This window comes from Anomalospiza imberbis, chromosome 1, assembly GCF_031753505.1.
Source record: "Anomalospiza imberbis isolate Cuckoo-Finch-1a 21T00152 chromosome 1, ASM3175350v1, whole genome shotgun sequence".
NCBI lineage: Eukaryota > Metazoa > Chordata > Aves > Passeriformes > Viduidae > Anomalospiza > Anomalospiza imberbis.
This window is the reverse complement of record NC_089681.1, coordinates 23967588-24255945: the sequence shown is the minus strand read 5'-3', so window position 1 is coordinate 24255945 and position 288358 is coordinate 23967588. Positions and strand designations below refer to the sequence as shown.

The 288358-nt window shown below is 40.9% G+C and overlaps 7 protein-coding genes and 1 long non-coding RNA gene across 14 annotated transcripts; 3 read left to right on the top strand and 5 right to left on the bottom strand.

The window, feature by feature from the left end:
* Window positions 1–14240: 14240 nt before the first annotated feature.
* On the top strand, window positions 14241–21863 carry PDP1 (pyruvate dehydrogenase phosphatase catalytic subunit 1). Of its 3 annotated transcripts, XM_068184927.1 has the most exons (3): window positions 14293–14342; window positions 14771–14805; window positions 17910–21863. In XM_068184927.1, exons 2-3 carry the CDS (start codon window positions 14775–14777, stop codon window positions 19559–19561), a joined length of 1683 nt encoding a protein of 560 aa, XP_068041028.1. In that variant the 5' UTR covers window positions 14293–14342; window positions 14771–14774; the 3' UTR covers window positions 19562–21863. The 3 variants fall into 3 exon arrangements, with proteins under 3 accessions (XP_068041036.1, XP_068041028.1, XP_068041020.1); XM_068184935.1 differs by lacking the exon at window positions 14771–14805 and having other exon boundaries at window positions 14241–14342; XM_068184919.1 differs by lacking the exon at window positions 14293–14342 and having other exon boundaries at window positions 14397–14805.
* Window positions 21864–89247: 67384 nt separating this feature from the next.
* On the bottom strand, window positions 89248–115039 carry CDH17 (cadherin 17). Its single transcript, XM_068184905.1, has 18 exons — window positions 114957–115039; window positions 112293–112362; window positions 109458–109556; window positions 108645–108782; window positions 106955–107093; window positions 105583–105741; window positions 104698–104897; window positions 102145–102276; window positions 101426–101576; window positions 100512–100727; window positions 99201–99277; window positions 97736–97927; window positions 96290–96534; window positions 94404–94534; window positions 93240–93476; window positions 91208–91324; window positions 90985–91101; window positions 89248–90099 (listed from the first exon to the last, which is right to left on the bottom strand). Exons 2-18 carry the CDS (start codon window positions 112335–112337, stop codon window positions 89993–89995), a joined length of 2502 nt encoding a protein of 833 aa, XP_068041006.1. The 5' UTR covers window positions 112338–112362; window positions 114957–115039; the 3' UTR covers window positions 89248–89992.
* Window positions 115040–132194: 17155 nt separating this feature from the next.
* GEM (GTP binding protein overexpressed in skeletal muscle) lies at window positions 132195–141187 on the bottom strand. The gene is made up of 5 exons (XM_068184850.1): window positions 140990–141187; window positions 138937–139279; window positions 135777–135853; window positions 135084–135288; window positions 132195–133466 (listed from the first exon to the last, which is right to left on the bottom strand). The coding sequence occupies exons 2-5, from the start codon at window positions 139268–139270 to the stop codon at window positions 133189–133191; spliced, it is 894 nt and encodes a 297-aa protein (XP_068040951.1). The 5' UTR covers window positions 139271–139279; window positions 140990–141187; the 3' UTR covers window positions 132195–133188.
* Window positions 141188–169697: 28510 nt separating this feature from the next.
* On the top strand, window positions 169698–171747 carry LOC137470959 (uncharacterized). The gene is made up of 2 exons (XR_010997325.1): window positions 169698–170347; window positions 170534–171747. It is a non-coding gene; the product is annotated as an uncharacterized lncRNA (long non-coding RNA).
* Window positions 171748–175820: 4073 nt separating this feature from the next.
* Window positions 175821–239501, bottom strand: RAD54B (RAD54 homolog B). 3 transcript variants are annotated; one of them, XM_068184800.1, is made up of 15 exons: window positions 239445–239501; window positions 236337–236497; window positions 235505–235676; window positions 200415–200615; window positions 196892–197179; window positions 194319–194481; window positions 193428–193653; window positions 187091–187298; window positions 186428–186567; window positions 185556–185846; window positions 183896–184071; window positions 181375–181636; window positions 179414–179480; window positions 178891–179091; window positions 175821–176250 (listed from the first exon to the last, which is right to left on the bottom strand). In XM_068184800.1, the coding sequence occupies exons 2-15, from the start codon at window positions 236472–236474 to the stop codon at window positions 176024–176026; spliced, it is 2760 nt and encodes a 919-aa protein (XP_068040901.1). In that variant the 5' UTR covers window positions 236475–236497; window positions 239445–239501; the 3' UTR covers window positions 175821–176023. The 3 variants fall into 3 exon arrangements, with proteins under 3 accessions (XP_068040901.1, XP_068040910.1, XP_068040916.1); XM_068184809.1 differs by having other exon boundaries at window positions 181375–181646; window positions 183906–184071; XM_068184815.1 differs by lacking the exon at window positions 200415–200615.
* FSBP (fibrinogen silencer binding protein) lies at window positions 215509–222327 on the bottom strand. Its single transcript, XM_068184827.1, has 2 exons — window positions 221236–222327; window positions 215509–216987 (listed from the first exon to the last, which is right to left on the bottom strand). Exons 1-2 carry the CDS (start codon window positions 221604–221606, stop codon window positions 216462–216464), a joined length of 897 nt encoding a protein of 298 aa, XP_068040928.1. The 5' UTR covers window positions 221607–222327; the 3' UTR covers window positions 215509–216461.
* A 116-nt stretch (window positions 239502–239617) lies between the features above and the next one.
* On the top strand, window positions 239618–259298 carry LOC137470982 (RING finger protein 151-like). Its single transcript, XM_068184890.1, has 7 exons — window positions 239618–239754; window positions 243966–244077; window positions 245038–245261; window positions 246510–246649; window positions 248762–248924; window positions 250269–250389; window positions 251338–259298. Exons 3-7 carry the CDS (start codon window positions 245056–245058, stop codon window positions 251569–251571), a joined length of 864 nt encoding a protein of 287 aa, XP_068040991.1. The 5' UTR covers window positions 239618–239754; window positions 243966–244077; window positions 245038–245055; the 3' UTR covers window positions 251572–259298.
* A 2726-nt stretch (window positions 259299–262024) lies between these two features.
* VIRMA (vir like m6A methyltransferase associated) lies at window positions 262025–288014 on the bottom strand. 3 transcript variants are annotated; one of them, XM_068184862.1, is made up of 25 exons: window positions 287872–288014; window positions 285178–285293; window positions 284850–284936; window positions 284411–284459; window positions 283758–283926; window positions 282750–282872; window positions 281630–281935; window positions 279779–280931; window positions 278223–278714; window positions 277318–277472; window positions 274593–274675; window positions 274019–274112; window positions 273338–273882; window positions 272524–272759; window positions 271518–271770; window positions 269777–269994; window positions 268461–268593; window positions 267734–267883; window positions 265922–266082; window positions 265586–265682; window positions 264496–264662; window positions 264006–264337; window positions 263846–263929; window positions 263025–263168; window positions 262025–262571 (listed from the first exon to the last, which is right to left on the bottom strand). In XM_068184862.1, the coding sequence occupies exons 1-25, from the start codon at window positions 287932–287934 to the stop codon at window positions 262414–262416; spliced, it is 5568 nt and encodes a 1855-aa protein (XP_068040963.1). In that variant the 5' UTR covers window positions 287935–288014; the 3' UTR covers window positions 262025–262413. The 3 variants fall into 3 exon arrangements, with proteins under 3 accessions (XP_068040963.1, XP_068040972.1, XP_068040978.1); XM_068184871.1 differs by having other exon boundaries at window positions 263846–263926; XM_068184877.1 differs by lacking the exon at window positions 263846–263929.
* Between the last annotated feature and the right edge of the window lie 344 nt (window positions 288015–288358).

The window sequence follows — 288358 nt, the reverse complement described above, 5'->3', positions numbered from 1 at the left end:
CTTTCCATGCAAGGTGACAAGTCCACAGCCCTCATTGTCTTACCTGTGCAGAACTGTCTGGATGCCTTTCCAATCCTCGACTCAGAGAAAACTGGTCCCCAGGGCTCACACTAAAGGTGACATTCAGGGCATTTTGTAAACATGCAGGTGCCTAGCTCTGACAGACACACTTCCCAGACCCCAAAGGCACAAGGCCTCCCTCACAACTTGAAGTGCTTCCATTGCTGTTTCTGAATTATTACCTGTGGCTAACCATCTGCTTAGTTATAAGGACCAGCTTGAACTCCTCATTAACAACCAATCAGAAATATCCACACATTCCTCCAGAGCTCTGGTTCAGCTTCACATGGTCCTGGTGGGCATAAAGAAGCACCAGCTGCAAAGGATGTCAGATCCAAGCTGAGAGCAGAGAAGGGGTCCCCTAGCTCCACAAGGTTTTGAGGAAAGGCACTGAATACATCCTGTTTCTTTTGTTTGAGGGAAGTAAAAGCAGCGAGTCACATAGGGAACAACAAGAGAAGAGAACATGAGGAAAGATGATGAGGAGAGAAAAGGTTTCCTCATTGTCACCACCAAGGCTTTGTGCCTACAGCAGGGATTATGAGATGATGTCAAATACTCTGATGTCAAATAAATCATGTACTCATGCATCACCCTATTTTTCTTATAATTACTTGATTAGCAGATCACCCTGTGTATTAAAAGCACCTGCCTCAAGGTTGTAGAATTGTATCTTCAGCAGAAACAAGCAGAAATCCTCACCATGCTCAGCATGGTGCTTTTTTTGGTCAAAAAAACATCAGAACCACAGGCAGCTCAGATGACAATGCTGCCCTCTGAAACTAGGTGGCCACCCCCTTAGAAACAGAACAAATGCAAAAAAAAATATTAAAAAGAGGTTAGGATTCGATAGAGAGACAGACACTTTGATTTGGACACTGGCCTTTCCTTTTCCCATCCTTATGGCATTGGTTTACTGAACTCAGAGACAAAAGACTGCTCAGTCCTTCACCATTTTCTCTTTGGTTGTTTGCTGCTGGCAGAGCAAGTTCTGCACTCAGTCACTCACATCCAGCTGTCATGAGAGCTGATCAACACCTTGCACAGACACCTGTGCACAGAACATGCCTTTACTGACTGACCTCCACCTCCATCTCCAGCAGTACTTCACTCCAGGCCTCATCAGATTTCCACCACAGGAAAATCTGGGCACTCCTTCCAGTGCTTTGATTTTGATTAAAACCATAGCTTTAATTCTACTAATAATTTTGAAGAACTAGGATAGTTTTAACAGAGATTTAAAAAAAAAATTATTTTTCATCTTCTAATTACTGCATCAAAGCTTGAAAAATTATAGTTTTGCTACAGACCATGTTTCAGATGAGAGCTCAATGTCATTTTGCCACTGGGGACTAAAGATAAAGCAAAGATGAAAGAGTAAATGTTGTCCTGTGTGTTCAACTCAGAAACCAGCCACACTGTTTCAAGGCATGTTTCAGACACAGCCACATAAATGTTTTGGAAAGGAAAACTCAGCTACAGTTTGAGAGAATTCAGTGCTAACTGGAGCAATGATCACTTGCTCTCTTAATGGAACTTTATCAGAAAAACAAAAACATCCTTAATATTCCTAGCACAAACCAGGCATGGATCCAAAAATATTTTACCTCTGAGTAACTGGGGAAATGAGCATTTTCCACCATGCATTCTACTGCAGTGACTCACCAGGGAACTCAGCCCCCAGTGTAAGTCATCCTTACACAGTGATCCATCAAGAGCAATGCTCAGCCAAGCATATTGCATCACAATCATAGGTAGCAAGCAGACTGAAGATTTATTTCATTATGGATATGAAGTGCATATTTCATTATGTCCACTGTGCAGATGAGCTGGGCATATAACTTCATAGAGTTCAATTACAATAGGAAAGCATGGTGAATGCTGGTTTTCCTTAAAGTTCTACCAGTATTGTATCAAATATTCAAAACAAAGCTCTGTTCACGTCAGTTAGTGGTGGTTTGTTCCAAATGACCAGGGGATCCCTACTGTAAGGCACATACATAATCCTGTCTGGGAAAAATGTACAGGAAAATATTCACAGGACAAAGGTTGGCCCTACCCCATCTCGTGCTGTGAGTGTTCCCTCCCATCCACCATCTCAGGAGAATAAAGCATATTTATTCTCACTACTGTATTAAAGAGGAGATGCAGATTGTTTAACAAATCCTATGGTAACACATACCTTTAAGCTCAAAATGTACAGCTGGATGATGGAAAAGAGCCAAGAGGACAAGCAGACCTGCTTTCCTTGCTCCCCTTTGCTTCTCCCCAGGTCAATGGCTCCCCTCTCCCAAGCACAGCCACCCCCTGCCCCCTCTACGGGCAGAATCAATTCACTGAACCAGCAGTATACAACGCAGGGAAAAAAAAAGAGAGAGAAAAAAAGAATAGTCATCCATTTCCAGCTTTGGAAGTTGTATCGTCCTGGCAAAGGGTCTGTGAAGCATGACAGCCGGCACAAGGAAGGGGGCTGGGCTGCAGGTGAGGAATGCGGGGACGCGGTGAGGATGCATTGTCGCTGCTGTGTCGCTTTCTCCGGTGAGCACTGGGCAGACACAGATAAGCCAAGTCCTCACCTGCAGGGCGGTACGACCCAGCTGCCAGTCTGCTTTGCAATGACTCGGGAGCCTGACAAAACGCCTGAATCATTGCCAATTATTCATGTGTCATTTTTGATGTGTTGGAAAGCAGCTCATGGAGACAAGTTGTTCTGACAGTAAGACATAGCCTGTTGTTCCTCAGCTAGGGGAGAAGGCATTTGCTTTTCAGAGGACATTACACGAAGTCCTTGACGATTCCTGCTTACCAGCCACCATCCTGAGATCTGTCCAAACCACACAGAAGTCAGTGTTAAGACCTGCCACCTGCAGTTACGTTGGGACCTCTGTTTTTTGTCAAAATAAATGACAACATAATGCAGGTCTTTACATGCAATACATCCTGTATAAAAGGAAGGCATTGGTGTACCTTTTTACTTGGTGGTGTATAGTTTTGCAATGAATTAAAATGCCAAACTGAATTTCAAGGACTAGGCTGAAGATATGCACAGCAGGCGTGCAGGAAGTACCATGTGGCTCACTGGTTTTGGGGAAAACAAGACAATGGAATGTCCCTTATTTCACATTTTCTCAAGCATTTTTAAATGGATGTGCAAGATCTTTCACACCACAGTTAATTATAGAGATGAAAATGTGTCTTTCACTGCACCAGAGCAAGAGAGGCAAGGTAAGAAACCAGAATCACAGTACAAAAGTGCCAACTTCTGAACTCAGCTGTAACTATGGCAATCTTCATTCACAGTATTTAACTGAGACTGTAGAAAAATAGTGCACTTAGCAAGCTTGAATAAATTGCTACTTCACCAGCTTACAAACATTTCAAAGACATGAACTTTTACAAAAAAAAAAAAAACTTTAGAAGAAATTTGTATTTGAAGAAATCATTTGACATTACCTTTTCATTGCCTGCTCATGTTGACTACAGGGACTTGGTTTTTCAGAGTAGCCAAGCATTAAGAGAGATACATTTCAAGAGGACAGGCAAAAAAAAAAAAAACAAAAACAAAAACAAAAAAAACCAAAAACAAAATTAAGTATTAATATAAATTCTAATACAATGTCCTGTTACTGAGCAATTACTGTCAAAAGCTGGTACTGTCAGCAACAGACTTTTCCTGGGTTGTATAAAGTCAAAAGGGGACACCGGGCCAAATTCTTCTCTCACATATGTGTGTTTTCCCCTCCCACCTTCACTGGCGTCAGCAGCCTCAGCTTGCTGCATTGTCACAGCTCCCAGTGCTCCCCATACGTAAGCTCAAATAAAGGAGTAGTGTGGTATTAACAGAAAACAAAACAAAATGGAAGAAATGGATCAATACTGCACATTTCCTCTCCACATCCAGCTCCCCTGATGTTCTGGGCTGTCAGGGAGTGCTTCACTCACCAGCTACTCCCTTGTATGTGGTAGAAGCCTGTTGTTCATCTCTGCTTCGTACAGCATTTTCCTGTATTCTTCTGGTACAGAAAGTAACTGACAGAAGATAAAGCAAAAGGATGAAAAAATAATAATTTTCAAACAAATCTTTCTTAATAGAGGTTTTTGGTTTGAGACAGCCAGTGAACAATTCTTTGCTTGCTATTTATTGATGTCCAAGAGAAGCCAGAGAATGCTCTGCGTGCTGTATTTATTTCAATGTTCACTATACAATGCATCATGTAGAGCAACTGCACCATACATGTGTTTGACAAACACTTAAGCTAATCCATGGCCACACAAGTTTGGTTAGTGGTGCTTGGATGCCACAAAGAAGGCATTTCTAGTTCACAGGGATGGGCACATTTCTGGCAGGAGTCATCACTGAATCCCAACAGTGTCAGGGACATCTGGCTTCCCAGTATCACACTACATCTGGCGATTTGGCCTTGGTAGCAAGACCAAACAGGTTTGGCCACAGTAACAAAACAAAAGGTACAGGTGGCAAGGCATTGGCAGAATTATAATTGCTGCAGGCAAGGAATCATGAAAACATGATGGTCTGCACTGTGAGTGCTGCAAAGATGGCCTTAAGAAATAACCATGGAAAATGGTACAGTGTGGGAAGAGACTCAGTTATGCTATAGTCCCTTTTCCCTTAAGCTTTCTTGAAATTTTTTTTTTTTTTAAGAAAGACCTGCAAAGGTCTTTCTTAAGCAAAACAACATTTAAAAACTTTTCTTTACTGATATGATTGGAATGTTTGGCTGTGAGCCTTGCTGCAGTATGTGTTCCAGGCTGAACACTGTGCAGCAAGTCCCATGCCTTCAAGCACAAGCTGGGCAAAGGGAGTGCACTTCTTGTGCACATGGGAGTCCTGATTTTTGCTGTCTGGAAACAGTCCAGAGTTGTCAACGACTCAGATTTGCTAATCAAAACTCCACATGGCTGAAGGACATACACATACTGACCTTTACTACAGCCCTGGGAATGCTGCAGCAGCCTGAAATGACTTTCTAGAGTTGCTCCCACTGTTTGAGTTCTTTGCAAGTACTGGCAGGGATACTGTGCCTCCGAACAAAGCACCTTTTAAATATGTACTTTTCAGAGAGAAGGGAGGAATTATCTCTGATTCAACAGGGCTTTCAGATACCCTTTCCAGATTACTACAGTGGTTTCATTCAGTTATGCAGACTTCAAATTAAAAGTTAATGAAAACTAACACACTTCTTATTTCTCCTGAGGCGCATTTGCTCTCTTATTTAGATGGCTGAGAAAAGTAAGTCAGAAGAAAATGCCTCCTTGTCTAACAAAGGGTGCAGGGATTCTGAGAACTGCCTGGCAGCAAATTCTTGCATCAACACCATTGCTGTAATTTTGAATCAGTTGTGCTCATTTTTCAAGTGTGCTTTATAGCCACCTCACATATGGCAATGCACGAGCAAGTAAAGTATCATTAGCTCTGATGGGCACCCTTTGTCTTCCCAGGAAATGACTAAATGCTATCCTCAAAAAGCTGACCATTGGAGAGAAATTACAGACTCATGTTTGGCACAGAGTGAGGTGTTCGCAGCTGTACTGACTGCCTGCCAGGAGCTGTCTGCCTGCAGAACATGCTGTCTTCCAGCTGCTCGACCCAAGATAGCCCAAGAGGTTAAGAGCAGTGTTAGACAAGTGAACAGCCTTTCTGTTTGCAATTTCTCTTGCTTGGTTTTATAGCTCTTTTCTGGGGAAAGTGAGCTTGTTTCCAGTCTTCACATGATGGCGGATTCAGAAAGTGTTTCCTGGATTAACCTAAGGCACTGCTTTTTGGACACTGCAAGGTGTCCATTATTAACATGCAAGAAAAAAAACCCCACCCTGTGACTCATGTATTTTACCCACTGATATATGCAAATACAAACCAGAATGACTTGAATACAGGAAAATAATTGGGATTTTTTTTTTTGCCAGCATCTTTAAACCCTTAAACTTCATAGATCCTGTCCTCCCTTATTCCAGCTCTTCTTTTAGCTGTTCCTAGCAATCACCTTGAGTCATGATGCTGGGTATAATGCAATAGACTCACCTGTACAATTCCTGTGTTTAAAAAGTTATTGTTTTTCTGAACACAGCAAAAAGCAGGCAAACAGCAAGAGCTCACCTATGTTTACATTCAAGCCCTTTCCAGGAAGTCCTTTACCCCAGTGTTCTCCTTCCTTTCAGTGTCATGTCCCTGAACACAGTTTACTGTGCTCTTTGCATTTCCAGCCTTTTTTTAATAGGGTTTTTTTTTTTTCCCTCTCCTACATGCACATGTATGACTCCACAATTTCTGGGTTAACCACTTTCTGTCTGTATCATTGACCAGTACACTGCATTGCAAGCCTGTATGGGGACATGCTATTACTTAATTTTGCAATATTGGTGCAATATTTGGGGAGGTGGGTTGTACTGGTTTGGGTTTCATTAATCAGGCTCATTTAACTGCTTCCTCATGCCAAACCAATTTAATGTATTTTTTTCTCATCACATAGCTTTTTCTCACTATTTTCAACAAGAGTTGATGTGATCACAAGTTGATTACATTTTGCTGCATTAAAAGGGAAGTAAATTTCAATTGCACACATGAATTTTGCAAATGGCCAGAATGATGCTGGGATAGCTCTACAGGCTGATGGAGAGAACAAAAATCACTCCCAGGTGTAGGTTTGTATTCCCTCCTGCTCCCCTGGCCTGCTGCAATGCCCTTCCCTGCTGCCAGAGCTGCTGCCTGCCCTGCTCCGTGTGCTGAGCAGTTGGTGGAGTTGGTTCATACCTTGAATTGCTCTGTGAAATTATCCAAGTTGAAAAGTGCTTTTGGGAGAATTCAGAGCACTTCCACGTTAAAGTATGGCTGGATACACTTTTTTATGGGTGGTGACTTGGAGGGGTTCATAGGGGACATGAAATAGGAAGCAAGAAAGATCTTTCTACAAATGAGGGCACAGTTGGATGGCTTAAACCAGACAGTAGACAGAGTGAACAGAAACACAGCCATCTGTCCTACAGACTTCCAGGGTTATCTGTTCTCGTACCTTTAACCTGCATGGCATCGGTATGACTGAGCCAGCTTACACAACGGCACACTGACACATCACAACCCAGTTGTTCACTGGGTAGATCAAAGCCCTCTGTGCACTTTGAACATGAATCTTCTATTGGGATTAAATGGTAAGGGAGATTAATTGCTGTGAGCACTGAAAATGAATGAGTGTGAAGATTGTGCCTATGATGACAATATTTGTGAATGCATTTGTTTTCTAGTATTGAAAGTATATATTTTATTCATTATCTCATGGGAATGCATGATTATATCAGCAACACATTTAAAAGAAACAAAAATATTGTGTGCTACAGCAGTTTGCTAAGGAAACAGAAATAGTGAGTTAGGTGAATCAGTCTTTGATAACCCAAACTGTAATTTAAAACGCAAATGCCTTTCTGAGCTCATCTATTCTAAGCTGGATAGAGCCCAGCATGTTTCAGTTTTTAAATAACTCATTCCCATGACCTTTGCAAGTCACTACCTTACACAACAGTGCAAAAAAGAGCCTCATACATATGACTCAGGCTGCCTTAGGGTTCTTGAAATTTAAGAAGGCAGCCTACATAACATGATCACAAGCAAAAGGAAAATAAAAGACAGCTTATATAACATCCAGACAAATTGAACAAACCTCTGCAGTTACACAAGGCTGCAGGTTGCAGAGATGCATCCAAAGTTCAAAGAAGTTTCAAAGAAACAGCCTGATGTAGCTGGTGTTTAGCTCCAGTGTTTAAAGTCAACACTATAGAATAAATAATCCTTCTTCTTAAAATACTATTCTAAAATACTTAGCTTGCAATCTGGACTTGCTCCAGGGCATTTGAAACACACTGAGTAAAATGATCATGGGGAAGGAATAAGGTGCCTGCACTGCTAACTTGTAAGCCCCAAAGGTTTGCAGGAAACATGTGTCCTGAGCTCCTGAGAAGCAGCAGGGTAGCAGACATCTTGTGCTTACTGAATGTCCTCCCAATGCTCCTAGATCTTCATGGAGGTTCCTCAGAGGCACAGCCCATCTGTGGGGGAACATGTGATCTTGCATCACCTCCCTGGGCTCTGCCACGGGGACATCATTGAGCTGTGCAATTGAATATGCAGGTTATTCAGACTTGCAAGCCAAATCCAGCCCTGGGCTGGAATCCAGATTCAAGGAAAGCGCCTCAGTGCCAATGCAGGGCAAAATTAGAATGGGGATCTCTAAATGACCTTATAAAATTCCCCAGGAGAAGAAAGGCACCCCTAAAGCAGGCCTGCTAGAAATGATCACTGTCAGGCCTTCTCTTTTGATTAAAAGCCTGGCACAGGACCACAGCTTTGCTCTGCTGAGATGGCCAGGACCTCTCAGAGGGAGTTGGCTGCCTCCAGTTCTTGAATAACCATAAACAAAGCTGCAGATCCACTTGTGAGGCACAGTGTTGCTCCTTCTGCTTGTTCCTATCTTACCATGTAACAGCCTAATGGCTAAAGCATTTAACTGTAAAAGGCTGGTATAATTGTCACCTTCATTCCACACTGCCCTTTTTCCAGGTGAGTCCTGTTACTGTCTGGCTGCAGGTCAGCTGAGGTGAGGGCAATGCCTTACCGTGCAGTGAAGACTTGTCACTCACACAGGAATCCACCACTCCTTGGCTCTGAGGCTCTGTAACCTTCTGCTTGAGACACCTGCCTGAAATAAGAGAATACTGGATCTAGTCAGGGAAGGGAAGAGGTTAGAATAAATACATGTTTGGTTTGTTGTTAAAAATATAAATGAAACATATAGTATAAAGCAAATGGTAAATATTTTTGTAGATGGGGTCACTTGAGATAATAAGTATTTATCAACCAAGGAAACCAGTAACCTAACTCAGCTTTTTTCTACAGGAAAAAAAAACAAAACAACAAATGCTTTTTTTTTTTGGTCAAATGCAAACCCCAAAGGATACAAGGTCTTATTTTCCCAGCATTTAGGTAAGGCTAAACTGAGAAAGGCAAAGAGGAATAAGAAGGAGGTCACTTTGATATTTGTTCTAAACTTCCTTGTTACAAGGGGAAATGTGACCTGATCTAACCCTGGGCCCCAAGACACCTAAAAGATTGGTTCACAGCCTACTCTTGGTTCTAAATTGAAATTTCTAATCATATCTTCCATAACTACTTTTCACTACAAAGTACCACCTCTTGCTAAGACAATAATAGTAGTTGGCATTGGTTGTTCTTCCTAATTGCTGGAGAAATGATTAGTCTTCAACATTCACATTTGCATAGAAAGATCTCAACTCAAGCCAGCTGTTTCTACAGACCAACCATTGGCTTCCATCTCTTGACTCCAGTGACCTCAAGTAAAGACAAAAGGCTGTATTAAATTACCAGCATCTGAGCAATCTTTTATTTCAGGGCATTATATCTGATAAAATGAACCCAGGATATCATTGTTCCAGCAGAATTAGGGAAACAATATTTTATTTGTTGAAAAGTGTAAGCTATTCTCTGCATAGAAAAAAGCAAGCAGATTCCCCTCCCAATTTTAATCTCCACTATTTCCCCTGAAGTCTATTGTATCTTTTGCATGGCAGCCATTATAACTGCAAATATAGTTACTTTTGAAAATGACTGTAACAAAGAAATATGAAAAATGTGCATGATGAACTACAGATGGAAAAGGGATCAGACGCTTCAGAAGCAAAGTTATTGCTGGATCCAACTTCCTGATATCCTGAAATTACTTCCTCATAGTCAGACACTGATAATGTCCTAAGTATCATTCTTGAAGCTGGCCAAAAAATTATTTTTCTACAGAATTTCCTTCACTTCATCAAGCTGTCAGAATGCTGTATTCCCCAAACTGGACACCAGACCCTGAAAAACCAGCCCAGGCGAAGAGTGCAAACTAGTGCACAGCTACTACAAAATGAAAAAAATGCACTTAATTCTCTGCTAATGAGATAGGAATCAACAAGGTACAAAGAAGTCCTGAGGGGCAAGAGACAACAGGTATAAGCTTAACATGAAAGATTCTGATTAACTAAAAATTAAAAATCTTCAAAATGTAAGTGGTGAAGTACTGGAACTGGGGCCCAGGCAGACTGGAGAACCTCAGTCCTCAAACATGTAAAACAGGACTGACCAAGTCCCTGAACAACCTGACCTAGCTTTGAAGGTGGCCCTGCTTTCAGCAGGTCCTGTCTGACCTCAATTACTCTCTGAGTCTAGGAAGTTGGATCTGAACTGCTGAATGAGTCAGACCCATTGCTACATTTCAGAAAGGAATTAAGAGTGAAGATACAAAGGGCCTTCAGGGGAGACAAAATAAATTAAACTAATGATGAATCCCACAGTGACAGCAAAATACCCACTGAAAGCAATTGTCTGTGATTCGCCATTGGACTTGCCTTTAGAAAGGGCAGGGGAGAGATGAATCATGTGGCTCAGTGCTGCTGGCTTACTCTAAAGTTGATACTCTTAAGCGTTCTTTAAAAATCACCTTTTGCAGGGCTCATTGTAAAACGTTCGCTGTACTCGGGAACCCAGCTGTGCTGAGGCAGGACAGATGCATCACCCACAGCAAACACTCCCTGAGAGGGCAGCAGAACACTTGAATGTACAACCAAACTGTCCCTTTGAAGCAGGCTGAAGAGCACAGGCCACCGCTGTTTACAGGTACTCCATCTGCTCTGAGCTCTACTAACACATTTATTTTTGCCACATAATGCTCCTGATTTCTGTTAAAAATAAATTGCTGCTCTGTGGAACAGCACACTTAGATTGCTGCCATTGCTTCTGTAATGCTCTCAGGAAAGAACACAGTTTAGTCCTGTCCAATCCTTCCTGTTTATTCCATACCTGGCTTTTTTGTCTCCCTTATTTTCTCCCTTGTTAGGCTTTTCTTTCTGCTCTCAAAACTTATATCATTCTTCTGCCCTTTTTTCCTGCTCCAGGTTGGTATGGCAGCCTGCCAAGTGGAAATGTTTGATCTGTGCACTCAGTTTTACGACTGGTTTTATGAGCAACTGTTCTTTTCAACAAGCAGAGGAGCAACACAGCACTTCTGTAACATTGTGTGCAAGGATATCATAAGAATGTTAAGGAATCAAGGGATATAAAAACAAGTGAAATATTATCATGTGGTCCTGAACTAGCTTTCAGTAAAAGTAAGTCAATAAAAATGATTTATGCAATCATTTGTGCCCGATGCAATTTATGCATCGGGCACAAGAGCCTATTTAAACTAGAAGGTTACTGCAAACACTTGATTTCAAATGAAAATGGATTTTGGTGATCTGTAACAGTTTCTCTGGAAATGTGTTTCTCTGGAAATGTGTGTTAGAGTAAGTACTGCAGCACTTTAGCTGCAGAGATAATGCATAGCTGCCTGTTGGTTCTGCAGTGCAGAATTAGCCACTGCAGGCAACAGGCACATTAAGACAAGAACTCATGTCTCTTGTTACACTCTGTTGATAATCCTTTCATCCAGGGAAACAGGGAGACTTTGCATACCTTGAAGTAGTTACAAGTAATTGCTTTTCCATCAATCTCTGGTGTAAAATGTTAAATGTGGAACAACGTGTTTTTATTCATTAGAACATTTTTTTATTCTTTAGTATCAGCAAAAATGGACTGTTGCTCAAAGTTGCACAAAAAGGTCTTGGCAGCAGCAAGATGAAGAGAAGGAAAATCTAACTTTCCAGTTAAATTGCAACATCCAACTTCTGGCAGCACACCAGCAAACTCACATAAGCTCAATGAGCAAAATGTCAGCCAAATTTTAGCATTTTGTCTCTAATTGGTGGGATTTATATGTGGCTGCTAAGACCACAATCTTTTCTCACTCAGTATTTTAAAATTCAAATTTTGTCTAATGTTCAGATATATCAGTAGGATACTGTGAGACAGGGAGCTACAAATTCCAAGACCAGCTCTAAAAGCAGCTCCTCTCCTGGCCTCAAATCAGGAATAAAAGGATAATTAAATCAATAAACAGGGAGCGGTATCACTAACCTTTCAATTTCACAGCAAATTACGGAGAATTGAACTAATGGGCACAAGATGTTCTGAAGACCAAAAGTGCTAAATGCTAGCTATTTTGTGGATTTTTTTTTTTCTAGGTAGGCAACTTCAGACAGCAACATTCTCTGTGAAAGTCATACATGAAGCCACTCTCAAACTCCTCACTTAGAAGAATATTAGGTGATTGGTGGTGACCTCTACCCAATCCATTTCTGTGTATCTACTCCTAGAGCAATGACTCAAATTCACCCAGGCAGAGGTCTGTCTTCCCACAGCCTTCTTCCTTCTAACAAGGTAAGAAGGTGGCTTGATAGGGCACCTTTACACAGTCTATAAGAAAATTTCTAAACCTGGGGGCCTTACAATCACTCTTGCTGAAAGGAGAAAATTATGTAAATGGTTGTTTATCAGCACATGCTGGCAATCTATTTTTAACCATATGCTACCGTTAAAGAGAAATGCAAATAATTTGTTTTCCATGCTGTTTAATGAAATTTTCAATGTATAATGGTGTCTGTCAGATGCCTTTTTTTTTACTTCTAAAATAAGCCTCAAAGAGAAGATGATGGCATACCATTCTGGATAAACAAATAAATGTCTCAAAAGTCACGCAGAACACCAATAAATGAAAATTTTAATACTCTGTGTTTTCAACTACTACCATGAAAGACTTGCATTTGTAAGGATGGCATCATTTTATTGTTCTAGCTGGTTTTCACACAGAGGGTCACAGGGCAGTACTTTCCACACTCTTACATTTCAAGTAGATCTCTTGAGTCTTCTGGGCACTAAGTGCAGATTTTTCTTTGTTTCTTCTCCTGGTTTTGGTACACAGCTATACACGTCCTACCAACTGAGTAAAGCCCTAAGTATAGTCAAAAATCTGTTTTGTTACAGCTGCTGAGGGAATGCTAATTGCAAACCCCCAAGGCTTGCTAGCATCTGCTGCCAACAACACACAGAAAAATGGGCATCCCAGACACCCTGAAAAATAGTAAGGCGTGAGAGTACAGGCATCTATAAACAGAGAGATGATCAAAGAAATCAAAATACTGTTGAACTTACATACTTTCCATATTCAGAAATGTACATGAAGCGTAAGTCTGGATCAGAGTACCTCAGAAGCACATGCAAAATTGAGTGTTGCCCTGGAGATGTGGAACAGGGACAGGACAGTGGCTAAGAAAGGGGGGAGAAAGGAGGGAGGGGAGGCTACTGCTGCTGCTGCAGTGGCAGGAACAGCACGCGTCACCCTTCCAAGGAAGGGCTGCTCGTTCTTCGTAGCCACTGCCCTCAAACCATTCCTTGCTGGTAGTGAGGGCAGCAGTGTGGCGATGTGAGGGCAGAGAGGGCCCTGGTCTTCTTCACTGCACAGCAGCCTGCTCTGCCTCGAGGGATTCTGGAAAATAAAGCATAACGGGGCAAACTAATTAAACAAATCACAAAACAAACAAACAAAAAAACCCAAACTACAAAACAAAAAAAAGGCAACAAAAACAAACAAACAAAAACAAACCAAAGAAAAAAACCCCACAAAACCAAACATAACCTCCCCGTGTCTCAGTACAAGCTTCAGTGGTCTCTTGCGGAGTTAACGAGCTTTGCGACTTCAAGTCAACTCGAACATTTCGAGGGGGGAAAAAACCCAAAAAGCACCACTTTTAAAAAGGAATTCAGAATAAATGCCAATACACGCTGTAAAATTTGGACATTTTCCCATACTGGGTCTCCATAACAGTGAGAAGTTGTGTGACTGACTCCTGACCAAGGAGCGTCGGGGGCTTTCTCAGGGCAGAGCGGTCCCCGGCTCAGGGGACAGACTTCAGCGGTCTCTTGCGGAGTTAACGTGCCTCGTACCCGTTAAGGGCACTTCACGAGCATTCCGGGACAAACACGCCGGCGCCCTTCCCGCTCGCAGAACCGCCCCGCGGGCTCTCCCGGCCCTCACGGCCACCTGGGGGGCATCGGGCGCAGCGCGCGCCGCCGCCATCGCGCGCGCACGCCCCGCCCTCCCCTCCGCCCCCGCCCCCGCCCCCGCCCCCCGCGCGCTCCCTCGGCCTCCGCGTCACGTGCCCGCCTTGCCCTCCTCAGCAGCCAATGGCCGGCGCGCCGCGCGCCGCAGGGCCCTTTATAAAGGCGCGGCGGCGGCGGGCGTGAGGCGGCGGCTGTCGGGGGGGTTTGGGAGTGGCGGGTACGGTCGGGGCGGCGCGGTCCTGGCCTTCCACCCGTCTCCCTGAGCCACCCGGGAAAGGCCCAGGTCTGTGCCCGGGACGGGAGGAGGAGGTGGTCGTGCCGGAGGCAGGCGGGCGGGCGGTTGGGGGGGGCGGCCATGTCGGGGCCGCGCAGCGCCTGAGCGGGCAGCGGTATCCGCCGCGGCGGCGCGCAGCGACAGCGGGCCCTGCCTGTCGCCCTGCCGGAAGGGAGAGCGGGCCCGGCGGGGCTCGGTGCCCGGGCGGGCGGCGCATTCGGGCGGTCCCTGCGGAGCTGGCTCAGTCCCATCGCTGGGCGAGCGGCAGCAGTGGCGCCGTGCGCCCGCAGAAGGGCTGTGTGTGCTTGTCTCCTCCTGTCTGCCGTCCCACCTCCGTGCCGGAGCTCTACGTCTTCTCTAACAAACTCTCTGCCTTGCTTCTCCCCCCGCCCCCGGGCTTCTGCTTTGTGGATGTTGGCGGCTTCATGTTGTGACAGGAGAATGTGTGTATGTCCTGGGCCCAGGCGGATCGGTATGTATCTCCCTTCGTGCAGCGACGGGCTCGGGGCTCGGAAGGGACCCGGGGAAGGGGCTGCGAGGCTGGGCTGTGTCTGAGGGCTGAGGCCGGAGGGAAGGATTAACGGTGCTGCTTGTGTTGAATGCGTCTTGTTCCTCCTCCCCACCTCCCCGCCTTTCCAGCTGCCTCATTCAGGTCTGTCAGGTGTAGGAAAGGCACCTGAGTGAGTGGTTTTACCTGAAGCCACGGGTGTCTTTAGTACAGTGTTTTGCAGGAACCTGTCTGTGCAGTGTCAGTTAGCCCTAACAGTATGGGTATAACGAGCCTTTATTAAAGAAAGGTGGAACGTTTTTCTATGTTTTTTAATGTAGTACTACAAAACCCCATAAGTTGACCGTCTGATTTGTTATGGGTCATATTGTATTTACAGCTTGAAAAATAGTGCTTGTACCCTGCTCTGGGCTTGGAGAGGTATTTACGCTGGATTGATTCTAATATCTTGATAAATCTTGATTGAACTGTGAAATATCTACTTCTTTTTCTTCTCTGCCATCGTTTCACTAACCATAATGATCTTGGGATCTTAATTACTTAAAGGGCAGCTGGAGTGTCTGGTTATACTTGGGGCAGCTGTGTTGTGGGGGTAAGTGGGAGAGACTTTAGTTTCAGTTCTGGTTTGGATACTTGGAATTAGGCATTTCCATGTTTTGGAGTTATTGAAGCTGGTATGTGAAACAATCTGATCTCTTAAGCTGGCATAGATCTACTGTAAATTATATGAGCTGTGGAAAATGTGAGGCCAGCTTCTTACTACTTCCTCTTGGATTTCATTTGATAAACTAATGATTAAAAATCATAACAATATTCGCTGGTGGCACTGCTGAACTGTTAAAGCAGCAGTACTTTTGTGTTTTTGCTTCATCATGGACCAACAAAACTGTCAGAACAGTTGAGGCACCACTGTGGGTCAGCACTGAACACAAATGCTGAGCAGTCAGGACAGCTTGATCCAGGTGGAGTCTAATGGGAGACCAGTGCTGAAGCTGAGGTGCTGCTGTAGGCCAGGCACATCCATAGAACCTTAAGCAAAATTGTTGCTTTTAAATGTCATGTGAAGAAATGTACATAACTGTTACCAAAATAGCTCCTATATAATTAGAAGGCAGTGAATAGAATTTAAAATCTATATTTGGAGTTGCAGTCTACTGCTGTCATGCTGTGTGCATGTGAAGCCTGGACTGGAGAAGCAAATGGCTAGCATAAATTCAGTATGCATCTGGAAGCTTCAACCAATTCACTGCTCCTGGGCATCTGGACTATAGCCTGAGCTCTTCCTGGTACCTGCACAACAGAAAACTTCAATCTTCAGCTGAGCCTGAGCTCTTCCTGGTACATGCACAACAGAAAACTTCAATCTTCAGCTGTCAGTGAGGAGAGTTTTTTTGAATGTACAACAGTCACTCATTAATACTGGGGAGTCAGCGGAGTGACAGGAACATGAATTCTACTCTGCTTTCAGCACTTACATGTCGTGTAACAGAGTAGTGGGCTTTACTCTGGTTTACTTAAAAGAGCAAGCAAACTTGGGGGGAGAATATTATTTGCTTCCCTTTCTTGAAACAAGGATAATAAGGTGAAGCTTTTTATGTTTCCAGACACTTCTCAGCTGGCCCAGGTGATCACAATCATGGCTGAAGCTATGGAAAGCTAATAGAAATTGCAAAATGCAGTTTCTCCTATATTGCATGTTCCTTTAGGCTGAGTATTGGGGCTTGTTGCATATTTTATTGGGGTTGAGTCTCCTCTGAAATACTGGTATGCCTGCCTGGCTAAAAAAATCCATTTACTGACTGAAGAACACAGCAGTATCCATTTCTTCAATAAAACAATTTGACATGTAGCAGTGCAGATAGATTAGTACTTACGACTGCAATAAGCCTTCTAATGGCCTCTTCTGAGAAAAAGCTTTTGCTATGAAACTTGATCATAAAAGAGAAAATTTAATTTGCCTTATATGTGTGTACTTCACACAAGGCACAGTTCAACTCCATCTCCACTCTGGAGTTGTCTCTCAATTATTACATTGTAAAAGACTTCCTGCTAATGAGGCACAGTGAATAAGGCTTTTGGGAGGCACTCTCACTAATGTTGTGATTTGGTATGTAAATGGAGACAAAGAATATGCTACTGTACTCTTTTTTTCAGGGGAGTGAAGAATAAGGAGGCTTTTAGATGTGGCAAGTAGCAGTAGAATATTTTTTTCAGATACTAATGGTTTATCTTAACACTGAACTAGCTTTAGAGTATTGTGCAAGGCTCTGTTCTAGTCATGGAAGCAAACAATTCATATATAGGCCTTCTACTGAGTAGCTTTTCAAGGTGTTTTATAATCTTACAGTGTACTGGGATGGAATAGCTGTTGGAAAGCTGTATTTCCTTTCTCCCTCTTGTACTTGCATCTTAAGCTAGAAAATCGCTGCATAGATTGCTGTGGCTGTTTTAGATATGTAACACAAGTTTGAAGTTTTACATGCGGAAGGGGGAGAAAGAAACAAAGCCTGCTACTGACTTCTGATTGCATGAAGAATATCAGTTCTCTATCACCTACTTATTGCTTCTGCTGTCTAAGCAGTCTTTATTGTATGTCATCTCAGTTTTCTTGAGTCTCCCTGATAGATAATGTTCTCTTCTTCAGCCTTACAGAAAGAGTTTTCTTCCTTGTGTGCCACATCTGTCTCTGTCAGCTGTGAAATCACCAGGAAAGCAAATATCTGTAAAAGTCCTGTGGCAATTCTGTAGAGTGCTCCATGCTAACTATTGTGCTAAGTTGTTTGAAGGTTCATTGACTGTCTGGGTGATGCTTTCACCTTCTGCCTGCTATCTGAGTGGGTAAAAGAGCTAAAATACCTGTGCTGAAGTATGGTATAGCTTTTTTGTTACAGCCCAGTGTAGTGTCTATAAATAAGCACCTCGCAATGCCTTTCTTTCTCAAGTCCTTTGAAGCTATGAACTCCATATAATAAGCAACTTGGTTAGGAGCTGTAAACATCTTAACACAGAATTCTGTGGGAAAAAATCTTAGCTGTCCCGCTAAGCATAGTTGTTCTCTTGTCTTTCAGCAATTCCAGTCCGAAGCTCCAGGCTGCCATTGTTGTCTGATGCCATGCCAGCACCAGCTCATCTGTTTCCATTGATTCGTAACTGTGAGATTAGCAGAATAGGCAGTACTGCGTGTTACTGCCACCATAAACATCTGTGTTGTTTGTCATCTCATTTTGCTCACAGTCACTTCAGATATGCACCGCAGAAGAAATTTGCGGCACTTTACAGGCCAAAGGAGCACTTCAATCACTTTATTCACACAAGGGATTACGCTTCTACGCCACAGAGGTTTTACCTCACCCCTACACAGGTCAACAGCATCCTGAAGGCAAATGAATACAGTTTCAAAGTCCCAGAATTTGATGGTAAAAATGTAAGTTCAGTTCTTGGCTTTGACAGCAACCAGTTGCCTGCTAATGCTCCAATAGAGGACCGGAGGAGTGCTGCCACTTGTTTACAGACGAGAGGGATGCTTCTGGGTGTGTTTGATGGCCATGCAGGCTGTGCTTGTGCTCAAGCTGTCAGTGAAAGACTGTTTTACTACATTGCTGTCTCTTTGTTACCTCATGAAACTTTACTTGAAATAGAAAATGCTGTGGAGAATGGCAGAGCTCTGTTGCCCATTTTACAGTGGCACAAGCATCCCAACGATTATTTTAGCAAAGAGGCTTCCAAGCTTTACTTCAACAGTCTAAGAACTTACTGGCAGGAGCTGATTGATCTCAACAGTGGAGAGACTACTGATGTGAGAGAAGCTTTAATTAATGCCTTTAAGAGGCTTGATAATGATATTTCTTTGGAAGCTCAAGTAGGAGATCCAAATTCTTTTCTCAACTACCTAGTACTGCGCGTAGCATTTTCTGGCTCAACTGCCTGTGTAGCCCATGTGGATGGTCTCGACTTGCATGTTGCAAACACAGGTGACAGCAGAGCCATGCTTGGCGTTCAGGAAGAAGATGGATCTTGGTCTGCAGTTAATTTGTCCTATGACCATAATGCACAAAATGAACATGAAGTGGAACGTGTGAAAATGGAGCATCCAAGGTCTGAAGAGAAAAGTCTTGTCAAACAAGATCGTCTCTTGGGTCTCTTGATGCCTTTCAGAGCTTTTGGTGATGTGAAGTTTAAATGGAGTATTGACCTGCAGAAGAGAGTAGTGGAATCAGGCCCAGATCAGCTGAATGACAATGAATATACCAAGTTTATTCCTCCAAACTATCACACTCCCCCATACCTCACAGCTGAACCAGAAGTCATACATCACAAGTTACGGCCACAGGATAAATTCCTGGTTTTGGCCACAGATGGGCTGTGGGAAACAATGCACAGGCAAGATGTGGCTAGAATTGTGGGGGAGTACCTCACTGGTGTTCACCACCAACAGCCAATAGCTGTTGGTGGCTATAAGGTAACTTTGGGACAGATGCATGGTCTCTTAACAGAAAGGAGAGCAAGAATCTCTTCAGTATTCGAAGATCAGAATGCAGCAACTCACCTGATACGTCATGCAGTGGGTAACAATGAGTTTGGAACTGTGGATCATGAGCGGCTGTCCAAGATGCTTAGTCTTCCAGAAGAGCTGGCTCGAATGTATAGAGATGACATTACAATTATTGTGGTGCAGTTCAATTCACATGTTATAGGTGCATATCAAAATGAGGAATTGTGAATTTAATGCAGTGAACTAGTTACTAAAGTTGTAACAAGGGCCAGTATGAGCAGCAAATTAAAAAAATCCACCCAAAAATAAAATTTTAAAAAGCCTTTGGCAAACAATTTTTGTTTGTTAGATTCAGCATATCTGTTGTTCCTGCCTTTCCCCAGAGATCTAAAAACATGGGAAGTGCTATTGACCCAATACAAAACTTGAAGAGGATGTTCTAACTTGGAAATTTTTTTTATAACAATGTTGCACTATTGATTTCATGAATGCTGCTAGAACAATGTCTTGAATTTGGCCAATTTGGATGAGGGAGGAAGTAGGATAAAGAATTAACTATCAAAGATCTGGCTGTTCAAGAAACAGCTTGCTTATAGAATATCTGCAAATATATACAGTTAAGGAAAAGAAAAGTAAAAAGTATTGTTGAATTTTTTACAGGGCTAATTCTTGAAATGGTTATCTGTGAATATATTGTCTATTGTTTCTTCTAAGCAGAAGGTCACTTGAACCAAGTAAGTCTTCAGTGTAACAAAGTTGTCTCACTTCCATATGGACAATGTCATTCACATAAGGATATTTGTCTAAGTGTTGACTTTCAAGGCAGGTCTAAGCCATAATCAATACCTGAGATTCTGTTACAGTTTAATCATATATTATGCACGGTAATTTCTAAATGTCTTGTGCGTTAATACTTGGCTGTGGTTTTCTGCACAACTTGTAGGGCAATAACACATTACAGCATGCAGCAAGACACCAGATAACTTCATGGAGGACTTCAGCTTTCAGTGTAAAGAAGCTTTCAGACTTTTTGAAAAGTCAATATTGTTGGTTAAGGCTCTGTTTGCTTTCCTAAAGGTTATGTCCTTCATGGACTCCACTTCTGTCATTGCTTATCTACTAAATTTTTCACCTGAGAAGATCAGGAAATCATTGGTAACCTCTTTGAAGCTTTGTAACTTGCACTCATTTTCACTTTGGATATTTCAAAAGGTCACAATATATGTCCTTCATTTGAACTCATATGTGTAAGTTGAGTGAAAAATTACAAATTACAAAAAAATTGAAGTATGGCATGTAAATAGCATTTTAATTGGAAAGTTCACTGGCATGCATGTGTATTTTCAGTGGCTATTTCTAGCAACTTCTTTTAGTTGTGTGTTTCTGGGCAGCTGGTGCATGCATGTTTTTACAGTCCAGAATACTATTGCAGAGCAGTCTCTGAAATGGGTCCTTCTGGCTTGGAATGGTTGAATTTGAACTTAGATTGGCTATACTTGTGTGCCAAAATTGTTGGTCTTGTAATGGTGAAAGTAGAGACTGACAACTAATTGGTCATCATTGCATCTATTTGAGGTATGTTGCATTATGTACAGATTTATTTTAACCTGCCCTTATGTTAAAAACTGAAATGCCTGCTGAAATATTAGTCCTTGATGACTGAGAGAACACATTTAAGTTTATTCCTGGGTTCTAGAGAACAATGCTAGGTCAGCTTATTTCACTTTGCCAAAGTGTTTCAGTTAAAATACCTCCCTAGCCCTCATCATAGCTAGTTAAATCAACACTTAACTAACTGAAATATGCTAGGTTTCTAAAGTGGCATTTTTTACTAAATATGTCTTGCCAATTAATGCTGCTGTACATAGGGTGCACTTAATTTGAACAATAAACCTGTGCTATGGTAAACATTGGCTCCTCAAACTCAAAAATGTTATGTGTACTCAGTAGCCTGCAGCTTTAGTATGTCCCGACTTAACCTTAACTATCAGCATCAATATTGCTGTAAGGTTAATGATGCCTAAGTTCACATTCAAGATGTACAAAAACCTTCTTTATTTGAAGGGAAAAGGGGAACTCTAAAATGCTTAGACAAGTACTGGCTGTTGACATTGCTTCTGTATGTTGTGTTTTGGTGACTGTGTCATTAACTAGGTCAATAGACTATGTTCTATCATTTCAATGCAGTGTGTATCTCAGCTGTTGCAGTATTTAACTTTCTTACTTTTTTTACTGTTAAAGCTCTATTAATGTGCATTGATGTATTTAACCTATGATTGTTGATACAGATTTGGTACAAGTCATAGCTAGAAGAAATGCACATTGGTCCCATGGATACAACTTTTATTGCGGAGAAGCTGCTTTTTGTAGTAAAGATACTTAAGTATGGGGTCAGACAATATTTATGCGTTGCTTGGAGACTTGCTCAGTATGTATGCAGTGAACAGAAGCAGCATAACTGCCTGCTGAACAGGTGATCTGAACAAACATCTTTTAACAGATTCCAATAAAATGATCAATTATGCAGAAATCCATGTGTATTGAGTTGATGTAGAATGTGTTATCTGTTCTGCTAGGACTTTGTTCTTTTGTGTGATCCCTGTTATGAATACATCAGATGGCCAATGAAAGCAAAGTATAAATAGAAACAGTGAATTGAACTTCAGAGCACTTCAGTGCCACTGTGAGGCTCAATGCCACCCTGCATCAGGCATGCTGCTGCCTCCCCCAGGCAGCAAAGCTTCAGATCCTTCCATCAGTATCACTGTGTGTCTCAGTTCCCAGCACCTCATGAGTACCTTCAGGGACAGTGCTGCTGAGGAAGCAGCAGCATTTTGGATCTTAAAGCTGGGTACTGTACTCTGTATCAAGCAATAATGCATTTCATAAGGAGTCTAAAATATGTGCAGATTAAATTGGGGCAAGAATGAGCTGATGGTGAGCTAAACAGAAACAGCTCTTGTGCCACAGGCTGAGGAGACATTTGCCTTGTCTACCAGAATTGTTGCATTGTGGAAAGTACAGATCTTGTGTGTGCAAGGGTGATGCTGGGTTTAGTTTTTCAATTAAGGATTTCACAGCTGCAGATATATGGTTCAGCCATAGAGGATTGCTGAATCTTGATAGTCAACACAAGATTTACCTTATTGTTTAAAACTGTTCTAGATGAATGTGTCAGTTCAACAGTAATACTGTATAAGAGAGGAGTGGGAGATGTGTTATCTCTACTTCCAGCTTAAGGCTCTGTTAACTCTGTTCCCTTGTGTCCAGTGCTATCTGCATTGTATCTGTAACCCATCCGTCTGAATGCTGAAGCACAACCCACGTCAGTTGTACAAAGGGTGTTGTTTCTAATTGAAGCTGATGTAGAACGGTATTCAAAAGCTTCCTTGACAGGTTTCATTATTGCTCACACCACTGACTTGGTGGCAAGTCCATGACGTGGTGGTGGTCTCTTTGCAATGCAATAGATACGCCTATTGTTACAATGCTGGTTTCACCTGCTGTTTTATTTGCTGCTTGTGAGTATTAATAGTAAATTTCTGGGTAGAGGGAAAGGATAATCTGACTTTCATGACTGGATCATAAATGAAGTATAAGCTGGCAGGAGCATTGTGTTGCAAAATGAAAAGCAAACTGAGATGCATAAATGGTCTGTTCCTATCTGTTCTGCAAGGTCTGAGGGTAAATAACCCTAAACAGCTTATCTCATGTATTGATCAGTGTGCAAGTCTTCTGAAACTGCATTTCTTGCAAATGACCCACCTAATCAGTCATTAAACTTTCCAGGATTACATGAAACTTAAGCATAAGAAAATACAGGTACCATTCAGTATATACCATGATAAGCAAGTACTTTATTTTGTTCATGGCAATTGATAAGAAATTAGATTTTTTTTTTTTTTAAGAATGTAACAAATAAAAGGAGTAGACTGAAAACTCTCTAGCTCAAAAAACAAGGACCACCCAGTACAAGATTATTTTAGGATTGTTTTCCCTATATAGTTTCTTCCTGTTGAAGCAAAAAAAAAAAAATTGAAAAGAACTGCAGAGTATGTATCTGTTATGGTTCCTAGTCTGGATAAGTAAATAATCAGCCTTACAGATTTTAGGGGATGTGTTATGCAGCAGGCTGTTCACTAGCCTCATGGTGAATCTTTATCTAACAGAAAAATTGTGCTTGCTTTATAGACTTTCTATTATTTTTCCTAGATAGAAAATCCTCTTTAATAAAATCTGTGAATACCAAACTATTTTATAGCATCATTAACAAACTGGTCAGTTTTAATATCCAAAATGTGTACTTAGGGTAGCCTTTAATGTATTGGCTCACATCTTAATTGCAAAAATAATTCAATTAGGGCTGGCTAATTGGACATCATGTTCATGTCACATGATGCTGCAAGACAGGAAAAATGTGTAATAAATAGGGAGATCATTGATGTTAGCAGGAAAGCACCCATGAGCTGGCACACAGCCATGCATTAAGCATAATTTCATTCAAAAGCTCTATATTAATGAGTCTGTCAAAATTGCTATAGCCTATAGTCATAAATTCTGTAACCTTTCCTGTTGCTCATCCCTAGTACTTCTTTGCCCACTTTGGTAGTGCAACAGCTGGGCTAATAACAAGAATACTATTTTCCAGGATTTTGTGCAAGGTGATTTAAATGGCTAATAGTAATTAGTGTTCCCAGGTTTAGGCAGCTGGGACAGGAATGAATCTTGCTTCCCTGGTAGCAGCCTCTTCTACAGGGGCAAAAAGTAAATCTTAACCTGGCTGCTGTACAGAAGACCTAGCCAGAGCACAACAGTGTTTAATAGGGATTTATTACTCCTGCTAAAAAGCAAAGTGTATTCATTTGTACAGCATGCTGCATTAGTGCAGCTGCCACCCTGCTACTCTGAAAGTAGCTCAAATGTCCCTGCAAAACTTGGTGTATTCCTGTCTATGTACAAGTACTGTCACTTATGGGCAGATCCCTTACCAGCTTTTTCTTAAGACACCTGACTTGGGTACTTCTGTGTGTGCTGCATTGTGAGTGTTGGAGCGCCTGTTAGAGGTGGTGGAGCTGTGTTCATGCTGTGGGGTCTCAGTGGCTGTTCAGCCCACACCTACATTCAACTCCATTGAGCACAATAGAAGCTTAGTCACCTTGTCCACACATAGGTAGCTGCATTTGGGTGTTTTCTGGAGGCAAATCTTAAACATTTTTTCCCAATCTTCAAAGGTACAGTGGTCCTGAAGTTTTTGCATATGCCACTTTTGCATAATTACTTTGGGGTTTTTATTGTCTTGTACCTAATATTCCCACAATTAGCCCTATTCTAAGGGCTTGTTCTTGCCCTGATTGTTAAGGTATGTGGAATTGCAGCTCAAGCTCCAGTGTCATCTTTTGTGTTGACCTACACAGACGGTGTGTAGGATGTCACTGCTGTGCACTGTAAGGTGTTGCTGTTACACTAAGGACTCTCTTTATCTCCTCTGCTCCAGAGCCCTGCCAGTGTTCAACAATTAAGTGAGCAACATACGATTTCCTTGGCATAACCTCTGAAGCCTGCCCTTGGAACAGTGTTCAGCACTCGTTCTTGCTTGCATGAGAAGGAATCTGTAAAGCTTCCAGCACAGCTGATCAGAGGAATCTATGTTCTTCTATTCATTTTTTGACAATGCTCAATCCTAAGAACACCTCTACAGAAAAGATGATCCAGGACTTTACACAGTCCCCCATTATACAAAAAAGAAGTAAAATGTCCAAAACTGAGGAGACAATGTCTTTTTATGAAAATAGTCCAGCTTGTAAAAGGCTGAAATATTAATAATTAAGGAAAAAAACAGAGCCTGGACTTACTGTTGATAGTACAGAAGGCAGAAGAGACTTCTAGTGGGTGGCTTGGCAGCACTGTAGTGTGGCAATGCAAGGCAGTCCTGTGTCTGTCTTCTGAGGCTGATCTGGAAATGAACACTAAAGTACCATTCACTGCTTAGCAAACACTGACACTAAAGAGTCTGAGAAGCTGTCTAGCTCAATGCCAGAAAGACAGATAAGCATAAAATACACGTCAATGTTTGACAGGCACTTTGTATTTTTAGTATTTGGGGAGCTTTTTACATTTGGGCCATATTTATATAATTTTATGCCAAATCATGTTCAAACAGGTAAAAAGAATCTATATTCTATGGAATCAGTGTGTAGGAGACGCTTCTTACAGCTGAGGAAGGCTCCTCTCTATTCCTACTACTTTGTGAAGAGTATGTGAGGAGCTGTTGTGAAAATCCAGCTGACAGAAAAATGCAATGAGAAGGTCACACAAGATTAGGGCCCAAAAATAACATAGGCTCTCCAGGTTGGTAGATGGCAAGCATTTAAGCTGATGTACTGCATTTTAAAGCTGCTGTATTATACAAAATTTTGGGAATTAAAATTGCCTGAGCTATGATAAGGGTTCAGACAGTTGAAGTATATAATGACTTAATTGATAAAAGACAATTCTGATGTCTGCTGTATTTGCTAACCTGTATTAAAATAGAAATGTTGGAGTGTTACGGGTCTTATTTCTCAATGCTGCAGCTTAAAGGAGCATTTTAAGCATACCACAGCAGCGATATTAAAAGCTCAGTTCTGAAGTCAGTGAATCATAAAAGTCCTTTTGATATGAGATCGAGTGTTCTGAGTGTTCTCCGGATACCTGCAGGAAGAGTGCTTGGAAACTCTGACTTGCTGCAGCAGCTACCTCTTTAAAAAAAAAAAAAAAAGAAAGAAAAAATGTGACGTGTGGTCTGTCTAGCTAATGAAGATACATAAATAGCCCATCATAAGCTGTGAAGCAGTGACCAAAATGGCAACAGGAAGTTAGGTGACAGATTCAGATAAACAACAAAATGTGGAGTGTTTCAAAAGTACACAAATGCAAGACAGTGAATCCTAAAAAAATTCAGGATAAATTAGGAAAATGTAAGGGAGAAAAAAACCTGTTATATAATGTGTCTTTTAAGCTAAAATTGCACACATGAAAGAAAACTTAGGTGTGTGTCATAAAAAGTAAACCACAATAATGCAGAAGTAAACTACAATAATGTCAGAGACGGCTATGAAGAGAAAGGTCTTGCATCAATTATGCCTGGTGACATGGTCCTGCTCAGAAAAACAAGAAAACAGCAGATCAAGAGATCAGAAATTACTAAGGTCTAAGCTGAAGATCAAAACAATAAAAAAAAAAACACAAAACAACAAAAGCTGAACAAAGAACAGCTGCTGTGGTTCTGATTTTTAAATGTTTTTAAATTATTTTTAAATGTTTTTAAATGCTTCTGTGCAAATCTGAAAACAGAGACACAAGTCAAATGTATGGGTGCAAGGAATTTTAAAATCCAAGGGCAGTGCCCATTATAAAACAGTACTTTCCTGATTTTTGCATTGCAATGGCACCTCAGTACAGGAGACAGAAAAAAAACTGTGAGTGAGGATGACAGAAAAAAGGTCAGAAAAAACTAAGAGGAAAGAAAATTGGAGCTGAGGAGAACCTGTCACTTCATTTTCTTTTTCTGTCCGTCTTGTAATTTGAATGATGCCTGTTTGGTTTTTTTCAGATGTTTTTGAGCCTTTGGGCTACATTTGTAGACCATGAAAAGTTAAGTTTGGCTTAGAATGTAGTGAAAAGCAACTACCGGCTGACATTTTCACAGTTGTTAAAATGTCAAACTGGAAGTTCTGTTCTGCATTCCACCAGTTGCTGCCCAAATGAATGGTAATAGCTGTGGCATTCCCTTGTTCAACAGGTTTTTCCTGTTCTCCGTACCTCAGGTGAAGAGAGTTCATTTTGTCTATCTTTAATCACCCTCACCCAAAAACAATGCTGCAAATGGTGTCCATGTGCGTTCCTTAAATGGAACCTCAAGGCATTTGGAGATCCTGCCAGTCCATCAGAGACAACTGGGTCAACTACTACCAAGAGGGGAGTAAATAATCAGATGACTGAATTGTTTGCAAAACTGGGAGCATCACATGATACCTGGCAGAGAACTAAAATTTTTATCATAGGATAAAAATAGGACTTTTGGGGGTGTTTCATTTCCAGAAACTTCCTCTGAGAAAAATTCAGTTGCCAGAATATCCACTGGTGAGTATTTAGTAGAACAGTGAATATGTCTGTAATGATGGTGTGATTATTTGGGCAGAACCTGCCAGGAACATAGCTGCAACATACATTTTGACTTCACAATAGCAAATTGATCAATTATTGACTGAACTAAGCAAAAATTACATTCTAGAGCATTTGACTAGCAAGAACAGTAATACATCCACACCTGGCAGCAAAACAAAAGGAAAACAAAAAGTAAAAAGAAAACTTAGATCTTAAGCTTAATAATTTAATGTGTAATCCTATATATACCATGACAATAAAAGCATTATTGGTCCGGCTGAATGTTTGTAAAATATATAGTAAAATATCCTGTTCTAGCTGAAAAAAAAACCAAAACCAACAAAAAGCCTAACACGCCTAAAATAAACAAATTATTTCCATTGTAAGTTCTGGAAAAGTTTTCTTGTATAAGAAAGGTAAAAATCCGAAAAGCTGGTGGTTAATTATAAGGACAGAGATAATGTTTGAGCAAATTGACACCAATTATGATCTACTCTTGATTTTAAAAAATCAACAGACCTACTCAAGAAGCAGGTCTTTACAGTTGTATTTGTAAGAGAAAACTAAGAAGCAGCATAAGTTACAATGGCTGCAAAAGACATCTTGGAGTCAAAATGTGTATTAATTTTCATATGCTTAAATACCAAAGATTTAAACAAATTAATTTGCTGAATTAGTTGTCAAATAAGCAGTGAAGAGCAATACTAAATATCCATTATTTGCTAGTTATCTTTTTTCATAAAATTTCAGTTAAACCATTTTTTAAATTAAGAACTTGAATAAGACATTCTGTATCTCTAAACTGCTCCCAAACATGTTACATCAGCTCTACTTATCATTCCTTCGCTTGAGTCAAAAAAATAGAGGGTCAGAACAAGGAGAAAATTGTGGTTTGAAATTGTCTTAAGTCAAAGAATTTAAAAAATACTCTGTACATTTCTTCTTCTCCTCTTAAACAGGAGGCAAATTCTAGGTGAATTTCATTAGACTATTTTCACAGAACAGTGGAGGTTGCCAGAAACCTCTGGGCATCATCTACTTCAACTCTCCTGTTAACTTCCTGGTCAGTTAGCAAAATTGCTGTTGCAGCTAACCAGTTTAAGTAAAGCTTCAGGCAGGTGAAGAGAAATTTGGATAAAGCAAGTTGAAAGAGTCTATCCTGAGGCCTTGTAAATTCAGTACAAAGCTTAGGGCCTATTGCTAGCGATGCCTACACTGTAATCCAGGGCTCTGAGGTTACAAAGTCCACACTGGCTGCTCCCAGTAACCCTATCCTTCAATTATTTGGAGATGCTTTCCAGGAATGCTTGCTCCATCACCTTCCAGAGGACAGCGATGAGGGTGATGAGCCTGTAGTTCCCTGTGTCCTACTTGAAGACAGGAATGACACTCACTCTTTTCTACAGTTGAAGAACTTTTCCGGATCACCATAATCTTTCACAGATAATTGAGAGTAGCCTCAATGACATCAGCTGGCACGGATACATCCCATAATGCCCCATGGACTTTTATATGCCTTTTTTTAAAATTAAATGTTTCTTAACTTGATCTTCCTCTTGCTCCAGACTTTCTCACAGGTTTGAGAGCATGAGGTTCCTGAAGGCTGGCCTTACCAGTAAACACAGGTACCTCAGCTTTCTTGTTACCAGGTCCCCAACCCCATTCAGGAGCAGGCCCACATTTTCCCTTGTCTTGCTTTTGCAGGTGATGTACTTGTAGATGTCTTTGCTGCTGTCCACGATTCCTTACCAGGCTCAACTCCAGATGGGTTTTGCCTTTTCTAACCCTGCCCCTGTGTGCATGGACAGCATCTCGGTATTCCTGGCAGTTCACCTGTCCTTGCTTCTACCTCTTGTAGAACAGTTCCTTTTTCTATTTGAGGTTTGTCAGAGTCTCCTTGCTCATATTTGTAGCTGCCTCCTGCCTTTGACTGATATCCTGCACATTAAGATGGATCATTCTGAAGCTGGAGGAGGTGATACTTGAAACTTGACTGACTCTTCTGGTCTCCCCTTCTCTCTATGGATGCATTGCACGGGATTTCTCCAGGTAGACACCTCAAGACAACCTGCTCTCCTTAACTCCAGGGGTCGATCCTGCTATTTTCCTTGTTTCCTTTTTTGTGGGATCCACTACCATTTTATGGCCACTGCAGCAAAGGTTGTCTGTGACCTTCACATCCCTGATGAGTTCTTCCTTGGTTGTATTCCTTGGTTTTAAGTGTGTGTTCCAGCAGAATGTTTTGCCCCCATTAGATCTGTGATCATATTTGTTGGCAACTGCTCACTCCAGTAACCCCCAGATTACTTGAGTCCTTCTGGATTGACCTTCCAGCCAGTATCATAGCAAGGCAGAATTTTGTTAGAATGCATAAGTTCAGCATTTAATCAATTTTATGAAAACAATCTGTTGCAGGTACTTGTTTCTGAATCATGCAGGAAAAAAATATTATTAATGAGATTTTTTTTTTCTGAAATCTTAACAGCTCAGCTGATTTTATTTTGCAAAGTAGGCAACAACTTAAACTGAAAAGTAATTAAGATAGCACCAGACAGATAAAAAAGAGAGAAACTGCTTACCTTACTGTGAGTTCTGGGTATGTAAAATAAATGTACAGACAGGAAGGAAGAACCACACTGCTTTTAATGTGAGCCGAAAACTGAGCTAAAACCCACCTATATTAAAGAAATCTTGAATGAAATTCTTCTTGAAGTGAAATAAAGATAAATCCTTGCTTGTGCTTTTGATGTATTTCGCAGCATTTTATTGATCTTTGGTAAGGATTTTGATCCTTATTCTATCAGGCATGACTGGGTAATTGTAGGCAAGTTGCTCAAGATGAAGTTTTGAAACACAGTCACTTAATTTGCAAACCTCAGGCTTTGGATTATGGTTTCAAAAGCCTGTGCCCATGCAGGCTGAGTGTACATGCACCCTTTTGGCTTCAAACTGCTCTCAGAAGGCTCAGTAAATCTGAAAATCGAGCAAGTGAAGTCACAACTGCACAACTCTGCACATTTGCTCTTCCTACTCTTCTCCAAAATGTTGTAGCTGTAAGATAGTAATGAGGCTATTCACAAAAACGATGCTCAATTAAACTAAGCTTTGTGAGTTATTCTGAAATAAGCACAGTAAATTCAAAATGAAAACTGCTGTTGCACATTCATGCAGAAACTTTTACTGTGTAAATCTTTCTACTAACTTTTACCATGTTCCTTTCAGCATCGTCCTGTAGTTCCCAGGAAAGCAGTTTCACGTAAACACACCTTCCTGCCTGGGCAAAACGTGCTTGGCATTGTAACTAATCGAGTGTAAGGAAAAAAAATTGATTTTGTAGGCTCTTGTTGTAGGCAGTTGGTCTTTGATGTTCCTTCGCTTTGGGTTCATTTCCAGTCACAAAACATCTGTTCTCCTTGTAATTGGGAAAAGTTGGAATAATGTAATTAGGCAAACATCCCCTATCTGGCGAATCTTCCTTCTGATGGGAGTTTAGTTGGAAAGAACGCCACTGTTTCTTTTATCAATAAGTGGTTCTTCGCTAATCTGTTGAACCTGGGTACGCCTAAGGCAGAGCTCTCCTCTTTTCTCTTAATGAATTCTTTGTAAGTGGGGCTCCTCCTTGTGGGTGATGTTCGTAGCACAGGGCTGGGCAGAGGCTGGCTGGTTCTGCAGCTGCCTGGGTTAAGGCACAGCAAATCATTAAGGATAAATATGCAAAAAGCCTTTCAGTCGTATGGCAGCATTTGACACCGGAGGTCCACGTGCAAGCCCGAGGGGCGATAGATGGTTACCAGCTCTGGTGGTGTTCTTGCAGAGCCAGGCCTAGGCGGTGTGAAGGAAGATGCTCTCCAGAGGAGCCCAGACAGCCTTTTTATTCACAGTTGCAGCTTATGTGCAGCAAGGCACAATGGCTGACACCAGCAAATTTACCCACCACTCTTCAATTAATGTAAAACGAATTTTATATTAATTGCAGCTGCTGCTGCCAACAGCATCAGGCTTGGCAAGGGCAAGGACCCTGAGAGGAAACACTTCCCTTTGTCCTGAATTAATGCAAAATGACCCTGACCCGATACATCTGCAGTTTTATTTAGTGGTGATTTTTCAGTCAAATATTCTCTTAGTAAAGCTGGAATAATGTGCTGCATTTTCAAACTTAAAATATAATATCTGAAGATTATGTGGAAATGAAGGATCCTGTTGAAGTTGAAACTGTTCATTCAAGTTTGAAAAATTCAAATTTTACCTTAATAGAATGTATAGATAGCTCTTATTTGCAATTTTTCTTTGATGTTCTATATTATATATGTTTCCAATCACAAAACGTGTTCCTCATCTAATTATGAAAAGTCAAAATAAAATTAGGTCCACCTGAAGTAAAAACAGATTTTCTCAATATAACCCTTTTGAATTTTCAGTAATTTAAAGTTGGTTATTTGTGAAAGGCAAACTCTTAAAAGGAAACTGACACATTCTTTACAGAAATTAGGAAATTTCTGTAAAATTTCCTAAAAATTAGGAAAAAAGTCTCCCTTTATTTTATATTATCTGCTTTTTTATGGTGTCTTTGGGAAGCACAGCTTCTCTTTGTACTTATCATTGAGATTACCTAGGCAGGAAAAGCAGTGAAGGATGATTCTGGTCCTGGTGGGGTGTTTGTGTGGCTCTCTGCTTTGGCAAATGGCAAATGTAATATCCACACTCACTTGGAAAAGAGGGGAGGAAAAAGCGGTCATTCAACTTCATTTCACTTTAGTACTTCTAAGCTAGAAGGAGAAGAGGAAGCAAAATTGTATGTGTATGCATTGTCTTTGTTCTCTAGCAAACATGTTAATCAAGGATTTGTTACGAAACTTCTATGAAAGAGATTATGCAGGCGACTGGACAAGATCCAATACAGGGAATAGCCTCCACAGTCCTCCTTTGCTTTGCTCTTGTTCAGATTGTTACTCTAGACAAGACACAAGCAATGACATTTCTGTGTCTTTCAAAGTACAGCTGTGACAAGATGTGCATCTGTGCCTGGAAGTGTGAGTAGTCACAAGCACTGGCTCTGAAGCTCCACACACTGCAGCTTTGTCTGTATGTTTGTCAGCCACTCTGAGCTTCCTTGGCAGCAGGAACATAGTCCAGGGCCTTCTCATGTCCCTTTCTTCATGCTGTGGCTTCACCCTGCTGAGTCCTAAGTGCTACCAGAGCAACCAGATGAGTCACCAAACCAGTAATTTGAATTTCTCATGGGATATAACTGCCTAGGTCCTTGGGACATGAAGATGACCACAGTGCTGTTGTGATTTTCCATTTTGATTAGAGTTGTAACAGTAGAAATATACTATGGAAGTAATAATTAAAAAACCTAAGTGATCTGACTGAATCATTATCTACTATGCATACTACTGAGTGCAGAAAAAAAACCCTATACAGATAGGTGAAGCTTTTTCTGTGCGGGTATTTAAGAAAACAAGCAAATTTGTTTGCTCTTTGTAATATGCAAAGAGTATATTTAACACCTGTGAAAGGAAATAAAAGTAGGAACTATAAAAGAAAGGGTTTCTTACAATCAGTCTGTCAACAGTCTTGTCAAGAAGAAATGAATCCGTTATCTTTGTGTCTGTTTCATTGTCATAGAGATAAAGCTATCATAAACAGATGAAGTACTCGCAGGATTTTATAAATGCATTTGGAAATTAGAATGACTTCTATATCTTTAAAGGTGAAAGCTATTTTAAGCACCCTAGAAAGGACATTGTTTTAGTGACAAGTTATTTTTGACTGCAAACTATGGATTTCCTGTAACTTTCTCAAAAAACTATTATGTTGGCTTTGGAGAGGGTATAGAAGACAGAGGATAATGGAATGTGAGAAGAATGATTTAGTAAATATATAAATATTATGTGTGGATTTATTGGCAGTTGTATTCCTGGTTCAGTCAATAATCCAAACAAGCCTTTCCTGAAGAATCTAATGTCACTGTACTGTAATTAATGCAAATTTATCTTCGTGAAAGACTGGAAGTAAGACACCTTTTAAAATTTAATATGCATTCTTGTCCTCAAAGGAAGAATAAATTAGCTTGAACAGTTTCAGGAGAACTAAAAAGATAAAGAATTGAAAAATACTTGAACTGACAGAACGGATTTAGGAGAAAAATTGGTATTTGAGTGCATAAGCATGAAATTATGATCTGCCTGCCCATCTCACCATGTAGAAGATGAACAGCTGCTTCATGACAAGGTGGGTTTTTTTTCAAGTTTTGTCCCTATGATTAGTCCTATATTTTATGAGAACTTGATCCTAACATTTATGATATATTAATTCTATCATTGTCCTATACATAACAGAAGCTAGAATTTGTCTGAGCTTCTGTAACTCAGATCTCAGCCTAAAAGAAATACTACTCCCCTCTTATAGAAGCTGACTTTGGAAAGGGAATTTATTGAGATGACTGTAACTGGGTAGATCCTCTGGTAAATCACATTATCCTAGTGTTTTGCACTAAATGGACTTCTGGCCTGAGCTATCTAGAAATTATTGTGTTGCTAAATATGGTTAGCAAAACTCACTCTTCCTCTTGGTACCTTATGGGAATCGAGTTCACCTGTAAGAAAACCAAATAATTTGTTTAATGTACTGATAGGGACTAAATGTAAGGCCAGAGAGGTACAACAGTGTAAGAAGCACTTTGTTTTGGTGTTGTATCTGTGATCCTTCTGGACATTCCTAAACTTGGCCTCTCAATGGCAACAAACCCCCCCCCCCCCCCGCCCCACATCATTTGCTGAAACAAAAGCTGCATGATGCCCAGTGGAATGAACAGGGCTAATGCCTTTATTTATGTTCAGCTCTTTATTAAAAATATCAGCTGGGCAGGGGTCCCAGACTGGGCTCGCCCCCACTGTTGTAGCTTTCCCAGGTGGCCAAAAGAAAGAAGGTGTGCAGGGTGTGTCACTGAAGTCCAGAGCAGCACCTGTCCCTTTTTCTTCCCTGTGGCACAACGGTGGCCAAAGGGTGAGGAAGCATGGAGTGCAGAGTCTGTTGCTGAAGTCCAGCACAGCAGCTATCCCCACTCCTTCCCTGGTGACAGCCCCAGGAGGCTCTGTCTCTTCAGTCTCCACTTACCCCAGCCCACTCTAGTCTAGTCACTTTTAGGTGATGGTGACAGACAAAAGTCCATCAGGAATTGTGTTTCCCCCTCTTCCTCGGCTAGGGCATTTGTCTATCCCCCTCTACTGTGTTTAGTTCTTTATTTAGGGTGTCTTTATCCCAAAAAAAATGATCCCGGGGGTTTTCTTATTTGCATTATAGTCCCAGTATGTCGGTGTGGTGGGGGGGAGGCAGATTATCTCTAGGTAGTTTAGAGAAAACAAACAGAGCAATTAACTAATTAACATTTCAATATCGGTAGCTAGCAGTCATTCTAGTGTTGCCATGGGAACTAGGAAGGCCCTGCCCGCCTTTCTGGGGAGCACCTGGAAACTTTGTTCATTACACCCAGTGTGCTGCCCTCCAGGTCCTTGGCTCCTGGAAGGAAGGGCTGAGCTGCTGAAGTTAGAGGGGAGTTGGAGCATTCACATTCTGCTTTGAATTTTGGAAAAGTGTCTGCAGTATTTGAATTTACTCCCTGTGACTCCATGCTGGAAAGCACCACATGAAGAGCATTCTGCTTGTTATTTCCTACATCTGTCATAACGCTTGTTGCAAGCCTGAGTGTGGATGTGCCCCGGCTGCCATAAACCAAATGACTCATGAGTCAAGAATGCCTCTCTCCACATTCAGCTCAGCTTTGCAGTTTGAGATTTCTTGGCCTTTGCTTTTCAGCTGACATCAAAGAGTGCAAAAATAGTTGGGGTTTTGTCTCCAGGCATTTTTCTTGGTTTAAACTGGAATTGTCAAATATTTCCATTTTACAGAGCAGCAAATAGAGTACTTTGTCCCCAGAGTTTTTCTTCACACAGCACACATAGAGCAGCCATGTCCTTCTCAAGTCCCTTCTTCCATTATTTGGCCTTTACTCTCATTACTTAAATGGATGATCTTTAAAAGATGAAGTCTTTGTTATGTTTAAAAGCATCTTTTTAGAGGGAATTACTGGAAACCTTGTTACTCAGTATTGAATATAAATATAGCCATTTTGCAAAGACACAGGAACCAAGGCTTGTGCCTTTAATGTGTGGGGCCTTAATTTTATTCTCATTTTCTACCTCCTAGCAGCTTAGACATGCAGCAGATTTCACAAGAGGCTGGCAGGTCTGATACCTCTGGTTAGTTTTTCCATCCTTCTTGCCACATGTCAAGTTCAAAACAAATTCTAAATTAATTTTTCATTTATAGTAGGGAGATCCTAATAAATATAGCTGCTAGGATGTTTTCTTTCTCTATATTTAAAGCAGTTCCAAGGGACAAAAAATGTAATTAAACAAAATAAAATAAAGAATAAAAGAATAACATAATCTATGACAATAAATAAAAGCAGGAGAAGGATGCAAGGTATGCCAAAATGAAAATTGCAAGCTTTGAAGTAGAAATTTTTTTTCAAACAGGCCATTTTTATACCTCAAAAAACCCAATTTGTTTGGTACACTAATATGCCTGAGAGTCCTTTGGTGTGGCACCAATATAGCCTTAATAATTTTAAATTATCACTCCTACAGGCAAGAGTCCTCAAGAACTCTGACATTTTGATGGTGTCATAATTTTACCCTGTCTCTAAATAAAATGTTTTCCTACAACTTTTAAACCATTAAGATGTCTTTTTATGCCTATGTATTATACAGAGAAGTCATGTTCTCTCACTTCCTCTGAGATGTTTCTTTTGTCAGTGCAATGGGAAAAAATAAGTTTGAGAGAATTTTTGCCCTGCCATGGCAAGCTGACAACGGCTTTTCTGAGCCACAGTATGATGCTTTGGTGTAGCTATTTGCTCAGGAATCTGGGTCTGTTCTGGTACTTTCACATTATTAACTTTTTGGCTGAATGGCTAGATGGGCATGCAGCAGCATCATTTTCTCTCCCATTATCGGACCCTCAGTTACCCTCCTCTGGTCTAGAAATGGATGGCAAATCCCCCCAGTCCTTAGAACTACTCATGTTTCTCTCCATTTCCCTTCTCTAATCCTCGGCTTTTGTCCACTCAGAACCCGAAATTGCATTCTGGCAGAGATAGTCAGGTATGCAAATATGCATGTAAGGATAACCAAAGCTGGCAGCACTGTGGGTTCAAATATCAACAATGTAGAGCTGCTTGTTGGCTTCCTCCTCTTCATTGCAGACAGCAGTCAAATACTCCGTGTTTTTTGGCAATAAGTGACATTGAAAAGTCATGGCAGTCAGGTAAATTCCTTCATGACAGAAAAAAGTGAAACATTGCACCCATTTTTAAAAAGGGTAGAAAGGAGGGCTCTGGGGACTATGGACCTGTCACCTCTGTGCCTGGAAATATGAAACAGATCCTCCTAGAAGCTGTGCTAAGGCACATGAAGGACAGGGAGGTGATTTAGGACAACCAGAACAGCTTCTCCACGTTTAAGTCCTCCTGCTTGATCAGAATAGTGGCCTTCTATGACAGGTTGACTACATCGGTGGATAAGGGGATGGCTATGGATATCATCTATCTGGATTTGTGTAAGATCTTTGACATGATCCCCCACAACATCCTTCTCTCTAAATTGGAGAGAGATGGATTTGATGGGTGGACTTTTAGGTGGATGAGGGATTAATTGTATGGTCACATCCAGAGGGTAGTGGTAAATGGCTCAGTGTTCCAATAGAGATCAGTGACAAGTGGTGTCCTTCAAGAGTCCACATTGGAAACAGTGTATTTTATATCTTCATCAGTGATAAAGACAGTGGGATCAGTTCACCCTCAGCAAGTTTGCCATTGACACCAAGCTGAGTGGTGTAACTGGCACATGAAGGATGGGATAGCATCCAGAGGGGTCTGGAGAAGCTCAAGAAGTCGGCCCATGGAAATCTCATAATGGTCAACAAGCCCAAGTGCAAGGTACTGCACCTGAGTTGGAGCAACCCTCAGTACCAATAGTCTGGAGAGGAAGAGATTGCAAGCAGCCCTGCCAAGAAGGACTTGAGGGTGCTGGTGAATGAAAAACTGGACATGACCTGGCAATGTGCACTTGTGGCTTTGAAAGCCATTTGTGTCCTGGGCTGCATCAAAAGAGGTGTGTGCAGCAGGGTGACAGAAGGGCTTCTGCCCCTCTACTCCGTGCTGGTGAGATCCCACCTGGAGAGTTGCATTCAGCTCTGGGGCCCAGCACAAGGAAGATGTGAATGTGCTGGAGCAGGTCCACAGGAGTGTCACACACATGATTAGAGGGCTGCCCACTATTTATGAAGTACGGTGATTCACTTACATTTGCATAGCAGCAAGGCTTCTAGGTCACCTTTCTGTCCCCCCAAGTCTAGAGTAAGCTGGATGCAGTCATCCCAACTCCCACTGGTGGTTATGGCTTAAGCATGGGTGCAGAGAGGGGTGGGGGAATGTGCTTCTAAAGTGTCCAAGGTCTGTCTACAGCATTTAAGGTTCACTTTGACTGGGTTTTTTGGAAAAAGAGGCTGCATTCCTTTTGGAATTTTAGCAGACCCTGAAAGCAGACCCTGGAAGGAAACCAGTGGGATTTGCAGTGTTGATTTTTACAGTTGGAAGGAGCAAAATAGTGAAGGAACTTAATTGCAGCTTATCTGCTTAGATACAATTTATCCAACAAGCTGCAGACTCCAGTTATAACAGGATGCTACACACTTGGTTGTCATTCAAAACAGGAAATGCAAAAAAACCAAAAACTAATAAAGTATGATAAAGTGACTGTAGTACAGCCCAAAAAGATCTTAGATAATCTGCCACTGTCTTATGACATGGATTTAGGCCCTTCCCCTTTTAAATGATGCTCAGCATTTTGAGCAACTTTTCAGTAAAAGTGACCTTCTGGAGACTACAAAAATTATTTTCCCAGGGAAATAACTTTTTCTTTTTTTCCTGTCTTTCACCACTACCTTGTTGTTGGACCTCCACCTGTACCATACCTGCCAATTTGGAGTGGAGTTGTGATCATGGAGTGGCCAAGAGAACTGGGGTTGTTTAGTCTGGAAAAACCTGAAGGGAGGCTGTAGACAGGTGAGGTTGGTTTCTTCTCCCAGGTAACAAGTTGCAAGCAGCCTCAAGTTGTACCTGGGGAGGTTTAGATTAGATATTAGGAAAAAAATATTCACTGAAAGGGTAGTTAGGCATTGGAACAGGCTGCTTCAGGGAAGTGATGGGATCATCCCCCCTGCAAGTATTCAAAAGCATATGTAGACATGGTGCTTAGAGAAATGATGTGGTGGTGGACCTGGCAGTTCACGGTTGCACTTGATGGTCCTACAGGTCTTTTCCAACCGTAGCGCTTCTATGGTTCTGTGATTCCACGCCAGGAGAGCATGGAAAAGCTGCGAGCCACGCGTCCTTTGGCTCGAGGCGAGCTCAGCCGGGACTGGGAAGCGAGAAGTCAGGCAGGGGGCAGCATCTGACCATCCAGAGCCCGTTCCGGCCGCGCTCCGGCCGCGCTCCGGCCCTGCTCTGGCCCCGCTCCGGCCCCGCTCCGGCCGCGCTCCGGCCCCGCTCCGGCCGCGCTCCGGCCCCGCTCCGGCCGCGCTGCGGTCGCAGTGGCTGCAGCTGCTCGGGAGGCTTGGCCAGAACAGGGAAAGAAGTTTTGAACCTCTTTGATGTGTTGCTGCAGATTCTGTGATAGCGGTGGATCAAAGTAGCGGCAGCCTCGCTGGTGAAGTTATTTATACAGGTATCAAAGTGTTCTGCGGCAGGAAACCTACTGCCACATCACTGGTGTAGCATTCGTGGCTAGAGAACTGGGTGCTAAGAAAAATAGTGGGGACAGCAAATGGGACATCTGACTGTGGACTTCTGTAGTATCTTTTTTTATCTGGAGTGCTGATTTCAGCTGATACAGATCAAAAAGTGACTAGTCCAGTTTACTGCTAATCCAAGAGTTATTTCTTATATATGTATATATAGGCCCTTTTTTTCTTGATGATAGGTTTGTTTATGTAGAGACACAAAAAGCTGCAGCTTATGAAGACAATTTGAATTGCAGAACACCTATGCAGTTATTTTCTACCACAGATAACACTGGAAGCCATAGATTAGGGTATGAATTGCAAAATTAATAGAATCAGTTCCTGAGACTCTCATAAAGGATACAATACTAAAGGGAACAGTGACAGCTTCTTTTTAGACCATGAGTATGTAAAAATGAGCACTTAACAGCCAGTCTCACCAGTCCTAGGAACCTTTGTGGAGTTAAGCCTGGGCAAACCAATTAATGCCTGTCACATCTAGTTTGTTCTTTCTTTCATCTTATTCCTATGAAAACTGTGTAAGCAGTGAAATGTTTGTGAGATATTTGGTCCTTTAGGATGTCAGGCTTTGATTCCTCCATTCTCCAGACATGGCACTCTCTACCACTGGGCAGGTTCAGCTCCAAAGCCCCAGCTGTCTTTACTGGAACAGTTACAGGTGCTGGATATGTGTTCTGCAGCCTTTTTACCAGGGTGAAGTTAAATGCTAGCTCTGCAAAAGTGCAGATACATGCATCTTACTGGCAGAGAGGCCATGGCACGTCCAAGCACTGGTTGGAGACCCAATCTTGAACCAGCCAGGAGAGTTTTCTCCACCAGACCTCACCAGCCCCTGGGGCTTTGGGTGCACCTTTATCATCCGACTTCTAGGCATCACAAAACTTGGCAGATTGCTGCCTGCAGCATTAAAACAATTGCCTCCTGCAGAATGGTCTGCACTGTGCCAAAACAAATAGGGGACAGCTGCAGTCTCCTTCTTTGTGTGGTGTGGTGTGGGTCTGGATTGCACCATAGAGACTTTCAGAAGGAGGTACAGGGGATTCCCAGGAAGCTGGGATAGGCTTTCAGGCTGGTGCTGATGAGCTGCAGCAAGACAGTGCTAGTGCCTTCTGGCAGTTTGTTAAGATGATGGCCTTGTGCCTACTAGTCCTCCTCCCTGCATTAGCACACTGAGATTCATAATGCAGTATACAATTACTGCCCAGCTGATTCCTCAGCCAGGGTTGTACAACAGATACCATCCCTCCCACAGCCCACTGGAGCGCAGGGGAGGTTTGTCATCCCTTAGAATTGGAGCGAGATTTGTCCTTGAGGGCTATATTCAGAAATTAATTCAGACAGATGGGATGTTTCTAGTCCAGAAGTAATTTTACTTTTCCTTGGTATTTCCCTTGAGTTCCTTGTGCTGCTTGCTGTGCTGAGATATTCTCAGTCCAGGTCAGCAGGTACAGGGCTTCCCTCACAGTCAGGTCAGATTAGCCAGAGGAGTGCAGAGTTCCTTGAGAAGACACAGAGGATGCATCTTTTTGGCAAAGTAGATGACAGCAAAAAGTGCTGTCAGGGCTACCACCTTCCCACTGCCGCAGAACTGTTTCTGCCTCATATCTGTGGCTTCTTAATAGAAGCTACAGTCATTATCTCACAAGAGGGAGCCACAGTGTTCCCTTATCTTTGTCAAATGTCCTTATCCAAAACCAGTGCACTTTCTCTAAGTCTTCTCAGTTCCTTTCTCTCTGCAGTCCCACATCTCTCCCATAAGACCCTGAAATGGCATGCAGTTTTTACAGAAGGATTCGTGTTCCTGTCTCTTCTTCCCTCCCATGCTTCAGCAGTTTTTGCAAGTATTTTGAGCTCTGGTCTCTTGCTTTCCTAAGGAGTACTCATCACTAGTCAGAGGCAAAAAGTGAATGCCACTTTGAAAGAAAGTTAATCTTGCTCCATTCCTTAAAAGAAGTGAGAATCCTTTTAGCTGAAGGATTCCTGGCTTTGGTTCCTGCAAGAGTACAAACACCCACTGCAGTCCTGAATTAATCCTCTCAGATCGTCAGAGTTCCAGCTTCCTTCTTCCACCTTGGTTTTTATTTTAAAAAAAAGTTAGATGTCCATACACTTCATGGGATGGGGTCATATATGTTGAAAGAAATAGTCAGAATCCCCCCACTCAGAGATGCCTGACCCCATCTCATGGGGTGTATGGATGTCCATCCATTTTGTAACAGGGAATGCTGTGCTCTACTCAACAAAGTCAGTGTTGCCTTAATGCCTTACTGGCTTCCCAGGGACATGGGTGTTTGTGTTTAATTTTTTTCCACAGGTTGTCTATTTTAAATTGGTTGTTGGTTTTAGATCCAGTCTACAGCTGTTCTAAACATCTTATGGTGTTAAGACAAGTGAAGCCAAAGAGTTTGTACCAGAAAGGCAATGGCTCACTTTCTCTTGCCAACCTGATGGCCCATCACCTATGTACAGCTTTTTAGTGCCCTCCAGTTAGTACATCCTTGTGTTCAAATAGACAGAAAAATGCATTGCATTAAAAAGAATTTTCTCTTTCAATCCTTTTCCTTGCATAAATTTGGAAATATGCATGCTAGCTCTGAGAGCAGGTGGAGTGGGGCCCTAAGTATTGCTATGATTACTCAGGGCTGAAGTTTTTGCACATTAGATGCTTTCCTATTCCAGTAATGGACACATGTTGAAACTCAGATTGAATTTCCTTCCAATGATTTAACAAGCTACAGTACTTACAAGTGCTGTAAGGATTTGTGAGATCAAATACTTGTATCATTCCCTACAAAGTTAATTCAGTTCAAGCAGCTTACTCTTCATGATTAAGATCTTAAACTTTAACTGCATGTGCTTAATTTTTTCACATATGGGCCAGACTGACAAAATTCATAAATACATAGAATCATCCTAGAAAACTGCAAGCATGTTTGATTTCACATTCAATTTTAATTAAGGCAAGACCACTGTGAATCATTTGAAAGGTTCTTGGGACCCATTTTAATGACATCCTTTCGTCTGTTTTTTTCATGCAAACTTTAGCTTGCATGCTCATGGGAAAGCCAATTAACAATATACAAATATAGTCCTCAGAAATAAAACTTGTATTTGCTTCCTATTAAAACAAACAAATAAACACTAGAGTGTTAGTCAGGCATGACAATTTTCCAGCTAATAGGTAAGAAAGTAAGCAACTGAGGTGAAATGTTTGATATCTCTCCCTTTACAAGTTCTTACTCAGATGTGACATGTGAGTTTGGACAAAAAAAAGACATGGAGGAATGTTCCCCTGCTGTAAAAGTGCCTGTTAGAAGACTGGCACTTCCCAGCTGCAGTTGCTAAAATGGAAGTAATGAGCCCAAGTTGGCTGTGGAGGTATCTCCATTGCTCCATTGCTGCCCCATGCCTGTCTGAACAGAGAAATGTCATCAGCCATTGCCCAACATGGTCTACCCAAGTTCCTGAAGTAGTCACACACATAATACACACTGATGCTGTGCAGACAAAACAAAGAGTCCATGTCAGTGTGAGCTGAAACTCTTTAGAAGGGACAGACTGCCTTCACCATGTTCTCTGGTACAGTTGTTGACCTGTGCAGTGGAGTGAACAGCCAGATTATCTTTTGCTTCAATCCTTATGTGAATGTTTTATTGCCAGCCTAAGGCATTAATGTATGACTCTTCTTGATCTTCTTTAAGAGAATTTACACTTTTTGCTAAGCATGTATCAGAAGATGTTCCAGAGAAAGCACCGTCCTGTGTCCTTCTACCTTAAGCTATTGATCTTTACTGATCAGTGCAAGAGTCTCCAGAATAATGCCTTGCTACCCTGATTGTTGTATCTTTTCCCAGTCCATTTACAAATTGGACTATTACCATGGTAAAAGTTAAACTCTTCATTGTAAACTGCTTCACCAGCACATTAGTTTTATTTTTCTCAATTAATCTTGTGTGCAGGACTATCTGGGTGGCTCTTCTTCCTTGGTTGCTACTGACACACCTGACACACTATACTGTTTTGCAAACTAACTCCTGTCATTAATACTGCCTGGGTTTTGTTTTTTTTTTTTTTTTTTGTGGTTTTTTTTTTTTTTTTGTTTTGTTTTTTGTTTTTTTTTTTTTTTTTGACAGCGTGACTTGCCAGAGTGCAGACAGCGCCAAAGTCTGCAAAAATTTCCATGTGGCTGAGGGATATCTGCAGGGAGGAGGAGGAGACGTGAGAGAAGTCACCTTTCATTAATGTGAATGTCTTGAGTGCAACATACAGAAAAAAGTGCAGTAAGTGGCAGCTTTGATGATTTCTGATTTTTCTGCAAGGATGAGCCCTTTGTCAAGGAGTCAAAGGGAGTTTCATGCAAATGTACAGAAACGCTTCACTCTTAGAGTGCTAGAATTATTCTGTTAGACGCACTAAAACCTTTCTCTTCTGAAGCTTTATATTTCAATAGGTGACCCCCTGTGTTACATACATATTGCCACACACCCGATACATCAGCCTTTATCTCCAGGCCTTTGAAGGGAGCTTGTGAAGAGTGCACCTACTCTGTGGTGCAAGTTGATAATCTGTGCAGGGTGGATCCTTTAAACTTGTTGTCAGCCATATAAGAGCCTTAATGGGATGGGTGGGAGTCCTCCTCTTAATCCCACTAAAGTCAGAGGAAGGGCTCCTGTTAACTCTAACAGGCCTTGGCTCAGTGCCTGTGGGAAGCTATTTAATAAATACCGGCTTGCCTTGAGCAGTCTTCAGTTCTTATCATTTACTAGGACATGTTTTGATACAAAGCCATTCTTAATTTTTTCTAGGATTGCTTGGAGTAATTAAGTCACCCTGTTGAGCTAAAATCTGGGGTCTTGGAGGTGAGGAGAAAAAAGTGGTGGTAGGGCGAGTATTTTCTTTGATGCAGTCCTGTTTATTTGTGAAGAATGTAAATAACTCTTTTATTCCCCAGAGCACAGCTGGGATCATGAAGGTTACAACTCTCTTGCTTCTAGCACTGAAACCTTCTTGCAAAGTCATCTCTCTGTCTTTCAACAAATGCACTCTCATGCCTGTCCACAATGCAGTTATTGTATGACCATGCAGCACTCTCTTGTGCAGTCTGCTTGCTTTTTTTCCATTATAAATTAGATATTCACTCACTGTTCCTCCTGTGAGAGACTATTTCCCTACATACTCCTGTTTGGACCCCATTTATGCTGGATATTTATATTTTTATAGATTTCATATTTTGTACATTTACAGTTACAGTGCAAGCTTCTGGGGGTATTGACCATTTTTTGTTCCATGATTCTTGGTCTCTTGGTCCACCTTGAAGATAACAACAATAATAATTGAAATGAATGAAAACATGGTGTTCTCAGTTTCTTGCTACTCTGCCCAGCACTCCCTCCACCCAGTACTGCTCTGTTAACCCTGTCTAAGGTAGGTTTCCAGCTGCAAAAGAGCTTATAGGATGGCTGTTTCCACCCCTGTATATCCCAAAGGAGTACTTAACTGAAAGGTGCTGAGGGGTTAAGGAAAGCAGACAACAGAAAGGGAATGACTTAAAATAGTGTATCTGGCCATTTCTTTCCCAACTGAAACTCACAAAAGGCTGAGTCACCTGATTTAGGTCTGGAGACAGAAATTCAGAATTCCCAAGAGGCCAGAGGAAAAGGCCACAGCCAGCATTTGCAGAGGGTTCCCTGTGCATGTGGGCAGTTTGTTTTCAACAGATGAGCAGTGTCTGAGAAGGATTGAGTTATTAATGTGAATGTATGAAAACAGATAGCTTGTCAAGCCTCCTGCTGACAGGATTTCCTATCTTAAAGCTTTGTAAGTGAGGGGGAAAGATTTTCTAGAAATAAATTCTGTTCCTTGAAGAATCGGTTGGTATAAAGGAAAGAATTCATTGTGTTTCCATCCAATTTGGACTTATTGCTCTTGCTTATCCTGCTTTAGCATGGGGTTGCTTTGTGAATGTGCAGTGTTTGCAGAGGGGAACGTGAGCTGGGCACATCCAGAGAGTTACAGCTTGTCAGAGTAGTTTCTCTAAAAGCAAGATTATATGCAAGCATTTCTAATGCAGCTTGGGTGCCAACCCCATTCTGGGGGCTGCTGTGTTCATTATAATGGCACATTGCATTCCTAGCTGCTGGGAGATCATTTCATCACAGCATTTGAAGTATAAACTGAAGTCAAAGTAAAAACCAGCTTTTTTATTGCTGTTGGGAAGGTCATAATTCACCCTGCTGAAAGAGTGCTGGGGCACAGCAGAGGGCATCCTTCCACAGAGTTACCAGTCCAGCCCTCTGGCACAGCTGTGCAGGCAGCAGCATTTAAGTTCAGCTGGGCAATTGCACCAACGCTTTCCATGCAATCACTGTGCTCCCAGGGCTCCTGCTGCCCTTGTCTCCTCTCACAGAGGGATTATGTGGCATGGGGCAGTGCCATGCTGAGACACCAGCCCTGAATGAGCTGCCTTGTCTTGTCTACCAGGAGCTTTTATATTGTGCTGATGCAACTTGACCTTTCTGAGAAACCACATGCAGTTGTTCAAGATGCTCTGTGTTGACACGCCTGTTTTGTTTATACCCTGGCACTACGATGAATATCTTCTACTGAGCCATAGAAACAAATTAATGTACTCGCTTTAGCCAAGCCATCATCTATGGCTCTGGATACTGTGAAAGACAGTCAGTATAAAGTCCTGCAGATATAAAAGAAAAATAATTCATCTTCTGTGTTTCAGACACATTTGGTCTCCTGATATTTTGTCCCATATTCTTCTAACATATTTGAAACTCTGAATGGTGTAGGAAAAAATAAGGTTGTGCTGAAAATACAGGCCACTGGAGAACAGCTGTGTTGTGCCTATCATTAAATAAAGAATAGAGCTCTAAAAGTGTTTACAGATTATAAAACAAAAGCAGATTGAATATGTTTTAAATTCTAGGAACTAACCTAAAATTTGCTATAAAACAAATATATGGCTTACAGCTGGAAACCTCTCAAAACACCCAAATGATTGCTCTGCATTGTCTGGAAAGTTTCTGTGCCCAAAGAGTTTAGAACAGCAACAGATGTACTATTGCATAAGAGAGACTCCCTGTTTTGAATTTCAGTTTATAGGACAGAGAGGCATACAAGAGAAGTAAAGTTCTTTTCATTTTACCCAGGTGCCTCTTCTTCCTCCTTAACATCTTGCTCCATGCAGTTCTCCTATGTTAAAGCGATTAGCAGAGATATAGAGTAATGGGAACATACATCATTTTAAGAAGAGAAAAATCCATCTGGCTCAGTGTTTTGTGGCTGGCTCTTAATTCAACCATGTTGGGTTTTTTTTTTCCATGCCCCTCAAGCCCCTCCCTTTCCAGAAACAATCTATGTGATCCCACATCTCTTCTTCAGTAACACTTTCCAGATGGTCAGCTTTGTGCAGAACGGATTTGCCTTGGCTTCCCAGGTTTTTCCTAGGGTTTTTTTTTGTTGGCTTTTAATTTTTTTTCAGATTGCTTCCCTTTTATTTGAAACCTCTTTACCCAGTCATCTAGCTCTCCCTGGATCTTTTTCCCTAATTTTTATAGTGCAATCAAAAGATATTTTCTCACATGGGTATTTTTATCACTCCCATTCCCTGCCACACAATGATATTGAAGCTTTTCTTCTCTTTAAATGAAGGTATGGAAGAGAGGTTGTGGGAGGCTGTGTAAGTAGGCAGTTTTATAGAGGGTGTTCAATTAATCAATATGAATTAGGCATTTTTATTGAATATTTTATTCAGTGGATTAAATAACATTCCTAATATCAGTCAGCAGTATGGCCTTTTGCACTTTAGGATGGCATCTACACTTCAAAGAGCTCAGCTCTGCAGTTCTTGTCTTTCTCCCTGCTTCCTGGCTGCCCACATGGCACCAGTTTGCCCCTAGCCCCTCTTCTGGATGTACTGGTTCCCAGTGAAACACAGCGTGCATGTGGTTCTGGAGGTCTCTCCTCCCTCCTGAGACCCTCCTAGAGGATGAATTTGACTGCCTCCACTTTCATAGCCTGCTGGCAGTGTCCTGGCAGTGTGCTAGCCCTGTTTAGTCTATTCACATCAGTAGGACTGAGGAGGTTGTATTTACAAGAAATTTTAGAAACTGGAAATAATTGTGAAAACATCCCGAGGCCTCATGGGAGTTCAATAATTCTGAAGATGGAAAAAGATGATCTTTTATAACTGGAGTGTTATACCCTCAGTCCTCCCTGCAAGGAAATAGCCAGTTTTCCTGAACAAGAAGTAAGACGAATCTCATTAGGTTAGGAATATTTCCCACATTTTCCATCTGTTGGTGCGAATTTTTGAGGCAATAGATGTGTGATATTTCACAAAGTCAAGAGATTCTCTCAATCTATAGCTGGGGGCTATTCCTGCTAAATGAAACCTCAGCCTTTAATGTACAGATTTCTGGGAGGGAAGTGGTCTGTGGTGCCAGGACAGAACAGCTGGAGACACCCAGGCACAGTCTGTCTCCAGCCTTGCCGTGGCTTGCAGGTCTGCGTGGGAAGTCGGCTGGTCACCTACCCAAAGCCCTTCAGCCCAGATTCTTCTCTGAACTACTGCTTCTCCCTGCCTGCAGCCACAGGAGTGCATTTGTTAAATTTAAAGGCATGGTAAAAAGCAAAATAGGAGAATTCCTTCTATAAATACACCTTAAAACAAAGAGGCTTTTTTTTTTTTTTTTAGCATGGAAAAATATTAACCAAAACAGTGGATATCTCACAGCTCTTATTGTTTAGAAACAGGGTTTTATTTTTCCAGTCTGCTCTTAATTTTTCCATTCTCTCTCAATTTGGAGGGCAATGCAAATACAGCACAGCTACATTTCTGCTTTCTATCCTGCACCTTGCGGATCGCATTGACAACAATTTAAGCAAAAGGATTGCTCAGATTCACAAGGATCCTTTGATTTACAGAAACCCCCTAGACTGGAGAAACACCATGCTCTCCTGCATGAGCCCAAAAAAGAATGTTGTGTGGATTATGTTGCATATTTTTATTAATATCTTTGTTGTCTGAGTTCATCGCAGTTAAGGAGAAAAACTTTCTGTGTTAAATCTTGCCTATCAAATTTGATACATAAGCTCAGTTCCACATGTTTAAGAGCGATGACAAGCAAATCAGTCAAATCAACCTATTTTTTTCATATTCCCTGGTGGGAAAGTCTTCTGAAAACTAGTTGTTTTATTTGTGTTCAGTACAGGCATTAATAAGGCTAAAAGAGCTGCCAGTATGAAGACTATTCATAATAATTTCATATTGCAAGATAAATGCATTATACACACACACTTCTTGAAGGCTTATGTCTGCTTTTTTTCTATAAATAGTAATTGAGCAAGAGAACACTGCAAGTATGTTAATCTGATTTGAAATAGGACTGAACCACATTTGCAATTATTTAATTTCATTTACCATAGCTTTTGAGCATCTGAGCGTACCTAAATATCCAGGAAGTGTTAATGTAGACATCACTTGATAAAGAAATAACCCAATCTGTTTTTATAATTAGTTTTTTCACCATAACGTTTCTGATGAAGTTGTCTCCAGTCTCTAACAGAGACCTTGTAATTGTACCCTGTGCCTCTCTCTCTCTCTCTCTCCTTATCTCTGAGAGTGCAATTGGATTGTGGAAACCCAAAACTCAGGAACACCTGGATTTACATTCAGTGCATTGTTAGATCAGGGCTGCAGTTTTGTATTCTGTGTTGTCTAAACACCACTGTTGTGGAGCAGTTGCCTTGCACAACCTAAGCCATAGCTGTGCTCTGCTTGTGCCGTGATCCACTGTATGATCACCTCCACATTCATACTGTCACAGACTATGCCTTTTGCAAAATTTGGCTGCCTCTGCAAAGAAGCACAGTGGAGTCTGCAGCCTGCAAGATGCCCAGAGCTGAGCTGTGGTCTGTTTAGTTTTCGCTCTGCAGTCAGGATCATGCCTTTGCTCTGAGATGTTTGTCTTGTGACATAAATAACTGATTTTACAATAAAAATACTGTGGTTTTAAAGGTTACTTTTAATATTTGTTCTTTAATCTGGCAGTTACACAAAAGTTCTGAGGCTAACTCTTATCTGTTGGGAGCACACCCTTCTCTGTTCAGGGGGACATGGAGATTGTGGCAGGTAGATAGGGCATCTACTGTGCTCCAGGGAGGCTCTAGATCTGTACTTGTCTTGTGCTGGCTTAAAGGTTTGTAAAGTTCCTTAGAGAAGGTGTTAGGGAATGGCTGTGTGTGGGCTGACTCTCTGACTCTGAATGGGTCCCTGCAGGAATTAATACAGCCTAGGTCCAAGGTCTGGGGACAATGACAGCAGTGGCAGGTGGTGACAGCATGGTCTCACAATAAACAGGGAAAGTGGCTTTGCAGCAGATGTGGGAAGCAGCAGAAAGCCAAGGAAAGGACATCATGCTGCAGCCCCTGTGTGCTCACAACACAGGTCTCTGGTGGGAGCCACCACGGCAGTCTGGTGGAGGCTCCAGGCCAGCAGAGTTTCCAGATCCATGCGACATTACATCTTTTGGCAGGGAAAACTTTGTGGAAAAAGCAAAAGTTACACTGGATCTTGTTTTGATTATTTGTTTCTAACCTCATTACAAATGGAAAACATTTCTCTGGTGAGTGTCTGCTTGTTATTTTCCTATGGTTTTATCATCCTCCCTGCTCTCAGTAGGGAGGAATAATCCTCAAATGCTGCTCCAAAGGCTGACACTCAGGCCAGATTATAGAGCTGCAGCACTGGGGATAGATCTTTCCTTCTCTTTTATTTATTTTCCTTCACTTTATTCTGCTTCAGCTCCACTCTCTCTTTCTCCTTTTATTTTTCTGTCTTTCAAAGGACTAAATACAACCAGCAGTGCCTTCATCAAACAAACCTCTCTCTTCCTTCCACTTCTGTTTGAATGAGAGAGATAGTTTGGTTGTGATAAACATGATCATTAATCAGGACAAGTAAGGTGTAAGCACATCGTACACACACAGCCAGCCAGCCAGTATAAAGTAGGGCATTTAGTGAGTATGTTTCCAAAGAAAGAAAACAAAAAATAGTTTTAGGAAGAGGAATAATTCGTAGTAAATTTGCAGCTCCTGAATCAACCTGAACCAAATATTATGTTTGAAATGGCTTTTCTCAAGCATATATGGCCTTTTAAACTTCAGAGACTGAGCAGAAATCTGGGGTAACTATGGGCTCTGCAAAAGAAGAAACTTTATTTCAAAGAACTGCAATACAGATTCATAGGATCATAGAACAGTTTGGGTTGGAAAGGATCTTAAAAATGATCTCATTCCAATCCCCCTGCTGTGGGTAGGGTCACCTTTCACAAGAACATGTTGCTCACAGCTCCATCCAGTCTGGCCTTGAACACCTCCTTCACTGCTTGAGGATCAAAATCTGACATAGGAGAAGATCAGTAATGAGGAGATGGAGAGAAAAAGAACAGGAACAAGTAAGCTTCTCTGCAACATCAGTGACCTTTGTGAAGTTGGATGTCCCATGTCACTGGGATAGATACATTGAGTTTTTTACTAGAGAGTGAGTGCAGTTTTTTAAAAGATGAAGGTGTTAGCTCGCACTGAGCCACAGAATCAGCTAGGTTGGAAAAGTCTTTGAGATTGTCAAGTACAATCGATGGCCTAACACCACCATGTCAACTAGAGTGTGGCACTGAGTGCCATATCCAGTCTTTCCTTAAACACCTTCTGGGACAGTGACTCCACCACCTCCTTGGGCAGCTCATTCCAATATCCAATCACTCTTTCTGTGAAGAACTTTTTCCTAATGTAGAATTTTCCACTGGGTACTAATTAAAAACAGTCAACATGTATATATGTAAAAATAACATATAAGAAATACACCTGAAATTATCCTGAGAAGTAAGCTTATTTCAGGATAGCTTTAAGTTCATAGGACTTGTGTTCCACGTAGGTAAGAGATGCATTACAATGCCTAAGTGAAGTAGAGAAAGATTATGCAATACTTAGCTCTATCTACATCTAAACTTAAGCCTTTCGTTCCTTACATTTTAATGTCTTAATTTAAAAAAAACCAATGTTTGTTACTGTACGTGAAAATATAAAAACATTCACAACAAACATTTGTTCTTTGCTTTTAGGATTAAAGCATGATTCCTCTTGTTATATAGTTGAAAAATGAAATCATAACATAAACACAATATTGTAATGCCACTCCTAATTCCAGCTGCCTCCATCTGTTCTCTGCCTGAAATACAAAGAATCCAACAATGTAAGGAAACAGCACTTTTGCCTGATCCTTGCTAGCTTTCAATGCATCTTTCAGCACATGTAACCATTGTTGAGAACAGCAGCCCAAGGCCCTGGTATCACAGGTGTCCCAGCTTTCCTGTCTGCTGGACCTCACTCTCGGTTCTGTCTCAAGACACCGAAGCTGAAGCTGAAGGTTATTCATGGTGCTTTTCCAAATGCACTGCCCTATCCTGCGCGGTTGCTCGTTACTTTTCTCGGCCCCGGTCAGCTCTTGAACGCCCGGCTTGGGCGTCTCAGCTTTTCGTCGGGGCCGGGGCTCGCCGCAGTTCCCGGGCGCTTTTGCTGCCACACTCCGGGGTGGGCTGTTGGCCACGCTTCGCCGTTGGCGCGAGGGAAGAAACAAAGAGGCAGGGAATTCGTCCAAATCCGTCTGCGTGGCAGCTGGATGCTTTATTGGCTGCGAGAGCTGCGGTGGAAAAGCTGCAGCCGCTCCCAGCTTCGCACGGACGCAAATGGCCTCGAGCATGCCGAGGAGTGGGGTGATATAGAGAAGGGACAGGGCAGACGGGGAGCCCTCCCGCCCAATGGGTACAGACATCGTGGTGATGACGTGTACTACAGCGACCAATGGGAACACGGCAGGGGCGGACACGGGACTTTGGGGTGAGTGGGACCACGAGAACGGGGAGACGGACACGGAAACCGCACTAGGGCAAAACCCAGGGGATGCACAAGGGTACAGAGAACTGGAAAACTAACAAAGAAAAAACCCATAATTTGAACCCAAACCCAGGATGCAACAATCCTGCCCCAAAGTCCCAAAGGACGCGCAGTCTCAGCTGCCTCCTAGGCCAGCAAAGCCGTTCTGTTTTGAGGCTGTATCTGCCAACTCTGTTAAAGAGAAGATCTTGGGGGTGCATGAAAAATTTAATTAGTCAATCATAATCTCTTCAGCCAGATCATAAATTCTTGATTGCCTCTACTTAAAGCCCAGTGGCAGAGCAGGATCCTTGCATCCCCATCCCATTCCTCTGGGCAGAGTCTCTCGCCACATCCCGTCTTGCGTGATGTGGTACCTCTCCCCTTACTGAGCTCCACAGTGCATTTAATGTGATGTTCTGTGATGAAGTCCAGACCACAGAGGAGATTGGATGGAAAACAGCTGAATTTCTGCTCCTGCAACGAATGGAATATTGTAACGATATTTCAAAATAGAAGATATTTATGGTCAAAATGTGTTTTTGTTCCTTGTCCAGTGGCATGAACATTTTCCATGGTGGCCACCTATTTCTTAGTGGTGAAATTTGTTTACTCAAAACCCTAATATTCTCAGTAATTTTTTGAAAATGACAGACCAATTCCAAAGCATTGTATTTGTTTACTATGGACTGCATTTGTCCTCTTTGTTAAATTTAAGGATAAAAATCTTTGAGATAAGGATAAGATATTTGGCCTTCAAATTCTTGAATTTAATTCCCTGCTTGACTGAAGGCTGTTGTACTCCCACCAGGTTTTTCCAGCCACACCCACTCAGCACAAATACTGTGATGGAGTAAACCATAGGCTGCTGCTAAGACAGTCAGCCTTTAGTCTTCCATGGAAATATCAGCCAGTCAGTCCCTGTGTGCACTCATGGGCCAAATCTTTATTTCCTCACTATATAAAAGCATTTTAGATTAAAAATTTGACTTGGGACCCTTCTGTGGTTTCTAAGTATCACATAAAACTGAAGCATGTTTTTGACAAGTGATCTTAACATCACAGAAGAATGTAAATGTCTGAATGATACCCAAAAACTTTTCCATTTTTGGAATTCCCTTTCCCATTATGCCTCTGGACCTTTTGTTTTGCTAGTCTGATTGCAGGGACTTTAATAGAATCACAATTTTATTAAGCAATTCCTTTCTTTAAAAAGCAAACCTCTCTCTTTTAACATTTGCTGAGCACTAATCTTGGTAAAATCTTGTGCTCATAAAACTAAGCACTGCAGTAGGATTTTTTTTGCAAGACTGAGTTATTTCTTCCTGCTGAACTTTCAAATTGCAAGAAAAATATATTGCCCTTTTCTAAAAATATATTATCCAGTTAAATTCAAAAATAAATCTGTCAGCAGGTGTCCTGATAAATGCAGACTTTACTGTTACTAGTTAATAGAAAATTAGTCTGTCTTTCTAAGTCTTACAGTAACTTATAAATGGCTTGTTTATTTCACCTCTGAGGTTCATTGTTCTGTTGTTAGATAAGAAACTATAACTTCCGTTTATTTTCCCTTGTAGCATATTGATTTTTAATACCTTACTGAGGGCACCTAACATTCACCTTCAGAAAAAAATTTGGTTGAATCAGTACACATTCCCTTCCCTTCCCTTCCCTTCCCTTCCCTTCCCTTCCCTTCCCTTCCCTTCCCTTCCCTTCCCTTCCCTTCCCTTCCCTTCCCTTCCCTTCCCTTCCCTTCCCTTCCCTTCCCTTCCCTTCCCTTCCCTTCCCTTCCCTTCCCTTCCCTTCCCTTCCCTTCCCTTCCCTTCCCTTCCCTTCCCTTCCCTTCCCTTCCCTTCCCTTCCCTTCCCTTCCCTTCTCTTCCCCTCAACACCACAGGACTGTCAACATGCCCTGGCTTTATTCCACTTGGAAATTAGCAGCAGAGAAATCTGCAGTCCCACTGAAGTGATCTACCTTCTTTTTACAGTGACTACTTTGTGCTTTTTCTTATGAAAACAGGTCAAGAGACACAGCTTGTGTGAGGTGGACACCTCACACCTGAGAGAGTTGGAGTTGTTCAGTTGAGAGAAGAGAAGGGAGAGCTTACAGCACCTTCCAGTACCTAAAGGGGGCTTATGAAAAGCAGGGAGATGCACTTTTTATATGGGCCATTTTTTATATAGTGACAGGACAAGGGGTGATGGTTTTAAACTGAATGAGTGCAGGTTTAGATTAGATGTGAGGAATAAATTCTTAACTCAGTGGGCAGTGACACACTGGAATGGGTTGGCCAGAGCATTTGTGGATGTCCCATTCCTGGAAGTATTCAAGGCCAGACTGGATGGGATTCTGAGCAACCTGGTCTAATGGAAGGTGTCCCTGTATGTGGCAGGGAGGTTGGAATTGGATGATCTTTAAGGTCCCTTCCAACCCAAACCATTCTATGATTCTATGATAAAATGGCACTAAATATAATTTTCATTTCCATTATTTCATCTAGAAGGATATTTGCTTCTTTTTTATTTATGTAATGTTAATTAACTATAACAACTATGAATTTGTTTTACCTAATTTCTCTTGTAAAGGTTTTTCCAGAATTCATAAACTGCAATACTTCACAATGGCACAGGAGGTAGGTTGAAAAATTGGCTGGCAGTAAAACTGGGCAAATATAAACACGAAGGGAAAGGCTTTACAGTGGGGACAAAACAGCTCCTTGGATCTACTGAAACCCCAAAAATGTGAAGAACCATAAGGCAGCCTCCTGAGATCCAACCCACCCTTATTCCAGCTTATTTAGTGATCTTCCTTTTGCCTAGATATGAAAAGTGATAAATACTCTCAATTACATTTTAAGATCTCCCTTTCAATCCTTCATACCTTTGATTAAGAAAACTGAGTATGCCTAACTGAGAAAGTACCTTTCTGTTTAAATAGCTAAGGGATTTTTTTGTCTATGCAATTGTTTTTAGGAGATATTTTTGGACAAGATTTCATTAAAAGTGATTTTCTTCTGGAGCTTATGGTAGCAAAAATAAATACCCTTGTTGTGATGCAGTTGTTTCAATCTGTCAGTACAGCCCAAAGCAATTTCTCATGGAATTAGATATTACAAGGAAGAGTATGAGAAATATCTGTAGATAAAAAATTTTTGTAGAGACCAAACAGGAGAGCAGGTCTGGTTTTTGAAGATGAAAACTGACACTGAAAGCCCTTATCCTTTCTCAGTTTTTGCTTCATTCTCTTGAAAAACCACTGTCAAAAACAAGATTCATGGTTTCTCCCATGGCTGCAGAGGAAAACATTATGTTTTTCATCATCTGATAAAGCTTATTAAAATGTTTATCTACAGCACTCTCCTTAGGTTATTTGTTCTGAGTGGCATGTTACAGCATTTAAAATTATTCCCAAGGGAAATAAGGGCCACATTATTCAGATGTTGCAATGAGTTAAAAGACGTTCCAAATGAAGGAGACGCATTAACAAGAAAACAATGGAAGAGTGTTCTGATTCTCACTAATCTAAGGCTCCTTTCCATTGTTCTTTTTGGGAATAATATTTCATTAAAAACTGAAAGACTCGATCCAGTGAACTTCAATTTAATGAATGTTCTTACAGAAGGTGAAATCTACTCAAATATGTGTTTCTTACTGTACCAAATCATGGATGGAACCAGTTAATAGGAGGAATAGCCCAGTACTATGTGGCTGCTCTGAGAGGAATCTACAAAGCTCAGATGTGTTTGCCCCAGACAGTCACTAAGTCACCAGGCACAACAGGAAATGCTGCTGTAGCAACTCATACGCAGCCATCAAGGTATCAGTAATGAGGGGGAAATCGCAGAAGAATTTTTGAGATATCAGTCACAAAAGCACTTCATAACAGTGCAGTAACCAGGTCCCATTAGTTCCTAAACAAGAATATGTGTTTCTGGATGCAAGAGAAAGAAGTATGGGAAATAAATGCCCTTTCATCCAGAATAATTTGGGTCTGTGATTGTCTGTGTTATTGTTGATAATTTGTCAGCAAAACAAACCAAATAAAAGCAAACAAAAAAAACCCACTGAACACACTAGTAAAAAATCCCAACCAACCAAACCCTAAAAGCTACAAAAGTATAAGAAATGTTTAATTCTTGGCCTTTCGGCCATTTTTACTGCTTGAGGCCAAGAGGCTCACTACCTGCAGATTCCAGGGACCTTGACAGCTTGCAGAGAAGCAGACTCCAAATGGGATGGAAGAGAGTGTGGCAGGGAGGCCACACTCATGCAGGTGGTTACTCATGCAATCCTATTTTTGTATGTTGAAGTTTTTTTCCCATAGGTAACTTAAGTCATAACATTTTAAAGTGGTGTTTGTCTAAATTGGTGTCTTCATTAATGTAAGTTCTTGCAGAAATAAATGATGAGCCTGAAAGTTTTCACCTCAGGTGGCTCCTGAAAGAATATGCAAGCTCTAGGGGTGGCATTAGGTCTGCAGCCATGACCTTTAAATTGTAGGGCCTCGTCACTAAAAGGGCTGGGAAATGTAAAATTGGCCCTGGGTTCCTTCAAGGAGTTGAGACCCAAGATGGACTGAGCTGTCATTCAGCTCCAGCAAGCCAAGGGCACATGAAATTTCACATTTGGGTCTTATTGCTACGATCCTTGAGAGCATGAGGAGAAGAAAGGGGGCGACTCAACCAGACCTCTGACAGGAGGTTTGTTCATTCCAGTGAGATTTAGTACCGATGTCTACCAATGTTGTGGTTTCCATCTGTAAGTGTGTCCCAACCCTGGAATACGTTTGGTATTGTCAAGTTTTAATGTCAAATTAACTGCCTAAAGTTGAAGCCAGGCTCTTGTGGTATCTAAGCAACTGTTCCAAAACAGTGGTTAACAGGAGGCTGGGATGTGCAGAGCTGGAGGCAGGGAGCGCCGGCAGCTGCACATCACAGTCTCTCCCTGTTCAGAGAAGGACGTTTGTACACGTGCACCTGAGGGACTCTATGACCATCTTTGGGCTGGAGTCAGCATCCTGCTCACTGCAAGGCTTTTTTCTCCCAGCTTCCTGTAAGAGCCTTTTCATGACAAAGCACATTTGGAAAACGGTGCTTTCGCACACGACAAGGAACCGAATCCAGGATCAGAAGCTATAAACCAGAGACAAGTTTTTCTACCCACACACAATTCCTTTGCCCTTTTGCCTGGATCCTTTCCTGATCCTGTTTTCCCTTCAGTTGAACCAGAAGAGCCAGAAAATACCTATGAACTGTCTCTGACCTTGAAAAGTCCCCTTTTACCCTGTTGATCTGGCAGCAGGCACAGCACATTAATGGATGTTTCTGCTGTTCTGTTGATCCTGCTGTTCTTTTCAGTGGCAATCAAACTGCCTGTGTTTCAGTTTCCAACTAAGTCTCTGAAGAGTAGAGCTATTTTAAAGGGGAATAAAAGACCTTGATGACCAGTCAAAAGAAAAAGATGAAATTTGCAGAAGGTAATGCTAGATGCCAAGGGCAAGCTCTGGTGCTCAATTCCTTTCCAAAGGTGACCATGTCTGTACATATCACCTGTGTGGGAAACCCCGTGTGCAACATCCCTGTCAGTCACTTGGGTTTCCCCAGGCTGCAAATTCTCCCTCTTTACCTGACAGGTTCTTGCTCATGAATTTACCTTGCTGACTCATCTTGAAAGGCTTCTTGCTCCCTAAAATGGATGCATGGATGTATTGTTTAATTTAATCTACACTACACTAAATTAGAAATGGGGCTTTGATGTGCGGGTAATGGCAGAGGAAGCACCAGCTAGACCTCAGCTTGCAGCTGCAGGGGATCACATTGGTTAGTTCAAGTAGTTTGTCTTCACAAATCATACACAGTTGCAAAATGTCATGATATTGTTGAATGCATACCATGACACCTCATCTGGGTTCACAAGCTATTCAGACCTCACACTAAATGGAGGGAACAGCTTACATCAATAAAGTCATTCAGGATCATTTAGGAAGAGAACAGCACTGAAAGCTGCAGGCTATTTTGCTCTCTGCCTAGCCCACAGTAACTCTCAAATAAGAATATTGAACTGAACTAGATTGACTTGTGTCCTGTACTCTGCTCAGTACACTGCTCTCCTGACTGGCATTTAAATGGAAATATCACTATCCTGCAGCGTGGCACAAAGGCTGACCATGTGCCTGCTGACTGCTCAGTTCAGGTGACTCACCTGGATGTTGTGTCAGTGAGTACCAAAATGCAGACACCCCCAGCAGTAATTGCCAAAGACGTGGTTCATTCATGATTATCAAGGCCACAGAAAATGGTCCCTGAACCAGAAGGGATTCATAAGGGCCTCGTGTTCAGGGAGGACAGTGCCTGCAGAACCACATGGCTGCCTCTCCATTGCAGGGTCAACAATCCTGCAGAGCTGTCCCTGAAAAACAAATATTTGAGGATAATGTGTTTCTCTAGTACACGCAGACCCAGCATGGGGGCTGATCACAAAGAGAGGAGGTAGTTGAGGCACACTACCACCCCAATCTGAGCATTACTGTGCCTATCTACGTGACTAAGTACCAGTTTTTCTTCCAGACACAAGAGATCAGATTTGGTTTTGGATCGGATTCATCTAAAACAGCTGACAAGGGCAGTAAATCCTGGATTTGTTTTTTTCTGATTTATTTCCAATGCTGCTGACTAATTCCCTTTTATAGAGCTGCTGTGTTGTTGAGATACATGTCTCACTCTTAATTTCCACTTCCTTTTACTTCTCTGTCTAAAAATTTTCTTTCAGGAGATACAAGTAAAGTGGAAAACTGAAGTTGATGGGGACATGGCACACAGGCAGAGGTTCACTACAAAACCCTCCCCTACTTGTTGTAACTGAAGATATATGAAAGAAAAGACAGATACAAAGCTGGGTTTTTTCACAGTATTCTCAAATGTTGTTGGACTCCCACTTGTTAGAGTTTTGACTGCGTTCTTTCTCCAGCTTTGAGTTTAAACAATTTTCAGTGTGAGTCCTTTACAGTGGATACTTCTGAGCAGTTGGCACTGATTTTGCATGTCTTATATTCTAGTCTCCTATTTATGGGAAACAACATGTCCTCAAAAAAATGTCTGGGCTGATCTAGAAATCTCTAATTTTAACATAAATTTTCATATTTACATCTCCTCTTCTCTATTCTTTTCAGGATTTTGTGTCTGAGGTGTGAGTCTTGTCAGCCCCCAACCTATGCAGGCCTGAAGTGAGACATATGGCTAGCTCCAGGGAAATGCTAATGCTTTCAACCCTCAGCCCTTGCTTTTAAAACTGAAACTTGGATCATCAGCTTTAAGTGATCTTTCTGCATGTCAGTCTTGTAAGACATTTGCTTTGGTGATCTTGGTTATTACTTTCAGGGCTGTAACGTTATTGTAACTTGGTTTATCTGTAATTGGCATGACACAAGCCAGCCTGACAGCCTGACATTGCCAGTGGGACAGGGATTGCAGCTCAGCCACCAGAAAGCCAAGTTCAGCTGCCTGAGGCTGTCTGTAATATGATAATTTCATTACCACATGTTGGTGACTAAAAACCGATAAGAGAACGAGGGGGCAATTCAAATCCCTGCATCTGGGAGGGTCTCTGTGTCCAGTCTCTTCCCAAAACCTCAGTCCACTGGCAATGATTTTTTCCACAGTGTAAATGCCCTTAGGCCATTTTACAAATTATTCTATAGTTCCAAATAGAATGGTGATATTATGGGGAGCTGAACCCCATGAAAACAACGCAGGAAAGTATCTTTAATCCACTAGTTACTACTTTTTTGTTTATGCCAGCGTCATCCTTAATTATTCTGAACTTTTACTTTTGGTGCCTCTTTAGTTTTGCCCTGTGTTTTGAATACCAATAATCAGATATAGATGTTCTATAGCTCTGAGCACTGAAATAATTAATAACTGTTAATTTTCATCCTTTCCTTAGAGAACAAAGTGCTGTTCTAAGCACAATAAATTATGCCACTAACCAAAACTTCATAGAAAATGTGGGACATGAGAGAAAAAAGCACAAAACCCACCAAGCACTGAAACTGAGCCCATGCTTGCGGAGGACGGGTGCCTCCCAGAAATATAAATCCCCATGCCTCCCCACCCAGTCTTTTCAGATGATGTTAGAAAAGGTCTAATAAAACATCCCTGTTGTAGTTAATCATTCCTTCAAGCTCTCCCAGCCAAGCTGATTTGCACTTCATGAGGTCAGCACACTCCTTGTACTCACAGCCAATGTTCCCTTTTTTTATTAGCATATCAACAGCACAGTTTACTCCAGTAACACAGCAGCGTCAGGGACGCATTTTCCATGGCATGAAACTGTTCCCACTTCACCTGCTAGCAAACACAGCCCTGGCTTTTTTTGAAGTAGACAGACTGTTCCTATCTTGTATGCCTTGACTTTGTCTTGAAAGTTTCTCCTGACAATGTACAGGCCAATTTGTGAGTTATTACCCAGTCCCCCAAAGTAGCTTAATGTCTTTCCCACGGTGAAGAAGGTAATTTAGCAAAAATGTTCTCAAAGCCATCTCGATTGCAACTGAGTTATTATCTACAGTCCTTATTACTGGCTTGTCATATATGGGCACTGTAAAGCTAACAGCAAACTGGGAGGCATGAGTTTAAAATATGTCCGTATTGTCAGTGTCTAATGAGTTCTAAAATATCAGGATGATTTTGAAGGTTTTGGGACTTTCTCAGGCTATCAGAAACATGCTAATTAAGAAATCCAAAGGAATTGCGGAATCAGAGAAGCCCCCAAGGTGAGGGGGGCAATTCTCCTCTTCCCAGCTGTCAGTGGTGGGAAGAAACTAAAAGCAAGAAAATATTTGAAGGCTGAAAAAAAGAAATAGGCAGAACAGCTCCACCTTTAACAGGGGAAGGCAGGCATAAAATAAGCTGTAGGCTCTAAGTGGCCCTGGAAATCTTAGGAGATATGAGAGATTTGATCCTGGTGTCTACAAGGTACATAAAGCCCCAGATCAGCTAAGGAGGAGCCCTGCTGGTAAATGCACTTCCTTGCTTGATGTTTTTCTTTTGCAACAGTGCTTGCAATTGCAATGACGAAAGCATCATTCTTAGCTTGTTGATGTACAGTAAGAAGTGCTAATTTCTTCTGAATTTCATGCATCATTAAAAGCAATTCCAAAGAAATTTGACACACAGTAATATCCCTGGAGTTGATGTACCCCAAATGCCATTTTTAGTATTAGTCAGAAAGACAGACACATTTGGGGCTTCCCAGCCTGCAAGATGCTTCCCCCTAAAGCTGTGTTTGTGAACTGAATAATCAGATGTTTAGTGAAGGAGGGAAGAGAAATCTTCCTCACTGGTCATCACCATTCCTTCTTCTGCTACTAGGGAAAGGCAGCTGCACAGCAACCAAAAACTTTGCAAAGATGATAAATGCAATGGCCCATAAAGGTGACCAAATTATTGAAATTAAAAAGTAGGATCTGTGGGGAAATCTGAAATCAAAGAGGTTCCTAATCAGGCAGAAGGCTGCCTGAGAGAGATTCAGAGATCACTTATCTCCCCCAAAGGACAAAGGTTTTCTGTTTCTATGGGGCAAATCAGCATGGATTTAAGAGCATGGAAAATATGCAGGTCCTGCAAAAAGGCAAGGAGAGTTACCTTGGAGCAGCCTTGCTTTCATGTCTTCCTTCAAACTTAGTAATGGAATTCCAGAAGCCAATAAATATTTGAAGGTCAAAGCAAGTACTCTTACATTTCCAGAAAACGTAGAATTAACAAGAACATCACAGCAACTTTTTCCTAAACTAAGCAAGCAATGTTGAGTGTTTTTCACGTGTTAGATAATGAATCTTGAAATAAAGGAGAATTCACAGACTACTTTCCTGAGAAACCAGTGGGAGGATGGTTGGTTGTTTATTTTAAAATTCTTTGTATGGGTTACATATATCTCCCTCAGTTTCTGCCTGGAGGGAAGCTGAGAGCAGAATATTCTATTGCAAATTCTTCTGGAACTGTATTTTCAGCATTAGCTTTTTAAGGGAAGAAATTGCAAAAGGGAGACAAAATTTAGCAATATGTTAAATCAGTGATTACATAATTTTTTAGCTGTCTTTTTATCCCAACATGCAAGACAACGTGTCAGGAATTCTTCTAGCTTGAAAGGGCTTAGGCTGAATCTTATCATTTTAGGCTGAGAGAGTCTCATTGGTAAGCATGGAAGTCCCCTGGGTCTTCCCAAGGTGTGTGAAGTGCAGTTAAATTTACATTTCCCAGGGTGCTTGAAGTAGAGGGAAAAAAAAGAGGTGATCAGTTTTGAGGGGGGAGAGCAGCCAGACACAGGGGTGGCTCTGGGAGGAGCTGATCCTGTTCTGGCATGGCTGATAAGGAGCTGGGGCTGAAGGACACTGGGAGCTGGGCCCTGCCTTGCTGACTGCCTGCAGGTATTGGGTGCATCATCTCCAGGAATATTACTGCGTGTCAGATTTCTTTGGAACTGCTTTTAATGCTGGATGAAAATCAAAAGAAATTAGCACTTCTTACTGTACATCAACAAGCTAAGAACGATGTTTTAGTCATTGCAATTGCAAGCACTGTTGCAAAAGAAAAATACCAAGTAAGAAAAGGCAAAGGATACATTTCTCAGACTGCTCTCCTGTCCTCACCCAGAGTGTTTGGCCTCTGTGCTACCAATGCCTTTTCTCCCTAGATTCCAGTTTGCCTGACCCTGGGAGCAGACCCTAACCACACCATCTCCCAGTGTGCCTGGCATCCCGTGGTGGGGATTCCAGGGTGCAGGGCATCCACCCAGCTGTGCAACAGCTCGGCACAACCTGGTCCTGTCCAATCTATGTGTCTAGCCAGAGCCCACATCTCAGCCAACAATACACGGAAAATAGCATGAGCTGGACAGAGAGCTGAGCTTGAAAGTGGTGTTAAATAAATGTCCAAAGTAGTGCTTGCATGACTGCCCCCTTCAAGCTCCGTTCAAATTGGTTGTGTGTTGACAGTGGCAGGTCACTAGTTTCCATTGAGATTTCATTGCTGATCACTCAGTGTACAGACTAGCCACAGGGTAATTTCTTCTCCTTATTTAATCAAATGGAAACGTTCAATCCATTTTTGTCTTCACAGGACAGCCATTGCAGTTTATTTAAGTAGGTTAAATACAAGCCAACACCAAAAAACAGCCCAGCAGCATAACAATGCACTCCCTTTTATTTCTTGATAATGATTTGATATAATTGGCAATAAATTATATTATCTTTATTTTCCTTGGTCTTGTGACTTCTCGGAACCATTTCCTAAAGTGCCCATTGGCATGTGTTTGCTAGTGGACAAAGCTCTCTGATTTATAGGCTTTGACTTGGTGCTGGGGCTTCAAGGGCAGCAGCTCAGCAATTGCAGCTCCAGCCCAGGAAGAAAAAAGTGGCACTATCCTCTCCATGTTAAAATCAGGAACAAAGCTCTCCATGGATTTAAATGGAGCACCATGTGGACATTTTTATTTTTTCACTAAATATAGACAGCACATTCTGTCCTCCAGATGTACATAAATAGGAAATAAAAAGATGTAGGTTTTATACAGTGGGACTCACTTGAACACTGTGGGATGGAAGGAGGAAGGGGGTGGCTTTTCCAAAGGCACTGGGGAGCTCCCCATGTGGGTCACAGCCATATGTGCATCTCATAGGAGCCCAGGTCAGGGACACTGCAATGGCATAAGGCATTTACAAAAATTGACTGACTGGTGTTTTGGATGATACTGGGAAGCAGGTCCAGCAGGGCCAGGAAGATCTGCACTAAATGTGGCTGGAAGGTTGGAAAAATTCCTCTTTGCAGGAGAAGTTTGGGTCGGGGATTTTGTGTTGTTTTCTCATTTTTACATTCCCTGTAACAGCTATACACATGGAAAATCAAAGGTAGGAAGGGAGGGAGCAGGAGGGATGTCATTTACTTGAGAAGTCTGGAGAAGATTCCTATCAGCAGCTGACATGGCTTGGCTCCTTGAGTTCTGTAAAACAGAAGAGATGTGAGTAAACTCTTCCCAGCCAGTGAACACTGAGCCATTGCAGAATAAAAAGAAAGTCAAACAGCTCTCAGGAAGATGTGATTGTTTGATAAACAAGAACATTTTATGGTGATCTCTGTATTTACAAACACAAGGATGGATCAAATGTCTGCTCTTGGAAATTTTTTTTCCTAGCAGAAATTTCCTTTAACGCCTAGAAGTTAGAAAATGCTTGTGCTAAAAATAACTTGTAAAAGGGCTATATCCATCCATGATCTTTCTCTTACAAAATTTAGTATTTTGCAAATATTGCCAGTTTTTAGATCACTCTATTTTTGCAAGGTAATTTAAACTCCTTCATATCAGACCATAGCACCTGTAAATCTCAAAAAACACTTAACTTCAGGCATATCTGGGAAAGATTTCAAATGCAATGTCTGATGCTGAAAACTCAAAGGTACCAAAACTGAAGATGATGTCAAAGACATCTGCTTAAGTAACTTTGGTGACAATATGTCCAAGTGTACATATACAAATGCATATATGTTGACATTTATGACATTATCCTAGTATGCACCATTTAAACTAGCAAAATGTCAGTAACAAATGTAAGAAAAATTTCCAAAGCCATCATTGAAATATACTGACAGAATTCGATGTTACATCTTTAATCTGTGATTATTTTGATATACTTTGCAGATAAAATTATAACTAAGAGGGTAGAATTTAAAAATCTATCTTGATTGCTTGGAAAAAGTATTTCCATTTCAGACATCCTGGCTATGAGAGGTTGCATGCTGCTTAGTGTTTTTCATTATTAAGAAAAATGCAAGTAGATGAAAGACAGGATCAAAAGGCTAAGAAATATTCCTCTAACTACCATGGTCCACATCCCATAGTTTCATTTCACTGAAAATTCTCATTGTCTTCAGTTCTGCAGTAGAAATTTCATGGAACCAGAGAGAATTCTGCCTATTTAGGAATATGTAAACGCCAAGCCACCTTTGTAGTGTTTGCCTGTTTTGTTTGCATTATGTGTTTTGGAAAGTTATTGGTATTGATCTAAAAGACCTTTATGAAAGTTGCCTCTGTAACCAGATATTGAGTCCAGCTCTGAATCTGTAGTGCACAACAGCCCATAACTATTAAAACTGAATATCCTAAAAGAATTGACAATTTTGTGTTACACATTAATAAATTCTATTAATACAGAAAAACACTGAACAAGACTAGACATAATGATCTGCTCAGATTTGACAGGACACTTTTTTTGTTTGGAAAAAAGCTATTTTGGATTACTCTGCCCTTTCACAATATTTTCTTCAGTCAGCTGCTAAGGTATTTGTTTTTGTTGTTAGTTCTAATGTTTTGCAATGAGGATTCTGTGTATACCTTTAACAGTTTTGTTGTTAATTTGCTATCCAAACAACAAGTTATGTCATTAAACAACTACATCACAGCTTGTAATATGTTCATTTTAATATCTAATGTATGAAAAAGTTTAGGAGTTACGTCTAAGTCTTGCTAGAGAGCTCCAAAATAAGATTAATGGGATGAGTAAGACAAATGCTAATTCAAAAATTGCAAATTGCAAGCTTTGATGCAGCTGATGACTCAAGAACATTACCACTCATTTTAATGTTGTGTGTAGGCAAAAATTATTACTGTCCCAAATATAGAAACCTCAGAAAAATATCACCCATTTGAAAAGGGAGAAGATTGATAACTATGTTTCCTACCTATGTTTCCATAGTAACATTGCCATTGTCTAGAGACATGAGTATCCCCTTTTTGAATAACATTGCCTGGTGTTAACAGTGAGCAGGTAATGGGCCATCACATGCTGTGTTCCTCTCCACACCAGATGTTCAGTTGCCATTATTAAAATAATATGTTAATTGTAAAAATAATAAAAATTATGATCACTAAGCTACTTCTTATAACTGGTGTGGTGTTGGTGAGATGCTGATTTTAGGAAGATTGCAAAAATAAGGATGAGGTTGATGGCAATAAGATCCAGTCATCATTCTTTTTTGTCCCATCTGGGTACTGTTGTACCTCCAGCTTTGCCTGTGCAGTAAATTATTTGAAACAAGATTAATTTCTAAGCATTAAAGAAAAACTGATTTCCCATCCTTATTTATTCTTTGGTGTCTCTTCCTACAGGTATGCTGGTTTTGATGGGGGCAGTGATTTTCAGCTGCAGACATCTGTATTCTAAAAATGTAGATTCAAATGCCACAGCTGAGTTCACTAATTCTTCTGCACAGTGATCAGGGTTCAACACCTTCTGTTCAACACCAGCCTTAGCTGTAAGAGAAGCAGTGATATGGCAGATGTGCTATTATTGGCACCAACATTTAGCCAACCATCACTTTCCAAATATAATTTGAAACTTAGCCATAAATTGCTTGGATATGTACAACAGAGAAATATAGCGAAGAGGATGAGAGAAACATACCATTCTTCATCCTACTCATAATCCTGCACAACTTTCTCCACTTCCTTGTTACCTAATATAGTAGGGAGAGCTCAGCATCTCATGGCTGCTCCTGCCTCCTCCCCACAGCCCTCCAGACTCCTTAGCTCTTACATCCTGAAAGCATGATGCTTAAAAAGAAAAGCCCTGCTCCTGCTTGTCATTTCTCTCTAGTGTGGCCAAACTTTTAAAATGAGATTGTGTGATTGATAAAGTGAGGCACTATGGATTTATGGCAGACACCACAAAAGCTAGTTAATAACCTTCAACCAGTATTCCATTATATATTGGTGAATGTTTCCTTTATGACCAAAAAGATCTGAATGACTTGAAGAAAACTTCTTTGAAGAAGCCATTGTTTCCTTATTGTCCTTTGTGAAAAGATGAGAAGAACACACTAGTTTGATTGGCAAAAGCACAAAATCAGATGGAATGTACTTACCTGTGCCTGCTTGTTCAATAAACTTCTGGCTACTGCTTTTTCCACATATTAGGTAGTATGGAGATGACTTCTCTTCCTGTGAGGTTCTTTTCTTCATGGGAGGTAGTGATCTCTTTTCTGCTGTTCACCAAAGTCACAGGCACAGGTTTTGTGGGTTTTTTTTTCAGTGCCAAACGTGTGTTTGATGGTCTTTAGTGACTTAAGAGAAGGGTCTTGTTGCTAAACACATGGCCAATTCTGCATGGCTGTGCAATGTCAAAATCCAGAGCTTTGGATTCTGACCTGGCTCGGCTGTGCAGTGTCATTTACAACAGTGTTCCTGAGCTGTAGGCGAGGAAACACAGAACTAGAGTCTGTAGCTGTGTTTACCTCATCACAAGGAAAAATAAAGCAACATTACAAACAGATCTGGAATAAGTACATGTAGCAAAAAACCCCACCAAATCAGAAGAAGGGTCCCTAGCAAAGAGCAATCTTATCTATGAAATAAAGCAATAGTCCCACATGTGGTTTCACGCGTCATGACACAGAGATAACTTGGTGAAGCTCCAAGAGTTTATGTACAGACACGTAATGTATTCCCACAATGTTAACAAGGATTTTGCTTGCACTTTTCACCTCGGCCACTTTCCACCTTGGCCACAGCACGTCCCCAGAAGGAAGGGAGCATGGCCTGTGTCAGAGGCACTGGGGAGGCACTGAGAGCAGGCATGTGGGAGGGCAGCTGCTCGGAGAAGGATGCTGGGATCCCCTACCAGACCCTGAGAAAGGAGTTGGTAAATGAAAAGATACTACAATGGGGAGAAGCAAGCAAAGAGTCATTGCAAGAGGTTTTTTTGCCACAGGCAGAAGCTTGAGTCCTTTCCACTGGCTCCTCTCCAGGATGGGAGCTCAGCATGACCCAAGCTGGGCAGAGTAGAGGGGAGTGGTGGGAGAAGTCCCAGACACAAGGCACAAGTGAGTTGTGTGTGATTTGCAGTGGGATGAGGCATGACTTGTGCCAAGAGGGCCCAGTGACACATGGGAATGGAGCAACCTCAGGAAAGAATCTCACACAGCAGCAAACTGGCCACAGGGCTGAATGCATTTAGAGATTTCTTTCCTATAGTTTTGGGCTTTACAAGACTCTATAAACTAGTTCATATTTCAGAGCCATGATATTTGATTCTGAAATGGAAGATAAAGTCCTCCTCTAGCCTGACTGCCCTACTGGTCTTTCCTTGGAGGCACACAGTGGTACAAAGTCCTAAAGAGTGAAAAAGGTGATTGTACTCTTTGACTTTTCTCGCTTGCCTTGAGATTGCTCAGGACTTCAACTCAAACAGAATGGAAGATCTGGTATCTGGTTATGGGATTCAGAAGGATACACCACTTCCCAAAATTAGTATCTTCTGCTGTCTGAGATACAGGAAAGGAGGAGCTCTCTGCTTTCTACAGCACTATCATGGTACCAGAGAGCCAGGGGAGCAAACTCCCTTGTTCCTATTCCACCACAGTCTGGTGCAGGGATAGGCATGACTTTCACCAATAATTGATAAAGCAGTGGCTGAACCATAAAATTTATCTCAACAACCTTGATTGCTCCTTCTGAAATATACAGAATTCTCAATCATGTTATGATAAAACACTTAGGTACAGCAGGATCCCCAGGCACATCTCAGGCAGTATTGCAGCAGGATCTGTACAATCATGAACTTAGGTATTGCCTGATACACAAGCTCCTATTTTAAGTAGACCTGAAGAGGTAAAAAGACAAGCAGAGGGACACAGAGGGATTTATTTTCCCTTGCCTGTAGTGATCTAAGGTTCTATGCCCTACTAACAGAGTCCTTTTAAATAAGGACTAACATGCAGGAAGATGCTTCTCACGTGTTTTTTCAAGCAACAAATCACAACAAATTAAGCTTGACACAAGTATGTGCATGTAAAGCCTCAATTAAATTCCAAAGCACATTTTGTTTACATAAGTCTTTACATACCTAATTTTCTTAGGGTTTTGTTTTTTTCTGTTAAAAATCAGACACACTCAAAATATTTATTTTCCCTTTAATGGAAAATTGTGAAGTCACAACCCCGAGTGAAGGTCAGCAAGCAAATTTCTCTAAGCTGCCATGCTCTGTGAATAGAGGCCACAATGCTGGCTGGAAGGTTGAACTGCTATGCAGAAGATTTTGCAAAAATAAAGGTCTCTGCATCAGTCCCAAGAAGCCCAGACCTGGCAGGTGACATAGGATGTTGCAGTCAGTGGAGAAGAACTGGGAAATGCATTTTTTCACATGTATGTCACACTCACAGAAACCAGTAGTCAGTGTGCTTGCTCAGTGCTCAATGCCACCCTGATGGTTGGGATAACTTAGGATGGCTGGTACAGCACAGCTCACAATGGGCCTTGCTTCCCTTTAATTCTTCTGAGAGACCCCATGCGCCAGAGGGAGACACAGATGGGAGGGAGATGTACTGCACCAACACATACAGCCATCTGTGTTAGTGCCTGGGAGCTCAGAGCATTGACACAAAATACCCTTAGTGCCAATATCAGTGTCTGTATTCGGGTATCAGTGAAGTTTGCTGTTCCACTGGCTATTTTCTATTTAGCTTTATAACATGTCTGTTCTGGTCAGGCCATTGTTCCCACTGATATTTTTTCCACCAGCTGCATGTTGAAAATTACTCCTTACTATTACACTGAGCCAAAGAAATTCACAGCTGATACAAGAAGTTCCTTTAATAAAAAAGCAAACTAGAAAGACAGCAGAAATTGTAATGTGGTATTGTAAAAGACTCACACCAGGGGAATGAGCTTTTTGGGTTAATCCCAGCAGCAATTCCCCTTTGGAGCTCCTGTGGAGAGCATTTTCCACTGTACACACTACACTCATAGTGGATAGATACAATTTTGGCCTCATTGCAACTTCTGGGGAAGGTCCTTGATGATCTTGGTGACCCTCAGGTTCCTTGCTCCTATTGGGGTTGGTGATACCTGCATGGACACCTGCACATGCTTTTCATTTTAGTGTGTCCCCTGCAGATTTTTGTATGGTGAATGCTTAAAGCACAGCACCACTGAGAGACAGCCACCTCCTGATTTGAGGGCAGCTGCTGAGCTGATCCACATTGCATTGCAGTTTGGTACAGAGTACCCAGGAGAAATCACCAAAGAAAAAAGGCCAGAAAGCTTTAAACTTGACATCAGACAAACAGAAATGGGCATAATAAACTTACCAGAGCTATCTCACTTCTTCAGAAGGATGAAACAACAAGTCAGTGGTGACAGGATGTGAACTGGACAACTAAAAAAGGCCAGTTTCAGTTGAGCTCATATATGAAATGCTGGCTGCTGTCCAGAAAGTGCTGTGCTGGACACAGCCATGCTGGACACCTGATGCTGTCCCCAAGCACAGATCAGTATTACCGCTTTTCTGTGGGAATCACATTCTAAATATGAAAAGAAACATGAGGACAAGACAAAATACAAATTAATTTACTCTGCTCAAGGCTGGATTTTTGTAATGACATGAGCAGGATGTTATAAACCAGAAATGATCTGATGGTGCTCAGCAATGATTCATCTGTTCAGCAGAGATTACAAACAAAAGAGACCTTTGGCTTTGCTGCTGTTGCTGGCCAGTGCTGGGATAAACTGATGAACATGTCCATTGACACAAAGAAAAGAAACACGTAAAGAGAAGGATTTGCAGAACAGGCTCTCTGCCTGCCTCTACTGAACACTCCTGCCAGCAGTTCTGGGTGCAAAAAACCCCTACGGGCTTTACCTCTGTGCTGGACTGCTGCTGTGTCATTGCACACATGGTTCAGACTGGTTTTGTCTGCTGAGGGCTCCCTGTCAGTCTGTAAAACCTCAAGCTCTGCCTCCTCTGCCTCCCTGGTGTTGATGTCGTTCCTTGCATGGGTGATGTTTATGTCCTTTCTGGAGGTAGAGGAATGCCACCTCTGAAACAGCCCCCTTTAAGTCCTAACTTCTCCTCCTTCCCTACTTTGGGGATGGTCAAAGAAAACTACTGACCCCTTCTCATTGTGCAGGTGCCCAGGTCTTCTTGGAGGTGGCCATCAGTGACAAAAAAAGACATCACTCATGCTAATTGGGTTCTAGCATTGCCAAGGCACAGACCAGGGACACTTCCAGGGCATGTGACCCTGGGAGCTCTGACAAAATCGAAAGCTCTGGTGGGCATGGAATCTCTGGTACTTGGAGAAGAGACAGTACTGACACAAAGGAGTGCCTGTGGTGTGACACTGATCCTTGAGTGGTGACACCGCTTGTCATGATATGGTGTTTTATGAAGCTTTGCTCTCTTCAGACATGTTTCTTGGGTTTCTCTTCAAAACATGGACTCAAGGAAAAATGCTACAATAAACATGCCAATTATAAGGGATAAATATTGAAAAGCTTTGAAGATTTCTTTTGGCAGACAAAGCACCTGCTAATTTTAAACTATTAGAGGGATAAGAGGCCCTTCTGCACACATTGTTAAACAGCACTATGAGTTGATTACTGAGCAGCTCTTTTGGTTTTAAGCAGCTACAGACCCATAAATATTTCTGCCAAGGCTTATCATCTCCACAGCAGTTCCCACTGCTGTTCAACCATACCAGCAGCACTTCCACAAAGGTTTGCAAGGGCAGTGTTTGTGCTGTCCAGCCAAGCTTGGGCAAGGAGCAACATGACAGCATTGTTCTTTCCACTCAGTGAGATTTGCAGAGTAGACGCTGCAGAGGAGCCTGCAGTGGCTCCTGCTCTTGTCAGGGCAGTCACCCACCATCCATCCCATGCTGGAGCTGGGGCAGTTCATGGGATGGCTCACTGTGCTGAGTTGTGTCTGAGCTGGTGAGACATCCCACCCCAATTCTGACCCCTCTCTTAATGTCATCATAATCTGAAGCCAAATAGTAGCTGAGCTCCAAGTGCTGTTTAGCTGTGTTTAACTTTTCCATAATAGATATTTTAAAACAAGCTCCTGCTTTCAATGCAGAGTTAAAGATCATTCAAGAGTCACATGGGGACACTCAGTGGGCATGGTCTCCCCCAGCCCCTCAGCTCCTCAGGCTGAACACAGTTCTGCACTATGGATGATTTTGCCACTGCATTTACTGGAATGACACCCTGTCCTCTACCACTGCCCAAGTGCTCTTTTAATAAATCTTTCTGGGCCTTTCTAGGGCCCAGCACCAGTGTTGCCAGAGCTGTGAAGCCACCTGTCTTGGGATGATGTGAAATTAATGATGCACTTAGAGCACTAGAAACTTAGACCTACTATGTGCAATACCTCTTTTCCTGACCTACTGGTGTACACAGCTTACAACTAGCCACCTAGCCACCTTGGCTGCTGCTCCTCAGAAATCCTCCTCAGTGCAGAAGCAATTTAAAACATTTCTCAACCCACTGCTAGTGTTGTTTGTACACAGTGTTCCTTTGTCAGCTATCAGCACTTACTCAGTATTACTCAAGTCTGAGGCAGCTAAGGGAGGGAACAGGACCGTCAGCATGAAGCACAACAAAACATACTGTGTTTATTGAGGACCAGAGCCTGCCTGCTCCAGCTGGGCTACTCCCACTGGCCACAGCGAGGGTGTGAGGATGGGGCCTCTGGTTTGATCCTGCCCCATTGCACCAGTCCTGAAGAGAGGGAGGTGGCAGCTGCCCTGAAAACCTGCATGCTGCAGGGTCTTGGTGGAGAAAGGGTTAATGTGAAAAAGCAGAGGGTGCACACAGCAATGCACAGAACAGCAGAAGATATGTTCTTTCTGCTCCTTTTTCTAGTGGACAGAGCAGTTTTGGCAGGGGCGTAACTGATCAAGACTGGAAAAAGATATTGGGAATAAAGAAAAGGATATGAATGGCCATATAAGAACTAGTAAATTTTTTGCCAGTGGAAGACTGGGGTTTTTTTCAGTTAAACAATGTCATTCGTGTTAAAAATGAAAGTTTCCATGGAAACATGAGTATGTTGGAAGCATTTTATTTTGGAAAAGGAAAACCTCCAGAAGTCTCTAAGGAAGATGAAATATTTCAATTTGGTTTGTTTTTTGGTTTTTGTTTTGTTTTGTTTGGGTATTTTTGTGGTTTTGGTTTTTTTTTTTTTTTGGTTGGTTGGTTTGGTTTTTTTTTTTTGTTTGTTTTTTTTTTTTATTTATTTCAACAGTCAATTTAAAAAATGCAGTGTTTTTTTGTTACTTCAGGATAATATTTGTAAAAATATTTGAGGTTTTTCTTAGTAAAAATGAAAAAGTCAATGTGAAATATTCTTATGGACAGAAAATGCTGGGTTTTCATCATTTTAATTTACTTTGTGAGAATTTCATGGTGCTCTGTTTTAATTAGTAAAGAAATTCCCCAAAAGAAATATTCTGAATATGTTCTTAATCTGACTCCTGCTTCAGTATGAGATCAAAAAAGAAATATGATTTGTGTTTAATTTTAACCTGTGTTCCAGCACTGTGTCCAGGTGGCCAAGAAGGCCAATGGCATCCTGGCCTGTATCAGCAATAGTGTGGCCAGCAGGGCCAGAGCAGCGACTGTCCCCTTGTACTGGGCACTGGTGAGGCCACACCTCGAGTGCTGTGTCCACTTCTGGCTCCCTCAATTCAGGAAGGACACTGAGGGGCTGGAGCGTGTCCAGAGAAGGGAAATGGAGATGGGGAAGGGTGTGGAGCCCAAGTCCTGTGAGGAGCAGCTGAGGGAGCTGGGGTGTTTATCCTGGAGGACAGGAGGCTCAGGGGAGACCCTTATTGCTCTCCACAACGAGGAAAGGAGATTGTAGCCAGGTGGGGTTGGCCTCTTCTCCCAGGTAACAAGTGTCAGGACAAGAAGAAATGGCCTCGAGTTGTACCAGAGGAGGTTTAGATTGGGTATTATGAAACATTTTTCACAGAAAGGGTTACTAAGCATCACAACAGGCTACCCAGGGAAGTGGTGGAGTCACCATGCCTGGAGGTTATTGAAAGACATGTAGATGTGGCATTTAGGAATATGGTTTAGTGGTGGACTTGGCAGTGCAAGGTTAAGAGTCTGAAAAGACCTTAAGGATCTTTTCCAACCTATATTATACCATTATTCTATGAAGCCATGCTCATGAATGCACCTAGGTGTGTTTTAAGTTTAGCACCTGCTTTGTATGGTCAGCAAACTCTGAAATCTGTAATTTTGTGCCTTCTGTTTCTCCTCTCATCCAGCTCCTGGATGGGTGCTGGCTGGGTGAGTACTTCATGTCTTTCTCACTCAGCTTTCTCATTTATTTTCTCTTCTTTTCTTTTTCCTTTAGTTGCTATCCAAGATTTCTAGCAAGATTTCCCTGCTTCTCCTCATGTCCTATATTGTTTGCCACAAGTATTGGTTTCTCTTCTTGCTTTTCTAAATCCTGAGCCCAGTGAATCTCAAGTTATTCGCACACTTGCAGTTAATGTGAAACATGAGTATCTGACTTTTAAGGTCCTGTGCTGTGGAGTGGGCACTAGAGCAAACCCAAGGCTCTTGGATGCATCCATTGCTGTGCAAGATGAGGATACATAGCTGCCTGGTTCCCATCAGCCCTGAAGTATATTTATTTGCTTTAAAAGGCACAAATACTTAGGGAGCTGAAATGGAAGAACAGCAGTGACATATAAAGAAAGAAAAACATTTGCTTCCTGTGCAGATTAGCTTCATCCAAGCTCAGACTTCAAAAAGCCTTTATAACTTTTAAACAAAGCAGTTCTCCTAATCACATGTCTATGATAAAATGATGGTAGCACCTAATCCACTGTAGGCACTAACTTTAGACTGGTTTTGGTATAATTCCCTCACTGTACTACTGAAGACATTTACTGTTACAAGGAAAATACATTGTAAAATTATGCACAGCTTATAGCTTTATTATATAACGCATGGCCTGGGCAACTATGATTTTTCTGTAACTTTTTCTGTAACAGATAACCTGCCACTGGCAAGAAGGTGGTACTGTGTAGTCTTTAAGGGAATACATGTTTCTGGCAGTCAAGAGACCTGGCAGTCCCAAAAAAGGGAGCACAGTATGTATTCTCCCACTGTGGAATGGTGTCAGGGGTGCATGTCCTGCAATGATATAGTATAATCACACAAAACATAAAATAATAATGCGTAAAGCTTAGCAGCCAGGTTGACATGGACAGCTACTCAGTCAAATGGGAGGAATGAATTGATCTGGTAAGGCAGAACAGGAGAGAGGGGCACTGCTGGCTGCAGAACGGGAACACTTTTGGATTTCCACGCATGCAGCATTTAATTCAAGGTCTAGGGAGAGCTGCAGAGCTCTGGTTAAACCAGTACGATGGCTCACATGTAGGGATTCTTGTGGTGTTCGTGCCACCAGCAACAGGGGCCTGCTTCCACCTCTGGGAACACACAGGACCACGAAGCGCAGCGTCCCTCAGACAACCCTGTTGGGTGCAGTCCTTCTTTGCAGGGATCCTGCTGCATGTATACCAGGCAAATTTCTTATTCCAGTGCTGCTACTGGGATGACATGCCAGTCTTGGTCTTCTGAGTCATAAAAGCCAAATTCTATCATCTACATTAATGTTGTTTGTAACTAGTTTAGATTTCCATCTTATGCCACTTTCCCTTATATAGATATTTTCTTCCCCTGGTGTTTACTCTTTCTTGACGTATTTTTAGAAACCTTTTGTATTCCTTTTCTCTTCCCTGCTAAGCAGGCACCAGTCCCTCCTGTAAGATAGTCTCCATTAGTCTGACCATTGTCTCATTTGCTCCTGTTTCAATTAATCCTTCTTGACAGGGACGCCCAGGAATGTCCACAGTGTTTTGACCGGACCTCACAGTGTGAGACATCAGTATTCATAATTTGCTAGCTTCACATATTTGCTTTTCTTGTGGTTGTGTGGCAGCAGTGGTTCACACTCATCTAACATCATACCACTATAGTAGGCTTCCCCTTAAGCCATTTCCTTCTGTTGTTTTAGAATCAGCAAAAACCATTTTGGATCCCCAAGTGACAGTGCCCTTCACAGTATTAATGTTCAACATATTCTTACTACCTATTTCTCAAGGTCACCTTTAATTCCTTAGTGATACTCTAGTTCTGCATTGTGCTGACAATCACAGACTACTTGTGTCGATAGAAAAGGCCATTGGAAAAATAGAGTATTTGCTGAAGCCTCAGAGGAAAATATTTAATTACATGAAACCAAGTCTGATTTTTATAAACCCTAGCAAGGTACTTCAGCCCAGTAGTTTCCTTTTCAGTATGATCTGCTTTACTTTCTCGCTGTGAAAGCCTGGTATAATTTTTGATCCCATTTCTATCCTCTACCTTCCTGAGTTATATTAAGCATTTCCCATTTGACAGTGTGTCAAAATACCAGCTGAAACTCAGTGGAATTAGATCAGCTGGGTTCTGTTTTTTTGGATGGTTTTGGTTGTTGGTGGTTTGTCGTTGTTTTTTTGTTTTGGTTTTTTTTTGGGTTTTTTTTTTTTTTCCAGTGCAAATTCATTCTTCTCTCAGCCTGGGATAATTAAACTTTGTAAACCCATGTGCCTTTCTTCCTGTTCAGCAATTATTTTTACGTCTTTAATTATTCTTTCTTATCAGTTGTGCTTGTTCTTTAAACCCATGCCTACACCTGAAGTCAGGAGTACTGGTCCTGCCCCAGCACACTACTTTTTCCTTCCTGAAAAATCATATTTGCTATTCTTTACTCATAATTGCAACATTTTTATCTTGATACCAAAACTGTGGCTACCAAAATTGTGATTCGCTGTAACTAATTCTTCTAGAATTTAGGAGACAGAAGTCCATTATTACAGTACCTGAAGTTTTGTTTACACCACAAATGCTATAATTTTCTTTAGTTTCATTGCTTGTTTCCATACTTTATTTCATTTTTCTTATTGCAAACTAAGTCAATACATGAATTGAATTTTTAAGCTATTTAGTCCTTGCTCTTTCATGGCTCCACTTCATCTTCCTTGTTATTTTTCCTTATTATACTACTGAAAAATGTTTTATTTTTCATTTTCATTGCAACATCAAAAGCTATTATGGTTTTTGGCTTATCCTCACTTTATATCTCCACATTCTGATGTACAAAGCTTGTTTTATTTGCTCCTAAGAATTTGTTTATGGTCTTGAAGGACCACAGCTTTATATGCTTATAAGTATTTGTTTGTATTCTGTAAGGACTGTTCCTAATGTCCTGTTTGAGATGATACTCAGTCAATTAAATCTGGAGTGCTTCTCTGTATCTCTCTAAGTTTGTCTCTCCCTACAAGTAGTTTTTGTATCTTTGACTTAAAGAAGTACCAAGATTAATGCTCATTCAGGTCTCTGAGATTTTCAGTTCAGTCAGCTTTACCATTTTTCTTTTTTTTAACCAAAGCTCATCATTTAGGACTTGTAATTTTTGTTTATTGTAATTTTTTGTTTATTTGGCAGTCTTTCCAGAAAATATGTTTAATATTATAGCTAAATATTACAGCTAATATTAATATATATTATATATATAGCTAATTGTATTTATAATCAGGCCTTTTATAATTTCTTCCTAGTTACTGAAGTCAAGTCTAAAATAATATTGCTTTTGAATATTGCTTTTGTTAGTTCAGCAACTTTTTGAAAATATCTCCTGGCTAGTATATCTAGGAGCAGCTAAGATCCAGTTCATCAAGCTGAACTTGGGCAGTTCATGATTACACCACTTTGAGTCACTACATCCTAAATTCTGGTTCAGTTTGATGACTAAGATAGACACTGATGGTCTGCTACCTGTTCTCAGCTCAGTTTCCAGAGATCATATCTTTTCTGTCTTACTCTATTTTTGGTCAATTTAATTGCTCTTCTGTTTTTCAGTGTAAACATATCCTCTTCATTGCTTTATTTCTGCTTTGTAATCCTGTATAAACTTTTTCTTTTACTCTTCCCTCCTCACTGTTTGTTTTCTTCTCTTAATTCCACACTTCTGCTCCCTTTTTCACTGGATGATGTGTGTCCTGTCCATATTCAGTGCTACTACTTGCCCGTGGGTGCTCTGTTCCATCAGCCACATCAGGTGGGGCTTCATGCATAAATAGTTGCTGTCAGGTAACTCTTGCAACTTACGTGAGCTTTGTCATCACATCCATTCCTGGCTATATCTCTACTCCAGCCCTAAAAAATTAAATTGTCATAATTGAATTTCATCATCCCTTACATTTTTTTTCACAGTTGTTGTAGGGAACATTAAATACCCATTTTATAGCCTTGATTCATTGTTTTCCTCTTATTTGGCCCAGTCTGGTCAGCCAAAGAAAATCCTTTCTACTCCCTGTGTACTGCAGCTAAGTGGCATGATCTTAGAGCTCCTCTCAGTGCCCTTACATATCCCACAGGTAGTGACAGATCCTGACATGTGAGAAGTTTCCTCCTTGCAGCCTCTCCTGATTCTGATGCAGCTGTTGTTGTTTAATTCCATACCACATTACCACAGCCAAGACACTTGACACCATGCCCAGGCTAGAATGCTCCTGGGCCTGGGTTTAGAAAGCTAGAAACACTAATCAAAACATTATTTTGAGGGATGGGGAGACATTGCAGTTATTCTGCCAAATCTTGGAGTAGCTGATGCATTACCATACATAATATCATGTGGTTCTATTGAGTTAACAACATTAAAGGCATATTTTTCCTACTCTATGAAAAAGAAAATACCATTCCTTGCTGGTGCACCCAGGGATGTTCTGGAGTTTGCTAGTGAAAGGTGAAGGGCAAGTTCATTGATGTAGACAATGAGATTCTACGCTCTTCAGAAATTAAGTATTTCAAAGATAGCAGGAAGTAGTACAATTTAAGTCGGCTTTCAGGGAACACACCTGCATTTATCAGAGCAATGAATGGAAGACAATACTCTACACCTCATACACAAATTTTGATATCTTTAAATACGCAAATGTCTTGGAATGCTTCAGTAATGTTTCAAATACTTTCCATAGTGTTTTAGCATTAGATTGCTGTACAGGGACATAATACAATAATCACCTATTTTCTTGAAAAACTAGAGTAATGTTTGTATTCCCTTTGTCCTGGGACATCTTTTTCAATGTAATCTCTCTATCTAATCCAAAATAAGTGACAGAATAGTGGTATAAGTGGTATTTCTGCATAGTGCCTTCCAAGAGACCATAGACATTCTTCTTCTGCATTATTGTTTTGATACTGGGAGCTTGGATGCTGCTCCAATCAACTAAAAAATACAGCCTACCTTTTTGATGTGTGTTACTAGTTTATCAAAGGCTTTTCAAGTGAGTAGACCCTCTAGTTGTACTAACCCAAATGATGATTTAATGTTTTGGGGAAGTCCATTTTGCCATGGAGCAGCCAAAGCAGATGATCACTTCAGCCCTACATGTACACATTGAAACCCATCAGAACTTGTGGGAACAGATTCCTCTAATGCTGCAGTTAAATCTGGGATAGCAAAGCAACAGGAGGGATGGTCCTTGTTCTCCTCAGTGTTTAGATTTCTTTAACTAATGAAGCAAGTAATCAAAACATCAAGACAGATGCTGAGTAAAAGGAAAAAAAAAGAAGTTACACTATTCTGAGACCTCCCATTTCCCTCTGTGCAATTTACAGAGGTCATTCTGCTGGAATTATCCTGGTAAGAGAGTTCCAGTGAAACTCCTAGTAGAGATTTGCTCTATCTTGGCAGACTAAAACAGCTGCCTGGGATTTAAATTAAGACTCAAAGGCTGTTCTGTTATAATAAGGTGAGATTTAATCCTGGATGTACAAATGGCATTAGGAATCCTGGAACATGGACAATTTCTGGTGGCCAGACATACAAACCAGAGATCTGAATATCTATTGACTCATGTAATACCTGAGATCAGACCAACCCACAAAGGCCTGCAGCACTCCATTTCATCCAGACATCAGTCTCCCTGTCTTCAGAAATCATCTTTGAGCTGCCTTCCTCACAAGACCATACCTGAGGACACCATCCGTGGAAATGGATGGCTGCATGCAAAAATTCCCCATTGTCCTTTAGGGAATCTGGGTCCCTGTAGTGTTGATTAGAATATTTTCAGGCTGATTTAATCTACCTGGTGGTAAATCCTTAGTCTTCTAAATGTCATTTGCAAATCTCTCTACATTGTTCTGTCAGCTGTGTTTTCTTGTGTTAGAAATCAGTGTTAGATGACACCACCATCTTCTGAAACTTCATCAGTGTGATATCCTGCATACCTAACCCTTGGCCAGGCTTGCTCAGGACAATGCTTCCATCTCTTAATTTTCCAAGGTGCTTCTTTGTCAGCTTGGGATTTTCCCTTCTTCCACTCTGAACTTACTGGCTGCATCTGAATCCCCAACAAAGCAGACCTGATCTGTCACCGTGGCAAGGAAGTTTGTCAAGAATATTTGCATTGCTTCTCTTTTAAAGCTCTTAATTTTTCAGCTGACATCTGAGTGTTGAAAGTCCTCAAAACACAGAACAACTTGTCACTGTTTTCTGAACTTGTTTTCAGCTAAAGCACTGATGCATGCTGTGTTTTCCTGCCTAGCAATACAAGGCTCCAGGAGAGACTGTCCCATTACACTGCTGAACCCTTTTCTGTTTGCTCTTATCTCCTCGTTTTCCTGTCCCATCACTCATGGTCATGGCTCTCTTTATACGACACCTCCCATGGTCATGATGGCCTTACAGTTACACACATCTTGAAGCCCAGAGGGTAGTAGCCCCCAGCTCCCCCGTGCACAGGCTAGGAAGGGTCTGCCCAGGCTTTGCAGGCATGACCCAGGAGCTCTTGGAGCCCTGTGCTGTCGTGGCCCGGCGCTGTAGGCCAGGCAGGACACGCGAGTGCTCCTCAGAGCAGGCTCGGCACTAGGTTTAGGGCTCGTAGGCATCGGTGACTGCTCCCACCAGCCTGTTTGCCCTGCTCCAAATGATCTCTTCCCTACCCTCCTGCTTTTAAGGCTTCCTGACATTTGTGTTACTCCAGACTGCACTCCTGCTTTCCCATTGGACATACCATGCTCAAGGCCCATTGAAGTTTTCAATTATGACCTGACCCTCAAATGTAGAACATCTTTGTCCACAATTCCACCCTGGCTTTGGTCCCAGCTTGTTCTGTTGCAAGCCCTGTCTACTTCCAATACTTCTGCTTTCCTCCAGTTTCAACTGGTCCACTATACATTCTTGGCAGCAGATATAAATTGCAACTTGTTTACCTGTCTTTTCCTGCCACCAACCTCTGAAAGCATAGTGGTGCACCCTGCGAAACAGTAATGCCCCTGGCAGGCTGGTTATAGTCATTCTGCTGTAAGCATTATGTGATGACAAAAAATGGCACAAGAAGTGGCATAGGAAACAGCATGATGACAGAGAACTGCTTTGTCTCCCTTAAATATTAGTTTTTACAGGGATGTTTATTGTGGAAGTGTTGTATGGAAACACTTCTTTGTTAAAATTACCTCCAGCTAACATTTCCACATGCAAATCTGCACACTTTAAAAACACCTTCAGACTATATTTGAGTTGTGCCTCTTTCTATTCCTCCTGTTGTGTGCTTTGGTGGCACCCTCTGACACCTCTGAGGGAGAGGGAAGACCTGTTTTATACTGCAGTGTTAGAAAATAGGGCTTCACAGTGGGTGTTGGCAAGAAGTCAATTTTCAGATTAATATTTTGTGTAGTTGCAGTGACAATGGTGGCCAATTGCTGAAAATAAGCCATAGGTCTTACTGTGGGAATTTTTAACTCTCTGCACCATGGTAAAACACCAGTGTGCAGTGCAGCAGAAAGCTAGCAGAGTTTGTTTAAGGCTCTCAGTAATATGAAAACTGGTTTAAAACACTGGTTTAATAGCCACAAGCCTGTCTGAGGGGCTGAGAGATTTCCTAGCAGCAAATGAAACACTGGAAAAGGAAATGAATGTGCTTTGTGCACAGGCAGGAATGCACATCAAAGGCAGACCACGGCTGGGTGATAGGCCCTTGCATATCAAACAGGCTCTGGAGTTTGCTAGTATCAATAATATTTAATGTCCAGGGTATCTTTCACTCCCAATATTCTGGGAAAATGGCTATCATCACAGTTCTGCTGTGATAACTAAGCTTCCTGAGCCTCCCTGAGCTTCTGGGAAAACAGCTCTTTCCTCTTCCCTGGAATCTGAATATCCTTTACGTGACACCCACTGAGTCACTTGGCACCTCAGTGTCTCTGGCCAAGCTCAGTGTCTCCCTCCGTCTCTCACTCCCTGGCACTAATATTTTCCCAGGCAGGGCTCCTGTCTGTCGCGGTGCGTGATTTTACAGCGCCCTGGCTGCGCGACAGCAGGGGTGCGACGTACCCCCTGCGAGCCTTGCAGATCCCAGCCATCGGTGGGACAGAGAACAGCGACGCAGATCTTGGGGTAGAACTGGGATCATTTATTAGGTGGATGACAGCACCTCAGGCTCCCAGAGCCCAGGACCCCAAGACCAAGACTAGGGGTATACAGAGGATTTTATATCACAACTCAGGAGGTGTGGTGAGGGCACGGCTGGGGAGGAGTCTGAGGCAGGACTAACATTTTACAAACCTATCAAGGAAAACAGGGGAGGGGAATAATGTAAAGAAACAAATGGGGCATCGAGAACTAAAAGACTGGCAGAGAAGGTTCTGGAGAAAAGGGTAGGGATAGGGAGGATTGACAACTTGGGAGGGGAGGAGATAGATACATGGGAGCCAATAGGGAATCCACAGGGAGTGGCCGAGAAAACTTAAAGAAAAACACACCACAACACTTGTCACTCTGGGGTGCTCTGCTGGGGCGCCTTGGGCCACCACTGCACTGCCATTGTTGCTCATTGCTGCTAATGCCAGGGCATTTGCTCAGTCTGTACAGAGCTGTCTTTGTCATCAGAGCTGGGGACATCATCCACACAAACAGCCTGGAAGGAGCTGGGTCGTGGATGAGCTGCTGGCAGGCTCTGCCTGAGCCAACAACCCAGTGAGGACTCTCCAGGGCATGTCCACAGCCCCATGCGGGTGATGGAACTCCATGAGTTGACTTGAAAGGCATTTCTTATCAGGTTTGGCTTTTTCAGATGAGCTGTGCACCTGGCAGAGAGGGCACCTGCTTCCAGCTTCCAGGAGCTAGGCCTTAAGAAATGGCACTCACACATGGGCTGATGACTGCAAAGCAAAGAAATTACCAGTACAAGAAGGGGACATAATAGCATGCCCCAGCTTGGGGTATTCACCTGTTGTCCCTGGGACCATCCTCTCCTCCACCATCAGTGACCTCTGGAAAGGCAACAAACATTAGCAAGTGACAAACATACAGACCTACAAGTCCAGGCTGTTCCTAAAATATATGGTATTTTTGACTAAATTACTTGTTAGTACAAAACAGTTTATTGATGCTCAAACCCACATAGCCAGAAGAATGAGTAAAAACAGTCACTGCCTAGGGCTTCACATGTGTGCCTTTCTCTTTTCCTTCTTATTTTAACTAATCGGTTAAAATAATTAATTTAGCTTTCTTTTGGCCTCAGGCCCCTGATGTAAGCACATAGGAATATGCCCTGTTTCTTATACATTCATCCAGTCTGCTAGCCCACATTGACAGTCTGACTTACACAGAAATAATAAACCCCTCTTAGCTGTGCCTCACTTAAAAGAAGTGCACTGTGCATCATGGAAAAAAAAAAAAGGAGCCCAGCAAAACACTTAACAACTGGGACCTAAGACAATAAACGTAAGGCTCTAAAAATTAGACTTGGCAAAAGTGTAATGCAGATAAAATCAATAAGGAAAGGATAAGAATATATTAACACAAAATATTTCCTGGGGAAATGGAAAAAGTTTCATAAGAGTAGATCTTAACATCAACAGAGTTATCCAAAGGGCAAGAAAAAAATCTGTAGCCTTTCAGATGTTGGCCAAAAATGAAAGAAAAACAGGCGCCTTCTCAGTCAGGTCTGGCAGCAGCAGCCACCAGCAAAAGGAGCTCAAGAGGGGTGGCAGCTGGAAATCACTCGACTTCTGAAGTCCCTGGCACTTTGCTGCCTCTAATCGTTCTGTGGCCACCAGATCCAGAAGGATGTACGTGCAGCCTGAAGTTCACTCATATCCTTCTAGGCAGGGAAGACAGGATGGTTCTGAGGAGCTGCACAGCCTTCAGGCCTGTCCACTCATTCAGGTCTTCAACTGGGGCTCCGTTTCTGTGCTTCTGCTCTCGTTCTTTAGTGTGTCTTGCTTGGTGCTGCCTTCCTGTTCCTTCCACCTGCTGATGCTCCCACCATTACCTCTACTGGTAACCTTTGCTGTCCAGACTGAATGTGTGAAAGCAGCACAGCAGCAGCTATGCCAGTCCCCACCTCTTGTTAGTCTGCTCAGCTGGGTGGGACAAGTTATTTCCAAAGTCTTCTTGAGTTATAACTAAGGTAAATCAAGTCAGTAAAATCATTACTGGCATCACTCTGGTACTACTGGTCCTCCACTGCTTTTCCACAATGGCCTTTCTGTGCTGAGTGAGTATAGACATGTCACCTTGCTGGGAAGGGACAAGCAGCACAGGTGAGCTCAACTGCACTGCACAGAGGAATGGGATAAACCCTCTGGGAACCTCACATGAGGAAATATCTTGTGGATTCAGCTGTTGCTCCCTTCAACCTTGCCAAACAATGGAAATAAATCAAATACAGGCATGTAGTCCTGCAATGAAGGCCTCAGGGTGTGAAATCTTCAAAGAGGCTGTTTCTGACAGGTGGAGAAACAACAGGAGGTGTGTTCCTATGCTGGCTGCCAGCACTGGACGGCAGCTCTTTTCATTTGGTGATGGGATTCATGCACCAGAGGGATCTCCCCATATCTCCATATTCCACCTTCTTTCTGCTCACTTCTGAGTGCCAGGAATCATATGCTAGGTCTGCACCTCCCTTAGAGGATTTTCATGTTAATGTTAGTCCTGAGGAATAGTGAACTGGAAAAGGAGGCTGTAGAAACACATTTCTTGACCATATTCAGCATTATGGAATGATTCAGGAATGGTGAGATGATGCTTGCTTAACCCCCACTTTTGATACTGATGTCATAACCAGATGTAAGTGGGCAATAAAAGTTGTCATCTTCTTAGCTGCAAACACAAGACACTTCTTCCCTTTGAGCTCATCTGTGGCAGAATATCTTTTTGCAGCTGTACCCATCACCCATCTCTGGCCCCGAAGCTGTAAACAGAACCGGCTCAAGCAGTTTTTGTCTCCCTGTGCTGTACAGTCTTTCGCTATCAGTGGAGGAACATGCTGTCCAGCAACGAGTTCAAAGAGCTGCTGCTGGTTTGCCTCTAATCTTCTGTTTTTCTTTTGGAATATGCAATCAAAAAACTGGAAGCATTTTTCCTGGCTTAGGGTCCTTAGCATGATCATACTGTCCATCTTGCTGAATGTTTCTGTGGTATTTTACTGCACTAGTGGATGCTCATGTACATCATTGTAACCCTTTGGTCATAGCCTGTGGTGCTTCATTTTTCTGAGCTCTGTCCATAGAGGATCACTAATATTTTAAGCTGATGACAGAATATTTTAAGCTGAAAGGATGGTCCCTAGCTGTGGCACAGACTTGTAGCTCTGGGACTTTTTCTGGCAATTGAAGCAACAGATTTCTGAGTCCTCTCAGAAGGACTCAGAAGACCTAAAGTCAGTCAAGAGGGAAGGAGAATTTCTCTGAGTGGGTGAATTGCACTGGAATCCCATTTAAAGACTGAGTGTAAGATCTCTGGCATCTAGAAGTAGTGGTAACTCTGTGGACTACATCTGTTCCTTGCCTTAGTTTGTATAAGCATTTAGCTAATTTCAGCTCCTAGTTCTGGCAAATCTGTGGAAAATAACACTATGAATAAATGTGCTTATTTATTTTAAAATAAAGTCTTCTCAAACTCCTAGAGAGGTACATTTAGGATTAGCTGCTACGCAGAGGGACTGGGAGAGGACCCATCTGCTTTCAGCCAAAAACAGTTGCTATTTTTCAGACAGCTTCCTAATCCCACCTCAATTCCCTCTCTGCTCCTCCATATGGTGCTTGCCTACCCCAACAGCACAGCTCACTGCAGAGCCATTTTTTGGGTGAAAACACATTTCTCTCTGCATTCCCCTGATCTAGGGGGAGTCTGTCCCCCAACACGTGCCGGTGGCTCCAGCCAGCTGCACGGCACAGCCACCCCAGCCGTGCTGCTGGCACACAGCCCTGCCCACCCATGCCCATGCCACCAGTGGCTGTCTCACCTTTATCCCCATTAAGAGGCACAGCAGTAGCTACATGTGGTGTGGACAGCCTCGTACGTTGGATCGTGTGAGCGCTGATGAGCTCTCCTTCAAAACGTGGATTCAGGACACGTTCCCCACCCTCCCCCCGGCAAAGCTGCTGTTCTGTGGCATTTGTTCTATAAACACAGATAAAAATCTTGTTCTTACTTTTCAAGTTTATATTTACAAAGGGTGGAAAAAGAGGCATAATGACAGTTTAATTAATGTATGCCATTAGTCCTGGAGATAATCAAAAGCCTGATAAATCTCTAATCTTGTAAAAAAGAATTAGAAAGCACTGAAACATCTTTTGCGATCTGTAAACCTTTTAATGAGGTGCTGCATGCTTGGAGGAGGAGCCGCAGTGCCAGAGGACATATTCTCAGCAGATTTCATCACTAGACTTCTTGTCTGATATTATTCTTGGCAAAACTGGAGTTCAAAGTCATCAATGTTGTTTTTAAATTTTGTCTTCAAATCAATGTATAAAGCTATTCTAAGAATTTGTGGATATAAATCAGGAGAGCTTTTGCACCTCTTCCCTTTTCTTGTATCATATTTAAAACTTCAGCTTTTACTAATTACTTCCTAGTTATTCCTGCAGGTGTGAAAATCATGCCAGTATACAATATCTATTTTTCAAGAAAAAAAATAGAATTAATAGAAGACAATATTTCCAAGGTGTTTAAAAAGTAATAATGATGCGGCCAACTTCAGAGAACTATTTTTTTTTTAATTTATAGAAAATTCTTGTTTCAAAGCTGTCTATAGCTTTGCACTTTTATAAGTAAAGTGCAGTTTATGTGTTGTCAGTTATTACCAGTAAGTGTCAATGAAACAACTTTGGAGGATGCAGTGACTAACAGAAATTGCCCAGATTTTGAGGAGCTGAAAAATAAGTGCTCATCCTTGAACTCAGAGCAAAAGTGTAACATTCAAGGGCAAAATGTCCTAATGTCTGCCACTCCTGCAGGGACCTGGGAACCAGCTGGTGGGAAGCATGATGGAAAGGAATAATAAGTATTGCTTCTCTTCCTCTCCAGAGACCCAAAGAAAACTGAATTTGTCCTCTGGAAAGGAGGCCGGGGGCAGCAGTCTGCCACAGGGGGAGAGTTAAGGCTGGGTGAGAACTTTTGTCTGGCTCCCAAAAAAGACTGAACCAATGAAGGAGCCAGAGTAGGACTGGGTTAAATAAACCCTGGAGGGTTGGAGGAGAAGGCCTGGCAGGCAGGCAGGAGGAGGGTGAAAAAAATGAGAATATTTGTGTGAGGTTTAGAAATTACTTTTTAGTTTAAATTTGAGCAGTACAAGAAGCACTAAGAAGTAGTGGTTGCCCAGGCACAGGTCAGCCAGCAGCCAAGCTGCTTGGGCATGCCCCTGCAAGTATGAACATCCCAGGGGGCTTTTGGCAAGTGGGCTGGGGAAGGGGGCAGAGGTGGGGTGAGGCAGTCAGGGTGCTGCAGGCCCTGCCTGTGCCCTGGTGCAGGCAGAGGCGTGGGCTGTCAAGGGGCCATTGCAACAGCAAGTGTGCTCAGCCCTAGGGATGTCACCCCAGGGCAGATGCCAGAGAAAGAACACCCCAGGGGGGTTTCCTTCAGACTCTCCTACCGTATGTGAACAACATTTATTAAATACCTGCAGGAGGGCTGATTCCCAATGCACTGAGAATGAAAATCTTCAAGACTGAAAATGTGTTTAAGACCCTGAGGAGGGGAAACTTTTTTGCTCCTCTGAGAAGCTCTGCTTTCCACCAATCTGTGGGCAGGTGGGAGAGGGTGCAGTGAATTACCCCATGAGACACAAGAAACAGAGGAAATGTTAGGCTGGGGACAGGGACAAGGTCCTGCTGTCAAACCAGTCCTGAATGTAGGTAAATGAGGAAAGAATTTTTTTTTGACCCTTCTCCAGGAAAGAAATTATTCAAAATAGGAGATGCACTTGAGTAAACTTAGCAAACACAAAGAGAGGTCAGGGAGATAGAGCAAAGGGGAACTTCTGCACATTTTCCCTATCTTCAGATAAAGCCGTGTTGGTATACACAAGTACGACAACTGCTGATCTTTGGCTCCTTTATTTATAAAACAATATACTAATCTTAATCCCTGCACACACTGACGTAACTGAATGTCATACTTTCCAAATATAATGGATTACATTCCCATCATAAAATAAATACATTCCAGCAGTGAGCCCCCAAGCAAATCACAGAGCTCCAACAGCTGGGGAAGCTGGGGCAAGAGGTACAACAATTGGGTTGTGTTGCTGAAGCCCAAAAGCAAAGTTTTTGCTGGCAGCATTCTAGGAAAACCTATTATAAATGCAATGCTACCAAAAAAGTGCTCTTTTCTTTCTGGTTCTGTGCTGCATGCAAAAGTCATTAAAAAAATCCTGGGTAAACAAATATGCTCTTTTCCCTATGACCTTTTCTTGAATGTTTTCAAAAGTATATTGTCTTTTCTGTTTAATACAATATTTGTCAGCTTTTATTTATAGCTTAAAAGAAAAGCCTTCCTCAAACCGTCACCAAAAATGCCCTTCTATAGGCATGCTGTCAGGAGAAAGGCTTTTTTCTCTGAATGTAACCCTGGGTTCAAATACATTTTACTGTAACTAGGATAGATGTGGCTCCAGCAATCATTGCATCTGGAATCAGCTGGACACATATCACTCTGGCCTAAGAGCTATTCTTAATCTGTAATAGGTGAAAGTAAGGGTTAAACACAATAGAGAACCAAGTAGCAATGCTCTCATGCACCCTCTCATTTTTTATTTATTTTATAAAATAAGCAGGGAGTAAAATCTTTAAAGAACATTTTTATTCTTATCTTATGTGTAGGGGGCAAGAGCAATATTTGCAGCAGTATGATAAAACAGCATATTACCTACATGACTCAGCATAGGCTTTTTTAACTTGGAAACTGTAATGAAAGGCTATGGTGCTTCACAAACTGGTTTTACTATATGGGATATCAAAAAAGAAGAACTGAAATGTCACATTGATAGTACAAATACAGTATAATATAAGCAGGCACATCCCAGGGCAAATTGCAGATTGCAATAAGTTTGGGATCTCCTTTGCTGAGAGTCAGAGACATTCCTACAGCTTCATGGGGTATCTTCAAATGTAGCACAGGACTATTCCCCAGACTGCTCTTCAGTGAATTACTGAGTTGGAAAGAGACAAATATGCGCAGGTCGACAAAATGTCATCCTCTGTAAAGTCCATGTTTACTTCAGCTGTCAGATGAATGAGACTGGTCCCATGTATAGATCCCTGAAGGGGCTCATCATTTGGTGTTGTCATGAGTTAACACTTTAGTCAAAGCTGATAAGCTTATTAATGGCTGCTGCTGAAGGTTATATATGTTTTATGTTTTGTGACTAAATAGTATTATGTACAAAAGCGAGGCCAAACCCCTGGGAGTCTACTTTTGCATGTTTATATCGTGTTTGTGATAGTACATCTCTGGGCTTTGGAAGCTTCACAGTGCACTCATTCACAGCCCAAAGGGCAGTTTTGTCTCTTGATGAAACAGTCATTAAGCCAGTCTGTTGAGTTCAGCATCATCTTTTGCATCTTTGGGATTACTCTTTTCATTTTTCTCTTTGTATCTCATGTGGCAAAATGCACCTGCTAAAATGGCACCTGAAAAACAGAGAGTGTTTGTATGTAAAGGGAAGAGTAAACTTTCTGAAAAGATGTTCCAGCAAGGGCCATGACACTGCCCTGGTATCCACAGTGCTTTACCTCTTGAACAGAAGCAGCTTTGAGGAAGAACCGTGCAGCATGGGACCAAGAGCATGGACTCAAGGCAGTGCTGGGCAGGATCAGATACCTTGGGGCTCAGAGGCCTTCCCCCAAAGGAAAACTTTTCCTCTAGGGTCTGAGCAGATGGCAAAGTGTCTATTTTAGCCCCTCCTCCCTCTGAGCAGGGATTTGTCATGTTTGTCTTGAGATGCAGTCCCTCGTTTCTATTATATATATATATATATATATATGTATATATATATATATATATAAAATGCATAATTTGATCTTTTAAAATCATGATGAGCTCATTATACTGTATATAAATTTATTTTCTCTTTATCACTGTTAGAATGAATATGAAAGATGCAAACCTGCAAAGCTGAAATAGGTGAATAAAATGGTAACTATAAGCTACAGGTACAGATACCATAAGTAGGAAGCTTCACTATTTTCACTGTAATCTGGATGCCTAAGACAAATTCAAGTCCCTTCCCTGACAGGCAAAGGGCAGTAAATAGCAATGAAATGACAATATGCTACAAGTTCAGCAATTTCTTCTGTCCTAGCTGGTTGTTGTGCCATTGGATGCTTTTCTTACATTACAAAAACTTAGAAGTTTGCAGCCATCAGGATACACAATCATGGGATCTCTCCTCTTTCACTCATTCTGCAACATGCTTGACAAATAGTCACCCAACAAGTGAATTCATGTGAAAAATGTAGCAGCACCATCATATCTCAGAGATCTTGCTTCAAATCAACCTGGAAGAAGTGACTTACCAATGATGATCAGGACCCCAAATAGAATCCCAATTGCCTGCCCAACGGTTGGCCAGGAGTGCTCACGGTCTATTTCAATAAAACATGAATTTTCACTGGAACACTTGCAGATGCTTACTGCAAAAGGAAATGCCATGAGGTTAATGAGAAGTGTAGTAGTCACACTTGATTATTTATAAATGTAACTGCTGTCTTGAAGCTAATAGTTCTGTGCACAGAATACCTTTAAGATTCACTTTGTTTTCCAAAGGCGGTTTTCCATTGTCATTAAGTATTATTGGAACATCATACACCTTCTCTTCAAAGTTAGCATGTTTCAGGGACAGGTAAGCATGAGTAGCTGTAAGTAGGAAATGGGACATTCATGTCAGCACAAGAAAGAAAGTTAGTTCAACATTTATACCAGCTGCAAGTGATCTTTTTTTTTTTTTTAAGGCTGCTTTGCACATGACAGTAATTCCTGTTTTCCTCAATGTCTTCCAGGATCTCACTGGTTTGCAGACATTAAGTAAAAAGGGAATATCTAGAAGCCTAGTCTGGCCTTCAGCATAATATGACTGTAAAATTTCCTTCCTAATTTCTACACCAGGCCAAATCTGATCTTGGGTAGTGCTACACTGATAGCATCCCACCTAGACCAGGAATAGTCCCCTATACTCATAGAGACCAGAATCAGCTTAAATTGTTCCCAAGGAAATGCAGGACAGACCATCCTTCTACTGAACTTACACTGTCACATCTAAGACTCTTTAAAAACTGGAAAAGGTACAAATAGCCATTGGGATCAGATCAAAGGTCTGTTGATGCAAGTATCTTGTCTCTAGAATAAATGGAGATTATGATGAAAAAGCAAGCGTGTATTTTATTTCCTCCTCCCTCTCACCCTTTAAACATTTTCAGCTCAGAGACTTCTTGAGCAAGAAGTAATTTCTTGCTTTGAACGTGTAGAAAATTTCTGCATAGACAACACCCTGAGACAGTAAGTTCCCAAGTCAGCTACCTCCTTATTCTATCTGCACTGTAAATAACTCCACAAACTTCATTTGAGGGTCCCAGATTTGTGCACTGGACGAGAGAGCAAAGGATGAACCTTTGGCCACCCTGACCACAGCATTCATAATTTTATATCTCTCTATTGCATTTTTCCCTGCTGTCTTCCAAGATTAAAAGTAGTAGCTTACTTTGCTGCTCCTATACACTTCCTTATATCAGGCCATTCTATAACTCTGATTATCCTTGTCACCCTATCTAAACCTGTTTCCAGTTATACTGCATTTTTATGGCAGAGATAGAGAGACTGGAGTTCAAAGCTTGAAGAAATTATGCATATATACAGGGGCATAATGATGTCCTCAGGTTTCTTGTCTGGTTGTTTCCTGGTAATCCTCAATATTTGACCTGTTTCTCTGAATACTGCTGATCTCACATTTCCATGGAACTGCTTACAGTTCTCCTTCCTGAGTCATAATGGCCAGCTCAGCGCCCATGATTTCAAAAGTGAATTTGGGAGTCCAGGGTTCACTAGCACCTGTGAATTTTATTGTTCAAGCAGATCAGTCTTGGAAGAATGTTCTGATATTCCTCACACTTGGTTCCTACTCAAATAACTTTGTATAATGAGTAAACTTTGCCTCCTCATTGCACATCCATATATATTGAGTTATGCAGATCCCAGCAAAAAACCTTTGGAAAACCACACATGAACTCCCTTCACTGCAAGAGCTGACTGTTTACTCCAAGTCCTGCATTTTAAATTATTATTTATTCTTTCATAATATTAAATTTGTGGCAACCTAGCTTTCTCTAGTGGGACAATTCATCAAACATGTTTTATTAATTCAGACAGGCTCTATCAGCCAAGCACTTATTCATGTGCTTACTGTCCCCTTCAAAAAGCTCCATTCATTTTGTGAGGCAAGACTTCCTTTTGCACATGAAATGTCAGAAATGTACAATTTGCAAACTGCTCTATTTCTTTTTCAGCAGTGATTTGTAGTCATTAAACACACATATATTTCATACTTACATGCTTTTTCTCTCAAAAATACTCATGAAATTATAGCTTGCAACATACTAGGTTTTACGTCTTGCAAAAAATAATTAATGACTTTGGTGTTCTCGACAACCCCATTTTTTTCCTACATGTAACACTGGTTATGCAATAAAAATAGTGAAAAGGAATTCTATAATTCTTCATATTCACCGGAGTACCAAGTGAGTCCCATACCATTGTAAGAACAGCTGAATTAGCTTACCATTGAATTTTGAGATTTCCCAATTATTTCTTGCATTCATCTCATCCGCAAGGGAAAAAGTAAATTTTGAATAAAAAAACTGTTCATCAGCATCAGTAGCTTGAATGAGAGTTCTCTCTCCTCCACTGACTGGGTAGCAGAAGAAAGTAGGATAATCCGTAGCTATTTGTGGATAGTTGTCATTCACATCACGTAAGTGTAGAATCAAGAACACTTTGGATTTCTTAGCTGCGTTATCTGTCAAGTTTAACAGAATGCAAAGTTACATGCACCTCTTGGATTTACACTCTGGGCTGTTGCATTTGCAGCTATCACAGAGGTACACCATCAGATAGGCAGTGAAAGGTATTGTTCTGTCTAAAGATGGCAGAAACAAGGTCTCAGGAGGTCCTGAGGGATTTCTGGTAGCTGCCACTTCTTTTTAACAAGCACTGTTTATTTACCACCAGCTCTTGCTAGCTACAGAGCACTAACAAGGGAAAGGAGGCAGATCACACCTAGTAATCTGTCATATCCATCATGTCTGGCAAGCAGTCACATCCAAATGACCAGTGCTCTTTGGAACACTCTTAAGCATCAAATGTCTTGAGTTTTCCATCCCGCTTTTATATACAGGAAATGCAAGCCAAAATTGTAGGATTTTAATGGCTAGAACTAGAAGTCCTAATATATTTCAGACCTCACAGAATATTAGTTTTAATTACAATAAAATGAAATTCTGTAGAAGGTTGCAAACTACTCTCTGGGTATGTTTTCAGGAAGCCTAACCATACCTAGGAGAAAGACTAAAATCTTCATAGCTGTAGAGAAAAAAGCGGCAGAAAATATTAATACTGAAAACAGTGAAAAATATTGAATCTTCTTTATATGTCATGTGATTCAAGCAAATATAAGACCGTAACCAACTTCATGAAAGCTATTTTAATCCTTTTTATCAACAGCACCAAGATTTCTGCAAGAAATTTAAATTTTTAAGAAATACATACTTTTAAGGATACACTACAGGATGTATATCTGAGATTACATGTTCCAGTGCTTTTCATGGGTTTAGTAGCTATTAAACAGTAAGTTTAGTAGGTATCATTAGTAGGTATGATAATTCCTCATAAAAGAGTAAGGACAGGGGATTCCTCTGTGTGTATATTTAGTTGTTTCATCACTTACTTAGCTCTGATACAACGACCTCTATTGAGTATATTTCTTCAGTTTCTCGATCCAAAGGGGAAGCAGTGTATACCTGCCCAGTGGCTGAATCAATTCTCAGCCATTTTCTCACGTCACCTTCCAAGGAGTATCTTTGGAAAGAAATAGGGGGAAAAAAACCATATATACTGTTCCAAATCGGGAAAAAATTCCGACAAAGCAAATACTTTGTTGTCGACTTTACGTAAGAGGCTTGATTACAGTTGTACTCAAAGAAAGGATTCTTGGAAGAGTCACAGTACCACAATACTACAGCCACCCAGGAGACACAGATAGAGGAAGACAAGCCAAAATCATCCAGAATAAGAGTGAGAGCAGAACTACAGAAATGTTGTCTCTACTACAGCCTGTGTGCTTGCAATTCCACTTTCCTTCTAAATGGGTAGCCTGGGATGGCACTGAGCTTTTAGTCCAGAAGTGTGATTTGTCCAAACCCCGTGTCCATCTCACCCCATCACATCTTCCACATCTTGGTTTTGATGGGGGCACAAGCCAAGGGCTGGGGGACAGAGAGGCCAGTGCAGCAAGGTACCCTATTGTGGATCAAGAATGTGAACTATGGTGATTATCTTCTGCCAGTCTGGAGCAGCCTGTAACTACCTTTGGGGCAGTCTTGGAACAGAGAATGCTTTAAGCATCACCACATGATTGCGTTTATATAATTGTTTAAAAAATCCAGTTTAAACCCAGGTGCCTGGGTATTTACTTATACAAATGTAACCATGAGCATATGACCCAGTTAAAGCATAGGCACTTGCTTGAGTGGAAGTGACCAGATCTTCTCATTCAATGTTTTTGTTCTTTCAGTACCCTTTACACTAGAAACAGCTTGTATGTCATGCTTGTATGTCTTCTACTTTTTATACTTTTTATTTTATGCCCTTTAACCTATTTTTAGCAGAAATGTGGTTTATGTATATCTAAATTCCTGTCATGTGTCTCTGTCATCATCCCCCAGAGCTTCTGGACTATGTGGCTCACTTTCAAACTACTTTGACAGAAGGCCAAACATGATAAGTTCCCAAAAGTTAGGAACAAGTAGAAAGCCAGATGAGAAATCTCTGGGAATAAGAACCCACAGGAGGCCTAAGAGTCACATTGTGCAACTAACTCCATTAACCACTTGGTGTTTTGCTGAATTTTAGTTAAATTTCAAGAACTGTTTATTTTGAGTTGATCTGTTCAGCATTCCAGCTGGGAATTATACACCAAATGTCACAAATAACTCCTCTATCAGACTCTACTGTGTAAGGTACATTTACACCATGCAACACAGCACAGGAGTTGTCTTGCACAGAGCTTTGCATCCACAATAGAAAGAGATGTGTCATCTCTGACAGCTAGGAACTAAAATGAATTATTTTTCAGTTGTAGACTTGAGGCTGTGTATTTTGGTGGAGAAAAAGCTGAGGTTGTGTATTTTGGTTGTTTCCTGCATGACATGAAAAGCAGCTACTCTCCTACTGGTTCAGGGGTACACAGGATATGCTTCATTCTTTTGATAAAGGCATTATGGACATGGAACCTTGTTATTCTTAGTCCAGCTCTACCTTTTTCCTGGAGATATAAATTAGCCTGTTTCCCTTGTGGTTTCCTCTTTCAAGGCTGATGTTTGATGTTCACAGTACAGACAGAAATCTGGTCAGAAAAGTACTACCCAGCAGTCTGCTGCAGGTGGGTTGCTGGCCCCCACCCCACCACATGTCCCCCTTCTACTAGGAGATGAGACTTCTGTAAAAACAGTATTTTTCCCTGTGCCAAGTATTGGGCATAATTTCCTTGCACTTCCTTTAGAAAAACTTTTGAAAGCCTAACTCAATTAATTAATCACAGTCACTCTTTTTTACCGTACAGAATCCCCTTCAGGATCATAGGCCTCCACCGTCATGACCAAGGTGTTGACAGGAATGTCTTCAGACACTTCTGTTCTGTAAACTGGCTTCCGGAAAACAGGTAGCTCATCCACATTTGTCACAAAAACTTTAAGCAGGGTAAGAGAGCTTGAGTTGTATTGCACGCCTTCCACCAGCGGTTCAGGATTTGTGGCATTGATCACCAGATTGTACACAGGAATTGTTTCAAAATCAAGAGCCTGGATGAATTAGAAAAAAAAAGGGTTATTGAAGCAATGGTTCTGCTGCTGTGGGGAGCTCCAATGAGAAACTAAAAAGTCCCCTTCTTCTCAAGGAGGAGATTGCATCCCAAACACAGGCAAAATAAAAGAGAGCTGTCAGGAAAAAATTACACCGGGAATGTTCCATTTAAATGAAACCATATGCCTGTTTAGAGGCCTCCTCAGCAACTGCATTTTCTAATAATGTTGCCACCTGCCCAACTAAGTTTAATAACAATATCCTGTTTACAGAAATAGTATTTATAGCACTGTATGAGAAGGCCTCAAATGACCTCCGGGTGCCAAAAGTCAGGCAAGGGTTGTTACACCGCAGAGTTTCTCACAACTGCCTCCTTGGGAAAAAATGAGGCTGAGGCTGATGCTGAAGACGGTTCACCAAACGCTGCCTCTGCCTGCACTTGGCCTGGTGGCAGCACATGAGCTGGAGGCACACAATATGGCACCCCTTGGAAAATGAGTGATAATTTCCTGGACCCATAGTCCAAGGCTCATTTCAAAGGGAGAGCAATTTGGTTATTGAAACTCATGGATGCAGCAAAAAGTGTTCCCTATATTCCTGTCTCCAGCATTCAGCATATGGGCTATATCACCTACTGCAGCACATGCTGTCCTTGGCTTGATCGCAGTTAATGTTCCCCTCGTCAGGAACAAACTGCATCTCCATGCTGACATTGAGACATGCTGGCTACATTTGCACCTTGCTTTGCAAAGGCCATAAATGGCCAGAGCAACTGCTGGGAGGAGAATCTGCCTCATCATAGCCCATCACTACCACCACACCCCATGGAAGCATTAGCTGGCTTTCTCTTGTCCTTAAATGCTGCTGCAAAATCACTCAAATAATGCCTTTTTTTTGTCATTATGGTGCATAAAGACCTACTTCATTGTCCAGAACCTGCTCTTCTGGAGAAGCAGCCAGCAGCAGAGCCAGTGGAGGGAGCTGCTGGTGGTGGTGAGGGTACAGCAAAGGCAGGAGGATAGGTGTGTGTGAGCACTGCACAGGCACAGAGCTTGAGTCCAGAAGTGGAGCCTCCTGCAGTCTGCACCATGCTTAGGGTGTCCCCACCAGTCAACACCCTCCCCACAAATCATTACCAGGCCAGTAACTGTATGACAAATAAGTAACACTAAAGGAGAAGAATAAAATCCATCTATTCACCTTGTTAATCCTGACGAACCCTCGATTTGTTTCAGAGTCTGTCTCTATGATGAACGTGTTGTTTGGATCACCTTCCTTCACTTGGTAAATGATGAGGGAGCTCCCTGTGGCAGGCTCATCTCCATCAGTTGCTTCAATTTCTAATATCACACTTCCTATTGGGATATCTTCTGCCACAGTCACGCTGCCATACTGAAGAGAGAGAGGTGTTGTTGAAACATGACATACCATTTGTGGATAAGAACTTTAGCACAACCATTTGTGGATAAGAATTTCAGCACAAGCACAAAGCTTGTGACCCACATGCGTGGATATATTTCAACCCACAGCAGCCACACAAAGGAGGGAACCTTTTTAGCCACACATTCATCGTAGGTGATGGGATCTATGTCAGTGCCACTAGTACAGCACCAGGCCCAAATCTTTAGCTCCTCTGTGAAAACCAGCCCATGATCATGCAGAAGGGGTAGTACAGCTTCTCTGTACCCTGTGAGCACCCTGGCCACTCATTGTTAAATATCTGATTGCTTCAAGCACCATAGGTTGTTGCCACATTAGCATCCTGGATCTTCTGACTCTAATGTGTGTCCTTGTCCATAAACCTCGCCTTGAGACCCAGGTCCTGGACCAAGACCTTGAGGTGAGACGGTGTAAAACCTGCTCTGTAGGCACCTTGTCTGCATGAGACTGCGCTGCCATGCCATCAACAGAGAGCTGGGCAATGCAGTCTGCAAGGCCCAAAAACCAACACAGCTTCCCTGAAAGGACAACTATGCCTGACAGGCCAGACAGCTCCCCTGAACCCACGGCCTGCAGGAGTGGTGGGAGCTGGGACACCTCTGTGTATGTACTTCAGCCACTCCAGTGTCTGCCAGGAGGCTTGGGCCATCAGGCAGAAGTCATGAAATGTCTGCAGGTCTCTGCCGGATGCCAGCACCTCCACCAGAGAAAAGGCAAGAGCCTGACACCCATCCTGGAATCAGGTTTGGGCAGGGATCACTGGACCACTGTTTCTGGCTACATAAGGGCTTTTGATTCCCATTCACCTTCTGGCTGTTTTGGGTACACTAGTGCTGTGTTTGGAAAGGTACTTGGGAGATGCCAGCTTTTTTCCATTTAGCTGTTTGATTAATTTTAAAGCCTTTTCTTCCCCCTTTCCCTTCAGAACTTGCATTTCTGGAATAAACTGCTTTAATAGAAAAATTTCTTTCTGTACAGAGTTTTCCACTGAGCAAATTACCTTAAATTTCATAATTAGCTGTTAGTCTGTCCCATTGCTTATTGTCTAGATAGAGTTTATATGCAGACTTGCAGTAATATTTTACCTTTATTTTTACTAGTAGTTACTCTGTTACTTGTTCTGTAAATGGCTAGTTTCTTGCTGACATCCTATAGACATTGAAGGTATGCTCAAACACTTGTCAAAAGTTATTGGAACATCCAAAATAGTGTTAAAAATACTCACATCTGAATTTTTAAAGATGGGAATTTGATCATTGATGTCAATGACATGTACTTCCACATCACAGATTGTTTCGAATTCTGCATGGAAAGAGACAAACAACGTCACACCAGCCTTTCTGCCAAAAATAACTCTCCTCCAGAAGGGTTCACTGTGAGCAAAAGTGAGCATTGCCAGATTGCCCAATCTAAGCATTAAGCTGAGAGAAGCACTTATCTCAGATATCTCTTAGTCAATGACAACCTCGCTCTATTTTACCATTGATCTTCCCAATTTCTCCAGCACTGTCCCATCCTCTTTAATTTTCCTCACTTTTTAAAACCATATCTGTTTAACAGGATGATGATATCTATGAATTGTGTTAGTCATATCACTTTTCCATGTCAAAAAGTAAACCCTGGTTTAAAAATGCTCTCTTGTCCTCTTGGTCATCAGGCAGCGCTCCCAATTTTGTTACAGGCCAACTTCAGATTAATGTAAATCTAATCACTACCTGAGCAGGGGAACCCATAGCAATGGCAGGTTGTGATTTTAAAAGCATAATATATCCATATATAGATGGATTTTAGTGTTTTACGAACATGCCTCATGAGCTGAAAGCTAAGGAAAATTCTAAACAACATTGTTTGGAATTCAAATAAGCATCCAAGACAAATCACCAGCTTCCTCCCTCTGGAAGGTTTTCCATCATCTGCTAAAATGATGCTATTTAATTTACAGACATCTTTACCTGCCAGCTCCTTCATGTCCAAGTTTTGCCTGACTCTAGGGATTCCAGCACAAAGCTTTAAGTTTTGGTATGAAGTTTGATTTCCTTTCCATTCAGTGAATCACAAAGGACTCATGACAATTTACATAAGGAACAAAGTAATTTTTGAAGTTTAATTCCAGCTTAATATTCTCTTAATGTTTTAAAATATTATGTGTACTGTCTGAGCAGCTTTGTTTAATTTCTTGATTTTTTTTTTTTTCAGTTAAGTCCCTTTGAAAGATCTGGGGGAAAACCACAATCATGTTCTCTTCATTTTTCCCCCCTGTGGAAGGAAATCTCTTTCTGAAGTACTTGTTAACAAGCTTCCCAATTTAGCCACATTCTGTCCTAGAGCTGGTTCCCTTCCATGCTTGTATTATGAATCATGATTAATCTCCCTGAATCTCAAGAAGAGTGCAAGTACCATGCCAGAGCAAGACAGCTCTCAGTGCTACTGCCTATTCAGCAAATCTTCCTTGTCTCCTACATCCCTTAGACACTGAACACAAGTCATGCCAGTGTGGACAGAGTTATTCCAATGCATATCAGCAGGCATTCCTTACTTGAATCTGTCACCAGGACCTTCAAGAAATACTTGGCTGAATCACGCTTGTTTAAGGAACGGCCAGTTAATTGCAAAGTCCCAGTGTCTTGTTGAATATAGAAGAGATTCATTGAGGGAAATTCAGGTTCCTGACTTTGGATTTGGAAATGCAGACGAGAATTAAGGGTATCCTTCTTATCCATGTCTGTAGCAAACACGGTGCCAATATTACTTCCTGTAGCAGAGCAGAGATGGAAGTCAGACAGAATGCAGTGGTCCCGTTTCTCCACAGAAATACACAGTGACAGCAGTGATACCAGTGCAAAGAGTAGAGGGTCAGTAAAAATGAAGCTGTATGGAAAATACTTCAATGGACATGCAATCTTTTAACTTCTGGGAGTTTTCGCTTTAGCATCCCAGCATACTGGTTTGGGGTTAGGGCAGTCCAAAAGGCTGTAACAGCAGACTCTTCAGTCCTGAAACCAAATAACTGATGTCAAGACATTGGGCAGATTTTGGTAATGGTCCATTGAAGTCAAAAGTGTTATGCTGGAGTTGTAGCTGGATGAGGGAAAATGGGCTCATAGCACTTTAAGAACAGTATTTCTAGTATTGATAATAAAAGAGGTGTTTTTCTTATACATAGTCAATGCAGTTATCCAAATCTGTGGTTGTAAGAAAATGCAGTTTTATGTTTTAAATAAAACAGCATTTTTAAAGTAGATGTTTTGAGTCTGTCCTTCCCAGGTTCTTGAAATCCTTTCCACAAGAATTATTGAAGTGAAAACAGGAGGCCTATTTGCATAGGAAAATATTTCCCTGAGACAGCCATGTTTTAATCTTTGGGATCAGAATTTCTAGCTTCATTCACACACAGCTGGAAACAACAGGACTACAATGAGGTGTATAAATTAACAGAAGTTCTTTTCTTACCTCCCATTTCATTTTCTTGAACTTCAATTACAGTGAGGTCCTGCTGACACACAGGGGGATTGTCATTGATGTCTTCCACAATAACGTGAATTTCCAAAGGCTTGTCCACCAGTTCTCCCGTGTTATCTTTTGACACCACAAAGAATGTATACTGCAACAAGAATATAACAATTAGATGGTTTGAATGTCCACTGTGACAATATTTTGCATTTTAGTATGTAACTATGGGAATATGAAATATCCTCTCATGAGTTTGCTCAGTATTTTCTCTCTTAAATCAGAACTCTTCCCTCACCCTATAGCTTCTGAGGCCTGAGTTCTCAAAGGATTTTAAAATCTGAGGTCCCCTAGGTCTGAAGTAGATCTGAAACCTCCAGATCTCCTTTACTCCACACTTCCCACTCCCTACCTCTTACTTGTGCACCTACACCCTGCCATAGCTGGTCCATGCTGTACATTGTACATATGCTGTGGGCAATGATTGCTACTGCCAGATCCACTCCAGGGTAAGAACCTGAAGCCTGTTTACAGTATAATAGGTGGATGAACTTTCACATATATCACATCATTTCCAAACAGAAGTAACAAGAAACAAAACTTTTTTCTCCCCGTCCCATTCCCCTTCCTTTCTGTTGAGCTTTCTCATATTTACTCCCACACCAATAATCAGCTTCCTGCTGTGCCCTCTGCCACCAGTGAAGTTTTATGTGTTTACTTACAGTATCCTTTTCTTCCCTGTCCAATGGTTGGGTCACATAAATATCGCCATTCTCACTGATGGAAAATGGGAGCCTTGGCAGCTTTTCTTTTTCAAAAATGCCATAAATTACACCTGGTTCATTTGACTGCACCTAAAAAAACCAAAACCAAAAACAAAAACAAAACCAAAACAAAAAAAAAAAAACAAAAAAAAACACAAAAACAAAAACAAACAAAAAAAACCAAGTCAGGATAGGAAGTCAGAAGTGTAGAGTGAGATTTAATAGGGATTATTTCTGGACCACAAACAGAAACAATTGCATTCCTGTTAGCTTCATAAACCAGAAAATTAACAGTTTGGCAGGCTCTTGGAATGAATTACAGAAAATCAGACTGATAATCCACCTCTGCTCTCTGAATTGTGTGGTGAAGCCACCTTACCACAGTTTCTCTATCTGTCCAGATGGGATACAACACATACCTTTTTATAAAAGGATTTTGTGATATGGAGATAAATAGTGATTATGAGAAAAAAAACCATTATTTGCATTTTAATATCTTGATACTAATGATTTCCTCTCCTAACACTCTCTATTCCTGCCTGTTGTTTTGTTTTATTTAATTCAGAGAAGTGGAACAACAAAACAGCACTTAATTAGAAGGAGCTGACAACTCCCTCCAGGACCAAGAGGCCCTGCAGAAAGACTTTGATAAATTATAGAGATGGACAATCACCAACAAAGTGAAATTTAACAAAGTGACAGATTCTGCATCTGGGATGGAGCAACCTTGGTTGTATGGATAGGCTGGGGAACAAGAGACTGAAGAGCAGCTCCACAGAAAAGACCTGAGGATCCTGGTGGTTGCAAGTTAAATATGAGCCAGCAGTGCCCTGGCAGCCAGGACGGCCAACCCTGTCCTGGGGGGGCACAGCATCACCAGCCAGGCAAGGGAGGAGATTGTCCTCCTCTGCTCTGCACTGGGGAGGCCTCACCTCGAGTATTGTGTGAAGCTTTGTGCACAACAATATAAAAAAGACATGAAGCTATTAGAGAGTGTCCAAAGGAGGGCCACGAGGATGGTGAAGGGTTTGGAGGGGAAGCCTTAGTAGGAACAATTGAGGACATTTGATTTGTTCAGCCTGGAGGAGACTGAGGGGAAGCCTCAACATCCTCATGAGGGGAGGCAGAGGGGTGGGACTGATGTCTTCACTCTCATGACCAGGGGCAGGACTTGAGGAAGCTGAGTTGGAAGAGGTCTGTGTTAGATATCAAGAAAAGGTTTTTCACCCAGAGGGTTGCTGGGCACTGGAACAGGATCCCCAGGGAAGTGGTCACAGCACCAAGCCTTCATTAGTTCAAGAAGCATTTGGACAATGCTTTCAGGCACATGGTGTGACTCTTGAGGTGTCCTGCACAGGGCCGGGAGTTGTACCCAATGATCCTGATGGCTGTCTTCCAATACAGCATATTCTATGATTCTGTGATTCTGTGAAAACAAATACCTGGTACCTATCTGTAAATAGGTGCACGCACACTCTTTACATTCATCAAAGCTTATGAGGAAGGCTCTTTTCTGGGGTGCCACACATTTACAATGAAATTAAATACACAGCCTGGTAAGTTAATGAACATTAAATTAATATTTATGTTCTATACAGCAGCAACTGCATTTCATTTTCCCCTAGGCAGAATCAACATGCCATTGGCTACCACATGAAATTTATATACAAGAGACCCCAGAATGGGGGCACCCTTACATGTTAGTCTTCCTTCCACCTGTTTTCATTCTGGATTTCCTTGAACTGTCACTGAAGCCAGTGAGAATAGCACCAAGCCAATTACTCTTGTAAACAGGATCCATGGAATCCTGCCATGTACAAAGGATGACAGCATTGGGGATGTCATTGCCAAGGCATTTTTCAAAGTCAAATATTTCTGAAAGGCTGTTGGCCTGTTAGTTAATATGTACTGATGTCTACACTGCTATTGGTCTGTAGTTATCAGCACAATATATTGTGCTTGAACTGTGGAAAGAGGAATATTGGGAATGCAGGACCTGAATGAAGGTATTTTAGTCCTTTCAAAGTACTTTTGATGTAGCAGTTGTGCTGCATGATACAAAACTGATCACAGCAGGTGTCCCTGAGTGTGAGGGACTGCTCACAGCAGGGCTGCTGTGGAGCTGGTCCCCTGCCCTGCTCTTTTGCAAGTGGAAGAAGCTAACCTCAAAATAAGCTCCAAAAACTCTTGGTTTGCTCAAAGCCTGGAGGACCCATGACTGGATTTTGGTCCCAAACTGAAAGGCAAAGTTCAGTCACTCAAGTGTTTGTATTGACTGTATGTCAGTCACCTTCAGACTATTAACTTTCGTGCTAACAAAAAATCAATGAGATCTTCACTAACAATCATTTCCAAAGGATGTCATATTAAAAAAAAAAAAAAACTGGAAGGTGTCAAAGTCCTTCTGAAGAACCTGGTGTTGGATGCAGTGGGGACACCTTCACAGTTAGTTGTGAGAAAACAATTGTTTGGTACAAGGAGAAGTTCAAGGAGTGTGGTCAAAGACCTTACCTTGCTGATGTTGACAGGGTGGACCTGGGTTGAGTTTTCTTTGATGTAAATGATGGGGGGAGCTTTCCATAGGCTTTCCTTCACAGTGATGATCACATCGACACTGCTGGTGAAAGCATTTGATGTTGTCCCTGCCATGTCCTTCACAGAGACAACAAGTATGAAGGTGTCCTGTTTTTGAGGATCCAAGTAATAAGAGCCTAGAGACAGAGCAAAGAGTCAGGAGAAATGACACAGAGGCTGTGGGGGCTGTTAATCTGCCCGTTGCCTCCTACATGCACTATGGTTCTTTAACTGCTTCAGACTTACTCCTTAGATGGTCCTTTGGGACAAACCTCAGCAAGCCACTTCCTCTGGGTTCTCTGAAAGATGCAGCATTCCATCCACATTCCATCATGTGGATGGAATAGTATGAGGCCTCTGTGCTGTGGTCTCATTTTGTGCAGAGGCATCACTGAACAGCCCTCGCCCCAGTTAGGCACTTGTTCAGCCCAGCAGAATAAATGGGTGTTTCTAAATCATTGCAATTTAGTTGGGATCACATGTCCAGATGAGTTTTCTCTGCATTTTGCACGTTACTGCTTTTGGGTTTCTAGATTTCATGGCAGAGAATTAATTCCAAGATATGACACAGTGTAGTCCTGAAGGCCAGAGGATCTATCTCTCTTCTCAGTGTACTTTTAGATCTCAATCTCTATTTCTGATAGCTTCCCTTGAATTTGATGGGAGAAAACAAGTTCCCCAAAACTAGGGCTTTAGTGGAGTGTGAGTGCGTCCCACTGACTACATTTATTCAGAATTTAGCATCAGACCCTTGTTGTTTTGTTCCTATGCATATCGCAGAACTCATGCTTGCTCTGTGCAATCAAGAATCTTTTTACGTACCTTTCCTGCTTGGTGAGATTGCTCCAGTTGCATTATCAATCTGGAAAAGCATTTCATCATAAGGGTTGGGAAAATGATGGAAAATGCTGTAAGACAGCTGTGCATGGGGAGTTGTAGGATCATCACGGTCAGTGGCATGGACATACATGAAGGGCTTGCCTGTTTGGATTGAAGAAGAAACAGTGGTAAGAGAAGAGACTGAACCTTAACACAAAGTCCATTCGAGCAGAGCTGTCAAACCAGGAAAGCAACTTATGGGTAGCTACCATTGTTCCATAATGCATCTCTCATGGGAAGCCATGTGCAGAGGTTACACTGCTCTATGCCATCCCACAGGTCAACCCTCCACCAGCTCTGCTTAGTAGGATCACAATAGGTGTGGTGACCAGTTGATGAAGAAGGTGACAGAGTTAAATCAGCAGAGAGCTATCTATCACACACAAGTGCCTGAACCCAGAATTCACCTCACTGGGATCTCTCCTTAAGGCCACTTTGCAGTTCTTACATAAATCAGTTGAACCCAAAGCACCTTGATAAAAGTGGTGCAACACGGACACAATAAAAGAACAATCATACAGTGAAAAAAAATGAAAACACTCAGTAATGTAAGTCAACTTTTACCTTTTGTGCACCAGTGCAGCATTCAAAATCTTTTTGACTTGGATGCACTGAAGAATACAGTAATATGGTTCAGAATAATTTTCTGACCCCATGGAGGTTTATATGCATATTGTTTAGCAAAAGTTTCTTCTTGAGTCCATAGCCACAGCAATAACAGCTGTATGAGTCCTTTGTCTTATTTCTAAGATGTAAGTCTCAACTTACTGCTCTTTGATACTTGCATGACTTTTGGACTGGATCACTGCAATTTATAATCTAAAACTCTCTTCCAAATGTTAAGGTTTAGCCCGTGTTCTGAGAAGCATCATTCATGGTAAGCACATACCCCATATCTACCCTGGCACTTTCTTTCACTGATATGTGAAGACTCAGTCTTAGCATTCTTTTTCTGTATACTCTTTGGTAGCCTTTAAATTTTAAATGCCTTCTAACATAAGTTTTCTTTGTTTGTTTGTTTTTTGTTTGTTTTTTCCCCAGAGCCATGGAGAGAGCAGCAATATTTGTCTGTTAAGTGACACTTGCAAAGAATAAGTAATAAAAAATTATTTCTGATTGCACTCATCCCTTTACATCACATAGTGGTCACCTCTTTGCCATTTCATTATATTATAGAGGCTTTCATCCTTATTTTGTGCAGACCTGTGGGAAGAAAAACTGATCTTTTTCCAGCTTGTATAGCAACCACTTTACCTTCCTGCTTAATTTACCTACCTTCCTATTAATGATAATGTTTAATTACAGCGGCAGTTACCTGGACGAGAGTTCTGCCTCACTACTCCATAGTACTTTGTCTGGTTAAATTCTGGTGGGTTGTCATTGATATCCTCCACATATATTGTAACAGTATAGGGACCTTTAACTTTCTTTCCACTGTCATCCAGACTTTCCACCTGATTTGAAAAAAGAAGGAACAGCAAGTAAATATTTTCATGCAGATAAGTTAAAAGGCACAAATTAATATCAGGATGTCAGATGCCAGGTCACCCTTGCTGCTATGCAAATCTGGTGAGAGCCACCACTGGATAGCTCCACATACAAGGACAAATTTGCCACTGTAGCTGCCTGACAAAAATTTGTCACAGTATATAATGCCAACAAAAAAAAATAACTCACTTCTGCTTCTGATGACACCTTTCAGAGGACAATTTCCCACTTCCAGTTTCAGCAGACTACTTGTATTTTTGCACAGCTTAGAATTCATTGGTGTTTTCCTTTAAATACCAGTATATACTTTCTAGCAAACAAGGGGAAAATCCAACATGATATAGCATTTATAGCTAAATGCTATTATAAATATAAATCAGAAAAAAATAGTCTGATAGAAGGGTTAGTAAAGAAAAATTAATTCTTAATTATTTTTTCTTAATTAAAAAGCATAACTTTTTCATTCTGTCATCACTTCTTGTCTATAAATTATTCACATGCTTAGAGTTATTAACTTCTGGGGGTAGGAAATTGTCCTCTCTAATTCCAATCTCAGCTTTAGAGCTGAGAATGTGAAACCATGAAACCTGAATTGCTAGACTTTAGAAAGACTGCTAAGGTTGGCTGAAAAAATCATCATGTACTTTTTCTGTTCAGATACTGATCCTCTCATGATCATCTTCTCAGCTGCTAGTGCCTCAGAAAAAGACAACACCATTTTTGACATGGTTTAAGAGGACAAGGCTATACTGAGACCCAAAGACTGCCCATCCACTGTTTCATTCTCAATAGTGTTTACACTAGTGAGATCCTCATGAAAAGGATATAATAGCAGGACAAGCACAAAAAGCTTTTTCCTCTCTTAGAGTCTAACATCTTCCAAACAGCTTTCTGCTGTTATCTGACAGAGGTTAGATCTGTGCCTCTCTGCCTAAATGTCTTTCACTCACACTGTTTCACAGAGTCACAGAATATTCCGAGTTGGAAGTGACCCACAAGGATCATCAAGTCCAACCCTGAAGTGAATGGCCCACACAAGGATCGAACCTTGGCATTATTAGCACCATGCTCTAACCAACTGAGCTAACCTCAGTTTGTCACCATGTATATTATAAAGTTTCTAAATTATTACAATAGTTCATTTTTCTACACCCGACATGGAATTCACCCTATCAGCCTTCAGGGGTAACAACAGGAGCTCATCCATGAGGCTGGATTTTACTTCCAGTCAACTATTCCCCTCATATTAGGAGAGTTAAAGGGTTGGTGTTGGCATCACAATTTTTGTTTTCTGAACATAGCCTTCCTCTGCTAAGGAGAATTTTCCTGTTCAGTCTTTGAGAGCTACAAAACCGTATGTCTTCCAGCAAATCTTGATATTAAAAATTAAAAGCCTGCCTGGAAACATAGGCAAAATAAAGGATTCAAAATTTCAACAGATTTCTCTTACTATCAGGTATACCCAAAAAGGATGAATGTGAATACTTCTCCCTTCCTATTTTTCATTGAGCTTTTACCTGCAGCTTGTGCACTTCTTTGGTCTCCCAGTCCAGAGACCCATTGATATACAGGATGCCTGTCCTCGGCTCAATGTCAATAATTCCAGCTTTTTCACCAGATGCTCTAAAACTCACAGCAGGTGACTCAAGTTTGAACTACAATGGAGAAAAAACAAACAAAACAAAACAACAAAAACGGGAGGAAATCATCATTTTTTCAGCATTTTCACCATAATAAAAATAATTTCATGCTTTTGTGACTTTTAAAATCTATTGCCAACAGTGTGTTTGGCTGAGAGAATGATATTCCAAGAGTCTGCTCAAAAAAGTCTGCTCTTTTCTGATCCTCAGCAGAGGAGTTTTCACATTATTTCCTGAATGCTGCAAGAAAGCCCATCTGCAGTTTGTTTCCAAAGCAAACGTCTGCTTAGGACAGGCTTTGTCTGAGCATGGGAATGGAAAAAAATGACACACATCCTCCATTTGCCTGGGAGCTGGATCTGTCCTTCTGTGGTTATGGCTTTGGGAGGAAAACCTCAGAGTCAAAGGAAAATGATGACACAAGTTACATGGAAAGAAATTCTCCAGGAATGTTGATTTTATTAATCCCTGTCTTAGGATATCTTCTTAAAAATGTGCTTGAGAGGGGGTTGTCTCCTGCTCTTTGCATGTAGACTCTTGAACTCCCAGAGAGAGGAATTAAAAAATAATTTTGGATCCTCCTGGGGGACTGTTCTTCCCACCAGCACAGAGACAACACTTCATATGTGGTCTCTGTGTGCAAGCTGTGGGGTTCTTGACCAGAGTGGATAACACGAGACACTTGATTACCTGGTGAAGGATGCGTGGACCCCCTCCTTCTTGAACAGAGAAATCCATGTCCTTCAGAGGTCCAGTTACACTCAGGCCCTCCAGATTAAGCCATATAGCCTGTGAGAGAGAGAGGGGGAGAGAGAGGGATGGAGGAAAGCAGCTGAGGGAGGTCTGCTGCCACCACTCACAAACAGCAGCTCCCCACCCCTGAGCCTCCTGTGAGCTATTTTGCTAGAGTATAATGGCAGAGACTCTTCCAGATTTGCACTGAACATCTCCAGTCTCTTTAGTGTACATAATTTTTAAAAGCAGTATGGTTTATTAATTAATTAGAGAACAAAGGCTTGTGCCCTGCCCTTTTCTGACCACTACATCATTAAATGAGATTGGATCTACCTTCAAGAGCAAACAGAAGATGAAAATAGATGAATGTAGACTAAGAGCAAAAGGGAATTCATAAAATCTTTGATGGATCTCCTCTGTGTCTCCAGCGGCACCATCCATGACCCATCCAAGAGCCACAAAGTGTGGTGAAAACAAGTGTGTCTGGAAACCAAGCATCACACCTGGGGATGAGGAGGAGCTGTGGCTGCACCCTTTGTAATTTCCCCAGTAAATCAAATCTTTTTTGTATGGGAATGAGGTGGCCCTCTCTGGGTCCCTACAGCACCCCCATCAGTGCCACAGCCATCTGGGCAAGCCACTTGAGCCCTGTGCCTTCACATCACTTGCATGTGAATGCAAACCACAGAGAGAACAAACATGTCCTTCAGATATTTGGCTTTTACCTGATGGCAGAAATGTCATACAAATCTGTCTCAGCCTCTGTTTTCTTCCTAATGGCTAGCAATGTCTTCACATCATGTTTTTTTCTGCCAATTTTTTATGAATTTTATAATCATACACTCCCCAGCGCCCAAAGACCTCCACACTCCTGCCCCAACATTTCAGGACTGTTCTTGCTTCCAAACAAAAAAACCAAAGCAAAAATGAGCCTCTCAGGGCAGGCCTTGCACACAATGGTTCACACTGTGGTTCAGATAATCAAGCTGTTTCTTCAAAGGCAAGACCAAGATTCCCCAAATTTCCTGTCTTCACCACCTACCTTGACAACACTGAAGATCTGCCTGCCCGAATAAGGGCTCCATTATTTGGCTGCACAGGTAAAGTTTCTTTTCTTCCATAGTAAAAATTTTTTTTTTTTTTTTGCTTTACAGATTTAGAGTGCCATTGCCACCCTGTCCATCACACCACAGAGTTGAGTATGTGTTCTCTGCTGCGTGACTTTTCCTCTGGATCTGATCCTATTGCTGCTAGGACAGCTATTCAATTTCTCACAGAAAAGCACAGTCTGCATATTACCAATGGAAAGCTTAATTCTGCCAATGACAAAAACATAGCTAAGTTCAGCACAATTCACCCTAAGGCACTGATCTGTGTGCGTGTGTGTCACAAGGAGTGTTTCAGTAATTCCATATTGTTCTTAATAATAGCTAGAGATGCTCTCCTGCTCACCTACAAGGCTTTGTGACTCCCTTTGAAAAAAGCAAAAGCAGAGAGCTGGGGAAGGAGAGGGAGGATGCTAGTGAACACTAGTGTCAGCAGAAGAATAGCAACAAATGCAATCTGATAGTTATGCATCCAGGAAAATGCGCTTTGCAGCTACCTTTTAATATTTTTGCAAAATGCTGACTGCTGGCCTTGCCAGAGACCAGATATCAGGACCCTGAATCTGACCTCCTCCATCTATTCACATGTGACACAGGTTGGCATAGCCTGGCTCCTGGAGGCTTTTCCTGGGGCCATTTTATGGACAGATTTTGCTTTATCATGTTCCCTGCCACAGAGGAACAAAGGCTGATGCTATAAAAACCAACAAGTTCAAAGTGCAGCCTGTGAAACAAGTAAGTGATATCACTTCTATCAATTAAAATTACTTTATGTGGACCATAAATATTTCCGAACATATTTCTACCACACGAATCACTATTCAGGAGCTTGAAGGGCAAAGAGGCTTCACCTCTTGGTCCATATCCATTGGTATATCTTCTAAAGATGGCTATAATGCTTGCAGAGTGGCTTTATGGGGGTGGGAGGGGAGGGCACAGCACTGCCACAAGCAACAGCTTGTGAAATAGAAAGGGAAAAGGACATGCTCACTGTAGCACCCCTCAAGTTCTCCATATTCTGAGGCATTTTTTACTGAACTTGAATTTGACGCATTTTTCCAGTCTTTTCTGTTAATTTCAATTGTGAAGTAGAAGTCATCACTGCTGTAGCCTTCACAAACATCAGTAAATCTATTGCATTTAATACATAAGCTCCATAAAGAGCATAATTAATACGTTTCAGTTCCAGAAAATCCTCTGAAAAAGGATTCACAGGAATCAAATAATGAGGATACATCATTAATATGCACAGTTTAAACTATGAGCCATTATATGTCTTAGAATACATTTAATATGTCAGCACATGTATGGATTATAATGCAGAACTCATTATGCTGATGTTTTCAATCTTTGGTGATTTGTTGCAGTATGTTTAATCTTTTCTAGTACAAAATTCACGTATTGGAAACAGTGATACCTAAAGAGGAAGTAGAAGAGGGAAAACAAGTAAATTGGTGCCTTCTAGGCTTTTTGAAGTTTTTTTTCCTAATGACTGAGATGTCTTCTTAACTTGCTGTGGGGTCACACGCATGTGCTGGGGACACACCCAGAGTTACAGCCACTCTGCTGGCACCAGGGCCTGCCTGACCTGTGGGCTGGCACACCCCATGGATTAGAGCTCGGCGGCTGGCAGGCAACCTTTGCTGTTTGCTCACAGATAAACAAAGGAAAACCTGTAACTCACCGAGTGAATGAGAAGCAGAAATTGAAGCCCACACAGCTTAAGCATACTGGAATATGCTTTGCTTCAGCTCCTGCAAAGAGATGACAGTCACTTTAGCTCCATAGAGTTGGCCCAGTCTATTTGCACACCAAGGCAACAGCTGAGTTTTCCTGAAGCTGCAGGGAGAGAGCTGAGGAATCGGTCCTGAAGGAGCAGCTGCAGCCCTGCCTGTGAGAGATGAAACCACTGGTACCCCTGGGCTGCCAAGGAAGGCTGTGCCCATCAGCTTGTGCCTAATGGTGCAAGAGATGCAAGATGTGAGATCGCCAAAGAGCTCTCAAAGATTGAACCAGGCATAAAAAAGCCATGCAACCACATTGTTACAAAGATTCTGTACCACAAACCCATTTTCATTTCTGCTTTCCTTAAAGCTATGAGATGTTCACAGGAAATGCTATTAATTACAGGACAAAAGTCTTGCAGAGACCATCCTGAGGTGTCTGTCTTCTGGTTCCAAAAATCCAACTGTTCCCTGCAGATTGCAGAGGCAAAGGAAGCCTAAGGCATCTGCATTAAAACAAAATGGCTACTGGAAACACAATTTCCAAGTCCAAGGAGCACTCTTTGCCTCAAATTTCAAAGAAATGCTGAGCACACACGTCCACAGTTTATGTTACATCCTCCTGAAAACTAGATGGCTTTCTCAAAATGCTATCCTACTTCCTCACTGCCTCCAGATTTGAACAGAGAGAATGAGGCTGGTTCTGGAAGGAGGTGAATGTGGCGTATTGTGCTGCCATCTTCAGTGGTGCTTCATGTTACATGGCTCACACCTACAGGAATCCTTCCACAGATCTGTCTCAAGGAGGCCCCCAATGGGGAGAACACAGTGTGGAGGCACAGCTCCCTCCAGATGCCTTTTTGCTTGTGCTTCCCATCACACCATTTCCCCCCCTTCTTTTCTTTCCTCAATGGCGGAACAAAAAGGGGACCTGTAAATATAGAAACTGCTACCCACACTGCTGTTCTCTTGAGCACTCATTCTAGGACATGCCACAAGAGTTTTATCTTTCAAATCCCAATCTGTTATACTGTGTGTGCAATTACACCCTTTGAAATACTGGGCTCTTTCCTTGGGCTGGAGATAACTGTGTGGGTACTGGAAGAAAAGAATACTTTTCGCTTTTGAAACCAGAAGTGATCAGGAAAATCATTAAATTTGTCAGGAGACAAGGGCTGAAATTGAGCTCCCTGTCGATGCCACCTTAGTGGGTCCTTCACAGATCTCTTGAAGTCAGAGGAGGTGGCACAGGTAGGGCAGAGAGAAGGAGAAGACACTTTGAACCTCCTGGAAGGACACTTCAAACCAAAACTGTTGCTGATATTCTGGTTATACAGTCAATGAAAATTCTTTCAGTTCCTCTGCCTATACAACCTCTCCTCTCCCCTCCCTGCCTCTCTTCTGAATATATTGGCCTGTTCCTGCTACACTTAGTAGCCATATGGGAACTTCAAAAAACTAATTCCTTATTAATTTGAGGCAGAAGGTACAAAGTGCCCAAGGTGTTCCCTCTCCATCCTGTAAAGCTGCAGTTTGTGCCCAGGGGAGCCCTGCAGAGTTTTGTCTGCCCCTCTGGAGGAGGCATGGCTGGAGGTGCCCCTTTGCCTGCCAGTGGTGGAGGAACACCAGGGAGCTAAAAGTACTGGGGGAGGCCATCAAAAGGGAGGAAAAACTGCATGGAGTGGTCTGGGATACCATGGTCTGGATTCAGGGAAAAAAGAAGCAGCAAGACCTACTGGGAGAGGAGAAAGTTTCAGGGGAAACATCCCACCGTACTTTTGGGGACAGAAAATTCTGGCAAATTAAATGCTAAATGTGGCTGTGTCATGGCCAGGTTCTCCTGTCTAGATCCAACTACCAAATGCAGCAGTGGAAATTCAGCCGTTTCACAGTTTGCATGACAAGTGCCTTTGATGTTCCCTTCTCTTGGAACATAAACATCATTTCCTTATGTCATTTATGGTGCCTATTGCAAGTTTTGATCAGTCCTTGAACATTTATTTTTGGATGGAAACTGTTACCAAGTCTCATGAACTATCTCACAGCCAAGGACCGAAACCCCAAAATCCATATTCCTCTGTCACTCAGAGTAGAGTTCCAGTATATATAGATTCATATAAAAGTTTTCAGTAACAGGCAGTTTCAGGATTAGAATAGCATCAGCTTAACTAAAAGCAGCTTGAGATCTGGGAGCCATATTTTCTCCTTCATTTCTTAGCTTCATCTCAGTGCTATATCCCTAATAATACCTCATGCTTCCCATGCCTGAAGAGAAATCTCTAGGATAACCATGATACAAATATTCCAGTGACTTTCAATAATAAACATTCAGAGAACAAAGAATATTCCCGGAGATTAAAGATCAGTAACAATCACAAGCATTTGGTTCCATGGAAAAAAATATTATTTTCTTTAGTTGATTGATTTCAGATGTTCAAATTCAGCATAGAGAAAACAGAGGAAATTGATCCAAATCAAATATAAACCAGACTAAGCCTTAGCACAGCAGTCATCCATTTTACAGGGACAGCTGAGTTCCTAACACTGCCTGAAAATCCTTTAGCAAAACCCCCACTTCAGCTTTTAAAATCTTTCTGTGAAATGTCAGTTAGATCATCCCTTACCTGTAACATGAAAAGCTTATTTTGCTCTGAAAATGCTTCTTTCTTTTAGCTGTGGGAATCACCTTTGCACAGGTTGGTGGTGATGTCTCTCTGTGCTTATCCAGTTTATAGTTCCTCGGAATTGCCCTCAGAGATTCAGCAGCTCAAACATTAACTGCAGGACAATTATTGATTCTAATGACTAGGTGTGGTATGAAACAGCAGCCCTGTAAGGAAGCAAGGTAGCTCCAAGGTAATTCACAGTCTTCAATATTTTTACATCTTTTGTGATTTTCTTTCTGAATTAATTTTTTTTTCAGTCAGGCTGTAAGAAAAGAACATGCAGGGCATGGGTTGGAGCCACAGGGGAAAGACAGCCTTTCAGTAGGAGAGCATGTGGAGGAGAGGGCATGGGCCTTGGGTGGAGAGCATGTTTGCTACTTACCTAGTCACAGGAATAATTCACATTCAGAAGACAAGAATTTGGGCATAAAGGTGGCATGTTTTCACAGCAGATCCTTTCATGGGAAGGACCCAGCCGAGTTGTGAAAATAATTCATCAGTCCTCATACTGGAAAGTTCAAATTCTGTCTGAGCTCTGCTAAAAATTTACTTTGGGTAACTTTGGGCAAATCAGTCTGTCTGCCCTTTTCCAGATACTTATCTCATAATGGATGCAATCATTCCTTTCCCTTTTGTGCCATCTTTCACGTCTGTTTTATGTTTGCAGCCTTTCAAGGGAACTAGTCCCCAGTAGTCTCTGCATTACAACACCTGCAGTAAAGGGAACTGAAATCAATTGAACTGTAAAGGACAATGGTAAAACAAATAATAAATAAAATATATTTTAAAAAAACTTAAGTTTTTTTTTTTAATTGCAGTTCTTAAAATGTTATGCTTTTTGTATCTCACTTTTTAATATAATGCTTATTTCAGAAGTTTTGGACAGGCTTATTTTATTGTCTTAAGAAATGTTACTTTTCATCCAGGTTCTAACTTCTGCTTTCAATTTCCTCAGTCTGTCAGATTGCTCTTGAACACTGTTAAATTATTTGTGCAGTACATTATTTTCTGAACTATGTATCTAAAGAAAGAAATGTTTAGAATTGATTGCAGATCTGAGGTGTACAGTTCTGGGAAAAGTTAGGCCTTCTATTTGTGTTTCAGATCACACTTTTCCCTCGAAATCAGTGTTTGTTTCTCCAGGGAAAAACCTCTAGGCTATGCTTTCAGCAGGCAAGTGTTGAAACACAAGTGTTCTCCATTCACTCATGCACTCAGAATGAGTCAGACTTTCTCTAAGCTGTCTGCTAGCAGTGAGTTATCTTTAGAGCACAGCTCAAAACCAGTTTTGAATAAAGCATTAAAACTCGTTGCTGTTGATTTCTATATAAATATAATAAGGAGAGGGAAATTAACTTTCTCGGAAATATGTTGATTTTAAGTGATCTACATGCAGATTAACTGTGTACTAGCTGGATATGAATGAGCAGTACTTTCAACAAGAAGTACTAATTTTAAAACAGCGAGACTTCATGTGGCAGAACCAAATTCACATCCACAAATTCCTAATGACATTTTTAGTCTTCCTTCACATGACAAGTGCAGAGTAACTCAAGTCATTATGTCAGAAGTGCAATCCCAATAAACAAGTCAAGCATTTGTCTTTCAAGTGCTAGTGTCTCTGCTTGGAAGTTCAATTACTAGGAAGTGCAGTGTGTTACTTGAAGTACAAATACACAGATGTAAGGTACCCAGTATGCCTAATTGAATGTCCCCATTATTTAAAGTCAGAGGTGAGACTGTCATACCTAGTATCTTCCTCTGGCTGAAAAAGTTTCTCAGGCACAGAGCAACTGCTTACAGGTTGCAACTGCACAGGAGAAAAAAAAAGTCTCCCATGTCAAATGAATTACAAAGTCCAGAAGCACTTAAGGCTTTACAACAGTCATAACATGGTGCCGCAGATAAAATCACAAGAAGAAACTCAGCAGTGACACTGGGTCCTTGAGCCAGCTGTTTCTCTGAGTAAATCCAACGAAAAAGGCAAACGTCCAGGTGTTTATTGTGTGAATCATTGTTCAACGAGTCAGTTTTTCCAGAAACAACTCTTCTCATATCATTAGTCACATCCTTTTCACCCTTCCCATTTATCAACTTTGTCATTTCTCCCTTGCTCCTTTTTAATTTTCTCTTTTTGTCTTTTTACTTTTACTCCTGGTTTCAACTCAGTTGAAATCTCTCCGCGTACCTCTTCCACTTCCCAAACTAGCTGGACCTGCCTGACCTCAGCTTCTTTCTCTTTCTGTTTGTTTAGAAAATATTTATTTTATGGTTCTATTGGGGTATGATAATTTCACAATATAATTAATGTGTGTCAACATGAGATAGTACCACTGGAGGAAAAAGAAGCATAGAAAAGTAATGCTGAAAACAAATTTAAGTTTCTATTGACCTAGTTCCTTCACTTCTCATGAAGCAGAATCACCTATACCTGCAACCTCCCTGACTGTAAAAAATGCAAATAATGACCAGTCTTAGTTTCCATAGCTAATGCACTGTGGGACTTTCAGCATCTGCTCATTCACATGGATGCCCTCTGTACATTGCTCAGTCACTCCACCCTTGCTGATGACCTGTCCCCCCATATTCTCCCAGATGAGAATTTACAACGCTGCTGAGGAAAGGTCCCTGCAGAAAGTATCTCCCAAACAATGGACATCTTACCAATGCACTTATAATGTATTTTCATGTTATCTTCATTGCACTGATAGTTGCACTGACATAATTATGGTTTTGTCTGTATTTGCCTACTCTGTACTCAGTTTAGTGGTGTAACCTACTTATAATTGTCTGAGCTTCTTTGTGAGACCGAGAACACTGATGAGCTCTGATTTAATTTATTTTTACTAACCTTCCTAATGCTACTTTTGTTTTGGGACACATGTCATTCACTCCATTTATAGAGAGACCTAGTCATTCCTGCTAATGCTTTTCTTTGACTTATTTCTTATGAAATTCTTCTTATCAATAATCTTATTTTATAGAAGTCTGCTTTTTCCAAGTTCACTGTAATTTTTCTACTTTTTCCTCTTTTCCTTTGTGAGGACTGTGGATTCTCATCATGGTATAATTACCAACATTGATGTCATTGCTATCTCTTGTATCCTGCACTTCAAAATAAGTACATGCATCGCCATCAACATTTCACTTTTTTCCCTGACAGTTCTATTTTCCTGACAATTCTTTCTGAACACTTTACCCTTCTACACAAATAATTCAGTCTTAAATTATTCAGGCAAATCTCTGTAGTTCTCATAATCTTGAGAATATATTAAGTGTTAGAGGACCACATATTCCTTCCATTTAAGGTATTCTTCAAACCTTCCTTCGATATCTCTAACTCTCTTTTGGTAGCTTTGCCCTTTCTATAGTTTATACCCCAGTTCACATTGAGATAATTTATCTTTATACAATGGTGTGAGGATTGTGCTGAGGAGAGGGTACATAGACAAAAAAGCACAAACCAAGAAAAGCAGATGAGCACCTTTTTGTGAGCAATCATCCAAAACAAGAGATATCATGGTAAAGGGCATAAGGGGGAGAGGTAAACCATGTAGGCATGTGTTGGGATAGGACCAAAGCATGGCTCTGACCGTTTAGCAAGCTCTGCACAAAAGAGGGAAGGCAGCAGTATCCAGCAGTTCACAGTACTAATGCCTGATGGCCACAGTGAGTGAAGCTACACCATTTGTGTGGCCCTGCTCCTGCCCAGGGGATATGGCTCTTTGACTGGTCTATGTGTGCTGTGCCTTGGATGATGAAAACCTTGCCTGTATCATCCCTGTCCACAGAACATGCTCATCAGTTTTGACCTGCTAATCTTAATTCTCAGTTGGATCAGTCCTCCTGTCTGAGGTAGCAGAGAACAGATGACCAGGAACTCAGGAGGGGTACCTGAAAAGGTTCCCCCACACTGTCTTAGAAGCAGAGACACTTCCTGCTTGCTTCCTTCCTCTCAGCAGTCATTATGAATTGCCCATCTGCTGGAAGAGGTGGGCTCTGCTCTTTCTCAGGGAAGTTCACATACAATTTTAACCCCACTGAGAGGCACAGTCCTTCCCTGTTGGTGCTGCCGTGTATCTCCAGCTTCTGCATTTGGCTGTCCTCAGAGTACTCCATGTCCATTCTGCTGATGTAATTCTCCTAGCCTCTGCTGTGTCTCAGCCTAGCCACCACCCCCAGCAGCCCTTTGCCCACATGGTACCTCATTCTTGGCTTGCAATGACAGTGATGCCACCTTTCAGCTTGCCAGATGTCTCCTAAGCTGGTTTCATTTGTTGGTAGGTGTGGCTGCTCTCAAAGCAGGAGGAAGCTGAATCAGCAGCACATCTGACTAATGAATAGCACATGCTCACCTTCATTCTCAGAGGATCTCCCTGAAGGGCTTGGTCAGCCCCATCCCTGCAGAAGCTGCCTCACACATGTGGCACTCTCAGGCTCTGTCCCCAGGCGTGGCAGTGTGACCTCTCCCACTGCACACAGGCAGACCACAGTGTCCTGCCTTCTGCACCGCTGGCACAAGAGGCCTGCTGAGAAGTTCCCCAGCTTGCTGCTGCCAGGCCCTGGCCCCTGTTTGCTGCTGAGATTATGCGGTTGAGCTCCTCAGCTATAAAGCTTGCACAGGTCAAGATGATAGATTTTAGTTTTCCTTTTTCTTCTTGCAAGCAATGACATAATGGAACCAAGTGGCTCATCTGGAATAAACAATGCATATTCTAGAGATTACTTGTGTTTACTCTACATGCAAGACCTCCAAAGAAGATTAAAACTTGAGCTCCATACTGTAGCGTGGAGATATTCTCTCTCTTTCGGGATGCTGGTGTCCTGTAACATGATGTCTTAAGGTGGCATATGCATTAAGACTTACAAACTGCATATTTCAAAATTACTTTTTTCCTCATAAATGCAGAAGAAACAATTTTTTTACCTCTTGCATCCATAACTCAATACCTATATAGACATGTCCAAATTTGCACAGCTCAAAATATACAACACTTTGTAAAATCTAAAGAGAAAATGCAAGTCTTTCCTCGTTTATAGTCTTTTTACATGGCTTGATAGTATTATGACATGAAATAACCATCAAGTTGGCAGACTGATGCTTCTTTTTTTTATTCACACACATACATAAATGCAGATGGTCTTAGAGGAGTCTATCATCTGGATGTATGTGCCCACCTGTAGGACACTGAAATAGGGATGATAAAACAAAGTAGTCTCTAGGGCTTTGTTTATCACTGTGATCCCAGATTCTGCTGCCTGAACTGTTACATATAGCAATCACTGCATGAAAATCAGAAATAAACTCAGGAGCAGAGCCCAGATACCAAGATTCTTCCTTCAAACTGAAGCAGGATTTAGGTGCTCTTCATTCTCTTTCTCTTATCAGAAATCACAGCCAGGCAATCCCCTCAGATCTTGGGCAGGATCTGCAGCTCTGGCTCCCAGGTGTAGGGACAAACACTTTTCCAGCAGACACCCAAGCCCCAGAGCTGGGGTAGGTGCTCACAGTCAGTCCTGTGCTTATCCTTCCCTTGAAGGGAAGTCCCCACTACTGCAGCTCACTGCTTCACCTCCTCACCTTCTGAGTTTGCCCTCCTGAGGTTTTTTGCTGGTCCTGTTAGCTGAATCAGGAATAAAGGCTTAGAGCTTTAGGAATTAATTTTGCTCTGTGCTTGAGAAAAAAGGCCCAGCAGTGTTTCAATTTTTTATTATATCTTGTTCTTAATTTCTTAATTAAAAATTAGTATTACAATACACATTTTGTGTATATGATATGTGTTTATGGTGACTGACTTACAAAGTAAACTGAAATTCAGTGGACCATGTAAACAAATCTGCAGTGCCTGGGCAGTCCATGTCCCTCAGCTCAGAACCTGGAAAACTGGCCTTTGAATGAAAACATGGTTCAAAACCCAGCACAAATGACTGGAAACTGATGCTCTTTGTGTCCCTCCCTTCCAACCTCCCAGCTGTGAATGCAAAACGAGTTTCTGCTGCTCAGGCTTACCTGACTCTCCCGTTGCCATGACTGTGTAAAACCAGCAACATGAAGGAATATCGCTCCAACACCCTCATCTCAAGTCTGATGACTCTTCTAAAGGGCAGGATTGATTGTTGCCATACTAGTACAAACCTCAGAAATGCAAAGCTTGACCAGTGAAGACAAAACTGGTCAAGGTTTATAGTTTATAACCAACCAGCTTGTTATCCTGGGATAGGTTAAAAAAAGATACTCTTAGCCTGAGCACAGATTAAGTCAGACGTGGTTCATTTCCCCCTTGGTTTTAGCTCTTCTCTTCCCCATGCAGACAATATTCATTCTGACACTGCTTTACATCACAGGGGGGAACTTTCAAAGCTGATAAGATACCAAGTGTTTCCTTGTGCACAGGACTTATAGATATTTGTACCAGCAACCGTAATAGCGAGAAAAGCAGCAAATTTCAGCTCATCAGGAATTCTTACTGGTAATTGTGTTCCCAGAGTCTGTTTCCTTAAATATCTGCATTTCTAACACTGAATTTGCTTCCTTAAAGCCTTTGACAAGGGTAGGAATAGATAGCAAGGGATTGAATATTCGCATTGATTTGAACATGCAATGGAAGTACTTTATGTCTAAATATCAAACTTGGGCTTCATTTTAGCACACATTCTTTTCACAGGAGCTTCCAGGTGGCCCTAAATGTGATTCCTGATGGAAAAATTGCCACAAATCAGTTGTGTTACCACTCATCTCAGCAGGACCATGAGGTCTGGTTGCAGCTGTACCCTCTACTGAAAGTATTACAAACTTCCAAAGAAGTGACAAAATTGGAGTCAAACCTTCTAGGGCTCTAGTTCACTTCAGAGTCAAATTACATGGCTCACCTAATAAACCTGAATCAATGCTGAGACTGACCTTTAGCTATTGGAAGGAGTTCTACATTCATCAGAGGCCAAGCCAGGCATAAATAATCACACTTATTTCAATTACCTACTTCGGTAATCAAGACCTAGTGCGATGGGTGAGCCATTAGAGGATGAGGCCTATGGTCTGCAAGAGAGGAGGGTGCACATTTTGTGTTGCCACCACCTACAATGAACACTATTTAAAGAACTAATTCCTGTGCTTAGAATAGAAAATATCAAAAATACCACATAATTTTAACTTCTGCCAGCTACGGATGACCAGCTTTTGTTGGCACACCATACACAAGCTAGGACCTCAAGGGACTTTCTGTGGGACTTTCATTTCTGTGACTAAATAACTGTGGTATTGGGCTGTCAGTGTATGTACTTCATGTTCACTTCTGTATTTCCAAAGATTACAGTGCAACCATTTTAGCTCTTTTTCTGTCTCCCTTGTGACTTATATGGAAATGTCTCCCTGGACATACACCTCTGTTTGACATTTATGGAAACTGCATGACTTATGCCCTCCATCATCTCCCATCTTAAAGCCTCAAGTGTGCATCTGTCTCATTACTTTTCAAGTTATAAGGACAGTCAGCAGGGTAAATTCATCAGTTCAGAAATGTCTCTGCCTTTTTGCATCTCAAGGTCAGCGCAGCCAGAGAATGAACCAGTGCCTTTAACAGTGCCCATGAGAAGAGGTGCTGTGGTGCTGGCCTTGGCTGCTGGTACCAATGTCCATCCTAGACCTCAATGATCCAAGCCTGGCAAAGCTAAAACTAAATGCTGTGCATTCAGGTGTTTGTTTCATGCTCAAAGACAACAGGACAGACTTCTTCTTGAGGAGCCTAAACACGAGGTCAAAGGTTTCACTTAGAGACAGAAGCACAAAGCCACTTCCTTTTCCCCTTGACTCCAGCAAGTCTTGTGATTGGGCTCAGGTCAGAGCAGCACCTCATGTCTGCTCTCAGGCTTGCATTTCCTTCCTGTAGGTACAGCCCAGGCCATATCACCAGCACAGGTACAGCAGGGTAGGGCTGAGCAAACAAGACTCCTGGCTCCCAGCAGCCTCAGTGCCATGGGTCGGATTCTCCTCCCAATCCAAAGGGAAACCAACACACTTTGGAGCACTCTATTAAACCAAAACCAGACTTATGAAAAATACTTTGCCTGAACTTCTTGGCCTTAATGTGTCTTGTGTAAGTGCTGAGTGAGCACAGCAGTTCATGGGATATTGAAAAAGTTTCATCAATTACTGGATAATAAATACATTTATATAATGCATTATAGGAGTTCCAAGTATTTTGTAGACTTGGATTAATCAAATTCTGCAAGATCTATAAGAAGAACCATCTCCTTTCCACAAAAGTGGTGCTGCCATCAATTCCTGGAATTCAAAAACAGTAATTCAAGCCCCAAAATAATACCATGGTGGTCTTAAAAAGGTCTCAATAAGAACAACAATGTGAGTGAATGAATGAATGAATGAATGAATGAATGAATGAATATATTTTTATTCACCTTTTGCTGTGTGACCCTCGATGTTTCATTATATTTATGGAGATTAGAGGGAGTTTTTTGAACAACAGAAACCTTCTCACATACTCATAAATTTGTAGAATCTATCAAACAAAAATAAGACTGTTTCAACAGTGTGATTAGAAAATAAAAATATAACATTGTCTGAACTTCCTATGTATTTTTCAAATTAATTACTGAGCTATTTGGAACTTCAGAGATCTTTATCTCCTATCTCTAACTAATGCAAAGCATAAAGAGCTTGTTGTCAGTTTTTGAGTTATGTTCATGAAACAGTAGTTCTGGTAGTAAGTTTTTATGAATGACTTGCTGGTAAGTTAAACAGGACAATGAGCAGCTAATGCAGAAAGAGAAGCAATACATTTCCAATGTCTTTGGTATTCATGCAACCTACTGTAAGCAGATCAAAGAGAGGAGAGATGAGATGAGTTTGGGATGTTGCTCTTTGTGGTACCTGTCCACATTCTTTTAATAAAACTGGAGAGGTTTTTGTCCTTTGTAGCCCAAAATATGTTTATCTACATTCCTATATATTTTTAAAACATTTTACTTTTACTTCAGTCCTTAGATTTCTGTGTTGTATAGTTCTTTGCTGATTTTCTCTTAGAATCACAGAATCACAGAACTGGTAAGGCTGGAAGGGACAGGACCACAGTGAATTTTCCGGTCCAACCTCCCTGCTCACCTACAGTGAGGGAAGCTCCACAACATCTCTGGGCAATGTGTTCCAGTGCACGGTCACTCACACAGTAAAGAAGTTCTTCCTCATCTTCAGGTGGAACTTCCTGTGCATCAGTTTTTGCCCATTGCCTCTTGTCCTATTGCTTGGCACCACTGAGAAGAGCCTAGTTTCAACCTATTGACACCCTCCCTTCAGAGACTGATAGACATTGGTGAGATCCCCTCTCAGTTGTCCCTTCTTGAGGCTGAACAGGCCCAACTCTGTTAAGAGTTTTAAGAAAGATGCTCCAGTCCCTTAACCATCCTTGCAGCCCTCAGACGGACCTGGAATCTTAACCTATTTGCTTATTTTGGTTATGGTGCTTCACTACTTATCAAAAAGTGCCTAATTTTTAAAAATTATATCCTGTATTTAAGGGGTGTGTGAATCATTTTTGCCCTTGGGGTGGTGGCGTAGGGGGACAGGCATTCCCCAGCCTGGTCCTCTGCACAGGCACTCCCAGGTGGGTGTTGATGTGCACCGTGCTCACCCCAGCCAGCTTTGCTGGAGGGAGGGTGTTCCCATTAAGACACAGCTGCAATGGCATCAACTAACTGCAAGACCACCTTGGCCAGACATTGACTCTTTTAGTCGTTCTCTCTTTAACTGAAGTTTTGTTTTAAAAGTATCTTTTTACTAAGAACTGAATTTTCTTTACATAAATGCAAATTCTTTTAACTCAGAAAGAAAGAGAGATGCACAAGCCTAATAATGCATTTGATATTCTGTTGTTTTTAAAAGCAGCTTTAAGAGAAGTAGCAGGTTTTGACAAAAGTATAGCATTTCAGGTAAAAATAAAAGCTGAAAAAATGTATGTATAGTTCTACTACAATGGGATTCTTACAGTTAATTTCTACAAAGTACTAATTACTCTTAGAATTGGTCAGTTCACTTCAGAACAAGCTTTTACTGAATTCAGCTTGGTGAGAATGACAGAAACAAATTTATTTATTTCATTTTCTTTTTGTTCTTTATTTTTTGCTGTTTATGAAGTCCTGTTTTAAATATCCCACATTTGCAGACTTCCTGCTACTCTTTAAGAGTGAATGTCAATTTTAATGGATTTAGGTTTGTTTTTCTTTGCTTTTTGCTACTATGGAACTTATGTGCCCATATTTTTATGTAGATATGTTCTAGGTTGCCTACAGAAAGAAAAGCAGTTTGTTGAGTAAGCACAAATATAAGGGAATGTTACATAAATGTTAAATAAATCCAGTTTAAATAGCATATCTTTATTGTCTATTATAAATAATAAAGATTTTAGTCATATAACATATAAATTCATAAGTGCTTAATTTATTTTTACGTATTTGCTCTTTATCTCATATGCGTAATACAAACACAATATCTTTAGCACAATTCCATTATACCTGTATAATGGTACCTGTAGCACTGTTCTAAGTTTTTGTTACTAATTTTCACCCAATCTGAAAAAAACCTCCAGTATTTTATCAGAGGTCTTCCAGAAATATATTTGCATGCCACTGGGGATCTCTGTAGGTGATTTTTGCTTCAGGGGTCAGCTTCTAGCTGTGCCAGTGGAGAAATACATTCAATGCAAGTAGCTCAGGCCAGGGCACCTGTGGTACCAGCCAGGTGATCAGGCACTCAGAGAGACTCAGAGACAGCAGCAGTTGGGGGGTCAGCAAGGAAGAGCCCACAGTAACACGCACATAGACTGTCAGGGCATGAAAACCCAGGGTTTCCTTTGTTCAGGGTCCCTCTGAGCCTGAGCAGCTCTGTTGTTCTGTTGTTGTACCACTCCTAAATCACTTTAAGGAGTCAGAGCTCTGAGATGCTGCTATGGGAGATCTGGAATCAAGCTGCTAAGGAAATCTGGTCTGGCTGCATGGGAGTGGGACGTGCAGGGGTCAGAGGTGCACCCGTGGGGTCACTGGGGCTGCCGGCTGCAAAGGGGGTCGGTCCCAGCACTGAAAGCCTGTGGGGGTGGGTGCGTGACTGCCAGAGGGTCTGACAGAAGAGCTGGTCTGACAGAAGAGCTTCCTTAACAAGCTGTTGGAGCCAGGGCGCTGTTGTCAGACCAGCTGGGCAGAACCACTGGCTTCATGGGTTTGCTGATAACCTTTGATGCAAAGGGCTGTTGCAAAATAGCAAAAATTTTGATGGAGAGCAATCCTGCTGCATTGGAGGTATTGACACAGCCCAGGAAGGCAGGACCTCAGCAAGCAGAGCAGGGCCACGGTGCTACGTGGTCTTCCCAGGGATGTTCAGAGGTGCTGTGCTGGGAGGCTTCTGCTACACAAAAATCCATGCAGGTCTGGGAATCTGCACAGTAGAAACACTGCAGTATTTTCTCATTTAAAGTAGTTTAATTTTCTTTAGCTAGGCTAGTATTCACCATAGATTTTGGTGTATGTGTAAATATTTGACCAAGGTTATTTAATTTCTGTAAATGTGGTTAATATTTCTGAAACTGCTTTAAATACGTGTTGCATATGGTATTTTATTTCTGTAAATGTGGTTAACTCTTCTGAAACTGCTTCAAATATATACTGCATGCAGGCAACAATGTGACTTCTGAAGACAAGTGAAAGTCTTAATCTCATGTTTCAAGGTCAGAATCTCAACACTACATAGCTCTATGTCTTACATGTATTCACTTGCCATCATGCTAAATTAGTTTTTTAATTAGAGAGGGAAGAGTTTGTTGATTTACTTGTATTGCAGTAAATGCTGGCAAAGATTTTGCCAAGGATAGACAGAATCACTGCTGCAATTGCACGGTGGCAGAACCTGCACATTGACTGAGGCTACAGTTCTGGAGTAGGGTTTCCTCTACCACATAGCATACCTCACTCTAGAGTGTTGTAACCACCCACAGGTGGACCAGGAACAAGGATATTCCCTCCAGAAACCAGAGTTATCACTGATAACTTATGCTTCATCATTGCAGCAGCTGCCGTCCTTCTCTCTGGGTTCTTAGATTCTTTTTTCATAGTTATTCAGGGGCAGTCTGAAGTCCATAAACCAAGGAATTTGCTTTGCCTGGCTGCACTGGCCACCTCTGTTCCCAAGGCTTCATCAGCTGGGCACACCATCCCAGCCCCAGCAGAGATGCCAGAGGAGCTGCTTCTGTCAAAGTCCGTGTGCCATACATCCTGGTGGGGCTGGGCAACTTCCAAATACTACTGCTGACAAAAATCCTGCTGTGGGTGCTGAGGGAGCATTCCAGCCTCAGTGGCTTACTTTGGAATGGAGCAAGGCAAGGAGGAGCAAATGCAGCCATTCATGACACTATATTGCACCAAGACGAGGAGGAAAACCTTAAAGCACAGAAGACTGAGAATAAAGTTAAAAAGCAAATAAAATGGCATTGTGGCAGCAAAGCCTGAGAGCATTCCACAGGACACTGCTCAGGGATTCAAGGTGCACAGAGAGGAAATACATCCTGAACAATGTGAGAGCAAAGCTGTGGATTGTAGAAATACACATATGTTCCTGAAAGCCAAAGGCAGACACAAAAACAGTGGCCTGGCCATGCCAAACTTATTGCGGTCCATTCGGAGCTCAGTGGAAGTTCGACCAGTGAGAATTCAGTGAAACACTCACAACATCAGAGAATGAGTGCAAAGCTCAGTGGAGCTAGAGGGCCTTCCTCCAGAGGAGCAGCCACCAAGCTCCCCTCATCCCTGCATGGGAGGGATACCAGCCCAGTGCCTTCCCATTGCTCCCTCTGCTCTCCCACTGCTCACCACGCCTCAGGTGGGCAGTGCCAGATCTGGAGGGGGACGTGGTGTCCCAGCTTGCCTCACCCACCAAGTGCAAGTGGGAAAGAAAGGCTGGTCCCTGCATGCTGTTAGTACAGATGCAGGAGCTGAAGTCAGGCATCCTTCAGTGTATCCATGTGACAGTCTGAATTTTCTCATTGAAAGTTCCCACCTGCCTTTCTCCTGTTGGCCCAAAGAGCAGTCAAAGGTCTGCTCTGGGCACCCTGTGTCTAACAGGAGGCTGTCGAGTGCACACAAGCAGAGTATCAGAAACAACTCCTACTTAGAAAGTCATTTCATTTCAAAATGACTCATGCATAAATTTCAAGACTTGGAGGAAGTGTATTACACTAATCATTTTCTCAGCAAATTATTAACCATGTTCCAGGTAGCACTGTAAAATGAGGCACACAGGACCTGGGTGCTCTGACGTGGGTGAGTTGTCCTCACTGTCTGACTGCAGGGAACCTGTTGCAGCAAAACTGCTAAAATCACAAGTAACTTGCACAGTGAATTTCAGTGGCTCTAGGCAAAATAATCCCCATTACGTTGATGATCTCACATTTGTGGTTGCAGAGGATAAATGCAGAGGTATTGCAGGCCCCTGTTTGAGGTGGTCACTGCGGGAGGAGTGGGGCTTGCTGCAACATCTGTGGGAGATTTCTGGAGTGACAGTACCAGGAGGGGCGGGTGGGGAAGCTGTCAGGTTGCACACTAACATCATGGGCTCTTTGGTCACACTGTGTACCAGGATTCACCCTTTTTCCTGCAGCCATCCCTACCCTGCATTGCATCCCTACATCTGGCCCGTGGTCCCTTCTGGAAGCAATGGTAGACACAAGGCTTCTCCATGTAACCTGCAGAGGGTTACATTTAGATAATTAAAAGTCACTCTATAAACCTCCCACAAAGTCTGCTATGTTTAAAAGTGCTGGCAACGTGACATTTTAGTGCCCAGCAATGTGATATTTTAGCAAGATTTTAACACAAGATTCCACCTGTGTCTTGGGTGCTACTGCAAACCTGCTGTTGCATGGGTCCTACAAGTGAAAAAACACAAAAGAAATTGTTTGGTTCTTTCCTCTCTCCTGTGCTTCCACAATGAACCAAAACTGCTGGGGACTGCAGGCAAGGCAGACATGTCTCATTAAATATTATTTAATGCAATTGGAAGCCACATCTGATAAAACCTACAGTGTGCTGAACACCACCTCAACCCATAGCGTTTGTCTGTCTGACTGAGCAATGACTTAGTCCAGGAAAGAGAGCCAGAGGAGAACCAGCCCCAGCGCTCACACTGGCACTTATCTCCTGTGCTTGTGAGTCAGACACAGGAATGATTTACATGATGCATTCAGCTCTACAGTCTTCAGAGGTGTTGCAAAAAACGAGTTGCAGGGTTTGCTTTTGGAGAGTCAATAGTTTATTAGTCCAGGGATCTCATTAGTACATTGTCTCTTCTCTGCATGCCGCAGCTTTCCGTGAAAAGCCTTCCCAGGGAGAAAGAAGAGCTGTAGCAGATTGTAAAGACACAGAACTCAACTGCTTCCTTCCTCTGTCGCAGCCCTCTGTAGATCCCATTATCTTCACCAGTCGGCTGGTGTAAGGAGCCCTTTCTCCCATTTGCATCTGAACCCCAAAAAGCCCAAGAGAGAGAACTCAGGTCTTTATAGCTTTCCATGGTGTTGATGTTGAAAGGCATGGATATGTGAGGGTCAAATCCACAGTACATCCATTGATTTTATTGAAAATATCTTTCTTTTACTAAACTAAATTTTATCAATAATTCTCCCAAATCCAAAATCCTGTAGCACCATGCAAATCCACACAGTGCCATAATAATGAGTGTGTTTTCTCACAAAGCATAAGTAAACTTCTCTTCGTGCAGTTTATCTGTCACGATTAAAGATTACAGAGCTGGACATACTCTGTAATTCCTCTTACAAATCTGATCTATCTTCTTGAAGAGAGCTTTTTATAACAGCTATTTCACTATAATTGGCATTTTGTGTGTTCTTAGACTTCTTTTTTTCTGTACTTATTTTCTTTTATTTTATTTGGACCCAGTGACTTTTGCTGTTTTGGCCTTGGTGCTCTCAGTGCTGTGACTCACGTATTCCACAGCCTCTGCCAAATCTCTGGGTCCAGCATTGTAATTATCACATTAGGATCTGTCATTGTAGCCCTGACTTAATAAATAGCAGGACAGTGATTAGAATCACTGATTGATCCATTCCGCAGTTTTGGACACTCACATCTGAGATGAACAGAGGGTCTGTTAAAGACGTTAAAGACTTGAAATAGCATTCCTGAGTAAATTAGTATTAATCGGTCATTCCAGGTACACTAGCTTTTATATATAGTAAGAGTTGCTGCATTTGGTAATCTGGTGATGATCAGCTAAAACCATGACTCAGATTAATCTCATGAGCTGCAAGGGGAAGCCCCAGCCCTTCCTCCATACCCAGCTTGCTGTAGCCATTAAGATCAGAGCATAAGATTTGGGTTCCTTCAGGTGGAACGCACAGTGCCCTTCAGGAGTGCATCTCAGGCACTGCAGTCCCAGGTGGACATTCAATCCATAGGACCAGGCCAGACCAGGTTCAAAACAAGAAGACCCTGAAATGTGCAAAGTGGAGATGCTCAGCACCAGCTCTCTCACTCCTCATCCACAGGTCAGAAATAACACACCCTGGTATGACCCACAGCTCCATGGAGGAGATGCTGCTGCTTGTGGACTTTCACCCTACAGCTTCCCCCACGCTCTGCCTGAACGCCTGTGGCAAGCATGGAGCCTGCAGGGTGAACCAAAGGGCTGGTGAGAGGTTGACTGGGACATGAAAGGTGGAGGCATGTGTTTAAATTGTTTTGCTCCAAAGGTAGTACTGTGCTGTTCAGAGACCAGCAGCAGCCCCAGAAGACAGAATTGCAGTAATGTCTGCTTGCTGTGAATAGGAAAAGTCAGGTGACATGCCATGCCCACTGCAAAGCTTTTTGTGGCAGCTTGTGACATCTCTGGGAAATTGGCCTACCTCACTGAATTTTTTCCTTTGAAAAATCATATGTTTTAGAAAGAAATTCTGTTATCTTGGAAGGAGTGGAAGGAGAAGAGCAAAGATATGAAAACTTATTGGCAATTCCAAATTTTTATCATGCCATCGATGTATCCTGCTATCAGAATGTTAGGAACATGGATGGCTTTTATTCCTAAGGGTTGTATATATGATCAACATGGACATTTTGCATTTCTTCAAAACCTGGTTTAGATTTGTAGCCTGACAGATGTAGAATAGATTAAGGAAGTGTGCTGTTTGCATACAGCTATACTTTCAGTTCATAAATATAATATTAAAAATTAATTTGTGCAATTTTGTTTTCATTTCTGAATGGGGGAAAGGTTCTGAGAGTTAAAAAGTTCTGAAAACAAAATTCTCTAGATTGCTCTGGGTTGACCTTAGGTTGCATGCTGAGAGCTCAAAAGCATTCATCCAAAATCCACCAACATGGATCTTGTCTGTGCTCATTTCAAAAGGTTGTTTTTTTTTTTTTTCTGTTCTTGACAACACTTTATTCCAGATCAGAAATTTCCTTCCAGGGAGATCTTAATACCCCACAAGCATTGAGTCATTCTGTAATGGGATGTTTTACCCATAGAGAACTGCTAGAAGTCATCTCCTCAGCAGAGGAAATTGTGGGCAAACACTCAGCAGGTTCATTCCTGTCCAGAGCATTTGGTACATGAAAACTGTGCAGCCCAAAATGAGGAATCCAGGTTTCACCTTGTTAGTGTTGCACATTTTTGCCTTCATCATCTGGGAAGATGAACTGCCAGGCTGGAGATTTGGCTTTTCTGAGTCATGTGGCCAAAAATGTAATGACTGTACCTCTGACCAGCATTGCCAAGAGGAAAATAGCACAAATATGCCCAACAGCAAGTGAGGATTAGGGCACACCATGGCAGCTACCTGCTTTCTGTCCTTGAATGTAGCATTTAACTTCTGTTCATCTCCAAAACTGGGGTAACAGTACTCATCTACATTTCTAAAGTGGTTCCAGGCTAAAGGCCCAATATCTTTGATAGAAGTGATTTATTTTTAACTCGCTCACCACAACACCATTTTTATGTGAGGGTTATTGTGCACTCGTCTTTGAGGCTCCTATTGCTTCCTGCCTTGAGATCTTAGGTTGCTATGCAGCCTGTGTTCAGAGATGCAAGGAATCCTCACTGCACTTCTCGAGCAGCAAACTTGCTCAGCATGCACAATCTTTCCTGTACTTGAAAACATTCTTAGGGATTTTCTAGTGAGGCTCAAAGGCAGTCATATATTTTATTTGTTTTATTACAAGGCATGTAAGTAAAAACTTGCATATCTGAAAAAAGATATTAGATAGAAAACAGTAATAAAATTATTATTATTATCTTAAGAAAATTGGTAATAAATACATTTCCCCTCAACATTAAAATGCTTGTTATTTTGCACAACAATAAATACAGCATAGCTCTGGCATAGAGAAAGGCCAAGGATGGATACAAGAAGTCCATGTGGTGGCATAAAAAAGCTCAGGTGATTTTTAAAGGTTTGGCATCCTGCACTTGATGCACTTTGATACAACTTGCACTTTAATTTTACTATGATTTTTTAAAAGTCCCATAATATGATAACATGAGAGGAAAATTCGCTTGACTGTAGGATTTTTCCTTTAAATATTTTCAAAGTAAGAGATGTGTAAACTCACTGAAGCTAATCCTTGAAATAAAGAAAAAATACCAAACAGGTGTCTTTGTGGTTATTCTACAAAAATGCATTTTTTTCAGCTGTGGGTGCTCAAGCCTGACCAGCCAACTGACAAGGGACCAATCTCCAGTCAGTTCCTCAATTCTTTACACAGTTTTAAAAAAGAAATATTAAGAATGAGGAGAAAAAGTAAAGACAGTAGTATTCGTTTCCCAAGTTACGGCGTTTGAGGTTCTTACACTAGTATCCAAAAGTAAGAGGAGAAAGAATAGGTGTACTCCAGAACAGTTCCCAGCATAATTTTGGGTCATTCTGGTCTATACTTTTCTTTTAAATCTACTGACAAAAAAAAAAAAAAAAAAAAAAAAAAAAAAAAAAAAAAAAAAAAAAAAGGAAGAGCTAAGAGCTATTTCCATGCACTGTGCTGTTCTTATGCCAGCACATATCATCACAATCACAACTGTGAACCTAAGTCACTGATAGCCCAATCTAATATAGATTGATTGATTGTCCTATGACAAAGTTAGATCATGTCCACAAAATGCCACAAGCTCTGGCAGAGTCCAGTGTTCTTAAAGTACTGATAGGTCATGGCAAGACTTGGACTTGAGTTTGAAGGCCATGTTCTTGTTGTTCTTGGCAACTATTTTGCCCCAAAACCGCCTGGCTTTCTTGGGGATGCTCTCTCTCCGTTTCTGTAGCGCCAGTCGCTTCTCGTTCTTTTCCTTGCTGTCCCTCCGGAGCCGGACTTGCCGCACGATGCCCTCGAAGAGCTCTTTCACATTGTGCTGCACAGCTGCTGAGGTCTCAATGAACTTGCAGTCAAACACCACGGCGCAGGCTCGTCCCTCTGCAAAATGACAAGGTGGACACGTTACAGGGGGTCACAAGGCCCGGGGTGGGGAGCAGGGACAAGCTGCCATGTGCAGGGGAGTCAGAGCCACTGGGGAATTCCTCAAGCCTGATATAGGCACAGATAAGTCTTTAATCACCTGATGCTGCCTGCTAACCCAGGATCCATCTGTCCTATGTCACAGCTGCTTCCCAGAGGAAATGGAGGGTGAAGGGGGGGTAAATCCCCTCCCAGTAAAGCCCAGCCCACGCTGCTGGCTATGAAGGTAGCGCAGAATGACAGACTTGAGACACTGAGGCACTGAAGGCTGGGAGGTCAGCAGTGCCTCAATACCACCTGGCCATCTGCAATGCAGACTCCCTCAAGCTGCACTGAAGGGTGATGATGGCACTCTGCAGGCATACAGCACAGCACTGGAGGCAGAGCACTTTCCTCCTTCATGGGCCATGGGTGTAAACCACAGCCCTGGAACTGTGGCAATTTCAGTGAGAACAGACACATGTACAAAACCCTTAATAAAGGGTGTCTGTGGCTTTAGGGGTACATCTGAAATCATAGTTCTTATTCTCAATTACATGAGCCTAAGCTAAACCTGACAGGTATCTTTGACACAAGCCAATTTTTGGCTTGCTGTGAATTCATTGCCCGGGCCATTAAAGTGACACCTGCCATCTTTCTAAAGAACTTTCAAGCTGGACAAAAAGGAAGGAGAACGCAACCCTGGGCACCCTATGAACCCCTCAGTTCAACCTGTTCGCTTGGGGCAGTTGTGACAGGATGCAGAGGAACTGCACACATCCACAGAGCAAGGAAAATAGTCTAGCTCAAGTGGGAAACAGAAGAGCAGAACAGCTGCAGAGAGAAGAAAATGCTGAGGAGAAGAACCCATGTTTCTGATGGGCCAAGACGAGAACATCTAATGCATGCCTGTGTATCACAGTGTGTCACCTGAGCTTCAGGGAAGACTCTACAAGAAGATATTTTACTGACTGCAGATATTGAGAGCCAGCAGCAGTGTTCCCAATAGTCTCTCCATTCCTATTTATGGGCTTAGTGGTTATTCATTTGTGTGCAGCCAAGGGAAGGCTGATTTAGCATCCCAAAGCAAGGCAATAAGGAGACCTCTTCTGAAAGGCTGCACAGTTCCTGCCCAGACTAGCAAAACGAAGATTGAGAGGGAATTTTAATTCGTTAGGGAGGACAGAGAACTGGTTATAAAGAAGGGAATTTTTGGCAGCAGAATAAAGGGGGCTAAACTTTTTATGCATAAACATGCATTGGGAATACAAAGGGTTTCCAGCTACCAGAGAAATCACATTTTGCAGGGGTCTTCCACTAGGAGCTGGAAGGGAAGAAATCCCATTTATGATGGTACTTAATAAATATAGAAAAGGGATTATCTGATATATAACAGTATTACCAAGGAAGGCTTAAGGACCTGGCAGACCCTTCCCAGTCCTCTGCCTTCTGTTCCAGCCCTCTTTTATTTTATTACTCTTTTATTGCCTAGTCCTGGCCACAAGGTACTCCTTCAGCCAGAGCACTGCAGTTTGTCCAAAAGCTACTAGATGACTCTTAATGTTTATCTCGGGTTGATGCTCACAATTTCCTTACCTGCCACTGAAACTTCACGGCACCTGACAAGGTCACTTTTGTTGCCAACCAAAATAATGGGGATATCTTCTTTCTGGCGTGCCCTGCGGAGCTGTATTCTGAGTTCAGAGGCCTTCTCAAAGCTTGCTCGGTCTGTGATGGAGTAGACGATCAAGTAGGCGTCTCCCACTTGCATGCAATGGTCGCGAATCCATTCTCCCTCACGCTGTTCAAATTAAATGGTCAGACATTGTTATGCCCAGAGCAGATTTTACTTAGAAAGTCAAACATTAGAGAATCCAAATGCATTCCTGCTGTAAACTGTAATGGATATGGTTTGAATCACAGTTATACTACAAGTAATTCCAATGTGGTGATGGTATGAATACTTCACCACAAAGGAGGGCAAAAACTTGCCCCATATAATTTATTGTGCTGGCTTTAGGTTGGAATGAAAATGGTCTGGAAAGAAATCTTGAATATTTTGTTTTATCATTAAAAAAAAAAAAAAAAGAAGACTTGTACTTCTCAGGCTTACAGTGCAGAGCCACTAGGCATGCTTGCCTTGATGTGACATAGGGTTAATCCTATATCTTCCCTGACTCTACTGTATGAAAACACCTATTTTCTTTCCCAAAGGAAACTTGCTTTTTATATTAGCAGTTATTCATATACACTTTCCTGTCAGCATTTGACTAGAACAAATTAAAGTACCTTGTTATCCCACATGTCGAGCAGAATAACAGTTGCACTTTCCCCATCCACCATCAGAGTTCTTTCATACGTGTCTTCTGGAAAGAAAAGCAGAAAGGTTGGTGATACATTATTTTGTGTCATCATATACATTTTAAAAATCCAAGTTGTTGAATGTGGGGGATTTGTTCACAGAGTTTTTGAGCCAAATTTTAGGCTGGCTCACATCCAGTTCTTGCCTCATTTCCATCCACATTGAATCTGCACTCTGTCCATTATTGGTTGCCTTACTTTCCATGATAGATGAAGGAGGCTGAAAGAGCAGGAAACAAAATGTTCATTATTTTGGCTGATAGTCTCTTTATCTTATGTGGGAGAGAGAAAATAGAACTAGTGGAAGAAATAACCAGAGGCTGAACATTTGCCCCATGGGAGCAGCAGAGTCCAGCAAGCCTGAGTAATGGAAAATATTTGCTTTCGCTTTAGCATGGACAATTTACGGGTGAACAGCCACTGCTGCTGAGAGCAGTACAGCAAATAGCCTACCAAGTGAGGAGGACAGGGTGTTGTGAGACAACAGCTGTTGAGTTTGAGAGAGATTGAGACCTCTGTTGCACACTCTCTCCCATTACACAGTTTCCCTATCACCTTTGATGTCAAATAGCAGAAAAATGAAAAAAGCACAGGTCAGTTATTGTTGTGATTTGTACTGCCACCATAAAAATTCATACCTAGATTATAAATGCCATGTGGTAAAATTCTACCTTGATCTAAGGGGGCTGTTGCCACTCTGAATTTTGATCAAGCCTTGCTGTGAAATCTGCTTCAAATACCAGTCTTTCTTCTTTTCCCTAAAGCTGGGGGTGATGAGCAGTGAGGGGTTTGGACTCATTTCTAATCTCACACTAGTGGCCAGTGAAAAAAAAGCTGGTCTTAAGGTACTACAGCATTTAAAGGATCTTTCCCAACCACACTTGTAGATAGGGTTGTGTCTAACCAGTCTAACCTCCTAAGACTTCTGTTGTGCACTGATGAAGTGAACTTTCCCCTAAATTGTAATCAGAGCCTTTCTTCAAAGATAGGGATCTACATCCCAGTAAAAGAATAAGCTAAAAATATTACACATTTAAAATAAAGTCAAAATGAGCCCATGCTTAAAATGTCAAGACTAAAAAGACAGAGCTAATCACTAGGAGTTGTTTCCCTTGAGGTCCCAGGAGTACGAGGCTTGTGTTCATGAGTTAGCTTTGTCTTACAGTCAGTAGCAAAGCCTCTCCATAAAAGCAGCTGTACTCCTTTATAAGCTGGCTACCCTGAAACTATCCTCTCATGTAATTAAATTTCCAGTGTGTAAGCTAAAGTTCCAGTATGTAAAACTAAAGTAAATAGTTCCTTCAAGTGACCGAGCATCTGTGTGAGAACAAGCTCCATGCACACCAGAGGACAAAATCCAGAAGACTCCTTCTGCACTGCATTACATATAGAGAAGCTACAAATGCATAATCACACTCTTTGAAAATACTATGCCTAAATAGTCATATTCAGCACTCATTTGCACCTTGGTCAGTCCTAAGGAACTTCTGTAGAATATAAAACACACTGAAAGTGAGTTCTTTTCATGCTGTTTTCAAAGGTGACAGTAAAAAAGAGAGACATAACAGCAAGACTTCCAATTATCTCTTCAGAGCTGGCCTTGAAAATCTGTCATTGCTATACTCCAAGCAATGCTGCTGAGAGTGCGATGGAAAGAGGAAACCACATGGCTTCACGTGAAGGAAAAGAAAACTGCCCGACAGGGGTGCGCAAAGCAAATCAGCTGCACTTCCTGATGGCTTGTCCAAGGATCTTACTCTACTTCAGTCATTTTCAGCGCTAGGAAAATTTTTATCAGAGATACTCTAGGCTGAGGAGCTGGTAGAAATATGGAAAAAGTTGATGGCAGAAGCTAAAGGTAGAGCATGCCTAAATCAGTGAATTTGAAATCCCCCAAAGGCACAAATCTCTGTGTCCCCAGTCTGAGACCGCAAGCAAGGAAAATGTGAGTCTGACCTTCCTGATACTGGGCTTTTTTAAATCCTGGGCAAAACTTCCCCTAACTGGAGAGTTAAACATGCAGAAAAGAAGTTGTCCTGCCTATGCACCACTGAAGTATGGAAGAGAAGCCCAGAAATTCTCAGTGATAGCACTGGTACCATCACACCAAGGGAATATAGACAGGAGACAGAAGAGAGAGACAAAGAAAGCCCCGAACAGTGACAAACAAAACCCAGCAGCAAACTGCATGTCCCCTGAAAGCCGCAGTGACTACATCCTTGGAGACACAGCAGGTTTCTTGGCAGCACAGCCCTTCCACATCAACACCTTGCACACAGTATAGCTCAGGACTTGGTGCTCCAGCTTCACCTTCTGCACAGTCTGATCTTTGGGATTAAAGAACACTTTGCAATCCTAAACAAAGCAAGGGGGTAAAGCAAGGGGGAAGCATCAAAGAGAACCCTACAGCTTGTGTCTTTCCCCCAAAGGGAAACAAGCAACAGGAATTTTCCTACTCTGTTGAAGGACCTTTATCTTTTTTTTTTTCCTCCTGGAGGAGCCCATACTGTGCAAATAACACGAAGCAAGGTTTTTACTCAAAATTTTATATATTTTACTCAAAGTCCATACAGCCTGTACTACAGTGATGTGTTTATACAGAAAGGCTGAGATGACTTCTAATGGCAAATATTTTGGAAGTGACTGTTTCTTTATATATGATTTTAAAGTATTTAATTCTTGTAAATCATGAGGACCTTCAGTTTTCTCTCTCACAAGGAAAGCTAGAGTCAGCCCTGTGATGCCAGTGGTAGCACAAATGTTGGACTAGCTATGAAAGCTAAAGATGACTCATCATCATAGGTAGGAATGAGGCAGTTTCCAACTGGTATTTTGGAATGAAATGTCATGGGAATCTGAATTGTTCTCTTTCAGTGGTTTTCAGTCATTGTTGGAGAGGATCTTACTCATCTTATTTTGCTTTCTTCTTTTCTTAAAAGAGGTGCTTGAGTTCAATCAGTTTTGAGAATCAGACCCAAACACTTGTTACTTCTGGTTTACATTAAACAGCCTCTCTTTTTCTGTGCCAATTACTACAGGCAGAGCTGACTGCAAGCAAACACCAACACCCCAGGACATAATTACCTACCTCCCAGCACCTCACAGTCACTGTCAATGCTGTCGTGCACCCCTGCAAAGATGTTGGCTAGCGAGGACTTTCCCACGCCGTGCTCCCCGATCAGCACCACCCGGTAGCAGTTGCTGCCAGACTCGGAGGAGATGACGGAGTCGGATGACTCTGAGGACCAGCTCCTTCTGTAATATTCATCAGGACTGATGGTGTATCGTTTCTGTGGGTTGTACTCATTGGAGTCTTTCTGGACCAGCAGATTCTTTCCATCAGCAGGGATGCTCCATCGCTGCTGCTGCTGGTGCAGACTGCTGCTGTGGGTGCGACGCATGGTAACATTGTTGAGAGTCATTTTTAACCCCTAGTGAAAAATAGGGAAATCACAAATGTTACCCACAAAATATTTAGAAATGGCCTCTTACTAGCTTCACCGGGCCACGTCATGCTCCTCTGTAGGGACTTAATATGTGAGAAAAGAAAAATTAGCCTTTCTGCACTTGGTGGTGCACAAAGAAATATTTTAGTTATTAGCTAGTGAGACAGAGATTGTTGATAATACCACCCTCACATGCTAAATCCTATCTTGTTTAGCCTTTACTAGCTCACGGCTGTGCTGAGTGCAGCCCAGTCCTGGAAAGAGGGAGGCATTGCTGAGTCCCAGGAGGAGAAGGAGGGGACAGTGCTCACCACACCGGTCCTACACAGCAGCTGCTGCCTTGACGAGAGACTGCCTGTGGTACAGGCAATGTTCACCTCCTTTTGGCATCACTGGGGACAAACAGAGACACTGGTCTCAGTTGCCTCCAGCTGCCGGTGCAGCTGGGTGTACAGCATCTTTCTCATTGACTCAGTTAAGAGCTGAAACTCTTGGGAAAGCAATAAGTCATAATTCACTGCACTCTTGAGACAACCCTGGTACAAAAAGTCATGCAAGCAAGTTTTGCTGTGATGGGGTGGATTTGGGTCTGGTCTGTGGCCAGGTAAACAAAGAATGATTCTGCCTCAGACAGTGACTTTTTGGCTGGTAAGAGGGAGGACATAGTGAAATCCAACATCTTTTCTGAGGAGGTACAAGTTATAGCTTCTACAGGAGATACAACTGGGAGAAAAGGCTCAATAATTTATAGATATTAAATCAATAACTTCATTATCGCACAATTAATTAGATAGGTTCATTCTTCTTACATAAGCATAGCTCTTAATTACATTTTACTCAGCAAACTCTATTTTGCCTTGCTTGGAGGCAGAAAAGAGTGATGTCATTCTCACAGGCTCACCTACCATTTTTAGGAAAGTTACTTTGATGCACTCCACTTCCCAAAGGAACTATTATTTAGACATTTTTCTTTTTTTCCCTATATCTGATGTATCTGATGTTTCTTGGCTCTCTCCTCCATATCAGTAAATAGGATAATTGTCCATAAAATTCACCCAACCACTTTCAAACCTCAATAATAAGTGATGAACAATAAAAAGTACAGTGAAGCAACATGTACAAATTGCTATTCTTCTTCATACAAAACTGTCTGAAAACATCTGTGAATAAATGCCCAGCAGGACCTAGGACAAAATATATAGAAAAAGCACTGTCTGGATTTACTACAGAATACACAATATTTTCTCTGTGATGTGCAGTACTTTGGGGCAAAAGGAGACCGTTTGCATGGTCCCAGTCACAGTAACTCTGTCAGTAAGAAATACATCGAAATAAGAAATCACACTCTAAGCAAAGGCTTCTTTGCAAACAAAATTAAATATTTGTTATGGTTGAATGCTAAAATGCACTTTTTCCTTCAGTATCCCCATTGAAAAGACCAGATGAGAGAATCCAGATCTCATTCAAACAGCAAACTCATAACCTGCAACAAGCAGTCACTCACAAAACCATCACAAACACAAACATTTTACAATTTAGCTTCTAACAAATTGTCATCCCTCATTAAAAAAGCCAAATGAGTCCCTGTCACACACTGTGCTCCAAGTTCAAACTGGTTTTCCTGCCCCATACTGCATTTAGCTGCCTGGGTCTGCAGCAGCTCCAGGAAAAGACCGGGTCCAAATCCACTCTTACTTGTGCCAGGCTCCCGCAGCCAGTCCAGTCCTTTGTTCCCCCTGCCCGTCGCTCTCGGTGGGCTGTGACACACTGAGCAGCTCTGCCGAAGTAAATCCTCTCCTGCTTTGGGACTGCCTCTTTAATTCTTTCTCAGCAAACCTGGTTTATATTAAGCCCATCTGATCAGAGACAGGGCTTTTCCGTGACGTGGCTGGACTTTCCATACAACAGCCAGCCCCCAGCTGGGGGAAAGCAGACACGCAGCAGCGAAAAACTTGCAAACAATCTCAAAAGACTTACTCAAAATCATGTGATTGTTTCAATATTGCCAGTAAAATAAACACTTCTGGTTCTTGAATGATGAAAACAGAAAAGTGGAACAAAAATAAATAATAAATGTAATTTAGCCTCAGAGAGCTTTTAATTCAAATGTTATCAAAATTAATGATGATTTTAAAATTACCTAAGTTTATTTAATGCATGAAATTCTGTAAATGTATTGTGTATCTGTTCTCTGTCTGCAAAACACACTTAACCCCCTGCTGGACAAAACATTTATCTGGAATAGAATATCTGAATGTTATTTTGAAATTTTTTAGAAGTAGGAATATTAATCTAGGGGCTTTGTTTGGGTTTTGTTTGTTTCTTTGTTTCTAAAGCACCAATATTTACAAATCTGTTATTCTCTGTCAGCCTCCAAGTGACTGTACCCAGTCTCCTGAACTGCATAACCATCTCTCTCTCACTTCTGCTTCAATATTTTACTACCAAGGGCTTGAAAAGACATCCAACTATGAATTCAGTGTTACTGCAGCTGGCTGTTGGCAAAGATGCATCAGAACACACAAAGTCTGCGCAAAGTCACACAGTGTTGACACTGTGCACAGGAACAATCACTATATAGTGTACATGCCACAAACCCAGGGTCTGGTCCTTAAATTTTTATAGCCTCATAGCTGATTGGCAGAAGAAATTTTGCCAGAAGGCAAGAAATCCAAACCTGTTGAAACTTGTAACAACATACTTCTTCATTAGCAAAGGAAGAGTAAGAAACTGTGACAGAATTACTTACTAGGGCTACCACAACTTTTATATGAGTATACACAAACCCTGTAGTCAGCTCCCAGTTATCCAGACTCTGGATTAAATATAATGAGGTCCTACCTATTTCTTTTATATTTACGTATTTACATTTTATATATTTATATTTATATTTATATTTACAATCTCCTGGTCCCTGAATCTAACAGACAAGTTCTTATCCTAGAAGTCTGAACAACTTTGGCTTTAAACAGGGGGAATATTTTTTTTTCCATGCTACAGGCAAGCAAATCTTTAACTGACAATGTACCTTTATTGAAGGGAACACTGATGTGCAGAAAACTCTCTTGTTAACACTGCAATTGAAATCTCCTGGCCTTGTCTCCCCTTTGGCTTTATTGCATTCCTGTATCGTTCATGAGGGTTTTCATGGACCTCCTGAGCCATTCTCAAGTTTTAAAAGCCAAGAGCTTTTCACAAAGTAATAGGTACTCATCAGTATACATGAAAATCATGCAGATCTACCAAGGGTAGAACTGAGCAAAAATATGCCCTGACTTTCTTTCACATGTATTTCAGTACTTGGCAGCAGCTAAACTGGCCCCAGTCCTGCATCTTCACCTCACCTGTCTCTTACTCATCAGGCTCCGGGCCTCTGCTGCTGAGTGATAATCCCAAAGAGCACAAAGTGCCACTTCCCTCTGTGTAGGTTGTACAGAGGGGCTTGTAATACTTACTGCACAAAATGTAACTAGATCTCTGTCCAGGAAGGTTTGTGGCATGGACAGTACTTTGCAAAAATACCTTTCCTGTTGGCATACTCAACTGAAGTTTCTCGGGTTTTTTTGAAACATGCTGGAAACCATGAAAGTGAGTGGGTGGTTGGAGCAGTATGGACCTCAGGTTTGCATAGCTCTCTGTAAGTTGTCTGTAATTTGTCACTGCTGAGTAAAAAAGCAAAACCTGTCCCCTGCAGGACTGGAGAGATTTATGGCCAGAGTGATTGCAGCAGAACTGCAGGCTCTAATGTCTCACCCAAATGTTTAACATATATCACAGCACAAAGTGCAGACAGAAGAAATAAACCAAAGGCAGAAAAGCCTTTGTGTTTAGTTGTAGTTACTGTTAGATTAGGAATTGCTAGACGTCATCTTTCATATCCTCGTCATAAAATTCAAGACAGACAAAGAAAACACGTCTCTCCAGAACCACACAATATATCTCTTCCCTAAAGCCATCCAGAAGAGTTGTCCCAACATGGCATGAAGTGCTTGTACTTGGGGAACTTGCACATGTGTTTTCCTTTGTACTGTCTCTTCTGAGCCTACTCTGGTTGTGGACAATTAACTCTCCAGGTCCCATTCTGCAATACACATCCACAGGACGTGGCTTTGCTGCTCCTCAGGGAATGCCATCAGCACTCATGAACTTCACTCACTCTATCTGTGGGGGAAACATTTTCTTAACTGTTTTTAAAGCTGGGGAGAGATGCAGCCCTTTTAGCCTCTGGGTACTTACTTACAAGGGATAACAGCAGGTTGATTACTGAAATATATGAACTGAATCCTTCTCAGGGACAAAAACAATCCCACAGATTGATGGAGACTGGTGCAGTCCTGGTCTGTTCAGCCCTTTTGCACTCGTTGCTGGTCAACACTTCTGCAAGTCTCGTGCCTGCCCAAGACACAGGCACGAGAAGAGACAAACAATAAGGCCAGTGCTGTCGCAAAGCACACAAGGGCTTGAACGTCACTGCCCGGTGCAATATGAAAAGTCAGAGGCATTGTTTTTCTTCCATCTTATCCACTCTCTGTTTCATTAATCACATCTTAAAGGAATTCTCCCTGCAGCCAGGATGAAATAAACATTGCAGAGTAGCAGCGCTGCAATCCTTCCCCAGCCAATTACAATTAGACCAGGTGATGCCCAGGGCAATTAGGCAGAAATTTTCCATTGGATATAAAAGCAGTGCTTTTTAGCTGACACTTAATTAGCCAGTTTGAATTTATGTATATGATGGTAAAAGTAGTTCCTCAAATTGTCTGGTGTAAGGGTTGTCCACAGAGAGGACATAAATCATCTTGGAGTGGGAGGGGAATTTCAGGGAGGGAAAAAAAATGCAGGAAAAACAAAATTCAGATTTATTTTAATGAAAACTGAATGCAGCATGTTTGAAAGTGCATTTTTTTCCCTATATATCCAGCAGAGAAGTTCACCTGCATCATTCCCCTCAGAAAGCCTGGCTTTGTAGACTTTGTTCCCAACAGTGAGTTGCCTGCACAAGCAATGAATGAGGTCTGCCTCTCCTCCAAACCATTGTGGCATTTCAGATTTTGCTCTGCATCTCACATCTTGCAGTGCTGGCAGGCCCCTGGCTATTCTCAGCTCTACCAACAACAGCAGCTATGGACAGAAATTAATTTGGGTGCTGGGCTGGATAGTGCTGGACACACTGGGAGTGCCCACAGTCACTGCATGCCCTCCCTAGGGAAGCTGCTCCATTGTCACCATTCATTCCTACTGCACAGGCAGCCACAGGCAGCTGGGTGAGCAAATGTAGAACAAAAGGCAAAAATAGATGTGGGATGAAGCAGCATTTGGGCCCACAGCAATGGGACTGTTGGATTACTTATACCAATTTGTGTCCACAGCTTTGCCTTTGCCGATCCCAATTCACATCTGATGACTCAGTGTGAAGTTTCATACTGACTGAAAAGGTACAAGGGATCAAACACTCTGAGACTGGGATGTATGAAGTAGGGAAATGAAGGATTATGTGCTTGAGGTAAATTACTGAGGGTGTTAAGAGGGGGACAGGACAGAGAGAGACACTGAGAAATTAAGAAATAATAAAACATTGATTCATCTTAAGGGACACAGTCAGAAGCACCTGAAAGTGCCAGCATCAAATCTAAAAAGTAGCCATTGGTCTTTTCAGTGGAGTAGATTTGGTCGGCACTGTTCCTAGAGTTGCTTGCAGGGAGTAATGAATTTGTTCCACCAGCTCCTTTCCTTCCACATCACAGCAGCATTTTTACAATTCTTTAACTGAGCATTGAAAGCAGAATATGACCCTTTGGTGATGAGCACAAGGATAGGAAAGAAGCACTGATCTGCACAAGTTAGCTGTAAAAGCCAGCATTAGAGCTCTCAGGGAATAGGATTGACTCTAGTCAGCTGACCCATTGGAGAACCTCTTATTAGTCTATTAATTGCAGATAATCTGGATTCTGAGGTACCAAAAGGAATGCGTGTTCTATATCTGTGCACTGCAGAGCTTTGTTGACTATAACCGGTGTCCAAAATGCATCAATTTTCCCCATTGATGCATTGAGCCAGCAGAGTGGAAGACTCATCAGAAAATGAGAAATGAGCAGCCAGAGGAAGCAATGCAGTTCAGTTCATAATAAAATACAAGCTACTTTTTAGTCTAGTTAACTGAAAAGAAATTAAAACAACTGTCAGCTTTGAGGGGACAAAAAGGAGCAATGATAAAGAGTAAATGACAAAACTGGATTGTTTCATTAAGAGTTACTTAGCAAAAGGACTGTCTATTGCCCACTCTTGCACTCAATGACGTTAATGAATTCTGCCAATAATTGTCCAGGGAATGGGATTAAGTCATATAAGACATAAATAAATGTGCTTTTCAATGCAAATTTTTAAAAATTATAAAATACTAATAATAGTAGGATGTGAGCTAGTCATAAATGTTCTTCAAATCCTAAGCTAAAAAAACTTTAGATGAATGCCAACAGCACAGAAGATTTTTTTGTAGCTGGGATCCTCGTAGTATGCCACAGGTTTCAGTGCAATCAGGTTCAGAAGCCACTGTGTCCTTTGCAGCTACAGGATTCACAGAATTTTATACCTTGATTTTATACCACTAAATGAAGATAGTAATTTAATAATAGGCAACTGCTGCATCAGCAAATTGTAGATTAGAAACTTCAGCAGAACAATGATCTTGTTCTGATCTTCAGACCTGTTGAAGGGAGATCCAGAAAAAGGTCTTTTGCTACAAATGCAATTTCTTCTTCACTGTGGTGTCCAAGACTCTTACACTGAGTGCAGCCAACAATGATTATCAATACTCAGGCATACACAGAAATACAAAGGAAGCCCTACCAATAGAAGTAAATTTACTTTAAAAATATTCCACATGGTGTCCAGATCCTGACTTTCAGGTCTTGAGTGTATTTTTCTACACAACAAGCCAGCCTGGGATGGCAAGAGAGCACCACTGAGCTCTCTAACCCACCTTGGCTTGCAAAACACCTTCTGGTTTGCATCATCAGAAAATGCTCTGGACTCGTCTGCATGAAAGAGTCCCACTTCTGGGTCAAGGCTGACATGGGCAGGGTGGAGGAGCCCTGGGAGGGTGGGCAGGGCTGTGGATGTCTTTAGGACCCCAACGTGCACTTGGTGCACCCCTTGAGGAAAGGTGGTGGCACATGATTGAGGCGGTGCTGAGTTTGCTTGGGCTGGTTCAGTCCAGGTCGCACCAGGTCTTTTACTCACATTTGCACCAGGAGAAAATGACATGCTAAAACACGTCACACAAAACACATGACAGTGGCTAAACTAGCTCTTCCTCCAAAACATTGGGTCACAGCTGGGGTGTGGTGTCTGGGTGTCATATCCTTCCCCAGCTCTCTTTCTTGTGCAGTCAACCAGCAGTAACAAAACCACAGCTAAATATGGTCTTCTTAGAGGGAGCTCTGATCTCTCCCCGTTTACAGTATCGTCCACCCAGTGTCCCTGGTTCAGCGTTTGGCTGCCTGCTTGCCACACTAGCACCTAGTAAAATGATGCTTCATGTGATTGCTCAGTGATTCACTGCCTTGTTTGGATTTTCTGGCTCCTGGGCTCATGTTTATCAGCAAAACACACACTCTCCAGTGTCAGGCTTTAAGCGGATTGGAGCCATACAAAATGCCTTTGAGCAAGATGCTCTACACAGTCAGGCATAAATAATGTCTATTTAATTGAACAACAATATCTATTTTATTTACATGGCTTTACCCTTATGTCATTCATCATGTACTTTCCACTTTCCAAAATGTAAGATGTGATAACGAACATGTAAGAGAAGATAAGTTGTTTATTTTTTTTTTTTTGAAGATCTAATTCTTCACCTCTGTTGTACTGTGTTCATGGCAGGTCAGCTGATCACTGGCCCCTGCAGGTAGGATTCCTTTACCTATTTAAACTGCTTGCCTTTCTTCCCAGAGTGAAGCAGACAAGGTTAACCAAGTAGCTTCAGGATGATTCATCTAACACAGGTTGCATGAATCATAGAGATGCCTCTCTCCCCACTGACAACAGAGGGTTGGGGAGATGAGTCTCTCTGCACTAATGCTGATTTTAAACTGCACTTCTTGAAAGCTGTACTGGCAGTCAAGTGAAATGAAGAAATCTCTAATGGCCTAGAGGCTAATTTTGATGATGATTTTTACTGATGTCCTTTTCAGGTGGGCAATAAGACAAGGTTTAAGATTTAATCATTGCACATGGTTAGAACTTTCCTCCTCTTGTACAGAAGGTGCATAAATACACAAAGCAACTTGGCTATAAGACAGGAGAAACCCATACATGTGCCATGTTCACCACGGATGGAAACGGGTCTTTTCCCAGTAGCTGCTGAGACACTTCTGGGGAGGAATTACTTCTGCTGCCATCCCTGGTGACCAAGCACCAACTGCGTTTCTTCACAGCCTCACGCACATGGCAATATGGCTTGTGGAGTCTTCTGCTCTGCTTCTGCAAGCCAGTGCATGCTGTCAGTGCATCACTACAGACATGTCCTGCTCCATCCAGCAGGCTTCCTGAAAAAGGGAGATCACAGCCAGCATGTTTTTCAGGGAACATATTCAATAAAACAGCAGCAGTTACAATGCTGTCAGCTGCAATCTTATGCTGTGAAGCCAGTTCCTTGGCACTGAAGGCTCCTGGATTCTGTAGCAGCCAGAAAAGGGAGGCACAGCTGCAGCAGGATCTTCTTGAGCCCTCTAGGTAGGACACACACCTGTACACATGTATGATGATGCTCAAGCATGTAGAGTGACCTCCTACAACAACTGCTAGTCTGTCTTTTGCTTTCTCTCTATTGTTTTAATCAAATTTATTCATTTTGAAAGCAGGCAGTAAACAGAGGAGCTGAGTATAGGAAAAAAAGGCATCATTAATAACTCTAATCAACCATCTTGATGACTAGCAGAATTTACAATCAATTCACTGCATTGTGCTCCAGTGCAAATCTGGTTTCTGCCTCTCTGTGATAATGTGTGGGACAACACCATCCTTCTCAGCAGTGGGCTCTGCAAGGTCTCTGTCATTTTCCCTCCTTCACAGCAATTAACACATCTTTTAATACTTTCTGAGCATTTTCTACACTAAAATTTCCCATGAATAAGAGATTACTTTTTCTCATCATCTCACCGAGCGTGCTACTGATTAAAAGATTTAAGCGACTAGAAAGGAAAATGTGTCACTTGTGTGTCAAGCCCACTTCTCAGGTGAGCTGCTCTGAACTGGGTACCTGACATGCATTGTTCCCATGAAGTACAAAATTTGAGAAACTGGTAGGAAAAAGTTTTGATTTTTTGAGGCTGTGGAAGTAGCCCTGTCTTTCACTAATCCTCTGTGTTACTGGAAGTTTAATCAACAGTCAGGCTGGCAGTTTGAGAAGCTAAAAGCTAAATAGCTACTTCAAAGTCACAAGCTCAAGGAATGTATTTCTAGCATGACTTGTAAACTGGATCTGATTGTTGATGCTCTACAAATATCAGTTCTAGGAGCTCCCATTTGGAGCTGAGCAGGCAAGGCAGCTGCATGGCCCCACTGTCCCTCCCACCTCAATGTGCCCTCTGCAGCCCTGCTCTGACAGATTTTAAACAATTCTGTCACGCTGTAAAGTAAGACCCACAAACATGAACTGAGATGATAAAACATATCAGAGTGAACAAAGAGAGAAGCAAGGGGGAACAATACAGACACGTCCCTTTGCAAAAGGCAGAGAAAATATTTTGATCTCCTAGTTACAAGCCCACTCCTGGTTGACTTCTGACCCAAGACTCTGCTGCTGACAATTACATCACCACTGCTGGCCAGTGTAACACTGCCTCCAGTAGCTCTTTGCCTCGTTAGCGGGGTATGCAGAAGAACAACTTCATCTCAGTGAGTCAGTGGAAGGAAATGGGCTCCTTCAGCAAGGACGGGAGAGCAGCTAAGGCAGGATTTGGCACTGGACTGCCTCCCATGTTCTCCCTCACTCACAGCTTAAAGAAAAGATGAAGGTAAAATGAGAAGCACCTTTAGGGTACAAAATGTTCTTTCGTTAGAGGATGATATGGAAAAACTCTATCTGACAGCATACCTGAACATCTTCAAATATCTGCTGCTATGAAATACCTCTGTGTTCTCTCACACTGGTATACATCAGAAGCCACCCTTAAATTTAGTCAGAATCAAGCATAACTGAGATTTAAAAACATCTCCAAATTATGGAAAGGTAAAACAGCAGTAAAAGTCCATATGTTCCACAGAGGATGAAGACTGTGTCCCATATACCTGCACACTTCTGGTTCAACAGTACTGCACAACACCTGTGCTGGATGGTCACACTTCTCACAGAGAACAGAACGTTTCTACTGCCTTCACTACTCTGGACTCTCTCTGCTATCTTTACTTGCCTCATTGGAGGCCTTCAACTTCACCACTGGATTATTTTGTGATTATGTTGCATGCAGCTTGTTAACTTTTTGTCCTGGCATGGCTTCATGATGCTGAATCGTATCCCCATTTGTCTGTTTAGCCCAGAAATAAGTTCTGCACCTTTAAAACTAGATCTGAGAGCAAAGGTGGGGGAGAAGTAAAAGCAGTGGATTTTTTTTCACATCTGTATTCAAAACTTAGAGATAAGGAGTGCTCTTGGTGTTCTCCACTCTGCAGACAGATGGGGAGTTTTCCCTTGCTGTTTTCTCTCGTTCTTCTCTCATTAGCTGAGGCCTGAAGGTTTTTTTGGAACTGCTCAGCCATTTTTTTGGTCCAGGAGCATCAGGACTGTTGTCTGGGGGTCCCCCAAGCTACACTGAGGCCAGGACACCAGACACAGGACACCATCCGAGCTCCGGAGAGATGGAGAGAAAGCCAAGGACACATGCACAAAAAGGATTCTGAGCTACAAAAGGACTCTCTCTGAATTTGCCATCTCTTCAGAACAACGGAGGGTTCCATTGTTTAATATGATTCATTTTCTCATGTTTGTGAATACTTTGCTTATTAAATAAACAGGTTTTTTCACTTTTCTCATGGGAGGTTTATCTCCCAAACAGGTCGGGGGAAAGAGCTGCTTGAATTTGCTTTTTAGAGGGACCCCTTCGGAGGCTTCCTCCCAAATTTGTCCTAAACCAGGACACTTGTTGACCTTCTATCTGAATTAAAAGAAAACTGATGAGAGGAAGAGGCCAAGAGACAGAGCGTCAAAGATACGTGTCCTACTCACAGAATAGACTTCTTGAGACCATGTAGGTTCAAGAAGTGTTGAATTTGCAGATAGGATATCATTTGCAGAGTGTAATTCACATTTTTACATTGCCAGGATCCCAGGAAATTGCTCTTTTTGGAGACTCTTAGACTCCCAGTGTCTCAATCTCTTATTGCTACATTCGTGTCACTATACTTAGGAGCTAAGCCTTCTGGGCCCAAAGGAACTAGGAGAGACCTAAGTGCTGTACCACTTCAACTTTCCAAAGTGTTCCTCAACCATCACTAACACAACAGTCCCTTTTCACCTAGCATACAGGCAGGGGAGGTATTTCTTCAGCTTTGTGATAAACAAGAAGTTTACCTGTGGGTGCCCTTGCATTGGCTGATTCCAAAACCCTTACAGATCCAACTGAAGGGACCATCAGCTGCTCTGTTCACATCAGGGGCTGCAGAGCAAATGTGGAAAGTCGTGTGTGGGCTTGTTCAAATTCAACAGTAAAGGGAGCCTGCACATTTGATCAACTTGAGGCCCATGGTCTGGAACTGGGATAAAGTAGGGATGAGGACGTGGAGATGAGGACAGCCTTCATCAACAGCATTTTATCAGTGATGAGAGTTGAGAGAAGATGAGGTTACTTCTCCCTCATCCAGGATGCAGTCAAATTTTGGAGGTATCAGACACAGAGTGCAACTTTCTGTAAAGAACATGCCTGGCTTGCATGCCACTGGTTTTTGGATTTGGATCTGAAGAACACTGGAAAACATTTTGCTCAGTGAGGAGAAAAGTTCCTGAATTTTAGAAAAGTGCAATAAAAAGTCATGAAAGTGAAAAGGCAGATACTTAACAAATAACATGTGAGAAGTGAGTTATTTAATGGCTTACTCCATATCTTCAATGCACTCAGCAATACTCTGCTGTTGGCCTTACCACTCTAATTTCACCTCCAGACCATACCAGTGTTTTCTCAGTGGCAGCTGCATGTATCACTGGTCCCTGCTGAAGATGCCTCTCCACTTTCACCAGTTCAGCACCCAACACTAAGGGAGCTGCCTTATCCTGGTCCTGGTTTGGTCTAGAAGTAATGCAAGTAGCAATCACATATCATTAAAAAAAAAAAATACATACAGTGACAGTTACAGTCATAGTCATGCGTGAAGACTGACAGCCACACCAGCTCTGTGCATTCTATAGCACTGTGAAAGAATAAACCCAACCTCAGACACAAGAAGGTAAGATATAGTGCCTTGCAGAGTCAAATGCAATGCACTGTCTCTGAAATGAATTACTAATTATGTTAGAGCTGTACAAATCACCTGGTAGTGACCTTTTTATTTATTTAAAGTCTGCGTCACTACTTTAGTTATTGTCTTTCCATGATGCACTTGTGGAGTGTATACTTTCCTGCAAAGGGAGCAGCAAGTTCCCCAAACCTACCTGTTTAAATACACAAACTCTCCTATATGCATTTGAGGGAAAAGTGATTTATCAAACACCAACATACATGGAGAAATTCCTGAGCAGGTTGAACAGACCCTCCTGCTTGCTGTCACCTTGCCAGCTGCAGTGGAGGGAAGGAGCTGCCAAATTCAAAGCTTCATGAAAACACTCACGGCTGCCCCAGGAACTGTCTCCTGCAGGGCTCAGGCAAGCCAGGTACTTCAGCTGCCACTCCAGCCAGGGAACATGCAGGAGGTCGCAGCTGAGCCAGGCCAGCCCAGAAAATTTGGGGGGTCATCATCACATTGTTACATATTCAAGCCAACGTGGCTGTAAGTGACAGCAAACATAAAAAAGCTCAGTATAAGCTTTTATTTAATGCAGCAAGTCTAAAACATCTTAACGATATAAATAACTACTGCTAATACTTGGTGTTACCCAACAGCTGAACTAGGTTATACTATTTTTTTTTTGTTTGATTGGGGATAGCCCAATATATAAATAGATTGTTGTTATGTTTAGCTGGGAACAAGGATTAGAGACTGGCTTAGTACAGAAGTGGATCCTGATTTCCTCTTAGGAAATAGAAAGAGATTAACTTGACAATAACAGCAGAGCTCACACGCAGTGACGAACCAGCGCGTTGTGGATTTCCCTACCCAGGGATGTTTTCCAATGACAGTGGTCTGACATCTCTGCTGTTTGTGTCATTTCCTGTGCTTAAAAAGGGCATCCCTTAAGTACTACAGAGACAGGTAAATACTCCAAGGAGATAATACTGAAGATTAATTATTGCTGACACTGAGTGCATACACCAGGTATTAGAAGGCACCTGTCGTACTCCTTGTGCTGCCTCTCACTAGCAAGGCAATCCCTTCAGAGCAGCAGCACTTGGTGTTCAGTGGTTGCACTGTGCAGTTTTATTCAGACATCTGGAGCAGTTCTCTGTATCATTAGGTCTTTGGCTTTAAATCATGACACAGTGCTTGTGAGGAGTATTGGAAAAAGCACTTAAATTATTTAAAGAAATCATAACTGATGTGGAAAATATTGTTTAAATAATAACTTACTTATAACTGTTTAAAAGAGGACTTCTGAAATAGTTACAAAGCTGAAGACCGAAACAATTGGAAACAACATCATTATTGGTTGACATACACAGTCAGAGACCAAGCTGCATCGTGCCAAGCACTATACAAACATATATCAAAAACATAACCATTGTCCCAGGCAACTGTCAACCTCATTATTAAACTAGAGGCATGGGAAACAGAAGGAAACAAAGAGAGAGCACTGGTCAACAGGAAAGACAATGGCCAGAGCAAATCAACATCACAACAAGCATCAAATATATGCAGAAAAGTCAATTACTTTTATGCAAACTAACAGAGAATTAAATAGCTCTGTGATCTTGTATGGATCTTCTAGGCAGAAAGGACAGCAGACAAAAATATATGGAAGAATGAAAACTGTAGATAAATTCTCCTTCATTGGTACAGATAAGAGATTTTTTTGGTGGGGGAGCAGAGTTGAGTACATTTTCTAGCATAATTCTAAATAGCTTTGGGGCTTTTAGGACACCTTTACACTATGTATAGATTTTATCATCCAGTTTCAGGCCATGTTTGTAATAATACAACATTTGGCCTCAGACAGTCTGTTAGTCTGAGTCATGCTTGGATTTCCCAGAAATCACAGAAAATAATACCTTGCCACTATTTAGATTTTGTCCTCTTTTATTTAAAAGAAATGTTTAGAACACCTTAATCTAAGTTTCCAGAACTTAACAATAATTTATTGATAGGATTGTACTTTAATACTTTCTTCAATTCCTTTCTTAAATCTTGTACCATAGAAAAAGAATTGTCAAAAAACTAGTTTTTTACCAAGCCTATTGAGCTAGGCATAAAAACCTGTGCCTAGAAACATAAAATCTTTTCTATTAAAAGACCAAAGACTTTCCTATGTAAGAGCACAATGAAACATAAAAACAACCACAATGGAAAAAATGGAATAGATTTGCAGTTTTAAAATAGCATGAATGATACAAAAGTTCATGGATCTATTTAAATTTCAACAAAAACTTGGGGGTTTTTTTTCATTACTGCAGAATGCATTCATTGTGGGTTTTAAGTGCCTCAATTTAGAAGTTGAAGGCAATTTTTATTAATAGCACATGTAATCCCAATACAAGAGATTCCTGTGGCAGAATCATTGGCTCCTTAAACAGACATCCTTGGCATCAGTAGAAGAAAGGGCTGGAAAGAACTGCTTGGCAAGGGGGGATCCCCATGGCAGTGGGGTCCCTGCTGGCAGTGCCACCTCACTGCTCTCCCACAGGCAGCATAGGTTGGAATCTTCCTGATGACAAGGCATGGATGTGCATCCTCTCCCATCTGGAAGGAGATTCCACACAGAGATATTCATGAGCCACAAGGCTTCCTGGGTCTAAAACACCAGGGGCACGAGGACCTCAGGATGTTCAGAGGACAGACTGAGCCATCCTCGGGCAGAGAGCACAACACTCAGTGGAATGTGGGGAAGGAAAGGCCACCTTGTTGGCTGTCACTGGCTGTAGCTGACAGCTTTAACCTCTTTTGAATAAACCCTGTTTATTCTAAGAACTCTGGCACACAGCACGTGCTGGCAGAATAGGACAAACACCATCACTGCAGCCCCTCTGGTTATTATGCATGAATTCAATTTGTGTCAGCCTTTTCATGGATATAGTTCTTGTGAGCCAAGCAAGAAGAGAAAATACACTCTTCCCACCTTCTTGGGAAGGCAAATAGCCACCAGGAAAACCCTCTGTCCAGCAGAGCTTGACATTATGGTAAAGGTGTAATCAAAAGAGATGTTCCACAATCCACCTAATCAGAAGCCCGGGGAGATGTGTTTCCTGAACTTACAGAACCCCAAGCTGCCCCTCTCAGAGACAGCTACCTTCCACTGCATGGCCACCAAAACAGGAGACCAGCTCAGGAACTGCAGTGGGCAGCCAAGGGTAGTCAGACCTCCAAGGCAGCTCACGCCTTCAAAAAAATCCACCAGTTTTTTTTTTAGGGAGGCCTGAGGTTAAAAGGTAGCTATTACTCCCTGAGGCATCAGAAAACTCGTGGGTAAAATCTTTAGATGGGCAAGGAAGAGTGAAAAAAGCAAAGGGAAGGTTTTAAGAAGAGCATCACACAATTACAGAGCAGGAGTGAAAGAGAGCTCAGAGTTGCAATGACACATCTGTCCCTCTGACTGTCCTTTGAAGGAATTCAAAGAATGGCAAAAATTGGTCTGATACTCTACTAAATAGTTACTTTTCTTATTGTTATAAACTTGATTCTAGAGTGATTTCTGACCCTAAGAGATGAATTCCAAGCTGTCCTGAAGGTAAAAGGGCAAGAGCTGTCATTACCAGTGGAGTCTCTAAAATGAGCTACATAAGGACTAAGACTAACAGATGATAAATTCCAGCTGCTGATGCTCCCAGTACACAGACCAGAGTTGTCATGAGCTACAGCAGCTCTGCAGCTCTCAGGAGAGGGGAGAGAGACGCCAGGATTGCAGAACCCCTTCACATCAATAATTTTATATAAAGTTTCCAGTGGAAATATTTTGGCACATCTACCCTTGGAAATGTCCATAAAAATCTTGCATGAAATATGTTTATGCTTTTCAAACTTTCCTTTCTTTGTATATTCTCCTAATATCTTGATAATTGCCAGTGACCTAACTCCAAGGCCATTCCAGTGTTCCATAAACCAGCAAGCAGTGGGAGTGAGGGAGGTTTTCTGTTGCTGTTATCATGAAGAGAATTCAAGGTAACTGCAACTCCCTGGCAGGGGTGAATTAATGTGGAATTCTTTTACCAGTGCTACCTTCCCAGGCGTCCTCTGCTCCTTCGCAGCACAATTACCTTCTCTGGTCATGCCAAATGTTGGCATAGGCAGTTCTTGCTCCTGAAAAACCTGTTCTTAAAACATGCTTTGGAGGACCTGAAGGCACAGGATGCCCTTGTGACAGAGGGGGCTTGGGGAGAAGTCACCCTGCAGCCAGGTCTGCAGCAATGTGACAGACACTGGAAAGCAGTGACAGCACAGAGGGCCCCAGGGCCTGGCTTGGCAAACAGGAGATGGCAGAAGAAAAAAAAGCAAACAGCTAATGAAAAAGGCACCTGCTGCAAACTAACCATTGCTAAGCATGGGACAGTATGGAGAGCAGTCCCTCCTCACCCAGTGCAAGAACTGGGCAGGTCAGGGAGAGCCCTGCAGCCAGAGCACACAGCAGGGGTCTTACAGACATGACAAAAGCTCACTACATGCCAGATAAGGCCTGCAAGTAGAAGAAAAGATCCGTAGTGTCATGAGCATGACACCATACTAAATGTATGCATCATTCTCCAAAGCCTTTCCAAAACTGACAAATGATCTCAATGCAGATGTTTCTTTATGTATTATTCCCTTTTCATATGTCTACTTTTCCTCTTACAGGCATTTTCAGTCACTTAGGTAAATGATTAGGAAGATTGCAGAACTGTCAAAGGCCCAGGCAGTTGTCATGATAATAGAGATTACAGATATTAAATAGTCTTTTATCACACAGACGGTCCTCATGGACCTCACTGGTGAGATGAGTGTAAAAAGAATTACTGCACAATAAAACTAACTGTAAAAGAAGAAAAAAATGGAGGATGACAGAAGGTCAGGATAAATTATGTGGAATATCAATAAAATGTCACAAGAGAAACACTTTTCTGTCTTTTTATCAACAAACATTTTTACAGGCAGTGAAATGTTGCATCCCCTGGCTGCTTTTGAACTAGTGCTTGAGCACATGGGCTTTGCATGAATTTACACATGCAGCAGAGAATGTGTAAAATGAGATTTACACACAGAGCTATACTATTGTACGTGGGTTTTTGAGGGTTTTTTTGGAAGGCATCTTTTTTCCATAGTGCTAAAAGAAGAGCAGAAGAATCTATTGGCATTATAAAACAAGACATGTAAGTAAGCTCAAAGATCTAAAAGTTTCAGCTGCAGGCCAGAGGCTGGAACATATGCAAAAAATATTTGTGTACTCACGTAGACACAGTCAAGTTTCCATTCTAACTTTTCCTATGTCAGAAAATATAGAATTTCAACCAATTATATAGGCATTTAAATAGCTGTGCACTTTATAGCTTTCCATTTTCTGTGGTCTTGCTTTATTTCATGTGTGCTGTTTACCACCTCCTGTTGCCAATGGTTTGGAACCCAGATCTAGGAGCTTTCTAGTAGTTCAGTGCTGCAGCAGGCACCAAGCAACAATGTTGGCTGTAACAGCACGTACACTCTAGTCATGATTCATTATTTTTGGTTCCTAAGAGTATACATGATCCTAATCAAATTCATCTGTGAGTCAAGTGTGCTTGATTAATGCTAACGAGGAAAATCTGAGGGCAGATAGGCATGTAATTTCTGCTTCATTTAAAAACATGTTGGAAAGTGGAAACCTATATTGGTGCAAAGCCTATTTCTAAACCATTAACTATATTTTGTCTTTCTGCATCTGTCAGCTGTAAGTACTGACAGGCTGGGAGCATAGTTTCTCTGTTGCTGCTGCAGAGGGATTTTTCTTGTGGAGAGGTATGTATGCCTAGTTTTGCAGCCACATTACAGTTTGTCCCTAAGGCCATGAAATATTTATAGGGATCCTTCTATGTATTTGAATTGCAGCAAGCAGAACAGTCCCACCTTCTGAAAAATTAAATTTAGACATTATGTCCCCACAGACTTCAGTAGCAGGAACCTAAATAACTTGCAGAATTGGGGCTACCATCACTCACTGAAGAGGTACAAGGAAAAAAAACAGTTTGCAACCTTCTGCATTGAAAGCCACCATTACCAGTGGCTAATAGACCTCAGCAGCAGCACTACTCAGACTTCCACAAGCCCCAGCTTTGCCATGACCCTGGCAGGCCAGCTGATGTCTGTTAACACAGGTGGGCATACAGAAACAAGCCCAGTAGGTGCAGGTGACCACAGATGTGAAATAGAAGCTTGTACAGTAACAACTCTCCTATGCAAACCTTTTGCTAGAAGCCACAGTGCCCAGAGAGAGGTGCCAGCACCAGTGGGGAAATGTGTTATTCTGGCATCAGCACAACCTTCTTTTCCTGGAAATGCACGCGTGACTCCACAGCCTAATTTACCGTAGCTCCAGTGTCTGCTCTGCAGGTCTGTGACTGCTGTCTCGAGGTATTCCAGTAACTATTCATTGTAAATAGCAGGGAGTGTCACTGCAGGCTGAGAAACAGCTTGTCACAGGAGCAACACTGCTACTCCAGTGCTGAGAGCAGTGAGAGCAGCAGCTGGGACATGATCCTGCAGTGCTTGAGCTCAAACCCCTTGGAGGGAGCAAAACAAAACCTGCTCGGCCTTCCCCCCTCTCAGCTTTAGGCAGGGAGTGCTCTGCACTGAGGCTGTTGAGGAAGCATGCAGCATACAGGAAGGGAGGTTACTAGGGTCACACATAGCACTTGTAACCTGTGCATGACTGTGAGTGCAGAAAAGGCAATGACTGTCCATCCTCATGTGTAGCAATGGAGCAAGGGAGAAAAATGTGTGCATGAGTTCTTGAGTGCAATACAAGTGGGAATTTGGGTGACCAACACTAGCAAAACAAGCTACCAAACCACACCAGAATGACAGTACACTCGAGGGATTACAGGCATTTAGGATTTTGCCTTAACAATGTTCTCAGGTGTTTAACATTCTGCTCTATGCATGCCCTCGGGTGCCACTACTGTGGCCAAGATTATCATAACTCTTCAGCTGAGAATCACAGACTGGTCACTGTCTTGACAGCCTGGTCCCTTAGGGACTCCTAGCACACACCTAAAGTACTTAGCAACATCCATTTAGCAAAAAAAACCAAACAAACAAACAAACAAAAACCCACACTGCACTCACGCAGGAAAGGGAAAGCAGTATGTATTCCTCTCTTTCCCCGGAAGGGACTCAGAGCCATGTACACCCTGGGCTGCTGTACTGTGCTCCCAAGGAAATGACACAGGCCCCAAAGAGGAAGCTCATGTCCTCCCTTCCAAACCAAATCTTTAGACCACTACACTACATTCCTGCTTTTATATACCAGGTTGTTTCCATGAAGATTATCAGCCTGGTGCATGAGTTTTGGCATACAGCTGCTCTCGGTCACCTGCAATTCTTCTATGAACCAGGGTCTCAGGCATGGTCCTGAGAAGAGGAAGCTGCAGAGCTGAATTCCTACAGAATATGGAGCTCCCCTATGGAAGAATGGTGAAAGGAACTGACTATTAACCAAAAGGTTGCCTTACCTTCCATGCAGGTCCCTGTTTTCATGGCTGAGAGAGAGCCAAAGATAACAGCACAGGGTGCACATAGGCATTAGGCGTGATCTTGTGGGTTGTTCTGTTAAGGCTAGGCCCCCCATGCTTCCCCTACACTGCAGCAGAAGAGTTCACATGCTCATTTTTGGATCCAGCCTTTTCCCTTTCTGACACCCCCAATAAGTGCTGGACATGCTGCTGTGCTTGCACTTACTTCAGTCACCAGACAATACTGGTGGGGGACTGAACCTCAGTCTCACACAGCACTTACCAGGCATCGGTTCTGAGAAGCATTAGAGAATTAGAGCACTTGCCCCTGGTTAGGGAAATATTGAATACAGGACCCCTGAGGCCAGTTGTCTTGAAGTTCCTCATGCAGGGTCACCTGCAAGGGGCTTTTGGAATCTGAACACTGTGCCTGCCTTCCTTTTGTACACTTCTCAAAGAGCTGAAAAAACACCTGACTTCAGCTGAGGGAAGACTAAATTTTTTTTTTTTTTTTTTGGATAGTACTTCCCAGGGAATGGATGCTTGAAGACAACTAGCAGCAAGCTTGCTTGTCCAGTGAATTTAGTGTCTCAAAATAATTTAAAAGCTGTATGGATTCAGTCCTCTGTGTGCCTGTGATCAAGACTGTCTTGTGTCTACTACAGTTTGGAGCTTTGGGCACTCATCGCTGTCCAGTTGAAGAGACTGCTCTGAGCTCCATTAGGTTTTATCACTCTCTTCATGGATTTTCTGTTTCATCTGCTGACTTACTGTTATCCCATCTCCTTCCCATCTGTTGCTTTAAACCATATGAGTGGAACTACATCATAAAGTGACCATCTGGGCAGTTCAACCAGCTACAGTAAAGGAGATGCAACCTGAGGCAGCATCCCCTGCTCTTGCAAGGAACAAGCCAAATCTCTTACTTGTGCACTAAGAAAGTTTAGGATGTTGCTTAAAAAGCAGACTCAAAATCTGTGAGCTAAATATTACCCTTTTTAACCCATTTAGCGCAACAGGAAAGTTTTTGGTTCAGCAGTCTCAGCTGTTTCAGTGTTGCTGCTGTCTGCAACAATGTGGACAGAGGAGCAGCCTAGAGCAGACGGAGCCCCTTGCGGCCCTCACAGCTCAGATTTTTCCCTCTGCAGTATTTTGCAATGACTAACTTTTGCCACAACTGCCTTAATGTAGGTTTCTATATGCAAATCTGTCAGCCTGACAAGAGTCCATCACAGCTTTTGGCTTTGAAAACCTCTCTTCTGTATCAGCAATGATGGCAAACAGAAGGCACAACTATCCTGATTAATTAATCCCCACACAGCACCTCCTAGCAACCCAAGGCTGTTATGCTAACACTTCTAGCCAGAGCTTTTAAGTGTATAACTTAACCACATGGGAATGCACTATCTCACCCCCATGAGCTCAGAAGGCTTTAAAGGAAACCTTCCCTACCTCAACGCTTTCTCTGAGATGCCATCAGTGTCTGGACACCCAGCATGACCAACAGACAGTCACAGCAGGCAGGAAGAGAAGATCTGGTACTAGAATATGTAGTTAATTAGCAACTCTTCCATTCTCCTAAAAGGCTGATGAAACCACACACTCAGGCTTTAGTTCTGTGTCCACTACAGCAAATGACAAGGAATTCCGAAGATGACTGGCCTTTTTGGAAGGCATCTAAACCACTGAACTTATGTCAGTAAGTTTGTATAGTGTTAAGTGCTCATAAACAACTGGAGAAATGCTCGTCCAGGATGCAGGGCAATTCACAACTTCCATGGATTTTTGTCACTCTGACATACGCCATCTGTTGAGAGTAGTCCTCAGGCTCCATATTCCAACACCACCGGAGCTTCCACCACTGAATCTCCTCAGATGCACTAGTGAGGGCAATGTCACATCCCACCACTTCCTGCAATATTACATTACATCCCTCTGCCTGACTTGATATCAACAGGTTTTTAAGGTGCTGTTTCAGAATGTTTGCAACCTTGTGTTTTTAAAATATAACTTTTACTAGAAAATATTATTTAAGCAAAGTTAGCAGAGACAGGCATCTCAGCCATCCTGAAGTCTGAGGAGAAAAGTATCTGTCTCCAGCATTGAGACAAACCAGGAGACTCTGCCACCAATGCTGTTGATTTACCTCCAGTAACTGCTTTATGCTGGCGTGCACATCCACCTGCAGTGCTGCCCCAGCTGCAGGGGGTCAGTTTACATGTTCTCTGCTGAAATTAATTAACACAAGGAGCAGAAATTTAAATAGTAATTAGTTAATATTCAACATGTTACATTACCAGAAAGCCCAATGAATGTTTATAACCAATGGATCTCCAGGAAATAAGAATATACACAGAGACTATTCAAGATTAAGGCTCCTGGGTAATGAAATTGCACCTGGTAGACTGGGACAACTTTAACAGCTGCAGATTAATTCTGTGAGCCCAGAGTGCATAAAAGGGTGTATCAGGAGTCCTCACCCATAAAACCACTGGTTATAAATTGATGTTCCTATTTTAACACTTGCAAATAATTTTTGAATTCCAGAAATTGGGTTTATAAAGTTTTTCATTTAAACATAATAAAATGAATTTTATTGTCACTGAACTCTTCTCTGGTAATGAGAGGCATGTCAAAGTGATCTGGGAAGGGCTGGCCCTCCTCCCTCCAGGCTGCACTGCAGTGCCCACTTAGGAGATTGGCATGGTTCCTCATCAGACTTGTCTTCTCTGAGCAGCGCAGCATGTCAGTAGCACTAACATCATCTTCTCTGCAGGTTTCCTCTCACACACATTTCCAGCACCACAAATGTGTGCCTCCCCTCATAAAAAAGGCAGGAAGACTCTTTATTGAGGATAGCCAGCCAAAAGACTGAGGAAAGTTGTTCTTGCCCAAGTCCAACCACTCACAGCAGCACTGGGTGGAAAACTCGAGGTGGGAGTGGGAAGATACTGGGGTGGGTTTTCACAGTGGGGTGTCAGAAAGCAGCAGCCACTGCACTGGGCTGGGGTCACACTAGCAGCATCCCCACACTGCCCCCAGTCCACTGCCACGGCCACAGGTGCACTGGGACATCCTCAGGAGCTGGGCTGGAGGACAAGGGACTGCTGCCCTTGCTCCAAGGCAGTGCAAGATCAGAGCTCCTTATCAGCACAACTCACCAGCACGACTGTTGTTCATTGCAAATCACGTTTTGAATTCTTTCCATCAGACTCCCTAAGGACAAAGGTCCATATATTTCCTGGCCTGACAAGTCATGTGGGAAGCTGCAGGAGGGGGGAGAAATTACTTTGATTATTGTCTGATTGAAAGGAAGCCGTTACCTTCCTACCCTGCCTTACTCTGCCATGCCCAGGGCTGGCCTGGGTCTCCATACCCTGACCTGGGTGCAGCTCCTTGCTGGCCAGGACCAGAAGCAGGAGGGGTGCTCCCACAGCCAGAGAGGGAACTGGAAAGTGTCAAAGGAGCTCAGCACTGAGAGTGCATAATTTCCAGTCTAAGAGGAACACTTTCTCACTGAAACTGCTCATCCTCCTTCCCAGCTCCTGATTTTTTGCTTCCTGACCTATTTCCTTGTAAGAAAGGACAAAAAAGAGAGAAAGGGTTCCTATTGCAGACATTCTGCAGGGCTCAGCAGAAGCCTGTAGTGGGTCCAGACACAGCTCCTGTCTCTCTGGCATCACAACCACCCTCAGCCACACCAAAACAGGACCTGCTGTTGACAGCTGCTGGTAGCAGCCAGGGACTGGACATTGGCTAATTAATTTTTAACTTTTCATTGAACTAGTCTATGCATCAGCCCCATTGGCAGAGACTGTCTAAAAGTTGTACTCATTCAAACACAAGCTCTCATCAGTCCCAGCTCCAGGCAGCTCAGCAGGTTCTCAGGGGTTTGGGCAAAGCAGAGCAGCACACAGCTTTGACTAATAATGAACAACTTCTGCAAAGCATTTCTGGTCAGCAGAAGTCATCTGCCCAGCACACTGCCAAATGAAAAGGGAACAGGACCCACTTTGATAGGCAGTTATCAGTGATGCAAGAGAATGTTTCCCCACATTTTACCAGACTTTTCCCCTTTCTCAGGTGGTACTTCCTCAGTTCTTACAAATGCACTTCAGATGTCATCACACTGGAATCAACCCAGTCAGTTTTGGTCTGGATGCTGTTAGATGTGTCCTAGTGAGATGTGTACTGACCACATGGTGAGCACCTGGAAGTGGAATTAAGTGGTCGTATCTGAAGAGACTAAACAAGCAAGGCACAGTTGTTTCAGATACCTTCCACAGCAGATCAGTCGCCTGTATCTTGAATTCTGTTCTATTTGCAGCTGAGCATCCTAAGGCGCAGTGGCTCACAGGTAACAGGAAAAAACAGCTGGAGAATGCCAGGTTTGCTTGAATTGACTCTGGGCACACTCATGATTCAGTGAAAGAACAAAAGGCCAAACTTGAGGCGTTGATTCTCTTCAGCTCAGTTCTTACCCAAGGATTTCAGGAAAAGTGTGGCCTGAAAGAAATTTTGTGTGTGGTCTCAAGATTTTATTACCTATATGTAATGCAGTGAGAATTAATTACGTCCCATGGGACTCTGACCCTCCCAAATGAAACTCCAAGATCCTGGATCCTGATAGAATGATGCAAAGTGGCCAAATTTGGTAATGGATTGAGTTGGGATCTTCCATGGTCTTAACCACCACTGAGGGAAGGTTTGAAGGTTATAATGTCGTGATGGAAAAACCTCTTCAAACTATTACAAGACATTATAATTTATAGAAGTGCTCAAGCTTAAATATCTTACAAGATCCTACTGACTTCTGCTGGCCCTGGAAATGAAAGGAACAGAGCAGTTCTATGCAGTCATTTCTACTTTTCTCTCTTGGCTTGTAACCAAACTTTGGAGAAGGATGCCAGCATCAGCCAGATGTGCAGAGACACATATGCTCTGAAACTCAGTATTATGGCATCAAGCTTTTCAGTGTTCTCCCCATGTCCAGAAATCACAGCCCCAAGCTGAGTGCACAGGCATGCTCTGCAATGCCTGGGGAGAGCTGAGTACCTCGGCTGGGCTCCACAAATGCCTACAGCATAAGGAGAAAGGAAAGACACAAGGGCATTTTAATCATGGTGCCAAGTCTTTGACAACTAAACATCGACCTGAGATTATCCTCAGGGAATTTATTGGTTGGGGTAGGTGTTTAGTGTGTCCAGATGTCTCACAGCGCAGCCTTCAACTGCAAAGTTGTTTCAGGACTCTGTGTATTTCAGTGCCTATAGCAGGACTAGGGCAGTACTTTGGTACCCAAATTCCTTTGCTTCTGTAGCCCACAGTGTCTGCACTTGTATCCTGGTGTCCCCAGTCAGGTGTCGGCTGCAGCTTTGATTTACACTCTGGTCATTCCCATCAGTATCCTCCCATCATACCTCCCAGCAGTAACCATTCCCATCGTAACTCAGGACAGAGGCAGTCACCAGATCGAGATATCACTGATTTCAATGCAGAAACAGAGACACCGTGCTTTACTGGTGCCTGGAAGGAGCGATCAGCCGCACACAAAGTGTGCTTTGTAGCAAAGTCGCTGGTAGCAGGCGCTCCCGATGCATGACTGCTGCTCTGTCACCGCCGGCAGTCCCCCGAGAGCCGGCGCTCCCCGGCCAAGGCTCGGCAGCGCCGGGACCGACGGAGCGTGAGCAGCTGCTGCCACCCTCAGGTCACCTCTGAGCAAACCTCGCCTTCTGCCTCTGCTGAAGGCGCTCTAAAAGAAGGGCATTGGAAAGGGAACAGAGCAGAGCCGCTGCTGACTGGGCTCTCACACCCTATTGGCGTGTCGGCATTGCTTCCTGTGGACGTGCCAAGAGTTTCGTCTGACGCGTTCTGTGTAAGAGCAGGAACCGAGGCATCTCTGACATAAAAGGGCAGAGCAGGAGGACCCGCAGGGCCACAGTCATAGAATCATGGAATTGTTTAGGTTGGAAAGGCCTCCAAGATCATTAATTCCAACTTTTAATCTGGCACTGCCAAGTACAGCAATAATCATGTCGCCAAGTGCCACCCCATCCCTTTCCCAGGCACACTGTTCCGGTGCTTGAGTATCCTCACGACTGAGTTTCATGTCCAGGAATGGGGCTGCAGTGCAGACCTGCAGGCAGGGAGCAGCACACTTCTCTCTCTGCTGCATGATGCCTCGGCTCTCCCAAAACCAGCCCAGCACACCTGAGCAGCCAGACAGGCAACTGCATCCAGCCTGCAGGAACGCATAGTTCAAAACAAGCTGTGCCTGCCCCAGGAGCATGATATCGGCAAGGACTGGAACTGCAGGAGGGAAACTGGAAACCAGAGCTGAAGAAGGAGGTCCCAAATCACCTTAATTCCCCACTACCAACGCCCCAGGTAAATCCCCAGCTGAAATTAGACTCTCACACCCTTACACTTCGCAGCTAGAACCACTGCTGCCGAAAAAGCTGGACAAAAGCACAGCATCAAGCAATCCTAATTGCTTTTAAACAAGTGTTTTGCTTGCATTTGTGCCACCAGGCACCACCTACATCAGCTTGTACCAGCTGAGGGGCATAGGCATTGACAAAGGTGAGATGAGAGAGCAACAGGGGAGAGAACTTCCAGTGCTGTGAGGCAGGGTATCACTCCAAAGACAAGCAGTGCGCCTTCTCACTTCCAGAGCTGCTGCACTGCAGGAGGAGGGATGAGCTTGGTGGAGAGAACTTGGCTTATGGCAGTCCTTTGCAGCCACGGCTTGGCTTTTACTACTTAACCAGTTAATCAAAAAACAACTTGAAGCCAAATCTTTGCTCTCCTGGTCTACCTGTGGTCTTTTCAGTACTGTGATACCTCTGCAATTCTCCTAGGGAGAGGAAAAGAAATTGTCTGAGGATAACTTTTACAGGCACATCTCAGTGCAGAACTAAATAAGCCATGTCCTGGGGGAAATTTCATGTCTTCTTGACGATGTATGCTCAAGGTGAATGCTGGTGAGTAATATTTTTCTTGGAAGCTTCTTTCCAGAAGTTGCTTTCATGCCAAAGTAGAGGGAAAGCAGAAATTATTTTCCAAACAATTATTGTTCATAGTAGTGTCAAATTCAGCAATATTGTCATCTCCAGCATGTTCTTCCCATCTAATATAGTGTTTGTTGGTGTCTGAGACCATCAAGGTAATTTCTGGGCCGTGTTTAGTTTTCAAATCGAAGGTGAGATTTTTTGCAACACTTCAGCAGTTTCTCCAACAGCTTCTCAGACCATTAAACCTTGCAACATCTTTGGGAGGAGATACACAGATTACTATTGCTTTTGTGTTCAGCTTTTCTTTATTGTACAGCTATGCAAAACAACATAGTTTGTCAATGGCCAGACAAAGAGTAGAGTCATTGCTAAAAGCATCTTGATGAAAGCTGGTGCTACAATTTCAAGTGGCTTTCAGGTTTAGGCAATCTTCCACTGTTCATCTGTATGCCACGGGCTCCTTGGTTAACTCTGGTTTCTGGAAGCTGCCAACATACAGTTAGTAAAAGACCTCACAACTCTTTGCAGCCTGCTGATTTCATCCTGGTCATATTGAGTTTTCCACTACAAAGCAGGATTCCTGATCTCTTTCATCATATCAGGTTTTAAAACCTCACTGCCCCTGAGCAGATTCTTTTGTTATACATCTATCACAGGTTTTAGACCCCAAGGAGCCCTTGACAGTAGTTGGTGACCATTAGTCAGTAACATGCCTTGCAGATCTGTGCTTTCTCCATATTCCTAATACAGTCAGGAAATCACTTACATTGGAAGGTGCCTTAGGAGGTCCTCTGGTTTAACCTTCTACTGAGAAAAGCACCAACTTCAATATTAGATCAGGTTACTTGCAATTTTGTTTCAGTCTGGTTTCAAAAGCTGCTAATGATAGAGCTTCCACAGACTTCTGGGAGACCTATTTCAATGTTAATCTCTTTTGCTTTGTGGTGGTGGTTGTTGTTGTTCCTATTATTTCCATTCAGATTTCAGATTTTCTCATTCTACAGTCAATAACTGTCCCCTCTTACTCTGTTGTTGTGCAGCTCTGATAAGAGTTCAGATCCACCTTCTCTCTAAACCTCAGGCTGGATTACTGATTTCTCCCATAGACAGCCACGTGTTGCACAGAATTTGACTAATTTATCTTCACATCACTGCTGTATGATGAAAGAGTTCCTAACTGCATTTATAAGGTGGAGCATATAAACTAAAGACAGCAATCCAAAGTTACAGAATCACAGAATAAGCTGAGCTGGAAGTGAGCATCAAGATCAGCAAGTCCAACTCCGGGCCCTGCACAGGACCATCCCCAGGAGTCACACCATGTGCCTGAGAGTGTTTTCCAAACTCTTTTTGAACTCTGTCAGGCTTGGTGCTGTGACCACTTCCCTAGGGAACCTGTTCCAGTGCCCACCCACCCTCTGGGTAAAGAACCTCTTCCTGACATCCAACCTAAACCTCCCCTGAACAACTTCAGGACCCTTGGTGTCGGAACCCAGAATGTCCCTTGGACACTCTTGGATGTTCTGGGCCCAGGTCAAAAGCATTTGAGACCCTGGAATGCAGCCACAGACCCCTGTGGCTTTGAACCTGATCCATGGAACAATTTACCAACCTTGCAGGAAGAACAAGAAATCACAAAAGTTTAGATATTATAGTAGAAGTAGTCACAAAGTGAAAGGAAGAGTTTTTGAGTGCAGTACAGGGGGGTATTAGGCCTTGTACAGAGGGGTCTGAGTTTTGTACATGGGGGTCAGAGGTTCTAAGATGGAGGGACTTGGGTGTGCCCTGTCCTCTTTCCTTCTTCTTCCTAACCTCCATGTTCTTGGTGATGTTGGCACTCACAGATTGCTTTAGAGTAAAAAGTCACTGTTCAATATAGGTGATGGGCTTTGGGGAAAAACTGTAAACATCTAATACGTAATATAAGATATAAAAGAGGGCACCAGCCCCCTGGATGTCGGAGTGTGCCCTTGCCTGACTGCTGAATGGACCACAGCAGCTCAGGGAGAAATCTTTTAGATAACATGTAATAAACTACCTTGAGACCGGACAACAGAAGACTACTGAGTCTTTCTTTGGAGACACGGGTTGGAGGAGAGACTTTACCACCATCCCGGGCTCACCTCAACCGGGCGTGAGTTCGGAGACCTTGGGTCCAGTCACTGGTCACCACAGAGACAGGATCAGTGCCTGCCCCTCCTCGTCCCCTCATGAGGGACTTGCAGACTGCAATGAGGTATCTCCTCAAGCTCCTCTTCTCCAGGCTGAGCAGACCAAGTGACCTCAGCTGCTCCTCATACACTTCACCTTCCGTAAGGCCCTTCACCATCTTTGTTGCTCTCCTTTGGATGCTCTCTAATACTTTAATATCTTTCATATTTTGTTATGACCAAAACATTGGCTAATTTGGAATGACTTCTGAAATGATACCAGATTTCTGTATATATAGAAAACACCAATTCTATTCACATCAGCTGCAACACAATTTATTCCCAGGTTGCTATCTATCCTCTTAGCTGGATGAAACAAAGAAATGGAATATGTGCTCACACAAGACTTCATTCTGATGCATATGTACAAGGTCATTAAATGTCCACAAGGCAACTCTAATCCTGAACATCCACAGCTTGCAAAACAGTATCTGTGTCCTTTAAGAGGTCATGCTGCAATGAAGGTTGCACACTTTTTCATCTGGATTATACTTTCAAATTTCCAGTGATTCACAAATCAATAGCAAAGAAGTCAATGACTCTAGAAGCTTACAGACATGAGCTGAGAGGAAACAATTGCTTTGCTAGTGACTCCACGGGTGTATTGGGTTTGAGTAGGAAGATTTCGGCAGCAGGGGGCTTCCAGGTGTGAGAAGCTGCTTAAAGCTTTCTCCATGTCTGATAGAGCCAATGCCAGCCAGCATCAAGACAGAGCCACAGCTGGCCAAGGCTGAGTCAGTCAGGAATGGTGGTGATACCTCTGGGATAATGCGTTTAAGGGGGAGGCAGAAAGGAAGGGTCTGGAAATGTGGAACAGCAGCTGGAGGAGAGGAGTGAGAACATGTGAGAGAAACACCGGCAGAGAGAATGAGGAGGAGGTGTTCCAGGCGCAGAAGCTGAGGCTCCTCTGGAACCCATGGTGCATAGCATGGAGGTCCAGAGTGGAGCAGAGATCCACCTGCAGCCTCCAGAGCACCCCATGCCAGAGCAGCTGGGTAACTGGAGGAGACTGTGGCCGCATGGAAAGCCCACACTGGAGCCGGACCTGTGCCCCATGGTGAGAGCAGCCCATGTGGAGCAGCTTTGCTGGCAGGACTTGTGACCCTGCAGGGGACCAACACTGGGGCAGCCTGTTCCTGAAGGACTGTACCCCAGGGAAAGGACCCACTCTGAAGCAGTTCGTGAAGAACTGCAGCCTATGGGAAGGACTCACATTGGAGCAGTTGTGGAGAATTGCCTCCCATGGGAGAGATCCCATGCTGAAAAAGGAGTCCAGTGTGAGCAGTTCTGTCTCTGAAGAGGAAGGAGAGGCATAGACAACCTGTGATGAACTGACTGCAACCCCCATTCCATGTTCCCCTGCACTGCTGGGAGGGAAGACAGAGAGAAAACTGGGTGTGAAGTTGAGCCCAGAAGAAGTGAGGGTGCGGGAAGTTGTTTTAAGATTTATTTCTCATTATCCTACTTGGAATTTGATTTACAATAAATTAAATTGATTTCCCCAAGTCAAGTCTGTTTTGCCCATGATGGCAATCAGTAAGTGATTTCTCCCTGTCCTCATCTCAGCCTGTGAGCCTTTTGTCTTATTTTCACACCCCTGCCCAGCTGAGGAGGAGAGTGATAGAGCAGCTTTGGTGGGAACCTGGTCTCCAATCAAGGTTAACCAACCACAATGAGCATTTACCAAAAGCAGAATGTGAGACCAGGAATCATGGGGTCCATTACAGGACCTGGAGGTCCTCCACTCTCACTCCTTTCACCAAATTCAACCCTTCTTTCTGTTTATTAGTGATATCTGGTTCCAATCTTGATTTTTTTTTTTAACTTTCATCCCCACACATCCTGCTCAGTCAGCAGGTCACCATTTAAGCCTTTGTTTTCCCAGTCTTCATCCTCTCTCCTATCATCTCCTTGCTTTCCTAAGTCCCCTCCACTTCCTTTTCTCTCTCCATGACAACCCTATCTCTTCAGTTTCCTTACCCCAAACCACCTTGGCTATAGTGTTACTGCAGTGAGTGACATGGTTCTTTTTTCCTCCAGGAGATGGATGGGATGGCTGATTTAGGACATGGATGAGACAGCAGTTCCTTGCTGTCAACTGTGGCACTGTGCCCTGCCCAGCAGAGAGCAACTGGAATCAAGAATTGCAGAAAGAATCTCTTGAAACAACTCTGGTTAGACTGCATTTAGTCACTCTGTGGGATCTGGGGCATTCACTGGTCAAAGCTCTGAGGGAATGCAGCTTGCTCAAACTGATAAGACTTTGCAGTTCTGAGTCTCATAAAAACCTAGTGTAGAAGAAATCAGGGGACATTTTAGCTGCTCAAAAGAAAGAATATTCCTACTGCCTGTTTTTTTGCAAATATTTATAAACTGGTGCAGAAACTAAGGGGAACAGTGAAAAACATGTTAGCGCAGAAGCCATGCCTTTTCCTCCTATTTTTTCTCACCTCTATTTTAAGTCCTTATCCAAAATATGAAGGCAAGAAGGCATTTCAGCAGAAGGGTTTCCAGTTCTGGAATAAGAACAAAACAAAGTGTTTTCTCCTACCCAGTCTGAGGAACAGATCAGATATTTTTGCTGAAGGTTTTGATGCAACACAAACATAAATCAGCCTGGCAGAAAAAAAAAATGATGGGGAAACAAAAGGGAAAGTTTCATAGCAGCAAAGGAAAGAGGAAAGTGGTGTATAGTAGGAAGTGCTGGCCAGCTTTAACATTAGGAAGCACTGTTAACCCCTTCTACATTTGTAGTACATACATCAAATGTGACATTAGCATGAATAACACACAAAGGTTCATCTACTTAACTCATTGCTTTGGGAATTGAATTTAGATCTTGGCTCTGCAAAGTTTTGGATAAGCCTTGAGTCCTGCACAGAACTCTGGCTCAATGAGGCTGTGGAGACCTGTCTGCCCAAACCAGCTACAGCATGAAAACCCCATCAAAGGCAACATGTTCCAGGTGGAGGGAGAAAATTTCAGACTGCACTTCTATTGTTGAGCAAATCTATCCCTCAAAAGGAACCTTGAAAAGTCAAGGGTCAAGAGGGAACTCTATTACATGTCATAACTCATACTCTCGAAAACTAAAACCTGGGCCAAGGTAGTGATACATGAACAGAGGGAAAAGATCTATGACTAACTGACAGAAAACACCCAAAAAGCTAGTACAGAGGGACCCAGGCTTTGTCACAGTGACTGACATTTTGCCTACTTGGAAGGAAATTAATTAGAGGAGAATGAAGAGCATATGTTGTCAAGTGGGTGTAAATCAAACTAAGCAAACAAAGGAGTACAGGGAGAACTCAGGCTGACATCAAGGCTGAGAGAGAAGAAAAGGCTGGAAGCAGAAACAGCCACAGAGACTTTTAGACGGACATATTTCCTTCAAATCTGTTTATATTTCCACACGCTGATGAAAAGCTGGGAGAAAGGTAGCAGCAACCAATGCACCTGAGAAGGGAAATTTCTAGCACCATACTCAAAAGTTGGTTGCAGTGTTCAGGATTACTTATCTGGTCCTGACTGGTGCTGCTTCTGCAAACACGTACCACCTCGCAGGAGTGGAGCAGGGCATCGTACATTCTAAGTCCTGTGAGTACCTGTGCCTACAAAAGCAGTCTTGCTTTTGTACCAAGGAGAAGCACACAGGGCTGCGTTAAAAACAATTTTCAATTCAGCTTATTCTTCAGTTACTCCATAAAGTCCAAAGTGGTTTTTCTCATTGTTCTTTATAGCCTTCCCAGATCTTCTAGCCACAAACACATAATTTATTTAAGCCACACATAAACAACCATGATTTACATCAACTTTTCATTCAATGGAAAGCACATGAAAGAACTACTTTCCTTCTGTGTGTTACTTGCCTGTAAGGGCTGGAGCATGTCTTTCCAAATTCCTGATGGTAAACCCAAGCAGTTGTCAAGTCTTGTTCCCTATTTGGCATTTTAAGAACGTCCCATGAGTTTTTTCCATTACAGAATCATTCAGTCACCATTTGGCACCTCTCTGTACCAGATGACAAGTGAAAGAACTTTATGACCTCTGAAAAAGGCAGACCCTTAACCGGACTTGATGTCAACCTCTTGTCAGAGTGCAAGACATATCTATGGCAGTTGCCATGCAAACTTGTATGACACCAAAGTGAATGGAGTTACAATTCAGCTTGTTATTCTTTAAGTGAATAATGATTAAGGGTCACTATCTCAGAGACAAGAAAACTCGTGCCAAGATGGTTAAAAGCTGAATCAACAAAAACAGTCACATGAAACCCATTAAAAAAAACTTTGCTGCAGTATACAGAAATAAATAAAACACCACTCCTTTTGCTTTTTAAAATCAGGGTTGGTCTCAGGCAGGAACACACAGTACACTTGTCTCTCTGGCAGCATGCCCTGTACCAGAAGTAATTGAAATTCTCCAAAATCCCCTCCTCCCATCTAAGACCTGTCAAGGAACAAACACAGTATCGATTGCCATATCTGAGGACTGGCTGACAGGCCTCCCTGCCCAGTGTGATTCAGAGACCTGCAGCAGCTATTCTAAGATTAGCAGACCATTCCCTAAGGAGTGTGTCTTCCTGATCTCTCTTCTGACAGGGTGAGCACTCATCACTGGGCCACTGGTGAAAACCAGCTCAAATAAGTGTTATTCCAGGGAATGCCCTAAAACAGCCTCAGCTCTGATGGAGCACACCCTGACCTGATAACCTTCAACATCTCACACCTATAAAGGCACTGGGATGTTTAGCTGGCACTGCCCTCAACACCTCCTGCCCCAGGCATACCTCTCTACTGATCCCATAACACTAATAAATGTCAAATATTGGCAATCTTTGCTCAGCTGTTGTTGAAAGAATATGCTGCTTGCCACTGTACTTACACCTGTATCTGCTGCTCTTCATGCTGCAATAAAAAGGCAGCATTTGAGACCTGTGGTTAGGCAGATTTGCCTTGCTCCTTGGCATATGTCCATAAGAACTACCATTTGGTGGATTAATGCTTGCCTCCTTCAAAAACTGGAAAAGGCAACCAAGTGCATTAATTAACAACTGGTATTTCAAGCAGAGCAAGTCTTTGATCTAAGACACTAAGACTGATTTGTGAGACCATGCAACATAAATTACATAGGGTTCTAGAGCTGGCATCACTGGCAAGAAATCCAGAAGCTGCATCTGAGACCATCTGCTAGACCAAGTATCAGATCCTCCTGATAATTGTCTTTCAGCACCAGCTACCTTCCCCATTCTCTAGGGTTTCACACTTGTTAAGAGTGGGCAATGTGGCACAGCTGGAGACTTGAAATCCCCAATATACCTTACTAGTGAAGAGTTAGATTAGGGTAAATTCACCACAGGGACTTTTCCTAGGAGGCATTTCTCTCCTAAGGATGAATGAATTCACATGCCCGCTTGCTGCATTCTGTATTATACTATGATAAAACATGAGCAGGATGGGCTGGTCTCCCTATGAAGGCTGTTGCAGACTACTGTGAGAGAATCACAGATGGCACATTAAATTAGAGTCTGTATTCATGCTTCCTATATTTTCCACAATGTATTCTTCCAGTGAGAAACATATTTTTTCAGGATAAATACAATTTCTGAATCAGATTTTCAATCTGCATCACGTGTAATGCCATGTGCAACCGGTTACTTGGATAGTATTGTCTTACCCACACCACCAAGAAGCACATGCATACTTCCATCATGCCCTGAAGTTGTGACAGGTGAAGGGGGAGAACTTGGCTGCCAGGGTGGATGCAGGAGGAGCTGTCCCCTGAGCATCACCTGCAGCTGCCACTGCCAGAGATCTGGGGCAGCTTGGCATAGACAGGGAATCGTACTGAAGCTGTGACTGGCGTTAGTGTGTTTGTAGGGGCTGCTTTGGCCTTCTTGACCTTGAAGCAGCATTACTTAGTGTGACAGCATCAGCAGAGAAGGCCAGCACATGCTCCTACAGACAAGGACAGGAGCAAACTTACAAAGATTTATGAGCAGCACAGATCTAAGTATCCTCAGTCTCAGATAATTATTAATTACAATAACCATCATTATACAGAGTGCCTAGAATCTCTACCTTGAGTTACAGAGCTGCAAGCCTTGTCCTTGCTAAGTGAAATAAGCTGTGTGAACTTTGCCTGACAGCAAATGGGCACTACAGCAGCTGGATAAGCGTGGCCACCACACCACCACTCACAGGGTGAAGAATGAGCTCTTTAGCAGCCAGCCTAAAAGGTTAAAGATTTAAACTCCACCTATTAGCATAATTCTAATTATTACCAAGAACACAATATGCATGCCAAAAAGATGTTCAGAATTGATGACTTTCTCATTTTCTCACTTCGGCCTTCATTACTTCCTGGTGTCATCCCGCATTAGAGTCGAAGGAAACTTAAAAAGCCCTCTGAAATAAATATGGATGGCAAATAGAGGTCAGTGCACATGGCTTTCAAGTTCCAAAATTGCATCAAAATGCAAGGAGAATGTCTGATGATGGGTTAGGATGGGCTGTGAATTCAATGCCAGTCTAGGGAAAGAGGCAGTACTAACAATAACACAGAGACTAATTTTAAATGCTTCTGAAATTTGTTTGGGCAATTAGGCTCTGTTGCCACATATACCATATATCATCATATCAAACACAATGCAGGATTATGATAATGGAGCCCTCTTCTTGCTCAAGGTCTTTCAAATTCTGTAAGTTTGCAGTATTTCTGAAAATTATCAATTCTTCTGCTCTTGTGGGCATTTCAAAGTATTTCACTTAAAAGCTACAAACTGATTTTGAATGTTTGTGTCTTCAAAAAACGGTAATACAGTCGTTAAAAAATATATCATAAAAATGCTCAGTACTTCAGTCTGACAAAACACATCCTTAAAAGGAGTTAACAAAATGAAGATAATCCTGTACTACGTATGTCTGAGAAATAAAGTTTATTTTCCCAAGTAAAAGCAATAGGAGAATTTTAGAATATTTTGACACAGTATCAAGCCGTGCCTCAGAACTTTGGACATTAGTGACTATTGCTCTGAATTTCATTAAATTGTAAATTCAACAGAAAAAAACATTTACCTTGTTATAAAGCTTCATTTATACAGACACATAACACTGTTACAACAAAATCCAACCAGAGTCTTGTTATATACATGTATATAGCATTGCTTAATTTATAAAATCTGGCTGAAGAGTTGCCAGCTTTACAAGCAATAAATCATTATGATCAAATGAAAACTATAAACCGAAGTAGACTTACAGTAGTAATGTGCATAAAAATTAATGTGCATATTAATTATTATATCAAAGGAACAGAATACTGGAAAGCAAAGTTAGTTTTAAAAATCCATATTATAATTACAGCAGGAATGGTTAATTAGGTAATAACTGTAACTTTGTATAAACACCAGGAATCACATTTACCCAGAAACCTCACGAGAAACACACAAAATAGAACTGGGCAAAAAGAACAATAGGTAACTGCACATCAGTTGTTTACAAGGCCTATTGACAAGGAGGATGCAGAAAAAGACACTCAAGTTTTAATAGGTGGGGAAGTAGGATTGGTAACATTCTGGAAAATGAAAGAAACATTTTCTTTTATCCTTTCAAGGAAAGGATCAGCAAGAGGCTGATGTTGCCCAGAGAAATGCTTCCATTGCATCAACTGTGACATGGAAAGTGGTTTCTTTGAATTAGGTTTCCCATGGTTTTGTTCAAGCTGGCAGCTTCTAGATACGGGAGGCTTTTCTGAGGATGTATCTGAAAAAAATTGTGCGGTAGACTAATCAGAGAAAACTAAGAAAATTTCAGTCTGAATCAATAAGACAGCTGATTAGAACAGCACATATAATCATTCTATACCAACAAAATCCAAACATATATCCACAGTAAGAGAGGGAAAGCTGTTTCTTGCTCAGTGATTGAGGTTATCAAAATTACCACATGCTAGCATAAAGACAAATCCTTTTACACATGGATGGGAAAGGAAATATCTTATTTGCCAACTTCCTTTCCTCTGTCTTCCTAATTCTGTGACATTTGGCCTGCTCTCATTCTTTGAGTAAATCTGAATCTAGATGTATGTTGCAGCAAAATTCACGCTAGCTTCAATTTCTTCCCAGAGGAATCATTCCAGCCAGCTAAGAATAATTTGAGTAGCTGTTTCATTGACTCAGCACACTAGATCTGTACAGTCTGCACATCCAGATTATGCCAAATTGTTTAATTTACACAATACTGTATATCACAGTATGGAAAAGACTATTCCTGTGAGATTAATTCACTTTTAAGAGAGGATCCTAAAGCCCTAAATAGTATCAGGTCATTGGAGAGCATGTCACACATTGATGGCTTTATGATTCACCTGATGCATGGGATAAATGAAGAAATAATTTTGTATGGAAAAAAATTGCATCAGTACTGTTACTGGTTTAAAACTTGTCATCAAATATTTTCATAGCAGTATTATGTGTACTCATTAGGAAAGACCAGTGATATGAGCAGCATGACTCAGACTATTCCTGGCATTTTTAAGTTTCTGAGAGCCCATAAAGACTGATAAACACAAACCTTTCCTTTTGACTGACATATGATGTTTCAAGTAGATTTGAAATACATTTTTTTTTACTGGCCAGAAGAACATTTAGAATAGATGCATTTACAGATTCTGCCTTCCTAACTCCTAAAGTACAGTATGATCAGGTAAAACAACAGGCTTATAGCTTGGTAGCTGATGTGAAGGGCAGCAGAATAGCAAGCAATCCATCTGCATGATCTATGCACGGGAAATATCCTCCTTTCAAGACCCCTGTAGTTTTCTAAAGATGACCCTAGTGTGAATGGACCACAGGAGAAGATGGTTGTGAGACCTGTATTATATTGTTTGGCTCCTCTTTAGTTTATCTTTTGAATCATACTTGCTTGAAATGGAGGAAACAAATCATTGAAAGCTCTTGGCTTTTCTGTACAGCAGAATCTATCCCCAGTAACCTGGAATCTGGTTCCTTGATGCCATAATTTGACAGTTTTCTGTTCTTCTAGTGGTAGCTGCATTCTGGGGTGATCAAACTGAAGCCCATGACTCAGAACAATTTGACTAGGGAGACAATGAGCCAGCTTGTCCTCTAATCTTTAGAAAGTCAAACCTTCTTGTCACTCTATCATTACCACCACTTAAAGTCTAATAATGGCCTTCAGGCTTTTCCTTGATTTAGTGCCAAAAGGTTTTGTTCACTGGGAACAGGAACTACCCTTGAAAAAGTCACAGAACCCAAGAGGCCAACGTTGTGATTGAATTGATGAAACCAAAGTGTGTTCACAGCATAAGATAAGAATTCAAGATGTTAAGACAACTGCAAGCTGCTAAATAAAATTACAAGCACCAGTGTTCATCACAGTAGCAACACAAAATTTCTCTGGATTTCTGCAATCCAGGAGCTACACATGCCTCACTGCATACCACTGGGAAAATGTGGCCAACATTTAACTCAGAAGGTGCCTTTCCCACACAGATCCTGTAACAGTACCTAAATGGAGGATGATAAATTTAGAAAATCACTTATGAAGAAACAGAAGGTCTAATTTTTCAATCATTAAAGAAAGATACAAAGATGATTTAATCAGCATATGGAGCAAAAATAAAGGAGAAAATCAAATTCTTATGTCTACAGAAGCCCTGTGCTATCAGTAGCCAAGTCTTCCTCATTTTGGGTAGAATGAGATGAGAAAGAAGTACAAGTCTAACCTATTACCTCGGAACATGCAAACCATCAAACAAAAAAGTACTGGGTTTGCATTACTTCTTTTCTTGCCCCTCTCTCTTGAGAACACATGCTCTTGTACCCATTTCTTGAGCTCTTTTTACTGAGATTTCTGTGTGCATTTAGAAGACATCAGTATTGGTACCACACTATCACTCCTGTAAATAGTGTACATGGATATTTCATGCCCCAGAAGAGAAACATACCAAGGCAATATACATTCTTTCCTTTAAGAAACTAAATGAGCTATAAAAACTAAAATGGATAAGATGCAAACATAACTTATGATCATTTATTTTTTTTAATCCTATTTCCAACTTAATTCTGTATACCTGTACACAGCAAGGTATGAAAACAACTTTGATATGCCAGAAGAACAGGAGACAAGTTCCTACAGAAAGGATAGATGTGTTACTTGCATGATAAATGAACTGGTTGTTACTGCAAAGAATTAATCTTCTTCTCCTTTCATGAAGGACTCCTATGGATTAGATAAATCAGCCAGTATGTGGAAAATTCCATAACGAACCTCATTATTTCAATCCTCTTTTACTGAGAATCAAAGTTTTCTCCAGAGATAGACCATATATAAAGAATGGATTCCACAGCAGTGGCCAGAGATAATGAAAAACAAACTCACTTTGATGGTCAACCTTTCCCATACAGTCGCACTCAAGCAAGTCATGAGTAACACAGCTGGAATCTTCATGTAGAGTAAAGAGATTTTTAAGCTCCTCAACAGAAAAATGTGTGTGTTCAGATGTCTTGGAAAGGTCTACAACTGCCCCAGAAAGGTCTTGTTTGCTGATTTGTCTTTGATAAATCTTTTCTTCTATTGAACCTGTATTGAAAGAAAAATAGATAAATTGGGATAATTTTTGACCAGTATTTACAAAGGAGTTAAATCAATTTCTTGACAACAATATACATAGGAAATGCTAAATCACTATTTTCAGTTATTTAAGAAAAACCAAAGCAAAGGCAAGTGAATCAATATGATGTCTCCATCTTAATTGATCTCAGAACAAATATATATATTTAAAGACCAGATAATATATATTTTTAAATAACAAATTATTTCCAAAAACATTCCCTCTCTCTTCTGTTATGGACACATTGTCAACACCTGTCTCATTCTGGGTAAGCTGAGCACCATCTCTGACCTGTGGTTAGCAGCCTGTAGATATGGACAGCATGTTTCTGACCATCTCTCCACACTCTAGCCATTGCCTGAGGAAAACAAGAAGATACAGAGCATTAACAGCCTGCTATACAAGGATACTTCACTAAAGCTTGTAGCCTTCACTGACTGAATTACCAGCTCTGCCCACTTGTTCAAAGAGTTGTTGTCTGGATAATGCACTCCCTAATAACTCTCTGTGATTGCTTGTAAGTTTTCTGGCATTAATTTGTAAACAGTTTTGAAAACATAATTTACTTTCTGCCATTTATGCTTCTCTTCCTTTCTGTACACTAAAGTGGGAAAGTAGGTGTTTCAATTATTTCCTGAAAGAAATCCCCTCTTCATATTTTCTTTCCAAGCATTAACAATAATTAGCAATTAATATTTATTACTTCAGGAATATTGATCATTCTCCCCCATCTCCAAAATTGGGGTTTTTCCACAATACATCTTTAAAAGTTATTTTTACATTTCTATTAAAATTCTAAAAATGATTTTTGCACCTCCTTTATTTCTTAAACAAACAAAATGTAAAACTGAGTACTGCTATATGATCTTTTCTTCAAAATGTATGGGTTACACCTACATCCTCAGTACAAACTCACACAACAGGTTTGCAGACTCTGGCAACCTGTAGCAATTTTGTCTGATTTACCAGACTTTTTCAAGCAACAAGACAAGTGACCACATGAGGGTACTAATTCACCCTGGGAAGAGGAGCAAGGGCTTATTTCAGGTATTAAGGACACAGCATTACTCTACAATAAAAAGTTTCTTACTGAGTTCATAAAATGATTTTTTTAAGGACTATTTTAACTGAAGACTCTTATGCCAACTAAATAATCCCTTGAGGCCAACAGTGTCTTTACAAGAATAGCACAGCATTGGCTTTCTTTTCTTTCTTTTGGCATCACTGCCATGTAATTTTCTCATTCTTGCAATTCTGATCAGAGTCTCTCCCTTTTTCTCAGGGATTGCAAATCAACAGCAATGTTTCCTATGCAGTCTAATTCCATTTTCCTTTGCTTGTTGGAAACACAGCAACGCTCCAGATAAAAAGACATCAAGAGACAAAGAGGATATGTGACTCACTCCTCCAAAGAAACTAGAATTTAATCTTTTTATTTTTTTACTGCAAGAGGGCTTCTACTGATCCCAATATATATAATATGACAGAGAAATATTTCTTCTTTTCTTAGGAAGAGTTTTCCCTCATTGTTGTACTTGTCCAGACACAATGTGATAATTGGTAGCAGTAAGACATGTAAAGTCAGGTAATTCAAAATCAGTCAAGAATTCATTGGATGCCTGTAACGAGCGCGGATCTCCAGGATGGTTTGGATGGATGAGAGATCTCTGAAGTCAGGTCTTAGAAAATGTGGTTTATTAAAAGGGAGAAAGGCCCTGCTTGGAGTTGCCAGGCGCAACTCGTGGCAGGCCCAGGGGGAGAGGGAGAGAGAGAGAGAGGGAGCGAGGGTTCCAGGTAAGGGTCCCAGAGGAAGGTCCAAGAGAGGAAGGTCCAAGAGAGGAAGGTCCAAGAGAGCGACCGGTCCCTCGGGCACACCTTATTAGGGGGCTTCAAGGTGGGCTGGAACAGGACTTGGGCCAATGGGGTCACAGATACCTGATACTTCAGGGGAGGGTCACAGGTGTGGGATGAACCATACATTGGGGGTGAGACAGAGCATTCCATCTGACCTTTGGACCTATCTGCAGGTAAAGGGCATTGTTTAATCAGAAGGGGGGATTGCTTTCAGCCTGGCTATACTATTGTTTTCTAGTTATTCAGTAGTCAAGGTTTGCTATTTCAAATCTAGTTCTCATCTCAATGTCTGTATTTTCCAAATCTTTTGCCAGACAATCATATTTATAAGGTTTTCCTATTTCATCTTCCCCAACAGATGCCCATCCCAAACCACACGTACACAGTTGTTACCAGACCTGAATATCTGTAGCTGGATTCCAGTCGATATCATACAGGATCAAATGAGATGCTCCAACCAGGTTCAGTCCCACTCCACCAGCCTTTGAACTCAGCAAAAAGATAAAAGCTGGGCTGAATTTACTATTGAAAGTATCCACAATATGTTGTCTCTGGGAGACAGGAGTATGTCCATCAAGTCTAGTATAGGAGTATCCATAATGTTTGCATACATCTTGTAATACATTTAACGTCTGAGTGTAATTGGATACCAACACGACTCTGTCAAACAGTAAAATAAAGTCATCAACCAGACCTTGGTAAAATTAAAGTCGAATAACAAATCATTGAAGGCATCTAAGAAAATAAAATTAAGGTGAAAAATTACACACTAACGCGGGGTTACTTTTACTTTCTACAAAATAAAAAATTTCCAATTAATTAGAAGCACATACCAGATCTGGATGCCTTATACCTACTGTCAAGCATTCAAACGTTAAATAATTAATGCCTCCTTTTGCAACAGAATTTGGCATAATGCAGATTGCAGGCATTCAGAACCAATCACAAAGATAGATTTAAAAAAAAATCTGTTTATAAAAAATAACTGTTGTTAAGACAGCACTTACAGAGAATGTTGTAGGAGCTAATAAATAATATAGTTCTTATTATAGTATTATAGTAATATACTTACTTTTATATATTATATATAAAAGTAAGTAATATACTTACTTTTATATATTATAGTAATATACTTACTTTTTCAGTAAGTAGAGTTTTATATACATATATAAAACTCTACATACTGAAAAAGCTAGTATGAATTTCTACATAAAACCCCAGAAAATTCTAACAAAAATTATAATGAAAGTCAAGTAGGACAGCAGAGATACTTTCCTACATTTTATGGCTGAAAAGAACAGGGATGAAGACTAGTGAAATATAGACACTGGGGTTTTTAGAAAGCAAAATCAGTCTGATCCCCTACAGTAATGGTCCAATCTATGTTGGTCTATTTTCTCTGAAACTTTGCCTAATTAGGTTTCAAAGGTCTGAAAATCTAGCATTCCTATCCTCCCAAATATTGAGGATGATTCTACTAAGTAGACAAATATCTTCTGAATTTAAGCTATAAGTAAAAGAACAGGGCATTTTCTGCCAGATCTCATTTGGAGGTCTTTAGTCATCTTAACTAAATGTAATATATTTCATTTTCTTAAAAAGTAATTCTACGTTTCATTATTTTTTAAAAAATAACTTTGATTAAAAACAAGTTCTGAAGAACTAGACAAGTAATTTCAGGGGAAAATGAAAATATTAACATTTTAGAAGTGTTTTAGAACTGAACTACAATCCATGACGTATTTGTAAAGACTATGCAAGACTTATTTTTTTTGTCAATCCACACAACATTCACAGCTTTGTCTGCACTCAGAAATAGAATATAAACTTCAGATAAGGACTGGAATTGAGTCTGTATATTGCAAAAACTATTTAGTACCAATGAAAGCAGAGAAACAAAAGAAAAATAAACATGAGCTGCACTAAATTAATGCAGCAAAACTTAAATGCATAAAGTAATGCCTCAACTCAGCAGCTCCTAAAGTTCTGCTACAGAGAGATACACGTTTTACTGACACTCCTGGTTTTGCTGACCTCCACGAAACAAGGCCAGTACATTGAGATATTCAGCTGTCACTGGTTTCAATGGATGCTAAGTATATAAACTCCAGCAACAGGCTCAACTTTCTGATTTGTGAAAAGAAAGCATCTTCATATTCCATTACATCAGTGTCAAGAGATCTGTTACTTCCCACTACTGAATTACACTGTGTCGTATTTAAACATCACTTGAAATAAAAGTGCAACGTTAAATACTTTTGGAACAGTGGGGCTTTAAGGCGTGAGCCCATAAAAAATTATCCTGGGACACCAGGTCATGTGAAATTCCCACAAATCAGCAATTGCACAGAAATTAATCATGTGCATCCTATTACCCCATGATAAGCAGAAGTTTTTCTGCATGTCAGTGGCATTTACCACAGGGGAAATAAGTGGGTGCTGGGCAAGTTCGTCTGTTGAGAATGGTTGCCCTGAACTTTAGAAAAGGCAGCAAGCAGTGAGCAGTTAAGCATGATTAAAGAGGAAATAACTTATAATCTAGTAATGAAAACATTTCAGTACAATTTCATAGATTAACACATCTTCTCATGAAGATACAAAGCATTGGAAAGCCTCTGTAAGCACAGGGTGCAGCACAAGGGCTGCAGCAAGCTATCTTACTTGCCTTACAATGTAAAAAATACAAGTATCACTACCTGAAAAAATACGAAGAGCATATTTAAAAATTATGTCAGCTGCAAATTCAAATTTCACAATTTAACAAAAAGGGCAGGATTATAATGCTTAAATTAATTTGGCACCCCTGCAAACAGTTGCAATACCTTTATTTTGAATGTTATACTCTCATGCATTTGAAAAGCAAACCAATATCCAGAAGGTCCTCCCATTACCTCCCTTCTACCTTTCTTTCACACTTGCCTTTCAGAAGAGTTGAGCTCATGGATTGCTGCCAACAACTTCACCAGCACCTGCAATTTTCCTGAATCAGTTTCACAGAAAGTGTCTGAAGTATAATCTTGTGGGAAGACATCTATTACACCTTCATAGAGGCTGGACTCGTCATATTCCTCAGACATAGGATCACAGCTTTTTTCCTGTTGAAAATAAAAGGATTAAAATTCCATATCCCCTCTAACATATTTTTTTTAAGATTGCTATATTTTTTATCACAAAGGCAAAAACAGGCATAAAAAGCTGCCACAAACCAATGAATTATGTGAGTGTGAGCATGAGCATGACAACTTCCCAACATGAGATTGAAAGCATAAAATACTTATAGTGTTTATTTTAGTTTACATTCTCTAATCTAAGACATTGTTTGCAGCTAAGTAGAAAGTTGAAATACTTAAAACTGAAAAATGTGTACAACTTCTCTACTTAAACAACTACACAAATGTATTTCCACAGCAAAGATATATCTAAACCTTGGGAGTGAGGAGGAAATAAATACATTGTTTATTCTTTCTAAATCCCATAATATGTTCTTATGAAATTTCCCAATCATTTACTCTGTTTAGGAAAATACTGTCATTAAGATTCAGTTATACTATTGAAAATGAAGAAAACCTGGCAAGCAAAACCAATAAAATAGCAGAAATACAGGTAATATTTCGCTGTACTTAGAAAATCAATGTTTCACAGGGAGGAAAAAGCCAGACCACTCAAATGCCAAAATCACATTGGCAATAAATGATTTGCACGTACAGTCCTCTCCATCCCTATATTTAATAAAGGCTTGTGTTTTTGCATATGAAAGGTTTCTAATGCTTATACTATGAAGTAAAGGCAAAGAACTTTACTTGGTAGCATTGAAAGTTACAGGGAAACTGCACTGTGATATTCCACCAAAGTCATAAAGTACATCTTTTAAGAGAGATTTACATTTCCACCCACCTTACTTGACTTCAGGTAGTGGCCATAGAAGTTACTATTACCAATTGGTTAATTGTATTACCAAGTAACAATACCAATTATTATTACTTGGTAATTGTAACTTCTATGGCCACTACCTGAAGTCAAGTAAGGTGGGTGGAAATGTAAATCTGGTATTTGCCTATGGGAATAAGAACATTTCTTTATGTACAATCCCAGGAGAATTGGTAATGGAGACATCTAGTGCCACTGACGTCTTGAGCTTGCAGCTCCCACTGTCATTAAGCTTGGAAAAATGAAAATATCATGTGGACAGGGAGGTTTCAGAGAAACCAGCAGACAAAGTACATACTAGTAATTTAGACTAGTAATCACTAGTCAACAGTGCTCTTTGTAAAATTCACATTTATATGTATTTTTAAAAATATTCAGAGACAAGGCTAAGACAGAAAATACATTAAGAAAGAGAAAACAGCATAAGGCAATAGGAAACTGGTGAGATACCTTTCTTGAGTACATTCAGATTTCCTAACACTTGTGCTTTTGAAAGCAGACATCCTAGAGAGTGAGAGTATGGAAATAACCTTAAGCAACATGCACATTGATAACACAGATTTAGTGATCTGTATCTGCTGAAATGACTAATTCCAAGCACACATCCCCATGCAAATAGATACCTAAATAGATAAATAGATAAAGCTGTAACCTTTATAGCTTTAAACAGAAGACATGGATGATTGCAAAGTTTTTTCAGAGCCCCTATACATATTAGGTGGGGACTATTTTCCAGCCTGCCTTGCAGACACGATGTAATAACACGAGAACTAAGCAGTTTGCGATACAATTCAAGTTGCAGCGCTGTTGGTCGGCAGAAGATTATAGTCTCCTTTTTGGGGGGCAGAAATTTGTTTATAACCTCCTGTGTTCTTCTTAGAATAAAGAGTCCAGTGAGGCGTGTGAGTTCTGCTGCTCTTTTTTCTCCTAATTCCTTTTCCTCCTAAAAGAACAAAGCACACAATTAATTATAATCTTGCATTTCATCAGAACAATGTTCTGTATGATTTCAATTAGGTATTTAAATAACCTTTTAAAAGTATGATACCACTTTCTGACATGGGACTGTAATGACCAATTCTTCTCCAATTAGTACCACTGCATTAGTTCTATGTCTGGTTTCTAAAGTCTTAAACAAAGGAAAATAATGTCCCAGATGACATCCAAGGCTTGAATTATATTTTAGAATTTCTCGAGATGCAGTGAAAGCATGCAGACTTTGCAGTGCTGTGGAGAAGCTAAGAATGAATAATATCATCACATGGCAATGCAAATATCCTTGTGCGGAATGCAGGTGTTGGAAGCATAGTTGTTGCCTGATAATTAATAGGCAGCTGAAGTGAGGGGATTTTAACATGTGTGTTCTCCTTTTGCTCCTTTTGGAAAACAAGTGACTTCATGTCAAATAGGAAAGTGAAAAGCTTCAGCTACTATTAGTAGTTCCAAGCTTCACTTTGCTCAATAGAATACAAATTTCACTTTACTATGAATTTTCTTCTATAACTGAATTTTTTAACCAAATACCTCTGTTGCTGAAGGTTCTCTAGATCTGACAATTGGTTCCTCATATATCTTTCTATACGTGGATAACGAACCGAGTATTCCTGGATTCACAAACTCTATTAATGCATAAAATTCTTGCAAGTCATTTTGGATTGGAGTACCTTGAAAGAGAAAAAAAAAATTCTGCAATTTTTTTTTTCTTTAGACTGATGGAAGTACATTGAATGCAGAATTTAATATTGAAAATGTATCTTGAAAACAGATGTTTTATTTCAATATTAATTACTCAGAGTCCTGCATTGATCTAAAACTTTACCATGAACAACAAGATACTGTACTCCTAACTAAACAGGCTGCAGATATAATTGTTCTGACAAATGAATTTAAAAAGTCAAGTTCTAAATTAATTGTATTAAATAACTACAAAGGAAAACATTGAGTGTATGCAGAGTCCCAGTTCCCTTACAGAAGATCCAAGGCTCCTTGCTTGCCCCTGAAGACTGACAAATTTTGCCTTTATGTAAAAAAAATTGGAAATAACCTGTTTTTACAAGACCTGAGATTTCTTCATTTAATACCAATTGCCAAAATTCCAACTGATCTCATGCTGTATTTAGAATATCATTTACCCCAACCCAGCACTATCAACATAAAAAAATATTAAAAGTAACTATGGATACTAACCAGTGAGGATAATTCTCCTCTCACAAGACAGACTAGTAAGGGCTGTAGTTGTCTTAATAGTGCTATTTTTCAGACGATGTCCTTCATCACAGATTAGGAGGTTAAATTCTACGGCCTGAATTTGATCCGAAGATCGCAACAGCATCTCGTAACTGATTATCATTACAGAATAAAGTGGAGAATCAATGAATTCTTCTACTTTGTGGTCCTGCAGGCATAAAGGAAAATAAATCACACAACTATTTCATTGGAGATCACTTCCTTAAAAATCATCACATTCCTTAAAAATCCAGTAACTACAGAAATTTCTTCTCACATGACACAAGATATTTACTATCTCCTTCATGACTTCGGATTATTGATTCTTTCCTAATTTGAGAGAGAGATCTTATACGGCAATTTAGAATTTTACCGCCTCATTAAAAGAAAATTTATTATTCTTTTAAGTCTTCAAATCCTCTGAGACACATTACCATGAAGGTGAAAAGCACAGAGTTCCTGTAATAGCTTTCCACTGCTGGCATTTGGGTAAACTTCAAATGAATAATTAAAGCCAAGATAATGCAGGGCCACAGGTAGCTCCTTGTACATTCACTTTGGATCTCAGCCTGGTAATGGCCAGTAGGAAGTTACCACATTCTACCAGAATTCCCTTTGTAATTTTAAATTTATATTATATTATATTATATTATATTATATTATATTATATTATATTATATTTGTATTGTTTAACCTATTGAATTGGTTCTAGGTATCAGATTGTAGAAGATCAAAGTTCAGCTTGCTCAGAGATCAGGTGGGAGGGGTTCTGCTGGGAGTTTTCATGGATGCCAAAGGAACGCCCAAGTGCTGGGAGTTTTTCAAGGATGCTCTTCTGGAAGCATGAAAATAGTTCATCCCCTTTAAAGGTAAGGGAAACAGGTGGAGCAAGAGACTCCTTGGCTTAACTGCAAGCTTTTGAGTCAAAATCAAAAGCAAAGTGCACCAGTGATGGAAATGTGGATAAATACCTGTTGAGATCTACAAGGGCATTGCCAGGGTCTGCAGAGATGCAGACAGAAAAGCAAAAGCTCAGCTAGAAATTAATTTAGACAGAAATGGTGAAAACTGCAGGAACAGTTCTTCAGGTATGTACAAAAGAAACAGAAATAGAAAGAAAATATTGGCCCACCAATAAACAGGAGGGGTGAATTAGTCACAGCACCTTCTTCACCTCTGTCTTCACCAGCACTGCTGGGTCCCCAGCCCTGGGAACAAAAATCCAGGCTAATATAAATACAGACTCACCAGTGTAAGTGAAGGAAGAGTGGGGGGTGAGCTCTTACAGGAGCTTGACCCCTATGGATTAATGGGCCCTGGCATTGCCCAGGGGTATTAAGAGAGCTGAGTGACATCATTGCAAGGCCACTTAGCATAACTTTTGGAGAAGTCAAAGGAGAGCAGGGGATGTCCCAGAGGACTGGAAGGATAATACCACCATCTACAAGTAGAGTTTAAAGAAGGAACTTTTAAGTTATTGAATGAATCTTCATGGAAGCTATCACATGTCAGATGAAGCAAGGGATTGGGAAAAGCCAACACGAACTCACCAAGGACAAACTGAGCTTGACAAACCTGGTCACCCTCTGTAACAAAGTAAGCTGCTTGTTTGATGTGGGCTGGGTGGTGGATGTTGCTTCCTGGATTTCTCCAAGGCTTTCATTATGGTTTCCCACAGCCTCCCTCTGGAGAAACAGATGGGCTGTGGTGTGGATGAGTGCTCCTTGTGGTGGTGGGAACTGGCTGAGAGGCAGCACCCAGAGGGTGCTGGTAAATGGCTCCTCTTCAAATGGGCAGTGTGGCACAAGTGGGGTCCCCCGGGATCGATGTCAGGCCCAGCGCTGTTTAATATCCTCATAAAGTGATTGGGAAGATGGGATCAAATGTACCACGATGAAGTTTCCCAATGATACCAAACTGAGTGAGAAAGTGGACACTTTGGAAAAGAGAGCCACCCTGCAGGAAGATTTGGATAGGCTGGAGAGTGGCTAACAAGAATCTGATGAAGTCCATCAAGGGCTACCATCAGGTCTTGCACCTGGGAAAACACGACCCAGGTGTGCAGCACGGGCTGGCATCTCCCCAGCTGGGGAGCATCTCTGTGGAAAGGGATCTGGAGATCCAGGTGGACAATCAGATCAGCATGAGCAAACAGTGCTGTGCTGGCACAGAAAGCCAATGGGGTGCTGGGCTGCATCACAAGGGCATCACCAGCAGAAATCCAGGAGTCATCGTCCCACTCTGCTCAGTGCTCATCAGGTCACACTGGAATACTGTGCTCAGTTTTGGTCCCTGCTGTGCAGAAAAGATGTGGACAGGCTGGAGAAGGTCCAGAGAAGAGCCACAGACTGGGAAGCCTGTCAGAAGGGAAAAGGCTGAGAGAACTGGGTTTGTTCAGCCTTGAGAAAAGAAGGCTTATGGAAGACCTTATCACCATGTTCCACTTTTTAAAGTGAAGATGGAGACTCCCTTTTTACAAGAAATCACATGAAAAAGACAAGGGATAATGGGTACAAGGTTACTCCTGAGGAAGTTACAGTTGCACATGAGGAAAATGTTTCACAATGAGAATCACCAACCATTGGAATAATCTCCCCAGGGGACTGGTGGAGGAGATTTGGCTGGACAGGATGCTTGTCCAGATGGTGCTTTTGCCAAGAAAGGCTGGACTGCAGGATTCTTGAGGTCCCTTTCAACAGGATATTTCATGATTATTCTGTAATTAACTTTGTTACTAACCCTTAACATTGATGGGTTGGCCAACAGGTAAGGTCACCCTGGGACTCAGAAAATAAGAGTCCATAACCAGCCCCAGGAAACATGTCTGTCTACTGGTAGATTTCTAATCCCTGTATTACTGGTCAGAAAATTACTGCAATCATCTCCTCTCTTATATATCCTTCAAGCCCTTTTCCTTCAAAAGACACCAAGAATTTTCCAGTCTATTGAAAGAAATGCACACACTAAATAGCTACTGTAATGGCACAGAGAGCTTCCTCCAAAAAGGTTTCCTAGAAACAGCTATATTTCTGTGCAGACATGTAAATGTACTAGGATTGTCTACCTGTCTTGCAATTATGCATAAAATTGGAAAAATCTACTGTGGGCATGTCCCTTACCTTTCTACTTGGCACCAGATGCTAATTTCCTGAATGCTTCTTCCTATGTCTTACCAGTGTTCACTAACTAAGCAGGCTATGGGTGCAGCTGACAAGCTGCAACCTCTTTAATTGTGAAAGCAAATCAGTGCCTTAGTAGGTATTTTTATTTCCAAACAAGATCAGTTACCAAACACAGACAACTAAGTCTGAAGCCAGATGGTGTAATACATTGTAAAAGGAGCACAACTTAATTATCACAAGGTTTAGAGCCTCCTAGCAGGTGATTCAGATGAATCCATGGGATGAATCCAGCACATTAATCTCACAAAGTACCGTGCAGCAGATCACTCCCCCACGTGCTGCTCACTGTGAAACCCAGCACATCAGAGGAAGCAAGAAGTAGTAAGGACCAGGAAACAAGGACATGCACCCATTTCTCCAGGTGTTTGGGACTGGACTTGAGCTTTCCAGTTGTTTCCAGGACTACAGCTAACTGCCTGTTTTCTTGTTGTATTTTTAATGCCATTTTCAAAACAGGAGCAGAAAATTTCCCACCACAGGAACAGAGATACAGAGGAGCCCTGTAGGGAAGACCCAATGTTGTCCCAGCCCAGTATACAGGCTCCACATTGCAGCCTGGAAGACAGAGGCAATGCCTCTCTGAACTTCTCCTGGCATGGTCAAGCATCAGAAGATGCCCAGGGTTCAAAAACCATTTCCTTTTTGTACACTTTCAGGCTGTGAGCAGCAATGGGGAAAGTGCTGAGGCACTGGGGAACAGCCACCAACATCCCTGCCCTAGAAAAATATCAAGTGTGCAGGAGAGTTTGTACTCCTTAAAAAAAAAAAAAAACCAAAGCAGGAGAGTCCCTTACAAGTCTCCAGCAGTCAAATATAATGTATTTACTACTGTATGTAACAAGAGCAGTGGATGAGGGATGAAAAATTAAAATAAATTGACAAACTAATTTCAAGTAATTAATTAATACTCTTAACTGGCTGCAAGATATGTCTATATTATAGCCTCCATTTTAACAATTATCCAAAGTGACTTGACAGATTTAAGTGAGTTGCCTGGAGCCACATATGGAGCAATTATCAATCAGTATTAGAGGTCCAAAATGTCCCAGACTTCCTCTTTGAACAGACCTTTCTTTGCACTAGTTCAAATCCAATGTAGCTGGTAAAGTGTAAATTCAAAAATGCTGACTCATAAAGCAATGTAGACCTGCAATTAATTATTTTTCCAGATATTTTGACTTAAAAACCAAATTAAAACAACTCCAGTAAGAAGTAATACTCTGCAGACAGATAAAGGAATTAGTCTCTCAAACACATCACAAATGCTTGTAATAGGAATTAACAAGACCTAAAAGCAACCTTAGTGGGGATGCCTGCATTTTAAAAGCAATGTTCTCTACATGGCATTTGCATATTAACATAATTAAACTGTAATCACATTTTAAAAGCAGATAATATCCTAGTGTTTTTAAAAGTCTGTTATTGAAGGGTTAGGATCAGTTTGTGGCATTTCAGTGTGAAAGTGAGGAAAACATTTTAAAAAGTCTACCAGTTCTTTGAAGGTATTCTTTATAGACAAGAACAGAAGAAAATGCTTGAGACAAGCTCTTTCTTTTAAGTTATACTGGAGAAATAACAGTATGGTAATTGCTGTTTTTCCAGAGAAGACAGACAGTAAATTATTTTGAAATACCTCATTATACCCCAGGCAAGTCATATTGTGTCTTCTTTTTGCATGACAGTGTATTCTGTGGTATTTGGGAACACAGCTGTTAAAGCTGCTGAGTGTCCTCAGTTAAATAGGTCCAATAAGATGAGTAACAGTTTTAAGGTTATTTAAATTTAAAGAAAATGAAAGCTACTGTCATTTTGGGGCATAGTAACTGTCATCAAATTCAGCCTTTCTCCTCACAACATTATTCATAAAAACTGCAAGAAAACGTTTAATTATCTCTAACTAGCCCTTTAGGCTAAAATGTTGCCATATTATATTTTGCCTTGTATCCATTTTTTTAGGAAATTTCATATCTCCCATCCCAACCTATATTATATTATATTATATTACAGCTCCTGACAAGTCGATTTGCTTCCTTTCCACAACCTGAAACACGTTACTAAGAAAGCAAATGATGCAAAATGCACCTATTACCTATGCATTGTCTTCAGTGGAAGATCAACAGCTTCAAGAGTTTGGCAATAATGAGTCAAATTTAAAGAAATATTGTTACAAAATTTTGTACAGTCTACCAAGAAGTAAATGTCCCATGAAAATTTCTGTTTCATCTGAAATATTAATTCTTCCAAAAGGGATAATGCAAGAAACTAAAGGCAAATCTGGTTGGTGTAAGAATTGGATAAACTTTAGAATGAAGTAGTATTTGTTTCATCAGTCTACCTGTATAAAATTATTATATTAAAAATAATTTTGGAAGATAAATATCTCTATCTTTGTTGCAAGCACCAATGGAGGTACTACAAGGTCTCCACTTCCCTGGAACTTGTGGATGTTAATACCAGCAGGAACAGCTTCACTACAGGAGGGGACAGGGTTCAGCATCATCCTGCTTCTTAATGAGATTTGTACTTGTCTGCATTCTTCTAGAGACAGGAGATAGTCTCATTACCTAACACTGAGACTCTAGGCTTGGTAACTCTTGAGACTTTAAATCATCCCGACAGAGATCTAACTCTTGACTGTGACAGTAAATGGAATATCTTTCTGAAGTACCCCAAAATAGGCAGCCAAAACAAATTAGAAGTTTTCAGTACAGAACAAAAGCATCAACCACAGAAACAGAGCACAAGCTAGATACTTTGGTATGTAAAGCAGGGAATGTGTGCAACTTGATACATAACAGAAAACTCCTTAAACTGAAGAGGCACAGGGAGGAGCATGTCGCCTTTTACAATGTCACCGGTGAAACCAGAAGAAAGGTGAGAGAGACATATGATACATGTGAGCTTGGGTTATGATGTTATGACCTGGTGACTGACAGCAAAATACCCATAAGGACAACTATTTGAAGAAGAAATAAAGTATTACAAATAAATATTAATAGAGAATTACTAGGCTTGGTCTCCAGTTGAAAAAAAAAAAAAAGGAAAAGGAAAAAAACCCATATAACCTATATTCTGAGCCAATAATGACCTATTCCCCTTTTAGAAATAAATCTTACCTGATCAACTGTAAAGACTTTGATCCTTTCACTTCCCAGCCATTTCTGAAATTCTTTTTTCCAGTTTTTCACCAGACTCCCAGGGGTGACTATCAGTGCTCGCTTTAGTACAGGTTTGCATCCATAGGGCCCTTGACGCAGAAGAGTCCAGACAAGTGCAATGCACTGCAGGGTTTTTCCCAAGCCCATCTCATCAGCCAGAATAGCTCCAAACCTGCCACTAACTCTGTAAGAGGCAAAGAGGCGCTGGGATCATTTTAACAGACATGTCTATAACTATCCACAACTGCTTTAGGGATTTGCTTCTGTGCTTGTTTTCTGAAGTATAAAGAACCTATTTATACGTATTATGTCTCCTGCAGGTTTTTATGCAGTTAACTAGAAGATCTTGAAATGAAAATTCTCATTTTCTACAGTAACTCATTAGTCATCTGCTTTTAGAACTAGAATTATCCAATACCTTAAGGAATCTATGACTTAGGATAATACTTTTGAAAACAATGCTTTATTTTTTTATCAGGTTGAAATAACATCTTTTTTATTCTAAATGCCAGAATTATAAATTACATTAATAATTTTGAATTATATGAAATATGAATCCCAGAAAGCAGTGTTTTTCAGCATGGCTTTGATTATATCTGTGTTTACAAAATTTGGTATGTAGAAATGACAGGCCTTTTGGTGCACTAGCTTCTCGTGACATCTGGCAAAATGATGGCATGTGTGATGCTACATTTAGGTCAGAAAAAACTTATGCAGCCGCTTTTGGGAGAAAATTACTAATATTAATTAACAGAACAATTGCTCAACACTTCCCAAGATGTCACATTTCAAACACGGTCAGGAAAATATTATAGGTATTAAAAGCCAAAAGGATAATTATTACCTTACCTCATTCCCATTACACATTCATATAGAAATATAATTCCTTCCTTCTGATGTGGGCGGAGATTATTTGCAATGTAAGGATCTACAACTACATCCACCACAGGTAAACCAGCCTTATTGAACATCCACTGATGACTTGCATTTGGTCGTGGCATAACCAGAGAATCTTCAAGTTCAAAGCATAATCAAGTATTACACAAAAGCATTACTTTTACTCGGATAGCAAAACCTATTAAAGTCAATGATCTAATTACTGTTAAAAATACTGTTTAATATATTGACCATTCTCAGACTGAAAATGCATTTATAAGTACCTAGATTGCCTTCTACATAAAATCATTCTTTTAAAGAGGTTTTCCAAATAGTTTGTATTTTTCTCAAAGGTAAAGGTGATAAACTGAGAAATATGAGGGTTTTTTCCAGATGAGGAGAAACTGCCTACCCAACAAAAGTTGCTTGATGACTTTGAATTCATAGAGTTAAATTAGAAGAAGCTCCAAAATACTTCTGAATTGAAAGTCAAAGAAAAATCGATAAACAATGACCTACATAAAATCTAAATACTACATTTCAAGGGGTTATTCTTGCAGTAGCCCAGAAAGACTTCTCTCCCCAAGAAACAAAGATAAAAGCCAATGATTTGCTAAAGAAAAATAAGGAAGGATTGAGTGTGAGCTGACAAAGACTACCACAGTGCATGAATAAAAGGAGTTGACGACTTTGAAGACATACAGAGGCAAAGAGAGAATGAAGTGTTGAGCAACATCTGAATAACAGTTTTGCTTGCCAGAATCTGTTTACAAACATGGTAATTTTACTACACAATGTCCATACTTGGGTAGCTTCTGCTGCTGCTACACACCTTCATTGGGAAATTGTATTGTCAGAGGACAGAATGAGAAAGCAATTTATGGCTTCTGGTATTTTTATGTCACTAGAGTAGATCTATACTGATAATTTATTTATGGGAATAGGTTGGTTGAAGGGGTACACCAGTCAGGGAGATTTTGTTTCCTACTGACAAAGGGCTGAGTTATGATGGATTAAATCAAATTGCATGTGTATATATTTAAGAGCCAGTGGTGACAAAAAGATAACTTTTCTGACAAAAATTTGGATGAAAATGAGGAAGAAACATGGTTTGGATAAACGCCGGACTAAAAGCTTAAAAATTGTATGTGGAAGATGTAGCTCTACATCTTTGTCACTGTGCTCTGTTCTGCTGGCTTTCCATTCTGTAGAAGCTGCATTTTAATCAACTACAATCATAGACATCATGATGAAGTGAAAACCTCTGACTGTTCCAGTATCAAGGTCCTGGTCTTGTAAAGTATCTCAGTAACATCTGCAAGAGGCTATGCAATCAGGCATTAAATAATGGGATTCTCCTGTGTAAGCCAACCTAAAGACTGAGAGAGACCAACCTACTGATGTGTTGAGAGCTCCCAAAATATGATATAAGGTATTCAAATTCACCAGAAGAAACAGAAAACAACTAGAATAAAAAGTAACTTTTTAACAAACTAAGCAAATTAACAACTAGCAAAGTTGTTAAATTACGTGCTGAATATATTGGCTTTTTTTGTTCAGATTTTCAGTTAGAATGCTGAAAATGATGCAGCATCATCTTGCCATCATCCTTAGACAAAATGTAATCAAGTTAAATTAAGAACAGAAGCTGGTGTTAATAAGGATGCTCTTTTATAATTATCACTTGACTAAGATTTCAGCATTTATTTACATAGCAGCCAGGTAACAGCTTCAAAAAGTCCCACAGTATCAGGATATGATGTAAGAACTCGGATGGAGGTATTTTAGTAAGAATGTAGAAAAAAAGTTGTGTTTTTTTAAATAAGCATTGCTCTGCTTAGCAACATTTTTTTATGTTCATTTTTATCTTCCATCTGAAAGATAGAGCTACCAGCAAAATACAGCTCCTATATGTTTTGTAAACAAAAGAATAGTTCTGCTTAGATAATCAACACCACTTACACAACTGCTTAACCAGCCTGTTCCTATACAATATGTGAACTCTCATGGCTCTTCAGCACATACTACTTCTAGCACTATAAAACTAAACACTTATTCCAAAACATATCTGGTTGAGTTTTAGTTACACTCACTGGCTGTGAAGGATCAGGCATTCAGGCATTGACAGAAGCAGTTCTCTCAAAGTGGCACAACTTTTCTATTACTGATCCTCCATTGCAATTACTGTGCTGCCACGTTATGGCTGTATTTCACTGACCCCTGTGGGAAGCTGGAACTCATCTAGAACTTCTAGTATATGTCAGACTGTTTCAATGATCAGTAAACTCATTTTCCTTGGCAAACCTCTTAGAAACTACTCTAATGTGTTTCCATAGCCATCTGTAACAACTATGAAAAACTTTATGCAGTGCAGAGTATTTTACTTGTTAGAAACACACATGACCAAATCTTAGCATGGTTAGATACTAGTACTGCATGTCAAAAATACTTCAGTAATACATTGAGGAACATGAAAATTTTGGTTACACGTTCAATATTTTTTGAGAATCAGAGGATGTTAAGAAACTTAAAATTTTCAATCTTACTTGTAGCATTTGGATCATGGCGAGGTTTGCAGCTTTGAGAATCTCTGAGTGTATTCTCTTTAGGACTAGGTTGACAGACATTTTTGAATGGTTTACAGAATGGTTTTGCATTTGTTTGAGATAATGCAGCTGCATCTGTGTCAAGAGTCCCTATTCCAGCCTGAAAACACCTGCCACTGCTGAAATCATCTGCTGAAATTACACCCATCACTTCAATTTCTTTTCCGCCAACCATCAGTGTTTGACCTTCATCAAGGCTGTCTAGCTCTTTAGCTTTATATCCAGTACCTAAAAGAACATAAAAATGAAATCATTAGGACAACACAGCAAGTACTACTTCCTTAACACCAGAACTCATCTGCAGGGAGGAAAAACTGTGAAAAAGTAACTCATTCTGAAACATTTAATTGTTACACATAAAGCCTTTCCCTCCTTAACAGAGTGACATGTGAGTTCTTATAATGAGAATTAGGTAGCAGAGTATATGAGCAAAAACTCAGTCATCCTCATCACCAACCAAGTCTACTGAATGTGAAGCAACTGTTCAAGAGATATTTTAAAAAGTAGCCCCATATGGTAAAATCCAGCAGTGTGCCTTAATAACCATCCTAGGTCCTTTTCCCTTTCTTTCATGCCCTCAAAAGAAGTCTCCAAACCCCTCTTGCTACTGATCTAAACAGTATAGTCCACTTCTAAAATAATTCTGCATTAGTTTTTTCAAACTTCAAGATTCAGATGCATCTGAAATCTTCACTTCTACATATGCTCTGGAACAGGCTCTGAGTATTGCCAAGATTTATGAGTAAGTTCAATAGTTGTTGGGCTTGGTCAGGTGGGCATTCTCACTGCAGCTACAAATACAATTACAAAATACAGCTACAGCTTGTCTCACTACAAAATACAGCTACAGCTGCCACTTCCTTTTAAGACAACATGGGTTTGAAGCATAGGAAAGAGTGGGGGTTCCTTCTTTTAAATAGCTTTCTACTAGTTGAAGCTCTCACATAAGAAACAGAGGACATATAATTTATTTTCTTAACTCAGGTCAAAGCCACATCTCTGTTTCAGAATTCTTTACCTCAATTGTTGAATTTGTGTAAATTTGGATAAACAGGCTTGGATTCTTAATGAGGCCAAACAAAAACAACCCCCAAAAAACTAAACAACAAAACCCCCCAAAAAACAAACAAAACACCAACCCCTCCCCCCCACCAAAAAAAAAAAACAAAAACCAAAAACAAAAACAAAAACAGACCAAAAAAAAGGCATGACTGTGTAGACCAGCAGTTAAATCACTCAGCTGTGAAGAAAGAAACAAGGCCTCCCAAGGCACATCTATCCAACAAACACCATATATAAAGACTCCTGGAAGCTGTTTGCAAAGCTCAAGTCCTGCTTCTAGGAATGTGAAAGATTGGAAAGTGAAGGTCTGCATTTGAATTCCTTTAAGAGGAAAAAAATCACTGAGGTGTTTCACACTCTAAGAGTGTAAGCAAGTGCTGAAAAACAGTCTGGCCAAGAGGGAAAGGGCGATACTTTTCCTCCTCTCCTCTGAAAGTATTCAGAAAGCACACAGTGAATCTTGTTTGGCTCTTGAAGGAACACTTGCTTTCAGGAAAGAGCTGAAGATGCCTGAACACAAAAGAATACATGTGTCTTCCTAAATAGGATGCTTAGGGAGGGCATTTATGATCTCCATTGCTCTGCATTTTTGTTTTCTGTTATTACCTCTACGTAGCTTCACGCTGAACATACTGAACACAGGTGTATCCCTGTGCAGATTCTGGTCAGAAGAGTCTAATTCTAAGACAGGATGGGCTTTAAGGGTAAATGGAAACTGAGAAGGCAAAAATCAAAACTACAAAGCTCAACTGTTTATGCAGCTGCCAGAAATAACCTTTTCTGTAGCATACAGCAATTTACAAGAGAGCACGTCCTAAATTCTTTGCAATGCATTATTAAGGAATTAGGACATTGCAGAGGAGAACAGTAAGATGTTCTGCTGCCTCAAAAATGAGCTATAAGCTGTGCTGATTTTAGGCTCCCTTGTGCCATCCTTGATCCTGCCCCGGTAAGCCTAAGAAAAAAAAGAAAAATTCTTCCTTCGCCTTTTTCTTCCCATTTAAAAATAATCGTCCCAAGAGCTCATACACATTCACTATAAACTTCCCAGTGTTATATACAATTTTGGAGGCAAGCACCACTGCTGGACCTTTCCTTCTCACTCAGTGAGTTAAATAATTGCAGAAGTTTAAGACTCATACTGCTTAAATTGGTCAATTTATTATTTTCTTAGAATCAATATGAATTGAAAGCAACTCTGAATAGGCAAGTTAGCACTAATGACATTGGTATTGTGCTCTCTGACACCATCAAACATGGTAAAAAAACTTTTAAGTTTTTTTTAGGTTAAGTTTTAAGAGAAAATCACAATGTTCATTTTTCTATTGTGTTTGCTGCTAATTCAAGAAGACAGGACTTGAAAAAACACAAGAACAACAGGGTGGTGGCTGATGCATTCCAGGCATTACTCTCTTTCACTCTGCCTTCTTCAAAAACAAGCAAGTCTGTACATATATTGCCTTGCTATAAATAAATTCAAATTAACTTCTAAGTCATAGACTGATTTGCAAATCAAAACTGCCTGGTCCTAACAAGGCTCACAATGTCATGAGATCACAATGTCATGATTGTAATAAAAGAGCAGAGAAGCCATCTCTGACCTCAAATAAATCAAATTATGCTTTGCAGAAACATTGTCCAATCCTACTCCCTTACAGAATATCTTTGGCTCCATTAGCAAAGTTAATTCTTGCTTTGCTTTCAGTAAAAAATTACTGCTTCAAGTTGATGGCAGCCTATGGTTTGCAAGTCTTATTTTTAACTCTGATATCAACCCAAACTATGTCTTACAGCAGCAGCTGCTGCTAAAACTACAAGACTAAAAATTGCTACACAGTTGACTTTGGCTGGGCTGGAAAATGTTGCTGTTTGCCTGTCTTTCCAACAAAGGTAATATTTTTAGCTGTTTGACTGGCTGAAAATTAAAGATCCAACCTCAGAGATTCCTGATTGCCCTACTGCTGACTGGAATATCTACAAGCAACTTACCTGTATCTTTTCCCAAATTTTAACTCCTTCACTTCTGCATTATGTGAGCAACCAAAATCAACTACTCATCTCTCATTTAGCATTTCTGCTGAATTATTACAGCTATTGGTTTCCAGATTCTCTCTTTGGACTAGCATTTGGTGTTTCTGTGAATTATGTTATTCAGCCTGCTCCAGCCTCCCCCATGCATCTGCCTTATATGTAATAAACATAAAGCTGTCTAGCAGTCTTCCCCCTACCCTGAGAAAAAAGACAAACCGAAAGCTAACCCAAAATCTCCATTGCTTTTTCATCCTGTGGTCAACACCAGTATGAAGAACTAAAATATCTCAAGAGCTGGGTCTCTGTTAATTCAAAGCACAGTGATTTTCTGCCAGGTGTTCCTTTGAGCAAGTATGCAATTCTACAGTACCTCTGCCAATGTCTTTGCCTTCCATATCTTTCAATATTACTGACTTTCCTTTTGTAATAAGAATAGCATCGCCTTCCCACTTCTTGTGCTTTTTCTTTGATGCCTTACACCAAACGACACTGAAATATTTCACAAGGCAGTCAGGTGCTTCCTGAGCTGCTTCTTCCTTTGCAGTCCCTGATGTTGGCAAATACAGTGCATCTAGAAGGGAAATAAAATAACAAAGAACATCTCAGCTTCTCCTGATAAAGTGTACAGTCTTTTGCATTTAAAAAAAATCAAGGACAATCTATACATTTTGTCTTACATAAACAAAGTGGTATATTTCCTATTCTTATGGTAAGTTTGGATTGAGACAGAACACCACATAAGGACTAATCCTGAAAAAAAAAAAAGAAAAACAAAACAACATTACATTGTTCAGAAAGTATGTACTTTCTGGGAAATCAGATTACTTGTTGCATTAGTAAGTGACCTAATTTGACATATATACAAGATGATAAGAATGGGAAAAGAATAAAAGCAAAGGCTGAAACAAAAGCAAAAGGGAAATGACCACAGGAGAAAATGAAAACAGAGTCCTCATGAGATGGTGCTGGACAATGTTCTGAAAGCAAGGACAGGAACACACAGCTCAGAAAAGGGAACAAAGGAGTCCAGGAACCACATCTGGAGCTGAAGTCATCTGTATTAAGTAGGAGAATAACCATAACTGTAATAATACAAAATATAATTTCAACTTCTTTCTTTGCACCCTTCAAAAATAACTAATTGTGCAAACCTTGAAACAGACTACCTCTTGAGTATGCACCAATTCAAAGACTGTTACTAGGCTTAGATTGATTAAGATTTGTCAGCAGTTACCCAGTTATAAGTGTCATGGATGTAAATATTAATATGCTATATTTAGGTTAATAAGGTTACGGAATTAGAACAGAGAGCAGTTGTTTATAACATCAATTAAGAATAAACACATGCTTTCAAGAGTTAGCAATCTGAGACAAGTAATGGTAGAGAAGTTGCCAGCATTACCTAAAGGAGTATCTGTAGCATTCCTTTTCAGCACATGCACAGCTTCAAAAGGAGAATCAGACTAATTTTCATTAAAATACCCTTGCATGCTGGTTAAAAGCTTAAATAGGTTCGCTCCTTTGATTCCATCTGGTACTCAACTATACAAATCTGTTACAGAAATGCGCTTATGCCACAGACTAACTTTTCCAAAATTTGCAAGTGTGCTGGTATTTAAAGGAGAAGCAGCAAGAGGATATTCTTGCTCACAGTAATAGTCCAACAAAGAAGCAGCTTTACCACTTCTCCATCAAGTCTACATATTAAAACTTCAAAATACTCCTAAGTTACATGCCTAAAATGAGTGCAATTTTTCAGACTAATGTTTACTAAAAAGGTATTATCTAAATGAAAAATGCTGCATTTATCTAGTTTAATTTCCTTTCCAAAACACTCCAGAAGTTGTATTGTCTGTATAGAGCTCCATGCTGACGCAGTGCCTAAAGCAGACAGGATTTTCCATCTGTAGATGTTTCTTCAGTGCATTAGCCAACATCTGTAGTTTCATGCAGCAGATGTGTCCCCATCTCCAAGGAATAACAGAGCAGCCACTGAACACTGGCACTTCACAGAAAGGTAAGAATATGGAACGGAGTAACCCTTTTTTAAATGTTCTTTGAAGATGAATCTTGGTAAATGAACCGGACAGTAACAAAAAAATCCATGCAGCTCTGTAAAAGAGTTAAAAGGCTCTACTGGATCTTCAGTAATCACAAGTGGCAAGGTTTAGAGAAGTGAAAGGGAGGAAGAGAGGAAACCTGTACCTTGCAAAAGATTCATTTTATTCTATATTCAGCTTCTAACTGTCAATTGATTCAGCAGATAAATACAAGATGGTTTTCTTTTTGTTTTTCAAACTGATTCTCTTAGTTTAATCAACAACTACTTTCCTTATATTAAGATTTTGAACTATTACTGCAAGAACTGGAGATTTCACTGCAGAATTTTATTCTTCTTTCTTGAAGGACGGGCATCCATAAACAAATGACCACCTCTTTGTCTCCTTCACTGACCTCCCACATGAGTTTGGTGACCCCTGAGATCTGTGTTATGGTCATTGCTCTTTTACTCAGGGCATCCTGGATGGTATTATCTGAATCAACAGTAGCTTAACTTTCAAGACAATAACAAGTGTTCAAACTTTTCTTATCCCTGCTTCATTTAAAATAATTCAAAAACCAATAATTCAGAAACAAAGCTGGAAATTCATAGCCTTTTGTTATAATGATTTTTGCTGAAAAAGGTTTCCAAAGCAACCTGTCCCAAATAAGAAGCAAACTGGGCACCAATATTCCATGCAATACTACCACGTCCCTATGGAGAAAATGAAAAATCATAGCCTCTGCAATGTTCAGATTTCTTCCCTCAATTTGTCTTCTAAATTACCATAACTTCTGTTTACAGAAATATTCAATAACAATTGTTTCTATGCTACATAAATTATCTTCCTTTTACCAATAACTACAGTATATTTTCAGATAAAAGTCTAAGGTGGGTTTTTTTAATTAAACATTTTTATGTAAAAATAATTACATCCTCTCAAAATTATCTTTCACATAATTTCCTTGCACAGAAAACCTAAACCTGTTCACCAACAATGCTGATTAGGTACTTGCATTCAACCTTCTTTTTATCTTATCAGTTTTTCTGTATTCAGCTTCACATCTATTTAACTTTAAAGATTATTCCAGTGCAATAGCAGAATATTCAAATCAGTGTCATGAGCTTTTCAGGAATTGAAATGAGAATGGTATGTTATACATAGGAACTAAGTTCAGTGTTTGATATAGAGGTACAGTGAGCAGTGGATTCAACAGAAACCCCTTGCTGCTCAGAGACCATAGACATTATCTGAAATAGAGCTGGATTTGCTGAGACCCTGGAAGACAAACTGCAATTGTACCTTCTGAGCTCTGCTGTTAATCAGTTTGGAGTGAAAATAATAAGTAACAGCAACCATGCATACCCTGTGGTATGAGAAACATCAGGAAATCATGCCCACTCATTTCTCTCCCAAGCAGCCAAAAGCCCAGCCTGGCAGTGAGGTTTGCTTAACCATGAACAGTAGCAAGAGGCATGGCTCTCCTCCCAAAGGAAGGGCTCGGGAACTTTAAAGACACGGCTAACAAGGCTTTGAAAAGCTTCCAAAAATAAAGCTTTCTCTCTGTGGTTGAGAAAACAAGGGCTTAAGTTTCAAGATATAAACCCATTGCCTCGTTGATATGAGGAAAAGTTTCAGCAGCCTCAGGAAGGTGATGATTTACAGAAATCGGGACGGGATCCAGGAGAGGGGACGGGAGCATTCCAATGGCAAACCTGTTCAACCAGTTTCTGATGAGCAGGATTTAGAGAAAATGCATCGATTAAGTGCATTAGGTTACTCCCAATGCAGCAAGAAAGAAGCAGCATTATGAAAGACTACCCCAGGTAACTCCAGCGTTCATTTTCAGGGCACTGTGGGCTGCAGCACCGTAAGCGCGTTGCCGTGAGGAGTGAGGGGCATGCTCCAGTGAGCCGGGCACTGGCACCTTGGCCTGGGTGTGGCTTAATGGATGGCTTAACCCCATCCAACTGCAGGTGCTGCCAAAGCCCATGAGCTCACCTTTGCTTCCCTCTCCAGCTCTACTTCTCATCCACCAGCTGCAGGAAAGCCAGTTCAATGAATCCCATCACCAACTACAGCCAATATAGGGAAGGGGTATGTGCAGTTTGGACCAAGGAGACTGGGATGCTGCCCATCTTTTTGTAGCAGCTACTGTTAGGTTGGGGTGATTTTTAAACCATGGGTCCTGTGATACCCATCACCTTCACACCTGAACTTCCACGACGTAAGCATGTATAAAATGACAGGTGAGTTTTCCCTCAACTGCTCTGCATCTTCTTAATAAAAAGTACTGTCACAATGCAAAAATTACAGCTTAGAGACGACAACGTTGATTAAAGTTGCACTCTATAGCACTAAGGAATTAAGAAATGGAGGCGAATCAAAAAATCTGAACTGCAGTAAAAGGAGACTGGGACTTGGAATGAATCACAGCCTAAACTCAATGCCAGTGCTCTGCTGTAGCCTCTGCAGTGACTCTGCTCAGGTGCCATCAGTCTGCTCCATGGAGCCTGCACCATCTCTTTCTTCTGAGCAGAGGAAGCAACCGAAAAGTTCCTTAATTAATTTGTAAGATTTTGAGAACAGACGTTTACATAGCAGTTTAATGTCTAGTTGCCTATGGAAGATCTATATGTCACACACTCCTCAGATATCCCAGGAATATTTAAAGAAATATGAGTCAGATAGCATTATCTTTCACTTGCAAAGCCATTTCAGTCTAATAATAAACTTAATACTATGCTAACATGTAAATGTATATCAGTGTGCCTCCGAGATGGAAAAAACAATGCGATAACTCTTCCCATGGCACTTCTGTGAGACCTCAGGAGGTGTGCAAACAGCAAGAGTCAAGCTGGCTTGCCCTAAACCTACAGGAATCAGTGACAGTTGGGATTACATTTCAGAGTCATTTGATTACAACCCAGTGTTTTGTACCTCTCTTTCCAAGCAAAATATATTTTTAATTAATTTTGCATGTATGAGCACAGATAACAAATGCACCTAAAGACTGATATTTCAAGCAGGAATATTTTCTTTGGAAAACACATCATTGTTCTAAATGTAAAATTATTTTAAAAAATGCAAATAATTAAAAAATGTAATATTTTTAAACTTCTGTTTCGAAGTCTCTTAATAACCTGAAATGCCAATCAAACCAGCCTTTAGATTCCTGACCATGCAATACTATGAGGATTTCTTTCAGTAGATATTATTTTACAAAGCTAATAACTTTGCCAGGCCTTCAGGAGTCCATAGTACATCTTCTATGCTAGCTGCCTCGGTTTAAGCACACATATGCACAACGTTCATAAAAACTGGCAGTGAAAGAAAAATCACTGCTTATAAAAAAAATCACAGATTAATCCAGTCTTAGCCACAATGAACTCTTATTTCTTGTAGAAGCTCTACTAACTCAATACTGTGGCAAAGAATCTAAAAATCTGCGGAGGAGATAACTTTTTTTTTTTTTTGCTAAGGTAAAACTTTTTCCATTTCTGAAAGCTAAAAGCTCTTAGAAATAAATGCAGTTTGTACAGTATCTACAGCTTAATTCCTTGAGGATTACACACTGGACATGATCTAACTGAGGCCAAGAACAGGTTTCTCTGTAGTCACAGCTTTCACTGCTCAGACCGAAGTTGAGTTTCTTCCACAATTACAGCAGGGAATTTTTCCACGGCCCCCTCCTTCAGACCATGTTCCTCTCTCCTGGCACCAAACAAGTAAGGATGGCAGAAGGGACACAGACCAGCTGCAAGGAAAAGCAATTTTGGAGATGAAGCCTGACAAGAAAGACTATTGCTGGAAAGGAAGGCTGATGTTGAACCAGTGGAAAACTGGCAACTGGGTAAAAGACTCAAAGTCTGAGCTGGAAGCAGAGCATGCAGGGAAAGGCTAGAAACCAGATAGGGAGTAAAAGAGTACGAAGACAACGGGATATGTTAGGAGGATGGTTGGGGAGAACCACTCAGGCAGACTGGGATTGCGGTCCAGTGTACGAGTCAAGGACCCGACAGAGAGTTAGAATTTTCTGAGTAGGAGGTGGTGCAAAAAAAAACCTTACTGGCTCTTACCTCTGACCCTCAAAATGCAAGATTCACTATGAAAATGTACAGCTGGAAAACACTGAGGGAAATCACAGGACAACTTGGGAGGAAAAAATGAAAACAGGAGCTGATTAGGCAATGACAGAGAAAACAGAAGTGGAAAATGACAACAGAAGAAACCAACTAAAGACAACATGGTATTGCCACATAAAAAATGGCAAGCAGTTGAGCACAGAAGGGCACTGACTGCACAAAGACATGAAGGGCACTCACATAAACACAGCGTCCTGGTAAACAGGGCAGACTCAGGTTTGGTAGCTGCTCTACAGGTGAATAGGGCTGCAATGGAAGGTTTAGGTGCAATGTAAGAGATGAAGGAAACAAGGCTCCTGAACTGGATCCATTTCACAGATCATTCCCTGCAAGACAAACCCAAATCAATTCCGAGTTTAGGACCAGCAGAAGACCCAGAATCAGACAAATATCTTCTAGTGGAGAAGTCCACATAGACAAAGCAGGAGCTAGAGCTTGAATCATCATATCGCTTTCCCTAAAGTCCCCTCAGTACCTTCTGCTCTTCAACACGAAAAACTTCCGGTCTTTCAATTTCTTTGCTGTCATCAAACTTGGGCAGAACTCACTGAGCAAACCACTGCATGCCTTGTTATTAATGATGTACGCTGAATTCAGTGACGTCTTAATGCAGTAATTTGATTTATTACTTTAAAGGGGAAAGGTAAGGTTTTCAACCCCATCTTACATAGATGAAAATATCAAATTATATGGAATAATCTGTTTAGAAATGTTCATTTGCTCCAAAACCCAAAAGATTAACAACCTTGTGATAAAAAAACTACGCTACCAACCTGCCCACCACCCCTCTGACCCATCTTCATCAAGAGAATAGTTCTAAGGTTGTGAAGTCAAGCAAAGTTTGAAGATGTCAAAAGTAAGGTGTTCCAGTGACCTGACTGGCCCCATTGTGATCCATTGTGATAAAGTCCTTAGAGAAAGCATGCTGCACTACACTGCTGTGGGACCTCTTGTTCATTCAGTGCAGAGAGCTGAACTGCTGGAAAGCCAGGAAAAGTTGTAGGAAAAAAGGCTGCTGTTGCCTCTGCCATCCCTGCACTGCTTTATTGTAAATTGAAAAGGTGTGGGATGGACAAGGCTGCAAGGACAGATCGTCCAATCTTGTAGTTAGATAAGCTGAATAATGCCTTAAAGAAATGGACTTTACTTGCATGTCTTCTGGAGTTTCTCTGTGATATAAAGAAAGTCATTTAACCCCAACTTTCAGCAATAAACATTTGTCTGAGCGCCTGACTTGTGATTCAGTCTCATTTATATTAATAGGGAACACTCATGGGTGTAACTGGAAGTTGTGGTTGGGAAAGATTAACTGTACAGTATCCTAAAGCTCTGAGACAATGCAGTCCTCCATGATTCAGTCTGCACCATCCATAAAAGTAGGGCCTTTTGGTGTTATTCTCTCTGCCACAACTTGCACTTTTTCTTCTAGAAAGTGGAGGTTACACCAACTTTTTGTCTCACAAGGATGTTGTGAAATGCAATTACATCTCACAGGCACTCAGATACTATCACAATGAGCACCAGAGGAAAAAAAAAGGCTAATTAATTAAAAATAGTTTGAAAAATGTGCTGAGAACAAGGTGTAGCTCTATAACTGAACAAAGAGGTGCAAAGAAAATACTGAATAGTGACTCACTGAGTTGATACAGTCCATTCTGTGAACTGGCAAGGAAGCCTACAGAAATACAATCCTTAATCATGTACCTAATGATGATACCCAACGGAATCTGGAAACTGGGTTCAGGTTGGGTTATTTGTGAATTTTTGAACACTTGAGTGGTAACCTTTATTTTCAAATAGGAGCCTTCTTCATACAGTAACAGAGCTGGTGGATGTACTTAATTCAAACATGTAGGAACAATTCTCTCATTGCCATTTAATGAAACATTTACCTCTTAAGGGTATCAGCTGTAGAGGAGGGAGGATGGAGAGCACATACTTTCAAAATTACAGCTCCATGGCAGAAAACTATTCCTCCTAAACCTCTCAGCTGTCTAAAAATCCAACCGACTCCAGCTTTCACTGTAAAAATTTAATGAACTAAGCTGAAAGCTTCTGTCAGGTCTACAGAAATAGATGTGCAAGTCCTATTATCAAAGGAAAAAGCAGCATCATTGAGAATTCTGAAAGGCTGCAGGCATCATTCGGTGCAGTGAGCCAGATCAGCTCGGTAAAACATTGGAACCAGTCAAATGCCATCCAAATCGACTGTTTACTATACTTCTTAATGTTGTCATCCACACTGAAAGTTGTTTTGATTAATTTGTCAAGTAAAGGGGTTTTTACTTTAAAAAATAAATGCAGAAGTGAGACCCAAAACAAAATTTATTCTTGGGTTCTGTAGATATTGAATGTTATTGCAATAAATTATAGATTAAATGTGATATGAAAATATTCCAAATATTTAAATTACAAAAAACCCACATTATTTAAAAATAGTTAATAGACTATTACACAATCACAGGCTAATTGCAGCTTTCTCAAAAAGCAATCATTTTTGGAAGCTGTTTGCAAAGATATAAGTGTTCATCCTTTTGTCTTTTGTGTTTAAATGTAAATGGAAGGAACTCAGTTAAACCCACATGTGGTACTTTGAAAATATGTGGTTTGGCATTCTCTTAAGCATTTCTTATTACTTCTGTCTTTTTTTTTTTTTTAGAAAACTATTAGAGAACTGTTTCTGTACTGTACAAAATCTCTGTTTCTGAAATACAAAGACTTAGATCTGTAACAAAAAGCAAGCAGGCAGAAAGGGATTTATTAAGATTACATATCCTTCATATTAACATCTCTTTTAGCACATACTGGAAGTAAAAACACTTTTAATGTCCTCTTTCTGTTTGTTAATGGCCATCTTTGATTTTCCTGGATTGTAGTAAAGAGTCCTTAAAATACAAGTAATCAATAAAACTTAGGCCCACTGTCACAAGCATGAAACACAACATATTCCTGTCCTAAATTATTTAAACAGGACTGTTTAAAATTTATGACATTACCCTGGGAAGAGGCACACAAAGGATGAGTCATATTTTTTAGAATTTTCATGTGTTATGCACTTGCAGAGTGGCTGACGAAATATTTGGAAAGGGGAAAAGTAATCTTTCCAAATCAAGTTACATAACTTTGATTTACATAAATGTAATCCATTCAGTAGTCCAAGCAGAAAAGTAATATTTATGTTCCAAACACAAAAACCTAGAGCTTTAGTTGTAATTCTTACTAGGAAAGCAAAATAGAGCCGGGAAAATGAAGGCGGGAACAGAAGAAATTCATCACTGTGGAGATACGAGGTGTTTACTTTGCTGCCTTTTTTGGCTCTGGATGTAAGAAAACTGAATACAACTTAAATTGCATAGAAATTCCAATGCAAATTAATAAGATGATGAAGCCTTAAATCCGTGATGCCTTTAACAGACCCTACTTTATGTCAACCCTGCCTATTTTTGGTCCTGAGCTGACCACTTATATAAGGAAACGCTAGAAGACATGGAGATGTGGCAGCTTTCCATCAGCAGCCCAGTTCTACTTGATATTCCCAAAGGACTGCTTTGACCCTTGGTGTCACTGGAAAGCCTCTGCAGCACATGCAGCTCTTCTTACCAACTGCCCCTGTGTGTATCTCGTTGGGTATATATGTGCCTATGAACATAAGTGCATGGGCAAACTCATGAGAGAAGGATGAGATTTAGAAAAAGATTAAATTTATCTCTATTTCCTTTGAAAACAAGCTTTAGAGATGCCCACTGGATCTTCGGAGCTAAAGTATCTGAAACTCTCCAAGTAGATTTAAGTTCTGCACTGCTGAAAAACATCTTTACTGCAATCTCAGAAGTTCACTTAGGAATTGTGTATTTTCAAAACTCAAGTACAGCAAATTAGCACATAGAGTTACATAACAAAAGTTATTCTGAAAGGAATAGATTTTATCCAGCAGAAATATTATAACAAACAGCAAAGGCTAAATTCCCTAAACGAACTTAGTCCAGTCCTTTTCTGCACACACACTGCAGCACTCTGAATCACAGAGCTACAACCCATATTTTCCAGGCTATTGCTGGTCTTTTTGGAAAAGAGCTGGGCCATTACCCATCCAGCTGGACAGTCCAACAGCTCTGAAATCCTTATTGCCTCAAAAGAAGGGCATGTGTGCTTGAGATCCTTGTTGTCACCTGCAACCTTCTGGAACTAAACAAAGTGGCTTCCTCACTGAGGCTTGTCTGTCCCATTATTGGCAAAACTACGGACACATTTTCTTGCTTTCATTCAACATGTTCAAAGCTGAGAACTCCCTGATCCACCCTCAAGAGTGCAATGTGCTCAAAGTGGACAGGCCTTCCTAAGAATCAGTTGTTATGGACTACATCCAAAGTGAAACAAATTTGTTCAGAAAATGACCACCTTCTGCGTTTGTTAATGAGTTACAAATTAAGACAAACTTGAGTGAGGTTTTATAGGAATGGCCAAAGACCAGCTTGATGCCAAGTTTCAAGTACTTTTTCAAAAGCATAGGGAAATTGGAGCACTACAAAGGAAAGATGATAAAAATTCAATATATGCTAAACAGAGTATTCTCCCTGCAATTTGTTTCACAGGAAAAAGATGAGTCATCAACAAACACATATATAGAACACACACACTCTAGCCTGAGAGGAGGTAACAGCATAAAGTAGCTTGGCCAAACTGACAGTTAATGCTACTAAGGTCATCTTGTCATGTACAACCCACTGCCAAAGTCTCCTCACAGTGCAAAGCAATGCAAACATTACTTGGGTGAAACCTGCAGAGCTTAGAATTCAGTTTTGTTTGGGGTGGCTTACAGCACAGCCTGAAACAAATGCCATATTACAATGGAGAACATGGCAATAGCAGTATAACATACTGGATTTAATCCTGTATCTCTGTTACATACCACACATAAAAGCTTTCACTTTACAAAATGGTATTCTTAATAGTATCAACAAGTGGCCTATGTAAAATTTATCTGCAAACTGCTGCTGAGTTATGATAAATTACTTCTTTCACATGACATATTCAGTGATTAATAACAAATACAACTCGACACTTACTGCAAGGTTTTATCTGATGCAATGCAGGACAAACAATATTGTAGCAACTAACCACAGGCAGTCCAACATCCCTTCTCCCCATCCCCAAACTAAATAAACATTTTGCCCGATTGCTTCTGTTAAATGAAAGCTAAAAAAAATTAAAAATCAGTCATTTATAAGCTGGTTTACTTATTTCAAGCATGTAGAAAGTTCCAAACTTTGAAAATGCATGTATTTTGAGAAATTATTAGTAATATAGACAACAACATGCTAAGCAAGCATATGGCGACACACAGACTACTGTAAACAAAATAACAGCCCTAACTAAACTGAACCCAGAAGTCAACCACATCTGGTGGGGCAATGTAAGCCAATGGAATTGTTTTTTCATTATATTTATGTCAAGTTATGCTACTTATTGTGCCTAACTATAAATGAAAATCAAGGGCCAAACGGGAATGGCCAGGAAACAATGACTTCTTTTTAAAAAAATAAAAATTGCATGTGTAAAACACAAAAAAAATCAGTAGCATTTTCCAAGTCTGCAGTTTTGTTAAAGAACAAATAGAAATCATAAATTATGTGGAGTAACTGCTGATTAAGTATTCCATTAAAATTATATTATATTCTTCTTGTGTGAGTAATACAGAGTCAAACAAGGTGTTATACTGAAGAGATATTTGGGTGCATCAACAAATCATTCTGTGTAATCACTAGGATAAAACAGTGTGAAAATCCCATAGCATGGAAGAAAGGCAGGGACAGTGGGGAATGCCAATGCCTACAGATGGCCAAGCTTTCCTTGGGTTCTCTGACCCTCATCCACCTCCCCACATACACGAATCAGAAGGTTTTCAACTATTTTACCACTGGACAACTGTCGGTTTTACAAGGAAGAATCCATATTTTGTTAGTTAGCATTCAATGGAACTTCAGGAAACTGTATATTTAGTACGGAGAAAAACCTCACCCAGACAAACTGGATGCCATTTAACAGCAAGCATCACTACATACAGGTTGACACCAAAGTGAATACTTTTGGTTTTAGCAGAGATAAAACACAGAAACAGAGGTCACAGAACAATTGAAATTTAGTCCTGCATTACACAGACAGCTAACAAACATTATTTTAACTACTGTAAACAGCACTTTTTTTTTTTTACTCTAAGACACAGGCAGTAAGATTTCTCAAATTATTAAAGACCTGGATATTGAAAACAGACTAATGACCTTACTTGTTAGGAATACACACTGAGAAGCTATATTTAATGCATTTTAATGCAAGAAGTGTTCTTTATAGAGGTCTCTTTTTATTTTCATAAGCCAACTGGAGAAGTAACCAACATCTTAGGAAAACAACATTTTATCATGTTCTTGAGTAACTGAAGTTAAAATTGACATGGAAGCATCCTAAAGCATTTTAAAAAAAGAAATAGGAAATTTTAAAAGACAGCTTAGCCAGGCAGCCTGAGTAGCACAATTTCTTGTTGCTTCCTCCCACTCAGAAACAACTATCATTTAATTATAAGGAACTTAATGGCTTTGACTACTGGAAATCCAGTGAGCACAAGTTTGCCCAAAGAAGACAGTATGCAAGCTCAAGTTTATGCATTTTCAATGTAGGGGGGGGAAAATCCCAAGTCAGAAAGTGTGTAGAAGTACAAATGAAAGAAATAAATTTAAGCTAGTTAAGTGGAAAATATTAGAAAACAGGAGTATGACAAGTACAATTAGCTACAAGCAATCTTTCCCAATCTTGGAGTGTTCTCTCTTACCATTTTTACCTGATAAGGCAAGCATTCCACAGAAATCAAAAGTTTACAGGGGGAAGCAGGAACAAAAAAAGCAAGATAATGAGGTAGCAGTGATGACATTATAGACTGATTGCTAGCCAGTGACTTGGACAGATGAAATTACACAAGATGCTATCATAATTATCACAAAGTTATCATAGGTACAATTTTTTAGTCTAATCCTAAACATAAATTCATTAGATGTTTGGAATTAAGTTACTCCTACAGCCTGTTTATTGCAGTTATCTGAGTAGAAGGACATGAACATATGGTAGAAATTTGTCCTTGCCTAAAATTACTCTGCTTGTACTCTGTACATTATAAACATGCAGAGAGGGAATGGCACTGTCAGATGTAGCAAAGGGAGTAAGAGGATAAGAATGAGGGTGAAGGAGGGAAGGGCTTCCTACCATCCCTTTCACACATGCTAGCACAATATCATTTGCTGTAACAGTAAAAATTCATAGCACTTCATTGACCAGCCACAGCTGTGGTGCATGTACCCAACATTAGGAATACATGGAAAAAAATCAGGAACAGGCCCAGAGAAGTGAGAAGTCTGACTCAGAAAGATAACCTGATACTGCAAAGCAGATGTGGAGAAAGAAATGCAAATCCATCAACATAGAGAGGTATAAGATATAGTCAGCACCACATTGAACTGAGAGAGCAATATAATGGCACCGAAGGAGGAAACACTTCTCTAGTGAAAGGAAATAATCATCTCACCAGTAAAGAAAGGAGCGAGCTCCATGGGCACTCAAGAGATGTCTCCCATTTTCCCAAGCTCCCCAAAAGTCAAAAGAAACAAAACTGAGAACACAGCAACTGAGAAGCATGAGATCTTGAACTAGAGGTGCTGCTTGCAGATAAGAATAAAAGTCTTCCACCAACAAGCGACACAAAGTCAGAACAATGAAACATGGAAGAACACCAACTATAAGGGGACAGTGTATTTTATTTCTTGACTCATTTGCATCCTTCCCCTTCCAACATCAAGAACATGAGGGAGACTTTGCTCTATTCAGAGTCCTATTTTTGCAACTACTTTGCCTGCCAGTTGAGAAAAGACTATAAGCTTTCCCAGACTGAAAACTCCTCTAGTAGTTCTAGTCTTCGAAATAAAAATACCATGCTAGTAGAAACCCTGGAAGTCACCTCTTCATATAGCATCAAAAGAAAACATCCTAAAGTCTCCAGAGCATTTTGGTGGCCAGTATTAAGAGTACCGATAATTCAAAACCACTGCAAGACAATGAGCTGTATGGGAATGATTTTATGAACTGTTAAAAACTTGCTCATTTGCATAATATATAAGAACAGAAACTAGAAATTAATTCCTTACCACTAGAAACCAGATTTCTGATTTTCAACTGAAAGGATAAGATCATACATTTCCAAATTACGAGACAAGGGCAGATATTTAGTGCTGTTTCCCATTTCCGAGAAGCAGAACAAATAAAATCTATATTTATTTATTAAAGCCAGCATTTTGATTCTTGCAAACTCAGAGAGTGAGTATCTCCTTGAAGTGTTTCCAGCTACACAAAAACAGATCAATGTCCTTGAACTAAGAAACACAGCAGAAAGCCAAGGACTGTACTGGAACAAAGGCCACTTATCCAGGCACCATCATTTTCAGTACACACAAAAATTCCCAGAACAGTTACAGTACTCTCTTCTCAAGAAAACAAAGTATTGAGGAACTCCAGATTGTCAACACCTGTTCTCACTGTTCTATAGTTTTCCTCAGTTTGTAAATAAAAGACTTGCTTCCCTTTACTCTTCCTACCTGAAACTTGTTAAAGTTATCCTGGGCAGTAACAGTCAAGATTATTATATCACAACATTTAACTACAATTCTTTAAGCTCCACTAGCTCCTCAGCTACACTTACATGCTTCCAGTCTTCAGTCGTCACTAAGTACCTACTCCTGTGGTACCTGATTTACTCAGAAGACCAACAAAGAGGTGTGAGGCTTACCTCATTGAGAGTCTGCTGATGCAGATCAGTGCCCCATGCTTGCATGCAGAGGTTGGTGGGAGTGGAGAAAGAAGCAAATTTGGGAAAACAGTGATGACAGGAGTGAGGAAGAAATAGTCTCCTTCTAATTGCTTTTGTTCATTCTGTTGTTGGGGCCCTCTGAGATGGGAGGCACCAGAGGAATTACAATTCCTTTGTTCTTTTTCCTTGATGCTGTCCTTCATTTCCTTTTCTTGATGTAAAGGTTAGAGGAAGGGGAAAGCATTGTTACAGGGAATAAGGAGCCAGAGGTCTAAGGCAGTTGTGGATCCATTCACAACAGGCAGGAGACTAAGAATTATGAAGAAGTTAATCATCTGGGACTGATATTTTCCACGTATTTTTCTTCCAGTTATGAACATTGATCATAACTACAGAGGAAACAGCTCCTACCAGGACAGACAGGAGAATCAATTTTGTTTTCATTTGGGGCTTTTTATTTGAAACTAACCGAAAGATTGGAGCAACAGGATCTATAAAAGGGACCCAGAATAACACAATCTTGTGTTGATTTCAAGTCACATGTTACTTACATACAGAAACTATTTTATTTCAGTAGCTTATAGTCATAGTGATATTGATCAAAGGCACCTGCAACTGACTAGGTTGCACATGCACTGCAGTAATTATGCATGCAAATGAGTAGATATTTATGTGGTTGATCACCAGTATAATTACTATAACTGAATACACAATCATGGTAACTGTACACACAAATTACACATGCATGCAGTTTTAAAAACCAAGTGTTGCATTCATTGTCTCTGTTTTTATAACGTTCTATGGAAACACTTCTGCACTGGAAACAATTAAAATTAATAACTTTTAAAAAGATGTACATTTATTCAACTGTCTACTGAACATTAAAAAAATATAACAATCCAGTAACTTTGTTTTCCAAGCTGAAATATCAGCAAACTGTCACTACTGTCGTAAGATTTACCAACTTGAAAAGAATAAAACATTTAAACATGGTCTCTTATTTCTCCTTCTTATATGCATTTATTTACCTGCAACTTCATTAAGATATCAAAGGTGATTATTTGAAAAAATAATGCATATGACCAAAATTTTTAACAAGAACTGAATTAAATTTCCATTAGCTCATCACAACTCTAGAGATAAGTGGAAATATTTTTAAAGTTTGGCTTTTTATCAACCTAAACACTTAAACATGGATTTGACAAAACTTTAGACCAGAAGAGTTGGTGCATTCAAACCCATACGAGGTATTTTTCTAAGGTAGTTAAACAACATATGCTTTTCAGGTCTCAAGCCCAGATTTTGATCCATCCATATTAACATAAGAAACAATTTTGCATTTATTATTAAGTATTTCAAAGAATATGACAGAAGTAATAAAATATTTAGATATTGCTGTATTCTGGCAGATCACGGCGTAGTCGTATTGCCTTCAGCTTCTCTACTTTGATTTTTGTTCGCAACAGTTCTTCTTCCAGTTGCTGCTTTCTTTTCAAACCATCCCTTTTTTCTTGGACATAAAGACCAATTTTTCTTTGGTTTTCTAATATTATTTGATGCTCCTCTTTCAGCATTTGTAACATCTGGGGGTCATAACCACACATTGGTCTAAAGCGTTCTCCAACCTCAAGCCTAAAAATCTCATCTCTTCTTGGTACAGGGGAAGGAGACATCATCACTCTCATATCAACTGAAGACACTGATGTTGAAGGAGACCTTTCCATAATATGCACCAGCTGGTGTTCTTCCTCTTGTTCTAAGTTCTCATTTTGTTGTGAGTCTATAATCAGAGAAGGAGGAGGTTTGACGTCCTCTTCCGACTGCAAGTCCATCATGACTGTTGCAGGATGGTGATCCAACATTGCCTGTGGTGAACTGGTACCAGCAATTGTTTCTTTATCGATACTAGCACTAGAACACACAAAATCATATTTAAATAATCCATTAAAAACTATTTTAAAAGGCATAGCTGTAAGTAACCAAAGCTTCATTTGAATACTACTCTGCTACCTATGCCCGGGACTCTATTTCATTAACTGAACACCACTTGTGCCCCTCTTTCTTACCACACAGACACAGCCCTGTCTTACTCAGATTTTATTGCTCTAAAGGCAGTACAGAAAATAGAGAACTTGTCTGGTAGGCCCCTCTGACACTGAAGAAGCAAGAAGGGCTATTAATATCAAATGAAAACATAAAAAAAAAAAAGGCAGCACCAAGTCATGCAAGTAACAGAGGAAAAAGTTTGTATAATATAGAAGGTGATTTTAAAAGGACATTAATTTAGATGGAGTGGATTATGGCAGAAACATTTCCATCTCCCAAACTTATTTGTCTCCCCCTGTTTTAATGTGCTCCCTGTTTCTGATTCATGCACCCAAGTACTTGGGTTTTTTTTTCAACATAAAATTATCACTAAATAAAATTAGACAAGGAGCCTTGGGAAAAGAAACCAGAGCCTAAAAGACAACCCTTGCCAGCAGATTTGGGAACCAAGCTAATCCGTGCTCCTTCTCTTTGAATCGTCCATCTTAATATTTCTTCTGAAGCTTCAAGACACAGAAATGTTACCATTAAGAACAGCCTATAGTTCTGTGCAATTCTTTTTTAAAGAACAACACCCACTTGACTCATCTGTCTTTGTGTAAATCCCTGAGTCAGCAGCATCTCAAATCATGATTTGGCATTGCACTGGCTTTGATGATAATAATGGCTCAAGCTGTTCCTGACACTTGTCTACCATCAGTTGTGTTTGAAACCCTACACTGCTGCACATCACTCCTTTATTCAGGTAATGCTTTTTTAAGCCAGATCAGCTTCTTGATCTATTACTGTACAGATCTACAAAGAATACTTGCAGCATGGCTGGGATGGCAGTATAGAGTTACATGGGAACACGAATATATTAACTTGGGATTGACAGTCAGTGCACTCTCTCATGGCCAGGACTGTCTAAAACAGAGGCTGTAACTGGTGGTTGCAGACTCAAGACATTTCTGAACCCCTCAAAAACTGCTGCTAGCAGTTAAAGGCAGCAAGTGGATCCATGATTAAGATCATGTTCACAGATGCTCTCCAATCCTGAAGGACTTGAGCCGCCGTCTTAAATCTGAGGGTGAGCAATGGAGTTTTTCTACACCTTAAAATGCCTTCAGAGCCCTACAAGTCACACACTGAGAAACTATTTGATTATTAAAACACCATCCTGGTTAGTAAGAGATGTGGGTTCAAATTCCCAGAAGCAAAGAAGAAATGTAATTTATACATCCTGTTCTCATATAAATGTAACACCTCCTTAAAGAAAAGGCAGTATGATCATAACTTCTGTTTCTCCCATGGTCTTCAAAACTCTGGGTTTAAGAGAAACAAACAATCATAGTTGCAATTTCTGAAGGACCCTGACCTAGCCTGCCATCCATTAACATGAAAATGCATTTTCTATAATAAAAGCATGAAAGCTTCTCAATACTCAGTTGCAAAAAGGCCCATGAGGGTCAGAGCAATATATTTTCCAAAAATAAAGCCTGTCAACCACACAAATTATTTAAACTTAAGATTCTTTAAAAACCACTGTCCATCTGAAGCAGGTATTGAAAACTGACCTTTCGTTAATCCCCTGAAGAAAAAAACCAAGATGATCTTAATTCTATTGATTGTTACCTGAGCTGCCTATAGAGTATCAATTATATCACCTTACTTCCTTCTACCTCATGCCACCATGCTTCACTTTTTCCTACATGCTTCTTTCTCACATTTAGTCCTCTCATCATCGGAAGCATTATCCTGCACACAAATTTTCAATTGTTTTCCCCTGTGCTGAGTGCAATTCTGAGTTTTCCCCCTCTTCACAACCACAGCTTCTAATAAAGCTTCTCTCCTTCTTATTTGCTGGCTCCTAGCCAGCTTCTAGCCTGAGAAAAGTGGAAACAACCAGCAGGAGAAGCAGGTCATTCTGACAAAAGGAAATGGAGAGAGAGCAGAAAGAGAAAGTAAGAGAGGTTAAATAGAAGAAGGAAAGGTGAGATTTTGTGTAGCATAGACTAAAGCCTCTAAACAGTGGAAAAAACATCCAGCTCTTAATAGTGTAATCCACACTGAACTAGAAAAATTACCAGATCTTCAGGTAACTCTGATGAGGCTTGTTTTTTTTTTTTTCCTTAGTCAGCCTCTTAAGTGGAAAACAATTAGACAGCAAAGAGAGAAAGAAGGAATTGAGAAACAAAAGAGCTGCCTGTATGGTGGTTACTAATGTTGTTTCTGACAACTTGACTGAAAGAAAGACAAACAACAGTTACCACAATTGGGGCATGGTGTTTATAACCCTGCAGGCACCCATGATTCACCAGGTTTCATTTAATCTCAGCGAGCTAGAAATTCCTTAAAGGTGCGATTAAGAATCTGGGCTCGTTATAAGTCATATTTCCCTCCTCCAAAACCTAAGTCATATCCTGGTGAGTTAAAACCCAACACCAGGTTTATAAAATTAGAGTAAAATGCAACTCAGAGAACTATCAAATAATTATGTATTTGGGCAGGGAAAAATAATCTTGTAAATTATGTTCTTTTCCTTCATCCCACAGTGTAGTGGCTGTTCCTAGGAACAACCATTTTGGGTAAGTAGTAATCAAGTCAGTGTTCCCAGACCCATAAAAAACTGCAAAAATTGTTTAAATTACAGGAGACAAACTATGGAGATCATTAGCTCTTAATCATTCACTGAAAGCATCAGTGCTTTTTATAAGCCGATCTACAAACTAAAGTTCTCACACTATGGTTTTTCCCCCTCCTTACGAAAGTTGGTAGTCAAGACACAGCAACCTTTATTAGCGCAATTAAAAGCCTCATTTTGTTCCAGAGAATTCTTTGGAATGGTTCCTCCAGGGGCATTCATCAGGAGCAGCAGCACAGTCCAGTTGCTTTAGACTTCTTTACGCAAAGGACCCACAACAGAATATTTTTAGAGCATCTGGCATGTTGGGATTTAGACAATTGTTACCATTCAGTTCAACCAGTGGCACCATGAATCCAATTCAGCGAGTGTGCGCATGCCAGCTTTTCTTAGAGTGTTACGCTGCTGCACTCACTATCAGTATATCTGATTAAAATACGGAAAGTTCGCTTCCCATTAATCTGCTTGGGAAAATAAGAAAAATCAGAGCTTTCTCAAGGTTGCCGGGGAGTTATTTGACTTCCCTCCCCCACTCCCTAGCTTAGTTTTTGTATCTGGAGGAACCAAAATCCGACCCAGGCATTTTTTGATCCCTCAAGGACCAATACAGAACCAGCAGAGTGTTGCAAGTCAGATATGAGGGGCATTAGCCAGCTGTGGGAGAAAGCCTGCACAGTGCCTGCCTGTATTATGTCTGGCTCAAATCTAGACAGTGTGTCTCACTTTACTGAGCAGTAAAAAAAAGAAACCTTGCAAAAAAAAAAAACCAAAAAACTTCTAGTGCTGTACCTCTCAGTTTCTCTCTGTATTTAAACTACCTCACATACGGCACAGAACTGCTTGGAGTTTAGACTGCAATTAGCTTTGCTCCAGCTCCAGGGAACCATCGTCAGTACAAGAAAAGTATCATTTAAAAAAACATTTGCACTCACAAAGGCATTGCAGCATGGAGAATCAATTTTTTTTCTTTAAAGGGTTGCGATTAGCTAAAACATAACATGCAAACACCAAAGTAAATGAGAAAAAAAAGTGAATAAGGTTTTTTAGCTCTGTGAACTAACTTTATCAAAAATCTTATATAAACTGGTAATAGTTCCATATGTTGCAAAATGACTGCAGTATTACCTTAAATGGAGGAGAATAGCCATCACTTTGCCAGTGTTTGAATAATCTGCCTATTAAAAGGTAGGGGAGGGGTAGAGGTTGGAGCTACAATTTCTCTTTGATTCTCTCTTAACCCTCACTTTCCAGAGTATGACAAAGACTCTGAAACAAGCTTTGAAAGAGCTGAAAGAAATGAATGCAATGCTAAGTCAACAGAAAGCTTCTCATAAAACAACAGCAGTATTATTTTTTTCATTGTTTCCCATTTGGGAATTTTCTCTGATAAACACTTCCTTTAGGTGCCTGAGCACAAGCAAAAGCATTACAAAGTAGATAGGAGGCGCCATAATTTTCATTCAGTAACAAAATAAAAAGAATTGTCTCACCTTTGAACACCGCTCCTGTCTCTTAAACACACATTGGAAATCTGTGGAATCATTTCCACAACTTTCTTGGTTGGCTCGGAAATGCTGCTTTTACAATCTGAGTGAGTCTCCTTTTGCTGCAATAGCTCCTGTTTGGCATATTCTTTGAGCCTCTTGTACAGCGTGCGCAGGCCCTGTGCAGTACGAGGAGGGCGATCTACTCCGATGGCATTGTAGTTATCAGCTATAATATCCCAGCATTTGTTTTTTTCCACTATTACAGAATGCTTATTGGTATGTTCCTCGAGAATTTTAACATACGGCTTCACGAGTTTTAGCAAATCGAGCTTTTCAGATAAGGTAAAATTAGAAGATCTGGCCTTCCCAACCATTGTTATGTTTGAATTAAGGAAGCCGTTCCTGGAGCCACCATGCAGTCCCTAGCTCTGCTCAGCTCTTTTTCACAAACAGAAAAAGATCAGGCTTAACTAGGCTAGTCTCATTTAGGCCCACGCCTACAAGGGAGGGTTTATTAAAATTCCTTCAGCTTAAGCTGACGCAGGTTCAGGAAATCTGCTTAAGCCAAGCCTGACCTACATAAGGCTTCAGACTGAAGAAGGCGAGAAGAAACAAGCAAAATACACTTTTGTATGAAGAGACCAGGCATATGCAGGATTTAAAAACATAAAGGTTTAAAGATTAGCACGTTACCCAGCTAAAAATTACCTAATTTAGCTGGAGTAACAAGCTCTGACACATCTCCCAGCTCCCTCACACAGTCTCAAACTGAAACCGTGCTGGAGATGATTTTACGTGTAACGACGTCCCCCCCAAAAAAGCAACAATTGCTTTGTGCGAGGCAGGGCGCGTTACGGGGAGCGGGAGGCGAGAGGCGGCGGCGCGTGTGGAGAGAGCCCCGGCAGAGCCCCCGGCGCCATTTGCATAGAGCTGGTCCTGCTGTCAGTCACTGCGGGGCGGCATCTCCCCCAGCCGGCTGGTTACGCTCGGGCTTCGCCGCAAAGCTCGGCTTCTCCCGCACTTGGCAGCCGGCGACAGCCACCGGCACGGGGGCTTCTTAAAGAGCCCGCTGCGCTCCCCGGCCGAGCTCCGGCGCCGAGGAGCGGCACGATCGCCTCGGTGCGAGCGGGCCCCGAGCGCCGCCGCGCCGGCCCCGAGGCGGCTCCCGGGCGAACCCCGGCTTCGCCCCTCGGCCGGGGCTGCGAGGCGGCACCGCAAAGGCTGGGGCTGCCCGCCGTCGTGACAGATTACAGCGTGTGGATACTGGGGTTTTCATAACATCCACCGGCAAACAACTGACTTTCGTTATATTTATCCAGGCGTTTTTTCAGGCTAAAAAAAAAAAGTCTGATTTTTATTAACAAGATGTGCCTCCATTTTTAATGTTTGCTTAACAACGTATCACCTTAAAGCGAGCCTTCACATAAAAACGCATGCAAAGCTTTAAATTTCTGTGGTCTAAACTAAAGCGACAAATTGGAAAAAGAGAAAACCCAGTAGATAGAAGGAAAGGTGTTCTCAAGTACAAAAAGCAAAAACTAAGTTTGAAAAATGACGTACTCCACTGAAAGCGTCCGGAGGGTGGAAACAAACACCACTTGAGATAGTGGCAACAGCTTCCTAAGCTTAACATGTCCAGCCTTGAAAACAAGGGAGCCTAGAAGCAGGGGGAAGGAAAGAGAAATAATTATAGCTTCAAATATCCTAAGGCTATAAAGATCTAGGTATAAACTTGTTTGCTCTAAGGGGAAAAAACGCAAAGCAGGCAAGAGCCGCATTCAAAACAAGAAATTCACACTAAACAAAGGGAGACTTTTAACTGCTAAAAATCAATTAGCATTTAAAATAACAAGCACTTTTGGAACCATTTCTAAGACTTGGCTTGTCAGTACCACCTAACAAAATTGTGACCAGTCCACTTCGCTGGCATTGCTTTCAAGCCAAGATTAAATAAAGCATGTTATAGTCTGAAGCCTATTGCACTTAAATTTGAGAAACAAAATACTCTTGTGGTTAGAAGCACTGTATGAAAGCCATTACTTATAAACACCTAATCCTTTCTTACTTCCCCTCACTTTGCACTTTACTAATATTAAGAATGTAACGTTGGTGGTTAGCGTTTTGGGGTTTTTAATTTATGTTGTTAATTGTTCTTCAGTAACTGAACAAAAATGGGATGTGCTTCACATGGTTTAGACCCTGGCAGTATCAGCATTGAGGAGTCACAGGTGAGCCTATGCTGTACCCTCCACTGCTGAAGCAGTTGTGCAGTGCCTACCCAGATTCTTGACTTTTTGGCGACAAAAATAAGTCGGTGATTAAAGGTTCCTCCCCACAGACACGAAGAGCACAATTTAACAGTGTGGGGCAGAGAGGAGCCCCAATAACCCAAATGAAAGGAACCAAGCCTTCAGTCCAGCTGCTCCCAGGCTCCAGAGGCGAGAGAAACCCAGAGTCCACAGGAGAGGCTCTCTCTAGACCACCTCACAGATGCAAGGAGGGCGTTAGTGCCCACTAGGTGTGGGACTCATTGTGAGATGCCAGAAAGAGTATTTTGGGATTGCAGAAGGCAGTACAGGATATTTAGAGGAAGAACTGAAGGCAACACAAGGGATAGTGAACCATCAAACTTGTTTGGGAAAGAACAAGCTTAGGAGGATACTGGGAGAGGGGGGAAAAGGACTTACAGGGGCCAGGTGTATGTAAGCAGGTGGCTGCCCATATGGTTGTTCAGGCATGCCCTGGGCCTGAGCACAGCAGATTGTCCTATCTGCTTGTTAAACTACATTTGTAACTGTTTTCCTGGGTGAGGGGAAATCTCCATTTGGTGTGACCATGTACAGAATCATAGATGCCAGCAGCTGGAATTGTACCACCACAGGTCGCAAAGGCCCAGGGTACTTCAGGCACCAGAAGGCAGAGGCCAGAGCCCAGGCACATGGCCTGGATGTCTGTGTCAGTGTGTGACCTCAGGCAAACTCTAAACCTGACTTGCCACACAGAAGGCTTGGGAGATGAGCAACCATGAGTCTGGACCCCATACTGCAGAGACCAGAAGGTCTGAGATTTGGCTACTGGAGGGACACCAGGACACCCGGGGACAGGCCAGACCAGCTGCCAGAGAGACCCAGTGTGTGTTTGTGTGTCAGCTGGGAGACCAGGGGATCCAGGGAACAGTAACTGAGCAGAGTAAGATTTTAAGGCCACTTGCTGGAGGATCCATGTTGTGTACATAAGCATTTGCCACAAACAAGCTTTCTTCACAGTCAGCCAGTGAATGGAAAGGATGAGGCCATTGAAGCTGCTTGTATTTGCGTGAGTGCTGAACTTCTTCATGTCTGTCTGTATATACACATATAGTGTGCACATGTGCCTCTTAAAGATACATCCTTGTGGTCCTGGCCACGAGGAGCTGCACCAGTCTCCTCTATAATGGGCTACCAGATGCAGCAACTCCCAATATTAGACTTATCTAAACTTGTATTATTCTATTACCTTAGTGCTTAATGTTGCTAGAGAGACTAAGTTTCCACACTAATGTAATTATAGCAAAATACTGCTATAAAGTTTCCTTTTGAGCAAATGCCTCATGAAATGCCTGAATTACATATTGTTCTGCATGAGTGTAAAATAACTCTTGTAAAAAATGAAGCTGGCTGCTAACCAAGATTTTTTTCCTTCCTTTTTTTTTCCCCTTTTAAAATAGCTCTGCTCATCAGCGTAAGGTCATATCAGTACTTGGATGAGAAATCACAGAATGTGAAAAGCCTGGATATTAATGATACGTATAGACATCTTCGAGCTAAAACAGTAGGTGTAGCTCCAAGACAATTACAAAAACCAAAGATTTGCCACAATCCACCCTTCATCCTACACCTTCCACCAACACTTGCACTTATGCAACACAGTGCACAGGCAGTTCAGCAAGATGATCTAGCTACAGAACAATCTATTTATTTTGCAAACATAAAAAAATAATATGAATTTAATAATTGGTTTAAGTCAACATAGATGTGGTACACTGTCAAAACAGTCATTTCTACCTCCCCCCAGCCATGTCATGTTCCTGCCCCTTCACTGTGCTGATATGAGCACTCACAAATCTGGACAAGTCATATTAATAATTTTTTTCTGAGCTGGGTTAGTTTTAATCACCAGCAGTTCCCTAATCCAGTATGCCACAGGACAAATAACTCACATAAAGAAATATCTTGAAAAAGCTTCTGCAGACTCTATCCGGATCATGGTAGGGTGAATTGCAAACTATATTCCTAAAGACTTGTATTACCACAACTGAGGGGACAGCAAACCACAGGTAGCAGGAGAGAAATTCTGTTCAGCACTGAAGAAAATAAATGTATATGCACTCCTTACATCACTTCACTGCCTTCTATACCTCCTGGTTTTGCTGTGAAAATATCTAGAATTAATACCAGAAAATGATACAAACAGTGCATCCTGGAGAACTATTGAGTTGAATGAATCACAGCTAAAATACAGTCAGGAATTAAAGTAGCCAAATCACTATGGATTGCTGAAAAAGCTCGACGGCCACAAATTTTACAAGTGATAGGTTTGTATCACATCCACTAATTGCATCAAGTGGCCCATGTAAATTTAGACACATTATAAGACAGAACACCCTGAAAAGGAGAATGTCTTAAATCAGGGGAGCATTTTGGAGGGAGAGGGAGGATCTTTTGTCACACAGAACTGAGGAAGAATCTCTCCATTACAGACTTAAAAAAATAATCACTCTAAGGTACATGAGACAAAGGAGAAAAGACATCTGAGAAAACTGAGGATGCCCTAAGAAAGAATGTGTCTTGAAAGATGCCATTTGGAACGGAGAGCAAATATGAACGTTGAAAGGAATTACACCAGCTTAAGTGATTCAGGCTGGGACCTTCTAGTGCAAAAAATATCAAATCACCAGATTGCTAAGCCCTGTGAAGGTGCTCTGCCCACAAAGTGGTAGCCCCAGGATAAGTCTGAAGAACTTCTGTTCTTGTTTAGCAATATGCAAGCAAACTAGCTCTGCAGAGACCTGGGGTTAGCATTTGCAATCACCTAGGGGCCTGAAAATCCTTGAGAAGAGGATGATTGCAAGATTTGAATCAAAGCTAAAATGGAACCCTGGCACCCCTGTGCATACAAAAAATGTAGAAAGATTCAGCAGCTAGGATGGGGTATGTTACACATCATTGAATGTACTGGGCTATTATGGCAGTGGAAACATTTGGCAAGTATCAAGGCAGTTGCTTACCCTTGCAAATGAATTTGGCAGCTGCATAAGATGAGAGTGTCTATAGGTAGTAAGGGCTGCAAAACTTCCATTAGGTCATCATATAGTCCTCTCTACTGACATGACAGCAAGACAGTGCCAAGTCATTTGATCTGCCTGTCTTTAAGAGCCTGCTGAGCAAAGGGTGGGTAAGAAAACTTTCAACTTGGAAGGTTTCACACAGGGACAGTTGTTTCATGGGCAGGGTCAAAAGGTAAGGGTTGCAGGCATTAATCATTAAGGAGAAGGTTGAAGATGACAAAATTTTGTGAACCAAAAGTTGTAATACAACTTCACCTAGAAGTTACAGTGCTTAAATACATTCGCACCAGACCCTTTAGAAATAATACCTTTAGGTCATTTGCATTTCAAATGGCTTTCTCATGTCACTTGATTTTTTTTCCTCATCTTCATCAGCACTTTCACCATCAGTTTTATACTTTATTGTTCTTATCTTTCCTGTACCTGGACCTCTTAGACCACTCCTTTCCTTTCTCCTGCACAATTATTTCTAAACATCTCTCCTGCATGGGACGTGAGACAAATAAGGCAAAGCTTTACCTCTTTTCTTTGTCCTGTATCTATTTTTGTGATCAGCATCTAGCATATATTAACTTCCAACCTCTAACAGTTCTTGAAACTGTTGCAAGAACAAGGGTTCTAGATTGCTTCAGAGCTCATATCAGCTAAAATTCCAAGCATAAAATACAAATACAATTCTGTCCCCTCTGCTGATATAAGGCATTCTCTCAACATTTAGCCCACTGAAATGAAGAATATATGAATTAGGCAATTAAAATGCCCTCCTTGCCAAATTTTAAAGAATTTATCTTCATCTCAGTATGACATTCCAAGACCCACACATTCAGATCAGTAACCATCCTTCAAACTAAGTTTGGCTTAAAGCTACAGAACTCTGTAATACTATGTGACTGTACAGCTCCATGAATTAGCTCTTCACTTTATAAGTTGTGTCCTTAAAAATAGAAAAGCTAAGAGCCACATTATTTACAAATTAAGAAATGCATCCATTCCTAATACATGCTTATACCCTCTCTGATCCACTCTTCCACCAAGCTTTTTGATGACTAATCAGAAGCAGCTGAGAAATACAGAAAGGTTTGAAAGTATTATTTTCCCTAAATTCTCACTTCTTCACTAGCAAGATAGCCCCTAGGAAAAGAAATAGTGTAAGAGAAGCCAAGTTTCTGCAAGTTTCCCGTTTTGTTCATAGAGAGACTAAAATTTTGGAGATTATGCTTTTACATACTATCCTGAAAATACTACCCTGTGCACTATTCCCTGCGTTTGACAGAGAAACAGCTTTCTCCATTCTTCTGATCTTGCTCAGTGGATGTTTTGAAGACTGAGATAATCATCTTATTGTCTTGTTGGCTTAAGGAAAGTCATATTGTGACAAAGCTTCTGTTTCAAGGAAAACTTAAAGCCCAAAGCCAAGAGCTGGGACTGAATTCTAGTTAGGCTGACATGGCAACAAAGGGGATCCAAACAATGAGCACAGCCACAGAAAGATTTGACAACTAGCTTTGAAGGCATTCAGGCCTAGTCTGTCATAATACTCATGATAGCTCAAAAAACCTCCCAGTTCCCTTCTGTAAGGCATTTCTTGTCGCTCCACCTGATAGCTGCGTTCCCTCATCTTCTCTTAAGTCCACCTTCGTATCTATTGGAGACAGGAGAGCTGGGAATATACACACTCACCAACTCCCCACATTCCAAACTAGAGCTTTACAAAGGGTGAGAGAAAGGAGAATAGACATGTGAAAAAATGTGAATAGTCATGTATTTCTCTTTTACACATCTTACATTCGTATAGCCTGGTAACAGATTTTGAAAATGAAAAAAGAAGTAAGAAGAAACTATGTGTACAGCTCCCCTCAGAATAGGTGAGGGAATAGAAAGAATTATTAGAGGGAATAGAAAGAATTATTACTGATAAACCTGAATTCTTTAAGATAATCTCTATGCAGCGTATTTTCCAAGTGCCTCATTTTTAAAGTTACAGTATTAGATAATTTCTTTCTCTGTATATTGCAGACTAGATGCTGTGTGCTTGCATGCAAGTCTAGGGAGCTAAAGTGTAATAAATATATTGGGATAGTAAGTTCATTTCCCAACCCATCCCCTGCCAGCCCTTGGAAAAGGGTGTTTGCTTTGTGTCTGCAGTTTCCAAGTAGACCTCTCTTTCTGCATGAGTATTTAAGTCTTTCTGCTTGTTTGTTTATAAATTTTAATTTTCAATAACTTAATACCTTTTCTAAAAAATGTATGAAAGACTATCATCTTTACATGGAGCACAGCTTTCTTCAGTAACGGATATATCCCTGCTCAAAAGTAAACAATCCGGCAATTTATATTTTTCATTGTAAAGAAGCAGCCACAGTTCCATTTAATAGAAAAGTTACTACTGTGCAACTTTCATTTTAATCCCTCCAATTTCCTTGGAAAATGTTGAATATCTTACATCTAATGTAATTCTTTTTCTTTATTTTCTGATCATGTAATACCCTTTCTGATTTCTGGTTTACTTCCACTCTCCTTCATTATCTTCATTAGCTCAAATGCAAAGCACATTTAACTGGGGCAGATGAAAAGTACATTTCTCTGCCAATTCACTGCTCTTTTCTCCAATGTGTGAATATCCTGGTTATATCATCTATAATTACATAAAGCCTAGTTATTCATATGACAGCAAGATATGATCATACCAAATTATAAATTAACTGTGGAAATATCCCACTAGAATTATGCAAGTCTGCATTTGTTTTACAGCGGCATTGCAGATGGCTGCCCCATCTAGGAAAGCAGTTTTGCAGTTGCTGAACATTATATGAGATGTTGCCTTTGGTTGTGAAGCTGCTGTAAGTTCCTTCTTTCCATCTCACTTTTGGTTGCTAATTCTACTAGCACTGTGTAGCTCAGCAATCAGCTGGTGGGCATCCCAAATTCAAGATGAATAAACACAGTTAGGAACGCGACAACAGCCCAGGGGAACACTGTGCACAATCAGCTGGGGAAACACAAGGAAAGGCCATAAGACAGCAGCAGAGTAGAAGACATCATTTCACACCCCAAGCAAGAATACCAAGTAAAAGGTGTTGTCTTGAGGAAATGTCAAAGAATCCCAAAGCTACAGACCACAAAACACGAGACCCACTGCGACTGATGTATAAATGAGCACTTCTGGAACCAGCACCCAATCAGATACAGACCGTTTATCTTACGATGCATTTACATCAGTCCGGTTTTATTAACCAGTCCCCATCTCTTGAGATGGACTGATCAAACAGGCACAGATGACACCAAAACAGTAAAGAAACTGTCCTGAATTGAGAATAAACTTGTCTATAAATTTATCTGTTTGCTATTATAAACTATTCTTCTTGACTACTGCGGGGAGAATAAGAACATTTTAAATCATAAAGATCTATCAAAGTCATTTGGTACTATTTTGAATAAGAAATTTCAACAAGATTTTACAAGTCTATAAATTTTACTTGCAAACAATGCAGTAATAAATTACTTACACTCAGGCATCCAGTCATATCTTAGCTGTTCTGAGGTGTGCTTGGTAATTTTTAAGAGCTACAGATGATTATGGAGTATCTTTTACCCAAAGATTTAACTGTTTGACCAGCTGTTTATAAAACATTTAAAGGACACAGAACTGCAGCTACAAAGATATCAAAGTAATTCTAGGAATAATCTGCTTCATTATGAGATGCCAGGCATGAATGTTTTTAGTTCTGTTACTAGAAACCACAAGTAGGCAGTTAGACTGAAACTGGACAATATGAAAGTCTTGAAAATAAACATTTTTAATCCTCTGATTACAAGTGACAGGTAATTGATTGCTACTGTCATAAATGAACAGTGGATTTTCTCTAAATATTCACATTAATTGGTTAAAAGGTCTTTATTCACATCAAGTGATAAGAGGTATCAGTCAGACCCGTAATAATGTTCCAGAAAGCTAAAGGAACCACATTATGAAAAATGAAGTGTAAGTATGCAAAGCATCCAAACCTTACAGATGAATATAGTCAGTAAACATTAACATTCCAGAGAAGATAGAGAAAATATATTCAAAACTGTATGCAAATAATAAGTACAGTTGATATTATCATGAAAGACATCCAGAAACATCTATTTAGAGACACAGGGTGAGCACATTAACCCTGTTATGAAATACAGTTACAATTTGTCCTCATTGTTAGCTCAAAGATAGTATCTGACAGTGACTTCTGGCAAAGTTCCTCTTGCAAGATGCACAAGCAGATGTTAGTGATGGATGAAAAACAAGGTACTCTTGAACCAAAAACCAGCCAAACAGGTGGTGAGCTGTAACACAATAAAACTCTGTATCCATTCTTTCTGTTCACCTACAAATAATGAAATCTTAGTTCAACTGGAATGTTGCATCCAAGTGTTCAGGTGAAAGAGCTGTTCATTTCCACACACAAAATAGTAAGCCCAAAGGACGAAACACAACAACATTCTCCTAGATTAGAAGTACCAACAGAAAGTAAGCTGTAAACTCCGATAATAAACATAAATTAAATTACGCTTGCTTTATACAAATAAAATAAATATATGTTAAATCCTTAAACTGAAGGCAATGTGGGTAAAAACCTCAGTTCTTGCCAATCCCACTCACTAGCAACATCGAGGAGATACTAAGTATGGTTTAGGGTCTGCCTGTCCATTGTTTCTTCAAATGCAAATTATTTGCATTTTCTTGTTATTGCTAATAGAACCTCAGAATGTCACAAGGACAAGTAGAAACCGAGCACTTGAGAGGTACAATAATATCCTTCCAAATCCATTAATGGTTTTGTTTTCAGTTACTGGTAAATAGTTTAGGAATGTTTAAGTAATTATCATTTTTAAAGAGCATGCCCACTTAGATGAATTCTTTGGAGGCATGTGAGAAAAAGTATTAATGACAATGTCAAATAAATCACCTCCCTCCCAAAGATCCATTGTGTGAACAAGAATTATATTCTGAATACAAAACAAAGGTACCCAAGAGATTGCCATGTTCATTCCTCTTAAAAAGAAGCAAATACCAATTCTTAAAGAAGGTTCATTTTCCTACAAAGAAACATGTAACATTATTTTCCAGTATTCAGAACTTATAATCACAAGTTGTAAACTGCCCAAGGAACATGTTCAAAATCTTACAGTTCAAATACTCCTAAAATTACAATGCATACGTAGGTTTCATTCAGCTGTTGCTACAAATTTATTAAATGTCTCTGGAAATACTCATCTCACTGTATTTCAGAGTCCCTTGCACTTCACTTTCATTAATAACATTTTAGTTAAAAGACTTTTTTTAAAGATCCTTAGAAAAACAAATAGTTTTTAAGCCAGATATGCTATAATTTTAAGATTGATTCCATCTAATAAAATCCTTACTTGTCTGCTCCAAGAAATGGACACCATGTGTCAGATAACTGAGTTTTGTTGGTTCGGTTTTTTTTTTTTTTTTTTGAAAGAATGCACAGCATTTTCAGGGCTGGGTTTCAGAAAGATTAGGTCTATGAACAGTGCAGTTGTCCAGTGGTTCACAGGTGTTTCAAAAGAATTTCAGTGGAACCTAGAGTATTTATTTACACATTCCACTGCTGCACTGGAAAACCAAACATAGCAGCTTTGAGTGTGATCTGTAACTATCAAACTGTTTATCATCTGCATCAAATGATATGGAGACCAAAATAATGCATATACACAGACTTTTTCAATCTTAAAATTATTTTAATGCCCCTTTAAAATAGAAGTATGAGGCTCCAGAGACCAACAGTCAAATATAATTCCATTACAATATTAATAATAATAAAAAATCCCAACTGACTCTGGCTTTTACAGCTGGTTTCCATTACTTCTGAATTTCATACCAAAGCCAGCTTTGACAAAACAATTTAACTTCACACTACAAAGAAGGTTATGATTTACATAATCAATGTAATCGCAACATTAGCTGTAATGAATAGCAGACAAAAGTGACGTAAAGGGCAGAAAATGTCTTGGGAAATCTGAGTTATTAAAAAATTACTTAAGGTTTAAGGAAGACTCAATACAGGTTTGTTTTCTCACTACAGTTCTCTCATCACCAGTGAACCTGAAGACAATAACTAACATTGACATTAGACATCCTTCTTTATACCACATTTCATGACAGCTTTTCAAAGGCTTGCAGGGTTAGCCTCATTCTACACGCATAGAAAGGGCTTTGGCACAAAAGGCCTTGTTCAGAAAGGCAACAGCACATCCACAGGAGCAGCTCACCCAGTTTCACTCCACAACTTTTTGGTTATTTTTCTAAAGTCATCACAGAGGACCCATACCAGAATTCTGCACCCAGAATTCATGATATGGAAAAGACATTTAGTATCTTTTCCACTTCATAACATTTTTTGCTGGAATGACTGCTGATTTCCCATATTATTTTGGAATTAAATCTGCTATTTATCTTTTAAGTGTGCTGATAAGCTGAACTAGCAGATACAAATTTTTGCAGATGTACCTATAGGGAAGCATGACCCTTCAACATGTCCCATAGACACTGAAAATTTTCTTGAAGTCTAGGCATCAACTGGAAGTTTCAGCATGCAGCAGATAAACACAAAAGCCACAAGACTTAAAGACACACAAGGAAGCTGAATTTCCCCACATGAGCTCTGCCAAACAGAGTGCATACACTCTGGGTCACATACCATGCCAGTAGCAGCATCCTATCAGGGCTATCACATTCCTATTTTCTGGGACTGAAATCTAGAAAGAAGAGTCAATGGCAAAGGCTCTCCAGAGCACCTTACAGAATGGAGGGGGTTGCTGCCTACCAGGGCCTGGAATTTGTACAATCTCCAGATGCTAGAAAGGGCGTTGATGAGAAAAAAAGAATCAAAAACTACAAAGACATGCGAAAGGGACAGACAAAGATGGTTCAGGCAGGAACAAGCACATAACAATAAATGGAAAAAGGCAGCCACTTTTAAACAGATGAAGGTCAGTAAGCTTCCTCAGCAAGGCACTACATCCTAATGCCAGACCCAGTCCCATCTTCCTACTAAACTACATTTCTAAATATTTTCCCAGGTGAAAGTTGGAGTTGGACAGGTTACAGAGCTCAGGTACCTGATATGTCAGTAAGCAGAGAGGCCAGAGACCAAGTACACTGCCTGGATACACTGTGTGAGACTGCTAACAAACACCAACGTGGACTAGCTGGCAAGTAGGATAAGAGCAGCCATGAGCAGCCATCAGTCTGGGCCAGATATTGGAGAGACTAGAGGGTCTGAGACTTGACTACAGAAGGGACCAAAAAGTCCATGCAAGTTACTCAAGAGACCAGGACACCTTGGGGGTTGGCTCCTGGTAAGTTCAGCTACCAGCCAGAAATGTTTGTACATGTGCACGTCTTGGGCACAAGGCAACTTGGAGATCACTGAATCCAGGGGCCCACCACTAAGTAGACCAAGTGGCTAAGACAAGTTACTGGCAGGACCCACAGTGTTCTTGTACCTGTGGGAGTGCAGGTCTGCATACCAGGAACTGGACTGGGAGCTGTGAGCCCATGTGCCCACAGCTGGGGTGTCCAACAAATCAAGGAGCCAGCTACTGAACAGACTGAGTGCATAAGGTCAGTTACTGGAGGGATCTAAATTCTCTGTGTGCATCTGTATTTACATATAAATACATGTGCATTCATTTGTTTTTCCACAAACAGGCTTTCACCCCAAGCAGTCAGAGAAAGGAAGGGATGTGTCCATGGGCACTGCTTGTGCTTGCCTGAGTGCTGTATTCCATATCCACGTTGGCCTATGTGACCAGTCATGTGTATGTGTATATAGGACACATGTGTGCCTATTGGGAATAATTCTCTTCTGGGAATTTGCCTTGCTATTGGCTGGACCTTGGGACACAGAGCTATGTCAGTTTTGTTCCAATAAGTATTTAAGAGGTCTTATAACAAACAAAATTAAATGCAATGTTAAAGCCTTCCAATAATTCAAGGTAATAAGAGGCCCTGAAATGTTCTTTTAAAACTTCACTCACTACACAAGCTATTATTAATTAAGTGAACCTTAAACCATCATTATCAGTGTAATTAATTACAAAGAAACAACAGTGAAATAACAGTAAGACAGGTGTTTAAAATGCCTGAGCTGGCTCCAAAAGGAGCGATTTTCATCCATCAGTGTTAGTAACGCAGTTCAAGTGCCAGGCTTTCAATATGTTCTTGGCTCCTGAGGTCATACACTTGCATTCACACAACACAGAACTGTGCTGCATCTGTGGTCAGGGCACACCAGGACTGGGAAATGAAGACACTCAACCCCACAATGTTGTTCAGGTCCGTCCAAGTGCACTTGCTATTGTTCAGACACTTCAATGTCTTTGCAGTGCTTACTACCCTGGTTTTTCAGAGGCATTCATTACCAGGGCACAGCTGATGAAGTGCACACCCACAAATGAGCAAAGCCAGTTCTGCTCTGTGGCTAAAGTTGGCTTAAACCTTAAGTGCCCACTGGAGACACTGAAGAAAAGAAAACCTCATGAATTCTGAAAAAAAACCTGAATCCACTCAGAATGGTTACCTTTCTCTGCATGAAGTCAGCAAGGTCTCCAAATTACAACATTTCCCACTATTTAAGGTATTATAATTCTTGTATTTTACCAACTGTAGATTAGAGTGAGTTGACCATAAGCCTCTTCTGGAAGACACAAACCTGAATAGCAACACTACCAACTGGCTTCCAAAACATCCTGGTCCTTTCTTTTTTTATTAAAAAATTTGTTTAACACTTATTTCTTTCACTCTATCCAGTATAACACCGAAAAACGCCACCACTGCACAATGCTTATAATAGTACTTCACAAAAGTTTAGTATATGCAGTCTATAATTCATAAGCTTTAAAATTCTCTTATGATACATGGTAGTAAAAAAGAAAGCATCTTACCAGCTTTGGGCACAGTTAGCGTTTTCTTTTCTGCCTTGCTACACTTGTCAATGCTGAAACATGCTTTTGTCTTTATTTTTCCAGTCCACTCCATAGACTGTGTAAAATTGCCATTTTGATTCTGGATATTTATTTTGGATAGCAGTGAAGCACCTCCCTCTTTCTCATCTATCTGCAAAAGAGAAGTAAGTTCACAATAGTATTTTCTGAATGCAGGTGGAGAGAAATAAAGAGCAACAAGAAGGGATTTCAAGACATATTAATTGTCATTATCAAATTGTTACATAAATATATACATCTCTGCAAAACTATATTCATCACAACATGTGTCTGCACACAATACCAAACACTTGTGTAAATAGTTTATGAAATTAGTTTAATACAAGTCTTCTGTAGATAAATAAAAATTGTGCTGCTTTTCTGTGTCAATATTAAAGATTTCAGATAAAGTCCCTTTGCAGCAGAACTGCAACTCAGCATACTGAGACTTCACAACAAGTATCCTTGCTTTTTAACTGCTTTTACCAAAAAAAAAAAAAAAAAAAAAAAATCCAATAAAGCCCATGCCAAGATGCAATCACCACCTCATTTACACTTGAGAATTGCATTTGGGCTCAATACGGATTAATTTCATTTATTTAAAAAACATTTTTCTGCAACCACTCCACAGTGAGAGAAGCCTAACCTGAGCAGCAAGGTCAAAGGTACTGACAGCAAAGCTGTCAAAATTTGTTCTGAATAGATTTAAACAGAGATTGTTTGTGGTGAGCTCAGATGTTATCTTTTAATCACAATACTGTACAAAATAGTTTTAGTGCACTGTTCAGTTTACCTCCTTTAGCTTAATTTCTTGGTCCATCTCCTTAGTTTCATTCTTGAGACAAACAACAGTACATTTTCCTGGTGGTATAAACCTTGGCTTTTTGCCAGCATTTCCAAGGACTTGACTGGGAGCTGCAGATCGCCTCATATTCAGCTGTACTGCTCTGCAGGGTGGACAGGAAGGAAGGAAGCAGATAAAGACAACTGTAGTCAGGATAGGTTTTAAATATAAAAATATATCCATAGATGACAACAAAAGCACCATTTCAAAATATAAAAGAGCATACAAGATCCTCAAATAACAATATTAATTCACAAGCATAATAACATTTAAGAAAAAGCAGTATCATTGTAATGCTTTGTTTAAGTACTAAGAAAGATCAACTACAGCAAATTCTGCAGCTGAACATCTTGATTTTCATTTAAAAACCCACTAATGCATTTCACAATAGGAATAAATGCTATAGAGATGCACAGTGTAGGGCTACTTAGCAAATTTACACCAGTTTATAAAAAGAAAGATAATTTTAAGCAAAACTTACTATTCTATACACTGGAAACATAATTTTGAAAAGCTCATTATTAGTGCATAGTGAACAATGAATTAGTGCATAATGAACAATGAATCTTGAAGGTATGTCTCATACCTGGGACCAGCATTTTGCATTAAACAGTCAATTACACTGGTCATTCAGGTTCACCATAATAAGATTAACATTCAGCAGAAAATTATCACTGAATTACAGTGAATATTATTGCTTCCTGTTATGTCCACTTGAACAGTGGAAGGAATGTATTATAGATTTTCCCTCAAAATATAAGACCATTATTCCCCTGAGCAACCTTAGGGCAAAACCAAACATATGCCAATGTTAATATGACAAAAGTTTACTTTGCAACCAACAGAAAAACAAGTTATAATCTTAATGCTTCAAAGTAGTAGACAGAAATCAAACAAAAGAAGAAAACTCCAACAGAATGACACAGCAGTCAAAATGAAGAAGGCAAGCACAACTTACATTACAGTTACAGGTTTAATTCTCCATTTACACAGGTTTATTTTAAATGATCTCCTCAACTACTAGGTTAAAAATAAACCATAATACAGATTGCAGAATCAAACTTCTGTACCATCTCAAAAGCATGTTTGCATCCTGCTCGAAGTGTGTTTCTGCACCTTTTTTGGTGCTACTCTGCACTCCAGTGGCTTCCTGGGGCACAACCACCGTTCTTTCCAAGGTTTGCACTGAAGTAGTGACAGAGCACTGCCAAAACACTTTGCAAACACGCAGAGACTGGTATCAGGAGTACTGCTCTCTCCCCATATCTGCATAACTAGCATATATATGATGCTGTTACTAGACATAAATCTCAGGGGCAAAATGGCCTCAACTGTTGTCACTTTCACTGTGGCTGTTATTAAAAATACAAGGAAAGGAGCCTCTCTGTCTGCAGCTGTTCACTTAAGCTAGGCTTACCTGACAACAGTGATAGCAAATGAGTTTTAGTTAACCCTATGCAATAAGGGAGTAGCTTGGTTATTATAACAGGAGTATCTGTAGCATGAAAAGCCACTGTGAATGCTGCAAAGGTGTCAAGAACCTTCAGGGGAACAGACTGCAAGTACCAGTGCTCAGCACAGCCAGCTTCAGGTGCCATGGGAATCTGAACAAGTTCTCTAACCAAACCTACACTACACAGTGATGCTTGGGAAGACAACACAGGACACCCCAGGGCTCTGCATGAGGACTGTGCATAGCATGGCTGCAGTGCTACACTAACCCTGCCCACTGCACTTGAGGTTCTGTGGGACAGAGAGGCTGCACGATTCATAAACTGCATACATCCATGATTAAAGTGCTCTGGTTCCCAAATCCATTTGGCCATTGCACTGTCACTTGGTCTAAAACCATAAAAATAAACTCATTAGGAGATCTGAAAATTACTAAGACATTTGAAGACACCATCCTTGATAACTCAGTAACTTCACTGTTGCCATATTACCTACTTGCAAGTAAAAAGACTCTTATGGGTTTGTGGGCTTTAAAATTAAATACTGCATTCAGAAATACATCTCTGTTTTTTAAAATACAAGCTTTCATAAAATAGAATGAATTTTTTATATATTAAAAAAACAGTAACCAAAATGTTTACATTTTGTCCCTTTACACTACTACCTAATAGGAATAGAACATCAGGGATGTACAACAAACCACTGATGCCAGGCCTTTCAGATAAGATCAGGGTGAGTGTAGCAAGGCAAGGAACAGCTCCAGACTACAACTAAATGAAAGAATATGCAAATATGCCCTTTCCTCAGAGGCAGCACTAGTACACCAGGGAACCTTGCCCTGCCTTACTGTTAGGTCTGGCTGCAGGGAAACAGCTGCAAGCAATGCAAAAAGCACTGCTCCTAGCTTTTATTAGCAGCCATGCCTGACCAAACCCAGCGCACCACGAAACCACAGCCCAAACCGTCTCATGGGCGCGTCTGGTTTGTCAGGCATTGAATTCGGTTGCACTTTCGTCCTTAAGGGTACATTAGTAGCTGCACTGAAAATTACATACACATACAAAGAACGTTTCAAGACTTTACACATCCAGCTCAACACGGTGAGCACGGAGCTCTGCTAAAGGCAGCCGCAATGCCCATCTCGGCCCAAACTTGACAAGCTGCTCCCGGAGTGTCTGGAGAGGCACTGCCGGCACAGATGCAGAGACACAGCATCAGCTTTTACTCAGCTGAATTGCAGGCAGCAAGCGCATCGCCTTGAACGTCAACATTACTGAAAAATCGCTTCAGATCAGAAGTAGCTGTAAGGAATTTTTACAAGAGCGTGTAGAGATAGGACAAGAGGGGATGGCTTCAATCTGAGGTAGCGGCGTTAGATTAGACGTAAGGCAGAAATTCTTCACTCCGACGATGCTGAGGCACTGGAACAGGTTGCCCAGAGAACTTGTGGATGCCCCATCGCTCAAGGCCAGGCTGAATGAAGCTCTGGGCAACCTGATCTAGTGAAGGATGTCCCTGCCCGCGGCAGGGGGGGTGGAGCCAGATCATTTGTAGGGTCTTTCCCAGGGTCGCTTCCACCAGGCCCCCCGCCCGTGGCTCCGGTACCTGCGCTCCCGCCGCCGCTCGCGCCTCCGCGCTCAATTGTCCCGCCGCGCTCTCCCGGCAGCCCTCCCGGCCGCGCCGCGCGTGCGCCCTGCGCAGCCTTTCCCCTCCCGCCGGGCGCGCGTGCGCGCGGGCCGGGGCCGTGCCGCGGCGCCTCCCGCCCCCGGGAGGCTGCCGTGCGCATGCGCAGTGTCGGCCTGCGGCGTCTGTGCCACGCACAGCATGGCGGAGCGGCTGCCCGCCGCGCCGCCGTCAAGCGAGAGCGGCCGTAGAGGGAACCCCGGCTGCGCGACAGCGAGCGGCGGCGGGCGGGGTGAGTGAGCGGCGCCGCGGCCCCGAGCGGGCCGGGGCCGGGGCCGGGGCCGGGGCCGGGGCCGGGGCCGGGGCCGGGGCCGGGGCCGGGCGGGGGCAGCGGGGCCCGGGCGAGACTGGGCCCGGGCGGGAGGCGCTGCGCGGGCTTTGTGCTCCGCGGTTGTCAGGGCCCCGTGCCGGGCTGGCGGCCGCATCGCTGCCGTGTGGGGAAGGCAGCGGGAAGGGTGTGTGCAGCTGTAAGGGTGTTTGTCGCTGCCTGAGGCAGCGCAGGTGCTGTTTCTTGGTGTGAGGTCGCTTCTCCAGATGTTTCCAGGCCAGCTCTGTGCTCTGTGACCAGAATCGTTGTCCGTCCCTGAAGCGCCTTCCCAGGCCGAATCCGGAGGCCTTTCCCCTGTTCCCTGTACAAAATTCCCCCTCCCACAGCTCCGAGGGGAGAGAGCTCCTCTGACCCTGGGCTTGGCTCGGGGTGGCAGAGCCCGGCCCTGCACCTTGTGCCTCGAAGCTGCTCACATAATTAATTAGGTTGGAAAAGACGTCTGAGATCATCAAGCCCATTCCAGTGGCTGGCCACCCTTTCTGTGAAGAAATTTTTCCTGCTGTCCAACCTGAAACCCAAGCCCCGGCACAGCCCGAGGCGGTGGCCTCTCATCCTGTCGCTCGTCGCCTCGGAGAAGAGACCAGCCCTCACCTTGCTACAGTCGCCTTTCAGGTGGACCGATAAGGTCCCCTCTGAGCCTTTTTCTCCAGGCTAAACAGCCCCAGCTCCCTCAGCCCCTCCTCAGGACTTGTGCTCCTGATCCTTCACCAACTCCATTGCCCTTATCTGGACTCTGGTCTGTGCAAGGCAGGTCATGGATGGCACTGTTCTGACTAGGTTTTGCAGGACAACAAGTGTTGTACAAAAATGTTCTTTGTCAAAATAGCTATAGCAGTTATGTAGTTCCTGGAAGAGGCCTTAAATTGCCTCGTATATTTTATATAAGTTTTTTTTTTTTTTTAATCAGTTTTTTGCATCAGTGTAAGGTGCTGATGCTATTCATTTATTCTTACCCTCCTCTGTTCCTTTTCTCTTGCACGAATGTTCATCCAACTCCCCAGTGTACCACTCTGGGGAGCTGAGCTGAGCTGAAGGAGTAGCATCCCTCAGCATCCTTGACCACAGTCTGCTGCTGTCTGTCTTCTCTTTCTGCCCTGGCTGCAGGTTCTTATCCCTGGTCATGCCCTGCTTACACAGTCCCTAGAGCTTTTGCTGAGCCATCTACAAGAAATTCTAGCTTAATAAATCGAATCAGGGTATAGTTGTCTGTATGGTGAGTTGCATGAGCCAGTTCAGGAAAGGGGCAAATTAAATGTTCTCACTGATTCAAAGGAGGAGGTGGAGAGAGGTGGGGAGCGCATTAATTTGTGGATAGATAGGCTTGAGCTATCATAATAAAACTGCCAAAGTTAATTTTTTTCCCCAATTCAGTCTTAAAACAGGTCACTTACTGAGAGTGATGCATCAAGTGCCTGAGAAACCACTTGTGCAGACACAGTTGAAGGAGTGAGTCTGCCCCTTTGGGCACTGATGCTGGCTTGAAGTCGCTTACAGTGTCAGAGTGGCAAAAACCACACTAAAATATTGCTTCTGTATAGCAGGATTTAAAGCATAGTGTGTCTTTGTGAAAATAAAGGCTGAAGAAATGTCATGTCTCAGTGTCACCTCATCCCTGGGCCCTGCATAGACTCTGTTCCTCCAGCATTTCTGGAAATGCTGTCTTAGCCATGCACATCTGTAGTTCTGTTGTGGTTTACTCCAGCCTTTCAAACAGTTATGCTTTGTTTTGTCACATGAACAAGAAGCATTTTTTAAAAAATTATAAGCTACTGCGGATGCAAAAATGAACGTCACTAATTTCATTTCAGTGTCCTGACTTTCACAGTGAAATAGCTTTGATTAGTGCCAGACATTTAGCAAGCTATGTGATGATGTTGCTGTATTCTCCCTGTTACCATATCCACACCAAATCTCTGTTTGAGGGCAGTGAAGTTCACAACTCAAGGCTGGTTTTGGATGTGCATCTGCCTGGCAAACAATGTGGGATGACAACAGTTGAAAAATTGCTTGATACGTGTGAAGTCTGGAGGGGATTTTTGCTTGTCCAGAACTGCAGGGAAAAATAAAACGTGAAACAATAAAGAGCAAATAGCATATCACAGTTTGTGTGCTTTCTCTCACAAAGAAATCCCTGCACAATGATACCCTTACAATTTATGCACCCTCCCCTACATGCTCTTCACACAGCCCTTTTAGTCCAGTGGTGATTTTTGGTCTGGGGTCTTCTAACAGCTTATTCTCTCTCCATGTCCATGCAGGCAAGCTATTAACTGTTTTTGAGTTGCTGCTTCTGCTGATGACCATCAGCTCCTTATCTTCTGGTTTGTGCTACTTGTGCACCTGCTCCCCAGTAGAGCATGGGAAAATAAAATAAAGTCCTAGATTTAGGATAAACATTCCTTAGCAACAACTAAAACATTGGTGTGTTGGCAGCATTCTTCTCATTCTAAAGGCAAAGCACAGCTTTGTAGCAGCTACTGGGAAAATTGCTAAGGAAGTTAACTCAGTTCCAGCCAAAAGCATGTCTAGGCAAAAGTCTATAGCTTTCAGCCTAAGGCTTCCAGCAACCCAAGCTACTTGTGCTAAGCAAGTAGATATAAGCAAACAGCATTCTAAATCACAGAGTATTATAATTCTAAGTGTCTTAATCTATTTAGAAGTTACTTGCTTAAGCTAAACAACTGACATCTCTACAAAATAATATAATTTCTAGGTGCAATCAAAAAAGAAGTGTGACAACTGGTGAATTGTAGTAGAATTGGGAAAATAAGTTTTGAGGTCAAATGGAGAAGTGGGAAGTTTCTGGGGATAAGCAGAAGCTGAAAATTATTTCATTTTTTGGTAAAGATACTGGGTAAAGTGGTTTGTGCTGCTAAAGTGCATGACATTCATCAGATGCTCTCCCTCCGCTTATCTCTTGACTAAGGTGCATCTCTTGAAGTTGGTAAAAAAAATATCTCTGGTTCTTCAGGTCAGGAAACTTCTACTGGAAGAAGTCTGGGACTTCAGTAACAGCTGTTGTCATAGGTCCCAGATCCATTGCCACAAAGGTTCCAGCACTCTGTTTTGCTGCTCCAACATGAGTCTTCAAAATGTCCTGAAGAATCCCCCTTGATTGTATTTTTTGTCTCAACGTTCCCATCCACTCTTCATTTGAACTTCAGTTTGGCTGGGGCTTTTTACATCTATATATATTTATATACAGAGACATATGTATATAATATATATATTTTGTTGTTGCTGTTGCACTTCATTTCTCTGTTAAGCACAAATAAAATTTTTGTTCCCCATTTGATAAAAATACTCTTTCCTGTATTACATTAGTCTTCAAACTCGCTAAAATATGCAGAAGAGTGTCTTGAAGACCTGGTCCTCAGGGACTAGCAGTGTTTGTGCAAAATGTAGCTCATAGCATCCACAATTCCACTAGAACAGAAACTCTAGGACAGTAAAAGTATGTAGTTTTGCTCTCTTAACTGTCCTTGAAAATTTTCTAAAAGCAGAATCCTCTGGGATCCACCAAATCAAAGCAAAGTGTTAGGCTTACAGTTCATATTATCTAATCTATATATGCTGTTTAAGTCCTCTAGCATAACTTAGGGGGTTTAATAATGGCATCTTTTATGATGTTTTAAGTGAGCAACCCTAGTTATGCTACACAACAATGATATCTGCCAATACAACAAACTTGTAATAATTTTGTTTTAAAAATGAACTGCCTGTCATGACTGGATTAGAACAGGTAGATAAGGAACTTCCATCTTTTTGAAGAGTATAATTTTACCAGATTTCAGTTGCTACTTTTCAGTAATACTAATTCTGTTGTCTTCAGTCTTAAAAAGAAAACTGGCTTCAAAATTGATCATCAGAAGGGTGTTCAGTTTTGTGATAAATATCTGCATCAGTAGTAATTGAGACAGAGACTGATGATTATTTTTACCCTAATTAGTCAATTCTCCTGTATTGTGTTGTAGGTTTTCAGTGGCTTTGCTTTGGAAAACTTGGTTTTAATGGGCTGTTAGGATAGCATCTATTCAGTGGCTGGCTTGTTAGACATAGGACTCAGTAACTTAGGAAACACTACTGAGCCTTACTCTTTCTAATTTTTCTCATAGGCATAATAAAGCAGTGAAGAGAAACTGAAGGAAGCATTGCATGCCTTACTGATCAGACAACTTTCTGAAGTATTTGGGCAAACTACATATCTATGTAGTAAAATCTACAAAGGTAAGATATTTTCCTTTTCTATTTTATCTAGAAAATCTCACAACTAATGAAAACCTCTTTCATGAGTCTCAGTGGGTTTACAGAAGTAACTTTATATGTCAAGGAGAAATTTGGAGCCTAAAACTTACTCTTTTAAGCAAGTTCTATGGAGTCATACCAAATTCCACAAGGTTTTTCATGATAGGATTTAGATGAAGGCAGATTGCCCATTAGTTCTTCACAAAGCTTTCAAATCCATTCAAAAATGTCTCAGTTTTATAAAATAGATCATGTAGGAAAAGATAGTAGGTCTTTATGATTTCAGGGTTAGCTGCAGTTTTGGCTTCTTTTACTTCCTGAATGTTAAGTATATCTTTAAGCATGGGGTGATTTCATGCTGTTCCCTCTGAAATAGAAGTCTACAGTGAGTAAAGAATCTTTTTTTTCCGTATGAAAGCAGCATCTTAAGTGATGTGCAGTTCATCAATCCACGATTTGCTAGCTGAAAGCGCCACAGCTATTGTTGGTAAGAGCAGCCTTGTATAAGTTTGTTAGGCATTAAATGAAAGTTATTAAAATGGAAAGCAAACATTTGCATTTGAACTTCTGTGATGTTTCTGCTTCCTGTAGAATTCATGTAAATAGAAACTGTATGTTTCGCAGTGGCTGCTACAATTATGTTCAATAACAGCATTCAGAGGAAGCGTAGCTCCACTGTGCCAAAGTCTTTGCTTTCAGAGTTCAAAATTTCTTGATAGAAAATTGTGATTCTGACATCCAGCAGTACAAGTCTCAAATTTCCACTTAAATCTGAAAGTCTCTGAAGTGTGTTAATGTTTGTTTGCATTCACACATTCACTTCTTTATTCACATTAAGGTCTCCATGTTTCTAGAATTGCTTTCAGGCCTCTTTGTGGATCTACCTATACAGATGCAGCACAAAGATTGCTTTATTTCTGTGTGTTTGGGGTTTTTGAATAGGTTGAAGGTGTGGAGAGCATGGGTTATGATATTGAGCGCTTCGTGGGCTATGTTAATGAGGGGCTGTTGTGCTCCATCTGCCGAGACGTGTTAGAAGATCCACTGCAGGCTCCTTGCGAACACGCTTTCTGCACTGCCTGTATCCATGGATGGCTTGTTCATCACAGTAACTGCCCTGAAGACAGACAAGGGATTGATGTGTCTTTGCTACGACCTCTCTACAGGTATGCAATAATCTTGCTGTGTGTCGAAATTACATTAATTTAGGATTTCTCAGTTTTGCTTGCTCAGCTTCATCTCCTGTCGATTCTGTCACTCAGGCTGTCTTTATCCAGTGTGCCTGTGGCAGACACCAACTACTTACATGAAAGCATTAGCATTTTCTATTTATTGTAACTAACTTCTAGGGTGTTAGGATTTCAAAACTGAAAGGACACTTAGTTTGTTCTCCACCTTTTTATATCTTGAATACTGATTCTAGATACCTGTCTGAATATTATTCTGAATGTCCTTTACGGCATCAAAACTTTTCCATACTTGATTTTAGAGAAAGCAAGCAAAGCAACTCTTGATGACAGTCACTACACACTCTATACCTCTTTTCTTTTCAGTCTTAGTTAGATGCTGCAGTGGGGTTTGTAATTAACAATCCCTGGAGATATGAACCAAATTTCTGACTTTCAAATCTTTTTTAAAAAAGATCTTTAGACATACGAATGTCTGTTGTGAACCACCTTGTCATGTAAAGCAGGCAGTTCTCACTAGTGCCTTCTGTAACTGCTCAGGCAGTTGGACCATATGATTGTTTTTGGTCTTTCCCAAACAAATTGTTCTATTTTAAACTGTTAATTCCTGCTAGTGTCAGAACAAAACAGTTTCAACAGTAGACGCTTGCTATTTAACACCTTCATTATCTAATCTTGCTCAGATTAGCAGTTGTGTATTTAAAGTCTCCAGCTACAGTAAATTTAATTTTGTTAGTACTCATAATGTAATTTTTCATTCATGAGATTTTACTATTTGGAAATTTACTATAATGTCGACAGAGCACTAGAGTTTAATTTTTAGATTTTTTTTTGGCTGTGCTCACTGTAGTCCTTTAGTCTGGCATGTTTAGAAACAGAACTTAAATGGTAAATGAGTAGCCCTGGTGTTTGTTATTGATAATATCTGCTGAGCCAGTGAAAGGTCATGATTAGAAATTATTCAAAAATTAAGTTTTCATTTGCGCATTTAAATTTGGAGAATTTTTCATTAACATTGTTTCTTTCAAGCTGTTTTTTTCTGATATGGTCACTTGAATTCTTAAAAAAATAAATAAATTCAGCTAGTTACTCACATTTTTTCCTAATTGTGATTATGAAATGGGATTAGAAGAGTAGAATCTTGCTTTTTTTTTCCCAAAAGCTGAAAATACAAATTTATCAATAATGTTCCCAGATTTAAGAACAAATTCTTTTCTTTGCACGTAGATATATGAAAAATGATTTAAACCGTCTTCAGCTACATTGCAGAAACAGAGAGTATGGCTGTGAAATGGTTTGTTCTCTGGAGTCTATAGACAGGCATGAAAGGGAGTGTGAGTACAGTCAGATACCTTGCTCCAATGCTGGTGAGTAATATTCAAAGAAGTTGAATCCTTTACATTAAACAAACACGTTTGTCATCTTCCCATCAACAGAACTGCAACAATGGTCATTATTTTCTAGCAGAAATTCAAAGCTTTGGCATGATCTGCTCTTTAAAGTGGTGGTTTTGAACAAAATATAGTACCAGTTTATGGCAGTCATGATGATTAGCACTGTTTCTTATCCAAAAACTAACCAAAATGAATATTATGAACTTCAAATGTATGGAAATGTAATAGTGCATTAGTTTTGCTTTTTGTCAAGTTATGAGTTTGTTTTCCAGTTCTAACTGCATGTTTTGATGTTTGAATGAATGCAGTAGCCCCTGCAGAAGACTTAGGGATCATAATTTATTTATAAAACACCTGGTGCATGTGCAGCTGCCAACTCTAGTTTTAACAAGTTTAACAAGAGTTAAACTTGTTAAACAATAGTTTTAACAAGAACATTGTTGCAGTTCTTTAAGGAATGGTATCACCCTGCAGCAGACCCCCACAGATAGGAATGTTAGAATGACCCTTAAATCCTAGAGGGAACCTATTGGCCAGTGGCCAGATTGCCCCAACCCCCCAGAACCTAGATAAAAACCAACTCCGCTATTGTTCGGTCTCTTTTTCCTCCTTCTCCCCTGAAAATAAACACATGGAAACTGAGCCTCTCTCTCTTGGTTTCTGAAGCTCTGCTCCTCAGCCGTCCCCCAAGACTGAGCTAGCATAACAGTTCAGGGGGGCAGTCAGAGGGGATTGCATTAGAACATATCTTGGAAATAAGAATTATTCTCAGCTAAATTCTAGTTAGAATTGTTCATGATGAGGTTTTTATTTAAAGCAAGGCTACACCTCCTGAGGAAAAAACATACTTCTAAAAAGGAACATATTGTTAAAATTTCCCAGTTGAATTCATTTGAAATGTTGTCTGTTCCTAGATAAAGTTAAAATCTGATTAATGATGTTAAGGGTATAGTTGAGTCTGCCATTGTAATTAATTATGAGATTATTAAGGTACTGGAATTGCTCTGCTAGAAGTTACAATTTTTCTCAGAAGTGACTTCTACAGATGATTGATTCACCTGTTCTACTTCCTACAGAAACACTAGTGTTTTACAGATTTATATTTTTACACCACACTGGGTATCTGGTGTTTGGGCTGTGAAGGCTCTTACATCTCTGGAACTCTTCCCCAAGAACACATGGAGTGTATTTTGAGTACCTCAATTACAAATCATTGTATTTATTAGTAAAGCTCTTCTAGAGAACTCATTTGTCATTTTCTGGCATGGCTTGTTGGGTAGTTTCATTACTCCAGTATTTCAGTTTCCTTAAGTTGATAATTCTCTTCAAATTAAATGTAAGTGTGTATTTCAACAAAGTGAGCCTCAACAATTAAACTACAAACTTCCTAAGTTTGACTTCATAAGCTGAGACTACAAACTTCAAGTTTAGATTGTTAAATGTAGCAATAATTTATATAGTGCTTATTTTTGATTCTTTACATTTTACTTTTAATCACTACAGAACTGCAAAGTTTGTATCCTAAAATTTCTGTGGAAATATTTCTGTCTTTGTATGAGTTATTAAATGTTCATAAATAAATGTTCTAACTTATTATTATGGTCTAGCACATTATGGACAAGACCAACAAATTGTCTGGAAAACAAGTTTACATTCCATCTCACATCTCTCTTTACTACATCTTTGGACTTTTCTTTAAGTTTGATAGCATAATACTTTTTACACATGTGTATTCTTTATAAATTCCAGTCATTACAATCTATGATGGTAGCACAGTTAAGCTGCTAGTGTCTTAGCTTGGCATCAGAATTGTCATTACTGAAGTTGATTTAATGCCAGACCAGCAGTAGAAGACTTTACATAAAATACCTCCTTCCAACCTTTCTGTATTTTCAGCTAATGGATAAAATATCTTAATAAGACCACTTAACAGCACTGAATTAGTAGCTATGTATGTGTAACTGTCATGTTTCACATTCTAAAGAAATCACTTCTCTCAGCTTCCTTCTTTGAGTGATTGTGTTTGGAACGACTCCAAATGCTTTTGCTGTAGATGGCTGTCTTGCCTTGCTCCCCCTTGCTCAGGCTGTACCGTGCAGATCGAGCGGCGTAACCTGGACGGGCACCTGGCGGTGTGCGAGTACCGGAGCCGGGAGTGCCCCAACGGCTGTGGCTACACCATCCTCAGCGCAGAGGACACACAGCACAACTGTGTGGCAGAGCTAAGGACCGAGCTGGAGCTGCTTCGGTACAAAGCTTCTCTTTCTCTCTGTTGGGCTGGGCTTAAAGTCACTGCATGAAGCACTTTGAAATACTAGCACTGGATTCTGGTATGTGTTAAATGGTCCATTAATTACTTGATGCTAACGGGCCAGAATTTTATGTGTCAGCATAGACTTTAAATTCTTGCTGTTTTGATTCTTTTGTTGTTGGGCATTTTTTTCCAAGTTACTATAAATCTTAAAATACCATTGCTTACAGTTGAACAGAACTGAAACCTTATTATTTAAAATGACAGAGAAAATGGAAGGTGGCGATTTAATTTTTCCATTGACCTGTTATAAAGACAAGCCACATTATTTAATAATTGTATTTAGTTCATGTTTTTACATTTTGAGAAGATAAAAATCTGTAATTATATTGGCAGGTACAGGTAGATTCAACCACTGAAGGTCTAATTTTGATTTTTTTTTTATGTTTGGTAGATTAACAGTCAGTGAATGAGACTCTTCTTACCAGCATCCTTGTTTTCCTTTTATGTATGTTTCTGTAGCTTTACCTTTTCATTATATTCCAGTTGTACTTTTTTTTTCCCTTCATGCTCCTTCCCATTTGTATCTTTCAGCTCCTAAGTGTTGTGGTTTTGAGCACTGCTGTGAAGCCAAGCTCAAATATAGTTTAAATGCATTAAGACACAAGTGATTCTGCTACCTGGTCTCTGAACTCAAAAGGTTAATGTAGTGCCATCTGGTTTTGGCTGTGGAGCTGTGTGAGTGACTAGGCTGTGACAGTTTACTGCATACTCTCATTTAGTGTCCACCATAAAAGTGAAGATTACGCAGAATCATGGAATCATTTAGATTGAAAAAGAGCTTTAAGATCATTGAGTCCAGCAGTTATCCAGCACTGCTAAGCCCACCACTAAACTGTGTCTGTAAGTGCCTACCATGTCCACACACTCATGCTGTCTCACTTCCTTACATGTTTAGCAGTACTACAGGATTCAGACTTTTTATCTTGGCTGCCTCTGTTTCATAATACTCAGCAAGCACATACTGTAGGCAAACAGCAGAAAATCACTTAAAGTCATAAATACACCTTCTTGAGCTCTTGGAATTATTTGAGGAATACGATATGATTGTCCCTCTATAGGCTCCTCATGGGAACTTTAATGCCCCTGGGCACAATGCACTTCTTTATGCTATTGTTTTTTTTTTTATTTTAAATTAATAAATCATGCCTGTACAGAGACATCCTGTAGAGCTTGATGGGAATCAGTTCAGTCTTTTTGGCTGCAAGAAGGCTTTCTGGATTTTGAAGATCATTCTTTTCTCTGCTTACAAGACATAACAAGGAGAAATAAACTTTTTAGGTCAGAAATGATCTGCAGAGTGGAGGAGGCAAAACATGAGATGGAGTCAAGGTTAGATTCACAGAGAAGGCATATGGTCCAAAAAGAGAGTATTCTGCAAAATGAAATTGAAGAACTAAAGGTAAATACAATCCTTTTTTTCCCCCTCTCTTAACAGTCTAGCTTTTTGCTTTTCTTATTTTGTAAATAAAGTCTCATACAGAGGAAGATGGCATTAAGTATGGGAAGCAAAACCATCAAAGCTTTGCCAGGTTAGCTCTGTGGAGAAGAAGGCTGGATGTTGTATTCCTGTGGTTTATCTGCTTCAGGTTTACTGGAGCTCACCTGGGTACTCCATCCATGTTCTGTTCATGTGTAACATTGTCAACAGATCAATCTGAAACTGATTTCAGTGTCTAAATATAGAGTATACATCACAAACTGGATGTAATTAAACATCCAGCTCCATTTATAATTGCTGTTCAAAGTGGCTTAGTCCAGAGCTGACACAGAGCCCTACTGCCAGCTGTGGTATTTGCACTGTGGTCAGAAGGTTAGAAAGGTTCACAGTAAACTTCATCAATTAACAAGCAAGGCTGTCTTATCCTTTTATTCATCCTCTTTTTATTATATCACAGAACAATGGTTTTCAAAGCAATAGTTTTGAAAAGGTTTCTAAGTTTTTAAAAACTTTATCATTTACATTTTTATTTTTACTGGATTTGATGTTAAATCATTGAAGAATGTATCTGAACAAATCCACAACCATATTTTGTTTGTATTCTTGAAATACAAAATAAAAGTAGCAAGTGAGTAAATTGGCTGTTTCTTATCATACTTCATAAGAAACAAAATATGAAAACAAAATATTTTTGAAAAATATATTGGAATCTTTAGAACAAGACCATCCCACAGGGTGAATGCTGGATTGTGTCTCAAATTGTTTACATTAGTTGCACTATCAAAAAAATATTTTGGTGGTTTTTATTCCGAAGACTCCATCGCCCTACGTGCATGGCCAGTTCGACTTCACTGCAGCATCATTAGAAGAGGGTTTGTTTCTTGCAGTAAATTTGTATTTGCATTTCAGAGTCAGATGTCACGAATGATGTCAGATGTAAGGTCTCTGATGGCTGCAGAGAGACAGCACCGTCAAGAGCTGGAGCAGGCAGAGCTGGAAAAACGGGAGTTAATGGAGCTGCTGAAGGGGCTGCAGAAGGACTGTAGATTGACTACTACAGAGGGAAGCAGGAAGTCAAATTTCCGTCCTTTGACACGACTAGAGAGTGTAAAAAGAAAACCTAGGGAAGTTACAGTTATCTAAATAGTACTAAGCTCAGAAAGCATTTTCTTCAAATACTGGCTTGTGGCAAACTACTCTCTTTGAATGATTGGTAAACTTTATATAATTTCTGATTTACTTGGGTTTTTTTGAAGTCTAAATTACAACTGTATTTCCTTTGGGGCCATAAAAACAAACAGAAGATATTTTTTTCCTGAGGGTATATTGGTCATTAAAACCAGTAATTGGAAGACATATTTTAGAGGATGTTTTTATAAAAAGGGAAAAGAGACTTGATTTATTCTCTCTTTATTGTACCACTTACAGGAATCTTTCAAGACTGAAAGCTACAGACTTTTAAAGTCAAAGATACGGACTATTATGGACCAGGAAGAAAAAATCATTTCAGTATCCCAGTTTGAAACAAAAAAGTAAATGTGACCATTTGGGATGTACTTAATTTGGGGAAAAGTGAATAGTAGAATTAGTAAGTCAGTAATAGAAATTAATAAGATTTTGTTTGTTTGTAGTCTTTAGAAGGTCTTATTTCAAAGGTGGAAAGCAAGCACTTTAAATTGTAATTCTTCTGTTATGTAGCAGCTTTGGGTGAGGTTGACTGTTGCTTTAGAGCTTCTTCTCATTTCCAAGGCTGATAACACACTTAAGAGACTAATACTAAAGCCCGAGGTAGTAGAATAACCTAAAACCCTTTAAACAGATGTGTGAATAACTTTGAGTTTGTGGGAATGGATCTGCTTCTTACTTAAAAATTTGAAGCTTTTATATGTGAAAGTATCCGGTATTTCTACAGGATCTTTTAAGCATAAGACCAGTCCATTTGGCATGGAGCATAAGCATAAGACCAGTCCATTTTTAAGCATAAGACCAGTCCAGTGTCTTTATATATAGATACCTAGAGTATTCTTAGTTTTCTTGTGGCAGGTTTAAGGCTACTTGATATGCACAAGAGATGAATATTTGCACAGTCACTTGGGCTTCAGACATCTGTGTTAGTGCTCAAGCAGGCTTCAGGGAGTGCCAGAGCCTGGCACTGGCATCAGAGGGTAACAGAACACCTGTGTGAGTGCGAGTAGGTCAGTGATCTGCTCTGCTTAGCAGTACAACTCAAAGGAGGGGTGGCAGGGTTAAGGGACATTAGGGCATCTGAGGAAGAGATTGACTGATAGAGCCATTCTCCACCTCCCCTGAGGCAAATGTACCAGTCAGATGCACCTCAGAAAGTGGAGGATTGTCGCTGTAGAGCAGGACAGGAACGAAAATTACTCCACATCAAAGGCAAAGAGAATGAACTCCGATTTATTTCAAATGCACCTCTCTATTTATAGAGAACATCGTCCGGACTAATTTCATTGGTCTTAGAGTAAAAACATCTCACACCATTGGTGTGCAGTGAATGACACACGGTAGCAGAACATATCTATAAACAATGTGAATAACAAGATAGATTGGAGAATTATTTACATTCTTTCCCAACTGTCTCCCAGGCTCTCACCTGGTTAGAAAACCTTCTCTTTTTCTCTCTGACTGAACTGAGAATATCCACAGAGGATCACTAGAGATGAAGCTATGGTGGCAGGTCTGTGATGTGGGCAAAACCATTGGCCTAGCTAAAGTGCATCTACACCAACGCACAGTGTGGACAGCAAGCAGGAGGAGCTGGAAGCTGTTGTTGAGCAAGAAGGTTTTAATGTTGTCACCATCACAGAAACATGGTGGGATGACTCTCCTCATGGGCGTGCTGCAATGGCTGGATAAAAGCTTATTAGAAGATACAGGTGAAGCAGGAGATGTGGTTGGATAGCACTGTAAAATAGGGAGTGTTCTGATTGTATTGAAATTGATGATGAAGATGACAAGGTTGATCCTCTGGGTAAAGATCACAGGGAAGGTCAGCAGGGCAGATGTCTTGGTGCAAGTCTGTTAGAGGCCACCCAGCCAGGAACAGGCTAATGAGGCATTCTACAAGTAGCTGGCAGAGGTGTCACAGTCACCAGCCTTTGTGCTCATGGATGACTTCAACTTGCCAGATGTCTGCTGGAAATACAGCAGAGAGGAAGCAGCCTAGAGGGTTCCTGGAATGTGTGGAAGACAGCTTTCTAACTAACACAACTGGTAAATGAGCCTAACAGAGGAGGCACCCTGTTGCTTGCGGGCAAAGAAAGACTGGTGGGTGATGTGATGATCAGTGGCCATCTTGGGCAGAGTGACCACAAACTGTTAGGGTTTTCTATGCTGGGTGAAGTAAGGAAGGGCACCAGCAAAACTTCTGCCTTGGACTTTGGTGAGCAGACTTTGGCCTGTTTAGAACATTGATTGACCAAGTCCCTTGGGAGTCAGTCCTGAAAGCCAAAGGAGTCCAGGAAGGCTGGATGTGCTTTAAAAAGGAATTGTTAAATATTCAGGAACAGACTGTCCCCCATGTATGGAAAGACAAGTTGTCAGGGGAAAAGACCAGCATGGTTAAACAGAGAACTTAAGCTGAGCTTAGGGGGAAAAATGAGAATATATCACCTCTGGAAGGAGGCTCAGGTAACTTGGGAGGACTATAAGGACATCATAAGGTCATGTAGGAAGAAGATTGAAAGGGACAAAACCCAACTAGAACTTGCTTTTAGTTACAGTTAAAGACAACAAAAAAGTTCCTATAAATATGTTGACAGCAAAAGGAGGGTCAAGAAGTGTCTCCACCATTAGTTGACTCCAGAGGGTGGTGTAGGGACAGGGGTTAAGGAAAAGGCAGAGGTCCTTAATGCCTTCTTTGCCTTGGTCTTCAATATCAGGATCAGTTGTCCTCAGGATACCCAGCTCCCTGAGATGGAAGTTGTTGATGGACAGATGAGTGAAGTCCCCATAGTCCAGGACAAGATGGTTAGTGACCTGCTGTGCCAGTTAGACACTCACAGGGCTATGGGCCCTGACGGGATCCACCCCAGAGTAATGAGGGAACTGGCAAAAGTACTCACTGGCACTGGTGAGGCTGCACATTGAGTGATGTGTCCAGTTCTGGTCCCTCAGTTTGGGAAGGACGTTGAGACACTTGAGCGCGTCCAGAGGAGGGCAACAAGGCTGGTGAGGGGCTTGGAACACAAACCCTGTGAGGAACGACTGAGGGAGCTGGGGGTGTTCAGCCTGGAGAAAAGGAGACTCAGGTGTGACCTTATCACTCTCTACAGCTCCCTGAAAGGTGGCTGTAGTCAGGTGGGACTCGTCTCTTTCTCCAGGCAGCAACCGACAGAACGAGAGGACACAGTCTAAAGCTGCATCTAGGGAAATACAGGTTGGATATTAGGAAAAAGTTTTTCATGGAAAGAGTGATAAAGTTCTGGAATGGTCTACCTGGGGAAGTGGTGGAGTCACTATCCCTGGATGTGTTTAAAAAAAGACTGGCACTCAGTGCCATGGTTTAGTTGCAGTGTAAGGGCATGGGTTGAACTCGATGATATTGAAGGTCTCTTCCAACCTAGTGATTCTGTGAATTCTGTAAATTTGTCAAAACACTTTAAATCATCTATCAGCAGTCCTGTTTAGCTGGAGGAGTTTCAGCTGACTGGAGATTAGCAGATGTAACACCCATCTACAAGAATGGTTGGAAGGATGATCTGGGGACCTACAGGCCTGTCAGCCTGACCTCAGCTCTGGGCAAGGTTCTGGAAGAGATCATCCTGAGTGCCATTACATGGCACATGCACGACCAACCAAGGGATCAAGCCCAGACAACATAAATTGAAGAAAGGCAGGTCCCGCTTGACTGATCTGGTCTCATATGGCTAAGTGACCTGCTGAGAAGATGAGGGAAAGGCTGTGGATGTTGTCTGTCTAGACTTCGGTAAAGCATTTCACACCATCTTCCACAGCGTCCTCCTAGAAAAACTGCCTGCGTGGGACTTGAATGGGTGGACTCTCCAATGAATAAAAAGTTGGCTGGTTGTCAGGCCCAGAGAGTGGTGGAGAATGGAGCTAAGTCTATTTGTCAGCTGGTCTCTAGTGGTGTTCCCCAGGGCTCAGTATTTAGGCCAGTCCTGTTTGACACCATTATTAATGATCTGGACGTGGGGATTGAGTGCAGACTGAGTAAATTTGCAGACAACACCAGGTCAGATGGGAGTGTTGATCTGCTCAAGGGTAGGAACGCTCTGCAGACAGACCTGGATAGACTTGATCAGTGTGCCAAGGATGAGTGCATGAGGTTCAGTAAGGCAAAGTGCTGGGTTCTGCTCTTGGGTTGCAGCAACCCCATGCAGTGTTACAGACCAAGGGCAGAGTGGCTCGAGAGAGCAGAAGGGGACTTGGGTGTGCTGGTTGACAACCAAGTTAATATGAGCCAACGTGTGCCCAGGTGGTCAATAGTATCCTGGTCTGTATCAGAAATAGTGTGGCAGTGATTGTCCCTCTGTATTTGGCACTGGTGAGGCCACACCTCGAGTGCTGTGTCCAGTTTTGGCCCTTCACTTTGAAAAGGAACTTGAAATGCTGAAGCGTGTCCAGCAAAGGGCAACAAAGCTCATGAAAGGTCTAGAAAGCTTGTCTTGTGAGGAGCAGCTGAAAGAGCTGGGTTTGTTTAGTCTAGAGAAGAGGAGGCTCAGGGGACACCTCTTCATTCTCTACAGCTCCCTGAGAGGAGGGTGTAGCCAGGTGGGGACTGGTCTACAGTGAGAGGATAAGAGGAAATGGCCTTAAGCTCAGACAGAGGAGATTCAGATTAGATGTTAGAAAAAAAATTCACTGTTAGGGTGATCAAGTGTTGGAATAGGGTGCCCAGGGAGCTGGTAGAGTCACCATCCCTGGAGGTGTTGAAGAGTTGTCAGGACCTGGGGCTGAGCAGTGGTTTTGGGGTTGCAGGGCTAGTTCTGGGTTGGCAGTTGAACTTGGTCTCCTTCACCCTTGATGATTCTATGATTCAAAGTTTGCAATAGGATTTTTTAACAGACCCACAAATCAAGGAGGCATTTATCTGTAAGCACTGCATGAGAAATCTGTTCCAAGACTTTCTCCAAACTTCTTACACAGCCTGTTCATGTTGATTTCAGTGGTATAACTAAGCCATATTCTCAGCTCATCAGTGGATTAACTATAGAGATATCTGGCCTTCTGTTTACTGAATGTATTAAATCAGTTTTGGAGGCTCAGGAAAATGTGTGCAGGTTCAACCACCTTAATATGTTAATTTTATTGTTTAGAAAGCAACTGCATTACTGTGCATGCCTTGCTGTCACTCATAGCAATGCTTTAATAGCTAATAGCATAACCAAAGAGAGAGGCAGTAATCTTCTTTAGCACATAGTCTACATTATGAAGATTTGTGGTCAGAGCTGTCTGAATTTCGGGCATTAATAAATCCTTCTAACCTGCTGTTTCTTTAGTACCACTGAGGTAGATGTGCACATATTCAGGTCTTACATATTTAAAAACTGGTCTTGTGTATTTAAAAACTGACATAAATAGCTCTTCTGTAAAGTAATTGAGAGTATTTGGGGCATTAGCAATCTCACCAATTCATGCCATAGCACATCTCTTAAGCAGCCATATTTAATAATCTAAAACAGTAAACCAGTAGCTCTAATTTGGGAAGACCTTCATTCACATTAAATGTTCAGTGGTCAGTTCACTTACATCAGTGTGTGTATTAAAGCAATAGGTAGAAAGTAAGAGTGCTGTTACTCTTGTGTTCTGAACAAGCAAGCTGTGAGTGTCTGTGCTCTGCGTGACATTATTGCAGCATTCACGCTTATTTTCAAGCTTTTTCACAACACCAGATTTCATGCTGCTAGATTCAATTAGTGCTTTTCTGTGTACTGTAACTGTGTGGTTGTGATGTGACTTTATCTACTTTGCCTAATGTAAAGAAGAAAATTACTTCAGAATCCATTAGAACTTGATGAGCTGGATCATCTTTCCTGAGTCAGAGGGCAGTAACCCAATCTTTTCTGTTGTGACCACAGAAGAAAGCAAGTTATTTGCTTTGTGCATTCCCTGTAATGGGATCTCTGCATTTGTTTGCTTTAGAAACCTCACCCACACATTTCTGACTAAATTCCTCCTGGTATGGGAAATAGGGTTTATTTAATGTTTACTTAGCATTTGGCCTGCTGTCTTTTCTCTAAATGATGGACATGAAACTGCATGAGAAAACATGTCCTAGGTGGCAAGGAAGGACTTTCTGGTGTGCTATCAAGCTCTGACAGTCAGAACTTCCAGTGTGGAAATGTGGCAACGCTTTGGGTCCACCAGCTGCTGGCACAGGCTGTCAGTTTGGGTTTCCTTTAGCGGCAAAGAAGCAATTTCAGAGATGTTGTAAATAGGCACACAGTAGCTAATGGCATCAGTTCCCCCTGGTGACTTTAGGCTTTATGCCATTCCTCTGGGTTGATAACGGTTCTGCACTTGAGATTTTCCTCTGCTAATGAACCCCTCACAGGGTGGCATTGTTGAAGTATCATCATCATTTGACCTGTCTTACAATTGACTAGACTGACATTAAATAGCCCATTATGTTAATATTTCATCTACTTTTTGCTTTTCCAGTCTCATGTATTATGCAGCTCTTAATAGCAGTTGGCAGCAACAAGGGATTTTTTTTCTTTCATAGTCTGTTAATCCTGTTCACAAAAACTAAGACTCCAGATATTGTACTAGACTTGACATAAGTTCAAGACATTCACTTGAAAGTTATACTTCCCTAGTCATGATCATTCTTCAGCGTTATATGAGACACTGCTGAAAGTGCATTACAGGAGGAGTTCAGCATGGAATTACTGGTATTACTGTTCTCATTCTAAATCACACATTAATCAGTTCCATTTCCTCACAAGTGGAACTGCTGCTCCAAGTGTACCAGTAACTGTGCAAATTGTTGTATTTTGAATTGCTGCTTCTGGCTTTTTGCAGCTGGAAGAGGAAGAGTAAAAAGAGAGAACAAGTGTGGTGTGATTGTTCCTTTAGCCCAAAAGCAGAGATGTGGCTTCACCAGCTTGTGCCACCAGCCACCTTACCAGTGTGAGCTGCCAGCGTGTGGTAGGGAGTTAACGTGGCATTAGAATCCACAGTTAGGTGGGTACACAATGTCACAGTACCAAGCCTGGGAGATGCAGAAACAAAACTCAGAACAAGTCGTTAAGGAAGGTATGTGGAACTTCCATATACAAGAGTTTCTTGACAGCATAGAAGGGAAGGGAATTGCACAGTCAAGCAAAATACCTGCTATAGTGATGTATTTTGACTGGCCAAAAGTGGTTTTATCTGAACTATTCTTAGGTGTTTGTATGAAGTAACGTTTTAATAGTCCCTGGTTGTAAACGGTTCCTGCAATTTATAGAAATTGGTAGGCTTGCAAATGAAATTTTCCATGTGCTGTCCTCTGGGATGTTTCTGGCATGGTGCTTCTCTACAGCCGCTTTCCTTAGAAGTGCTGGGTAGTATTGACAAGGAGCAGTACTAGCCTTGCCTTTCTCCCGTACTGGTGTCAGATGGAGTACGGTAGGTCAGGGAGATTTTACCACGCAGAAGATGCCTTTATGAAAGACCTACAATTCTATGCAACTTTCTATTAATGGAGTAAACATTGAACTGTCTTCCAGCATTATGGGTCGCTGCCAGTCTATTTACATTTTCTACCTTTATATGCACAAGGATAAACCAGCACTTAACAGATCTTAATCTCTAGTGTGTATAAGAAATGGTAACACTTTGTATCACTTTGAAGTACACTTTGTATAAAAGTTGAATTAATAAAGAGTCTACCCCATAATTAACACACTTTGGTTCACTTCATTCTGTACAGAAGTTTCAGTACCCTCTTTATCAGATGGAATAGCAACATTTAGGTTCACTGGCCTGCAGAGCACAGGAGTCACAAATGCACTGCAATTACAGGCTTGGTGCCCTGGAGTTGGCAAAGCTGCATTTTCCCTCCTAGAGGGAGCACTAAACAAAGCAGGTGTTCAGTCAAACTATCCCTTTTCCAGGTCTCCCTCTCACCGCACAGGTAGGAGTTTCTGAATGGGATGAGCAGCTGCATGGAAGGCAAGGCACTGGCAAAGATTTGAGAATTCCTGGAGTACGACACTCCAGTCCTGCACAGACAATAGGACAATGAAGGGGTAAGAAGGGAAATATTCAGTCTCTGTCCATCAACTGCAGGAATCTTACCCCTAATTCAAGTTTTTTTTTGGCCACTACAAAAGCCTTGGTGGGAACATGTAAGAAGAGCAAAAAACAGAGCTGTTATATTTGCTTAAACATGAGCAATCTGGACGTGGGGCACTCAGGCAGGAATCTGCTGCATTGCAGTCCTCTGTCCTCACCCACTAGACACATTCTCTTACTGATGGAGGAGTAACTCAGCAGAAATAAAAAGGCTGAAAGCCAACATGGCACAACCAGAGACCAGCCCAGGATCTGGGCTGATAACCTGTTTATCTCCTACACCTCTCCATGTGCACCTGGCCCTCAGCCACATTTCAGACTGCACAGCAGCTAAAGATTATGGAAGCAAAAACAAATGCACACAACTTGTCTCACCCTTTTATGCCGCACACAAACTGTGCCTTTGTCTCCCTGTGCTGCACTGGAGACCTCTTCTGCCTTGCTCACCCTCGTCCCGCTGTGCTGCTCATCAAGTAAGCAAAGGAGTCTCTGAAGTTAGCCACTTCCTGGTGTTCCAGTCAGGAAATAAAACTTGAAAATGTCTTTTTTTAGCCAGAGTATCAAAAGCAAAATTGAACATTTCTTTGAAGAGTTATTTACTCATGGTAGTAACCCCATTTAAAAAAGCAAACCAAGTAACGCCTGAGTTTTAAACAGCATTATTTCATGCTGGATTTGTCCATGAAAGGAGCCACTTTGTATTGAAGGGTCACAGAACTAAATTCATTAGTAAAAAAAAAAAAAAAATACATGATATACACACACTTTGTTTTTCAAGTTTAAATTTACACAGCTCTGGTACACCAATGTATCCAACCCTTTATTTCCTCCTAGTTTGAAAATTACTCATGTGACATGCTGTATATTTTAAACTGAAGAACCAGTACTGAATATTTACATATTTATTCCATGCTTGACACTTTTCATTTCAAATTCCCTGACAGAAACCAAATTATTTATATCCCTGCTAGTTTCAAAACCAGTAAAATTTCTAAAAAAATAAAACCACCTTAAACAAATGGTATAAAGGAGTGAGTCAGCTTTAAAAATATTTATGCAGTGCTCCTTAAAAAAATAGCATTAATAACAGTAATGCCTGTGAAAGCTCCACCCATTTTAGTCAATATTAGTAAAATTACATCTCCCTCTTATTTTATCATTCAGAAAATTGTTTGGCTCCCAATCCAAATCTCTCCATGTTATTTTAAATAAGGTTAAACCCTTAAAGAACCAATATTGTTCCCTGTAGGTGCACCCAGTCAATTCATGGACATTTCCCACTTTCATAGGTTATTCAATCACCTCCCAAGCAGTGGGACAGCCTCAGAGTCTCCACACAGGAAAAATACAGCTAATAGGGGCCTTCTGTATATCAAATTAAAAGCCTACTTAATTTAGTCAGGCAGCCTAAAGGTAAAATAATTGCAATTTAACATATTACCATACTTTAGAAACACTTAAAATATGGTGTGGGCAGTATCTAGGTAGAGTAAGACCCCTCTATAGCACTTTTATAATGTCAACAGACCAAGCATAAGTGAAAATCAAACTTAAGTCTGACAGTGGAGCTCATTTGCAAATATTGCATGTGGCCTTTAGGCTACCTCACCCTGTTCAAAAATTCAATGGCTACTGATAATCTGTTAATTCTATGAAACCCATGGAGCCCAAAGGAATGCAAACACATAAAACCTTACTTCACTGAATTCAATATGAAAATAAATTTAGAATTTAATCGAGTAGTAATATTTCTTTATGAATTCCTATTCCTCCTTTTTCTTTTTGCACTGTATCTCTGTCTAATCACAGGAACAGAACTCCATCTCTTTATAGAGCAGGTTTAACATCACTGCCCGACTACATGTTGGCTCAGTTATACACCTGTGTATCTGCCCTCTCCTCAACTATGTTAGGCAGAGGAGAGGCAGGGAACAAATTAACTCCAGGTACTCTAAGGGTATGAGTATTTGCTTTTTAACTGAAAGTATATGCTGCTTTCCAGTGAAGTAACTCCTGTGCTCCTAATGCATGACCCGGAGTTGGAAAGTAAGTGACGGAATGTTGACTTAATTCTCCCTGAAGTTAGTGACAGATTTTATTCAAATTTTACCTGGTGTGGGACTTGGAAGTTTCTTATGTCATTTCCCAAGATGTACAACAAAACCTACATAAATTACATTTACATTTGTATACTTTAACACATTAATTCTTGGCTACTTCACCTGCTGGCAGATACACTTCATTCATTAATAACCCAGACTGGCTAACAAAATAACAAAGGAAAAATAAGGGCTAATAGCTCTAAACCTGAGAGGAAAAAAAAAAACCAAAATTGCCTTACATACATATTTTTTAATTTTCTTGCAGTAATAAGTCATACACAAAACACCTGCACCTTTCTTTTGGCACAATGAATATTTAAGAAGTCCTTCAAGTCTTAACTCAAAGAGGTGCTTTACTGAGTATTGTCTACTGAAATCCACAAAAAAATTGAAACATTCTTTCAAAAGGAACAAAAAATTTACAATTGTACACAAAAAGTCTTGAATTTTATTGAAATTTCATTTCTTGTATCAAACAAAACTTTTTCTTCAGACAAAAATATTCTCTTGGTGTCCTCCAGATACCAGAAACTCTGAATTGGTCCATTAGTGACGCTGCTTTCTTTGTCATCTTCACAGAAGTCCACAAGGTTGAGATGTTCCACCATTGGGTCTTATTTTATCGTGTGAAGGAACGTACATGACGACCTCTTCCACTGCCTCCACTAACAAATTTCCCTCTTGAGCCACCACTGCTACTACTATTAGCACTTGTCCAAGACGGTCCAATTCCTCCACGGCCTCTGGAAGCACGATCGCGAGGACTCGGTCGGTAGCCTTAAAGCAAAGAAAAGTATACTCAGTTGGAAAAAAAAAAAAAAAAAAGCCCTAGGTGGAGTAGCTGCTGCGAAAGCGTAAGAAACAAAACCAGGATGAGATACAAACAGCGTCTGTTTCCTCCTTTTAATTTTCACTTTTCTTTTAGGCAAGCATTGCTGCTTTAATTGCGCTATGATTACCATGGAGGTACGAAGACAATCGAATGACAAAAGTCTGAGTGCAAAATTAAGGTTCTGCGATCAAGTGTTCAATTCAGCAAGTTTTATAGGTTACAGGGCAGTTCGTACGAAAGCACGTATCTGACAGTCTCAGTGACAACTGTTCATATATGCTTAAAACATTTGCTGAATTTCAAGGTGTCTGCAGCATCCATGCATGGTTTCATTTGTAAAGCAAAAATGAAATTCAAGGAATTCTCTATAGTTCGATGCCCATATGAATACCATGTACCTGCTGAACTTAATGGTCTCAGTGGTGGCAGTGGACCCCTGTTAAAATTGCTTTGACCACCTCTACTGTCATTGTAGGTTCCCCTGGGCGTACTCTGTGCACTCCAACTGGAGCCTCGAGCACCTTCACGACGACTGTAATTTCCTAGATGGGGAGAGAAAAACCAACACACTGTTGAGCAAACATCACTGGGTTTGGGTTGTTTTCCATTTCAATCTTTGCAATACTCAGGGTGGTAGCATAATATTTACACAATTCAAATAAAGATACTCGGTATCAACATACCTGCAGTATTCCAACTTGAAGTCTACAAGTTACTCTATTCTGCACAGAATCGGGGGATCAGATCTATTTATCAGGCAAGGACTCAAGTTGAAAAGAATTCACATTATCTAGCACAAGACAGGCTCTTATACTTTCAGATTTTATGGTGAAATAAATCCTAGTATTTATAACTTTATGAACAGAAGTATTTTCTGTTTCTACTTTGCAAGGACTTGCCCTAATTATGGGATGGAAGGAAAAGGAATGCAATCTTGTCTATGTATGAAAGAAATTTAACACTCTGTAGGTTACAATCTCCAGGTTCACTGAAAATTGCATCATATTCTTGTCAGGATCTTCCATCCTTTTATTCCAAAGCCTCATTTAAACCCAGAGATGTACTGTGGTGCTTGATTTCAGAAACTTCCGTGTCACAAAAGGCAGGGAAGCACTCCAAGAGTTGCTAAAACAGCTGACTCCTTTTGTAAAAGGGAGTCAGAAAGGCAGCATGGGAATTCACAGCCTTGTTTCAATTGTACAGCTTTAGAGGTTCTCACCTTTACGACAATCTTTCCTGGTGCTAAATAACTCATTGCAATAACACTGCTTCAGGAAGATCTCACACCAGGGATGATGAACTGCTAGGAAATTGGGTTAGTATTACTGAAGCTATTTTAGCATGCATCTACTCCAGTTCTAATACAGGAACCAACATACCTTTTGAAGCAGGTGGTGTAAAGAACCTGTTCTGACTGTGAAAAGCTCCTCGTCCTCCACGATTCCCTGAGAACCCACCACGCGAAGAAATCTTCTGTGACACTTTTGGTGGCCTTTTGGCTGGTGGTATCCCATCTGGAGCAACCACTTCTTTGCTCTCTGCAGCAACAAAATCATCCACATGCATGGAGGGTGGCCTGCTTGTGTTCTGTTTCCTCTGACGGAAGATATCATGCGGTCGAATTCCTTGTCCAAATCCTCCCCTTCCTCTTCCTCTCGGTGGTGGCACAACATGAGCTCTCTTTGCAGGCTCTATGTACTCAGATTTCCCACTGTCATGACAAACCATGATTTAGTTAGCTAATGTAACACTCTACCACTGATGGTCAGGCATTCTCCATACTGGAGATGCAATTTGAAAGGTATTTGACATTTTGACAACATACAAATCAATGCTGAAGACTCTGTTAACTCGTTAAACTCATTTTACCTTGAGGTTATGAAGGTCTCATGCTTGTGCTTGCCGAGCTTGAACCCTTTTGTGGTTTTTGTCCGTCCAGGAGATGATGGTTCTGACAAAAATGACCTCTCCAATTCAGCTTGCAAGTCAAAGTCACTGCAGCCCTTCTCTGACAGTTCAATTAAGTCAACTTTTACCTTCAAAGAGAGAGTTTAATCAAAACAATCATTACTAGCACCTCCAAAAAAGAAAAAAAGCAGCAGAAACAAAACAAAAAATGCAGCAGAGCTGCAGCAAAATTATCTTGACAGATCTGAACACAAAAGGAGTGAAGGGCATAGCTCTGAAATATGAACATCTGTCTTGTCACTTAATGACCCACAGTGGGACAGTTCTCTTGTTTAAGATACAGCTCTATAAATTTATTAATGTCACTTTTATATAGTTTTGGTTTTGCTTAAGAAATTAAAACATAACTATCTTTGCATGTACATTCAAAGAGTAAAACTAAAAAATAATTAAGGCAATGAAGTCAACAGAAACTGATTATTTCTCACACAAGAAATTAAGACTCTGCCAAGTCCTTAGTTCTAAAAAACCAAGAATGCTACTGTATTTTTCACTATTAGCTTTAAAGTTTAGATTATAAATTTCAGAAACTGTGAAAAGCTTTTGTGCAGGTAGTTTCATTCACTACTGCCAGGTTTCTCACTTTTGTCACATCAGAGCAAATATTTAAATAAAAAAAAAGTGAAGCTATCAGGCTCTTGCAGATATTAATGCAACAGAAAACAAGCAAGGAGAAGGAACTAAATCACGTTTTTTTCTACATTTAATCCAAACTGATGAAAAGCCTCAACAGCAGTGCAAAAGCAGTTTGGGACTGACACAGCAACTGTTCCCCTAGGGTACTGCAAAAGATCCCAATTTTGTAGCAGCTTCCAAGTCAATCTGAAGGCATTTGATAACCCCTTTAACAAATGCCAACCCCTATCTGGGTAAAATTAGAAAGGTGAGCTCAGGAAAACAAACCATTTGGCCACATGAATTTCTGATGCTACTAGTTCAGATTAACCGTCATTTTTAAATCCACTTCAGATATATTAATGAAGCCTTTTACCATATCCAGGTCAGTGTCTATTTCTTCAACCTGAAAGGGTGAGAACCACATGGACTTCAGCTGGTCATCCATCACATCTGCCAACACGTACGTAGTCCTACAACAAAACAATGCCAAAGGCCTGTTTGGTTATGAACACAGCACCACAGGGACCTGGGGTGAACATCATTGCCCTACCCTTGATACTTACCTGACATTAAATACACTGGGACTCGTAGGTAGCAGTGACAACAGTGCTAGATCCTGGTTTTAATATACTTAATTTCTATATGTATAAATTATTCCATTTTCTCAAATAAATCACAGGTAGACTGCTGACACACTCAACCATTTTACCTGTTGTTAAACAAATTCTGAAGAGAGTCTGGTGCAGAAAGAGTAGGCTCAACATCTTGGTCACTCAGTGGACAAGAATCCCCTGCTGATTCCAACATCTGCCTTACTCCAACAATGTTGTCCAGTAAGGATTCAAGGCCATCATCTTCCTTAGAACGATCCTATGTCAACACAGAACAAGTCAGAATTTTTTCCCCTCTTCAGAGAAGGAATAATGTTTTGCTTATTTATTTAAAAAAACGGGAGGTACTATACAACAGTCTACCTAGCATAAATAGTGAAACTAAGACACCTAAGTACACAAACAACGGCAGAAAGCTCCTAGGTGTGGTATTAAACATACCATGTCACCACATGCACATTCTAGGTTTCATTCCCAACTGATGCAATATGCTTTATAACAGTCCCAAGGAAGACACTGACCCAGGTTTTATTTTAAAAGCTCTCTGTTAAAGCATTCCAATGCTGTGTGTCTGCTGTTCCTCATTCAGAACAATTGTGGCTTTTAATCTCTTAGCTAATAGATGTAGGCAGCCAGGGAAGGGACAGGAGGGAATATAGCACTTGAAAGGCATTTGTGATCAATAGGCTGTGGAGCAGCTGTTTCATGGACTCTCTTAAATTAGCCATCTACTCCATGGCTGCCATCAGTTACATAGAATCAGATTTAAATATCAGAGTTAAGTTTGCAATTATAATCACAGAAAAGTTGGATGCACTGAATTCTGCATGTCCTCTAGTCCAGTCCACACCATCACTGCTGGAAGCAGGACTATCATCAAAGCCAGGTCAGGTCAGCCATAACTTTATCCAGTCATGTCTAAAAAAGTTCCAGTGACGGAGAGCCCACAGCCCCACTGACCTTTCCAGTGCTTCACTTCTCTCTCAGTGATTAAATTTTTTCCCCTAATGTCAATCTGAACTTCTGAAGCCAAAATCTGGGGGCATTGCCCCTTGATTTATCATCTGGAATTACCAAAAGATGTTTGATTCCACCGTCTTTGTTACTATCTTCCCAAACAGCTGTGGCAAACTCTGAAATAGTTCCTGAGCCCATTTCACCAGGCTAAACAAGCCCAGCTTCTTCCTCCTCTCTCTCTAGCACATGTGCTGTAGGCCCCTGACCACCTCAGTAGAACCCTCTCCCATTTTCCCAGGTCTCTCTAGAACTGGTGAGAGGGCAAAGCTGGTCACAGGGGAACACAACACTCCACATGAGAGCTCAGCAGCATCCCGTGGTGGGAGACAACAAGGCCTCTGGATGTGCTGACCATGTTCCTTCCAGGACGGCTGGGAACACACACACTGACCTGTTTCTAGTGACCCTTCACTGTCGGCCCACATTTAGCCTATCAACCAACACAATCACCTGGCCCTTGTCAGCCCAGCCTGCAACAAGGCATGGGATTATCCTGCTTTCGCTGCAGACCTTTGTATTTTTCCTAATGAACCACACAAACTTTCTGCTAAATCAATCCTAAAGCATTTATTGAGGTCTCTCTGGATTGAGGCTTTGCTCTATGTCAGATTAGTCACGCCCCCCCATCCTACTGGTATCCACAAATTCACTGAAAAGGTATCCAACAATATCCAGCCTCCAGTATTAATTCCACTTACCAGTCACCAGTAACACTGAGCCACTGCCAAGCTGAGGCTCCTGTTGTTTATTACATTAACAATCTGCTTCACCACTACCCTACACCCATTGCTAGCAGACATGTGCTACCTTCCATGACACCATTAACTGCCTGGGCTCACAGCATGTGCTACTGGAAAACTGCAACATCCACTTGATTATTTGAATTCTTTTACCATAACATGTTTCTCCAGATCAAGAAGCAGACTTTCTGGGGTTTCTTCTTTGTTCTGCAGTAGATGTTTTAACTCTGCCGTGGTAAGACCCAGCGTTCTGCCTGAATGGGATCCATCTGTTTCCATAAGGCTTCCATCATCTCCACATCCCTAAAATATGTGACAGTTGAGTACATAAATGTTCAGTACTTCTGGACTGCAAACCCCTTTGAATTCAAACACACAATAGAGCAAATCTAGCAAAATGAGTTCTCTTGATTTAAAAACATATTATGTAAATTATTTTAACAAAGTACACTTCAACAAGAAAGTTTATATACTGCATCAAGACAAATGCAACCCTTTCCTGTACAAGATGAGGGCTGTATCACAGAATTAACAAATATTTTATAGTCCTTTCTATACTACACATCAATACAGCAGCTCTCTAACAGGATGCTGTGACTCTAAAACTGGGACACCACAGCATACTATTCACTAAGGAAATCAGTATGAATCCATATTCCTTTCTTCCTACTGAAAAACCCTCTTAGTAAACATACATCCTTGCCCAGCTTTCACAGATTTCATTAAAAACTGAAGATGGTACTAACATTACTGATAGAAAAGCCTTACCCAGCAATCTGCAGAATCAACTGCTTTCTGAAATCATTGTTCCTGAATGTCTCACACTGCAGATTTCAGAGAAATACAGCTGAGTTTAAGCATTCAATACATATTCACTTACCAGTGTATCAGAGTTTAGAATCTGTCGCATAAAATCCAAAAATGAAGAGGCAAGTTCACCCGTGTCTTTGCTGAAACTAGTTATTACTCGCTTTAATACAGTGTACAGAGCATTGCTGTGTTTTCTTAGAGAGCTGTTTTAAAAACAAAAAGACAGAAAATACCTTATTAGTACATAGATTGTAACCACTCCACCATAACTGGTTATAAGAAAATGGCATATATGCAAAATAAACCTGGCAAATTTTACAATTATCAAGTTCAACCTTGATTACAAAGCTGGAGCTTCATTATTTTCTCCATACTAGACTCCTGTTTTCACCAGTATTGTCTGTAGATATTTCAGAGTGCACATACATAGCTATATATACTACCTTCAAAACATTCAAGAAATTACAATTTCATCTTTGGTGGAAAAGGGACTGAAGTACAGAAATATGTGCTTGCACAAGGACCTTATGTATGAAGCAGGATCATGCCTGCAGCTACAATTTCACTCCATCCCATGATGCCTAACTGCAGAAAACAAACTGTAAAGGCAACATGAACAGAAATAGCGAGGCTGTACACTGAAGCTGACAGCTGGATACATGGGATCATAGCAAGAACAGCATCTGTAACTTGCTAATTTTTCACTGGTGGTTGTATGGCTTCTTGCACCCAACAGCATGACTTTAAATGTTTTGAACAACCTTATATTGACAAGGCTCCTTTTTCTCTCTGCAAACCTCATCTTTTTGCCTCTGCACTTCAACTTCAGCAAACAGAAACAGGTCCAAATACAGGACAAAGAATCGAGTGTCAAAACAACACAATATTGTCCAATACATGTATATATTCTGTTCAAAATGAGTGAACAAAAATAGTTTGGGAAAAAAACCTCATTTCTAAAGCCTTACCTGCCTGGAGGTCAGAACACTCGGGGAAGTGCAAACTGAATTCCCTAACAATAGAGGAATTACAGGCAGTTCTTCAATGTTCCAGATGAGAGCTCTTTGAGTGTCTCGAAAGGGAAAGAACAAGACCACTGTATCTCATTCTAATCCTCCAGCCTTGGAATGGGGAAACAGAGTGTACAAACCTGTTTCCAATGCTTTTGTCTCCTTCTTGAAACTAAGTGCTTCTGTATGCATACTGCAGAAATTATTCAGAGAGTGAAGAAAGACCAAAATACTGAGTAAAACACTGAAGCCCCCAAGAGAAACAAAAGCTTAGATGCCTTATCCTCAACATTCTCTACTAAACATGTAGAAAATTATTTCACACTACAGTTTTTAAACAATTTTAAGCTGTCAGTGACATCATAAAATACCATACCTCTTCAAGTGGTATAAGCCATAGTCATGCTCTGTAAGGAACATCATTGTTCGGATGCATGTCAGCAGACAACTGTAACTGCTCTCAGAATTCATTAATGTTTCCATCAGACAGTCACAAATTAAGGGCATCAGCTCTTTGCTTGGTAAGGAGTTGGAAAGCTGCTCTAATTCAGACACAGAGCCTTCTGATGAACTTGGTAAAATAAGTGCAATATCCTAAAAGAATAATTATTATACATATAGTAAAAATTCATTCTGTATGCCTGCAGTAAATATAAACCATACATGAAGTAAGAAGCACTGGATTCTTTCGTTATCTCTTTATCATCTTATTCCAGTATTTCAGTTATTACTGACCAGCAAAACAGTAATCTAGAGCATCCTTTTTGTTCAGTCCTGTTAAGGGTTACAAACCATTATTTATTTCTAAAACATAAAAGCTTCAAATTCTGAAATATCATAGCAGAGCTAAAATAAAAGCCAAATAGTCATTGGATAACATACAGAGTTTCCTGCCTAAGTAGTCAATTTGTCCCTCAATCTCAAAACACTGGTCAAAGAGGCTGAAGTTCTTTGGCTGGTTCAGCCTGGAGAAAAGAAGGTTGAGGGGTGACCTCACAACAATCTACAAGTGCCTTAAGGGGAGCAGCAGAGGGGCAGGTGCTCTCCTCCCTCTGGTCACCTGCGACAGGACACAGGGAAATGGAATGAAGCTGCACCAAGGCACGTTCAGATTGGACATCAGGAAAAGGTTCTTCACTGAGAGGTTGGTCAGTCACTGGAATAGGGTTAGTGATTAGGCACCAAGCCTGTCAGAGTTCAGAGTGTCTGGATAACACTCTTAGTCATGGTTTAGTTTTAGATATTTGTGTGAAGGGCAGTAAGTTGGACTTGATGATCCTTATGGGTCCCTTCCAATTTGAGATATTCTTTGATTCTGTGGGTCTGTGAAAATTAAGACGCTGCAGACACCACATATGAAGTGGTGACCTTCTGTCACTTCCATATTTTACATAAAATAAAACAAGATTGATTTTCCCAACGTGTCTGTATGGACAGAGAGATCTTGTTTATATGCAAATGGCTGATTATCTCTACTGACCAACAACATCCAAACGTCTTTTGTGTAACTGGGTAAGCAATAGATCAAATAAATGCATACACATGCCAAATAACGGCATGCAGATCTGTGCACACATTAATGAGAAACTACAGGGCCAGCCTACGAATTAACTTTCAACTAGCATTTCTTACCTTGCTCTAGTAACTTCTGCTTTTTTTTAATGGAGGACTTTTACAGTACCAGCATAGCATACATGTCTTTATATTTGGATATATTTTCAAGAGGTTTCAGTTAGATCACCAAGAGATACATATTTATTTAACTAGGTAAGATGCGAACAGTGACAACTCAAGTTTTGTCAGTGGACCACATGGAGAAATGGTATCCATCTCTCAGCTGATGGGACAGGAAATCTTTGTGCCATTTGGTTTGTCTCTAATGAGCTACCAGAACAATGCACATAATGCAGAAGATGTCATAAAATGGAAAGTATTTACATTCAAGAACAAGAAGGCAGCATGTCTGCCAAAGTAGCCAACCATGAACACTTTTTCTGTGTTTTAACTATGTTGATTTTTTTTTTAGTTTTGGAAAAAAAGGGTACTTAAGAAATAACCCAATTTAATTTGTCTCCTACAATAATCAACACACATTATACATTAAATATAGCAAATACCTGATCACAGAGGGACTGCAAAAGGGAAGTTACATATTCAGCACACTGTTGATGAGTGACATTGTCCCCAGCTGATCGCATCAAAGCCAAGAGCTCCTGGAAAACCTCTCCATACTTTTCATCTCCTTTAGTAGTTCCATTGATAAGATGCAAAATAGCCAATTTACAAGCTTTATGTGAGGCCAGGGCATCCAGTAAAGCAAGCAGTCGAGTGGTCTGTCCGGTGTACTGTTTCTCCTTATCTTCTGCATTGCTGAAAGGTTATCAGTGCACTGTGAAAAAGCTGGTTTAAAGTGATCTAAAAAACTATAAAAACAACCATCACAGGAGTCATATAATTCTGCATTTTAGAAAAAAATCCACCTAGTTTGCATACTTAAACTTACAGTTCCATTTACTTTTTGACAACTGCTCAACATTCACTAAAGAACTTCTGGTCACATCATTAATTAATCTCCTGTGCATGTAATATACTGTAGGGCATCTAATTGTATAAGACAAATATGCTGTTATGTAAACAGTATCTAAGTGGATAATTATGTTTTAAATAAAGAGCACTCAGTTTCACAACCCTCTGAACCTGTATCATTCACCTTCCACTAGTTTACAAACATCTATACATATATGTAATCCCAGTACAGCAAACATTACTGGCCTACTCTTCTTACTTATGTCATACAGGTCCTTAAAAGCACTTTATAAGCGAGATGAGGCTTTGCAAGGCCAACCTGAAGAAAATCTTCCTAAAATACTTACCATAAACATACAACATGAAACTGTCTACATCAAAACTTAGAGGTATGAGCTGGTTCTCTGGTAACCTTAAGCATTATCAGGACACAGCATATAGCACTGGAATGAGCATTCAGCCCATAATGTTTCCAAAAGTATTTGGAAATAATAATATTTCCAAAAGTATTTTCCTCCTGCTAAATCTACTGCACAGAAGCAAGGTGAATTTAACAGTTTATTAACAAAAATCTTTGCAAGAGAAAACAAAAAATACCTTTGCAGGTCTTCTACAATTAGATCCAATACTGTCCTCATGATGAGAAGAGCAGTTGGTGAAGCCAAGTCACACAGCTGAACACAAATCCGCCTCAACATATGCTGAATGGGCTGACAGGACGAGCCGGAGAAAGATCGAACAATCTCTTGTATCAGCTTGGCTTGCACATGGAGGTGCATACTCCACAGCTTCCTGGTATTGAGTGCCACTGCAATATCATGGGCTTCAATTACCTGCAGGAACAGATGGGCAGGAGGGTTCTTCCTGTCAATTTTTATGGTAGAACCTAAATTCTAACACACTGTATAAACAAAGTATGACTACTGTCCTCATTAAAAATATGGAATGCCACTTTCATTGTCACCAAATGATAGGGCATGAGCCAGCAAATTAGGTATTCCTTCAGGAGCATGGATTGTCACACGCCTTTTATACTTACTTTTCAAAGATCACAAATTCAAGATCCATGACAAAAGAAAGAAGAGCCTTAATATACCAAGTTCAGCATTCAGAGTTAAATTAAAAGATTCAGAGACGGCTATTTAAGTAACAGAACAGGAGTCTAGATAATCTCACAAGGGACAAAAGAACAACATATGACTGCTAGCTTAAGGAAAATGCTCCACATAATACCAATTTTGCTTCTGCTGAAAATGATTTATCGACAAAGAATCTGCATGAGCACAAATGCTTTACAACAACTTTAATTCATCCTTTCATGTATCTGTTCCTTCTATCACTACAAAAATGGAAAAAGGGTTATATATAAACAATAAAAATTCTTTAAAAACTAAATACATCTCAGTTATACCTGAGTAGTCTGCATGGGCAGTGGAAGAGGCAGCAACTCTGAAAGCAGTATAAGTCCAGAGAAAAAGCCTTCAGGTATTCTCAAAATTGATGAGAGAACTTCCTTCAGCATTAAAGACCAAGTATTGTTCGCCAAAGTCTCCTCAGAAATGGTAAGTTTTTCATTAACACCTTGTGTAAAAGTCAGTAAGACATCAACAATGTCATTCTGGATTTTTTGCTCATCGCTATCTAAGCGGCCTGAGAGAGGAATAGAGCAGAGGAGCATGTGTAAAGAAACAAGTGCTGCAGGAACACGCATGTCCTTGAATTCAAAGGATCCACCTCTCAGGAGTTCTGTCAGCATTGTTTTAAGGAGAGTGAGTGTACAGCGGGCCATAGAAATAGTAGTAACTCTGTGCAGTGTGGTGCCCATGTTGACATGGAGTCGCCAAGGCTGAATAAGGATGCTGTTCAGCTTCTGCAACACCCGGATGAAGGTGTCCATTCCCTCGGAAGAGAAGAGCTGAATAACTGCAAGATTCCATTTAAGATCTTTCTGTTGACCTGTACAGAAAAGAAATAACATTTCTGTAATTCTAATTTCTCCTGGACAATCACAGTTACACTTTAGCCAGGTTTAAGTAGAAGACTCAGAAAACTAAGATTTGTACTTTAACCTGTACAAAAACATGAGACATACCTTCTACCAGAGGTGGTGGACACGCAATATGACAAAGAACACGAAGTGCAGTAGGAAGACCAACTCCATCTGGAGTCATCAGACTGTCAATATTCTTTTAGGGGAAAAGGAAAAGAAAAAGAAAAAAGGAATGAGCCTGTATTGCAAGGAAGGACTTCTCGAGCATATTGCTTGATTAGTATTCAAATTCTGTATTTAGTTACTGTAAGTATGTCACAAAATTTAAGTTTAATTATTTCACCTTTTGGTAAGCAGTCATAAGGCAGAAACAAAAAAAAAAGCATCAGCATTTGCAGTGTGATTTACAGGAAGCTAAAAGATTTAAATAATTAGATCTTTTTATCATATATTTACCTTAGATTTTGTTTCAATAGATATAACAATGCAAGACCCAGCCTAGATCATAAGCTTTAATAGAAACATCTCTTTTGGATAACAGTATGTATTTTAAAATATGTTAGTGCATATCTGAGACAAAATATCAGACTACAAAAGGTCTAAGCTTATACAACATAAATAAAAGATAGCATCTACAACATAAATAAAAGATAGCATCTACCTATATTTTACTGACCTGCTTGATATATTCAATAAGATTTGGAATACAGTTTATTTCAAATCTAAGATTTTTCAAAGGTTCAAGCCACTTGCTGAGCTCTGGGGAAAAAAAAGTATTTAAGTCAGTGAATTTATGATCATAAAACCTTTTCCAACCAAAATGTACTTAGTTTACAAAACAGGCACTAAAGCCAAGTGTGAAATTTGTGGGGAACACAGTGCAGCTGTAGCCAGCTGAAAAGCATCAATAAAAATAGAGCTTTGGGGCAGGCAATATATATTATGCACACTGACAAAATTTGGCTCAAGTCAACCTGAAGATAATTTTCATCTCATTATCTGCATTACCTGTAATCAAATAATTTTTTAAAAAAGACACTAAGGGGCACTGTCAGCTAAAGAAAAGAACCAAAACACATTCCGCTTAATGCACAGAATAGGTTATTACAAACTAAGCACAAAACTTCTATTAAGTGCCCAAATAGAGCCAATCTCTGCCCTTCTCTCCACTCATGCTAGAAATCCTTACAAATTATCAGTCTCTCTTAGTCTAGAATAAACTGAAAGTCCCAGGTTCCTGGGATAATAGAGTTAAAGATTTAAAAAACATTGTTCCTAAAATATTTATAAGAACATGAAGATCAATTGGATATGAATTGATGACTCAGACTGATTTCACAATTTGGTTTAATAAACTGGCCTTGTTTCTCATAAAGTGGTCTGATGATAAGGTGAGGAGCAAAAATAAGAGCATGACAGAGGAGAGATTTAAACTAAAACTTTGAAAAATTCTGATTTCTTTCAGTGCATTTAAGTTTTGGAAGAAATTATTGTCTACGTAAGTTGGTTAACCAGTGCAGAGCACAACTTTGGACATCAGAGTTTCATTGTTCAGGTGTCAGAATAGTCTCCAGCAGGATTTTTCTGAGTGTCCCAGGCCTGATCTGTAAGTCAACACAAGCTGGGAAGACACCAAGACACAGCTTGGATATCAAAAGATGTAGTAACAGGGTAACATGGACTATTCCATATTCAGCTGGCCTAGGTGCCTTAGAACAGTCCCAGCATTATTTAGTAGTAAAGATTCTGTCAGACTACATCACTGTCCTGGTTCCAGATGGGACAGAGCTTGTTTTCCTCCTAGCTGATGTTCAGTGATGTGTTTGGGATTTAGCATGAGAATAACATTGACAACACACTGATGTTGTGGGTGCTGCTAAGCAGTGCTCACCCTAAATCAAGGACTTTCCAGTGTCTCATGCTCTGCGAATGAGGAGCTGCACAAGAAGCTGGGAGGGAGCACAGCCAGGAGAACAGACCCAAACTGCCCAAAGGGATATACCGTACCATGGGATATCATGTTCAGTATAAAAACTGGGAGAGTTGCCTGGAAGATCACTGCCTGGGGAGGGGCTGGGCATTGATCAGCAGGTAGGCAATTGCACTGTGCATCACTTGTTTTCTTGGGTTTTATCTCTTCTCTCCTTTTTATTACAATTATTACTGTTGTTATCGTTAGTATTATTATATGTTACTTTTTTTCAATTATTTGACTTCTTATCTCAATCCATGAGTTTTACTTGTTTTTCCCTGATTCTCCTCCTCATCATCCCACTGGGGGTGGGTGGTGGGGTGAGCAACAGTGGTGTGGTACTCAGTGTCCAGTAGGGGTTAAACCACAGCAATAGCAAACAAAAATAAGACTGAGCTCATTGACTAGTTAGTCCACTTCTACAGAAATTTCCTCTCCTATTATCAACACAGTTTGAATAATTTCAAACTTCCTGTAATTATTCAAAATTCATGGTAGCTATTTTACTTGAAAAAAAAATTAACTATTGTCCTGGATTGCAAGATAAGTGTGTATTCTATCTGCCATCTGTTAGAGGTACGGCAGTTATATTCTATTAATTGGGCAGTTTTCTTTATCTCTTCCACAAATCGATCCTCCCTCTGGGAAATATCTTCTGTTAATGGACCCCTCACTGAGTCTCACTGCATGACTGATAAAATTCCATCATCCCATTGTGAGATGCTCCTCCCAGGGGGAGGAGCCAAGCATTCCTACCTGGATACAATCTGATATTTTGGGACACCAGGGCAGCCTTCTCCACTGGATTCCCAGAGGAGCAGCCCTTTCCCACTAGATTCCCAGAGGAAGACCAGGCCCATCTACACCATCACCACAGGACCTTTAGAGAAAGACTACACCCTTCTACAGAATCACAGTTTCAACAGAACCACACCTGTCACTGCAGGAGGACTGCAGCCACCATTTCAACTGGACTGCTACCAACACCGTGACCTACAGGGTGTCAGGTTGTATTCTGACTCTGTCAGTGTTGTTTTGTAGTACTGCATTGTTTAATGTATTTTTTTAAAAATTTCTTCCCTAATAAAGAACTGTTATTCCTAGTCCCGTATCTTTGCCTGAGAGCCCCTTAATTTCAAAATTATAACAATTCAGAGGAAGGGGGTTTACATTTTCCATTTCAGGGGAGGCTCCTGCCTTCCTTAGCAGATACCTGTCTTTTCAAACCAAGACATCTATAAATATTTCCTATTTAACTCTCATTAACAACAAAAAAAAGTGCATTATCTCAGTGACTTAACTAATCAGATGCAACTGGAAAACTAATTTCATTATCCAAGCCAGAAAACTGTGAAGCACCAATTATTCACATAAAAAAGATTTATTCTATACATTCAAACAATTCAGTTGATAATTACACATACTGTACCTTGCAACTTGGTGTTATTTTCATCTGCTTTACAAAGCTTCAGCAGAGGTGCTGAGTGCTGTTCCAGCATTTGGACATCACTGGAAGATTGTACCACCAGCAAAACAAGGATGCAGGCATAATTATAAGCAACTGACTTCTTAGACTTTGAGTCTCTGAAACAACAATAAGGATTTTCTTTAGATCTCAGGTAACACAACTGGCTATCTGTTAGATTTTCATTATTTCACCCCTAAAAATCTACCTACAGAACTTTTACTTTTAAAAAGGATTGCCCAATATAATTATAAATGAAAGAAATCCAAACAATTTCCTCCTATGTTTTTTGACAAGTGAACACTTTCTGTCGCATTATACACATTCATATTCATTTCAGCATCAACAAACCATGAGATCCAGTCAAGTGGCATGCAGTTTATTTTTATGTAACTTCATCTGTTTCACAAATAATTTTAAAATCACTGCCACCTATAGTAGTACAACTGCCTGTCCAGAGAAAACAATGACTGTAATTAACATCTGCAAGAACTTGAAGAATTGAGATTCCCATCCCAGAGTAGTGTGCAGTACTCTCCGTACCCAGTCAAACCGTTTGCTTGTTTCACAGGCAACATTATATACTTGAATAAAAACTGCCTACTTACTGATTTTTTCACATTATCAAAAGTTTGCCCTACATATATTACAAGAACTTTGTTGATGACCTACGCAGATTTGGGGTATTAAGTACTTGATTACAAATGACAGGCCTGATTTTGTATTACATGCTTCTACTTAGAAGTTGTTTTGGCTTTAAATAAAAACATCAGGATCTAAAAGAAAATTATTTTAGATTTACTGATTTATTAAATATAGATACTTTTAAAATTAAAAAACTAAAGGAAATAAATAAATGCATACATTACCCTAAAGCTTCTTTAGAATAGTACTCCATTAAAGTAATAAGACTTTGGAGATTTTTTTCCAGACTGAAAACATGAGCCACAGCAGATCTTCCTACAGGGTTAAAGGTAATCAAGTAAAGGTTGTGAAGTGTTCCCAGCAGATCTGAGTGGTCAGTCTCCTCGCTAGCTGTACACCGCTGGAAGTGGCAGAACAATTCCGAAATGCACTGTAATGTCTGTGTTGAATGGAGCAGCCACAAGGCAAAAGTATCCTCATTGGCGCCATCTGACTGCAGACCTTCCTCTTGATCTGGATCAGAAAACTGACAAAGTGCTCTAACCAACAAGTTTGTTGCCTCATGCTCAGAAATAAAGAAAAGAAGACCCTTCTGTGACTGTGCCAAGAAACGCAATATATCTCGGATAGCCTGAAGCACACCTGGATGTGCACCTGTCACTGGAAGAGACAGTAGCAAAGTAATGCATTCCAAGAAATGGTGACTATGAAGATATCTGAAAAAAAAAATCAGGAAAATAATCAGCAATGCTACAAATATTTTTCAACACTTTATATAAAACTACATACCTCCTAGCTTCAGTCAGTACTTATTGCTCTGTAGATTACAAGAAATAATAACTAACTATGAAGTAGCACAAAATTTAAATCTTACAATAAATAATTGCTATATTATTTACAAGAAGTAAGTCCTAAATTTCTGATCTCCATAAAAAAAACCCCAAACAATAAAAAAAACCTTAACCGTATCTACACACAAAACAGGACACTATATTTTATTAAATCTGCTGCATCTGAATCATCATCAATGCCAGATGCAATGTTTTAAATGTGCTAGGAAATCAATCATTACAGCATATCTAGCAGGCAATTTTTTAAGACTCATTGCACGTAGATGCTTATATTCAGCCATGACCTACACCACTGCTACCAAAGAAATCTGTCAGCATTTAGAGAAACACCTTCTAGACAGAAACTTGCTAACAGAGTAAGAATCCATAAGACGTTTTAACCGGCTGAAGGCAGGCAGGCCTCAGTTCCTCTGCCTCTTCCTCCTCCTCTGTGCTGTGAAAGTGAGTACAGTGACACAACTGCATGACCTCTTCATTAATCTGAGGCCAGTTTGCATCTTGCCACCTTGACATCCAGACTGAGGAATTCCAGACATATTTTATCCATACACATAGTTGTGTTCCAAGATGACAAATGAAACACTCTAGATTTACAACCATTTTCAAACTGGATAGCACTTAGCATAACTGGTCAGCATCTATGAATCAACTGAAGGGCGAGCACATTACCAGTAATAAGGAGATTATAAGGAGTAATAAGGATGTTAACTTCTGGCTAGGTGAAATTTAGGTTGATCAAAAGCCAACAAAATAACAGGCACATTAACTTATCAAACTCTCTCAGACTTCATATCCACAATCTAGAATCTTCCAAAAAAGAATTAAGTGAAATACCTAGCAAAGTGTTATTCAACAAAGTCACCCCTGAAATATATCTCTATCAAGATGGAGGGAACACACTCTAGAAATTGAATTTGCAACTGCTGTACCTAAACAGGACAGGGTAAGGATCATCCCTTTCTGGAGGGCCTGTAATGCGTGCCATGGTTGGGAAAGATTTCACAGGGGGCTGAATCATTGTATGAGGAGCAGTTTCCATCAAATGGAAGATCTCTTCAAGAAGACTAACAAGTTTTTCCATCTCTCCTTCGCTTATATTAGAAGATTCCAAAAGATGATCCATATCCATAGGTGCCTCCACATCATTTTCATATTCTTGGTTGGTTCTTTCAAGTCCTGCCAAGTCCTGGTCCTGTTCTGGCTCTGTGTGATTAGGAAGAGGAGGAGTGTTCTCTGCTAACTGATCCACCACCTTTTTAATGTCTGACAGAATCTCATAGAAGTGACATTTCTGGAGAATTGCAGAACCAGCTGTAACAACTCGCACAGTCTGATCTAATAGGATGAGTTCCAGGAGTTTCTGATAACCACTTTTTTCATGTACATCTGTGCCACCTCTTAGAAACATTTCCATTCCCTCAGTCATACTAATGACACTATCCAAAGCTTTAAAAGCATTAAGTTTAAGGGACGATGATACATGATCCGCAAACAACAGCTCAAACAACACATTAATAACTCCTGCCTGCAAGAGTGCCGTTATTCCTTGAGTCCCACATTCTGCTAACGAAGATACCAATTTTGTCCCAGCTTTGAGTTGTCGAACATTCAAAGCAATGGGCTGTTTGAGAGCCACCTGAAGGTTTAAAGCTTGCAGGGTCCAGTCTACTAGCTGGGTAATATAGTCTTGCTTTGTGTCTTTCACCAGCAGGTAGCTCAATTCTTTAATTATTAAACTTGGAATTTCTTCCAATGCTGTGACCCACTTTGCACCCCTTTCCTCTTGATATAATTCCAACAGTTCAGTTAATTTAACTGAGCCTTCCGCTGTCCCTGAATTTTCTTTTTCTGAGTCTTGGTCCTTTATTTTAGCAACTTCATTTTCAAATACAGTCTTGTAAGGGCAGCTGAAGTATAAAAGCGGTCCAAGCTCCTTTTCAAAAGGTTCATATGTCACAGGAGGCACAGATGCCAGATCCTCGGGAGTATATTCAATATCAAAGCTTGGATACTTAAATGTTTCACGTTCTAGATCAGCAATTACATCTTCGTCACTTGAAATCTGTTCATAGCCGTCATCTCCTACAAAGAGACACATTAAGTTACCAAATCAGTTATGAATAAACCAGTTCATAACTGCAGAGAATATCTTCCAAATACAAAGTAGTGACTCATTTTACACAAATATTACTAGCTAGAGAACAATCACACACTAATATACAAAATACCTTCTCTTTCAAGATATGAGTGAAAGCCCCATCTGACAGGGCTTTTTTATGTAATAATGGAGTAATTTAAAACAATGTATAAAGCAAGTTTAACTAGAATACACATTACTACAACTATATTGTCAAATTTTCTTCCTGTGATTGCACGTATAATGAAACTTCTAGCCTGAAATTTTTGCTTAGACACGGGTGGGACCTTTAATACAAGAAGATGACAACTAACTATATTATATATACAACTTCACTTGGTTTTTACTTAAGAAATTATCTTTCACCGTTTTCCTACATTTTTAAACAAAACATAACAAGAAAATGTTCATTCTCACCTACACAACTACATCTATTTTCCCCTCTTAATAGGAAGTTTTACTATAAAGGAATAAATATTCCACAGCAAGATACTGCTCTTGAGAGATGTCAGGACCACAAATAAGGCAATATTGCGATAACCAAGGGAAAAATATTCAGTTCCCTTTGCACATACTCATCGTGAAGGTACTGCCATCAAAATTTCAGAAACCTCAATTTTTTTTTCAAAAATCTACAACTTACCATCACCTTCTTCCTCCTCTTCACCCTCTTCTTCATCTTCATCATCTTCCTCCTCCTCCTCTTCTTCCTCATCAGCAATACTCTCTACTGTATGACCATCATCATCATCATCGTCATCGTCATCGTCCTCATCCTCCTCCTCCTCAACATCCACATCATCATCATCTTCCCCTTCTTCTGGCTGATCTTCCTCTACTTCTCCATCATCAGAATACTGGCTTTCTTGATGAATGGATGTTCGATCAGGAGAAATTGGCTCAAAGTAATCCTCCCTATGGTCCACATCATCTTCTTTTTCCCCAACCACTAAAAACAGATAGAAAGTTTCAGAAATAAGAGCACTTTTCTGAAATCCAAAGATATTAAACAGGACTGGCTGTATGAACAGATCCCATCTGGCCCCATACACTTGGCCTGACCATTCCCATCTTGATTATTGAGGGTTCATTTCACTCCCTGTGTCTGTCTTCCAGCCCAGGGTATCTGGACAGAACTGATTTTCCTACTAAAGACTGAGACAAAGAAGTCATTAACTCCCTCAGTCTTTTACACATCCTTTGGCACCATGTATCCCCCTGCATCCAAGAGAAGAGATTCTCCTCAGCCCTTTTTTTTGTTTATGTATTTATAGAAATATTTTATTGCCTTTAATGACAGCATATATGTTTTAGGTTTCTGCATCACATACACTAGAGATGCAAAAAAAAGCCTCTTGAAAATCTTCTCATAATTTGACTGAATACAATCACTTAGCTCAGCAAGACTATGAATAAGTAGAGTTCTTGGCACTTCTAACCAATACAGAGACTGGGTAACTTGGCAGATGCTGCAGAATAATGCAGAAGAACAATGCATACCAGAGTCAACAAACCACTTATGTAAAACATGAGCAGAATTTTCAACAGCATATTGGTTAACAGCCAATATTCTCAATATACTATCTTTAAAAATGATGCAAATGAACAAACCCAAAACTTTTTTTCCCAAATCCCTTTCCTAAAAGTGAATCTGTCCAGCAGAAGTAAGAGCAGACAAACTTCACACTGGACAGCAACAGAGAATTCTGCCTCCTCTAAGCAGGGATGTGCAGCAAATAAAACACAGTCTCTTCTTATTCTACCTGACACTGGCATAGGTTCATCCTCATCATCATCAGGAGGAGGAGGGCCTGGAGGTGTCCTTGGTCCCCTGGGTTGTGGTCTTGGAGGACTGCCATTGAATTGGTCTTCTTTCTCTCCATCAACTATATTTATTGGGAAAATAAAAACTTGCATTTAATGAAACCACAGGAATAAAAGCAGAAAATTTTTGAGTTTCGGTGCTACTTTTGACTGGGGAACACCATTACCCAGCTTTTATTTTATCTATATTCTGCATTACATGAGGCAACTTTCTAAAGTCATTTTTGATGTAAACAAAAACTACATCAATAAATGAGCTTATTAACACTATTGATTGTTTTATGTAATACTTGTTTAAAACTTCCATGAGTAAGTTTGACACTACTCATATTGTAACTCCATCAATAACAACTGAATTGATTTTTTAAAAAAGTTCACATTTTACTCAACTGGTTTTTATGGTTTACAACTGTTTTTTACTGCACATAGTACTCAATTTTTGCAGTCTTCTAGCCATACTTTGAACAATAGTTCTAATTTTAAATCTAAAACCAAAATTGAAGCAGAAACTTGACCATGGATTTTATTCATGGCTGTTCTAAAACCAGTGCAGAGCACTCTTCTGTAATGTATTTTACACAAGTTACATAAGTAAAGTTAACTACAACTGTGAAAATCTTATGATTTTAATACTATTCTAATAACTTTTTTAAAAATAGTCCAATCATCTACATTGTAATGAGTTCACATAAGTTAAACTGCATTTTTACCATGCAAAGAAACTAGCAACACATGAAATAAACCACTCTCATAAAAGCACTGGATGAGACCCTACTTAAACCATTCAATGTAAATCTAGAAGAAAATATGAAACTAAAGACACAATAAAGAAAAATGAAAGCCACTGTAATCTAAAATGTGGAAGAATTGGGGATTTGTTTCTCAGATGGGATACTGTAACACTGATTTGTAAAAGAAAAAAATCTCTGTCTTCTCCCAAGACTCACCATGTTTTGGATTCCTTTTCAATCCAGGCTGTTGCTGGGGAGGTGGAGGCGGAGGGGGTGGTGGAGGAGGTGACTCTCTCTCATGAGTTATTACCCTGTCAACTGAGCCATATATTGCCAAAGTCAGACAGTTGTACCACCCTCTAAGAACCAATCCATCCGTGTTGACCTGTTGGTTTAAAAAAAAAAAAAAAAAAGAAAAAAAGAAAAAAAAAAAAGAAAAGCACTTAAAGACTACTTCAAAATAGTTACTGTAGCATCACTGTATCAGTATTTGCATAAAAGCCAAAAGAAAAATCCAACATTAAAACACTTCTTTAGCCCACATTTTGAAAATTGATAAAACATTAAACACATCAATCATAGCAACAAATAACCTTTCTCTAAAAGCATTAAACTCCTTGCAGTATATACACTGACCAGATAGATCCCTAATCTACTACAGCCTATTAATGAATAAAAACCCAACAAATGACAATATGGAAAACACAAGGAGACTCTAAAGTAAAGAAGATCTGAACTACAGACAGGTTTTAGGGTAAGGTTTGAAACAAAAAACACTTTACATCGTGTTAACACACCACATGAAGCCATATTTACACCTAAATGACAGATATGCAGGGAAAGAAGAGGTTTAAATTGCACTGCATTACCTTTGCATTGGGCCTGAAAATAATTGAAGTGTTTTCATCATATTCAAGGCTGTTAAATGAAAGATACAAAGTCATTTTTCATTAATATAAACCATGTTTACAGAAATAAAACAATACTAATCACACAAGCCAACAATAAAACACCGAACAAATACATACAAGAAAGAAAAATCACTTCTTTCTACAGAATTCTTGGTATTAATATATATGGGCTCTGTAAATTTAAAAATAACAGAAATTTTTCTTACTTTAAGCATAAACCTCTGTCCTTCCACACAGATCAGAGGAAAAGAATAAGAACACAAACTAGCAAAATCCAAACCAAACATGAAAGTCATGGGAGATACAAGATTTTCTATTGCATATTCTCTGCACTAGAAAAATGTTCAGGAAGAAAAGGTAGATAATGAAGTCACACACTAATCTTGGACGAACTTACCTTCCCAGCCGATCAAAAACAGGGGCACTTGGTTTGCTGACATTGTTGAAAAACAAGTCCAGTTGAAATGAATGAGGGGATGTCTCTCTAGGAACAGAATGAAAGTAAAATTAGATGAGTTCCTTATCAGAGTAAGCAGGACTACCAAGGAGAAAAAAACCCCCACAGAATTATACTATTTAAGGAATGCCCCAAAATAATTACAAGTTCGGGAAACACACAAATACATTTTACATTTTTATGTAGGAAGGGCTACTGAGAGATGAAAGTTCAAGAAAAAAGTAAGAGGAAAGTTTTCTTCAATCTGATACCTGGTATTTTCACCTACCCATAAGCCCTGTTGTCAGGCAAACTTGTGTGAGCTCTCACTCCTGGAGGAATGACTCGGACTTCATTTATGTAAACCACGCACGGAAAACGAACCACATCAATATTGGTACTTTGCTACAAAACAAAGAGGAAGCAAAGTCTAGGAAATGTGAAACACAAACAACCTAATGTACTTGTATTCTCTGTTAAGAGAACATGTTGCAATCTTAATAATAAAATTCAATTCTGTAAAATGCTAAACACTGATAAACACTCTTACACAGAAAAACAGTTTTTAATATAATTTTGGTCCTTTTCAGATATTTCACACTATTTTTTCATAGAAAGTGTTACTGGTTTATTTACTTAATTTACTACATTTCTTTGCAAGAATCTTTTAAACAGTAACAGGTTGTTTCTTTCCAACAGTATGTATGGTGTGATTCTAAACATTAACAATTTTTTTATTTCAAACGTAATATTAAAGATTATAATGATACTGTAAGTCAGTTTTGCTAGATCTGTACAAAAATTCTGTATTATGTTATTTTCCACTTTTGCAACACCTGAAAATCTTTAGCAAATATAATTTATGTTTACCACAAAGAAACATCAAGTATAAAGAATTCTTACACCCTCCAATAAGATGTTTGCGCAAACTAGGAAGTTATCAAACTTAGAGTGACTTTCCATGTAGCGGCTACTAAATAATTAATGCTGGATGTCTTCTCTCACTAAATTCACTGCATTAGATCTTATTACATTTATCCATCATTTTTATTGTATATATACTCATAAAATGGTACACATATATAAATTTATGTTCAATTGTAAACATATAAAGACTTTCTTAAGAGAAGCTCAGAATCACATTTCCAATTAGCAAGATGAATTAGCCGACAGATAGGAAAAAAACCCCAAGCCACTGACCTGTCTATTAACACAACTAAAAAATGAAAATTAAAAAACAAGTTGATCTGCAGTCGAAATGTATCACTTTCACTACAATCAGAAAGCAAACGAAACCAGCAGAAAGCAAGCACTAAAATTTTTAGAAAGCTAGTAAGCAATGAAACAGACCAAGTGGAGTTTTAAAAACTGCTTTTAAGATATGGTTTTGGGCATGTGTTAACTGCCTTCTAAAAAATCGATGCGGACATTTTTTAGCACACAATACAACAGCTTGGCCTGTGGGCTGATGTGTTAGAAGCTGGCTGGTGGAACCAAAGGAATCCTGCTAGGACAGGGAGCACAGACGCAAGAACAGGGCGAGTGCAGCCTGCATGGAGTGAGGGTTGTAGGAGCTCATCTGTGCCTCTACAAAACATCTGAGTCATGCAGGAGGCTCAGATTTCTGGAGGAAGGACTACTCTGGGGAGCTTCATCCCCAGGAGCACCACCCAAATAAAGAGAAATTCCTCTTTAAATGATACTGGATTATGCTCTGACAGCCATGCACCAACATCATCAAAACAGCAAGTGAACTCAACCCACTTGTCCTACAAAACATTAAAAAAAACCTACATCAGAACTACTCAATAGCAGCTAAACTGCATAGCTAAGCCAAATAAATAATTTTATTCAATAACACAGCAGTACTTTTCAAGAACTGTAACTTCCAGTGCAACATTCATAATCCACAAAGCCAAAGAATTAAGAATAACATAAAGAAGGCTTTCAAGAAACACATAAAATACTTAAGGTTCAGGTTTGGACAATGCCACTGGTAAGAAAGAAAGTGACAGAAAATTATTTTAAAATATTAAAATGCTCAACAAGAGAACATAGGGCCCTGGAGAGGAATAAGAGTGGCTACTGTTTCTACCCATGGGAACAGCACTGGGTAGCACTCACCACCTACCATTGTTTTAAATAGTGGAATTAAAAACACATTTGGGCCTAGCCGATCCAGACAGCTACAAGACTCCAGAATAACTTTTCAATTGCATTTCATTGCAGCATGAGCTCAAAATACTCCATTTTCTTTCCCTAATGCCTATCCATGAACGTGGTCCAGTTATTATATGAATTTGAAACGTCTTTCTCATGCTACTTTTCCCCTAACAGTCCCATTCCTCCTCCCTGAACTCCTCATCGAGCTCAGCCCCAGACAAATCTGCTGCAAGACCAGCAGTTTCAAAGATGCTCAGGATCCCAACAACCTCAAAGTGGAACATTTGCACGATCTACCACTGCCAAAAAAGCTTGAAACACTCATTTGGCGTAAAGTGAATAAATCTAGGGGAATACCTCACAAACACACAAGTATCCCTCCTCACCATCAGCTACACAAGAGCATCAGAAACCTCACAAGCAGCAGGGCATGGCCCTCTAGTCGACTTCTTCCATTATATCGCCTTCTCGAAGCACGTTTATCTTCTTTGTTCTCCGCTTGCCTAGACTCCCCGTCACCTCTAAATCCCCGCTGCTTTCCCACCACCCTCCGCCCCCTGCCAGCAGCACCTCGGGCCGCCAGGACAGCGCCTCGAGCAAGGCTTCGCGTCAGGCGAGGCGGGAAGGAGGCGGCAGCTCCCCCGGGAAGGCACCTGCCCCGGGGCTGCTCCTGCCCGACCGCCGCCGGGGCCCGCCCCAGCGGGGGTTCCGCACTCCCGGGAGGCCCCGGCGCGAGTAAGGGGGCGCCGACAGTAGCCCAGGAGAAGGGTGAGGAGGGGAAGAGAGGTGAGAGGAGAGGCGGACCCGAATCCCGTTTTACCTCCGCGCTCTGGTGCTTGAACGTGTCCAGGAACAGCAGCTCGGTGGCGGCGTCCGCCGCCATCTTGGCCGGGCCGCGGGGGACGCGCTTCCGGCGCGCGCGCGCGCGAGCGCTTCCGGGCTGCGCGGGGCGGGGACGGAGCGGGACGGGGACGGAGCGGGACGGGGACGGAGCGGGACGGGCTGAGGGCGGGACGGGCTGAGGGCGGGACTGGGGACGGGCTGAGGGCGGGACGGGCTGAGGGCGGGACTGGGGACGGGCTGAGGGCGGGACTGGCTGAGGGCGGGACGGGCTGAGGGCGGGACGGGCTGAGGGCGGGACAGGCTGAGGGCGGGACTGGGGACGGGCTGAGGGCGGGACGGGCTGAGGGCGGGACGGGCTGAGGGCGGGACTGGGGACGGGCTGAGGGCGGGACGGGCTGAGGGCGGGACTGGGGACGGGCTGAGGGCGGGACTGGGGACGGGCTGAGGGCGGGACTGGGGACGGG

Coding starts and splice junctions, on each gene's coding strand:
- VIRMA (XM_068184862.1), bottom strand. CDS start 287,934: ATGGCGGCGGACGCCGCCACCGAGCTGCTGTTCCTGGACACGTTCAAG. Junction 269,995..271,517: donor TGCAGTCCCTCTGTGATCAG/GTATTTGCTATA, acceptor TTATTCTTTTAG/GATATTGCACTTATTTTACC. Junction 264,338..264,495: donor GAGACCTTCATAACCTCAAG/GTAAAATGAGTT, acceptor TTGTCATGACAG/TGGGAAATCTGAGTACATAG.
- FSBP (XM_068184827.1), bottom strand. CDS start 221,606: ATGGTTGGGAAGGCCAGATCTTCTAATTTTACCTTATCTGAAAAGCTC. Junction 216,988..221,235: donor GACAGGAGCGGTGTTCAAAG/GTGAGACAATTC, acceptor TGTGTGTTCTAG/TGCTAGTATCGATAAAGAAA.
- PDP1 (XM_068184919.1), top strand. CDS start 14,745: ATGTTGGCGGCTTCATGTTGTGACAGGAGAATGTGTGTATGTCCTGGG. Junction 14,806..17,909: donor TCCTGGGCCCAGGCGGATCG/GTATGTATCTCC, acceptor CTTGTCTTTCAG/CAATTCCAGTCCGAAGCTCC.
- CDH17 (XM_068184905.1), bottom strand. CDS start 112,337: ATGCTTAAGCTGTGTGGGCTTCAATTTCTGCTTCTCATTCACTCG. Junction 108,783..109,457: donor GTCCACGCATCCTTCACCAG/GTAATCAAGTGT, acceptor TCTCCATTGTAG/TTCAAACTTGAGTCACCTGC. Junction 91,325..93,239: donor GGAAATCTCAAAATTCAATG/GTAAGCTAATTC, acceptor TCCTACTTACAG/CTACTCATGCTTACCTGTCC.
- LOC137470982 (XM_068184890.1), top strand. CDS start 245,056: ATGGGTTATGATATTGAGCGCTTCGTGGGCTATGTTAATGAGGGGCTG. Junction 245,262..246,509: donor TTGCTACGACCTCTCTACAG/GTATGCAATAAT, acceptor CTTTGCACGTAG/ATATATGAAAAATGATTTAA. Junction 246,650..248,761: donor GATACCTTGCTCCAATGCTG/GTGAGTAATATT, acceptor CCCCTTGCTCAG/GCTGTACCGTGCAGATCGAG.
- RAD54B (XM_068184800.1), bottom strand. CDS start 236,474: ATGAGGCGATCTGCAGCTCCCAGTCAAGTCCTTGGAAATGCTGGCAAA. Junction 194,482..196,891: donor CCATGATCCAAATGCTACAA/GTAAGATTGAAA, acceptor TTGAACTTGAAG/ATTCTCTGGTTATGCCACGA. Junction 184,072..185,555: donor TTCTGTTTAAAGCTATAAAG/GTTACAGCTTTA, acceptor TATTTTCAACAG/GAAAAAAGCTGTGATCCTAT.
- GEM (XM_068184850.1), bottom strand. CDS start 139,270: ATGACTCTCAACAATGTTACCATGCGTCGCACCCACAGCAGCAGTCTG. Junction 135,854..138,936: donor TGACTGTGAGGTGCTGGGAG/GTAGGTAATTAT, acceptor TTTTCTTTCCAG/AAGACACGTATGAAAGAACT. Junction 135,289..135,776: donor TCGACATGTGGGATAACAAG/GTACTTTAATTT, acceptor TAATTTGAACAG/CGTGAGGGAGAATGGATTCG.